This window comes from Eucalyptus grandis, chromosome 5, assembly GCF_016545825.1.
Source record: "Eucalyptus grandis isolate ANBG69807.140 chromosome 5, ASM1654582v1, whole genome shotgun sequence".
NCBI lineage: Eukaryota > Viridiplantae > Streptophyta > Magnoliopsida > Myrtales > Myrtaceae > Eucalyptus > Eucalyptus grandis.
Window position 1 is genome coordinate 35,427,971 of NC_052616.1, and position 255,167 is coordinate 35,683,137.

The 255,167-nt window shown below is 38.1% G+C and overlaps 10 protein-coding genes, 1 long non-coding RNA gene and 2 pseudogenes across 33 annotated transcripts; all 13 read left to right on the plus strand.

Moving 5' to 3' along the window:
• Window positions 1–4,949: 4,949 nt before the first annotated feature.
• Window positions 4,950–6,652, plus strand: LOC104446991 (ervatamin-B). Its single transcript, XM_039311827.1, has 2 exons — window positions 4,950–5,435; window positions 5,870–6,652. The coding sequence occupies exons 1-2, from the start codon at window positions 5,000–5,002 to the stop codon at window positions 6,451–6,453; spliced, it is 1,020 nt and encodes a 339-aa protein (XP_039167761.1). The 5' UTR covers window positions 4,950–4,999; the 3' UTR covers window positions 6,454–6,652.
• A 20,775-nt stretch (window positions 6,653–27,427) lies between these two features.
• On the plus strand, window positions 27,428–29,072 carry LOC104446992 (zingipain-2). Its single transcript, XM_039313642.1, has 3 exons — window positions 27,428–27,501; window positions 27,642–27,859; window positions 28,290–29,072. The coding sequence occupies exons 1-3, from the start codon at window positions 27,428–27,430 to the stop codon at window positions 28,871–28,873; spliced, it is 876 nt and encodes a 291-aa protein (XP_039169576.1). The 3' UTR covers window positions 28,874–29,072.
• An 8,986-nt stretch (window positions 29,073–38,058) lies between these two features.
• Window positions 38,059–39,765, plus strand: LOC104446993 (zingipain-2). The gene is made up of 2 exons (XM_010060782.3): window positions 38,059–38,552; window positions 38,983–39,765. The coding sequence occupies exons 1-2, from the start codon at window positions 38,111–38,113 to the stop codon at window positions 39,564–39,566; spliced, it is 1,026 nt and encodes a 341-aa protein (XP_010059084.2). The 5' UTR covers window positions 38,059–38,110; the 3' UTR covers window positions 39,567–39,765.
• A 40,774-nt stretch (window positions 39,766–80,539) lies between these two features.
• LOC104445102 (inosine-5'-monophosphate dehydrogenase) lies at window positions 80,540–85,359 on the plus strand. Its single transcript, XM_039313118.1, has 5 exons — window positions 80,540–80,782; window positions 81,363–82,353; window positions 82,525–82,707; window positions 83,722–83,976; window positions 84,867–85,359. The coding sequence occupies exons 2-5, from the start codon at window positions 81,367–81,369 to the stop codon at window positions 84,936–84,938; spliced, it is 1,497 nt and encodes a 498-aa protein (XP_039169052.1). The 5' UTR covers window positions 80,540–80,782; window positions 81,363–81,366; the 3' UTR covers window positions 84,939–85,359.
• Window positions 85,360–88,676: 3,317 nt separating this feature from the next.
• On the plus strand, window positions 88,677–90,655 carry LOC104445103. The gene is made up of 3 exons (XM_010058918.3): window positions 88,677–88,908; window positions 89,411–89,852; window positions 89,963–90,655. The coding sequence occupies exons 2-3, from the start codon at window positions 89,607–89,609 to the stop codon at window positions 90,053–90,055; spliced, it is 339 nt and encodes a 112-aa protein (XP_010057220.2). The 5' UTR covers window positions 88,677–88,908; window positions 89,411–89,606; the 3' UTR covers window positions 90,056–90,655.
• Window positions 90,656–93,581: 2,926 nt separating this feature from the next.
• LOC104431396 (tRNA-specific adenosine deaminase TAD2-like) lies at window positions 93,582–152,932 on the plus strand. Of its 4 annotated transcripts, XM_039313010.1 has the most exons (10): window positions 93,582–93,857; window positions 95,181–95,319; window positions 96,947–97,226; window positions 98,555–98,592; window positions 98,717–98,783; window positions 99,770–99,929; window positions 100,018–100,114; window positions 101,255–101,358; window positions 102,639–102,736; window positions 152,663–152,932. In XM_039313010.1, exons 3-9 carry the CDS (start codon window positions 97,149–97,151, stop codon window positions 102,674–102,676), a joined length of 582 nt encoding a protein of 193 aa, XP_039168944.1. In that variant the 5' UTR covers window positions 93,582–93,857; window positions 95,181–95,319; window positions 96,947–97,148; the 3' UTR covers window positions 102,677–102,736; window positions 152,663–152,932. The 4 variants fall into 4 exon arrangements, with proteins under 4 accessions (XP_039168944.1, XP_039168942.1, XP_039168945.1 ...); XM_039313008.1 differs by lacking the exon at window positions 95,181–95,319; XM_039313011.1 differs by lacking the exon at window positions 95,181–95,319 and having other exon boundaries at window positions 93,582–93,781.
• Window positions 97,208–188,289, plus strand: LOC108959688 (pentatricopeptide repeat-containing protein At5g46460, mitochondrial-like). 9 transcript variants are annotated; one of them, XR_005551382.1, is made up of 5 exons: window positions 97,208–97,226; window positions 98,555–98,592; window positions 183,345–186,114; window positions 186,229–186,334; window positions 187,706–188,289. XR_005551382.1 is itself a non-coding variant. In XM_039313005.1 (3 exons), exons 1-2 carry the CDS (start codon window positions 181,721–181,723, stop codon window positions 185,571–185,573), a joined length of 2,307 nt encoding a protein of 768 aa, XP_039168939.1. In that variant the 5' UTR covers window positions 179,027–181,720; the 3' UTR covers window positions 185,574–185,608; window positions 187,706–188,289. The 9 variants fall into 9 exon arrangements, 1 of the variants encoding a protein (XP_039168939.1); XR_005551383.1 differs by lacking the exons at window positions 97,208–97,226; window positions 98,555–98,592 and adding exons at window positions 151,977–151,987; window positions 183,183–183,246; XR_005551377.1 differs by lacking the exons at window positions 97,208–97,226; window positions 98,555–98,592 and adding exons at window positions 179,027–181,798; window positions 186,887–186,926.
• On the plus strand, window positions 104,874–106,103 carry LOC104446994 (annotated as a pseudogene).
• Window positions 140,024–155,663, plus strand: LOC104444919 (TMV resistance protein N). Of its 6 annotated transcripts, XM_039312994.1 has the most exons (10): window positions 140,024–140,647; window positions 142,159–143,263; window positions 143,356–143,634; window positions 146,744–147,619; window positions 147,938–148,655; window positions 148,793–148,987; window positions 149,521–149,747; window positions 151,758–152,040; window positions 154,963–155,279; window positions 155,587–155,663. In XM_039312994.1, exons 1-5 carry the CDS (start codon window positions 140,181–140,183, stop codon window positions 148,619–148,621), a joined length of 3,411 nt encoding a protein of 1,136 aa, XP_039168928.1. In that variant the 5' UTR covers window positions 140,024–140,180; the 3' UTR covers window positions 148,622–148,655; window positions 148,793–148,987; window positions 149,521–149,747; window positions 151,758–152,040; window positions 154,963–155,279; window positions 155,587–155,663. The 6 variants fall into 6 exon arrangements, with proteins under 6 accessions (XP_039168928.1, XP_039168927.1, XP_039168925.1 ...); XM_039312993.1 differs by lacking the exons at window positions 154,963–155,279; window positions 155,587–155,663 and having other exon boundaries at window positions 149,485–149,747; window positions 151,758–152,865; XM_039312991.1 differs by lacking the exons at window positions 154,963–155,279; window positions 155,587–155,663 and having other exon boundaries at window positions 151,758–152,865.
• Window positions 155,069–158,812, plus strand: LOC120293866 (annotated as a pseudogene).
• LOC104444918 (disease resistance protein RUN1) lies at window positions 169,832–178,995 on the plus strand. Of its 6 annotated transcripts, none has more exons than XM_039312999.1 (7): window positions 169,832–170,420; window positions 172,026–173,121; window positions 173,208–173,486; window positions 176,026–176,871; window positions 177,183–177,903; window positions 178,014–178,239; window positions 178,735–178,995. In XM_039312999.1, exons 1-5 carry the CDS (start codon window positions 169,948–169,950, stop codon window positions 177,867–177,869), a joined length of 3,381 nt encoding a protein of 1,126 aa, XP_039168933.1. In that variant the 5' UTR covers window positions 169,832–169,947; the 3' UTR covers window positions 177,870–177,903; window positions 178,014–178,239; window positions 178,735–178,995. The 6 variants fall into 6 exon arrangements, with proteins under 6 accessions (XP_039168933.1, XP_039168931.1, XP_039168934.1 ...); XM_039312997.1 differs by having other exon boundaries at window positions 178,783–178,995; XM_039313000.1 differs by having other exon boundaries at window positions 178,040–178,239; window positions 178,783–178,995.
• Window positions 188,290–217,509: 29,220 nt separating the features above from the next.
• LOC108959579 (TMV resistance protein N) lies at window positions 217,510–222,725 on the plus strand. Its single transcript, XM_039313643.1, has 4 exons — window positions 217,510–217,982; window positions 219,729–220,836; window positions 220,925–221,013; window positions 222,704–222,725. Exons 1-4 carry the CDS (start codon window positions 217,510–217,512, stop codon window positions 222,723–222,725), a joined length of 1,692 nt encoding a protein of 563 aa, XP_039169577.1.
• A 10,074-nt stretch (window positions 222,726–232,799) lies between these two features.
• LOC104444931 lies at window positions 232,800–239,583 on the plus strand. 2 transcript variants are annotated; one of them, XR_005551458.1, is made up of 5 exons: window positions 232,800–233,153; window positions 235,658–235,773; window positions 237,719–237,827; window positions 238,396–238,493; window positions 239,291–239,583. It is a non-coding gene; the product is annotated as an uncharacterized LOC104444931 (long non-coding RNA). The 2 variants fall into 2 exon arrangements; XR_005551457.1 differs by lacking the exons at window positions 232,800–233,153; window positions 235,658–235,773 and having other exon boundaries at window positions 237,515–237,827.
• Window positions 239,584–255,167: the final 15,584 nt, after the last annotated feature.

Sequence of the window (255,167 nt, forward strand, 5' to 3'; positions counted from 1 at the left end):
ATTGGTAAAAAGAAAATCAGCTACAAGATTTTCTTTAACTTTTTGGTAACTTACGGACACTTTTTTTCACCAACTACTTTTGACGGTATGCAAATTACTAATTTATTTATTTTTATCTTTTAATCAACTTTCATTTGTTTTTCTTACAAATGCTTTAGAATCATTGAATTTTACATGATTTTAACAATCTTTATTTGAGTGACTTGTCAATTATTTTTTGTCTAATTGAACTACTGACCAATTTTAGGTTGCTAACTCTCGTTTGAAGTACTTGTCAATGTTTACATGATTCTTTTAAATTTATCAACTTTAGTTATTGACCAATTGTTATTTGTCATTCTGATAACCACCTTAGCTATTTTATCTCTTATACAAATTTACCAATCTTTATTTGTGTCATTTACCAAGTTTTCTCCCACTAGGTTATCAACCTATTTTGATCTACCAAATCTCACTTCAATTGCTTACCAAATTTTAAACTTTTCAATTTTCAAACATCTTTATTGATTTACTTATTCTTATTTGTCGTATTGATCAATATGTAATATTTACCGACTCCTTTTAAAAATTATCAACTCAAGTTTTTTTGAGGGGGGTCAAAAATCAACCCAATTAAAGTAAGGGACAATTACCCTAGCCAATCGCCATCGAAAATCATTGACATGACATCTAGTCATTGCTGATATCTTAGGTGGACAACTTTTGAATTGCCACATCAACAATTTATAGTGGAAATTATCGGAAGGACTATATTAAAATTTCATATATAGGTTTAAGACTACATAAGTTAAATTTAAAAAGTTTGAAATTGAATTAATATCCGTTTAATAGGTTTAAGATTAAATTGATAATTTTCTTATTAAGGTAAGTATAAATAAGAGTGATCATTTTTTGAAAAATATTTTCTAAATTATTCATTTTTCATGAAACAACGGAATGTTAATTTCATGTGCAGGATCCTTGCTCTTTCATTTGAAATTCGTGATCGAAATTCTGGAGATCTGATTCACAGCCAAAAATATATTATTTTATTATTATCATTTTTGTTTGTTTGTGGGGCGTGGTCTGAGCAACTCAGGTCGAGTGGGGCCTGGCTGCCATGACTAGGTCCGAATCATTCCAAGCAAACCAGGCCCAAATGGGCCTGATGCAGCAAGTCAGGACCGATTCAAGCCTGGAGCAGCCGTCATGCCTGATTCTTCTTTAAAAATTGCCGAGATTTCCCCTTGAGCTTTACCAAGATTTGCCAGATTGGCTTTTCGTTCTCCATCTGCAAAACCACACCTTATTTCCTTAAATTCAACGAGATAAAATCAATTTGTTAATTGGTTAGAAAACCCAAGTGGTTAGAGTGATTTAGGGGTTAGTTCATAGAGTTTTTTTTTGGGGGGGGGGGGGAATTCAGATTCAGTTTTGAGAAGGAAATTTAAAGGGTCAAGGCCTGTAATTAGGGAGTCTTAGGGGACTCTAAGGGAACGCAAAACGAAGAAACGAAAGAGAACAAAAAGACGGAAAATAAATGTTGCTGAGAAAAAGAAAAATTGAGAGAATAGTATAGTGAATCAATGTTGTTTGCCATGGGGTTGGTGGTTCTTTACGTTGTCCCAAACTCTCATTCTTGTCCAACCAAGCCTCGAGTGGCTTTCTTCATTCTCGCACAACCTTCTATTTGAGGTAAGTTGTTCGAGTTTCAAAGTTTTCTGTTTGGTTTGCTATATCCGATTAGGCACTTTTCCACTCAATTTCCGACATACCATTTTCATTTAGGTTTCCATCTATTTTGCTTATTGGTATGTTTTAGTAATTTTACCATTAGAAAAGTAAAAATCACATTGCATCAAAATAGAATAGGATTTTGCATAATAAAAAGAAAATCATGTAGAAATTTAGGGGTTTTCATAAATAAATCCTCCGATGCTTATTGATGATCATTTACATTTTTTATTACTATTTTTACGTTTGCACGTCTTTCAGTTTCTTCTTTATCGTTTTTCTTTTGGCCACCTCTCTGTTTCTTCTTTATTGCTTTTTGAAACTTTGTCGATCTTTAACCAATTTAGAGTAACAATAAAAACATAGAAGAAAAAAGTAAAAAAAAAAATTCATCTCTCTCTTCATTAGTGATGAGCTTAAAATCATTTAGTTTATTTATTACTATTTTCACATTTAGGTTATTTATTTATTTATCTTATTACTATATTTCACAAGTCAAGTCTGTATTTGAACAGCATTAAAGAAAAAGGAAATAAAAATCATACGCATCATTTAGTTTATTTATTACTATTTTCACGTTTAGGTTATTTATTTATCTCATCACTATATTTCACATTAGTCAAGTCTATGTTTGAATTGCATTAGAGAAAAAAGAAATAAAAATCATATGCATGCACATGCTAATATAATATTTTTTTCAGCCACTTTAGAGTGACGACATATTGTAAGATACAAATTCTTAAAGAAGTAGACCCCACAATAATTTCTAATTGTTTGTTATTTGTTTTGTTTTTTCTTAGAATAGGCTATCAATCTCACAATGGATTAAGAACAATCACATAAGCACCGTTTTTTTATAAAGCATCTTCATAAAAAAAAATTAAAAATCTCTGGAAATGCAAATATTTCACACATCTTTTATCATTTAGAATGGATCGTCTTTTACATATGAAATATAAGAAGTGCATCTATTGCATTAGATTTAGGTTTGCCATACACAGAATATTTTTTGGTCACATTTCTTTTTTTTTTAAAAACCATTATTTGCCTTGCACATTGCATATGCATACTTATTATGATTACATCTCCCGTTACCATTAGTTTATTTTAAGAAAGGCTAATATTACAAAAAATCTCAAACTAGTTAATTTATGATAAATTTACTCAAAACTAATTTTTAGGTCATTAAAAACCTAAAATTGATACACCTGTAACAAATTTACCCCAAACTCATAGGGATATCAATGTGGACTTGGTATGTAAATTAAGCCGTTGCCTTGTATCATCAAGCTCAACAATTTCGTGTTAAAATTTGATGGAAGCTAACGGAGGGTATATAGATTACGCGTGTACTAGGTTTGGATTTTTGGTAATTCAAAATTAGTTTAAAATAAAGTTATCACATGTATATCAATTTAGGTTTTTTGTGGTATTAATCCTTTTAAGAAACTTATTTTGACACTATTCAATTTCACTTTGTTTGACGAATGGGGGTCTTGACCCGGTGCATTATAAGATGGCCTGGTATAATTTTAACCCGATATGGCTTGGGTTGTTTCTTTTACTTGTGTAAATAATTTATTCAATTATTTTTTATTGTTTTATTTTACCCGATACGGCTTTGGGTGTTATCAATGCCATGACCACTTTAAATTTTCATGTTTTGAGATTAAAAAAGTAGAAATATTTCATGAAAGAATTTGCATGTCTTATACTCCGCACCAGCATAGAACTAAGTTATTGGCAGCTCTAGTTTTATTTCAAGTAATGTTTGAGAAAACTAGGTTGTGATCAGCAGGTTTAAAAGAATCCGTGGGAGGCAAGTATCATTTCGCAATAGGTAAAGAAAAATCCGATGTGGCCATTATTACGTGATATGCCCTCATTCTCATATCTATGTTAAAAATCGCAGCATAAAAGTAACTCGATGGTGTGCTCAATGCTGACGACATGCTTGACATGGATTATTCAAAACTCTCTCTCTCTCTCTCTCTCTCTCTCTCTCTCTCTCTCTCTCTCTCTCTCTCTCGCTAAGTGGCGACAAAATGTGACAAAGCCTTGCATGTGGTGGCCTATGAACAAGATCCTCGTGCGCTCCACGGTTGTCCCTAAGTTTCGCCTGTCCCGACATGGACGGATTTGCCGCTCATATCTGCGTATAAAAAAACAATCATCATTTGCCTTGCACTTTGTATATGCACATTTATCATGACTAAGTCTCTCGTAGCATTAGTTCATTTGAAGATACCTATTTTAACACCGTTGAATTTCCTTGTGCTTTGCTCATGGGGGTCTTGTCCTGGCGCATTATAATATTACCTTGCATTAATTTTACCTGAGACGGCTCGGGTTGTTTCTTATACTTGTTCAAATAATTTATTTGATTATTATTCGTTGTTTTATTTTACCCGGTATGGCTCGGGCAGTCATCAATATAATTATGCATTGACCACTCTAGATTTGCATGTTTAGAGATAAAATTAAATAGAAATAAAAACATTGCATGGAAGAATTTCCCCACTAGAGAAGAAGCACCGTCAACAAGTATTAGCTAAAACTAGTGAAACATAGTCCCCAAAGTTGAAATCTCTACTTTGTAAAAGCAAGGTGGACTCTCGCACCTTACTTGACTCCCACTAGCATAGAAATACATTAGCCACGATTCTAGTTTTATTTCAATTAATGATATTTGAGAAATTAGATCGTAATCGGTAAGGTTTGGGAGAGTCCATTATTCCACTATGGAGGAAAGAAAAATCCGATGTAGGCATATATATAGAGAGAGAGAGAGAGAGGGGTTGTATATAGATACCATGTCAAATATAATGCTCTCTTTCGCATATCTATGTGAAAAATCAAACCTTTAAGGAATTCGGTGGCGTGCTCAAACCAGCAACGACACGCTTGGCATGGATTATTCAAAATCTCTCTCTCTCTCTCTCTCTCTCTCTCTCTCTCTCTCTCTCTGTAAATGACGACAAAATGCGACAACGCGTTGCCTGGGGTGGGTGGACTATGAAGAAGAATCACTCGTACCCTCCACGGTTGTCCCTACAGTTTCGCATGTCCGGACATGCACGGATTTATCGCTTATATCTCCGTATAGAACATGGAATTGGGAACCAAATTTTCCACCTTAAAATTCACGCAAGAGAATTTTCGTTTGGCTGATTATGAATCAGCCTATATATATTCATCTCTAGCGCCGCTATTTCATCACATCCACTTCAAAATATTACAGCGAGAAGAAGAAGAAAACACATTCACGCGAGAGAGTGCTCACGCTATGGCTTTTACGCTCAAGAGTGAACTCATCATCTCCCTTGTTCTAATTCTTGGCGCTTGGGCGTGGCATGCGATGTCGGTCCGCCCGTTGCACGATCCCACCGTTGCTGAGCAGCATGAGCAATGGATGGCCAATTACGGCCGGACCTACAATGATCTACAGGAGAAGGCGAAGCGCCAGGCGATTTTTGCAAAGAACTTGCAGTTCATTGAAGATTTCAACAAGTCCGGGAATCGGACCTTCCAGTTAGGTCTCAACCAATTCTCAGACTTGACCAACGAGGAGTTTGTCCGAAGCCATACTGGGTACTTGGCACCCAAGCAATCTAAGCCTGCCACGTCCTTTAGCCACCAAAATCTGACTGGAGATGTTCCTGATAACATCGATTGGGTAAAGAAAGGTGTCGTAAACGCGATTAAGGACCAAGGCAACTGTGGTAAGTACAAACGTTATGTATGCATCCACCATTTTTTTAGCCAATAAACAAGTAGGTATTTCACGGCCTATATATACTTCTCGAGAATTTAAGCATATGTGCACGTTAGAACCTATCTGAAATTTTCTCTAGGCATCTACAATTGTGAACAGAAGTGCTTCATCTTTTATAATGGGTTTGATAAACTCTTGATAACTGTAATAGTTTATAACAGCTTTTTGGATGTCGTTTCACCCAAATTTGAGGTGCTATAGTTAAAAATATGTGTAGCAACACATTATAGCACAACCACCGTGTAACACAACTAAAACACAGCCACAATTGTACCAAACAAATGCTTACCATATTGTAACGAAAGGTCAGGCACCGATTGTAACGAAATTATGGAAATAATGTAATTTCACATGCTTATAACGTGAACAAATATTATGTAGGATCCTGCTGGGCATTCTCAGTCGTTGCAGCAGTAGAAGGGATCGTGGGTATCACCAATGGTACACTGCCAGTACTCTCCGAGCAACAGCTAATAGACTGTGATACCACAAACTACGGCTGCAGTGGCGGTTACCCAGACAATTCTTTCAAGTACATTGTCGAAAACCAAGGAATTGCGTCCGAGGATAGCTATCCATATGAAGGAGTGGACGGGACCTGCGATGCAACAAAAGCAGCAGAACACGCGGCACAGATCAAGGGTTTCACGGATGTCCCATCTGGTGAGGACGAGCTCATGAAGGCAGTTGCGCAGCAGCCGGTCTCAGTCATAATCTCATCAGGCTGCCAAGAGTTCCAGAGCTATAGTGGAGGCGTGTTCAATAGCGAATGCGGCCAGCAGCTAGACCATGCAGTCGTCGTGGTTGGGTACGGGACAAGCGAGGAAGGAACCGACTTCTGGAAGATCAGGAACTCGTGGGGCGAGCAATGGGGTGAACGCGGTTACATGAGGATTCAAAGAGGCCGTGGTAGTTCTGAAGGAATATGCAGAGTCGCATCGAAAGCTTCTTATCCAACTGCTTGAGAGTACCAATTACAACATACATAAACCCATCACATGGGTCATGCGATTATGAGTTGCGGTTTGTGTTGTTACTTATATTTCATGTGCTTTTAGCAATCGTTGTGTGCTTGTACGAGGCTACTTTCTAGCCACTAAATTATATGGCGGACTACGAATTAATGTCCGTAAAATATTAATCAACTTCTTATTGAATGTTCGATTTTCTTTGTCTCAAGAATTCATACCCCGTATATAAAATATTTGCAATTTATTGGGCTTTGGACATGGGCCAACCATAATGGGCTTGACCCAAGCTTAACCCATTTCTATTTGAAAGTTGTCCTAGCTGAAACAAGTCAGGGAAATGAATCGAAAATCCTGAAACTTTTGAGACCATATCTTTTTCATACAATAACGTTCATGCAATGAATTCTATAACATTAGAAAATACATGACACAGCCATTCCAACGGCATATTATTTGTATTTTATAGAGATTTGTGCAATAATTCATGAATTTTGGAATTTTACATGACAAACTTTGTATAAGGATAATGATGTAACAGTGCCATCGTCACGTTAGCCGTCAAGTCAGTATAAATTAGATGCATGTCACCTATGAAAGTCCGACTTGGGTTGCCATGTGTTTGACATCGTACATGGGATAAGTTCGCCACATCATTGAAGTGTGGACCAATGAGACTTTGACACATGGTGGGAGATGCCGTGTCAGCAGTTAACTCGGATATGCAAGGTCCAAGTGCGGCTTGGGGTGGGCGTGGCTCACGTGATCTTTGTCTAACGTCCTATTGGATCTCGAAAATTTCTATAGACTCGTCTTGGTTTATAACAATTGTTGGACTAGTTATTGCTTAAAAAATTATTAAATTTTGTGTATCTGGTAAAATCAGAAAATCAGTAAAAAAAAAAAAACATGTAGATTGAATTGTAAATGCTTCTGATTATTTTCCAACACTCAAGGTGTGTTTGTTTCGTAGAAACTAAATTATTTGGAAAATATTTTCGTAAAATTATCTCTTGTATCACTTATAGAAATGAATGAATAAATTTTTTTTTCATCATCTAAAAAAGTATTTAGACATAAATTGTTGACAATGAAAACTTTTTCTATTGACTAATCATTTTAAGTGATTCAAGCAATTGTTTATAGAAAATTACTTTTCAAATAATTCATTATTCGTAAAATAAATTAAAATTGTAATTCTTTTTTTTTGCTTGTGGTCTGTATTTTAGATATTGCCTTATGAAAAATGCGTGAAATGCTCTTCGTGTATCGGAACATTGTAATTCTTGCTTTGGAGTTTTTCTAACTTTGTATTCCATCATGTTGTGTGGATAAACTACCATGATAAGATGGTAAGATGGTAAGATGGTACAAAGTAAGCTTAAGAAGTGTGCTAATATTTAAACATTAAACCTCACATTTATCTAAAAGCTTAAATTTTTAGAACAATTAGTAATGGTCGCAACAAATTTCACATGGTATTAGATCAAAATGGATGAAATTATCCAAAAAGTCTTAAACCAATTATATTTTTATCAATTCAGTTTTAAACATTTCAATTTTGCCAATTGAATGCTAAATATTTTCATTTTTCGCCAATTAAATCTATTCGACCAATTTTAGCTACAAATCTCTAATGTGGATGCTAGTCATACCATATAGGACGGTCGCCGCTGACGTGGACGATTATAATAATATTTTAATACATCTTTCGATTATTTATTTATTTATTTATTTTCTCTTTTGCTTCTTTATTTTGTTCCTTTTCTCTTTTTTTTCCTTTTCTTTTTCCCTTTAGTGATAATGAGTACAAAGTAATTTGTGGATTGCCTTGGATTAAATGCCGTGTGATGGAAGAACAATAAGTATATAGTGGTTTTGAACCACGTCGCTCGAGCTAAGGAGAGATCCAGATATAAATGTAAGAACCTCATTTTGATAACTATCTCCAAAATTTACAGCAAAAGAATGGAGCGCTTCAAACGGCACTTCATGCCATTTATGGATTCCAGAAAGGACCTCGCGGAGGTAATTAATGGAGGAGGATGACAATTTGTGAGTTGATTGAGGCAACATGACAACTAGTGCCCTCCACGGTTGTCCCTGGAGTTTCGCATGTCCGGACATGCACGGCTTTGTCACTCGTATCTCCGTATTGAACATGGAACTGGGAACCAAATTTTCCACCTTAAAAATTATGTAAGAAGAATACGAATGTGCATTGAATGATATTGCCTCATTAAAAACCTTAAGCCGGAAAAACCCAGTGGGATAAAAACCGGACAAAAGGGAAAAAGAGTGCAGAGCACAAATGTTATGATCTCTCCCTTTTATGGATGCATTAATTGCCTCGTTAAAAACTTTAAGCCGGAAAAACCCTATGGGAAAAAACCGGACATAAAGAAAAAAGAGTGCAATGCATATATAGCCACTCCTGGGGCTAATTATTATTGCATCTTGTGAACTAGCCACATATCAATGCTGCAATGTATAATTCATAATATCTCCCCCTCAATTGAGCCATATAGCCACTTCTGGGGCTAATCAATCTTACATCTTATGAACTCGCCTCATACCAATGCCATATACTAATTTCTCAAAACTTGATGTTGGCAATGATTTGGTAAAAAGATCTGCAAGATTATTTATGGATCGAATCTGTTTAACATCAATTTGTCGACTTTCTTGGAGTTCATGAGTATAGAAAAATTTCTGCGAGATATGCTTGGTCCTATCACCTTTAATATATCCTCCCCTGACTTGTGCAACACAAGCAGCATTATCTTCATAAATTATAGTGGGAGAATTTGTAACTGGTATTAAGTAACAAGAATTATGAATATGTGTTATAACGGATCTTAACCAAACACACTCTCTTCCAGCTTCATATAAAGCAATAATCTCAGAGTGGTTAGAAGATGTAGCTACTAGCGATTGCTTCGTAGAACGCCAAGAAATAGCGGTGCCGTTATAACAAAATAAATACCTGGTTCGAGAGCGAGCCTTATGTGGATCGGATCTATATCCAGCATCAGCATATCCAACTAAACCAGAGTTAGTGGAATCCTTGGAATAATATAATCCCAAATCTATGGTTCCTCGGAGATAACGAAAAATATGTTTAACTCCATTCCAATGTCTCCAAGTTGGCTCGTAACTAAAACGTGCCAATAAATTTACCGCAAAAGCGATATCTGGTCTTGTACATTGTGCCAAGTACATCAAAGCCCCAATTGCATTGAGATATGGTACTTCAGGACCAAGTATCTATTCATCAGATTCTTTAGGACGAAATGGGTCCTTTTGGGGATCTAGAGACCTTACAACCATAGGGGTGCTCAATGGGTGAGCTTTGTCCATGTTGAAACATTTAAGCAATCTTTCAACATATGCTGATTGATGGACGATTATTCCATTTGCTTTATGCTCAAGCTCTAGACCGAGACAAAGTTTGGTTTTACCCAAATCTTTAACTTCAAACTCCCTTTCAAATATTCAGCAGTTTCAGCTAACTCTTCTCGGAGTTCCAATTAAATTTATATCGTCGACATAAACTGCTATAATAGCAAACCCAGTTTCGATTTCTTAATAAACACGCATGGGCAGATAGGATCATTTTTGTACCTTTCCTTAATTAGGTACTCACTTAGGCGTTGATACCACATGCGACCGGATTGCTTTAACCCGTACAAGGATCTTTGCAATTTTATTGAGAATAAATTGCGGGGAGTGCATGCTTCAGGCATTTTGAATCCCTCATGAATTTTCATATAAATATCAGAGTCTAATGAGCCATATAGATATGCCGTCACAACGTCCATAAGACGCATTTCCAATCTTTCAAAGATTGCTAGGCTAATGAGAAAACGAAATGTAATCATATCCATCACAGGTGAATATGTCTCATTATAATCAATCCCAGGTCTCTGGGAGAATCATTAGGCAACGAGTCGGGCTTTATACCTAACAACCTCGTTTTTCTCATTTCTTTTTATGATAAATACCCATTTATATCCAACGGGCTTTACATTATCGGGGATACGAGTTACAGGTCCAAAAACCTCTCGTTTAGTTAGGGAAGCTAATTCAGCTTTAATTGCTTCCTCCCACTTATGCCAATCTTGCCTTTGACGACATTCAATAATAGATTGTGGTTCACAATCATCATCCATAATTTGATGAGCAACTGAGAATGCAAAAGCATCATCAATGATGATTTCATTTCGATCCCAAATTTCATTACAGTATGTAATGGAATTCTCGTATTCCGGGGCTAGTGCTCCTTTCATGGGTTTGTGCCTCTTCAGGGGCAATAAGCTCTTTGGGAGCGAGCACAACGCTAGGCTCTTCTGGAGCGGATTCCTGATTCTTTCCCCTTCGTTTTCGAGGAATAATATCTTTTAATCCTATTGGTATACCACACTTCAAGTGCACAAGTAAACGTGCAAATGTGACATTGCGCGTAGATAATAAGCAAACATTGGACCATCTACAGGATGCATCCACTAATACCATAAAATATCAAAATGGTCCACTTGGTGGTTGTATTGGTCCACAAATATCACCCTGAATTCTTTGCAAGAATAAAGGAGATTCAAAATTAACCTTTGTTATAGAAGGTTTAATAATGAGCTTTCCTTGTGAGCAAGCCTCACAATTATAATCTTTGGACAACAATACCTTTATATCCTTTAAAGGGTGCCCTTTTGTATTTTGAATTATCCTACGCATCATTGAAGCGCCAGGATGACCAAGACGATCATGCCACAGTCCAAACTGATCAGGGCTTACCAATCTCCAGGATGTGGTAGCGTAGGTTTCAATAGCTTTAATCATGACACAATACAAACCCATAGAAGAAGCTTCTAGCTTCTCATGGATGGTCTTCAGGCCCATCTTATAAGAGGAAATGCCAATGTATTCCTTATTTTGCTCATAAATAGTCTCAATATGGTACCCATTACAGCGTACATCTTTGAAACTGAGCAGATTCCTTTTTGATCGAATGCTTAGAAACGCATTCTCAATATGCAGGATTGTGCCATTTGGCAAAATAATTGCAGCATTCCCAAAACCATCAATAATCGGAACAGACCTGATATTGTATGGATTTGTGCCTTACGTAATGTCATACTCGAGAAAAAGTGTCTACTACAAAATATAGTATGTGTTGTTGCACTATCAAGCAAACAAACATCTTCCTTTTTCTCGGTATTTTCCATTTGCATTTATATTGACAACTTCAAAAAGTCAAGTATCATAAAAGTTGCATATTAGTTATATAGTCGAATAAAATTTCAAAGATAAATATTATATAAGGTTCATAAGTATTTCATAAAGAACAATAAAAAAAAAAAAAAAAAAGTAATACATTTAAAGCGAAACAACATAAATTTCAAAGTTCAAATTATTATCCACCAATCTGATTCATCAAAGTAATCGAGGTCCTCAAAAATCAGAGACATCCAATGATGCATTTGCTACTTCAGAGCAAGAGGAGTCCCACCAACGGAGATATTATTGGCCTCAACAGTGGTTATGGCAGTAGGATTGATTTCAATGGCATGAGATTCACCACGCTTGCCCGTATTCTTTAAAGATGCCTGGTATAGGTCAACAAAATGTTTTGGCGTACGACAGTACGTGACTGGGTCTTGGTCATGCCACAGCGATGACAAATACTTTCATTAATCACCTTCTTTTGCTTCTTTTCTTTGCCATGATTCAGGCCAAAGTTTGATTTCCTAGGGCGGTTAAATTTCTTGCCATCCCTTCTAGGATTATGTTCTTGCTCGCGCTTATAGCCCTTAAAATGGCTAGTATTTTCTCAAAGTTAGCATGTGCTTCAGCAATGCTTTTGAGCCAACGAGGTCTAAGATCATGATTTTTGAGCAGCAATTCATTAGTTTGCTCGGCAGTAAGAAGCACAGAAATTAATTCAGAATATGTGGCAAACTGACGTTGCCGGTATTGCTGTTGCAATACAATATTCGAAGCATGAAAGGTGGAGAAAGTTTTCTCAAGCAATTCTGCATCAGTGAGTTTGATACCGCATAACTCAAGTCGAGAAACGATATCAAATAAAGCAGAATTATAGTCAGACACTGATTTAAAATCTTGCAGTCTGAGATTTTGCCAATCATATTGTGCTTGAGGGAGGATAACAGTTTTGGTATGATCATACCTATCCTTCAACCTCCTCCACAAGATATGGATTTTTTCGTGGCTTGATTACAAAGTACTGCTATCGCAAGCAAGCCCATATAAAGCCAATAAATATATGTGTGTTTGTGTGGTCTAGTGTAGGTATTTCATCATTCACTTCTGAGTATCACACTGAGAAATACACCATCCAGCTTACACTAGTGCTGTGACAACCCCAACTCCATCTCCAAGGTCTTAAATGGCCAAGGTTATTTTCGCGTTGTCCTAGGCTCGTTTCTATGCCGATTCTTTTTATCTTATTATCATGCACATGCGAAAACGTGAACAAATAACTTCACGGACAAACAACAATTAGAAGACTAGGACATACATCACACAGAATACACTGACTTTTATTATAATAATACTTTTACAAGCCCTTTTCTCTATGGGCCCTCTTTTCTTTTTACATCACAGTACAAATTTTCCACATTGGCCAAAGAAAATCCTATCTCCTCTAGCGTGACTCCAGCTCCTAAAACTAACGTGAGACTTCCATCCTACAAGACTGAAAGATGATGGGGTGAGTTTTGGGAAAGTCAATAAGTAAAATTCATAATTCTCTACTAAGAAAGCATCTCATCATCGAAACCTAGTAAGTACAGCACTCGCAAACAATATCCATGGCAGATCAATAGCAAACTTGTTGTTACTTTCGACTACATGTGGATGTCCATTGCAACATGCTTCAATACATACTTACATTTGGCTTATCAATAAATATATCAACATATCATGCTTATGCATAACCGGCACCCATGCAAATTTATTTAGCGTCGTCTTGGTTCGACTAGGCCCTTCTGGCTCGACCAGGGCTTCCAACTTCGTGGAAAATAAATCCCATTTTAAATACAATTTATATGATGCATGGAAATGTTAATGCAAATGCATAATGCGAAAGAAAAGAATGTACCTACAGCTACTTACCAATCAATGCGCCAGAGTATCTTGAGGTACATAATAAATCCTCATTTGCTCCATAAGTACCCAACTTTCACTCAGGTTCCTTGAAGAGTCTAATAGGTAATAGATTAAAACATCTAGACTGAGAAGAACATTCACATCCCAAGTGAAATGTTCAACGAAAAGAATTAAGACATCCAGATTCAGACTAAGATGTCAAGATTTTTTTTACTTGAAATACCTAGATCTAAACTAAGGTATAACAAGAAAGATCGAAAAACATTCACATCCAAAGTGAAATGTTCAATGAAAAGAATTAAGACATCTAGATCCAGATTGAGATGTCAAAATTTCGGACTCGAAATACCTAGATCCAGACTAAGGTATAACAAAAAAGGTCGAAAAACATTCACATCCAGAGTGAAATGTTCAACGAAAAGAATTAAGACATCCAGATCTAAACTGAGATGTCAAGACTTTTGAAATCGATATACCTAGATCCAGACTAAGGTATAACGAGAAAGGTCGAAAAACATTCACATCTAGAGTGAAATGTTCAACGAAAAGAATTAAGACATCCAAATCCAAACTAAGATGTCAAGATTTTTGTACTCGAAATACCTAGATCCAGACTAAGGTATAACGAGATAGACCGAAAAACATTCATATTCAGAGTGAAATATTCAGAGTGAAATGTTTAACAAAAATAATTAAGACATCCAGATCCAGACTAAGATGTCAAAAACACCTACCTGAAATATCTTACCTTTAAGGAGAGTATAATGATTCAAGATAGTTGGTGTTACATGTCCACGACCCGTACCTTTCTACGATCGCCCAGTATGTCAATGTTTGGTCGTGTCTAGGACCCGTACATTTCTACGGTCGCCTAAACGGGGATTCACTTTCTAGAACTCGTACCTTTCTATGGTCGCTTGAATAAGAAATCACTTTCCAAGATCTGTACATTTCTACGGTCGCCTGAATGGGGAAATTGCTTTTCCAGAACTCGTACCATTCTACGGTCGCCTAAGTTGAGGTTTTGCTTGGCTAGGACCCGAACCTTCCTTTGGTCACCCAGCGTTGCAACATAGATGATCTGACCAGGACCCGAACCTTTCTCCAATCGCCTTAATCAAACTGAATATGGAGAAAAACCTTTGGGGGACAGCTCAATTGAGTGTTGGTATATTCAAAAGGAAATACTTGTGCAATGACAAGTATTTAAGGTATGGATAGAAATATACTTACCTGGTAACATCTCTGCTCTTGGGGGATATGTCACCTGTAAGGCCAAATTAATGAGGTAACTCTAGGTTACGAAAGCACACCATGACGATGAAGGGGAACTCACGCAATGTCAACGAAAGTGACTCTAGGCTATGCAAGCACGCCAGGTCGATAAAAGAAATATAGGCTATGGAAGCACGCTGGTTCGAAAAAAGGGACTATGGGCTTCAAAGCACGCCAGGTCAGGAACTCCTGTCACGCCCCGAACCCCGAGCGCGAGCACATCCCACTGCGGTCGATCAAATGCGACATTCCCAAGTAGTGTCGCCGACCCCATTGATTTATTATTGCGCAAGCAGAACGTATTATAAAACCCCTGACAATAAAATACGGGATAGAAAAGCATGAAACAATTTCACAACCAATCACTTAAACAAAACCAACAGAGTTACAGACAAAGGCCTACAGCCAAAAGTCTACAAAAGACCGACTCTAAAAAAAATGAACCGTCCTACGACCTACAAGTCGGACACGCTCTCAATCCTTATGACTTCACCTCGCAACTCCTCAAGGCCAACCAAAGCTATCTCGGCCGCTCCGTCCACCGGGGACCTGAAATTTTAATCCCACAACCGGAATGAGATGATGTCTCAGCAAGTTCAACCCCCTAAACCCCTATTAGAAAGAAAATACGCCCCGGGTGACCTAGCTACATCACACAGAAGACTTACCTCGCATTAGCCTTCATCTGTAGGTTAACACAATTTATATAATTCAACCACGTACAATTATGATAACCAAACAACCATGGCACAATAACATCATCAGAAAAATTCAACCACTTGGATCGTCTCAGCGATCAATCCACTTGGCCGATTACATGTCAATTCAGCAAATCAATCATTACTCTTAATCACGGCCCCACCCGGCAAAATTAGAATCAGTGGCATCACGGCCCCACTCGGCACGACCTTTAAAAAGGTGGTAGATTACGGCCCGGTTGGGCGCGACCTTTATCAGGTGGCAATTCACGGCCTCACTGGGCGCGACCTTTATCAGGTGGCATATCACGGCCCCACTGGGCGCAACCTCTAATAGGTAGCATATCACGGCCCCACTGGGCGCGACCTTTATCAGGTGGCATATCACGGCCCCACTGGGCACGACCTCTAATAGGTGGCATATCATGGCCCCACTGGGCGCGACCTTTATCAGGTGGCATATCACGGCCCCACTGGGCGCGACCTTTATCAGGTGGCATATCACGGCCCCATTGGGCGCGACCTCTAATAGGTGGCATATCACGGCCCCACTGGGTGCGACCTTTATCAGGTGGCATATCACGGCCCCATTGGGCGCAACCTCTAATAGGTGGCAATTCACGGCCCCACTAGGCACGACCTCTAATAGATGGTTAATCACGGCCAAATCTCCCATAAATTTCGACACTTGGGACTTTATAAAAAGAATCCCTATTTATCACAATCAAACTCAATTTGCCACAATCAATCATCAAATTCAAATTCTAAACACACAGCAGCGATCGGCACGAAATTTAGAGAGTTTAGGGTCCCGACGAAATTTTCGAATTTTAAATAAATACTTAAATTTATTCCGAAAATTAATTAAATAATAATATCCATATTTTCTGTCATCCACACTCAATTTATAATATCCAACCATCAATTTCAAAATCCGAACACATAGCAGCGATCGGCACGAAATTCTGAGCAATCGGGGTCAAAAATAATTTTTCCGTTTTTTTTTTTTTTAAGAATAATATTTTAATAATTTCGGAATATAATATAATATTATAAATTCCAGAATTTCGAAACAATTAAATAATTCAAAAATAAAACCCTATTATGTCCCATCAAGGCTTAACATTAAATAAACTCTCTTAGCCTTTAATTAAACATACTTTAGATTAAACAAACATCTTAATCTAAATCATAATTAAATAAACTAAATTAACCACCTAAGCTTAATTAACTTAAGCTAAGCACACCTAAAGCATAATTAACCCTCTAAGCGAGGTTTAGTGAGCTAAACTCACCGGATTAGCGAGCCGAGCGGACCAAAACGACGAGGACGACGCAAGGATCGACTCTCCTCAAGGCGGGCCAAGCATCCGGGCTCGGGAAGGCGGCCAAAACGGGCCAAAACCGAGCTTCCATACCCATTTTTGTTCACTGCTGTCCGCTGCGGTTCAAGGCCGAGAGAGGGTAGATCCGGCACCGGTTGGGGCGAGCAAGGGCGGCAAGGACGAGGCGGAGCTCCGGCGGGCTAAGGCGGGGGCGCACGGTGGCTCACGGCAGCGAAAACGACTTCGGCAGCTCCTGCACGAGCTGGACCGCTTGCTGAAACAATGAGCTGGGCGAGAGGGCGGCCAAGGAGCGCGGCCAGCAGCGGCGCACGAGGATAGCGGCACGGCGGCGAGGTGAGGACGGCGTGCGGCGCTGGCTGCTCAGGCGTCCACCCCAGATCTGCGAGGGCATCGAGCACAAGCCGGAGATGGCGGAGGCGGTGCGACGACGAGCGGGCACGGTGTGCGGGCGTGCGGACGAACGCCACCGCGACGGCGACGAATTGCGGACGACGAGCAGCGAAGGAGGCGGCGTCCGGTCGGCTGGCTGGTTCAAACGAGCAGCTCCCCCTCTTCTCTCTCTCTCTCTTCCCAAGTCCAAAGGAAGAAGATGATGTTGATAGGTGAGAGGGAAAAACCCCACTTTATGAGGGCCAATGGGCTCTTGCCACTTGTCAACACCCCATTTGCTCGGCTTCAATCAACATGACATCACCCGCGTGATGTCATCTTCCACTATCTCCTATCCCACAACATTCTTCAATGGGTCCAATTTCATTTTCCGCCGGGGCCTAAAACTTTGTGCAACAATTTCTTCAATTCCACTTCCAATTGAGTCTAAATTGAAGTCCATAAAATTAATCCAATGTCACCACACTTCAATTCACATCTTCACTTGTCCGTAGAACCAACTTAAGTCCTAAAAGCAAGACCAAAGGCGGGCCTACTAATTTCTCGAGCCAAAATAGCCATTATCTGATTTAATCGCTGAAAAATTCTGATTACAAGAAAAATCTTCTAAATATGAGTTAATATTCATAAAATGATTTGTGACACACCCAGACTTCCAATTTCTGAATTCGATCTCAATTCCACGATTAATTTCACTTTGGCACGATACTAGCGCGGCCCAACCTACCGAGTAGCCTTTAGGAATTTTCATGCATTTGACTTGTGGTTGATCATCTCAAGCCACAATGTACATCTTTGAAACATTGGCGATCTTCGGTTGTCGAGATAATCTCAAGGTTTCAAATACGAACACAGGGTACCCAATCGACAGAAAAGTCGGTCCAGTGCCGATCGACAAGAATTGTGCGATCTGGTGGAATCACCCACACCTGATCACATGCCTCTGCCGAGTCGACCTATCTCCGGTCTCTAATCGATTTTTAATTGTGCCGCAATGACCCTTGCAGATTAGCTCGGTCGAATGATCGCTTCCTGGTCAAATTCTCGAGTCTGATGCATTAGAATTTCTTAACGGTTTCACCTGATAGACTAGCTTTCACATGAGTGGCCGACTCAAGGAAAAGAACTATATGCGTGCCAACGAAATGCCCGTCTCAATTTATTGAAAATAGACTTGAAAAATTGGGATGTCACAACTCCGGGCTACGAAAGCACGACAATTCGATAAAATGGACTCTAGGCTACAAAAGCACGCCAAGTCAGGAACTTGAGACTATGGAAACACACCGGGTCTATTAAAAGGGACATCGGGCTACGGAAGCATGCAAAGTGAATGAAAAGGGCTCTAGATTACAGAAGCATGCCAAATTCGATAAAGAGGGACTCTAGGCTACAAAATTACACCAGGTCAATATAAATGGACACCGGGCTACGAAAGCACACCGGGTTGATAAAGAAGGACTTTGGGCTACGAAAGCACGCCAGGTTAATATGAAGGACACCGAGCTACAGAAGCACGCCGGGTCAATAAAAAGGGCTTTGAGGAGTAACTTGAACATCAAGTATTACTCGGTCTTCAAGGAAATATTACCTATCACACATGATTAGAGAAAAAACTAATATGCATTTATCAAAGAGGTAGACAATCTGAGCTACTTTAAAATGCACATTTCAAAATTCAGTGAGGTCTTCATGAATTCCATCAAGGTTTATACATAATGACTTTACCATGTGAAATTTGCATCACCCAAATTTTCACACGAGAGAATTGTTGGTCACGACAATGACATAAATTTCTTAACAATGCTAAATGAGAGACTTTTAGTTAGAAAGGGTTTTCTCACTCTCATTCAAAATGGTTATTTTGTGAGAATCGCTTAATCTCACCATCATCATATCGACAAGGGTTCAAGTATTCTTGCAAGTAGTACAACCTTACCAATTTAAGAGGTCATTCATGAGGACCGTAATGTGGGCTTGATCAATGGCTTAACAAAGGGGACTCTTTGAGTCAAGGCAATTGAAAGAACAAGTCAAGAACCCTATAAAATGAGAAAGAAATAATCTTGCTCGCACTTCTTCGAGCAATGCTTTAAACATGTAAACCCCTATGTTAATTCAAGTGCCCTAATCTGAAAAGACTTTGTAAGGGACGTAATATAGGCTGGGTTCATAGATTGAGAAACAAAATATTGTTAGGCTTAAAGATGTGTAAAGGGTGAGAGCTGATGATCATCTTGGCATTGCCACCAGTTTTCTTTTTCACCATCCGGGATTGCCTTCATGAAGTACCCCATTGATTGTAAAAACTTAGCATTTGAGTTCTTTGAGTATTGCTCAATTGGGATTCAATTCTTGCAATTGACAATCACCTATCTTGACTCTCTATTTTTATCCATGGGCATTGGCCTTACTTTTACTAAGCACACCGTTTTTTCATTTTTTCTTCACTTTTTTCATGGGCATTGGCCTTACTTTTACTAGGCACACTGCTTTTTCATGCCCCTTAATTCTATTTTGATTTCAATTCTTGTGCATATGCGTCAAGCAATTACACTTTGAATAACACTCCAACTTTCAAGGGTCTTAATCTGCATTTTGCCTTGCCCTAGTGTGGGGGATGATCACCATCTGGGTTTAAAGAAACGAAATTATAGGCTCAGGTGGGCTATGCAAAGGGTATGAGTGTATAGGATAGAGAAAGAAATGTTCTTTGTCATCCTAAGGCACATAAATTACCGCATGAATTCAATGTAATAGCATGACTTGAAGATTAATGCAAGTGAGAGCAAGAAATTTCTTTTCATTTTCCTCACCTCATGATGTTGTCTTACCTCCAACTTGCCCCAATGTGGGGTGGTTCTTAACAGGGGTAAAAAAAAATTTCTATAAGTGTATGAGGCTCAAAAGGGTTAAGCAATGGATCACTTGTTGTGTTTGGGATAGATAAATGAATAGCCCCTCATCATTTCAATCATCGTACATTTTGGGAGAAAACTCTTTACCTTGCAAATATGGAGCTTCCTACACTCATGTCACAAGTATATAAGTAGGGGACTGTGTATAGGATAAAGCTCGCATTTCATCATCCCGACATGTCTCATTTAACATGCTTGATCCATTCCACATCATTCATTGAATTAGTCCATCTTGATGTTCTTTAATGGAATTGGTGGACTAAACATGTAAGAGTCATCATGCAAAATCCTTAGTAGCTTTAAGCATGAAAAATTGCAAATTTCAGAACAAACAATTTACCACACTCAAAAAATGCTTTCATAAGTATGAAAAACATGATTTTGAGTGCTCATTCAAAGAATTGTCCCTAGGAGGGGATTATCTTAGGAATTGGTGTTCTTGGATTATCCCTGAAAATCCGCTTTTACCCCTGCACAAGAGAACATGCATGAATAGGATAACATGCAACATCAGAGTAAATTCAAATTGCATAACCATTTTGGCTCATATCGAGATTTTGTCTCAGTCATAACACTACTAGAATCTATAGTGCCCCAATTCGTCATCTATAAGAAAAAGAACAGAATGTCAATTCCAAAATTAATTATATTCATGAACACAATGTATCCATTTCATCCAAGACGAATGATCCTCTTTTGACCTATTCCATCATTTTCTCAAGGAAATGAGAAACTTCATTTGGCTTTCGAGAATGACATCTCACACAAATTGTAACGAGATATGTCACACATCACAGTTTGGAATCTAGATGATCTTCTTTCAACTTGCCCTCGGTTTCTTATTGATGTGCAAGTAAATCGTTCGGGACAAGTAAGATGATAAGTAGTACTTAATGTCTTATTCACTCTTAGGAGATGTCATCAAGATCAACTAGGAAATGATCCATTGCCCCCACGTCTATTTTTCCTTCGGATGTATGTTCCCAAATCAACGGGCCCACTATCACTGAAAATTGATGTGTTATTTTCAAACGTCTCTCTGTTATGCTCTGAGACATGAAGTAAATGAGTTAGAAAAACAAACAAGGACAACATAATGCATGCTTTTGGAAATGGCTTCAAAATGATTTTTTTTTTTAGGAAATATTTTGGATGAGGAAGCATGAAGAGGCCCAGTCCTCAGAATTTCTCCATGGATGATATTTTATTTTCATTGTTGGATATCATCACCGGGCTGGTTTGGTGTACCCCATCATATCCTCAAAACAAAACTTATAATTTTATTGATTATCATCAATCGAATTACATTTATTGGAATGTGATGTTTAAGCACAGAAGAAATTGAAATCAATCCCTAAAAAGCAATAAGAATTCCCATGCAGGGGAAGGTGCATGCCCCTAATTAAATGAGGAAATCGAACTACTTAGGACCATGAATCATGTGTACTTAAATTCTTCACCCTCCTTGATCTTGTGATGCGAACCTTTCAGGTCAGATATTCTTCCCCCTAGATATGTCACTAGTCTCTTCATGATGGCATCAAATTCAGCTACCTTAGGGAAAATGAGACGGTTCAAAAAGTCTTCTTGGCTCTCTCCTAGGAGTCGCAATTTCTCATCAAAAATAGATCACAACACTTTTGCTTGACGAGATTAGCTCTTTTTGATCCGTTATTTTAGCTCTTGATCGTGAACGGATGGGTGAACGGGATTGCTCCATAATCACCTAATTCAAATGAATGGGAACATGTAAGCATGAGGTGTAAATAGAAAGTTAATCCATGACAATGATCTAATCGACTTTCCCATTTTTTTTTCATTTTATTCATGAAAAGTTCATACAAGAAGGGCATTTCTTAAAAATGGACTAGGAAAATAAAGATAGACATCCTAGCAAGACCAAATTTCCTAGATATGAATTGAAAACAAATTCTCCAAAGTTTTTTGCAGATGATTCATTGCATGACAATTTCCTAATTCATTTCTAATTGAAAAATGAATTAGATCAAATGACTAACCTAGATTATCATGGATGGACCAAAAGTATGACAAAGTAAGTAAATTGCATAGTATAGGGATAGAAGATTTACTTCATCAAGGAAAAATTAATGGCAATCACATAGACATGCACATGAGATGTGAGACTCGATTTCTACTCTAGACAGCCTTAGCAAAGTAAAGCCACAAGGATGATTGGACTAGGGCGTGCGAACTAAGTCGAGTCCTCATGACTTCGGCTTGGTCAAAGAGCCAACTTGGGTCGTGGGCATGCAGACCGAGGTGGGTACTCTTGACACCAAAAAAGAAACTTTGGGATTAAGATGGGCGACTCGTACCGCGGACATACGGTCGAAGTGGTATCCGTCTCAATACCATCCTAGATGATCCTATGCGGGCCAAGTCCGGCGGCAAGTTGTGTGCAAAAGTGTAGTGTAAATGCATAAGCATGCACAACAGTTTATATCAAACAACACTTCATATGTGCAAATAAACCATACATTCCTACACATGCCTACAAAACAAAGATTAACAAACACTTCCCCTTATACGTCACATCATGCAAGAACATTTAACACCTTAAATGTTATGGACGAACCTAAGATCATCGCTGCCAAATAAAAATATTTTTCAAAAGAAAAGAAAAATTAGCCTAAGTCCACTAAGAGTTTTAACTCAAGTCCCCAGCAGAGTCGCCAAGGTGTCGCGATCAAATTTTCGGGTGTGAACCACCTAGGATTTGGTTAATGGATTGTTAAACTTAGACTTAACTTGGGCCCTCTCAAGCCCATACGAATTCGCGACTTAAGTTCAAATTTCTTAACATGCAAATGGATTTTATTTAGAAGTCACCACTAATCGGTTTACGGTAGGTCGATTAGACACTTAAGTAAAATAATATGAGGATTATTTTACTCCTACGAACTAGAAACTTTGGATACGGGGACTTGGTTACACTAGATTTCTCTAATGCCCTTTCGGTACCATTTCTTTTTATTTTCAAAAGAAAAAAACTGCAGGCAATTTCGATTGATTTTAAATCTATTTCCGTAACATGTGAAGTGATCATACGGGTGCACAAACCACCAATTTAACACCCAAATAAAAAGCAATGAATAAATTGCAAAACTAACCTCAGGACAACGAAAGTATCTGCGTTGTTAGATCAGAATTCAAATCAACAACTCTAGATATGATTTATAATTAACACGCAATTTCTTTTTTTTTCACTTATTTAATGAGAATCATGCAATGCATGCTACTAATCTAAGATGATATGGCATGGTAATATGACCTAAGCTATATGATATGAGTAAAGTAATTTCTAAATAAATGCAATAATTAAATGTGTAATCTAAATTAACGTAATGACTTAATTCTAATGACGAGCAATTTCTAATTAAATGAACCTAGCAACAATCACTAAATGATGTGCATTTCATGAATCTAATTATATATGACGTGCGCATGATTTTTCCTAACAAAAACATGGATCTATCGAGGATAAATTATCTAAACCTATATTATGCAATCCTAACATGCAATGACGTGCGAAGAATGTAGCGCGGCGGCACGGGCGCGATGGTCAACACCGGCGTTTGCAGTCGGAGACCGGTGGTGGATGAGAACGCCCTTGAAGAAGACGACTCGCCCCTCTCCTTTTACTTTTTCTCACCTGTCACTCTCTATGCAGTTCTCCCTGACACACTTTTAGCAGAGGCCAATAAGACTTTTTGACCTTTTCTCCATCGAAGGAGAAATTTCTTTTCATCAATTTCCTACCTTCACACTCGAGAAAAGACCCATTTTAAAGCACGAAAACCTTGTGATTTTTCTACGTTGAAAACCGAGAGAGCCCCCCTATATGTGGCTGTGCATTCAATACGTGTGGGCCCCCTAAAATCCTACAAGTTTTAACTTATTTATAGGCCACGGATTAAGGTTTTAATTTTTTCCAAATCAATATTTACGAAGATTTCCTTTCCAAATGCAATATTTATTTTTCAAAACGCAATATTTGCTTTTCCGAAATACTTACTTTGAATTAAAATCTCACAAAGATAAATCCGTAAAATCTCCCCGAGTATACGGGCTTGGGCTGATTCCCAACTCATCAAATTAAAGTTTTAAACCATCAATTCGAACCCATTTGTCACCAACCTACCGTAAATGTAAATTAAAAATAAATGTACATAAATCTATATGCTATGCAATTAATATTTTTTCATGGATAAAATTACCTCATAATTTTTAATGCGATAAATGGCTAAACGAATCACCAAAATTTAGGTGTCAACATTGTGTAAATAATTTATTCAATTATTATTATTGTTTTATTTTACCCGATACGACTTTGGGTGTTATCAATGCATTTATCCATGACCACTTTAAATTTTCATGTTTTGAGATTAAAAAAGTAAAAATATTTCATGAAAGAATTTTCATGTCTTATACTCTCGCACCTTACGTGGCTCCCACCAGCGTAGAACTAGGTTATTGGAAGCTCTAGTTTTATTTCAAGTAACGTTTGAGAAATTAGGTTGTGATCAGCAGGTTTAAAAGAGTCCGTGGAAGGTAAGCATCATCTCGCAATGGGGTAAAGGAAAGTCCGATGTAGCCATTATTACATATATTACGTGATATGCCCTCATTCTCATATCTATGTTAAAAATCGCAGCATAAAGTAACTCGATGGTGTGATTGACATGGATGTGACAAATGTTGTTCAATTTTTGTGCTTTTGCTCAATTATTTTACCTTGCATTAATTTTACCTGATACGGCTCGGGTTGTTTCTTATGGGCCCGGTTGGCTCGGGCAGTCATCAATATAATTATGCATTGATTAATTAATTGATTTTCTTATTTTAAAAACTAGTGAAACAAAGTCCCCAAAGTTGAAATATCTACTTTGTTAATGGATATTCCAATTAATGATATTTGAGAAATTATATCGTAGCCAGTAGCGTTTGGGGAGTCTGTTATTCTATTATGAACCATTAATATATATATATATACAGAGGTTGTAAGACATCCATGTCAAATATAATGATATCTATGTGAAAAAATCAAACTTTAAGGGAATTCGGTGGCGTGCTCAAACCAGCACGACACGCTCGGCATGGATTATTCAAAACTCTCTCTCTCTCTCTCTCTCTCTCTCTCTGTGTAAATGACGACAAAATGTGACAACGCGATGCCTGGGGTGGTGGACTATCACTGACCCTAACAGTTTCGCATGTCCGGACATGCACGAATTGGTTGCTCATATCTCTGTATAGAACATGGAATTGGGAACCAAATTTTCCACCTTAAAATTCACGAAGGAGAATTCTTCGTTTGGCTGATTATGAATCAGCCTATATATATTCATCTCTAGCGTATTCAAAACTCTGTCTCTCTAAGTGGTGACAAAATGTGACAAATGTTGGAAATTTCCTATAATATGGGCTTACATTAATTAATTGATTTTCTATTTTAAATAATCGGGTTAATGGATATTCCAATATTTGTTGAACCCTAAAGTGATCTGATTGAATTGGGTATTGGCATCTATTGATAACGGGCCTAGTTGAACAGCAAAGTGTAGGCAATTGTGTTTAACCTCAAAGATGGCTGATGATCATCTTGGCATTGCCACAGGGGATTGCCTTCAGTAATGGGAAAGGAGCCTAGTTGACATGCGTGTTGATTAGGGTTTGCTAGGTCCCCTCTCTAGTCTATAAAAGGATAGGTTATACCTATCAGTTACTTTAAATCCCATTGAAAAATGCTATATCGAAATAGGTCATAGAGAGGAAGATTTGGTATTCCGATAGATCCATGATTATCAGAGTGATCTATTTTTCTTAAAGTGAAGCAATGGCTCAAACAGGTACGCTTTAATTCCGCTGTATTTATTGATCTTGGTGTTTTACAATCATATATGGATCCGTTTTTCTTGATTGATTAGTTGTATATGTGAATAAATTTTCTATAACAAAGCCTTGCATGTGGTGGCCTACGAACAAGATCCTCGTGCGCTCCACGGTTGTCCCTAAGTTTCGCATGTCCCGACATGGACGGATTTGCCGCTCATATCTGCGTATAAAAGAAAATCATCATTTGCCTTGCACTTTGTAGATGCACATTTATCATGACTAAGTCTTCCGTAGCATTAGTTCATTTGAAGATACCTATTTTAACACCGTTCAATTTCCTTGTGCTTTGCTCATAGGGGTCTTGTCCGGGCGCATTATAATATTACCTTGCATTAATTTTACCTGATACGGCTCGGGTTGTTTCTTATACTTGTTCAAATAATTTATTTGATTATTATTCATTGTTTTATTTTACCCGGTATGGCTCGGGCAGTCATCAATATAATTATGCATTGACCACTCTAGATTTGCATGTTTAGAGATAAAAATAAATAGAAATAAAAACATTGCATGGAAGAATTTCCCCATTAGAGAAGAAGCACCGCCAACAAGTATTAGCTAAAACTAGTGAAACAAAGTCCCCAAAGTTGAAATATCTACTTTGTAAAAGCAAGGTGGACTCTCGCACCTTACGTGACTCCCACTAACATAGAAATAGGTGAGTGACGGTTCTAGTTTTATTTCAATTAATGATATTTGAGAAATTATATCGTAGCCAGTAGCGTTTGGGAGAGTCTGTTATTCTATTATGAAGTAAAGGAAAATCTGATGTAGTCATTAATATATATATATATACAGAGGTTGTATGTAGACATCCATGTCAAATATAATGCTCTCTTTCGCATATCTATGTGAAAAATCAAACCTTTAAGGAATTCGGTGGCGTGCTCAAACCAGCACGACACGCTCGGCATGGATTATTCAAAAACTCTCTCTCTCTCTCTCTCTCTCTCTCTCTCTCTCTCTCTCTCTCTCTTTCTCTGTGTAAATGACGACAAAATGTGACAACGCGATGCCTGGGGTGGGTGGACTATGAACAAGAATCACTCGTACCCTCCACGGTTGTCCCTACAGTTTCGCATGTCCGGACATGCACGAATTGGTTGCTCATATCTCTGTATAGAACATGGAATTGGGAACCAAATTTTCCACCTTAAAATTCACGAAGGAGAATTTTCGTTTGGCTGATTATGAATCAGCCTATATATATTCATCTATAGCGTCGCTATTTCATCACATCCACTTCAAAATATTACAGCGAGAAGAAGAAGAAAACACATTCACGCGAGAGAGTGCTCACGCTATGGCTTTTACGCTCAAGAGTGATCTCATCATCTCCCTTGTTCTAATTCTTGGCGCTTGGGCGTGGCATGCGATGTCGGTCCGCCCGTTGCACGATCCCACCATTGCTGAGCAGCATGAGCAATGGATGGCCAATTATGGCCGGACCTACAATGACCTACAGGAGAAGGCGAAGCGCCAGGCGAGTTTTGCAAAGAACTTGCAGTTCATTGAAGATTTCAACAAGTCCGGGAATCGGTAGGTCTCAACCAATTTTCAGACTTGACCAACGAGGAGTTTGTCCGAAGCCATACTGGGTACTTGGCACCCAAGCAATCTAAGCCCGCCAAAATAACGTCCTTTAGCCATCAAAATCTGACTGGAGATGTTCCTGATAACATCGATTGGGTAGAGAAAGGTGTCGTAAACGCGATTAAGTACCAAGGCAACTGTGGTAAGTACAAACGTTATGTATGCATCCACCATTGTTTTACCCAATAAACAAGTAGGTATTTCACGGCCTATATGTACTTCTCAAGAATTTAAGCATATGTGCACCAACCTATCTGAAATTTTCTCTAGGCATCTACAATTGTGAACAGAAGTGCTTCATCTTTTATAATGGGTTTGATAAACTCTTGATAACTGTAATAGTTTATAACAGCTTTTTGGATGTTGTTTCGCCCAAATTTGAGGTGCTATAGTTAAAAATATGTGTAGCAACACATTATAGCACAACCACCGTGTAACACAACTAAAACACAGCCACAATTGTACCAAACAAATGCTTACCATATCGTAACGAAAGGTCAGGCACCGATGGCAACAAAATTATGGAAATAATGTAATTTCACATGCTTATAACGTGAACAAATATTATGTAGGATCCTGCTGGGCATTCTCAGTCGTTGCAGCAGTAGAAGGGATCGTGGGTATCACCAAGGGTACACTGCCGGTACTCTCCGAGCAACAGCTAATAGATTGTGATACCACAAACTACGGCTGCAGAAGCGGTAACCCAGACAATTCTTTCGACTACATTGTCCAAAACCAAGGAATTGCGTCCGAGGATAGCTATCCATATGAAGGAGTGGCCGGGACCTGCGATGCAACAAAAGCAGCAGAACACGCGGCACAGATCGAGGGTTTCACGGATGTCCCGTCTGGTGAGGACGAGCTCATGAAGGCAGTTGCGCAGCAGCCGGTCTCAGTCATAATCTCAGCAGGCTGCCAAGAGTTCCAGAGCTATAGTGGAGGCGTGTTCAATAGTGAATGCGGCCAGCAGCTAGACCATGCAGTCGTCGTGGTTGGGTACGGGACAAGCGAGGAAGGAACCGACTTCTGGAAGATCAGGAACTCGTGGGGCGAGCAATGGGGTGAACGCGGTTACATGAGGATTCAAAGAGGCCGTGGTAGTTCTGAAGGAATATGCAGAGTCGCATCGAAAGCTTCTTATCCAACTGCATGAGAGTACTAATTACAACATACATAAACCCATCACATGGGTCATGCGATTATAAGTTGATGTCTGTTTTGTTACTTATATTTCATGTGTTTTTAGCAATCGTTGTGTACTTGTACGAGGCTACTTTCTAGCCACTAAATTATATGCTGGACTACGAATTAATGTCCGGAAAATATTAATCAACTTCTTATTGAATGTTCGATTTTCTTTGTCTCTAGAACTCATACCCCATATATAAAATATTTGCAATTTATTGGGCTTTGAACATGGCCCAACCATAATGGGCTTGACCCAAGCTTAACCCATTTCTATTTGAAAGTTATCCTATCTGAAACAAGTCAGAGAAGTGAATCGAAAATCCTGAAACTTTAGAGGCTTTCTTTTTCCCTTTAGTGATAATGAGTACAAAGTAATTTGTGGATTGCCTTGGATTAAATGTCGTGTGATGGAAGAACAATAAATATATAGTGGTTTTGAACCACGTCGCTCGAGCTAGGAGAGATCAAGATATAAATGTAAGAACCTCATTTTGATAACTATCTCCAAAATTTACAGCAAAAGAATGGAGCGCTTAAAACGGCACTTCATGCCATTTATGGATTCCAGAAAGGACCTCGCGGAGGTAATTAATGGAGGAGGATGACAATTTGTGAGTTGATTGAGGCAACATGACAACTAGTGCCCTGTACGGTTGTTCCTGGAGTTTCGCATGTCCGGACATGCACGGCTTTGTCACTCGTATCTCCGTATTGAACATGGAACTGGGAACAAAAATTTCCACCTTAAAAATTACGTAAGAAGATTTTTTCGTGGCATGATTACAAAGTACGACTATCACAAGCAAGTCCATATAAAGCTAATGATATATATGTGTGTGTGTGTGTGGTCTAGAGTAGGTATTTCATCATTCACTTCTGAGTATCACACTGAGAAATACTCCATCCGGCTTACACTAGTACTGTGACGACCCCAACTCCATCTCCAACTCCATCTCCAAGTTCTTGAGCGGCTAGGGTTATTTTCACGATGTTGTAGGCTCGTTGCCGTGCCGATTCTTTTTATCTTATTATCATACACATGCGGAAACGTGAACAAATAACTTCACGGAACAAACAATAATTGTAAGGCTAGGACATACATCACACTAACACATTGACTTTTATTATAAAAATACTTTTACAAGCCCTTTTCTCTACGGGCCCTCTTTTCTTTTTACATCACAATACAAGTTTTCCACATTGGCCAAGGAAAATCATATCTCCTCTAGCGTGACTGCAACTCCTAAAGCTAACGTGAGACTTACATGCCTACAAGACTGAAAGATGAGAGGGTGAGTTTTGGGAAAGTCAATAAGTAAAATTCCTAAATTATCTACTAAAAAAGCATCTCATCATCGAAACCTAGCAAGTACAACACTCGCAAACAATATCCATGGCAGATCAATAGCAAACTTTTTGTTACCTTCGACTACATGTAGATGTTCATCGCAACATGCTTCAATACATACTTACCTTTGGCTTATCAATAAATATATCAATATATCATACTTATGCATAACCGGCACCCATGCAAATTTATTTAGCGTCGTCTTAGCTCGACTAGGCCCTTCCGGCTGAACCAAGGCTTCCAACTTCTTGGAAAATGAATCCCATTTTAAAATGCAATTTATATGATGCATGGAAACGTTAATGCAAATGCATAATGCGAAAGAAAAGAACGTACCTACAGCTACTTACCAGTCAGTGCGGCAGAGTATCTTAAGGTACATAATAAATCTCCATTTACTCCACAAGTACCCAGCTTTCACTCATGTTCCTTGAAGAGTCTAACAGGTGATAGATTAAAACATCTAGACTGAGAAGAACAATCACATCCAAAGTGAAATGTTCAACGAAAATAATTAAGACATCCAGATTCAGACTAAGATGTCAAGATTTTTTTTACTTGAAATACTTAGATCTAGACTAAGGTATAACAAGAAAGATCAAAAAACATTCATATCCAAAGTGAAATGTTCAACGAAAAAAATTAAGACATCCAAATCCAAACTAAGATGTCAAGCTTTCGAACTCAAAATACCTAGATCCAGCCTAAGGTATAATGAGAAAGGTCGAAAAACATTCACATCCAGAGTGAAATGTTCAACGAAAAGAATTAAGACATCCAGATCTAAACTGAGATGTCAAGACTTTTTTGATATACCTAGATCCAAACTAAGGTATAATGAGAAAGGTTGAAAAACATTCGCATCTAGAGTGAAATATTTAACAACAAGAATTAAGACATCCATATCCAAACTAAGATGTCAAGATTTTCCAAACTAAGATGTCAAGATTTTTGTACTCGAAATACCTAGATCCAAACTAAGATATAACAAGATAGACCGAAAAACATTCACATCCAGAGTGAAATGTTTAACAAAAGTAATTAAGATATCCAGATGCAGACTGAGATGTCAAAGGAACCTACCTAAAATACCTTACCTTTAAGGAGGGTAGAGTGATTCAAGATAGTTAATGTTACATGTCCAGGACCTGTACCTTTATACGGTCGCCCAGAATGGCAACAAGACTTTGTAAGGAAACTGCTTTCCTAGCACTCGTACCTTTCTACAGTCGCACAGTATGGCAATGTTTGGTCCTGTCTAGGACCATACCTTTCTACGGTCGACTTGATAAATGAAATTGATTTTACAAGACCCCTACCTTTCTACGATCGCCTGTTAGAGAAATAACTATTGTTTGTGACTCGTACCTTTCTACGGTCGCTTAAACGAGGATTCACTTTCCATGACCCATACATTTCTACGATCGCCTAAATAAGAAATCACTTTCCAAGATCCATACCTTTCTACGGTCGCCTGAATGGGGAAATTGTTTTTCCAGAACCCGTACCATTCTACAGTCGCCGAAGCTGAGGTTTTGCTTGGCTAGGACCCGAACCTTTCTTCAGTCGCCCAGCATTGCAACATAGATCATTTAACCAAGACCCTAACCTTTCTTTAGTCACCTTAACCAAACTGAATATGGAGAAAACCCTTTGGGGGACAGCTCAATTGAGTGTCAATATATTCAAAAGGGAATACATGTGTAATGACAAGTATTTAAGGTATGGATAGAGATATACTTACCTGGTAACATCTCTGCTCCTAAGGGATATGTCTCCTGCAAGGTCAAATTAATGAGGTAACTCTAGGTTACAAAAGCACACCATGTCGATGAAAGGGAACTCATGCCATGTCAATGAAAATGACTTTAGGCTATGCAAGCACGCTAGGTCGATAAAAGAAATCTAAGCTATGGAAGCACGCCAGTTCGATAAAAGGGACTCTGGGCTTCAAAAGCACACTAGGTCAGGAACTCCGGGCTACGAAAGCACACCAGTTTGATGAAAGGGACTCTATGCTACAAAAGCACGCCAAGTCAGGAACTTCGGGCTATGGAAATACGTCGGGTCTATTAAAACGGACATCGGGCTATGAAAGCATGCAAAGCCAATGAAAGGGCTTTGGGTTACCAAAGCATGCCGGGTCAATATAAAGAAACTCTGAGTTACAGAAGCACACCGATGGGCTACAAAATTACGACCGGTCAATATAAATGGACACCGGGCTATGAAAGCATGCCGGGTCGATAAAGAAGGACTTTGGGCTACGAAAGCACGACAAGTCAATATGAATGACACCGGGCTACAGAAGCACGCCGGGTCAATAAAAAGGGCTTCGAGGAGCAACTTGAACATCAAGTATTACTCGGTTTTCAAGGAAATATTTCCTGTCAGACATGATTAGAGCAAAAACTAATATGCATTTATCAAAGAGGTAGACAATCTGAGCTACTTTAAAATGCACATTTCAAAATTCAGTGAGGCTTTCATCAATTCCATCAAGGTTTATACATAATGACTTTACCATATTTGCATCACCCAAATTTCCACATGAGAGAATTGTCGTTCAAGACAATGACATGGATTTCTTAAGAATACTAAATGAGAGACTTTCAGTTAGAAAGGGCTTTCATTCACTCTCATTCAAAATGGATATTTTGTGAGAATTGCTTAATCTCACCATCATCATATCGACAAGGGTCCGAGTATTCTCGCAAGTAGTACGACCTTACCAATTTAAGAGGTCTTTCATGAGGACCGTAATGTGGGCTTGGTCAATGGCTTAACAAAGGAGATTCTGTGAGTCAAGGCAATTGAAAGAACAATTCTTTAATCATCTCCGGGTTTACAAGTCAAGAACCCTACAAAATAAGAAAGAAATAATCTTGCCCGCACTTCTTCAAGCAATGCTTTAAACACGTAAACCCCTATGTTAATTCAAGTGCCATAATCTGAAAATACTTTGTAAGGGACATAACATAGGCTAGGTTTATGAATTGAGAAACAAAAGATTGTTAGGCTCAAAGATGTGTAAAGGGTGAGAGCTGATGATCATCTTGGCATTGCCACCAATTATCTTTTTCACCATCGGGGATTGCCTTCATGAAGTACCCCATTGATTGTAAAAACTCAGCATTTGAGTTCTTTGAGTATTGCTCCATTGGGATTCAATTCTTGCAATAGACAATCGCCTATCTTGACTCTCTTTTTTTATTCATGGGTATTGGCCTTGCTTTTACCAGACACACTACTTTTTCATGCCCCTTAATTCTATTTTGATTTCAATTCTTGCGCATATGCGTCAAGCAATTACACTTTGAATGACACTCCAACTTTCAAGGGTCTTAATCTGCATTTTGCCTTGCCCTAGTGTGGGGGATGATCACCATCTGGGTTTAAAGAAACGAAATTGCAGGCTCAAGTGGGCTATGCAAAGGATATGAGTGTATATGATAAAGAAAGAAATGCTCTTTGTCATCCTAAGGCACTTAAATTACTGCATAAATTCAATGTAATAGTATGACTTGAAGATTAATGCAAGTGAGAGCAAGAAATTTCTTTTCATTTTCCTCACCTCATGATGCCGTCTTACCTCCAACTTGCCCCAATGTGGGGTGGTTCTTGACAGGGGTAAAAAAAATTTCCATAAGTGTATGAGGCTCAAAAGGGTTAAGCAATGGATCGCTTGTTGTGTTTGGGATAGATAAATGAATTGCCCCTCATCATTTCAATCATCGTACATTTTGCGAGAGAGCTCTTTACCTTGCAAATATGGAGCTTCTTACACTCATCTCATAAGTGTATAAGTAGAGGACTGTGTATAGGATAAAGCTCGCATTTCATCATCCCGACACGTCTCATTTAACATGCTTGATCCATTCCACATCATTCATTGAATTAGTCCATCTTGATGTTTTTTAGTGGAATTGGTGGACTAAACATGTAAGAGTCATCATGCAAGATCCTTAGTAGCTTTAAGCATGAAAAATTGCAAATTTCAAAACAAACAATTTACCACACTCAAAAAATGCTTTCATAAGTATGAAAAACGTGATTTTGAGTGTTCATTCAAAGAATTGTTTCCAGGAGGGGATTGTCTCAGGAATGGGTGTTCTTGGATTGTCCCTGAAAATCCGCTTTTGCCCCTGCACAAGAGAACATGCATGAATAGGATACCATGCAACATCAGAGTAAATTCAAATTGCACAACCATTTTGGCTCGGATCGAGATTTTGTCTCAGTCATAACACTACGAGAATCTGTAGTGCCCCAATTAGTCATCTACAAGGAAAAGAACAGAGTGTCAATTCCAAAATTAATTATATTCGTGAACACAATGTATCCATTTCATCCAAGATGGATGATCCTCTTTTGACCTATTCCATCATTTTCTCAAGGAAATGAGAAACTTCATTTGGCTTTCGAGAATGACATCTCACACAAATTGTAATGAGATATGTCACACATCACAGTTTGGAATCTAGATGATCTTCTTTTGACTTGCCATCGGTTTCTTATTGATGTGCAAAGAAATCGCTCAAGACAAGTAAGATGATAAGTAGTGCTTAATGTCTTCTTCACTCTTAGGAGATGTCATCAAGATCGGCTAGGAAATGATCCCTTGCCCCCACATCTATTTTTCCTTCGGATGTATGTTCCCAAATCAACAGGCCCATTATCACTAAAAATTGATGCGTTATTTTCAAACGCCTCTCTGTTATGCTCTGAGACATGAAGTAAATGAGTTAGAAAAACAAACAAGGATAACATAATGCATGCTTTTGGAAATGACTTCAAAAATGATTTTTTTTTTTTAGGAATATTTTGGATGAGGAAGCATGAAGAAGCCCAGTCCTCAGAATTTCTCCATGGATGATATTTTCTTTTCATTGTTGGATATCGTCACCGGGCTGGTTTGGTGTACCCCATCATATCCTCAAAACAAAACTTATAATTTTATTGATTATCATCAATCGAATTACATTTATTGGAATGTGATGTTTAAGCACAGAAGAAATTGAAATCAATCCCTAAAAAGTGATAAGAATTCCCACGCAGGGGAAGGTGCATGCCCCTAATTAAATGAGGAAATCGAACTACTTAGGACCATGAATCATGTGTACTTGAATTCTTCACCCTCCTTGATCTTGTGATGTGAACCCTTCAGGTCAGATATTCTTCCCTCTAGATATGTCACTAGTCTCTTCATGATGGCATCAAATTCAGCTACCTCAGGGAAAATGAGACGGTTCAAAAAGTCTTCTTGGCTCTCTCCTTGGAGTCGCAATTTCTCATCAAAAATATATTGCAACACTTTTGCTTGATAAGATTAGCTCTTTTTGATCCATCATTTTAGCTCTCGATCATGAACGGATGGGTGAGCAGGATCGCTCCATAATCACCTAATTCAAATGAATGGGAACATATACGCATGAGGTGTAAATAGAAAGTTAATCCATGATAAATGATCTAATCAACTTTCCCATTTTTTTTCATTTTATTCATGAAAAGTTCGTACAAGAAGGGCATTTCTTAAAAATGGACTAGGAAAATAAAGATAGACATCCTAGCAAGACCAAATTTCCTAGACATGAATTGAAAACAAATTCTCCAATTTTTTTTGCAAATGATTCATTGCATGGCAATTTCTTCATTTCATTTCTAATAGACAAATGAATTAGATCAAACGACTAACCTAGATTATCATGGATGGACCAAAAGTATAACAAAGTAAGTAAATTGCATAGTATAGGGATAGACAACTTACTTCATTTAAGGAAAAATCAATGGCAATCACATAAACATGCACATGAGATGTGAGGCTAGATTTCTACTCTAGACAGACTTAGCAAAGTGAAGCCACAAGGATGATCGGACTAGCCGCGGGCGTGCGAACTAAGTCGAGTCCTCATGACTTAGCCTTGGTCAAAGAGCCAACTTGGGTCGCGGGCATGCGGACCAAGGTGGGTACTCGTGACACCAAAAAAGAAACTTCGGGATTGAGATGGGCAACTCATACCACGGGCATGCGGTCGAAGTGGTATACATCTTAATACCATCCTAGATGATCCTATGCGGCCCAAGTCTAGCGGCAGGTTGTGTGCAAAAGTGTAATGTAAATGCATAAGCATACACAACAGTTTATCTCAAACAACACTTCATATATGCAAATAAACCATACATTCTTACACCTGCCTGCAAAACAAAGGTTAGCAAATATTTATCCATGATCACTTTAAATTTTCATGTTTTGAGATTAAAAAAGTAAAAATATTTCATGAAAGAATTTTCATGTCTTATACTCTCGCACCTTACGTGGCTCCCACCAGCGTAGAACTAGGTTATTGGAAGCTCTAGTTTTATTTCAAGTAACGTTTGAGAAATTAGATTGTGATCAGCAGGTTTAAAAGAGTCCGTGGAAGGTAAGCATCATCTCGCAATGGGGTAAAGGAAAGTCCGATGTGGCCATTATTACATATATTACGTGATATGCCCTCATTCTCATATCTATGTTAAAAATCGCAGCATAAAGTAACTCGATGGTGTGATTGACATGGATTATTCAAAACTCTGTCTCTCTAAGTGGTGACAAAATGTGACAAAGCCTTGCATGTGGTGGCCTACGAACAAGATCCTCGTGCGCTCCACGGTTGTCCCTAAGTTTCGCATGTCCCGACATGGACGGATTTGCCGCTCATATCTGCGTATAAAAGAAAATCATCATTTGCCTTGCACTTTGTATATGCACATTTATCATGACTAAGTCTCCCGTAGCATTAGTTCATTTGAAGATACCTATTTTAACACCGTTCAATTTCCTTGTGCTTTTGCTCATGGGGGTCTTGTCCTGGCGCATTATAATATTACCTTGCATTAATTTTACCTGATACGGCTCGGGTTGTTTCTTATACTTGTTCAAATAATTTATTTGATTATTATTCATTGTTTTATTTTACGCGGTATGGCTCGGGCAGTCATCAATACAATTATGGATTGACCACTCTAGATTTGCATGTTTAGAGATAAAAATAAATAGAAATAAAAACATTGCATGGAAGAATTTCCCCATTAGAGAAGAAGCACCGCCAACAAGTATTAGCTAAAACTAGTGAAACAAAGTCCCCAAAGTTGAAATATCTACTTTGTAAAAGCAAGGTGGACTCTCGCACCTTACGTGACTCCCACTAACATAGAAATAGGTGAGTGACGGTTCTAGTTTTATTTCAATTAATGATATTTGAGAAATTATATCGTAGCCAGTAGCGTTTGGGAGAGTCTGTTATTCTATTATGAAGTAAAGGAAAATCTGATATAGTCATTAATATATATATATATACAGAGGTTGTATGTAGACATCCATGTCAAATATAATGCTCTCTTTCGCATATCTATGTGAAAAATCAAACCTTTAAGGAATTCGGTGGCGTGCTCAAACCAGCACGACACGCTCGGCATGGATTATTCAAAAACTCTCTCTCTCTCTCTCTCTCTCTCTCTCTCTCTCTCTCTCTCTCTCTCTCTCTCTCTCTCTCTGTGTAAATGACGACAAAATGTGACAACGCGTTGCCAGGGGTGGGTGGACTATGAACAAGAATCACTCGTACCCTCCACGGTTGTCCCTACAGTTTCGCATGTCCGGACATGCACGAATTGGTTGCTCATATCTCTGTATAGAACATGGAATTGGGAACCAAATTTTCCACCTTAAAATTCACGAAGGAGAATTTTCGTTTGGCTGATTATGAATCAGCCTATATATATTCATCTCTAGCGTCGCTATTTCATCACATCCACTTCAAAATATTACAGCGAGAAGAAGAAGAAAACACATTCACGCGAGAGAGTGCTCACGCTATGGCTTTTACGCTCAAGAGTGATCTCATCATCTCCCTTGTTCTAATTCTTGGCGCTTGGGCATGGCATGCGACGTCGGTCCGCCCGTTGCACGATCCCACCATTGCTGAGCAGCATGAGCAATGGATGGCCAATTACAGCCGGACCTACAATGATCTACAGGAGAAGGCGAAGCGCCAGGCGATTTTTGCAAAGAACTTGCAGTTCATTGAAGATTTCAACAAGTCCGGGAATCGGACCTTCCAGTTAGGTCTCAACCAATTCTCAGACTTAACCAACGAGGAGTTTGTCCGAAGCCATACTGGGTACTTGGCACCCAAGCAATCTAAGCCCGCCAACATAACGTCTTTTAGCCACCAAAAGCTGACTGGAGATGTTCCTGATAACATCGATTGGGTAGAGAAAGGTGTCGTAAATGCGATTAAGTACCAAGGCAAATGTGGTAAGTACAAACGTTATGTATGCATCCACCATTTTTTTACCCAATAAACAAGTAGGTATTTCACGTCCTATATGTACTTCTCGAGAATTTAAGCATATGTGCACCAACCTATATGAAATTTTCTCTAGGCATCTACAATTTTGAACAGAAGTGCTTCATCTTTTATAATGGGTTTGATAAACTCTTGATAACTGTAATAGTTTATAACAGCTTTTTGGATGTCGTTTCACCCAAATTTGAGGTGCTATAGTTAAAAATATGTGTAGCAACACATTATAGCACAACCACCGTGTAACACAACTAAAACACAGCCACAATTGTACCAAACAAATGCTTACCATATTGTAACGAAAGGTCAGGCACCGATGGCAACAAAATTATGGAAATAATGTAATTTCACATGCTTATAACGTGAACAAATATTATGTAGGATCCTGCTGGGCATTCTCAGTCGTTGCAGCAGTAGAAGGGATCGTGGGTATCACCAAGGGTACACTGCCGGTACTTTCCGAGCAACAGCTAATAGATTGTGATACCACAAACTACGGCTGCAGAGGCGGTTACCCAGACAATTCTTTCAAGTACATTGTCCAAAACCAAGGAATTGCGTCCGAGGATAGCTATCCATATGAAGGAGTGGCCGGGACCTGCGATGCAACAAAAGCAGCAGAACACGCGGCACAGATCGAGGGTTTCACGGATGTCCCGTCTGGTGAGGACGAGCTCATGAAGGCAGTTGCGCAGCAGCCGGTCTCAGTCATAATCTCAGCAGGCTGCCAAGAGTTCCAGAGCTATAGTGGAGGCGTGTTCAATAGTGAATGCGGCCAGCAGCTAGACCATGCAGTCGTCGTGGTTGGGTACGGGACAAGCGAGGAAGGAACCGACTTCTGGAAGATCAGGAACTCGTGGGGCGAGCAATGGGGTGAACGCGGTTACATGAGGATTCAAAGAGGCCGTGGTAGTTCTGAAGGAATATGCAGAGTCGCATCGAAAGCTTCTTATCCAACTGCATGAGAGTACTAATTACAACATACATAAACCCATCACATGGGTCATGCGATTATAAGTTGATGTCTGTTTTGTTACTTATATTTCATGTGTTTTTAGCAATCGTTGTGTACTTGTACGAGGCTACTTTCTAGCCACTAAATTATATGCTGGACTACGAATTAATGTCCGGAAAATATTAATCAACTTCTTATTGAATGTTCGATTTTCTTTGTCTCTAGAACTCATACCCCATATATAAAATATTTGCAATTTATTGGGCTTTGAACATGGCCCAACCATAATGGGCTTGACCCAAGCTTAACCCATTTCTATTTGAAAGTTATCCTATCTGAAACAAGTCAGAGAAGTGAATCGAAAATCCTGAAACTTTAGAGGCTTTCTTTTTCCCTTTAGTGATAATGAGTACAAAGTAATTTGTGGATTGCCTTGGATTAAATGTCGTGTGATGGAAGAACAATAAGTATATAGTGGTTTTGAACCACGTCGCTCGAGCTAGGAGAGATCGAGATATAAATGTAAGAACCTCATTTTGATAACTATCTCCAAAATTTACAGCAAAAGAATGGAGCGCTTAAAACGGCACTTCATGCCATTTATGGATTCCAGAAAGGACTTCGCGGAGGTAATTAATGGAGGAGGATGACAATTTGTGAGTTGATTGAGGCAACATGACAACTAGTGCCCTGCACGGTTGTTCCTGGAGTTTCGCATGTCCGGACATGCACGGCTTTGTCACTCGTATCTCCGTATTGAACATGGAACTAGGAACCAAATTTTCCACCTTAAAAATCACGTAAGAGGATTTTTTTCGTGGCTTGATTACAGAGTACAGCTATCACAAGCAAGCCCATATAAAGCCTATATATATATGGTCCAATGCAAGTATTTCATCATTCACTTATGAGTATCACACTGAGAAATACACCATCCGGCTTACACTAGTGTTGTAGCGACCCCAACTCCATCTTTAGGGTCTTGAGCGGTCAGGGTTATTTTCGCGATGTCCTAGGCTCGTCGCCGTCCCGATTCTTTTTTATCTTATTATCATGCACATGCGAAAATGTGAACAAATAACTTCCTGGACAAATAACAACTAGAAGACTGGCACATACATCACACTGAACACGCTAACTTATATTATAATAGTACTTTTACAAACCCCTTTCTTTACGGGCCCTCTTTTCTTTTTACATCACAGTACAAATTTTCCACATAAACCAAGGGAAATCCTATCTCCTCTAGCATGACTGCAACTCCTAAAACTGATGTGAAACTTCCATGTCTACAAGACTAAAATATGAGAGGGTGAGTTTTGGGGAAACTCAGTAAGTAATATTCCTACTTCTCTACTAGGAAAGCATCTCATCATCGAAACATAGCAAGTACAACACTCGCAAATAGTGTTAATGGCATATCAATAACAAACTTGTCGCTACCTTCGACTACATGTAAATGTCCATCGCAACATACTTCGATACATACTTACCTTTGGCTTATCAATAAATATATCAACATATCATGCTTATGCATAACCAGCACTCATGCAAATTCATTTAACATCATCCTGGCTCAACCAAGCCCTCCTGGCTCAACCAGAGCTTCCAGCTTTTTGTTGGGCTTCTTGGCTCAACCACAGCATCTCGGCTTGACCAAGGCTTTTTGAGGCCAGCTTCCCGAGGCTTCCGGATTCAAAACCCAAGCATCCCGGCTCAACCGAGGCATCCCGTTCAATGAACGAGGCATCAACACCAACGTTGTGTGGCAACAAGCACTTTTTCCTCTTTAAGTGCATGCACAAATGCATCACACAAATCGATTCTTATCTTTTCTCTTAGCCAACAAATATATGGCCCGAAGGCGTGCTCATTCAGTCGTGTGTGTCATGAATTCTTATACTTCACTAATACATATGTCGGGAACGATCTTTGGTCCGTAACTTGAATCAATCACTTAGTGCCAATCCCTGCACCGAACAAGGCTCGGAAATGGTACGCCTCAATACCAATCCAAGACCTCGAGGCTTGGGTACACCTCGCTTAAGTGATGATCCCAAGCTTGACGAACCTCAGCTCCGACCCAATGTGGATGCACATGTATCGAGGATGACCCTCGGCTCGCGGTTTCATTCAATGCCAAGCACAAAGTCTCCACGTCCATTTGGACTATAGAAATCGGCATGCTTAGTGCTTTACCAAGACCTCATGGATTTGGGCGATCCCCGTACCGATCAAGGCATAAGATCAACATGCCTCAATGTCGACTTAGGACCTTGTGACCTCGGGCGATTCCCGCACCAAGCGAGGCTTGGACCTGGCATCATATTTATGCCGAAACCAAGGCTTTATGGCTTGGGGTGACCTTACCTTGTGATAAACTCAACTCAAACAAACCTTGACCTCATTTCAGGCGTGAACAACTCAAGCACACATTTAAGCACAAACATGAGCAAAACCATACAAAAGATCCAACATCCTACCCACGGCTTGACGGTGAGCACCTAACTAGACTCAACAATGGAGATTACCGCCCTAGAGAAGACTTAGGAATCTTACTTACCTTGGCAACCTTGAAGTCCAACTTAGATTAGCTTGAGGGATTGAGGATGCAAGGCCAAGAGAAAGGAGAATGAGGAGGAGAAAATGGATGACAAAGTGAAGAAAATAAGGAAAGGCTCCTCATATTTATACTACTCGGTGTAATCATTACCGAGCCAAGTGGTCCATTCCAAATTCTCCAAGTGGCCTGCCTAGAATACTTAGGTGGCAAGCCTAAGTTGCAAGGTGTCATGTCTATTTTAAAATGTGGCACACCTAATAGCCTAATGTAATGATTGGAGGCTTATTTATTTCATTCTTATTTGATCATTTATACAATGCCATCATGACTTGGCCTACTTATTTTCTAAGGAAAATCTTATAGTAATGATGACCATATCTTTCATGGACACCTAAGCCAATGACTCACCAACTTTTCTTCCAAGGAAAATCTTGAGCCATCATTACCAAATCTTCGAGAGGCACCTAAGCAAGATGACTCATCTTTGCATTTAGTAAGACGTTCTAGAATCTTCTATATGTCTTCTCTTGATTGGTCCATTTGCCCAAGAGTCTCTTACTTAATTCCCAAGGCGAATCTTTGGTAATAATTATCAAATCTAGAAATATCTATCCAAAGTGGTGAGTCATCCTTCCCATTAAATGAGAATGTTTTAGAATTTTCTTCGCTTTGTCTTTTTCTTCTTCAAGAAGGTGATCTAGAAAATTCTATCGTCCAAGTTGATTTCGGGGTTGGGAAATGGATCATTAGGTACATCTTGAAAAATCGAATCACGTACACCCAAGATTCGGCCATCACATCTCATATTCGCCCAAACCATTCCTTTGGACGGTTGGTTGGCTAATAGGGTCGATTGTCCTTTGATCGGTTCAAGACAAATCCTAAGGCTACCCATGGCCTAGCACTAAGTCAAGATACTCATGGACCTTAGAATCAATGACGGAATAGCCAGGTCTATCCCTAGGCTCATTCCGGTTGACACCCGATCCACTGATAGGATTCATGGCCAGTGCATTACCGATCCATGATCGAACATCACCAATTCAAGATTCTATTCCGATCACTAAGAATTAAATAGGGAATGATGCATTTTTGGTCGGAAGATGGTTACATTTGATTAATTTGGATCATCTGTGTATTAGTGCATAGCCGGACGAAATCACCCTCGGTCGGAAAATGCTACCAGTCAGATCTACCCATGACCATCCACCAATCTAAAATCATCTCGTGACCAATTCTCATGATCAAAAAATCATCTTATGAGTTGGTGATCATATCCCATCAATATGGTCAGTGAAAAATTCGGCACCAACACCTCAACCGATTCATGACTAGTCGGTCGGTCGGTCAGACCATGACCGATCCATGATTCTTTGCTGATCGAACTGATCGATCCATGGCCAATGGCCCATGATCGATACTTTTAGGACCTTGTGGCCGATCCTTACGGGATTGGAATCAAGGATGTTACAGGGGCAAAGTGGCAGCAAGGGTCATGGAGGCCCTCGGTGATTTTTCTATTTTTTTTATTTTTGATATAATTTAGCCGTTTAATTTCATTTAATTAATATTTTATTAAAAATCAAATTCGGGAGTGAAACGACATTATTTTGGGATAAGGATTGCTAAGTGTACATTACAGCAAGCCACATATATGATTTTATTAATAAAATAACACCACGTTGGATCTCTGGCAAGTCTTTCCCCAATTTTCAAAAAAAGTGACATTTAAATGTACCTTTTAAAAGTTTTCGCACTTATGTGTTCACTTGTACCAAGTTTTGGTACTTGGGGTGTACTTCTTCCCTACATTATCTCTTGCGGCCCCAACACTTGATTTAAAATTATTTCTCACCTTTTTTTTTCTTCTTAGTTTTTTTTTTAAAATTTTACTAAAGGAAAAACTTAGCAACATCCCTTATGAAGAACTTTTTTCATCCTAATCGCTTTTTCCACGTCCATTTACATGTTAATGTATCATTCATGTTTGTTATGAACTTATTCTCCATTGAGCACTAATCATATATCGAAGTAAAGAAAGGTTAGTTTTATGTGGAAATTGTTTAATTTATTTCCATAGATTATCGTCATGATTGCGAATTTTTCGACTTTGATTCTTGGTACAAATTTACAAAAATTTACTTAAAAATTTAATATTGTGGTTAATGTATGCATTATACGTAATTTACTCAAAGATTATCCTCTTACCTGTTCTTAAGTTATTTTTATTGAATAATAGTTTCCTAGTACCAAAAAAAAAAAAATACAACTTATTAATATATAATTAGTTAGCTATCTACCTAGGGTGCTTTTAATCTCAACCGTAGTTGCTTGGTTCTTCAACTTTTTGGACACTGAGGACTCCAATACACTAGATTTGTCACTCCGAGTGTTAACCATCGCTATAGGAATGTTATTATTCAAAGCAACAGTGCGTCGATTGCGGCGAGGGGTGGCATCTGGGTTGATGCATTACAAAGGCTGAACCATGGAACACACTTAAAGGATAGCTTTCCTTCTCTCAGAAATTTTATCAAACACCTAATCTGCATTCTTGGCTTTGCATATTGTGGACATTGCATCAACAATGTTCTTAGCCCGAGGTGGATCCCAACACCAAATCGAGGATCGTTTACCAAGGAGGGGAGAAGAAGAAGAAGATGGAGGTTCTGTGACATCCCAAATTTTCAACCCTGTCTTCTACTGAATAAATCGGGCATTTCATTGACGCGTCTATAGGGTTATTCTCAGAGCCGATCACTCTCGAGATAACTAGACTATCTGGGGAAATTATTAAGGAATTTTAAGACAATAGACTTGAGAACTCGATCAGGAATCGGCTTCTTGACCGTGTCCATCTTTAGAGGTCAATACGGCACGATTAAAAATCGATTTGAAATCGTAGATAGACGGATCGATAGAGATATGTGACTAATCGTGGGTGACACCACCGAATTAGAAAATTCTCGTCGGCCAACACTAGACTGATTTTCTTATTGTTTTGGTACCTGTGTCCGTAATGAATCCTCGAGATTTTCACGACAATCAAGAGTCGCCATTGAGTCGAGTGGGTTTATAGTGGCTCAAGAAAATCGACCACGGGTCATTTGCCTTAAAAGTTCTGAAAACTACCCAATAGTCTAGGTCACGCTAAAAACGCGCCGAATGAAAATTAACCGCCAATTCGAGTCCGATTTCATAAATTGAAATTTTGGCCATGTCACAATGAATTTTAGGAGTATCGACTCGGTCTCGAAGATTTTCGGAGATTCGGGAAATTTTACGAAAAACCGTTTCGGACGTTGCGGAAATTTGGCGGAAATTCAGATTAAAATTGATGGAAAATTAGACTTTCGGGTTGAGCCCATGTGTGTGTCGGAGATTTATAGAAAATTTCTTGGGATTTTTCTACATCAAAGTTGGACCTCAATTTGGAGAGATTGGAATCGAAATTTAGTTCGAACTTAGTTAAAATCAAATCTTGAGATGGGGGTGTGCAACATTAGTATCAATTTGGGAATTTATTGGAGAAATTGAAGTTCAAATGGTGAAATTCGTATCATCCCCTCCCCTAAGACAAAATCGACCAATTGAGAAGTTGTGAGAGTTGTTGGTGTGGCTGTGGAAGCCAAGGTTTATCTTGGCCTAGATTGATTGTTGAAGATATTTCTTGTGGAAAATTGGCAAGGATGGCCCACCCTCTCTCTTATCTTCTTCCTCACGCACGGCTCCTCTTCGTTTTTAACTCTGCGGTCTCAGCTTCTGCTTCATTTTCTTTCGGTCGAAGTCCAGATAAGCAAAGCCTCCTCCGCGTGTCTTCCTCAACTCCACTTCTCTGCCATCCCACTGAAGACACAGCCCACGATATCTCTCTCTCCCTTCGCCCGTTTGCCCCCTCTCACGCGGCCAGCTCACCCCTGCTCCACCATCTCTTGCTCTCTTGGTCAACTTCAGTGAAATTCCTCAAGCGAAGTCCCCAGGTGTTGATCGAAACTGCTGCGGTTCATCCATCTCCACGCGGCTTCAAAACTCCAGCCTTCGTCAACGGCTTCAGCAACCGCCACAAGTGTTGCTTCTCTTCATCCATGTTCCACCGAAGCCTCTCAACCTCCACCGTTTCGGCCAGCCTCTCCACGCGTCCTCTTCGGTTAACAGCAGCAGATCTTCTCCCATTTTTGTTGACCATCGAGCGAAGCCACCGAAGAAGTTGCCCTCGTCCGCTTCTTCTCAACGCGTGGCCTTCACCAACAATTTGTGCGCCTCTCCGCCAACTGCCAGCGCATCTTCAACGATCAACGAACCAGCGCCCTCCACCAGCGTTGATTTCGTGTTCCGCCTAGCAACAGCAACGAGCTGCTTCTTCGAGTATTCCGCTAGACCGGTCAACTCCAGCAACCCCGAGAAGACCAAGCCCATAGATCCTCCTCCGTTTTCCTTCGTACAAGCTCAGGCCCAGTAGTCTTCAATCTAACAACCCATCCAAAGACCAAGCCCTGCAGCAAGCCCAGCCCGTGAGCTTCAGTCCTTTGGGCCACCGAATTCAGCACAAGACCAGCAAGCCCAGTTCAGCTAGCGCAGTTAGTTCAGTCCAGAAATTCAGCAAGTCCAGCCCATTCCAGTGCAAGAACAAATCTCAATTGGGCTGAGATTTGTTGGGCCTAAGCTTAAAGCCCGGTCCAAGTCCGCCGGTGTCGTCGAAAGTCCGATTTCGGCCGCCGTCGCGTCACCGTTGCGGTGATTCGATCTCCGCTTTTGTCAAGTGAGTTTTACTCACTAATGCTTTATTAGTTTGCTAATTATGCCTTAGGGTTGGTTAGATTTAATTACATGCACTTAGGTGGTTAGATTAGGTTAGAACAATTAATTTAGTGACTTAATGATGCATGTTAGGTGGTTAGACCTAGCTATTAGCAAGTAGAAATGTTTGGTTATTTATTGAATGCATCTCGGGATTTTTCCGACCCGTTTCGGGCTCCAATAAGGCAATATGGGCCTAAATTGGATTTTTAATGTTTATTTATTTATTTTCGAAATTTATTTATTTAATTAATTATTTTTCCGGAAATTCAACCGGGATGGCCGGTGACCGGAATTTCATGCTGATTGTCGTGGTGCAGTCCGTTTATTTATTTGAGCTCTACGTCGTGTGGAATTGAATTTATTGCGGAATTTTAGGAATTGTCCTAAATTGTTTATTATTGAATATTTGATTGGTAATGGCCAAGCATGGATATATAGCGCCAGTACGATGATGGGCTATATAGTAGAGAGAATGGTGAGAGCTAACTGAGAATGTTATTGGGTGAGACCAATCAGGTACGATATTATTGGACATACGTGGTTCGGTGATGGGAAGTATCACTGGCGAAAACGGCGCCTTAAATAATGCACGTAAATGACTTATAGACAAACGTGGTTCGGTGGTTATGGGAATATCACCGGTGAAAACGGCGCCTTAAAGAACTCACGATGTTGTCTATAGCCGATGTCACCTTGGCGAAAACGGCGCCCTTGAAAGGACACGTGGTTCGGTGATCGAGGATATCACTGGTGAAATCGGCACCTTAAAGAACGCACGGTGTCGGTGATCGGTATGTCATTGGCGAAAACGACGCCCGAGAAACACATGTGATTTGGTGAATGAGTACACCACTGGGAAATCGTGGTATGAGTGGGAATGACCTAGAAAGGGTCAGGCCGACATGTAATCGACTCGCCGATTGACCAAGTGCTTGATCGGATGTCGTGAATTGTTTGAATATCTATGTTTAACCTTGAATTGCAGGTTGGAACTGAGGCCAAGGTAAGCCCTCTGACTCGTGTTGTGCTTAGGCAACCGTATGGTGTATTAGTTTACTAATCGAGTCGTAGGGGTAGGACTCGGCGAGACGTGGTCTCATTGGTTATTGAATAACCATTTCAGGACCCCGAGGAGAAGCTAAGGAAGAGGAACTGAAGGGGAGAAAGACTTTTGAAGAAGAAGAAGATCCAGAGAGGGATCTTGAATATAACCCAGATGTGGATTGAGATCCCATCCCTTTTGTGAACCCTGCTTTAGTGTAGATAGGTGTGAGACTTTTATGCTGTAAATAGTATTGTAAATATACTATGAGTTATGCTGTTAATGAAAGTGTGGTTGTGAATTTCAATATGAAAAATATGGCCTGCTTTCCTATCCCATTGTTTTATTGTCTGGGGATTTATAACTGCTTCCGCATGTGCTTAATAAAAAGAAAGGGTCAGCAATACATAGTCCTGGGATATCGCATTCTAAAATCGACCAAGTAGAAGGATGTACGCGCGTCCGAGGATCGGGGTGTGACAGTTCACCCAAATCGATTCCCAACCTTCAAACATGCAATTCTCTACTTAACCGATCTCAACTTTCATGGAAAAACGTCAGACTTGATCACAGGTATTCTACACGAGCAGGTATTCCATCCATTTGGTGAGTGCAAGCTGAACAATTGTTAACATGACACTATCACTCATTATTCACCCTGAAACAGCGTTCCTTTTTGATAAAGACATAGAAAGCTCTGACCTCTTGAGTGATTAGTAATCAAGGGATCTCAATTCCAACATAATTCAAGAAAGTTGCAATAGATAAATTCATCTTATCAGCAGCATTCTTCAGAACAGAGACAATCGAAGAACTTGCATCTGCAAATTCATCTAAAGTTCGCACCTTTCTTCTTCCGTTGGAATTTTAATGCCCTATTTGAAGTATTCTAGTGAAACACAGCAGAATGGCACGGAAATTTCACTTTCTTGACCCAATGAAAAGAAGTTTTATTGAAATTGAAAGAAACCAAAAGGGAATTGAGCAAGGCAAAGAGATCATGACTGAAGACGATGAATTTTGGAAGATTTTCTATATTCTATCTACAATAATTTATAATGTACAATGTTCTATAGATATAGTCCAAGATGTACATAATAAATGGAAATAAAGAATTCTATGAATCAATCTAAATCTCAATCTAATCCTTAATTGATTTGTACACAATCGTGATCCAATCAAATCCCTTGTCAAATATCACAAGCTATCACGAGCATATCTTCCAACACTCCCCCTCGAGCCGGTGGCTTATAGATGTCCAAGACACCTAGCTTGCTCAATAGATATGCGTGCTGTCCTTGACACAAATGTTTGGTCAAGATGTTAGCAAGTTGTTCTATCGTCCAAATTCCTCTTGTCTCAATTACTCCTTATTGAATTTTTTCTCATGTTAAATGAAAATCCACTTCTATATGTTTGGTTCTCTCGTGCACTATAAGATTTCTTGGAAGTTTGAGAGCCGCATCATTGTCACAGAATAGCTTTGTTGCCCCTTGCACTTGTATTCCGAGATCTTTAAGTAGGCCTTCTATCCACACTATTTAACAAGCGGTTTTTTCCATAGCTCAATACTCTACTTCAGCCGAAGATAAAGACACAGTTGGTTGTTTCTTGGTCTTCCATGAAAGTAGTGACTCTCCCAATTTAATGCAATATCCAATGATCGATCTTCAACTGATGGGACAAGTTGCATAATCTGCATCATAATGTACGGTCATCTCCATGTTGCATTTCCTAGACAAGAGTATCCCGAGTCTTGGGCACTTCTTTAAATATTTGATGACTTTCAAGGCAGCATTCAAATGAGATTGCTTTGGATTGTGCATGAACTAGCTGAGTATTTGTACTGCATAAAAGATATCGGGCCTAGTCATAGTTAGATATATAAGCTTTCCAATGAGCTTTTGATAGCTTGATGGATCTCTGAGTGTAGGATCATCATTTTGAGACATCCCCTCATCATAATCTGCCATCATTAACTTAGTGTTCTGCTTGATGGGAATAACGGTTGGCTTGCATCCTGATAGACCTACTTATGATATAATTTCCAATATAAACTTCCGCTGACTTAGAGAAATCACTTGGTCAAATTGAGCAATTTCAATTCCAATGAAATATTTAGGTGCCCCTAGGTCCTTAATGTGGAAAGTGGCATGCAAATATTCCTTGAAGTTTTCTATGGCAGCTTTATCATTTCCATAATGAGAATATCATCAACATATATCATCAAAAAAATAGATGACGAACCTTTAGTCCATGTGAATAGAGCATAATCATGTTTGGACTGTTTGAAGCTTGTTATCGTGAGAGCATTCACAAATTTGACGTACCACTGCTTGGAGGCTTGTTTCAAACCATAAAGGGATTTACGAAGACGACCCACTCTATTCTCCCCCTATCTCTGTAAACCTTGGGGAACTATATAGATTTATTCATCTAAATCACGGTGAAGAAAGGCATTGTGCACATCCATTTGATGAGCGACCAGTCATGAATAGCTGCAACGATCAAGAAAGAACGGATTGTGACGTCTTTGGTTATAGGAGAGAACGTCTCGTGATAGTCGAAACCTTCTCGTTGGATGAAGCCCTTAGCCACCAATGGCACCTTGTATCATTCAATGGAGCCATCAACACGATATTTAATTTTGTAGACCCATTTGCAACTAATTGGTTTCTAATTAGAAGGCAACGAGATGAGATCCCAAGTTTGATTATCAATCAGTGCTTGTAATTTTGCTTCCATAGCCTTTTGCCATCGTGGATCAGTGGATGCTTCATCATAGCTAGATGGTTCCTTGTCTTCTGATATGCGACTAATGCAACATCTATGTTCCGATGAAAGTTTATGAAAGGAAACATAAGATGAGATTGGGTGTTGAATACCTGGTGAATTGAGAGTGGCACAAACATAATCCTATGTCCAAGTTAGGGGTCATGTAGTCCACCGGAACGTCGTGGAAGATCGGCCTTTGGAGGAGAAGGCATTATCTCACTAAAGGACGTTAGTGAGATATCCTGAACTTCTTCATCAGCATAAGGATGCTAAACAAGTTTCCCACGATATTCTCTAATCTTGAGTTCTCATCCGAAATAGGCATCGTTACTAGAATAGTCGTAGGGACAAAAGGAACATTTGCCGTTGGTGCTAGTGGTAAGTAATTAGGATCCTGAGATAATTCTTCTTCAGATAAGAAATTACGAGGGTTAATCAACATTCCCGAATCTTCATGTGGAGATGTCTTTTTTCACTAAATGGAAAGATGTTCTCATGAAAGACAACATCCCTACTTACCAAGAATTCTTTTGTAGACAGCTCAAGAACCCGATACCCTTCTTGTAGGTTGGGATATCCCATGAATATGTATCGTCGAGCATGGGGACTCATCTTGTCCCTAGGACCCACTGTTGTGACATAACATAAACACCCGAAAACCTTTAGACAATTTAGCTCTGGTTTCTTCCCAAATAGTAGTTCAAAAGGAGTTCACCCATTAAGTATCTGAGTGGGCATGCGGTTGATTAGACAAGCTGCCGTGATAACACATTCTCCCCAATAATTTTCTGGAATTGATGCTTGGAATTTCAGTGCACGTGCGACTTCCAAAAGGTGGCGATGTTTGCACTCAACTACCCCATTATGTTGTGGCATATAAACGCATGAGCTTTCATGCTGGATGCCATGAGATGAAAAGAGCGAGGAGCAATCATGGTTGAAGAACTGTCTCCCATTATCAGTACGAATCCGCTGAATGGATTTTCCGACTTGATTCTTGGATAGTGCAATGAATGTTTTTAAATGGGAGAAAACTTGACTTTTAGACTGCATCAAAAAAATCCATGTTGCACGAGAATAATTGTCTACAATTGTAAGGAAGTAACAAGACCTATCATGACTTATCGTATGGTAAGATCCCTAGACATCCACATGGATTAACGAAAGAATATCACTAGCACGAGTACTACCAAATGGAAAGGGGATACGTGACTATTTTGCAAGAGGACATATGGGACATTGAAGATAAGGAAAGGAGGCATTGTGACCCATTCTCAAATGCATAATAAAATTCTTATCATTGGTAGTCAAGTTACATAATGATGGCTTATTTAAGGAAATGCAGGGTAAGTCGAAATTACTTGGAAAATTTGTCCAAAAAAATAGTCCTTCAGAAAAACTACACAAGCCCATCAGTTTGCCAGTTGTAAGGGTCTGAAAGAAACAAGTATCAGCATCAACGAATACTTGACATGAATTTTCTTTGCAAACTCTCCACACTGAAATGAGATTAAATTGGAACTCTAGGACATAAAGGACATTTTGAAGAGTAATTTGTGAACTGAGATTGATTGTTCCTGTCACAGTGACATGAGTGATATTTCCATTGGGTAATTGCATGGAAACAGGAAAATTCAAGCCTTTATTTATACTTGAAAAAAATCCTTTGTCACGGATAATATGGTCGCTTGCTCCCGAGTCAATTATCCATGCCTTTCTTGAAATGGAATTAATCAAGCAATGTGTGGTACCTGAAAAGCTTCCTCCTTTGTTGGAAGTATCCAATTTTTGCAATGCTTGCATCAGCTGTTGGTATTGTCCATATGTAATGGGTTGGTCAACACTTTGGCCAGTGGGTCCAATGACTTAGTAAGTTGCCGAAAATTCTTTCCTTTTTCCCTTTTTTTTTCCGAGTTTTCCATGTAATTTCCAACAGTTGTCAATTGTATGGTTAGGTCATTTGCAATATTCATAAAATAATTTACCCTTTCCTTTTAAATTCTGCCCAAAATTGCTTGATGACGTGGCAAAAATCTGACCATCCATCCCCTTAATCGCAAATTCTTGTCCACCATCCAATCCATTCATAAAATCGGACCCCTGTGAGCCATTTGATCCACACGTGCGATCTGGGCCACTCATTCCTTCTCCTTTAAGGGCCCATGCATCTCCTCCACCGAACCCTAGCGTGCCTCTCCTTTCCCTTTCTCGATTTAAGGTTTTTTTGGCTCCCTCTCGCTGTTCGCCACAAGCTACAAGAGCGATGCTTTCGCCGCTCTTCATGTGTTCCGACGACGCAAACCATTGGCTTTCCTCCTGAACGGCCAACTGAAAGATTTGACCGATTGGTGGTATTAGGTCCATGGCCAGAATCTGTGAATGAAAGGTAAGGTAAGATTCGTTCAAAATCAAAAGGAAATGTGTGGCTTTCTCCCCTTCTTTGATAGATCTATATTGTTTAAGCATTGATTCTAGTCCATCAAGTTTTTCTTCAGCCGCTTCAAGGTCATTCCACAGTAATGATAGCTTGTTGAAGCAAGCTGTGACTATCATGTTCATTTGCTTGAGCTCGCTGAGTTCCTGCATGAGGGAAAAAAATAGTTGCTTGATCCAGTTTATCGTACATTTCTTGGATATTTTCCCACATGTTTTTTGCGTCCTTTGTCGGTGGAAGTCCGGTTGCAACTTTTGAAGATATGCAATTCTCGATTTAGGTACAGACAAGTTAATTACACTTCCTCCAGTGTCGAGCTAGGCGTTCATCGAGGGGAATCGAGACGATTCCATCGAGAAACCCGTCTTTATTCTTCGTCACAAGAGCTCGTCGGAACTCTTGCGACCACCTAGAGTAGTTCTCTAGCCTGGTCAATTGTTGGCTAATTAGCCGCAATTCTGGTCCATTGGTGGTAGACACGAACGAGGGTTGCTGGGTTCTGGTCAGCCAGTGACAAGCACAACTGGATACGGCAGAAACTCGAGTGAAAATCCTTGTTAGGGATTCGTTCCCATGTCTAGATTGTTCAACCCACATTAAAAAAAAAAAAAAAGCCGAGTATGGATTCGTTCCAATACCCGGTTCGTCCGATCTAGTTGCCTACCACACATTTATTGGATCCGACCCGATGGTTATGCTTGGCCCGTTTGCTGCCATCCGGTTGGATAGAAACTCGTTGGTGGCAATGATGCATTTGGGCTCAGCCTAAACAACCATGGATTGGGCTGCATCTGAAATGGCAACCACTGGCAAGGATGGCCTACCATGGGCTGGCCCGAGATGGGTTGCCCCAGATTTGTCTAAGCCAGAAGGGTTTGAATATCTTGGGCCTAAGTAATTTGTTCTTGGGGTCTGGTGACATCAACAGCAGAAGGCGAATCCTGGTTTGTTGCGTTCGCTTCTTGTGGATGCTCGCCAGAAACTAAAGGTAAATTCTAGGTCAGGTGGTGATGAAAAAAAAACTTCGAAACTTGATTCCTTTACTCAAGAGTTGACTCTACTTTGCAAGATTGAAGATCCTTAGTAGCCAAAAAAAAAGGAATGGAAGCGAAATCAGGAGCTTCAACGCTTTGATACCATGAAAGAAACCAAAAAGGAATTGAGCAAGGCAAAGAGATTGTGACTGAAGACGATGAATTTTGGAAGATTTTCTGTATTCTATCTTCAATAACTTATAATGTATAGTGTTTAGTAGATATAGTACAAGATGTACATAAAAAATGGAAATAAAGAATTCTATGAATCAATCTACATCTCAATCTAATCCTTAATTGATTTGTACATGTTGACACCTAAATTTTGGCGACCCATTTAGTCATTTATCACATTTAAAAATTAGGGATTAATTTTATTTTCTGAAAAAAATTAATTGCATGGCATATAGATTTAGGTGCATTTGTTTTTAATTTGCAATTTTTACATTTGTTTACTAGACCGGTGGCGGATGGGTCGAATTAGTGATTTTGAGTTTTAAATTAACAGGTCAAACTAAGCCCATGAAGAGTACAAATTAGCCCGAACCCATTTTCTGAAATTGAGATTTGAAATGAAGATTTTTAGAATTTAAGAAAATCGGGTTGTGATCTTATCTTTAAAAATCAGTGGAAAATATTTAGGAGATAAGGAAAACAAGATGATTTTTATGATTAGGAGGTTATAGGAAAATCTTCGTGTATATTGAAAAGTGGATGAAATATTTCACGAAGATCACATCTTATTTGCCTATAAAGTCAAAAGTGAAAGGGGAGAGTGAAGCCGTCCGTGGAGGTCTCGAGAGAAGGAGAGGAGCACAAAAAGGGAGGAAAGTGTGCGGCTGCAGAGGAGAGAGGAAAGGGAAAAGTTTTAAATAAAAGGAAAAAAATTTCCTGTTCATCTTCTTCAGCGATGCTTTCCTAGTGTCTAGTCCCTTCACCGGCGCGCCTCCTTGCTCATGTTCGGTCGATCATCCGCGTGCCCCGCACTTGAGCATTGCTTGTCGCTCAACTCGACGACCCGCGAAGCTCCGCCGCGCCTCCGCTTGTCCCCGAAGCCCTGCATCAACGATCACAATAGACCAACTCCATGCCGGACACTACACCGTGCCATCACCGCCCTCTGCTCAATCCCTACACCCGCTCGGAGCCCGATCTACCGCATCGGAGCACCGATCTCGCCCCCGACTTGCTGCTGACCCACGACGCAAAGCCCAGATCCGAGCCCCCACACATCCAAGTGACGTCTCTGCTGCCGGCCATCTCCACTACGAGCCTCCTCACGGTGCACCTGCAGTTCCTTCGCTAAACGTCTCCAATTGTTGACGCCCACACCTACAACCTTCTCCACCCGCGACGCTGGATCCGGACGCCACCAAAGCCCCAAATCAGTCGCACCACCGCACCTTTCTCTCGCCGCGCCTGCACTATCGCCGATTCGCATTAGTCGCAACCGCCTCGCTCGAAGCACCACCGACGCCACAGCGCCGCCCCTTTCGACACTGCACCAGGCCCTCTTCAGTGTAGGCGCTGAGCTGCCGCTCCATCCATTGCTGCCTTTCACCGGAGCTCCGACCGACGGCAACCCCCTGCCCGGCACCCGACGAATTTGTTGCCCCCCATTTTCCTTAGGTTGCTCATTTTTCTTTTATTTTTATTTTCTTATTTTATGTTATTTTACTTTATTTTTAGTTTCTTATTTTTAGTTAGTTTTGCTATTATTGTTTAAGTTTGAATATTGTGAGGTGACTTTTAGGTTATGAATATTGTAGGCATTATCGGCAGGAGTTATCCCTAAGATTATTGTAATTATTAATTTGACCCGTAAGATGTCGGGTCATTTTTTTAATTGTATTAATTTTTGGGGTTTGTTGATATTATCTTGATTGTTGAATCAATATAATTATTAATTTGATCCGTAAGACTTCGGATAAGATTTTTAATTATTTTGAACTTCTTATCGTGACGTTCAGGATTATAGTAATCGTTAATTTGACTTGTGAGATAACAGGTTATTTTTTCGGTTATTTTAATTCTATATTTGATTGGATGTCTTGATTAATTTAAATACAATGTTTATTTGATAATTGCTTGTTTTGGAGAACCACTAAAAAAATCCAAAAAATATTTGAATTAGGATTCAGTTTGTTTTGGAATATTTCTTGTTATCTTGCATATCTAGAATAGGGATTTTAGTTCGAATTTAGAAAAATATAAAAGACAAAAAAGTGCATTCATTTAGGTTGTTAGTTTTTTTTTTTTAATTGCATGTTTAATTATGTGTTAGTTTTAATTTCGAATTTCATAAATAAATAAAAAAACACACAAAAGAATCATCATGCATATATCATGTATTAGGGCATTATTTGTATGTCATGGCATCTTATGATAAAATTGCAAGTTTCATTTTAAATTCACTTCATTATTTAGAATAGATTGCATTTTTAGGATAAAAAATCATATGCACGTCATATAGAATTAAGTTCATGAAATGCACGTCATTTAGTGATTGTTGTTAAGTTCATTATATTAGGAATTGCTCGTCATTAGACTAGGTCATATAATAAGTGTCGCGGGACATATAGCTCGCATATTAAATTGCATGTTACATGTCATTTTAGTTGAAATAATTTTGTATGTCATTGTATTGCATTGTATGTCATTAGAATTAGGTCATTTAGATTGCATTAAATTATTGCATTTCTTCATGTCATATAGTTTAGGTCATGTAGTTAAAATGCATGTTTTTATGAAAGAATTCTAATTTCAAGAAAACCCAAAAAAATGATTGCTTGCTTTGTGTGATGCAATTTATTTATTTATCTTTTTATTCAATGTTTAATGATGATTGAGCATATGTGTGATCATCCCATTGCATGATAGTAATTTAGGTTAAAATAAATCCAAACTGCCTGCAAAAACACTTTTGAAAATTAAAAAAAAAAAAGAAATGATACTGAAAGGGCATTAGAGAAATCTAGTGTAACCAAGTCCCCATACCCATAGTCTCTACTTCGTAGGAGTAAAATAATCCTCCCATTATTTTAATTAGGTGTTTAATCGACCTACCATAAACCGATTAGTGACGACTCCTAGTTATTAATCATTCGCATGTTAGATAATTGAACTTTAAGTCGCGATTTGGTATGGGCGAGCTAAGCTTAAAGACTTAGTAGTCCATTAACCTAGTTTTAAGTGGTGCACCCAAAATTTAGGTCACGACAGTACACAATCGTGATCCGATCGAATCCCTGGTCAAATATCACGAGCTATCACGAGCATATCTTCCAACAGAAATCTCATAGGCTACATTAAATGGTGGCCATAAATTCTACACCAAATGCGTCTGAATTACTCGTCATCAACATGTGTCACGACGTTGAGACCCTTCATTTAGTCAAATCACTAAGGACACTACGTGGATGTTAATCTCTTTCAATCAATGAACCACCTCTTTTCTCGACACTTTCTTGAACGCTTCGTATTTGAAATGCAGCCGTTATTATATACCTGAAAGAAGTCTCAGTCCTTGCATGCATGGTGCAGCTTCTCGAGCTCTGGTTTCGCGCAGTCCTCCGAAACCAACCTCCCCAAGTCGATCACGGGGACTGGAGGCAAGCCGGAACAAGCGTCCGCGATCACCATGGGAGGCTCTTAATCGTCGCGGATGTATCTCTTCAGGACTGGTCGGATTCTCCTTCAGTACGTCCTGAACACATGGAACGAGGAGCGAACTCCCTGTTATGTTAACCTGTCTCTTCATTGATAACAATCTGGAGGATGAAAAATCACTGAGACTGACGATGTGTTTGCTCCAAATGATGAGCAAAGTTTGCTAACGAGGGAGGAGAGTAAGGTGACCCAGTTGTGTTTCTGCTAGAGAGATGTGCCATTCCTTTAGCTGGGAGGCCTATATATAGATGAATTTTTGGACTAGTCTGTTCATGCTAGAAATGTCCAACGAGTGCAATGTTCCTTTAGAAATGATCTTTCACCTAACGAATTATTGGTAAATAAATATGTAACTTCCCAGATTTGACACATACTTTTTATATATTGTATTTTACTATCGTTCATTTTTTTTCAAAATTGGTTGCGAAAGGTCTCACACTTTTTCAAAGCACATTTGACCACCACGATGTTGAACATTATGTGTAAGTTCAACATCTCCTACTTTCTTAGCAACCTAGAATGGGGCCCAAATTATTGGAGCATCAGGGATATCTAGCTCAAGAATTGAAAATCGTTCATGTGAATTTCTTTAATTATGTGCAAATTGCTTTAGATCAAGACAGATAATTACGGGTGTTCATCGTATCTTAAAAATTAGTGGAATAGTGACTTGGATTCATTTGATTTCTTCTGTAGGTGACAAGAGTTAATTGAGAACGATAGGCTTCGATAAAATAATAAAGGATAAGAGAATCAAAGACTTTTTTGTTTTTAATATAGGGGTGGATATCAAACTCAAAAGTTCACCTTACGGTCAGAATTAGATGGCGATTATTTGAAACACAGAAATTGTGGTGATCAATATAATTCATACGTTAAAGTGAACTTTGTCCTTCAAAAACATTGCTCTAGGTTATAGGTAGGGGTGAGCATTGTCCAAATTGGGCCGATCCAGCACCTAACCCAAAGACCAACTCACATAATGTTAATTCTCAATTTTTTAGACCAAAAACCGACTCTATTAAGCCTAGGACCTAGGACACCAACCCTATGGGTCTAGTCCAATTCCAGGGTCAACCAAGGACCAACCATTTATTTTTATTTTTTTGTTTCCTTTTTTATATTCCTTAAAAGGACAAACATACTATTTCAAATTATATATTCATCAATAATGTGACATTGAGCAACCAAATTATGAATCCCAATATATATTAAACATAAATATAAAATAAGGTGATAACAGAGATATACACTTGCTAAAAGCAACAAACCAAAAAAACGAACATTCGAGGCGAGAGAATAGAGGTGAGGAGCGAGGTGAGTGAACAAAGGCCAATGACAAGGCAAGTGAGGCAAGCGAAGAAAGGCGAGTCGTGAGCAAGGCAAGTGAGGCCAAGGTGGGCAAGCGAGGCCAAGGTGGGCAAGAGGCCGAGACGAGTGAAGAGGGTTTCTATTTTTTTTTTTTTTTTGGTCAAATTCGGTTTGGGTTTCTACTTTCTAATTTACATAACAAATTGAACTGTAAAGAGAATAGAAAAGAAGGTGCTAGAATTTAAAGTAAACAAAAGCATATATATATATATATATATATATATATATATATAATATTGTGTGCAAGGTTTATCCAGGTTGGACTAACTCTAAACTCTCAGGATTGAGAATCAACCCGCACAGTGCAGGATCCAAGGTTCCTAGGACTAAGGACCAACCTAGTTCCCTTGGAGACCGGATTAGGACCGACAAGGTTGGGGCGGTTTAGGGGCGGTCTAGGGTCAACCCTAGACCGATGCTCACCCCTAGTGACAAGTTGTCTGACTATCTTCGTTGGCATCCATTATAGACTATCTAGCAAACAAACAATTACTCGGCTGTTAAAAAGCATTCCTCTTTTTTTGGTTTTTATAAAGTTATGTTTAAAAGAAAGTCAACAAAAAATAAATTAACATTTAGGAAAGGTTACCCTCCCACTCTTTGTAATTATTCAAGAAAAAAATTTGGTCGGCTGGTCGGTTGGTTAAAAGTGACTTCTAAATAGAGCATACACTAGAGTTTTTTTTGTCAGAGCATACATTAAAGGTTAGATAACCATGTCCTTACTGAATGTGAAATGATGGCAATCTCTCTAAAGAGATTTTATGGCTGAACATAGACCGTTGACCCAATTTTCTTTGATGAGCTAACCTATTCATGTCTATACGTGGTTTTTAACACTTTCTAAATTCAATTGATTCTTCCCAAGAAAGTTTATTTCTATGAATTCACTTCTGGCCTTTGTTTCTATGGCCTAACTCTCTTAAAAAGTATCAACTTTAGCTCTCTTTTTTCTCATTTAAATGCACCAATTTAAACTCGAGCATATATAACCTAAACTTGTTTTTTTTTCGCTCATGAAGAGCACTAACTTTGGGTTGGTATTAAAATTTGGCTTCCATTCAGTTTGTCCAATGATCCCATGACACGTCAAGAGTTTAACAGTATCATTAGACAAAACTTGACGAATGATAAATCTAGGTGCTGACTGAAAGTTGATACTTTTTTATAATACAAAAAATGTTCAGGTCAGAATTTGGACTAAAACTAAAGTTTATTAAGAGAATTGGGCTTGTTTTTATACAAAAGTTATAGTAAAAAGATTTGATTATTAATTAGGTAAATAACAACTACCCTCCTCATTTTTCAATTCGTTACCAATTTTTTTTCTTTGGTCTGGAATTCATTACCACTTTCTCTCCTCCCTTATTCAGAATTCCATTCCCCATTCTAAGACAAGCACCGATGATTAAAAGTAACAAATTGCCCTCCTTTGGAATATATAAATATATATGTATGTATGTATGTACACACCAAGCAAATCCGTACTCTGAAATTGCAACAAACCCTAGCCCCCAAATGCAAAACCCCTAAAGCCCCTGGCATCAACAAACTTTAACCCATCCACCTACCATCACAAGCTGTTGTGGGAGGCTGCCACCTCGCCATTGCCGTCGCAAGCACCGATTGTTGTGACACGTGCACAACCTCGATCGGAAGTCACCGGGCTCGCGCAACCTTTTATCAAGGTTGTACAAGCCATGGACAGTCTGACGTAGATTGAAAACTGAGAGATACATGAAATAGACATACAATTAGATATGTAACATGAAAACTGAGAATGCAAATTTGTATATTAAAAAATAGAGGATTCCAAGTGATCTTTGTATAAATAGTGAGGAGCATAATTGGTATTTTCCTTATAAATATATTGACCTAATTCCCTTTAAAAGTACCGACTTTTGGTTGGATCCATAATTTTGGCTCGAACTTTTTTCTACATCTCACAAAGTACCAAAATTAGATTGAGTTTCAATTCTAGCCTGAAATTTTTTTTGTCTTGTAAAAAACACTCACTTTAGGCCAAATCCAAATGCTAACTCGAACTTTTTTGTCTCATTTAAAAAAAAAAGCTATATTCAATTGGCAGACAAACTTGTCTCGCGGTCAAATTTCCGACCAATGATGACCTTAAAGTCCAACATGTCATTCCACGTACGCATCGCTCTCTAACGGTATCATTGGACAGGAACTTAGTCTTCAGCTAATCGCGCATTCATTCATTAAATCCACCTTGTACAAAACCCTCACTAGTAATAGAGATCTTTGGGACGAGAAAGTTTCGCCAAAAGATTGACCGCCTTTCCAAAATTCCCTTGTTCGAAATTGATGGAATCGGGCCCGAGAACTTCCACTGTTATTTTCCCAAAGTCAAATGCATAGAAGAAATTGAATCTAAAAATGACTAGAAATCAATGAATTTTTTTTTTTGATCGAACATCCAAGTCTTCGGTTTGACAAAAAAGTCAACATTTGATCCTTTTTTATGAAAATTTGAAATCTAAAAAATTATTTCTACATGTAGATATCAAATTGACATTTATTTGCATTTTTACATATTTTGATAAAAAAATTATTTAGAGTTGAATTGACCCAAAAGTCAACATAAAAGTTAACTCTTGATTTATTGAGAAATCGACACCTAATCACAAACAATGCAAGCACCTCATTTCTATTTGAAATTGAGACCCTATGGAAAATTATTCGGCTGTTTTTGTTCGGGAAACAAGTTTTATCACCATCGGGATATCAAATCTCGAGTTTTCTTAAGTTTGACCTGTTGGAAAAATTCAAATGTCAATAAGGTCTTTTTTTTTTCTTGGTTAAGGGTAAGAATATATTGAGCTTTGACCAACGAATACACAAGATCCAACGCCACAAAACTTGCACTCAACAAGACAACAAGACAACAAGTCAAAGTGAGTGGAAGGGAGCCGAATGCAAAAAAGTCCGCAAAGAGCGGAGCAACAAGCAGAGAACAACCTAAAACAACAGGCAAAAGGAGATCTAACAAGAGCCGGCAGAAGGCCACGCAGGGCCTTTAAAGACCCCCAAAACCTCAGACTGTATCCACCAGCTACAAAAGTGAAGAATCTCCAAGGAGCAAGCCACGTGCAAGGATAGCAACAAGGCAGCACCCAAGTACAAGCTAGGGCCCTACAAGATTAGAAGAGCCCCCAGCAGAGAAGATAATCGGATAAATGCCCCCACTACGCTGCAGCCTCTTGTTTCTAAACGTATCATCCACACTCCTGAAAGTGATGGCCTTGTCTTTGACGACTTTGAAGAGCTGATTCTTCACCACTGGAATGGCCAAGATCTCTCATCTAAAGAGGATGTTGTTCCTATGCCTCCAAATAAAATAGCAAAGAGCATCAAAAGAGAACCGGGCAATGCACTTATAGAAGTCTTTGTCGGCAAGGAAGGAGACAGCCCAATTGAGATTCTCAGCCCACGATCTATTCCGCCACAGAGGTTGCATCTCGCGGCCCAAAAGAAGGCGACGCCAGTAGTGATGCGACATCCAAAAAATAAGGTCTTTTCTCAAATGCCTATTTCAATATTTTCATAGAACCAACATTAGAAAATGACTTCCATATTATTTGTAAAATATTAAAGGAAAATGAAATCCTTGAAAATAAGTGATGGCTTTTTAATTAGTGATGGGCCTAAGTTGGCCCGTCCGCCCATGCTTTGGGCCCAAAGGCCCAGCCCACGGAATAGGGCCCGTGGATGGAGGAAGGTATAAAAGGGAGGAGAGAGAGAGAGAGATGGCATCGGTTGGAATGTACGTACGTCTTCCCTTCTCCCGCTCTCTCTCTCTCCCAAAAAGAAGAAAACAGTGAAGCGCAAACGGCGACACCGTCTTCCCTTCAAGGCGAATTGACATCATCGGATCAGAATTTCTTCCTCTTCTTCAGCGTTGGTGTCTAATCTGTGGCTAACAAGGTACGCTCGAATCCGTGGTGTGCTTTAGGATCGGTGATACGTGGTTTTCCGGGGCTTCACTTCCGCATTGATTTAGGGGTTCGATTTAGTGATGAATCCGGTTTTCGGGGATCCGTTATTCCCAACAATAAGTTTCTGGAAAAATATTTTTAGCAAAATTCATTTCTATGAAAGAAACGGCGCTCAATGGAGAAATGATATGTATCATGCCCATGCTTATCATTTTCCTTATGGCAAATTTGGCACCAAGTACCCCTTGGGCCCGCTTCTGCCCAGAGAGCTGAGGACGTATTTGGATTTAACGTAACAGGTCACCCAAATATGATAAGTCGTTTACAAAGTACACTAAAAGTTATAAATCAAAATTGATAACTTTGAAATCATTAAGAAACAAAATTGATTGATTATAATCAAACACATCTCTTCACAGCCTAATTCCTATTTTTGAGACTATTGCATGTTATTTATGATGGTTCGACGGTTTTACAATGGTACCATTAAGCAGCTGATTGTCTAATTTGCAATCTAAGAATTTTGTATAAATATTGTGGAAGCGGAGGTGGTTAATTTTGTAATTAGTCTGAGATATCACATGTACTTGTAAGTACGAAGGTGAGTTTCAAGTAGATTATGGATGCCCGATTTGTGATTTATATTTTCGAAAAGATCATGAGAAAATGGTACAATCTGTTTAACTATTAGCGATCCTTAATGTACATATGACATTAGGAGGAGGAGATGTTACAATTTGATTCTCATGGACATAATCTCGCTCACCTCCGTTAAAACTCTCGAATAGAAAAAGGAGGTGTAGTGGTTGTGTCGATGCCACTGGTGATGGTGGTGGTCACCTTGACATTACCTCAAATTTGATTGTGCCGGTGGTCCAGTTAGGGGTGATCAGTTCCCGGTTCGGTCCCGTTCCAAGGTGGAACCGGGAACCGGACCGGGAGAATCGGTTCCCAATTTTGGGAACCGTGGATTGGACCGTTTGGTCCTAGGACCGGAACCGCCGGTTCCAAGATGAGAGATAAAAGGTCTTTCGCATCCTAAGTACAATGACAAACTATTTCGTTTGAAAAAAAAGAAAAAAGCAGGCAATCCTCAAACATCTTAGCTGTGCAATACTGTAGGTGAGCTAATTCCGTGGACTCTCAAAGTAATGTGAATCCATATGCACACGAGATCATCAATCAAAAAGGATATTTAAGGGGGCCATGTGCAACACATAAGTGTATAATTACAGGCTAGTTATGTTCCATCCATGACCATCACCTGACTTTATAAGAAGTTAATTGGTTTAGTTTATCACCATATGGAGGGAACACCGAAGAGTCCGCATAGATTATTGCACTTGTTATCAGGCCAATCTATGGTCACTAACATTTCCATTTAGATTATAACAGGAAAAAGGGTACCATAAATGTCATAACATGTATATAAAACTCACTTCAATTTCAAAATATTTTTAGCGATCATTTGAGTGCCACTTTTATTTTATAAAAAAAAAAAGATCACTTTGATGTCATTGATGATTGGTGTGGCTGAAAAATTTGACGTGGCAATGTTTTAATATAAATTATCTGGAGTAGCTCCCCGTCAAAGTGGATTAGCATTATTAAACCCGAACCCCATCGTTTGGACATCTTATTTGTCCCAAATTAACAAATTGGGGTAAAATCCAAAATGAACCCTAACCATCATTCCTCAAATTGGGGCAATTCACCTTATGAATTTTTACGGCGATCCACAGATCAAGATTGGAAAACAATCGTTTCGCTCTTGATTTCTTCTTTTCTTCTTCTATTTTTCGCTCATTTCTTTTAAGAGAACGAATTATAATGTTGTTCCAATTGGGCTCCTTCAGAGTGAATTTTGTTGTGAACCGTCTCCGACCCTCACGGAAGGAGGACCAACCACCTGTGAAATCACGATGACTACGGAGATAATCAACTAGACTTGCCGAAGCTCCATAGTTTAATATTGCAGATTCACGAAACACGTGTCGCAACTTCAGAAAGAAAGAATTTTTAATATAACTTTTCTGAGAGAATTTTTAATATAACTTTTTTGCCTTTTTTTCAATTTTGTTTTGGTCTCGTTGGTTGCCTTAGGACTAGACTGTAAGGATCATCGATCCCGGAAATCGGATTCGACACTAAATCGAACCCCTAAAACGAATGCGGAAGACAAGCCCGGGAAAATCACGTATCACCGATCCTAAAGCACACCACGGATTCGAGCGTACCTTGTTAGCCACAGATTAAACACCAATGCTGAAGATTGAGAAAGAGAAACCGATCATGTTCGATCCGATGACGTCGATTGGCCTTGAAGGGAAGACGGTGTCGCCGTTTGCGCTCGTTTTACTTTTTGGAGGGAGAGAGGGAGAGGAACGTACGTACGTTATGCCAATGGGTGTGTTCCTCCCTCTCTCTTTCTCCTTTTATATACGTTCCCTCAAAAATAGAAACGTACCCCTTCATTGATGGGCCCTAATGAAGTGGGCCGGGCTTTCAGGCCCAACATGGGCGGACGGGCCTTAAGCCCATCACATAAAACCATCATCTCCCACTCGCACATGGTGGGCCAAATAGGATTCTCTTTACCTCTCTTCAACATTCATACCGGTGAATAATCCGTGCGACCAGAATACTTTGAAAGCTCGTTACTATACATCTGTTAAGAATATATAGCAGCTCATAATGGGCATCGCATCTTGAGTAGATTTAGTATGCAGTTCCCTAGATCGATCGATCACATTTATATCTCTCTTGATCTCTTTTAAACAATAATATATATATATATATATATATATATATATATATTGTATTCACAATTATGATTATCCCAAAGACAGTCATAATTGGTTAACTAGTGAATACAAAACTATAATGTGATTCTCCAAATTCGATCTTCCTCTTTCCTTCAAACTCTCAATTTTAGTTCAGCTTGTTTTTCTAGAAATGTCCCATTAGATCAAATCAAACTCATGACCATTGGCAACATCCTAAGATAGCAAACACTAAATAGAAATATTGAGAATAAGTAAGAGTCATGAGGAGACTAAAAATTGAGGAACTCTTTTCCTCAAGAGGCTCATACGACATAAAAGTTGAGATCAAACTTTTGTCACTCTTATTGGTCGTCTCATGCATACGTAGTATGAAATACGTATTACGGTATTAACTCCTTTCCCATTGAGCGTATGTCTACACCTTTCAATACCATACAGATGATAGATCAAACATACCCAATGTCTAACTTGAGTTCACGTATCTACTCATTCACAAAATTCATCAGAACTCACATATGGCATCATAGATAGATAAAGTAAAATATGTGGGGTATTTTACTTTCGGACATAGTAAGTATTATGTCATCATCTTAACACTCAATTAAGGCGACATACGTGTTTTAAGCTTGAGCTCTCGATTATCACATAGATAATAAGCTTAAAAACAGTCTCATCTCTATTTATCACACAGTAAATAGATGCAATTACCCGTGTGAGTGGGTTAATCTTATATCTGTCCGACATACTTCCTCAACTTAAAGTAATGCACTGAGCATTAAGATGCATAAAGATCAAACAAAGATTCATAGGCATTAATGATGAAAACACAAATTCATCAAATGTGAACACTTAGGGAAATTACAATCCAGTACATCAGACTCTACGCAATCCTTGAGATTTCATATAGCCACAAAAACACATCTCTAGGTATTGGTTTTGTCATAGGATCTGCTACCATACTATGCATAGTATGTGCTCTAAGTTCACTTCTTTTCGTGCAACCATATCCTTGACAAAATTATACTTAGTATTTATAGGTTTGGTCTTGTCATGATATTTTGGATCTTTGGTGTACGCTTTTGCTACTTGGCTACCACAGTTAACCAACAATGAATTTGCAGCACTTCCAATAACGCCTAAATGATCCAAAAAATCTCTTAAGCCAAACATCTTCTTATACTGTTGCTGATAATGCCACGAACTCAATTTCCATCGTGGACAAGGCTATACACTTTTGTTTCTTACTGCTCCAACATATGGTGCCATTATTCGGTAAGAAAACAAACCCAGAGGTAGATTTTCTTTCATCTAAATCTCCTCTCCAATCAGCATCAGAATAGCCTTAGAGTCGCAGATCCTTTCCATAATAACTCAGCGTATAATCAGCAGTCCCCTTTAGATACCTTAGTATTCATTTAACGGCTTTCCAACGTGCTTGACCTGGATTGGATTGGTATCTGCTCACCATTCCAACTGCAAAACATATGTCAGGTCTTGTACACATCATAGCGTACATCAAGCTTTCAACAGCACTAGCATAAGGAACATGTTTCATTTGTTCCTTCTCTTGTGGAGTCCTTGGACACAGTCTATGACTTAATCCTTCACCTTTTGCAATAGGATTGTCTATGGGTTTACAATCCCATATCATTCATCTCAAAGTTGGAAGACAACCAACTTTTGACAGTATTGACAAGCTCAATATTACTTCCGGCAATTAGTATATCATCAACATATAATGATATGATCACAAATTGATCCTTTGATCTTTTGATATATATACAATGATCATCATCTATCATTGTAAAATCATATGCCATTATGGCATTATGAAATCGTATATACCATTGTCTTGACGACTGCTTAAGGCCATATATCGACCTCAAAAGTTGACATACCATTTCTTCTTGGCCTTTCACTATGAAACCAGCATGTTGTTCCATATATGTTCCTTCCTCTAATTCTCCATTGAGGAAAGCAGTCTTTACATCCATTTGATGTAACTTAAGATCCATACTAACCACTATTGCCAGAATTATGCGAATCGAGGTAAATCTCACTACAGGAGAAAATGTTTCTTCATAATCAATTCCTTCCTGTTGATTATACCCATTCGCCACAAGGCGAGCCTTATGCCTTTATATCGAGCCATCAACTTTACGCTTTATTTTGAGAACCCACTTGTTCCCAATAGTTTTGTGTCCTATTAGAAGATCAACTAGTTCCAAACTTGGTTTGACTTCATTGACTCCATCTCCTCTTTCATTGCATGAATCCATTTTTCCTTACTAGGGCAATTTAGAGCCTCATTAATATTTCTTAGCTCATCCTCATCTTGCGAAGCAATCATAAAAGTTTCCCCTTCAATGTCAAAACGTCGACGGGGAATACTTTGGCGACTTGTTCGCCGTATGGGAGATTGTACACTTTGCACATCATTCCCCATTATGCTCCCACTTGGATTAGATAATGATGATGTCTCATCATGTGGTTGTAATTGAGAATGAGTTGAATTCAATTCATCACTTCTCATATTACTCCCACTTGGACGAACTCCACTAATATCATTATCTTGATCCAAGGTTTCAAATAAGGAGTAATCCTCACCTATTTACCCCTTCTTAGAAAATTCATTCTCTAAGAATGTGACATCCCGTGATTCAAATTCAGTTATACTCCCACTTTCCTGCTCACCTATGAACACCTACCCTTTCGAGTGTTCGGAATATCTCATGAAAATACTCTTATTTCTTTTGGGACCCAATTTCTCAAACTTGTGAGATGACTCATGTGTATAGGCAGCACAACTCCATGGCTTAAGAAAATTTAAGTCCGATTTTCTACCTGTCCATAACTCATATGGAGTGGAAGTAACTGATTCAGAAGGCACCCGGTTAAGTATATAGGCAGTAGTTAACAACGCATCACTCCAAAAAAGTGATAGGTAAGTTAGCATGTGCCATCAAGGACCTAACCATTTCCAGTAGGGTTCTGTTTCTTCTCTCTGCAACACCATTTTGTTGAGGAGTATATGGAATAGACAACTGTCTTTCTATTCCTTTTTCATCACATAATTTTCTGAACTCATCAGATAAATATTCTCTACCTCGATCGGATCTCAATACTTTTATTTCTTTGTCTAATTGATTTTCTACCAAGTTCATAAACCTTTTGAAACAACTTAATGCTTCAGATTTATAAGAAATCAAATAGACATATCTGAATCGAGTATAATCATCTATAAAAGTGATGAAATAAACAGCCTCATGCCTTCTTCTCACATTTATTGGACCACAGACATCATAATGGATTAAATGCAAAAGAAATTCAGCTCTTTTACCTTTTCCAAATGATTTCATTGTCGTTTTCCCTACTAGGCAATGCTCACATATGGGCAAATCGACTTTTTTAATGTTGCCCAACAAGCCCTATTTGGCTAGTCTATTCATTCTCTGTTGGCCAATATGACCAAGTCTAGCATGCCTCATAATCACATCATTATCATATTAAGTAGAAAACGTGAAACAAGAGAATAACAAATATTGACATCACCACAGTCAACATCTGATACAATAAAACCATCCAGAAAGTGACCACAACCATAGTAGTTTGTATTCAAATACAAATCTACACCGCTATTACGGAAGTTCACACTAAAACCAAGCTTAACCAACATCAAAACAGACACTTAAATTTCGACGAATCTCCGGAGCATATAGAATATCATGTAGGAACAGGGTGCATCCACCACGCATGTTCAATTGGCAGGTGCCAATTCTTTTAACTCTCAGCTCTGGAGTTATTTCCTACATAGATCCACTTAGTTCCAGTTGGTATCGTCGGAATTCCATGAAAGATTCTCTATCCTTCGCTACATGGTCTGTCACTCTTGAATCTACAGTCCACAAAGGATTGGATTCAGCCAATAATACAGAACTTAACACATTAGCAAAGTTCTCAAATGTACAAGAGGTGTTTACCTTTTTCGGCTCACAACAATTGCGAGCATAGTGACCCTTCTTGTCACAATTGTAACACATCACCCTTGACATTTTCTTCACTTGAAGATGTTTTCCTCTCTTGTGTTTGTTAACTCTTGATTTCTTGCAACAAGGACTTGATCCTTTGCAATCCCACATATTGAACGAATCAATACGCTTGCGCTTAGAGCTCAAAGCCCTTTCTGAGCTAGAACTAGCATTGCAAATGTCTATTTTCGACTCAAATGCCGTTAGGCGGTCCTCTACTATCTCAAGGTGGCGCACGGCATCCTCAAGATCTTCCATAATATGGTCAAGAGCTTCTAGTACTTCTTGCTTTTCCAGCACATATTGAATCTTCATATTCAATATTTCACGATTGTTGCCGTTCATATCAGCAATTACGTTCTTAGTTGCTGAAACCATCGATCTGAACACATCAGACATATATGCACGAATAATTAATGCCTATCATTTATGCATCCACTTTGCACAGACCCATCATATCAATGAATAATTTCAAGTAAGGTTTCAGAATCAAAAGGTCACTACGTTTCCAATCATCCTCCAAAAATCCTAACTTAAAACTATTATTAATATAATTGTCTTATGCAAAATAAATTCTATGAAATTACAAAAACTTCTATGAACTACCCACAGCAGTCAACAATAACAGAAAGCAAATAATATCTAACATCCAATAGAATAATAATGCTTTCACATAATATAATAATCAATTACACTAAGTAATATATTTAAAGAAGAAATATCAACATAGAAAGAGATATTCACACTTAAAAAACATCTCAAACTAATCTAAGAAATAAATAGGGAATGTCCCTTCTAATCTATCAGTCAAAATATCTAAGAAATTTGTAGGCACATTTGCCAACCATGGAAAAACTTTTGGAGAGCTCTCATGTTGCCTCCAAGACGCATTCACTCTGCGCCATGTGGCGCTCAATCTAAGGGTTAAAGTTTTGGTTAACTCAACCCTATAGTACTCTCTAACAAAAGCTACCATTAGCCTCCTATAACCTGAGACCACGTTGATCTCCCATAGGCGATCTAACACCGCTTGCCATTCAGGTGGAAGAGTGTTCATCAAAGCCGGCACCTTCTCAAAATCCGGCATAAGATAACCATTCCAAATGATTTCATGTATCATCTTATTGACCTTGACCACATGTGATACTAAATCACCGTCATGCCACCGATAATCAGCTAACTCTGTCATCAGCCTTTTAAGTCTTGCACTTCCCTCGTCTGTTCTCGGGATTGCAAGTATCCGTGCATAATGCATTATAATTCCTGCAACAAATGCAGAACTAAAAATAAATTACTTATAATCCATAATGTAAATAAGGGAAAATACATAATTTTCCATGATTCATGCAACTAATGCAGAATAAACAATGGATTACATATAACCCACATAGGCATAATTGAAAAAAAAGAAACAAATTCCTTTTTCTTTTTCTTTTTCTTTTCTTTTTTTTTTTTTTTCGGGTCAACGATCAAAGTTAACAGTCGTCGGGTCAACGGGCAGCGGGTCGTCGGACCGGTCGGACCGGACGGACTGGTCAGGCAGGTCGGACCGGTCGGGCCGGTCGAGCCGGGTCGGACTAACTGACCGGCACATGCCGCGCGCGTGCGAGGTTGATGTCACGCAAACGTCAGCCGGCGCGTGCCGCGCACGCACCGGTCGGGTCAGCTCGGGTCGCCGGCCGGTTAACGGTCGTCGGCGATGACGTCATCCCGGCGGTTACCGTGACGTCATGGTGACGTCAGCACGTGCCGGTTTGCCAGCCGCCAGCGCGCACGTGTCGGTTCGCCAATCGGCACGTGCCGGTTCGCCAATCGCCGGCGCGCACGTTCCGGTTCAACGACTGGCGCGTGTGACGCACGCGCTGGCCGAGCCAGCGCTTCGGGCACGTCGCGCCCACGTGCAGCGGCTTCTGGCCGCGCGTGTGGGCGCATCCGGCGTCTCTCGGCAACGCACAACATGTCTACGGACTCGTCTCGACGAGCTCTTTCACCCTATGTTTTCGGAAATTGATTTCGACTTACGGAAACTCGAAAAATGGATGAACAGTGCTCGGGTGTCGGGATTTCTCGCCCGATCCTGTCGGCCGATTATTTTCGCGAAAAATCAATCAAAAAACATCAAAGGGTCGGGAAAACATGAACTAGGGCTCGATACCAATGTAGGGATTATCGGATCCCCGAAAATCGGATTCGACACTAAATCGAACCCCTAAAACGAATGCGGAAGACAAGCCCGGAAAAATCACGTATCACCGATCCTAAAGCACACCACGGATTCGAGCATACCTTGTTAGTCACAGATTAAACACCAATGCTGAAGATTGAGGAAGAGAAACCGATCATGTTCCATCCGATGACGTCGATTGGCCTTGAAGGGAAGACGGTGTCGCCGTTTGCGCTCGTTTTACTTTTTGGAGGGAGAGAGGGAGAGGAACGTACGTACGTTATGCCAACGGGTGTGTTCATCCCTCTCTCTTTCTCCTTTTATATACGTTCCCTCAAAAATAGAAACGTACCCCTTCATCGATGGGCCCTAATAAAGTGGGCCGGGCTTTCGGGCCCAACATGGGCGGACGGGCCTTAAGCCCATCACATAAAACCATCATAGACGATAGGGGTGAGCACGGTTCCCGGGTAGAACCGGGAACCGGAGAACCGAACCGGAGGTTCCGGCTCGGTTCCCGGTTCCCTTTTTTTGGGAACCGGCGTTCCCGGTTCCAATTCTGGTTCCCATGAGAATCGGAACCGAACCGAAACCGTCGAGTTTTAAAATAAATAAAAAAGCCCTCACTTCCCCCCACGTAATTTCCCCCTCCTTCCGCCGATTCTCCCCCTTTCCTTTCTTTTTCTCTCTCTCTCTTTCTTTTCTCCATTTTTTCCTCCTCACGTCACTTCCCCCTTTAACTTTTTCTTTTCTTCTCTCTCTCTTTCTCTTCTCTTTCCCCCTCTCTCGGCCGGCGAAACCCCTTCTTCTCTTCTTCTTCTTCTTCCTTCCTCTTGTTGGCTCTTTGCTTCACCCACCACCACATCGCCGCCCCAAGCCCTACTCACCACCACCTCTTGGCCACCGAACCACCACCACCCACCGCTCGTCCGACGAGCCGTCTCGCCGTTGAGCCCGACGAGCTGTCGCGCCGCCCCTCGCCGCCGTGAGCCACTGCCGCCGTCCCGAAGCCACCTTCACCACCTCTTGCCGCCGCTTGCTCGCTCAGCCGTTCAGGCCGTCGTTGCTTCAAATCGCCACCGCCTCCGCCAGAACCGAGCTCTTCCCCCTTGGCCGTGGGTTGAGCCACGACCGCCGCCGTATTCACCGCGCCATCCATGCCATAATTAGTCAGGTATCCACCATACATCTGTGGTTGATTCAGTCACGAGTCTGGAAAAGTGAGAGTGTCCTTCGTTAAAAGATGTCTCGTTGCTTCTATTGTGACATCTGCTCCATCTGGGCTCAACAAACTCTACCGACAACATCTTTTCACTTGTTTTTATTTTCATTTTCTGGACCACTCTATTAAGTGATTGCACATTAGATGCATTTGTTATGTTGCATCAGTAGTACGAGTCGTGCAAAGGGTCAAGCAACGTAGTCTGAGCTGATGGGGGGTGGAGGAGGAGGAAACATTGATGGACGCTGTCCAGCGCAAGTCCGCTTTAAGGATCCTTCGAGGAACCTTCGCCTCCGCCGTGGGCATGTCCAGAACATGAACCGAAACCAGGGTGAAGAGTCACTCCCTTGGGAGCCAAAAGGTGGAGCGACGACATTTCGATCAACTAATCACGACAAGAAGTAGATCAGCCAGCACATGTTGATGGGTGATCCTTGGCCCTTTTGTCAACTTCGTCTCATCGACAGTCAAGGAAAAGGACCTGATTTTTTCCCAAGGTAAACCCCCATTTCTTGTGTGCTGGCAATATGTTTTGTTTTCTAACTCGTAAGTAATTACATTTGCAAATAATGCCAAGGTCATTGTGAATCCAAAAGGAGAAATGAAAGGTATAGTTCTCTTCACAACGTGCAAAGGTTTTCATGAATTTACATGCTTTGATTCAATGAACTGAAGTGGAGAGTTATTGAGCAGTATTGACATATCCATAGAAAGGAAAGCAGTGATACTTTCACAGGACTAGGCTTCCTGACACAAATAGTGTGGTTTTAGAGGCAAGACGAATTTGACTGATGAAAGCTTTTGGCCCGACTTTTAAATTAGAGTCGCTATTGTGGACAATGTTTCTCCATGATCCTTGTATCTCATCCTCTTCTAATAATTTTCAGGTTACGCCATTCTTGGTCCGATCGAGAAAGAGTGTGCGGACACAGTGGCCGAGAATTGCCCGGTGCAGCCAATGCCATCGTCCTGAGTTGCACTTATCTTTTTGTTCATGTTATTTGTTTTCATACTTGTGGTTTGACATTGCCAGTGAAAGTAAACCTCGGATTGTCTCTTTTGAAGTGTTGTCATGGTTTTAGAAGATTTAAGTGTATCCATTTTAGATCTTGGGTTCTTTTCTCTAAGTCTTTCGACCTGCAGCCCTGTTTATTTCCCTCACGGCTAAAGATTGATTGGTTTCTGGTCAAGTACAAAAGGTTGATGAAGTATTCTGATGCAATTGATGCAGATGGTGATCGTGGTCTTGATCTCAATCTCGGGATATCAGCTTCTTCCAGGGGAATGGTGGAAACCTTAGAGCCCTCAGGCGACATGCGTCACGGAAGTAGTTTGAGGGTAATACTAGGGAACATTATCTTGATTTCATTTTTCTTTCGTTTATACTCTATAGCTCCATATATTTAATGAGGAGGCTTAGATTATTACTACTTTGTGACTTCCAATGGTATCCGTATCCACTAAAAATGCTTTTCGGGTAGGAAACTCTGCCGCATCTGGGGTGATCTATCTGTTCAAGGTTTATCAATGACATCCGGACAACCCCCTCCTTGGATTGGTGCTTGAACTGATGTTTCTAGGATTTTATGCATCAATCTAAAGTTCTGGTTATGATATGGAGATATTCATGTACAGATATGCCAAGATTTTGTGCATGTTATTCCCTTTTATGTGCTTTGCTTCATGAATGAAGCTTTAATTAATTCACAACCTTGTGGGTATCAACCTAGAGTTTTACGAACGGTGCTTGATGATGCATGTTGTCGTGCTATTTTAATCCTACGAGCCTAATCAACAATCGTTTGAAAAGAGCTTTTCAAATCTGAAAATGAACCAAAAAAAAAAAAAAACTTGTTGGAACCTGGAACCGACCCCGGAACCTGGAACAGGTAGGTTCCGTTCTTTCCGATGGGTAGGTTCCAAGTTCCAAAAAATGAGGAACATGTGCACCCGGTAGGTTCAGTTCCCAGACGGAACCGAACCGGAACCGGGAACCGCTCACCCCTAATAGACGAAGTTGAATACGAACATGAACAAAGAAATTGAAGATGAAGACAAAGAAGATGAAGACGAACATGAAAGAGGAGAAGGGATATGGCGGTTCTCAACGAGGATTTGACCAAGATTTGTCCACATTGGACTTCAAAGTTTTAGAAATGCCACGTCGGACATAAAAATTTAATAAAAACACCACATAAAACGAATCGCCAGAATTTGTTCTAGGGGCATTTAAGTGACAATGTGGCGCTCAAGTGACCACTCAAAAAGGTTTCGGCATCAAAATGAACATCGTTGAAAGTTATAACATTTTTAATATTTTCTTTTCTCTATATCTATATTCATGTCATTGCAATGTCAAAATAGGACTAGTAATTCAGTATTTATAGATATCAGTTTTTTCTTTTTTTGGATAGGATTTGACCGGTGCTAAAAAGGTTTCGCCAGAATTTTAGTTGTGACATCCAAATATAGCCAAAAATTTGGATAGGATTTGACCGGTGCTAGATTTATCACACGAGCGAAATGTTGTGCATTTATTTGATATGTTTGAAAGTTTATGTCCAAATCATCACAATTGCAAAAGGATATTTCATTAGAGACATCGTCCTTTAGAAAACATCAAGTAATTCTGCATTCAGCTTTTTCTCTGATGTGCGGTGTCGGACCTCGTAATCCACTACAAATTGTCGACTTGTATCGTGCCCGTCAACTTCACATAAATCCAACATTAGAAAACGAATTAGACTTCCAAAAGTTAAAAAATAAATAAATAAATAAAAAGAAGTAAAAAGCCACTTTACTAGTTTTTTTTTTTTTTTTTGGGGTCGGACACTTGACTAGTAATAGCAGGGCATTAAAGTGCTTCCGGCACGATGCCCAAAAAACACATGTGATTATTTTAATGAAATCTTTCTACAATCGAAAAGTTGTATCATAAATATTCTTTTTGGTAAAAAATATAGAGAGGAGAAAAAGAATACAAATAAAGATTTCACAGTCTTATCTGTTTTTTTCAAAACATTTCATACTTTACAATAACGCGTTACTTATTTGAAAATATGGTCCTTTTCTCTTTTATCTTTCCAGAGAAAATGTTATAATACGTTATACTTTTAATAAAGTTCACCACACTACCTTTTTTAAGTTGACAATTTACACATTAAAATAACCAGTAATCTACTTTTCATGAAAAAAGATCACTGCTGACTCGCTTGATAAGTACATGACAGTACATGTGTCATTCGAAAGACACCCGGTTAACATAAAACGAACATAATTTTGACAATCAACTTGAATCCAATTAGGCTCTGTTTTGTTCACAAAAAAAGAAATATTTTAATAAATATTTTCTTAAAATTAATTATTTATATCACTTAAAATAATTAGTCAATGACAAATGCTTTCATTATTTTCCTTTGTACTCACCATCCCACGGTAAAGGCATATTTAAGGCTCAATTTGTGGCGGAAAATAAATGAATTGAAAAACATTTTTCAAAAAATGGTCTCTAAGTTATCATTTATAAAAATAAATAAACAAAAAACATTTTTGTTGTTTATAGAAATGTTACCATCTAGCCATTTACTTCCTAATAAACCTTACTTCTCTCTCTTCAAGCTAGTTAATATTTTTTTTTCCACTTGACTGTATAAGTTCCCTAAAATCGCCAACTCCATGAAACTTTGAATTATGAACTATCTTTCTATTTAGTGCTTGAGGCTTAGTGAGCATCTTGATCCTCATTGAGCGCGTGTTTTGATTTATTGTTGGAGCTCGTGTTCATGCTTTTGGAGTTGTCGCATTAGACGACATAACTATAAATTTTGAGTACAAATTAGGTTCAGCCAATGTATGTGAGCTCAGCTCACGTGCACTAATGATCAAGTAAGTTTCATGTGAGGTTCATTTTATCCATCAGCTCACACGCACCTATGACGACTTACAAGTAAGGGGCACCATAGATGCACCAATTTTCTTCATGGTGATGTATCTTTCAGAGTCTTCGAATTGGGATAAGAAGAAGCTGGAAGATATGGGCGCATTTGTTTGTGTTTATGTTCAAAAGTGTTCTAGGGAACGAAATAGAAAAAACTATTTCTTTGTGGGAAACAATTTTTACCGAAAAGACGTATTTAGTAAACTTGTTCCGGGAATAAAAAAATGAATAGAAACACGTTTGGTAAATTTGTATTTTTTTTTGTTTCTTTTAATTTTTTAATAGTTTTATTTTTTTTTCTTTTTTTCTTTCTTTTTCTTTTTTCTTTTTTCTTTTTCTTTTTTTTTTTTTTCTTCTTTTGGCCGATGGCCTCGCCCAGCCTGGCGAGGCTCGCCGCCCCGGCGAGGCCAAGCCTCGCCTTGGTTGGGCGAGGCTCGGCCTCGCCTTGCTGGGCAAGCTCGGGCTCACCCAAATCCGGTGAGGCCGAGCTCGCCCAACTCATCGGTCACCGGCGGTGGCCTAGCGAGGCCGAGCCTCGCCGATGGTCCGGGCGAGCTCGACCTCGACGGCGTCACCGGCCCTCGGCGGCGGTTGCCGGCCATGGCCTGGGGCCGGTGACCGGCTAAAGAAAAAGAATAAGAAATGAAGAAGAATAAAAGAGAATAAAAGAAATGAGAGAGAAAATTTGTTCTTAAAATTGTTCCAAAAACAAGAAACAAGTTTTTTTTTTTTGTTTCTTGTTTCTGTTCCAATTTTGTTCCCGGGAGCAAAAAAACAGATTTGGAACAAAAATGCAAACAAACGCGTTTCTGTTATTTTTTTTGTTCCCAGGAACAAAAAAACAGAAAATCTGTTCATTAACAAAAAATAAAAGTGCAACCATGCACGCCCTATGAAACCTTTTGAACGCGCGTGCTTTACGCCTAGAATGTAGATGGAAAGCTTTACAACTATGAAAAGAAGGAAATGGTAGAATTGACCCAACAAAATACCTTATTATAAGTAAATATTTATATCCTTATACAAAGTTGAATTCCAATAAAGAGTGGAATGACGGTCGATAACACCCCCGAAGTCACCAACAAGCATGCGGCCTTGATGGTAAAGGAATTACGAGTGAGGCAGAAGATTATCAAGTCTAGAATTCGATTAAGCACTATGTACACATATGTAGGGAAAAATATCAAAATAGTCCTAAACATTTTATATCGGTATCGATTTAATCCTAAACTTTTTAATTGGATCAATTTAGTCCTTAATATTTTCACATTGGTATCAATTCAGTCCATCCGGCGCTGGCCTAGGGTTAAGGAGAAAAAAAAAAAGAGAAAGAAAGGAAAAAAAGAAAAAAAAAATAATTTAAAAATCTGAAAATATATATATATATATATATATATAATTATAAAATTTGTCCACATTGTGCCACATAAGATCGCTGGTGGCCACGTCAGTAATTTCCAAAACTTAAATTAGCTGGATGAACTGAATTGATATCAATGTGAAAATATTTAGGACTATATCGGTCCAATTAAAATGTTTAGGACTAAATCAGTACCGATACAAAAGATTTAGGAATATTTTGGTATTTTTCCCGCATATGGACGTAAAAGAGAGGAGTGAGACCAAAAAAAAAGTCTCACCGCTGATAAATGGGCAAGATTTTGCGGTCTGTAAATTTTTACTCCAATCAAGCAAATGCCAGAGATGAGATCCTCTATGCTCATCTGATCTTGGGTGACACCCTACGCATGTCAATCTTAATAATGATTTGTTTCGAATTTATGATTCAGATACGAATGAAAACTTCTATAAAGACACGTGATTACAATAAAAAGATCTTCTTGAGCTGCTTTCGAAATTTAAGTGCAAGGACAAAGCTTCGAGATCGTTTCAGTGCGACTGATAATGTGGAGAGGTTTGATTGACGAGGATCAATTTAACATAATTTTTTAATCTAGCTTTCTCAAACTCGAACTCAGCTTAATATGACACTTTCAAGTTTGAAATCGACTCTTTAAAAAAAAAAAAAAAAAAGAGCATTGCAAATTATATTTCCCAAATAAATAAATAAAATCATCTTTCTTATTTCATGATGTAAAATTATATTTTTGCATCAAGATTTATATAATATAATTACTCGGTAAGACTTACTAGCTATTTAATGTTAAAAAAAATTGATTTTATCTCTACATAGAATTAGTTTTTGATATAACTCATCGGCTACAGAATACAAACTCGTGTTGGCGATGCCATGATTCAGTACAAGGACCACCCACCTCGCAAAGAGTGAGGTCTCTCACTTTAAGCTACTTTACGCTCTGTTTTTTCTTAGGAAAATAAAGATTTAGAAAATATTATCGATAAAGTAATTGTTTATATTGCTTAAAATCATTAATCATTGAAAACGGTTTCGGTATCAATAATAATAATATATATCTGAACATATTTTTATAGACAATAAAAATAAATTTATTTAATTCATTTTTGTAAGGGATATAAATAATTACTTTTACGGAAATATTTTCTAAATTATTCACTTTTCGCGAAACAAACACAACTTTTATGAGTTGCCAGTGTTTTGCTATTTGGTTTCCGAAACCGGGAGCCACCGAGACCCAATAAGATCAGCCGGTTTGGTTCGGTTCCCAATTTCATAAAAATGGAACTGGTGATTTTCGATTCGGTTTGAACCGACTTTATTTTAAAAAAATGTATATATTTTTAATTACTTAAAAATAGCAATAAATCTTAAAATAATAATTACTATAGTATTTTTGAAATATTTTTTTGCTAAGTGGCCAGTTTATTGGACCAGACCGGACCGCTTGGTTCAATCCCTAATCCCAAAAAATGGGAAACAATCCTCCAGGTCCGGTTCCCGATTCCTAGGTAGAACCGGACCAAACCGGGAATGGAACCGGAGTGAACTAGGAACCGGTCACCCCTCCTTGGGGGCTCAAATTGGCATGTGACCGTCGTTGGTCGCACGTGATCGGGGCATCCGCGAAAAGGTAGAGGTGGGGTCGGGGCGGGAAAGCTGGTGACGGTATATTATTGTCTTCTTCCCGCCTCGGGGCAGGCCTTCCGTTTAAAAAATTCAACCCTCCGGTTTCTCTCTTTTTTCTATTTATTTACTTTTCTCGTGAAATATCGACGCAAAAATGAAATTAATGTAAACCCTATAAAGAAAAAAAAAAAAAAAAAAAAAACCCCACCGTTTCAAGAACTCCCGTCTCTTCCCGTCTCCCAAATCATCCCATCTCTTCCTTCTCTCCTCCGGTCGTTCCGCCGGCCGCGACGTTGGAGCCACCACAAGCCGAGCTCGCCGGCGGCGACCCACCTGCCTACGCCGTTAACCCCAAGGCTCGTCGCGGCCCTCCCTTGACGCCTCGGCCGCCGCCACCGCTCGTGCTTGTCGACTCATACTCCGGCGTTGCATCAAGTATCAATCGGTTTTTTCCCTTTCTTTTCCTTCAGTTCTTTTTGTGGGTCGAAATCTCTTCTTCTTCTTTTTTTCTCTTTTGCTGATTTCTAGCTTTTGTTTCATGGGTCACGTTTCTTGCTGTCGCTCCTATCTGATGTGCCAAGGTTTTCTTGGTTTGCGCGTACGTTGTTCTTTAGCATTTCGGCGGTTGCCCATAATTTCGTTGTCCCAGTAGTGGTCGAGAAGTTTGGATGATCGTAAAGAGCAGGCTTTAGATTGATGTAATCTGTTCAGATTATGAGGGGACAGAACTTGATGCTGTGAAAAACAGAGCGGATTGTGAAAGACAAGTAGAAATGTTAATGTTGTTTTTCACTCAAATGTTGTAACGATGACAAATATTTTTCCTTTATATTTGGTGCGAAAGAGAAAAAAGAGTATAATAGTGTTCAGAGTCCACCCATTATTCTCACCACTCAATGCGTTGTGCATTTATCGTAAAGTTTGTACTTTGATCTTGAATTTAAAGGAAGCCTGCCAAACGCGCAGGTCTAATTTGGAGTTCTATGATCATGTTTGGTTTTGACTACTACTGCAGGATAATGGAGTTCGAGGACGGGTATTCGGCGCAGAAGCTGTTCCATCAAGGTTACTCCTACACATATGATGACGTCATCTTCCTCCCGGGGTATATAGGATTCCCAGTGGAACAGGTTGACCTCTCCACCAAGCTCACCCGCAACATCTCCCTCAACATCCCATGCGTCTCCTCACCAATGGACACTGTCACAGAATCCTCCATGGCCCGAGCCATGGCGGCTCTTGGTGGCATTGGCATCATTCATGCCAATATTCCTCCCTCTGACCAAGCCTCCCTGGTCAAAGCGGCCAAATCCTCCCGCTTCCCAGTCCTTTCCAATCCTGTCTTTCGATCCCCCTCTGATTCCATCATCTCCCTTGAGAATTTTGCTGACGCTCCTTGCATCCTGGTCACAGACTCTGGTGATTGCCATGGAAAGTTGGTGGGCTATGTGACCAAGTCTGGTTGGATGAACCTCACAGACAAGGAAACACGGTTGGCTAATTACATGGTCAAGTCCTCTGATTTGGCCCCTTGGGATTGTGATTTGGCAAAGATGATTTGCTACTTTGAGGAGAAGGCAGGGAATGAATTTACGCCGATAGTGAAGGGAGGAGAGATAGTAGATGTCGCAGGGAGAGAGGATGTGGAGAGGTTGAGAGGGTACCCCAGATTGGTGGGAGGGGGTTCAGTGGATGCAAATGGAGAGTGGATGGTGGGAGCAGCAATTGGGACAAGAGAGGCCGATAAGGAGAGGCTGCAGCACCTCATCAAGGCTGGTGTCAATGTGGTGGTGCTCGACAGTTCTCAGGGAAATTCCCTTTATCAGATTGACATGATCAAGTACGTGAAGAAAACGTACCCTGAGTTGGATGTCATTGGTGGCAACGTTGTCACAATGTACCAGGCAGATAATTTGATCAAGGCTGGGGTTGATGGTTTGAGGGTTGGCATGGGGTCTGGTTCTATTTGTACCACCCAGGAGGTCTGCGCCGTTGGACGTGGACAGGTATAACTTCTTTATAGACTATTTCTTTGTTTTCCATTTACTGTTGTGCTGAGATGATGGCATGAGTACTGTCCTTGAAGTAATATCGTTAATGTTCATTTAGATTGTTTCCCTTAAGCACTCATTCTGATTAAGATTTCTTTAATTACCTCATTTGTGTAAACTTTTCAGGCTACTGCTGTCTACAAGGTTTCATCCCTTGCTTCTCAATATGGTGTGCCAGTCATTGCTGACGGTGGCATTTCGAACTCAGGGCACATCGTCAAAGCTTTGTCCCTCGGGGCATCCACTGTGATGATGGGAAGCTTCCTAGCTGGAAGTGCTGAGGCTCCTGGTGCTTACTACTGTTTAAGTGTAATTTTCTGCTCTCAAGAAGATGCCACATTTGTCTCATTGGTGAAAAATGATCTCTCTTTCCTTTATATCTCTTTTGGTATTGACATGTGGTGTGGTCAGATGAAGAACTTTGAATATCTTGCTGGAGCGTTTTGTGAGTCTTATGTCTTTGTATTCTGCACCATGTTACATCTTACTATTGAGAATGAAACCTTATGTCTTGTTTGCAAGTGGTTATGAATTACTTTTGGTCAATTGAACATTCCTTTTCACGTGATCTCTAATTAAAATTTTTTATAACTTTCCTATGCATAGATACTCTGTTGGTTAGAGTTTCAAAATGAAGCTTTCACTTGTTCTGTCTTTTGTATCCTCTAGCATTTGAAGAAATAAATGCAAGAATTGAGATCATAAACCTTTATTAAAACCAAACTTTTGGCTTAGGGAATTATACACGTTATTTCTTTAGCAGTAATTTGATTAAAATCTTTCAGAAGCACTTAAAAGGAAAGCTGAGAATTCTATTAGTTTCTGTCCAAGAACAGATCCAAACAAATATTTGATATGTCATTTGACGTTCCTGTAAGGGTTAACATGGCAGGGCATGCGTTATACTTCATAACTTCTGTTTACATGGACTTACAGGTACCTCTTGCCTTCCCAAGCCAGCAAAAAGAAACTACTTCTTATATATGGCTATCCTTTTTTTGGAACATGTCAGCTTGTCCTGTCACGTGACCCAATGGATGCAGGGTTAAAATTTTGCTTTTATCTAGCTTCGCAGCAGAATTAACTACCGTGTGCATCACGTAATTGATACAAATGCATAAAATTGATTTAGTCTAAGTGTTGATTTGGCTGTCACATGAAAAGTTGGTTGTAGACTTGGTCTTTTTTTAAAATTGTGTCAGCAGAAACCTTTTGGCAATTGAACAGATAAGTTTGCATTTATGATCTTTGTATGAACTCTTTTGGTTCCTATGGATGATTTCTTCTGTCCTATTTTAGTGAAGTGTCTTTTGGCTTATTCAGGATGGCCGTCGATTGAAAAAGTACCGAGGCATGGGTTCACTTGAGGCGATGACTAAAGGGAGTGATGCAAGATACTTGGGTGACACATCCAAACTAAAGATTGCCCAGGGGGTGGTTGGGGCAGTTGCAGATAAAGGATCTGTCTTGAAGTTTGTCCCTTATACCATGCAAGCTGTTAAGCAAGGTTTCCAAGATCTTGGAGCTCAGTCTTTAAAAGATGCTCATGACATGACAAAAACAACACTGAGGCTAGAGGTATGGTCATTCTATAGTGTTACAATTTCTAAAGAGGTTTGTTTTGGTTTTTACTTTTCTCAAAAGTTTTAATAAGTTGTCTGAATTTTGGTTGGTGCTTGAAGTTTAATTGTCTGAAAAGATCACAGGACATTTTCTCTTTATTTATCGGAATCTGTCGAATGGTGCCGTTAGGGTAATTGTTAAGTAATTAATTAAGGGAGCATTACAGTTTATGATGCTTTAAAATATTATATAGTAGGCTCAAGGAGTGCCCAACAGGATCCTTTATCCGAGAGCATTCCCTTTCTCTTTGAAACATTGTTTGTTGAAGGAGAACTGAGAGATTATTGTTTTCCTCATGAATAATGTTGTTTGAAATCTTTTGATGAAACTGAGGAAAATGGCACTATCATATGGGTATTTTACATTAACAATAACAGTACCCATTCATCATTTATTGTGTAAGTGAACGCTTGTTATAAAATTTCCCATTGCAAAGAGCCTTATGGGGTATAATCATCGTGAAGAATCCTTGACCGGTAATGATTGATAGAATAATTTTAACATGATTGTTGGAAATTTGTTGCAATAGAAGACACTTCCAAATATAACTGAACACTGAGAGAAATGTGGCCCTCTATGTCCTTTCTTTCATATAGACTACAAAAGGCCGATGGATCTGATTGATAATTTAGCTGAACTTCACTGTTTAGCATTCGTGTACCTCTTGCCTGATTTACCATTCGAAAGCCAAACCTCGTACCATATGGAAATTAGATCATAACAGCCCATTGTTTGTGGTGGAAGCTTTAGTGAAACGAGTAATTGTTTGGTCTGTTTGTAACCTCTCGCCTGTGCTTATGAGGCTTATAATTGTGCGGTTCTCTTATGCTCTTGTTTTGTTACAGGTAAGAACAGGAGCTGCACAAGTTGAAGGCGGAGTCCACGGGCTGGTCTCCTTTGAAAAGAAACCGTTCTGAGATTCGTCTTCCCGTTGGAAGTTGATCTTGCCAGGTAAAGCAATATCAAATTGAAGGAGCTGGCAATTGAATGAGCCATCCATTGTGTTATTGGCATTGAATGAGAAAGAACTGTTAGGGAGTAGCTCATGGTCGCCAGAGCTGTCTTTGCTTTCGTTGGAACTTATCTCAGAGCTTTTTTCTTTTTTTCTGGCCCTCACTTATCTTAAGGTAACATGGCAAATTATATCAAAGCTATTTGTCTGTGATTCTTACATGAGGATAGGCAGGGGTCGAAGCGGGGCAGAGCCGGGGTGGGTTTTTATTATTTAGTAGTTCCGCTATTAACTTGATCAAGATCTGTACCATTCACATTGTATTTTATCGCATTTTTCAGTTTTCATTTTCACAGACAATGGAAATGAAAATATTTTTGTCTTCATTTTCTGTTTTCTTGAAAATGCATTTGGCCTTATATTTTTATCACTGCAGAATCACATGTGATTACCCTGGAATGAATTGAAATATATATACTGAACAGAGAGTTTTGATGAAATGTATCTCACGTAACATAATCATAATTTCTCACATACCAAAGAGGGCCTTAAGGTCTGGTCCATCAATTTGTCTTTCAGCCTTGTTGGATTCCCTTTACTTGGTGGTCCATGCTCTTTGCACGCAGTTCTACTTCTTCCTTGGTCAACTTACCTAATCTTTTTCCCAGTTTCCGTTTCTTTTCTCTAGTTGCGTGCCTGTTGTTCAGTCAATTTGATTGTTTTTGTCTTCGTTTTGTCGATTAACAGTAATAAACAACAATCAAGCTTTTATCCCATTAAGTGGGATCGGCCATGTGAATCCTGTCACGTCATTGCGCTTGATTCTTTATTAGATGTTCCGATTCTTTCTTCTCATCTCCTACATTCTTCCAGCCCCATCCCTGCTCCTTTCAACGAATGGATCCAATCCTTGATCACGTCTACTCGCCAGGGCGTTGAAGGCCTTTTGTTCAAACTGGCCAAATCGTCCTCCTATATGCACAGAACGAATCTATATATCCGCACATGAAAGGCGCAACAACGTTGATCGCATCTAATAAAATGTAAATTGCAAGAGCTTCTGTTGATTCGCATGCGATGCTTTAACCAAATTTCATGCAGACAGTTTCGTTACAATGCAGACAGCTCATAGCGTCGGCTTGAACTTAAACAGATGAGGCTGTGTGAGGACACGTATGAAACAATCTGAAGAGAAGAAACTTAAAACAATGTTTTGCTGAAGTGGAAGGAAATTTGCAGCTTTGAACCATGTCTTCTTAAACCTCCTCTAGTCCCAAATCCTTCTTCAGAGCTTTGGACCTTGTCTTGTCTTCTCTTCTTGAGACCCTCCCACCCTATTCGAAGGGGGGTCATCATATGTTCCAACCGGTTCCTACGACAAAACCGGACTCCAATGATTGATTCACTTCCAAAGATTCTTTAACTTCTGAATAACAAGCTTTAGTTCGTAAAGCAAACGTCATAACCGCACTAATCAACAAAAATGTACATAAAAACCTGCTTCACTGTTGCGTCCAAATATCACAGCTCCATACCATACAAAACAATGACACTGCTTAGAGAGACCCAATTAATGAAACCTCACTAACCTTCATGTTCAAATTGTCCTTATATGTCGTATACCTAATCCACCAAATCACGCCAAATCTTACCCAATTGTCATACTTTTTATCACTTACTAACTAAAAACAAGAAGAAAATGATGACGCGAAAGTTTTTTAACGTGAATATGGGTGCGAATGAAAATGCGAAATCCTGAAATTCCCTGGCCCGAGTGGCCCTTATTTGGCTTCTGGGCTTTGCACTGCATTCTATATTTCGAGCCGGGCCTTTTAGTGTCAATGTACCGAGCCTGAAATGGCTCAGCCCGAAATATCTTAGGGCGCGTTTAACGATTCTGTTCCCAAGAAATTCGATTCGATCGTAACCGATTCTTTTTATTCTCGTTCGAACCGATTCTAAGCATTTTAAACCGTTTGGTAATTGTCCAAAATTTCGATTCTCGGAATAGAATTGCGTTTGGTATCGTGTTCATTAATTCTTTCCAAATCAATTTCTTTTAATTTTTAAATAATTTTTTTACTTTTTTCCTTTGTTTTCTTTTCTTTTTTTCATTTTTTCATTTTTTTCTTTTCATTTTCCTTTTTTTCTTTTCTTTTTCTTTTTTTTTCCTTTTTTCTTTTCTTTTTCTCATCTTCTTCTTCTTCTTCCGCCTTGGCGACCTCACCGGAGCGTCGCCGACCCTCGGCGAGGCGGGCCCTCGTCGGCCGAGCCTCGCCGCAGCCGGCGAGGCTCGCCTAGCCCCGCCGAGGCTCGGCCGAGCCGTGTCCGGCGAGGCCGAGCCCCACCGGTGGCCGAGCCGACCTCGTCGGGGTTGGGCGAGGCTCGCCAGCCACCGGCGGGCCGGGCGAGCCTCGCCTAGCCACCTAGTGGGGGTCCGGGCATCACGAGGCTCGCTTGACCCTACCTGGGCCTCCGGCGAGCTCGCCGGACCTCGCCCGGGTCGGCAAGCCTCCAGCCGAGCTCGCCGGGACCGGCGGACGGCGGCCCGGCGGTGGCGGACGGCGGACGGTAGCGGGCGATGGTGGATGGCGGTCGCGAGATGGCCGAAGGAAGAAGAAAATTTATTGATTTTGATTCTCAAATTCGTTCTCGAACAAGAATCAACTTTTTTTTTATTCTTGATTCTCGTTCCCAATCTATTCCCGGGAACAAAAATTTACCAAACGCGATTCTAGGCCGAAACCGATTCCGAGAACAAAGAATCGGGAATTTGGCACTTGTTTGGATGGTTACCAAACATGCCCTTACTTTTCCTATGTTTTTAATTATGAAAAAATTGAAAATTCAAGGTAGATGATTAAAAACTGTAACAAATTTAAAGTTTAAAGTTGTTGAACATCAGAGGTAAATGCGTGGCCCCTCCAAAGCAAACAGTATAAGTGAGAAGATTTTTCATGTGATGGTTCTACCAAGCGACAATGTCACGCGGGGTAAAAAGTTAATCAAGAGTTAATATTCTAAAATTTAAAGTCTATTTGGTAACAATTTTGTTTTCATAAATAATTTCAAAATTTCGAGAATAAAAATATGTTTGATACAATCATTTTTTTTCTAATTATGCTTTCTTTTTAATTTTACAAGTTTTTGAGCATTTGAGAGAGTTTGATAAATGCCAAGCTTAGGGACCATCGCCCTGCCAAGGGATGAGGTCAAGCCTCGTCTAGCCAAGGTGATCGACTAGATCGAGGAGGAGGAAGAAGAAAATAATGAAAAGAAAAGAAAATTGCTTGATTCTTAAATTATTTTCGGGAACAAATAAATAACTTTAATTTATTTCTTAATTTTACTTCAAACCTATTTTTAGGAATAAAAAAATTAATCGATGTTACTAAACAAACTTCTATTTTTGTTTTTTTATTCTAAAAAACAAAAGAATACAAAATCAGTCAAGAATTGACCGGTTACTAAACAGGATCTAAGCGTTAAGATCAGATGAAGATGACGCCGATTATGCAATTGGTCAATTTATCGCATGAGTCGCGTGTGATAAAACACCTAAAATACTTTCCAGGGAAACCAAGCCGACGCCATCGTTACGTGGGAAACATCGGATGCTTTCGGAGAGGAGCGGAGGGAAAGGGTTTTGAAAATTCACACGCGCACACGACAAGCTTCAGCAAGTGCCACTCCTACGGTCTCGTCTCCCACCTGCCTTTCCACCTACTCTCTCTTTATAAAACCTTCCTTCATTGTATTCACGAAAACTTCTCCGTTTTCTTCGCACACAGACGTACAGACATTCACAGAGAAAGAGAGAGAGTAGGCTGCGAGATTTGAGGGAGGGTCCATCATGGCTTCTGCTGCTAAGAGGAGGAAAGCCGCCAGGAAGAAGAAGAAGGAGCTGGAGAGCCACGTCGCCAGCAACTCTCACGGTGATCTCTCGCTCTATCATCAATTGCATCGTTCACCTCTCGCCTTCTCTTTTTCCTGTGAATTTCGTTTGGTGGGTACTCGCCAATGTCGTTTGGTTTTGCTAGATGTTTATGCATTTGTCTCTGCGTGTGGCTGATCTGATGGCTTATCTTTCGAAAATTTTCAAATCTTGATTTAGCTCGTGACCCTTTAAACCTGTGATGCTGAGTTTTTTTTTGGGTTTTTGTTTTGGTTGTGGGGTTGGATATTCGGTGATTTCTTTCATTAATTCGTTTCCTTATCTTGGGGTACTTTTTGGGATTAGAAAATGGTGATCTGATGAGTGATGGCTTATCTGATGGCTTATCTTTCAAAAATTTTCAAATCTTGATTTAGCTCGTGACCCTTTAAACCTGTGATGCTGAGTTTTTTTTTGGGTTTTTGTTTTGGTTGTGGGGTTGGATATTCGGTGATTTCTTTCATTAATTCGTTTCCTTATCTTGGGGTACTTTTTGGGATTAGAAAATGGTGATCTGATGAATGAGAACGAGAAGGATAGTGATGGCGGTGTCCAGAGTAATTCCCCACATCTGAGGACCACCCTCACTCGTTCGATGAGGGCAAGGAGGGTTTGAAGAATGGAGAATCGCCGACCCTTCCGCATGCATCTACGGACAAGCCTCTAGAGCCAAATGCGGCTGTTCAGATTGGTGACGAAATGGAAGCCGGAGATGATTTACGGATTGAGCGGAGGGATGTTGAGGAAGCTGTCGGCAAAGAAAACGATGGCCTAGGAAGTGAGTTAAAGTCTAACGGTATTCTTACAGTTGAGATTGTTGAGAAGGAGGAAACCGAGGAAGAGTCGGAGGGCACAAGCGTCTCCATCGAAAGGCTTAAGGCTGCAAAGGAATTCTGCAATGGAGAGAGCGAGACTTTGCCCATGGCGAATTCGGCAGAGAAGCCGGTACTTTGCTTGTTTTTGATCAAGTGTAGCCCCCAATTTCATGACCCATTTTGAATTTTATGCATTGGAAACGGAAGTCACTTGATAAATTGTTGCATTTTGCTCTGCAGCCTGAGGTACCGATGATTCCGACGGTGGTGCGGAAGACTTCATGGATGAATTGCTGTGGATTGCTTGATCTCATAAGTGAATCCAGGACATAATTTTCAGGTTTTCATTTTCCCGTATCCTGGAAAATTGGTATGATGGTTCCATGGCAAAGAAGAGTTATCCATTGCATTCTATAGCTGTAGAAGCAAGGCATTGTAGTATATAGCAGTATTCACGTGCTTATCGAGGAGTGTCTCAACTCTTTGAGGCCTCAATTGTATCCTTTGAGGCTAGGCTAGTGCTGAAGAACTTGACCATACTCATGTTGCATTCCCTCTTTCTATAAATTTAGCTGTTACTTCTGGATACTTACATCTTTCCTATCTAAATAACTGGGTACTTAGCTCGGTCATTGTGAAATTACTCAAGGTCTGTTGTATGCGGGACTGAGGAGTTCCTCTCAGTTCCCTTTTCTTGCTTTAAGACTGCGAGTCACAGCAAACGACGTTAAAGTACTTGAACCGAGAAGTTAGCAGCAGCAGTTTGCTACGGCTCAGGAGCAGTTCTATACTCAGTCACTCTTAGATTATTTGTTCATGCAGAATGAACTTTCACCTATTCATGTTTTGATTGGTTTGGATTACCTTGTTCGCCATTCCTTGTAACAACCGTGTATATGTTGGCCAAAGGGAATGACAGACTTCATTGAAACATACGTGGCTTTCCTTCTGTCGATTCTGATCAACAGATCTGTCGGAGCTTCCTCTGAACGTGAGCTCTCAAGTTTGATTCCTTACATTTGTCATTTAGGATGCAGGAGAGAACTGGAATCGGTTCCGTTGAAAGACAGTAACAAAGAACCGACGTTTTGTTAGTTTGATGATTTCGATCCCTTACACCCAACAAAGAACCAACAGTTTGTTAGTTTGATGGTTTCGATCCCTTACACTGGTAAGTGTCCGGGGAATAGGGATGCAGGTGGTCCAGAAAATTAGAGGATGGTGTGATCTTTTCACGTGATTTGGATGTTATGATGCTTAGTCCTCGTGCACGCGAAGCGCTTTTCGTACCATTTTGTTCTATATGGTGTTTCAAAGGTTGTGATGTTTTCCCCTGAAAAAGAACTCGGTGTATGTGAAGTACTGGTGTGCTGTATACTGGAAGTTCCAGTGCTTGAATTGCCACTGTGATTTTCTGCTGAACGATTTCACTTTTGACCATTTTACGAATTTTTTCTATCATCAACTTCGACAATTTCACCCAATTTTAACTATTTTTTTTTTGTAGCTTGATTGCCTGAGAAAACATAGAAGAATTCAGATATTTTATAGGGAAGAAGTAATTGATAGGGGAAGGGAAGGATAAAAATAACTACCTTGTTAGTGAAAGATTATTCAAGAATGTGTCTGTAGCCTCCATTTCATGCGGAACACCTCAATTTTCATAACCAATTTTAAGAAAAGTAATTAAATACATTCAGAAAAAGGAGAAAATACAATATAAAATTTTAAATTATACTTACAATGACATCAATATCTCAAAAACCCCCAAATTTATATTATGGAGTTTGCCAATTGTGATATCAATACTCCAATTTTTCTGTTGTCTCTTATCATTAAAACTCCAAACTTGTATCAGTCATTATAGAAATAGATTATGAATTTGCGGCGTTGGTTCTACAATAGGCATAGTTTGTGGTTTTGGATGATATTAATCCTAGTAACCAATGGTGGAGTGTATTTACCTCATAAATTCTACCACAACTTGGTTGAAATCCTTACATAATTAAACATCGAGCAAATGAAAAATATGCAAAGAATAAGATAGTTTCCTAAAAGATATTACTTAAATGATTTCTAAACTTTGGTCCGATGGACAATGTTGTTTTTGAACTTTTAGTAAATATTCAATCTAATTCTTAGGCTATGTGAAAATATTAAATATTATTCTTTCATTAATTTAAGTTAACGTAATTTGCTGATTTGGCTTTTAATTGGGTTGGTTGAATGGTAGATAAAAAAACAAAGGTTAATGTGGATTATCCGCATAAGATATTTAATATTATTATTCCATTAATTTAAGTTAACAGAATTTGTTTATTTGGCTTTTAATCGGGTCAATTGAATGGCATATAAAATAATAAGGTGATACATGGATTATCCACGTAAGATATTCAACTTAATTCAGGATATAATAATCCATGTTAGCAATTGACATTGATGATTATTTTTGCAAATTGAACAAATTAAAAGGACTATTATATTTTAATAAGAGTATAATATCTTATGTATATAATCCACATGTAACAATTTTTTTCTTTTGTTTCGACATATCAAATTCGAAGAAAAATCAGCAAATTCGATTTACCTGAATTAATGAAAGGACAACATTAATTTTTTTATATAGTTTAGGGAGTAAATTGAGCATGTACTAAAAGTTCATGGATTGTATTAAATAAATTAAAAATCTAAAGATGATATTGCATATTAGGTCAAACTTCTAATTTCAAAATTTTCAAATTGCGAATCAAGCCGGTTTGTCTACTTTTTCATTTAGTGTAAAAAATAAAAAATTTGATGATAAAAACATAGACGTCACATCATTTTATTATATAAAAATATTATTTTTCATTAAGATAATCACAATTCAACTCTCGTTGGGTACACCTAGAACCTACCTTGATAAACCTTCAACTTTAACATTTATCCCCATTTTACCTTTTATCTTATAAAATAACTTCAATTTTAGGTTTAATCCCAATTCTACCACAAATATTTTTTAGTCTTATGAAAAACCCCTAACTTTAGGTCTTGTCCCAAATGTTACCCTAAAATATTTATAGTCTTATAGAAATCACAAAACTTTTATTTGAGTCAAAATCTACCTATATTAATCATCCATCCAAAATTTCTCATTGACAATTGATAAATGAAAACTTCAAAGTACAAGCTTTGTCAATGTCCCAAGCGTGAGAGATGGAACATTTGATGACTACAAGATCACCAAGGGTGATTTGGATGGAGGGTTAAAGGAGAGTAGATTGGAGATTCAAGTAAAAGTTGGTGATATTTTATGAGAAAAAAATTAAAGTGAAATTGAAACTAGATCTAAATTTGATATTTTTTACAAGCTAAAAAAAAATTAGGATGGAATTAAATTGGACCTAAAGTTGATGGTTTTTTTATGATACAAAAAAAAGTTTAGAGTATGAATAGGATTGAACCTAAAGTTGAGAGTATTTTATGAGACAAAAATGGTTAGGATAGAAAGTTGGACATGATTGAAAATTAGAAGTTTTTTATGAGACAAAAGGTGGAATTGGGATAAGAACTAAAATTAAAGGTTCTTAGGTATTAAGCCTATCAACTTAAAGTAATCGGTTTCTTACCAAATTTTTTTTTTTAAAGTAATCGGTTTTGATTAGGGGTGTCCAGAAACCCAATTCAACCCGACCCGAACACAATCCAAACACCAACTGAACATAAAATAAGTTGAGTATGTATCTTGGGTCTTAATATTGTTTGGATAACGATTATAAAACAAGCAAATAAACATATTTTCGGTCGGGTTAAGATTGAAACATTGTTTGGCCGTGAATACGTTATTTACTTTGAACAATGAAACAAACATGTTCTCATCTCGACCAAACACAAAAAACTCCACACCCAAAGCCGAATACATCAGACCCCGACGACACTGCCTTCTCGCTGTCTCCTCTCGTTGACTCCACCGCCGTCGGCGATTGTGCCTTCTCCGCTCATCGACTCCGCCGCTGCCGCTGCCGTCGACTCCGCCGCCGCCCTCTTCTTGGCTCTCGCATTCTAGGGTTTCGCTTCGCAGTAAGATCTTCGCCCATCACTCCTCTTTCGAGCCATCTTCGTCCCCAATTTGCAGCCAGGGAATCAAGCTCTGGCGGTACATCGTCTCGCCTTACAATCGTTATTACAGGCACCGCCCTCTCTTCCCTTTTTTTTTTTTTTTCCCTTCTTCTGGGTTTTCGTTTTCTCGTCGCCCTTCGTCCTAATTTTCGGGCTTTCGTTGGAAAGCTCGGAGCTTGCTCTGTTTTTCTGTCCAATGTTTGTGACGAGAGAGCGACATGGAATCTCACGGTGCTTTGCTTGGAACTCCGTGTGTTCTTCTGATCATTCTGTGTTTGCTTTTTATGTGGTTTCTGGGAGAATCTTGACCATCTTCCTTTCCTCTCTCTTTCTCCGTTCTGTTCACTAATCTTGCTTTCCTCTGCGAAAAAACCAATCAGAACAGGGGTCTTGATTTGGTTAGAGAAGTCGTACATTCCACAATGGGGTCTTTTGGAAAGAGGAGAACTTATGATACTGTCTGAACTTTGTTGAAAGTGCATGCATTTGCTGTCAATGTTGTTGTACGCTTTTAAAAAAGTGTGATCCTGATGCTTCAAAAGGGTTATTCTATCCCAACTTTGAATAGGCAACATTTGCAGATAATGGAAATAGAATGATAAAATTGTGGGACTAGTGCCAAATGTCAATTGTGGAACGAAGGGCTCATGGCAAGAAAAGCTTTGGATCTTGTTTGCTGTATATGTACTTCTAATTTGAAAGAATGTTCGAAAACATCATGGAAGCAGAGCTGAATTTCAAGCTCAAAAGTTACCCAGTGATCACTTTCACAGTTGAATTTGAATCTCATCTTGTTTGACCTCTGGGTCTCATTTTACTATGGAAGTGTGTCAGTAAATAAGCTTAACCTTTTCCAGATGGAGCTGAATAAGGGATGATTTCAGTGTTAGAAAGGAAATTTGGAATGATTCTTCTATTTTTTGTTTTTTTAATAAATTGTTGACAGTATGTGCTTATAGATAATTAACAAATAAATCTAGTTCCTAGGCATGCTATGTAGTATTGTGATGCTTCAAAATTTGGTTGAGTTGATCTCTTAAAACTAGCAGAGGAACCCAATGGGAAATTTGTTCGACGATAAAGAAAAGGCGAGAAGGGGAAAAAGAAAATAGAAAAAAAGCGTAAACCTGAAACCCGAACCAACCTGACCCCAATTATTGCTTTGGATATTATGCTTTTCGGGTCGGGTCGATTCAGGTTGGAACACATTGCCTTATGATTCGGGTCGGGTTGGATAACGTCAAAACCCGACCTCACCTGACCCATTGACAGCCCTAGTCTGATCGCCGCATAAAAGTTGGCCATGCAGAATATCGAGAAAATTGCATTGCCTTTGAAGTAAAACTTTTCTTTTTGACAGTGCGACTCTCCTCTGTGCCGTGCCATTACTCTGCTTCACAGAATCGAGCGCTGCAAGTAGCATCTTCCTTCTCTCTTTTGTCGCTAGCGGTCCTTGATGAGTTGGATCTCCTTCGTCGTTCTTTGTCATTCTGATCTTGGTGAGCCCATAAATGTTAAGCTTCCTAGGCCCTTTTATATGATAGTCTTTACTGTGATTTAGCTGCCACTTTTTTTCTAAACAATGGATCAATAGAGAAATTTACCCTGATTCTGGGATTTTGATTTTCGGATGTTGGGGGCGTTTCGATTTGTTTTTGTGGGATTAGTTCTATGGGAGATGGCTAAAATTGGAAGGGTATGTGTAATTGTAGAGGTTGCTATGATTAGCACGCCAAGTGCTCGTTAAAATTTCCCAGAGAAAATTGTGTTGAACATCTCACTGGATAAGCATCTTTTGCGAATATATGCTAGTGATGACAGCAGTATATTAGATATGATGTAGAAAGGACCTTTTTTTTGGGTAAATTTGTCGTTCTTCTTGTTGTTTGTCATTTTTGATCTTGGGGATCCCATAAATGTCTAAGCTTCTCAGGCCCTTTTACATAGTGATCATTCCCTGCGCTTAGCTGCCGCTCTTTTTTTTTCCCAAACTACAGACTGACAGAGAAATTTACTCTGATTCTGGGATTTTGATTTTAGGATGTTAAGGGCATTTCGATTTGTTTTGTGGGATTGGTTCAATGGGAGATGGCTAGATCTTGGAGGGTATGTGTAATCACAGTGGTTGCTACAATCAGCCCGCCAGGTGCTCATTAAAATTGCCCAGAGAAAAGTGCATCGGATATCTCACTGGATAAGCATCTTTTGCGAATGTATACTACAGATGACAACAGTGAATTAGAGATGATGTAGAGAGGACCTTAAACAAGCACAGAATTATAGATTCTGTACCTGCAATTGTCCTGCTTTATTCCTGCTCTGGACTCAGTTAGTAAGAGGGCTTGTCAGGCTGTGGACCTCTGAGTCCATGATCGAATTTTGCATTGGCGTGCGTTGACGTACTGCTAGGTTGGTGCATCAACTGAGACTCTATATCAGGCTGCGAATCACATGGAAACACGATTTTCCCATTTGAGCAGTTTATGCTAGTTTTATCTGGAGAATTCTGTGGCCTCCTAGTGAATGAGCATGCTCACTCGAGTGCGTATAGTCCAAAAATCCATTTTTACCTGGTCATCTGTTAAAACACTTGGGTACGGATAGTGCTCCATGTTTTTTTGGAAAATGACTTCCACCTTTAAATTTAGGAAGTCGTTTTCCTTATTTTTAAACTTGGTATTTTCTGGTCAACTGAAGTCATTTTTCTTTGAGCAGCTTATTTTCCGACACCAAACACTAAAAAATGGAAAAAGAAGTTTTTTGGTAAAATATTTTCCTTCAAACAAATAGAGCCATAGTCAAAATTGAGTTTCGTCTTTCCAAAGTGCCCTTTCATCATAGTAGAAACATAATTGTTCATTAAGGACCACATATTTTATAAATAATTACTCATTTGCATGTATGCATAACCACCTAATTATGCGCGCGTGCATCCCCTTGAACCTTTTTTTCTTTTTTCACTAATTCCCCTTAACCATGGTTAACTATATATCCTAAAATAAATAGAACTAAAATAAATTTCTGAAATTCTTTCTTCTATATATTTATTTTCTTTTTTTTTTTAATTCTTTCTCTCCACCTTCTTTCTTTCATAAGTTCTAAGCTCCTTCCTTTCCTTCACCATAGGCAAACTTTGAACTCCATCGACGCCACTTTCAATATCACGATTGCTTGCCTTTCATCCAACTCTAGTGAGCTTTGATGAGTGGAAGATTGCCACCTGCCAAAGGAGTCGACGAATAGAAGAACTTCCTAGAACAGCCTAGCAAACTGAAGGTGACGGAGACCGGTGAGTGGAGGCAACGGACCACTGCCACCAACTGAAGCCATGGAAACTGATAACATAGCTTCAAGTGAACGATTCTCTCCTGAGATCCTGGGTTTTATGCAGCTTGCTATAGATCAGGTAACTGCCTGGCACAGCTGAATTGTATTGAGTTGATGTAATACTTGAGCTGAAGTTTGAGTCCGATTCGTTTGGTGCTATAATTCCATGGGAACTTGAAGAATGTATAGTTGAATTTGGACAAGAGATGTTGAAGAAGTGTTTCTGGATGCTTGGTAGGGCATCCATTGGTATCAACATTACATGCTGCAAAATCAGCGACAATCCCTAGAAGTATAGGTTTTCTTTCTTTCTTTTCATAGGTGGCAATTTATTGAAAGAAGTAGGTGAAAGTCTAGGTTTAAAGGAAAAACAAGCAAGGCAGATCCAGGTGCTGTAGGTTGGGAGGGAGGGATGGATGGGTTTAGGTGCTTTTGAGGCATCTTGTGAATGTGTAGTATGTACCTATCATAAAGATATGCAGTGGGTGATCGGTTTGCCAGGACAGTTGAATTGTTGGAGGCTTTGACCATTGGGATAGGACTCTGTGTTAGGTTTCATGAGGCACTTGAAGAGGCAAAACCAGAGAGGAATGAAGGAGCTGACCAGGAAGTGTTGCTTGACATTTAGTCCTTTTACCACCATTTGACTTTAGCACCTTGGGAGAATTTAAAACCAATTTTACTTGGAGCGAGAATAATGTGAACATCAGTTGTACCGATGGATAACTGGTTAGGAGGTTATTTTCTTTGGCCCAATGGTGTGGATATGGAAAATGAAAAAATCACGAGAAACACAGAGTTTACATAAGTTATTCAGTGGAATAGAGACAAAATCACAAGAAGCTGATTGTCAATTCTGATTTACGAGGGCTTCACAACAGTTTTAGGGATCTCTCTTTATCCATATATGCCATAACATTTGTAATGGAAAATGACCCAGAAGCTAAAACTCCAGGAAGCTTCTTGAATGTTTGAGTGAAACCTCATTAATGAAAGAAAAGCCTCCAAGGTACCCATGATAGGACACACTGGAATGAGCAACATGTAGTTTCTCAAATTGGTTCTTATTTTTGGTGTGCTGTTGTTAGAGCCATGTCTGTTTAACTGTTAGGTGGGATTTGCATCTGTATTACAGGATGACCATGTGGTGATGATCATCTCTTGGAAGTTGGTAACCATTATATTATATAGGACCTGCAACATCTGGATCATATAACTATTAGACATGCATTTGTTTCATTGGTAGCTGCATAATGATACTGAAATATTTTTACTTCTGGCAATGTGATGCGGATTTCCTCTTGAATTGGCCTTTTTGCACGCATGCGTGCATGAGAGAATTTTGACTCTTATTCTCATATTTTTTCTCTGAACAAGTAACAAGATCTATTTCTTTTCTTATATAAGGCAAAGCTTGCGTTGGACAGCCTTGAAGTTCCAGTTGGGTAAGATACTGGTTTTTAGTAACCAGGTGCAGTTCATATATGTTACTTTATTCTCTAATTAAAATGATTAGTTTTTCAGTCTTAATTAGTGAATGATTTCAGATTGGACTCTTTGACTAAACAGCTGTGTGATTGTTGAGGATGGGAACGTTATTGCGGCAGGAAGAAACCGGACTAATGAGACACGGAATGTATGTTTATCAATGCTTCTCCACCCCCTTATATAGATTTTGTCCAACGGCACTTTGTTATTGTTCCAAATTGATACACTTGAATTATCCACTTGTAGTTTATTGTCAATCATTTTATGTTTCTCCCTTAATAGGTATTTATTAGATAATAAAATAATATATCTCGTCAAATCTGTTAATAATTTGAATTTTCCATGCATAATTTGGCTGTAAGGGCTTTTGTTCCCATTACTCTTCATAAAATATGGCTGCGACTAACAATAACAATAATCTTGCTTTATTATGCACAATGTTTTATGTTTTTCGTTTGCCATTGTGCTGTGTCTGTAACCATATAACGGTCTTTATCTGCTTTTGTGAAGTTCCTAACATTGTTCTCTAAAGCCATATGTAGCTAGACTTTTGTTATACTTATGTGGTCTAAAAATGCATTGTGACCATTGTATTGCCTTTTAAGATATAAAATTCTGCTCCATGGGCAGAGTTCTTCATACAATGGCTGTTTACACAACTAGTTTAAGCCTGGTTTCTGGTAGAGATCATCTCTTATCTAATAGTATATTTCTTTAATCATTTATAGTCATGAGGTGACAATACATTACTTAGATGATTTTGTGGATAGTTGATGTGAAAAATTTATGGCCCTGTTAACATCTTGTGGAGCTTAATAAAAAAACAAAGGCATTTTGCTAGAGGGGTATATTTAAAAATACTGTTAGAAGTGGTGGAGGTGGCTGATCCAATAAAAACCCCCTTTTTCTTTGGGAGATTCTCAGTAACTTCAAGTGAGCAAAACTTGTTGACTTAATGTATGCCTTGATCAATCTTATATATATTCTTAATCAGTTAACTTGATGGAGAAAACATATTTCTCATGAAATGCATTTCCAAAATTTATGTTGAAACTACACTATGAGCAACTGTCTCTCTGACAAAGCTCCTAAGTTTGATATGCTTGCTTTGTTTTTCTCCTTTCGCTTTCATAGGCAACAAGACATGCAGAGATGGAAGCTCTTGATGTTCTTATTATACAGTGGCAGAGGACTGGATTTACAGCTGCAGAAGTTGCGGAGAAGTTTTCAGCATGCTCCCTTTATGTGACATGTGAACCATGCATAATGTGTGCAGCGGCATTATCAATCATTGGTATATCTGTTGATCATATTGAAATAAAATTGAACTCTGCTAAAATTTGTTTATTTATAAATGATTGGATGACTGTTACCCTTTTTAGGTATAAAGGAAGTATACTATGGCTGTGCAAATGATAAATTTGGAGGCTGTGGCTCAATACTGTCGTTGCATTCAAGTAGCTCTGAGGCAGGCATTAGGTCAGTTTCTGAACTTGTTTTTGTCGTTGGTGTTGTATCTACATAGCTTTACTTTGAAATTGTGACGTATGACAATTGACAATTAAAGCTTACTGGAGGTGTCTGATTCCTTATGTTGAAAACTGATGGGTGTGGGTTCATAGTGATTCCGTAAGCTGTTGCGCATCGAGTATTGTAACACATAACCATTAAAATAAATGGAGGTTTATGGAACTAATTTTCCATATTTTCTATTCTTTCCTTCATCTAAATGGAAGAAGGTGGTGTTTCTGGAAACATCAAGGAGTCAAGTTTATATATATTCTTTCCTTTTTCCGCTTTGTTCCTTTTTCTTAAATTCTTTGTGACTTCTTAGACATTTTCATATTCTTTATTTGCCCTTAAAATGTTTACAGTTCTGGGGAGTGCTACAAGTTAAGCTAACGTTAGTTTATTTTTTCCTTTTCCCTCTCCCCCCTTGTTTCTTCATTTCTTCTTCCTGATTTTTTTTCACTACAGTGAGATTCTTTGATGTATTTTAATGCTATCATGTTTAAATCGAGAAATACAGTATCTTGAAGGAAGTATGATACTCTAACTATGAGAAAATTTATTCTTTCTGATATGCCATGGGCAACGTACTTGATTAAGAAATCTCTTTTCTTGTCTAATAGTTGCAATTGTCTCTTCTTGCATACATGAGAGCATGTGCCTGCTAAATTGTGGGGTATGGTTTGTGTTTCCTGCATGATTTTTCGTCTGTCTGATGCTGTAATGAGCTAACATTTCATGTTTCCTAAGCTTGTTCTGAGCTCATCAACTTTTTACTCCGACTTTGTTGACATAAAAGTTAAAACGCAGTGAAAACAGGATCTTTTTCATTGTGATTTGAGCAGTACATGAAGTAGCTAATCTAGATATGGACATTTTTTTCTTTCAAAGTGTTAGTTTTGAAAGAGCAAGCTCAAGTACTAGGGGAAGAAGCAAGAGATGTACCAAGGATGCATCTAAACAAGAAGTTAAGGGAGGGAAAAAAAAACACAAAGTATCATAATTTTGGAGCTTGAAATTTATGATTATGTTTCGTTTGATAGAGTCAAAAGCATTCTGTGATGCATCTGCCTGATTTATAAAATGTTTTCCAACTTTTTTCTTTTGCAGCATTGGGACTTGTGGATCAAAGGGTTTCAAATGTTGTGGAGGAATAATGGCATCAGAAGCCGTTTCTCTTCTGCGAGATTTTTATGAACAAGGAAACCCTAATGGTAATTTGTGATCTGCCATTTTAACCAGTTGAAATTCTGTTTGAAAAAATGTTATTATACTGCAGTTTGCACCTATTTACATTAGATAACTTAAGGGAAATGTTAGTTCATTTTCAGTAGACCCATAGTTAAATATACATTTTAAGAGGCTTCTATGAGCATAATAGAGAAATTCTACTTTTAACCAAAGTTTTCTTTATCAATCAATGAAGTTAAGCATTGTGCTTGCTGGCAATATCTCCTTGAAGGACCCTTCCGGAATTTTTTTTCTTTTAGAGCCTAATATGGCGGTCTTCCTAGCACTGATCTCCTTCCATAATGGTTAGGAAGAATTCAGGAAGCCTCTTTTTATTTCTACCTTTCAATCAATTCTCTCAACCAGCTATAGAAAGTACCGTAGCTGGGGCTTTCGGTGATTGCAGATCTTGCTGAACAACTCTCTCTCTCTCTCTCAAGCTGGCCCAATGGAATGTTTTGTGATGACTAAGGGCTAGTGAAGTTGCAACCATAGAACTAGTGGGTCATTGGTTGGATGAGAACCCATTCAAAAGTTTTCTCCATCAAGGATAAGGTGCTTAAGAGTGCTCATTTTGACATGGTGCATACACTTATCCAGACTGACACTGAGTACAGTTGTCTGAGTGGGGTGGTGTTCAGCCCTATAATGATTGCTATGAAGGTGTAGAATTGGTCCAGTAAACAAAAGCTAGAGTTGCAGATACCCAGTTTTTCTTTTTTTGGGCTAATTTTCAGATTCCCTGCTATCACATGTAGCTTCCCTCTAGACTTGGTAGACCTAGCCAGATTGCCATTTGAAAAATGGGATGTCATGTCCTTGGTTAAGGAAAAAGACGAAGTGCAGTATCTCAATAGTTGATAATCCATCGGTTGGACTTGTTAGAGAGAAATATCTTCTTACTTGATCCCTATCTTGAATTACTATGCATATATGGTTCTTGTGGAGCATTTATCCAATTTCTGCTCTTCAGTTGCAAATATTTCAAGAGACTGATTGGACCATAACGTCTTCATGCCTCTGCAATAATTATCACGCTTTGGAAACTCATTACATACAGAAAATATGGTTAAATAATTTTTCTTTGCAATGATAAAATCTAGTTGGTTCATGTCTTTTCTTTGTTTTGTTGAACCTTGTTACATGAAGTATTATTTCTCCTCATTTGTTACCCTCCTTTCCCGTTCATTTTTAATTTATGACATTGTGGTATCTATGATTTGTTTATATATATGTATGCTGAATGTTAATATTTGATTTTCAGCTCCAAAGCCTCACAGGTCACGGGTTACTCAGGCTTAAAATTAGATCTCCGTGCATTGATTCTTCCCGTTGAATCTTCTCATGCCTTTGCACTACTAGGTAAGACCTTTGAACTTATGATTCCTTGCTTTTCTGAACATCAAGTACATCATGTAGAGATGGAATGATTATCGGTTACTTGTGCATATAACTAGTGAACTGCATGGTGTGGCCTTTCTGTATTATAGCCTGTTAGCAATGGAATGGCACGGATTAGGGCACTGTGGCAATGTTGCTTGCTGTGGCGGTATGATATGATGCTCATGCGACTTTTGAGTATTTCTTCAGCTGTAAATTCCCTTGTATGGTGTTTGTCAATGAAATGAGGCACTAGTAAGGTTTTAAAGATGAAGTTAGACAACATCCTTGCTCTTCTTCCTGATTCTTGGTTTGTTCTGGTTATTTTGTTCATTGTTCTTAAATCCTGTCAGTTCATCTTTGACTATAACCTAAAGTCAAACTTGCAGTTCAAGGTAGGTCCCATTCTTAAGGTGAACTCATCGGAAAATAACTATTAAACTATAGTTTGGTGACTCTTTATATTCTACATGTATAGTGCAAATCTGGATGTGAGATCATTGGTGCAGATTCTGGCATAATAAGATTCTCTGCTGTTTTGTGTGTGATCTCAGCAACAGTTAATGGTTATTATGTTGTCTCAAGATCTTAAAAAGTTGCATAATCATAGTGTGTTCGGACAGCTCTTTAAGTAGAGAGATCCCTGCGAGTAGTATTTACGAGGATTAGCATTCCATTTATGGTATGCGGATGTATTTAAACATCTAGAATCCCAGTGTCTTCAAATGATTTACTGCACTCTGACTGACAATGCATGTGCCGTTTACTGCTTTTCCAATTACAGGATTTCATTAAGGGACCTGATAAAGAAAGCTCGATGCATGTCCGGATCAGTCTTTGCCCTGATGTTCATGTGTTTACTGACGGTTGCAGCTGTGATCACAAGTCCATTTTATGCTTTAACCTGATTATCATATTGTAAGATAATTTGTAGCAAATCCCTGTGTAGGCATCACTTTTTTTATGTTAATTTTGTCATCAACCTATTCTGTAATTTTTTCAATAAGCTTTCGAGGTAATTCTAGGCATGCTATTGATGTGTCTAAGCTTCTTAGTTCTAGTCTGTATCATGCGTGATCTCTAACGGTCGGCGACCTAATGGGCTAGTGTCCAGCCACAGGCCTAAGCATGTGGGGCTGTGCCGTGCCTCACCAATACCATATCCTCTTGAGTGTACATGTTACGTTCCAAGAGACGAGACTCCAATCCTAGGCAATCGAAACTCTTTCCAAGCAACATCGGCCCCATAAGTATTCTCCGACCCTCTACACAAATGCTGAGCATTTCATGTCTGACATAGCAAAAATTTGACAATAAGAGTTTATCCAGCTATAAATAATAACAAACTCGATCAGTTGGAGTCGACCTCGAAACTTTATAGACGGTTTTCCACTTTTAAAACCACTAAATTGAAGCAACTCTCTGAATTGTATCCATCCTCATATGAAAAACCAAGAACAACTCTATTTTTTCAGGATTCAGTTTCGATCTAGAGATGCTGTAAAATGTATGGGATTATTGAAGATGTCCAACAAATGATTGCTTAACACCCCTAAGAATATCACAAAGTCATCCACCAATTGTTTAAGTATATTCGGGATGATAATTATTCTATTTCTGAACGGATCTATTTTCTGTTTTCGGAAACAAGTTTATAATAGAAATTCATTTAGTAATATAATTTCATTTTTCCATATCTAAAATAAATTTTTGTCTCATCCTATTATAAACCTATATTTACAAATGCGTTAGGGAAAGCTCTTTCCCCTTAAAAATATCCAAAGCACTTCAATCTCATGTTTTCCAAAATTAGAACCACCACTTTTCCTCCTATCCCGTTTTTATGTTCCAACCTTTACATTTTTGAGAAACAAAGAACTAAAAAATAAAACTCTCCTCAAAACGTCAGCAGAAAATCTCAATTCACCGAATCAAATGCCTTTGTTATATCAGCCTTTGATCATCCAATAGTTTTTACAATTTTTACAATAGGAGCAGAGGAGCTTGTCGTCATGACGAGATTTGGCGCCATCCTGCACACATTTATTCCCTTCTTCATGGCTTGGTTCATCCGAAACCTGCACCCAACTCTCCAAGCGCTTCTTTAGACGTGCGAGTCATGCGACCTGTGACGGTCCCGCAGTCTTCGGACACCTTAGGAACGAAAACCTACGTATTTCAATGCCCAGATGTTCGTTCGTTCACGAAGATGATTGAGGGTCGTGTGCGAACTAGCCGCCTTGATGACGCCCCGTAACTGTTCTATGAAATGCCCGTGAGAGATGCAATTTGCTGGAACATGATGATCAAAGGCTGCCTAGACTGCGGGGACTTGATGACGGCGGAAGAGCTTTTTGATGAAATGCCCGAACCACGTGTTGTTTTGTTGACGACGATGATAGATGGGTTCTTTCGATTTGGACAGGTTGAGCGGGCTGGGGTATTTTTCAGATAGATGCCCATAAGAGATCTTGCTGCGTCGAATGCGATGCTTCATGGGTATTGTGAGAATACGAGGGTGGACGATGCTGTGAAATTGTTTGAGCAAATGCCATCTTGGAATGTGATTTCATGGACTTCAATGATTGGTGGGCTTGACCAAAACCGTAAGAGTGAAGAAGCTTTAATTGTATTTGAGAGAATGTTCAAGTCTGGTGTTGTGCCCAATCCGAGTACTTTGACGTGTGCATTGAGTGCCTGTGCAAATGCATTGTCTTTGTCTCTTGGTGTGCAGATTCATGGTCACGTTTTCAATTCAGGATTCTGCCTTAGCATATTTGTATGTGCTTCTCTTGTCACGTTCTACGCAAACTGCAAGTGGATTGAGAAAGCAACCCAAGTCTTCAATGAAGCAGTGCATAGGAATGTGGTCATATGTACGGCTCTTCTAACTGGTTATGGCTTGAATAGTAGGCATGAAGATGGCCTGAAGGTGTTCAGTGACATGATGAGAACAAGTGTTCTTCCTAATCAATCTTCTTTTGTAAGCGCTTTAAATTCTTGCTGTAGTTTAGAGTCTCTAGATCGAGGTAAGGAGGTCCATGCATCAACTGTAAAGCTGCAATTGGGAAGCGATGTATTTGTTGGCAATTCTCTTGTAGTCATGTATAATAAGTGTGGAGCCGTTGATGATGCTGTTGAAGTGTTCAAAAGACTCAGGGAGAAGAACATTGTCACCTGGAATGCCACTATCTGTGGGTGTGCACAACATGGCCGAGGGATGTGGGCTATGGAGTTGTTTAGCCAAATGATACGTGGACTGGTACAACCTGATGAGATCACACTCACGGGATTGCTTTCTTCTTGTAGTCATTCTGGGATGTTACAAAAGGGGAGATGCTTGTATTGAACTGAAGCACGAGCATCATGCATGTATGGTGGATGTGCTAGGATGATATGGGAAGCTAGACGAAGCAGAGGATTTTGTAAGAAACATGCCCCTTAAAACTAACTCTATATTGTGGCTCACTTTGCTTAGTTCTTGCAGGATGCATTCTAACCTAGATTTGGCAGAATGAGCTGCAAACTATATTCTTGACCTAGAACCACATTGTAGTGCTGCTTATGTTTTACTATCCAACTTCTATGCTTTTGCTAATAGATGGGGTGATGTCTCACGATTAAGAGTGACTATGAGGGATAAAGGGATTGTGAAGCAACTAGGTAGAAGTTGGGTTATTATAAAGGGGCAAAATCATTTATTTATTTCCGGGGATAAATCCCACCCTTTGAGTGAGAACATAAATTGGAAGCTGGATTGGTTGAATATAATGTTGAAGGAATTGGGTTATGTTCCAAATAAGAGGTTCTCTCTCCATAACACGGAAGATGAATAGAAGGAAGAGTCATTATTTTACCATAGTGAAAGGCTTGCTGTTGCATTTGCATTGATTACTACTGTCGATGGTAGTACGATAATTGTAATGAAGAATCTTTGCATTTGTGGGGATTGTCATTCTGCAATTAAACTTATTGCAAAGATTGTTGATTATGAGATCATTGTGAGAGATTCTAGCTGCTTTCATCACTTCAGGAGTGGCATTTGCTCTTTGTGGGAATTATTGGTAGCAAGGGCATGAGGTTATTTCTCATGTCATGAACCTGTAATCATCCTGAGTTTGCTCATTACGTTAAGCATTGATGAGAGTGGAGCTGCTAACACGAGCACTATTCAATATGGGCTTACTTTTATTGTTGACGTAATAGACAATGAATTCATGTGGAGTCCATGGCTTTTTTTTATCAGCTCTGGTTTAGTCTAGGAGGCTAAGGGAGTTCAAGTATTTCTCAGCTGTATGAGTTGGGCATGTGGAAAGTTGGAGACTTGGGAGGAATTTTTGCTTTGGATGGCAGTGCCATCCATTGGCTCCATGCAGGGATTTCTGTTGAGAATTGATTATTATCACTTCGCTTATGGTTTTGATCCCACTGGAAAAAAAAAAAGAAACTATTCACATGTAAGATATCCCTTCCGCAGAATTAAATTAAGTGAGAAAATCCAGATCCTTGAAAATAGCTACTTTCTATCTCTCTCTAGCATAGAGAGATAGAAATTTGGGCATTTAGAGAGAAGGAAGTACTGCTTTTTAACAGAAAAGAAACCCGCCCTCGAGAAGTAAGTATTGCTTGGTAAAAGAAAAGAAGCCTGCCCAAACAAAAGAAAGGTGGCATCCCTGCCTCCTCTTTTCTAATTTTGGAATTGAAAGTTGGTCCTTTTATGAAAAATCCCATCAACTCTTCTCCTCTCTTACATTGTTAGAGCCTCTCTGTCTCTTCATCAAGTCTATTAGATTAAACAAAAGCTTCTTCATCTCTGGATGAAATTCGACTTCACCTAATGTTCTCTCACAATTTTGCTGGATCTCTTCAACAAATCAACAGTACTGAGTGAGGTTACTTTATTTGTGGTGCCAAAATTAGTACTCTCATGTTGTTTGTGTTGTCCAAGTTGAGCAGATGTTAGTGATAGAAATTGGTAGTCATAAGAACACAATAAAATCTCAGTGGTCTAGCACAATTGATTAGTTATCCATGTGCGCTTATGTATTGCACGAGAAGTGGAAACTATTTCTTTTAATAGTGATTAGTCAACTCTTCATTTTGCAGCTTTCGGTATCCTAAGAGGTCTGTCTACCTAAGAGTTCTTTTGCTTTTCTTGTGGATTATTTTGTGTTATGTGGGGTTGTAGTCCATAACTCTTGTCCCATCTATTTTCTCGTGTCTTGCCAATATTTGGCTCGGGCTCCCAATTGCCTGAGTCTTCCTGACCACAGTGGATTCATGTTGGAGGTGAATTTCACAATATCTGTGCTAGTAATATTGTAGCACTAACTTGTAGGATTCCTTTTTTCTAATGATAAAAATTGGATCAAAGAGTGCATTTTAATTCATAGTCCTGATGATGCATGCTTGAAGTTAGTTAATATGTTGTAGGTTTCAGGTTGTGCTTACCAAGTTTAACACTTTCCACAAATGGAAGTTATGCTTGGCATTTCATTTGAAGCCGCGTGTGCATTAAGAGAAAAGAGCATTGTTTTTTGTCGGACTATTGATGTTCTTTGGTCTCCTTAAACTTGCAGATTATGTCAAGACTGGAGAGTTGTCTCCTAAATTGTTTGCATAAACTGGTTATATTTTTACTTTTGTTTTACTCGGTCCACGAAATGCTAACACTCCTTGCCCTTGAGTTACTTCATCTTGCCATTATTTTTATATAGCATGACTTCATTTGGTCTTATATGAAGAACTAGTTTTATTTCGAGGTTAGAGGTATAAACTTTGAAGAATTGACTCTTTTGACATCTGATCAGGAATATTGTGATTCATTGATCATTAGAAAGTACTGTTGTCGTATGTAGGGTAAAACAGAGCTTTGTCATTTGTTTACATATGAATGTGATTGGTATCCAAGCGGTCTAGACTCGTCATTCTTGAGAGTCGTTTCACGTTGTGATCTGATTCACAACAAAGCTTTCTTCATATTCATTGCTCGTTAGCTTGTATTAGATGTTTATAACATAGCATACATATATGGCTGTGTGATGTCTTTCTTCACTCCCACATGACCCATAAACTACAATGGTCACTTTTTCAATGAAGTTTTCACAAGATAGTCATATAGGCATATCTTGTTTCTTTTGCAGTGGGGAAATTATAAAAGAGGTTTCACTGGAGAGTGATTTGGCTATTTTGACTCGTAGCCTTTACTTTGCAAGAAACAGGAAGAGAAGCATGTAAGCAGCTTTTTGAAGTACATGTAAAAGATTGTCGTTAGGAGATGCAACAACCTTGGCTGTGTTTGTGGTTGATGTTCTCTGATATATGTTTTATACCGTTAATTTTCTTTTATTATTGTTCCACTAGTTCATGAAGGTAAATCTCTCTTGACTTTACTTTTGTGTGTACATTTCATGTAATTACCTATAGGCCCAAATCATAGTGCAGTCACCCTTTAGTAACAAAGGCATGGGCAAGTGCTGCTTGAGAGTTTCGCTGAATATCTCCCATGATAGTTCTCTTACCCGAAACGAGCAACCACTTCCAGTTGGGAAAGCCGCAGGTGAAAGAATGACTCACTATGGACGTGAGAGGTTGATGTTTTTGTAGTTGCTTGCAGCTTTGGAAGGAATTGGCTTGGCAGAGAGAACACGGGATCTTCGTCACACCTTACACGAGGAGCACAAGAACAGTAGTCTTCAACTCTTCATTGTCTTCGACTTGCCTTTGGTTTGGTGAAATATGCATTACAATCGTGGATAAATTAATGGGAGCTAGTTAAAATCGGAAAGTACAATTTGGAAGAATATAAAAATTTCAATATTATCAGATTTATTTTTAGGGGTAATTACACCACAATAAATTTTTGTCCGTTTTATATGCAAGTGCCTCAAATTTTTTTTTTTTTTAATTTTCAGTTGGATTCCTAAAGTCTCAAAATGTAGCTCAATATGGTGACTTGCTTACTCGGCAGAGGATGATGCACATTGTTATATAGGAGTGCCAACTCAATTTAAAATGGATTAATCTTTTAATCTTAAAATGGTTTTTGTATAAATTCAATTGACCCTTCATGGAGAATTGGTGTGGGGATGATATTGAAGTGAGAAGTTACCGACGTTTAGCTTATCTTTAGTGTGAAATTATTGGTATTCCTTGATAGTTAGGAAGAAAAATATTACTTCCAATGAGAGGGGATGAGGCTTGTAGGCATCGTCAAGTAAAAATAAGAAACGTAGTCCCACTGAGCGCCCTACTGAGGGACTACTAGGGAAGGCCCTTATCAGTGAAAACATCCCTTGGCTACCATTTACGGACTACTGAATTGGCACGTAGTCGAGGCCCCCCGTTCAGTAGGCCGTTTCCTTTTCATCTTCTTTCATGCTCAGCCACGGTCCACACTGTGCAATGCCGTTGCTGCCGCTTCTTAATGCTATGACTTATGAGGCCATCACCGTGCTGTTGTTGTTGTCCACCCTACTGGATCTCTCTCACTATCCCCAACCTCCACGACCGCCGCTTGAGGTTGCTGCCTTGAGTCCAAGAACTCGGAACGCCAAATTTGAGGTTGCAACCTCTGATTTGAGGTTACGAGACCTCAATTCCGAGATTTATGCCTCAGCTAGCCACATAGAGACGATAACGATGAGTATGAAGTTGGTGGTCACGGTCACTTGGGTGGTCGGAGGTGGCAGTCCCGTTGGCTTATCGTTGTCAAAGGTTGGCCGTGGTGAAGGTGGTGGCAGCGTGATGGTTAGTTGAGGGGTGTGGTGTTGGTTGCGGTTGCAGTGGTGGTGAACAGTGGGTGGCAGGTGTGGTGGTTGTCCCTGCTATATCCACTAAATTCAACTTCTCAGATGATTTTTTGAGTCATTTACTTGGTTGGGCACAACCAGACTGTGGCTGGCCTTTTTGGCTGGGAGACAGGACGGGGCTGACATCCTACTCGTCTTCCTCCACCTTGACTTCTTCCCCCGAAAAGGATTAAACCCCACATTCTCCTCCTTGACATACTTGGTAAGGTGGCTTCTGTGGATCAATTGTCCAATGTCTCGTGGCAATCATCTGCATGGTGGCCATAGTTTCTGTGAGAATGGCAGTATGGAGACATTTCCCGCCGGCGGCGAGGAGTCTTCAGACAACCTGGTCAACGTAAGATTCCTTGAGGCGTGACGGCCAAACTCGCTTTCTCCTTCACTCTCTTTCCGGCCGGTTGGACCATTGTTGTTTGCATCGTCGTGACAGGAGCAGATGAGCGTTGTAAGAAACTCAAGTGGAATTGTAGGAATTGTATCTTTCTTCCTTGTATTGAATAGTGTTACAGAGATGTATATATCATACAATTGGATTGAATAAAAAAGTAAAGAAAATATCCTAAGAGAACAAATATTTCTAGTCCTAAATTAATTACAATCCAAATCAATCACAATATTCAGCCGATTCTATATCTTCAAGGCATATCTTCTTTCAACACTCCCCCTCAAGCTGGTGGCTTGTATATATCCAAGACTCCAAGCTTGTTTAGAAGATATGTATGTTGTCTTTGGCAAAGGGGTTTAGTAAAAATATCCGCGGGTTGCTCCGTGGTTCTAATCCCTCTTGTTTTGATGATGCCTTCTTTGATCTTCTCTCGTGTAAAATGACAATCAACTTCTATATGTTTCGTCCTCTCATGTAATATGGGATTTGCTGCAAGTTTGATTGCTGAATCATTGTCACAAAAAAGTAATGTCAGACCTCTAACTTGTATCCCAAGATCCTGAAGTAAACCTCGTAACCACACCACCTCACAAACGGTTTTCGCCATGGATCGATATTCAGATTCTGCTGATGATAAAGATACCGTGGATTGCTTCTTCGTCTTCCATGAAAGCAATGACTCCCCAAGCTTAATACAAAAACCAGTAATGGATCTTCTACTCATAGGACATGTAGCATAATCCGAATCACAAAAGGCCATCATCTCCATATTGCACTTTTGAGAAAGAAGTATCCCTAGCCCTGGACATTTCTTCAGATATTTTACCACCTTCAAGGCCGCATTCATGTGAGATTGCTTTGGACTATGCATGAACTGACTAAGAGTCTGTACGGCATAGCAGATATCTGGCCTAGTCATGGTAAGATAGATAAGTTTTCCAACAAGTCTCTGATAGCTTGTCGGATCCTTCAGTAATAGATCATCAGAAGAAGACATTCCAGCGTCATAATCAACACTGTTAACTTTGTATTCTGTTCAATGGGAATGGCGACGGTTTGCATCCACGATAATCCCGATTCGACACAATTTCCATCACAAATTTCCTTTGGCTGAGAGAAATCCCCTGATCAGAACGAGCTATCTCTATTCCAAGAAAGTATTTAGGTGGCCCCAAATCTTTGATGTGAAAGGAGGAATGAAGATATTCCTTAAGCTTCCTCACAGCGGAATCATCATTTCCCATAATAAGTATGTCGTCAACATAAATCATTAAGTAGATAGACCACGTACCTTTTGTCCAAGTGAAAAGAGCATAATCATGCTTGGACTGCTCGTATCCGGCGCTCATTAGTGCATTAGTAAACTTGGCATACCACTGCCGAGAGGCCTGTTTTAAACCATAAAGAGATTTACGGAGACGACATACCTTAGACTCCCCCTGTCTCCGTAATCCTTGGGGAAGATCCATATAGATCTCTTCTTCCAATTCGCCATGAAGAAAGGCATTGTGGACGTCCATCTGATGTAGTGACCAGTTGCGAAGAGCAGCAACAGATAAGAAGGAACGAACCGTGACAGCCTTGGCTACTGGAGAGAAGGTCTCATGGTAGTCGAATCCTTCTCGTTGTGTAAATCCTTTGGCCACCAACCGGGCCTTGTATCTTTCCACAGAACCATATGCTTTATATTTGATTTTATATACCCATTTACAGCTAATGGGTTTACGATGAGAAGGTAATGACACGACATCCCAGGTGTGATTGTTAATCAACGCCTTAAGTTCTTCTTCCATGGCTCTTTGCCATCGTGGATCATGTACAGCCTCATGATAATTAGATGGTTCTACTTCCTCAGAAATGCGACTAATGCAACAGAAATGGTCTGGTGACAGTTGATTAAAAGACACATAGGAGGATATAGGGTAACGAGTACCTGAGGACTTTGATGAAGAACAGACATAGTCTTTTGTCCAAGTTGGTGGGCGAGTGACCCGACCAGATCGTCGAGGTGGCTCATGCAGCACGTCTGTCGAAGTTTCCTCAATATGTGGGGGTTCTATGGAATTGATCACTTGAGGTTCATCTTCAATGAAATCCTCCTCAACTGGATGGCCAATGGAATGCTCTTCATTTGGCGAAGGTGATGCTGCATTTAATGTCTGCTGTGGCGAAGAGGAAGTAATAATATAGTTTCCTTCAGAAGACAAGTCTTCTTCTGACAGAAATTTACGAGTAGTGTCGATATCATCTCCAGACATGGAAGTAGAATTCCGGAAGGGAAAAATATCTTCATGAAAAACCACATCTCTACTGATAAAGAAATCCCCAGTAGATTTGTCATAAACTCGATAACCCTTTTTGAGATTGACATACCCCATGAATATGCACTTCCGAGCCCGAGGACTCATTTTATCTCGAGGCCCTACTGTAGCCACATAACAGTGACAACCAAACACTCGAAGATGACTCAAATCTGGTTTCTTCCCATATAAAAGTTCAAATGGAGATTTTCCCTTCAAGATTCTAGATGGCATTCGATTTATTAGATATGCTGCAGTGACTACACAATCTCCCCAGAAATCCTCTGGTATAGATGCCTGGAATTTAAGAGCCCGTGCCACTTCCAAAAGATGGCGGTGTTTTCTCTCAACGACTCCATTCTGCTGTGGTGTATAAGTACAAGTACTTTCATGCAAAATCCCATTTGAGCTAAAGAATGACGCACATTCAACACTAAAAAATTCTTTTCCATTATCAGTACGAATCCGACGAATTGATTTGCCAAACTGAGTTTTGGATAAAGAGATCAATATTCTAAGATGAGATAGAACTTGATTTTTTGATTGAAGGAGAAAAACCTAGGTGGCACGTGAGAAATCGTCCACAATTGTGAGAAAGAACCGTGAACCGTCATGATTTACGGTATGATATGGTCCCCATATATCAGCATGAATTAAAGAAAAAATGCTGTCAGCACGGGTGTTGCTATTTGGAAAAGGAGAACGTGTTTGTTTCGCTAGAGGACAAATAGGACATTGAGGACAAGGAAAAAATGCAGTGTGACCCAATCTTTTATGATGAAGGAAATTTTTATTGCTGTCAACATTACATATGGATTTATTTAAAGCAACAGAAGAGGAATTAAAATTGGTTGGAAGATCAGTCCAAAAGTATAATCTTTGATAGATTCTACCCAAGCCCATCAGATTGCCAGTCGAAAGGGCCTGAAATAGACATTTCTCAGAGTCAAACAAGGCACGACAGGAGTTGTCTTGACAGGCTTGTGAAATGGATATGAGATTAAATTGAAAACTAGGGACATAAAGGACATTTTTAAGGGTAATTTGTGGGCTAAGATTTACAGTTCCTGTCATATCAACCTTTGTGGTATTTCCATTCGGGAGTTGTACTGATATAGGAAAAGATAATTTCTCAACAGTGGAAATTTTTTTTTGATTGCAGACAATATGATCACTAGCTCCAGTATCAATAATCCATGCATCCATTGCAATTGAGTTCATCAGACAATAAGAAATACCTGTGAAACTCCCTGCTTTGTCAGAAGCGTCTAATTTCTTTAAAGCTTCCATCAGCTCCTGATATTCTCCATGGGAAATTGATTTGTCTGCTGATTTTCCCAATACTTGTGAAATAGTTGAAAATTTTCCTTTCTCCTTTTCCCCGGGTTTGCCATGGAGCTTCCAGCAATTTTCAATTGTGTGATGTGGGCGTTTGCAGCAATCACAGTACAACTTCCCCTTGCCCTTTTGGTAATTTTTTCCGAATGAATTGGGCCTATTCACGGCATGGGCCGTCGTTGCTCCATACGGCCCATCGGAGATTCCCGCGAAATTTCCTCGCGGCCCATCGAAATAAAAAGAATTTCACCCACGTGGGCCGTCTGGCCCGTATGGACTGGGGCCACGGTAGCCATTGGATTCTATCCTCATTCTGCCTCCAGAACCGTCCGATTTACCGCCTCCAAGGAATGTTTGCGGACCGTCGGATCGATCAAAAGAATCCTGGCCGCCCGTCACTGAACGACATCCCCTAGGGTTTTCTTCGTGAAACCCTAGAGTGGTTTCGTGCGCCTCTCTTCCTCCGTGGTTCTCTGCGGCGGGCGAGAAAATTTCTTCGCCGCCAGAGCCATGCTATCGCCGTTCTTCCCGTGATCGGCTGCTCTCTGTTGGCTTTCCTCTTGAACAGCAAGTTGGTAGATGCGGCCGAGGGTTGGCATCGGCTCCATGGTCAAGATCTGTGACCTAAACGAGAGGTAAGCTTCGTTTAAGATGAGTAGAAAGCGTATCGCTTTCTCTCTGTCCCGCATCCTTTTGTATTGCTGTAGGATGGGTTCTAGCCAGTCGAGCTTCTCCTCGGCTGCCTCCAACTCGTTCCACAGACCTGAAATTTTATTAAAAATCGCAGCAACAGACATATTTTCTTGTTTTAAATCAGAGATCTGCTGCGTCAAAGAGAAAATTTTAACTTGATCTAATTTTCCAAACATCTCTTTGATATTTTCCCAAATCTGCTTTGAGTCCTCCGTCGGGGGAAGAGCGGCCGCGATCTCGGGAGTGATGCAGTTTCCGACCCATGTTCGGACTAACTGATTGCATTTCTTCCAGAGCCGTGCCATTCGCTCGTCGGATGGGACTGAAACCGTTCCGTCGATAAACCCCTCTTTATCTTTCGTTACCAGTGCACGCCGGAACTCGCGTGACCAATTTGAGTAGTTGTCTGATCCAGTTAACTGTTGAGCAATGAGTTTCAGTTCTGGTCCGTCGGCATTGGTTGTGAAAAGAGGGTCCTCGGGTTTCGGCCGACCGCTGGCAGCGAAGATCTGGTATGGAGGAAACCCTGGAGGTGGGTTTGGGTAGGGATTTGCCGCAAAACCTGATCCGCCAGTTCCGGTTGCAGCATCCGCATTGGAAAAAGGGACCCGGGTGGGGATTCGTTCCCACACCCGGTTCGATCGACCCGCCCGTCTGCTGAGGATTGGTGGTTGCGCCTGCCCCGTCTCTGGTTGGTAGGCCTCCATCAATTCGTATTGCATCTCGATAACCCGACGATGATGTATTTGGACTAGTTCCATAGTACCAAGGATACGGTACCCATGGGTAAGGTGGCCTTGAATAGGGATGCCCCATATTAAACTGAGCCGGAGCAGTCCCCCACTGCGCATGCTGAAGATGAATTTGTGGTGGCTGAACTTGCTCCTGAGATACTGCGATTATTGCCGAGGGTTCGACAATCTGAGGAGGTGGTGGCAGTGTCGTCTCTTCTGCGGATCCTGAGGTAAGTGCTTGTGGATTTGTCATGATGACAATTTCCTAAAATCTGCAATAATTCTGTCTTGCAGGTTAATATGAAGTTGGATGAAGATGGAGGACAGCAAGCTGATTTGTTCTGCGAGAGTTGCAGCAACAGAGAGAAAAGAGTGTCGAATACTGTTTTGTTCTGTGAGAGTTACAGTAACAAGGAAACAGAGAAGACTAATCTGTTCTGCGAAGTGTTGCAGTAACAGAGGTGCGAAAGCTATGTCAAGATCGAGACATGCTCTGATACCATGTAAGAAACTCAAGTGGAATTGTAGGAATTGCATCTTTCTTCCTTGTATTGAATAGTGTTTACAGAGATGTATATATCATACAATTGGATTGAATAAAAAAGTAAAGAAAATATCCTAAGAGAACAAATATTTCTAGTCCTAAATTAATTACAATCCAAATCAATCACAATATTCAGTCCGATTCTATATCTTCAAGGCATATCTTCTTTCAACAAGCGTGGAGATGGTCTGATAGTCTTCTCTGCCTTGACATCCATAGTCGCGTGGGTTAATAGTTCTTAGAGAGTGGTGGACCGCTTTTTGCTGACAGAAAACAAGAATGGAGAAGTTTGAAGAGCTACCATGGCAACTGGTAAAGAATCAGTAGAAGGAAGATTTGGAATCTCAATGGCCACTTCCGCTAATCTGGGGAGAAATCTTTCAATTACTCTTTCAACTGCTGCTTAATATCTCGGACTGAATTTTCCGTTCTTTAGAAGTGTCGTTTGCTGGAAAAGTGAGTAATAAATGTATCTAGAGGTCGACGAATTCATATGCCAGATTGCGGTTTCAATCCACTAAATTATATCCGAGCTGCCTTCATTGGGTTGCTGCTGGGAAGACTCAACATGTGATTGCAGCTGGTGCCGCATGCGGCGTCATGGCAGCCCGAAACAGTTCAACGTGATCCGGAGGATCTCCCAAGCAATCGTGCCAGTGTAAATTGTGTAATTTGAATCCTTTTGAAAGAGGATCGACCAGTATATCTTTAGTGAGCTTAGGGAACATGATGGTAGGAGCTTGTTGCCGACAACTTAGGATGAACAATTCTCTAGACAGCATCTCCCTTTTTACACTCCATTTCCATAAACCGTCGATCCACCAGATTCGTGGGCTGAACTACCGGCACCCCTCCCCAGCAACACCATTAGCAACTTAATCCGGTGGACCCCACCTCTAGGAGCAAGTCGACCTTATTTTCTGAGGTGGGAAATTGGTCTCTGGTAATGAAACCAATATCTGATTTCAAAGTAGGCTCTTGGGACACGTGGGTTTGCATAAGTTGGCCAAAATGATCATACTTTGGAGAAGGAGCAGGGAACTATCAAGGTTAATACTTCGAAAAATCTCAAATTAGGACAGTTATGATAAATTTACTCATAATTAATTTTTTAATCATGAAAATCACAAATTGATACACTTATGATAAGTTTACCATAAACTGATTTTGACTACTAAAAACTCTAAATTGATATTCCCGTGACAAATTTACTCTAAATTAATTTTTTAACCACCCAAAAAATTTAAATTGGTATATCCATGATGAATTTACTCTATATTATTTTATGTTAAATTGCTAAATTGGATGATACATGACAATTGACGAATGTCTGGTTTGGGGTTTACCCTTTGTTTGTTACAAATGTACTAGTTTGTGATTTTTCCATAGTATTAATCCAATTTAACGGAAATTAGTATCATTTTGGGGTTTTTAGTGGTAAAAAAAAAATAGTTAATGGTAAATTTGTCACGATGTACAAGTTTACCATTTTTAGTGGTAAAAAATTAAGTAGAAATAAATTTGTCACAAAATATATCGGTTGAGGTTTTTCATAGTAAAAAAATTAATTGGAGGAAAATTTGTCATAAGTTTATTAATTTTAGGTTTTTCATGGTAAAAAAAAAAATTAGTTTAAGGTAAATTTGTCACGAGTATACCAGTTTGAGATTTTTGGTAGTCAAATAATTAATTTGAAGAAAATTTGGTACATATGTATCTGTCTTAGATTTTTGGTGGTATTAATCCTATTAACAAGGTAAGCTTTATGTAGGTGGTTCGGTGAAGGAGCTTGCATGTTACCTTCCTAATCGGAGTTTAGGGCGTGAACTCACTGAGACATCATCTCACCCCGTTGTAGGCTTAATCTTTTCAGGTCCCTAGATGGAGCAGAGTCAGGTACAGTACGAGGTCCCGTAGACGATGGATTTTGAGGTTCCCGGGACCACCCTGACTCGAGAGTTGGTTGAGTCTGTGGTTTGGGTCGATGAGCGCTTACCTGAGTTGGTACCTTACTGATTCAAGGCATGGTTCATTGGCTTCTGACAAGGGGGTTGGGAGGGTCCCTTATGAGGTTTCGATAGGCCTTCCGTTGGCACTGGGGAGTGGGAGGTAGCGCATCCTATGGATCTCGACACTCCTGATGGTGTTGTGATAGATCTGGAGCCCCTGGAGGCCATGGATGAGGAGCCTAGTGACTAGATGGTTTAATGGCTCTTCTTTTTGGAGTAGACTCTTGTATATGGACTAGTTGTGCATAAACCCGGTGTGTTTATAAAGGTGTGTTTGTGAAACTTGATTGTCCTATTTTTCTATCCCATGTTTGTGTTGTTTGGGGATTGTTTATTATACGCTTCCGTATGTGCATAATTGATTGGGTCTGCGACGCGTCTTGGGACGTCACAAATTTATCGATCATCGAGGGATGTGCGCGCGTTCGAGGTTCAGGGCGTGACAGCTCATGACCTGAATTTTCCGAAAATTATGTCCGATATTTGGAAAAGTGTCGGGATCATGGATTTCCGCAAACTTGGTTGAAAGAATGGTCATGGTGAAAAGTCACAATATCTTTCTCATTGAAATTCTGATTAACCTAATTCTCAAGGCTTTAGTTGTGACTAAGTATACCTTAGTTCATCACTTAATCTGGGAAATCACAATTTTCTCAACATTGTCAAGATCGGACAACTGTGGTTAAAAGTTGTGATATCTGTTTTCTAGCAATTCGATGCGTGCAAATTTGGGCATTTTTGTTCTTGCAGAGCACAACCCAATTACATCAATTGATCGTAATTTCAAAGAACTCTTTTTTCCAACACTCAAGGCTCCGACACATTTGAAATCAAGAAATTTTCTACCGGAGCAAGTGCTATCCGAGAATAGTTTGCGTGGTCAACCATTGGTAAAAAATGAGGTGCCTTCAATAATAATTGCAAAGAGAGAAGTACTTGTATCCGTTATGAAAATTTTAAACCCTCGTGCAAGGCAAGTACTAAAGAATACAAAAGTAATTGAAGGCCACCATGAGTCCATGACAATGAACTTTTTGTCATTCCACTAACTAGCAAAGCTGGAAACTTTTTCCCTCCACTTTGGAAAAATTTTAAACCCTCGTGCAAGGCAAATACTAATGAGGTGCCTTCACAATCTTCGTGACTATCTCAAAGTGTCACTCCACTAACTAGCAAAGCTGGAAACTTTTTCCCTCCACTTTGGAAAAATTTCATTGGATTGACTTAAAAGCCCTCACTCTTCTTCTTCTTCTTTTGGTGGTGCTTAGAGAAAAAGAAGATGCTGTTCCTCATGGTGAAGGAAACCTTGTTAAGTGGGCAGCGAGATTGACAGTATGCTCAAGACGTTCATACTTGACTTGTATTCAACATCAATATGCATTTTTAGAATTTTCTTTTGATAACTATAACATACATCGTTAGTGTCAAAAAACATTTATACAAGTGGTCTTAAGAAAAATGTATTACAAACTAACGTCAATTGTGGATAGGTTGATTTTGGAAAATATTTTATAAACTCGTGGTCTCTTTTTATTTGTTGTCATGTCTTCATGATAATTAAGATACAAGATAACTTGATTTATACAATGATTTCCAAATATGGTTTTGGGAGGGGAAGAGACTGTGATTGTAGAGGACTTGTCCTGAGGCTTGCATGCGATTCTTTTGCCAAGAGAATTTATATGATGGCTTCCATATATGGTTTTTGGGAGGGGAGAGAGACCGATGATTGTAGAGGTTCTCAAGCGAATCTTTTCACAAGAGAGGATAAGTGTTACTCACAGTAATACCCATCAACTAAAACCGGTGATTATAGAGGACCTTGTCCTGAGGTTCAAACGTAATTCTTTTGGTTGGAGAGGGTAAGTGTTGCATACGAGTAATACCATTATTCGGATGAATGAAGTAGAGAACGCGTGAGAGGAGATTTGGGCAATGTTAAGGGACTTGAATGTAAGGTGGTAGGTGAGAATTTGATACATTACTATCGGAGACGGCAAACCTATAGTTCTTCAATTATGAAATTAACTATCAAATAATTTGTATGGTATTTATAGTGAAGAATGAGAAATTTCCTATCAAACATGATGGTATATTAAATTTGGTGCATGGTGTATTGACACATATAAGGAAGAAACAAGTTAGAAGTAGCCCATGTCAAAAGGTTACATTCTAAGTAGCATGGACATGTGACACGACATGATACAATACGTCGACACGTCATTTCTTAAAAATAAAAAATTTCGACATGCTTTAGGATACGTTATATATTAAATAAATATTTTTATTTTAAATTAATTTAATTCAAATTTAATTAATTAAAAAAGAGCCTAAAACAAATTTATACTAATTATTCAACATTTAGTACTTTTATTTTTCGAAATTAATTTTTTATGTCATTTAATTATTTTTTGATCAAATAAAAGTCTCCTGGGGTCCCCATCCCATCCCACCCCAACTCCCTTTTGTTCCCTCGTCTCTTTCCCCCGCTCCCAAATTTTTTCACTTTTCTTTCCCGCCCCCACCACATGAGACTCCCCCTCCCTCCTGTCACTTCTCCCTTTTTTCCCTCGTCTCTTTCCCCCACCCCCAATTTTTTTTTTCACTTTTCTTTCCCTCCCCCACCACCTGACACTTCCCCCTCCCTCCAACACGCCAAATCCCTTTTTTATTCTTTTAGTTTCCTTCTCAAAACCCTAGTAGCGCCCTTCTTCTCCTCCTCCTCGCCACACGACCCCCTCCTCTCCTCTTCCTCTCGATCTCTGCTTGCTCTCGGTTCTCATCACAATCGTTCACCGCCTCGCCTCTAGCCCTTCCTCCCTTGCAGTTGCAGCCACGTTGTCGATCCATCGTAGCATCACAGAGTGACGGCCCTTGCCTCAGTCTCTGCTCTTTCTCTCGCCGTCCATCGCCATCGCTCGCAGCCTCGTCTCTGCTCCATCGCCTTCGCCTCCACCCTCCATTGTCTTTGAAACACGCGTGTCGACATGTCCGACATGTTCCGACACGTGTCGGACACGACACGAAAGCATGTCTAATGTGTTTGTGCTTCTTAGGTTACATCCCAGTTGTCTTGTGGGCATTCACATTCTTCATAACAATCTCAAAGTGTTGCCATTCCTCTAACTAGTAAAGTTGGAAACTTTTTCCCTCCGCTATGGAAAAATTTCATAGGCTTGACTTAAAAGTCATCACTCTCGTTTTTCTTTTGGTGCTAAGAGAAAAATAAGATGCCTTGTCTCATGGTGAAGAAAGCTTTGTTCAATGCACAATTTGACCAATAGTATACTCAAAACGTTCGAACTTGACTTGGATTTGAAGACAAAAAATTTCAAGTTGAGAATTTATAATCTTCCATGGATTAAGTTCAATTTTTGAGGTACTCACAAGCAAAATCCCCTTACACCTATAAATAGATCATGGGCATTAGAACTCATTCTTTGCCCACAAGATCATCTATTGTGATCAAGGGATTAGGAGCATGGCTAAAAATCTTATCCACTTGCAACATTATGACGATCCCTCTCATTTCACAAATTCATTTAATGATTTTGATTTACAAAGGATGATTGGATTGTACACATTAGATAAGGTGGGTCCTATGTGATGTCCACCCTTTCAACAGAGGAGATTTAGCATATTGAGATTAGACAAGTGGTATTATTTCCATTGAATTGTCAAAAGGATAGTTGAGAAGTAATGGCATGGTCATTTATCTAGAAATTTTTTTGAGTGAACTTAGTCTATAAATTAAATCAAATTTGAACCATTAAAAACAGTGGACTTCACAAGAATCTCTTCAACTTTTCGGATTTAGATTTAGTTTACCATATACATACTTTTCATTTAATAATTTCTCACTTATTAGACGCAAGTAACAGCCTCCAAGATTGGACTTTGGTCGTGAAAAGCACCTAAGACATGGAGCGAAGAAGATCGAAGATGGAACAATTGCAGTGGGGAAAAGCATGTGGAAAATGTGGAAATAGACCTAATAATTGCAGTGGGGAAAAGCGTGCGGAAACAAACCCAGTGGGGAAAAGCATGTGGAAACAGACCGAATAATTGCAGTGGGGAAAAGCACGCGGAAATAGACCAAATTATTAGAGTAGGTGCTTGATGACATGATGCTTTGAAAGCGTCTGACATTTTCTCACAAAAAAAAAAAAAAAAAAACAAAACAAAACAAACAATCGTGAATGAGCTATTGCTGGCTCATTAGTTTTATAAATCTTGCCCATTACATTTATATGATTGAGAATGGATAATTTAAATATAAACTGGAGTAAAAACTAAAGATTGTCAACAATGTTGATTCACATAATTCGGCATAAGACATTTTATGATTAACAATTTAGCTGTACCAATTTCCACATGAGTCCACAATAATTTTATTATTTGGAATTTCAATCTCCCAAAAATTTGAGTTATGTGATAAAGCAAATATAAACTATTTATATACCACATATGGAGACAACTTTAATGAGATTTTTAACCAATGCAGAAATTTTTATTATATCATATATTTTTAGTAAAGCAATTTTTTTTTTTTTAAAGTATATCATATATTTTTAAATATGCTTGAAGCCTAAAATTTTCATAAGGCTTGAACACCAACTTGATTGCTCGATCATGTGCAACATGGGAGACCTCAAATCCCTCACAGACACTAATATATGAAAGACAAATCCTGCAACAAAGAGTACGGATACTATAATACATAGGGAAGATGTTGAAATGATTTTTGAGAAAATTCAATATGATGGTAAATTTTCTATGCCATAATAAGAAGAACTTAGTGTGATTTAAAGATTTGATATGTTAGTTCTATGTTTTGATTTTTCAATACATATCTAGATAATTGTGAAATATCCAAGGAAATGTTTATTATTACAAGGTTTAGCACATAATTTTACCAAAGTTATCCTTCGTATACTTTGTTATCTAAAAACTTACTAAAATGATTTGCAAAATGTTAGTGCCGTTTTTATGGTGTTCATTATATTTTGAAAAATAAGCAAAATTAATTGTTTGATTGTTGGTGTCCCTCACCTAAGGCCGGCGACCTCTGCCAGCCATCGATGAGGCCCGATGATGGCTGGTGAAGGGAAAAAGAAAAAGTTCATAAAATTGAAAAAAGGAATTGCAAGTCAATGTCAATGGTGGCTGTAACACATGACTAAATTGACAAGTTGTCAAAAAGATTATTACTAAGTACAATTAAAAAGTTTATGACTGAATTGGCTATCGTATAATATGTTTAGGATTTTTGGGATAATTTTCTCATAAAAACGACAATGAGAATACTTTTGAGAACTGCAAATTATAAACTACACAAACACTGAATTTAATCTAAAAGTTAATCTAATGCAACAGAAGCGTGCTGGATGAAGCAAAATCATGCAAACAAACAATAAGGTCAGTCCGAGATACTTCAAGGGGCCGAACATGGACGAAACAGACGCTGTCTATTACAATCATGCATAAGGAACAGTTAGGCAGCATCATCTTTAGACAAGTTCATGTGCAAAGGATTAAGCATAGCGAATTTCATATCAAAATAGCGTGAGAAACGAAGTGTACACTCTTTGACTCTCAAGCTTTTTCCTTCCGCTCCCCGCTTTCTAATCTTGGCGGATTCTGATTTTCCATTACTTTCCAACTTCTTAGTAAAAAATATCCCTGTTTGGATTCCCTAGCCACCGAAAGCCATCCGCCCTCGAAGCTCACGATCGGTTTTGCTTTATTAAAGAGTCCCCATCTCTCGTATTTTTCTCTTTTAAAAAAAGAACCACCGAATCTTTTCCTCATTCTGTCTCCGAAGCTCTCGGTCAGATTTTCCTCAATCAATCACCGAATGACCCGCTTCATGTTTTCCTCTCTTATCTCATCCTTGGCCAGCTTATGTTCTATTTTTTTGTGTAATACAAATCTCTTGCCCGTATTTTGCTCCTTCAAAAATCCTCTGCAAAAACCGGTTGATATTTTGTAACAGTTCGCTCTCTTGGCTAGCCTCGACTCATCTAACCCTCATCTTGAAGTCCTTTGATCCAAACTTCCACAATTCTCTGAGTTTGATCCACCTTGTCCAAATCATATTCAACTCCACAGCAAGGAGTTAGGACCGATTTCACCATCTTGGAGTTGCGTCCAATCATGCTATCATGAAATTGAAGCTAACTCCTACAATTTTGGAGTTTTTAATTCTAGTTAATCTCGCATGTCGAGCCATCCATCCATCCATCGGGCCGATTAATATGTAGTTCATAATCGAGCCCTTATTTTATTCAATGCAAACAAGCTTTGTCTAATTCAAATGCATTATGCCACAACATTAATATGTCTATTTTCTAAATGCAGAAAAATGCAATAAAAGATGCTAGTGTGGGACTAAGCTGAGCAAATGTTGTTTGTTATTGAGGATCCAATAGCATCGCTATCGACGAACTCCATTTTAGTTTCTAGTGAAAGAATGAAAAGTCTCAAGCAAAAATTTGTGTCAACACAAGTTTAGAGGTATAAACTTTGAAAAACGGATTCTTTTGACATTTGGTGAGGAATGTTGTGATTATCTAAGTATTAGAAAGTATTATTGTCATGACGTGTGTCATATATCGTTTGAGTAGTCATGTATTAAATTATTACCTAGTAAAGAAGAAACCAATTAGAGGTCGGGGATGCCATTTCGAGGAAGCGAGCAAATTTTTCTTAATTAGTAAGCCTATGACCAGATTAGAAAAATCCAACACCCCCCAGTGGTTTCTGCACTCCCTTTGTTGGCCACAAAGAAGCTTGGATCAATAAGAGAATCGGAATAATGGGGTGGTGAAAATAAGTCCATGTGTTTATATCTATGAAATATCTTGGTCCATACTTAGGCACCATGTTTTCCCAATGTTCTACTATTATTAATAGATCCAATGTTATTTTTTGCTGTTACACTTGATTGTGCATGTAACTATATATCTCTTGAGTGGTCATGTGGTAAAATACAATATAGCAAGGAAAAAATAACTTCTCAAAAATTGGGGATGAAATTTCAAGGAAGACCACCAAAGTTATTTTTATGATCACGAGAATCCACCTGCTCTAGACTTTTTTGGCGGTTTGTGATCTATTACTAGTCCCTACTTTTGTCGGCCACAAAGAATCTTGTGTTGCGTGGTCTTCATTTTCCAAAGTTTTAATATTATTCTTTGTCTACCCTACCCAAAAAAAAAAAAAAGGTCATGCGTCTTCGTCCTCTAGTATAAGAATAAATCAACTAGAAGATCAATTAGTGAATGAACTATCTGAACAAACAGTTTCAAATTTTCAGCTTCTAGTCATTGCTGATTCTTGAACTCCATTGTCCAATGGCTTCTTCATCGAAACCTGAAAAGATTTACGACGTTTTCTTGAGTTTTAGAGGTGTCGACCTGCGTAACAACTTCAGTAGCCATCTCTACCAAGCTTTACACCGGATTGGAATATACAGTTTTCGAGATAGTGAGAACTAAAAAAGGGGGCCAAATATCACCGGTGCTTATGAAGGCCATTGAAGAATCATGCATCGCAATCATCGTTTTCTCTGAGAACTACACTTCCTCAAGGTGGTGCTTGGAAGAGCTAGCGAAGATTATAGAGTGCAAGGAGCAAAAGAACCTCATTGTTCTACCAGTGTTTTACAAAGTGGATCCAAAAGAAGTGAGAGGGGGCAGAAAGAGTTATCAGAGAGCTCTGACTAAGCATAAGTCCAAGTTTGGGAAGGATTCGGAGAAAGTGAAGAGATGGAAGGAAGCTCTTTTGATGTAGGGAATTTGTCTGGGTGGCATTTGAATGATGGGTAAGTAAAGTCGAGTCCATATTTTCTATAAGAAAAGTAATCTTTACAAGTAAGCATGAATATTTAAAAAATAAATAAATAAATAGATCAAATAAATACATTGATGCACACATGCTGTGAGAATATGTATAGATGCTTCATCTTATGATTCCTGAAAATTCTTAAGCCTATTAAATTTAAGTTAGTCTCATAAAAGAATTGGTGAATCGAAGTGTAGTTAAGAAAGATAAATGGAAATTTGGCAAAAGATAAGAAATTTGATAATTAAAAGAAAAATAAACTTGACAAGTACAACAAACGAGAATTGTTAATCTAATATTAGTTGGTAACTTAATTGAAGAAAATTGGTAAGTCACTTAAATTTAGGTTGACAATTTCAAAAATGAGTTAATAATAAACTCAAATAAGAGCTGGTAATCCAATAGAAAAATTGGCAACTTAAAAGAACAAGTAAATATTGATAAGTAGTTGAAGTGAGAATTGGTAAATCCAAAACTAGTGAGTAATTATTTAACATCATCAAAGATGGTGAGTCACTCTAATTTGTATTAGAAATTTTACATAAAAATTAGTAAATTTGAGGCCATAAGTTATGCAAATCAAATGTAGTCTGTTAGTACGAAATGGTAATGTGCAATTTATAAAAAGTTGTTGGTAATTTTATGAAAGCATTGGTAAGTCACTAACAAGTTATGTGAAAGAAAAAGTCACCGATTTTTTTTTTTTTTGACAATTACCAATATTTATTAAAATTCACCAGCATGAAAAGAAACCTTTTTTAGGCATCGAATAATAGAATTATGCCTTTAGCTTTTGCTAAGTCCAGTTTCATTCGGGTAAGGTCTGTAGCTCTTTCTTTTGGATACTTGTTGCCCTCCCCAGAGTGTAATAAAAGTTCAACACATTTTATCAGTGGGCTATTGAGGTCCTTTCGCTTCATTTTGGTAAAAATGAGTTCCATAGATCATCGATTTTGGTCGACCACGTCCTAAACTCGTTACAGCTGGCATTTTGAGTTCGAAAAATCACATGCGGGCTATCCATAGAACAGACACTTGGCTTTTTCCAATAATAGAAAATCGACACTAGGACTTTACCGGCTGAAACTCATTTGAACAGAATAAAAGATTAAAACTTGATCGACCAATGGACAATATGTTAAGTAGTGTTATTATACTTACCAAGGAATCAAAAAGTTTGCAACGCGTGATATAGGATAATTAGTGTTCATACGCCACGTGAAGCAATAATATCGTGCTTCAGGGAATTTAGAAGTTTCGGAATCGAAATCTTAATCACTGATTAAAGTCCAGTATAACGCTTCTTCTTGATTAAGAACATAAATAAATCACACATAATAGTCAGAACGAAAAATAAGTAAATCGTCATGTATAAATCAAAAGAACAAGTTCACTTGGAAACTAAAAGTCAAGACCTTGAACTTATTTTGATTGGTGTGGAGCTCTTAGAGGTCTAATTCAACTGGGTGGGAACACATGATTATCTGAAAATGTGACGCACTGCTCTGTTACTGTTAGCTAGGGATTGCTGGTTATTTGCTTCTTTTTCCATTTTCATCAGAGATGAGTCAGAGCTTATTCAAGGAATTGTGGTGAAGATTTTCACTTACCTAGCTCAAACACCTTTGCATGTTGCTAAGCATCCAGTTGGCATAGACTCCCGAGTTGTTAAGCTGAAATCTATGTTAAATCTTGAGTCTGATGATGGTGTTCTCATGGTGGGAAGGGGACAAGGAGGTATAGGGAAGACAAGTTTAGTGAAAGCTCTTTACAATGATATATTCAGAAAATTTGAGGGTTCATGTTTTCTGGAAAATGTTCGAGAAACTTCAAATGGTACGAAGAGTTTAGTTACTTTGCAAGAAATATTACTAAATGATATACTATTACCACAACAAAGATTAGAAGTATCCAATGTTGATGGAGGTATTCAGCTAATACAACGTAGACTAGGTCGCAAAAAAGTTCTCTTCATCCTTGATGATGTGGATGACTTGCGCCAGTCAAATACTTTAGCTGAAGGCAAGTGGTTTGGTAATGGAAGTAGGATCAGCGTTACTACAAGAGACAAACATTTGCTAACTTGTCACCGGATAGATCAAGATCACGTGTATAAAGTTGAAGCACTTGATGACAGTCAAGCTTGTGATCTACTTACTAAGCATGCTTTTCAAACACACTAAATCAGAACAGATCTAGTGGACAGTGCTCTAAATTGTGCTAAAGGCCTTCCTTTAGCACTTGAGGTGCTAGGTTCCTTATTATGTGGTACAACAGAAGATGTATGGGAAAGTACACTAATGAAACTTTCTAGGATTCCTGACAAGAAAATTAATAATGTGCTCAAAGTGAGTTATGATGGACTAAATGACAATGAGAAAGAGATCTTTCTCCACATTGCTTGCTTCTTTAATGGACAGACAAGAGAGTATACAAAGAAAGTTCTCGATAGTTGCGATCTTCTAATAGCTGTAGGATTTGATACTCTCATTAAGAGGTCCTTGATACGCTTTGAGTGCGGAATCCTAAAAGTGCATGACTTGATTCAAGCAATGAGTAAAGATATTGTGAACCAAGAATGTCGAGATGATCCTGGAAGATGTAAGAGACTATGGTTGTATGATTATGTTGCTGATGTTCTGTCATGTGACATGGTAAGACTTGTGAATAAGATCAAAATTTTGCTAGTTATTTTTTACTCTAATTACTAAAAATGTGTAACATAATTTTGTATATACAAGGAGATTGTGCTATAAAAGCCATAGTGTTGGAACTACCTGAGCCGACAGAGATGCGTATCGGTCCTGAAACTTTTACAAAAAATGAGAAGGTTGAGATTGCTCATCTTGCACAACGTGCATGATTCTTTTCAAGGTCCTAAATGTCTTCCTAATGAACTTAGATGGTTTGAATGGCCTGGATGTACTCATCAGATTCCAGAATTTTCTGCTGGTCCAAAGAAATTGGTAGGACTTGATATGAGTAAAGGCAATATCACGGGGGTTCTAAAACAATTTAAGGTGAGCGTTATCAACATATACCTTTTTATTATGTACATAATTTTTATATGTAGATGCATATTATATGTACTATTATGCAAAAGGTAGTGGCGTGCCTCTATTTCAGGCACCACTTCGCTATTTTCTTTCAATATGACCCTAATTACTTGCGTTAGAGATATTTTTACGTGAAGCAAAATTGACATTTGATAACGTAAGCAAAAAAATTCATTAGAAATACTCAATGGAAACATTTTTGTCAATAAAATACACAATACAGAGAAGTTTTATACATACATGTGGAAAGAGAAAGATATTGCAAGATTTGAATTTTTTTTTTTTTATGAAGGCCATTGCATCATTAGAAAATTCGACTTTTCATATTGAAATAGCGAGACTTAAAAAATAAAATAATCAATTTCATGTATATGTCCATTATATAATATATGTAGAATAAGTAACTGAGGATACTTGATGGAAGGAATATAAAAAAGAAAAATGATTGAAATCTTTTAAAGTAGGAGATCATCTTTACCTTATATATAGTATAGATAAAGTTTACATACTTTTTATACCTAATAGCTCTAACTACTAACATAAATATATTTCAAAATTAGATCAAATCTACCTAGTGAAAAATTCAAAATGCAATTTGCTGTCGGTTGTTTATGTATGAACTTTATTATTTAAAAAAATTGTATAGTGATCGAACAAAAGGGAAATAAAAATATGACAAACCTACCGGTTGACATGTATGTAGAAGTAAAAACACCCAAGAAATGGCTGGTTTAGTGGTAGGCCACGTACCCAATGCACGTTCCTAAATGGCGAGGATTTGCCTAGCATCAATAAAATTAGTTGAGTCGATGGTTTGAATGCAAGTAAGGCATTGTTAGTTGCTTAAATCATTTCTTATGGAGCAGCACTTCTAAGGGGACATAATAAAATTTTTATTAGGAACTTTGCCAGTAATGTGTGCACAACTAAATCAATGTGAGTGATCCAGTAAGGGCACTCCACTAGTTTCTTAGTAGAAAGTCAAAGCCAAATTTTTATTTTCTTTTGAATGTTTTTCAAAGTTCATTTATTGTCCTTGCATGACTTAAAAAAAATTAAAGTTAATTAATCTTTATGCAGGTACATTGTGAAAGTATTCGTATCCCTTATTCATCTACGATATATGGTTAGAGACAAACCTAGCAGAGTCTTTGTTCCTATGCTAGCCACATGGCACTTCACTTTGTTTTTGTGATTGCCACATGACATCACACGTGGAATAGTTTTGTCACGTGGCCCACCCCATGTCACGCTCCGAACCTCGAGTGTGCGCACATCCCTCGGTGGTTGATAGAATTGTGATGTCTCAGGGCGCATTGCCAACCCATTCATTTTATTGCACATGCGGAAGCGAATAAACAAATCCCCAGACAACACAAATATAAGATAGAAAAGCAAGACCACGATTTCACAAAACACTTTTATAAACAACCAATTGGTTTATATACAATACTAGTCTATAAATGAGAGTCAACTCCAAAAAGAAGGGCAACTAAGCTAACTAGGCTAACTACCTAACATGCATAATTAAGCAAATAATCACTGATCTAAACTAACTAACTACCTAATCCATACTTAGTCTAAATTAATTATCTACTAAACATCATTAACTCCCTAAGCAGAGTTTAGCAAATAAACTCACCGGTTTAGTAGGCCGATGAGTCCATGGCGACAGTGACACGGAGGTGAGCGATAAACAAGCCTGCGGCGACACCAAAGGAGGTTCGGATGGGCCTTAAAATAGGCCTAGAAGTCTCAGCTAGGGGCTGAGAATTCGATTCTGCTTTGGGTCAAGAAAAACTGGACTGGGGGTCGACTTGGGCTGAGACAGGCCAGGTGGGGCAACAACGACTGCAGGGGGCGACGACGGCGGCTGGACGGCGATGAACGGTGGCCAGGCGAGCTGTGACGGTGGACGCATGGGCGTAGGCGAGCGAGACGGGCGTGCGAGCGGGAGGCTAGCGATGGTTTGGCGGGCAGTGTGCGAGCGCTGGACAACAGCAGGGACGGTTGATGGCAAGGGGGGAGGCTGTTGGCTGGTTCTTTTGTTTTTCTTGAGCTTAAAACACACAAAAATGGAGAAAGCAAGGGGAAGAGGAAGAAGATGTCTGCTGCGAGAGGGGGGCACAAAATATCAAGAAGACTCAAGTTTCATGCCCCACCATCCTTGGCTGTCATCCTCAGCCCTTTGCTGCACCAACGCTTGTGACATCCTGAATTTTTCAATCTGTTTTCTACTGAATTAATCGGGTATTTCATTGACACGTCTATAGGGCTATTCTCAGAGCTGATAACTCTTGAGATAACTAGACTAGCTGGGGAAGCTATTAAGGACTTTAAAGCAAATAGACTTGAGAATTCAATTAGGAATCGGCTTCTCGACTGTGCTTATTTTTAGAGGCCATTACGGCACAGTTAAAAATCGGTTTGAGATCAGAAATAGGTTTGTTCAATTGAGATGTGTGGCCGATTGTGGGTGACTCCACTAAATTGGAAAATTCTCATCGACCGACACTAATTTGATTTTACTTGTTGTTTTGGTACCACGTGTCTGTAATTGAATTTTTGAGATTTTCACGACAATCGAAGTTGCCATTGAGTCGAGTAGATTCATAGTGGCTCGAAGAAAATCGACCACGGGTCATTTGCTTTAAAAAGTTCTGAAAACTACATGGTAGTCTAGGTCACGCTAAAAATGCGCCAAATGGGAATTAACCGTAAATTTGAGTCCAATTTCAGAAATTGAAGATTCTGTCATGTCACAATAAATTCTAGGACCCACGATTCAATCTCTGAAGATTTTTCTGACGCCCGACACTTTTGGTGATTGCTTTAAAAAGTCGTCGCGTGGTCATTTGCCTTAAAAAGTCATTTGAGATATCAATTGATTTTTATGGGAGCCGATTGAAGAGAATCAATAGAGAATTGAATCAAATTGAAGCCACCCCACTTCAATTTCGTAGCACCCCATTAGACCCAACCTTTGGACCCTTTAAACCTTTTAGATGGGGGCATTTTGGGTTAAAAAGAGTTGGTGGAAGACAGCCTAGCCTTGGATGAGGTTGAGGGGGAACAAGCTTGTGGAGGAAGCTTGCAAAAGGGGCCCATCTCTCTCTTCTTTTCCTTTCTCCCCCAACCGGTGACACTCTCTCTCCTCTCCTTCCTGTTCTTGCGACTCCACCTAGCAGCTCCAGAGGAAGAAGCTGCAGCCACGTGAAGACAGGAGCAGCTCACCGTCGCCATCCGCACACCACACGCTGCCTGCCATTCCGCCATTCATGCGTGCACCACCACCACCAAGCTGCCGTCCGCCCCCTCACGCCGTTCCAGTTGTCGTCCAAGCAGGTGTCACTGTCCAGCAACCAAGTCAGTGCCGTTTGGCCACTGTCGGCCTCCGTCTGGCCACCGTTCGGCCTCAATAGAGCCTCGCTCACCCTTCGTCGGCCTTGCTTCACCATCTCAGCCACCATATAAGCTTCGATCAGCCAAGAACAATAGCTGGAAAATGGGTTTCCACCAGTGATCGAAGCCCCTTTTTGAGGTGTTTTGAGCACCAAACCCGAAGTCCGCTTTGGAGTTTATTGTTCCCCGTGCTGTTCCCGTTAGATTGATCTGACTTGCGCGTAATTCCGATGAGTAATCTCACTAATCCTTGCTTAGTAGACTAATTATGCTTAAGGATTGATTAATGTTAATTAAATAGGATTAGGTGGTTAGATTAGAGTGGATTAGTGATTATTAGTTAATTGCATTGCATATTAGATAGGTGGTTAGTGTACTTAGCTAGAGAATTACTTATAGTATTTAATGAATGCATCTCGGGATTTTTCCCGACCCTTATCGGGCTCCAATTATGCATTACAGGCTTAAATTGGATTTTTTAATATTTATTTATTAATTTTGAAATTAATTAATTATTTATTTATTTTTCAAAAATTAGGCAGGTATAGTCGACGATCGAAATTTTATGCTGATCGTCGTAGTGCGATCTGTTTATTTATTTGAGCTCTAAGTTGTGCTAAATTGAATTAATTGTGCAATTTGAGGAATTATTCCTAAATTGATGGAATTGAGTGAAATTGACGGAAATTGATTGATTGGTAGATGGCTGAGTACGGTTCTTTAGCGTTAATAATGCATTGATGAGTTGTAAAATGGAGAGAATCGTGAGATTGAACTGGGTATACTCTTGGCTGAGACCGATTAGGTATGAGGTATAAACATACGTGATTCGGTGATAAGGAAATCACTAGTGAAAACGGTGCCTTAAAGAACACACGAATGCTGTCTATTACCTGCATTAATATAGACATATGTGGTTTGGTGATAATGAAATCACCGGTGAAAATGGCGCTTTAAAGAACGCACGAGTGTTGTCTACTACATGCATCTTTATGGACATATGTGGTTCGGTGATAAGGAAATCACTAGTGAAAATGACGCCTTAAAGAATGCACAAGTGCTGTCCATTACATACGTCACTTTGATGAAAACGACGCCCGAAAGCATTACTGTAGCTCTATGACTGAGTATACAATTGGAGGTTATATAATGAGGAGTGAAATAACTTGGAAATGGTCCGACTGACATGTAATCGACTAGGTCGATTGATCAATGATTTGATCCGTTTGTCGTGAATTGATTGATTGTTTGATGTGAAATATGAGGCATATGCGTATAACCTTGAATTGCAGGCTACGATTGATGACAAGGTAAGTCTTCAAACTTGTGCTGTGCTTAGGCAACCATGTGGTGTATTGGTTTCCTAATTGAGTCTTAATGGGGTAGAACTTGATGAGACGTAGTCTCAATGGTTATTATATAACCATTTTAGGCCCCTAGATGGCAGCATCGGTACCTCCCCCTCTTCTAGAGCAGTTTGGCATTCCAGTGGACATCATCGAGAAAGAAACTCACTTCCATGTTCATCCTCATCCAGAAGGATTAGAATACGTTTTGATTGAATCAACGGTGTGGGTTGAAGTCGGCCAAGATGACCTAAGGCCCCATGAGTATTGGTCTTGGTATCATTACTATTCTGATGGGCGAAGAGTAGGTCCCATCCTTGAAGAGAATATACCTTACCCCGTCCTAGAGAAAGCTTTTGGTAAGGGAACTGCAGACCCCGAGGGTGGAGGTGTAGATGATGGCAGAGACCCTGCGCTTGGGAGTGAGCCGTCATCCTTAATATTCACTAAAGAGGATGAAAAATTTGAGGAAGGTGAGATCATGGAATAAGAAGTGGAAGCTCTAGAGGAAGACGAGGATTGGGGAAATGCTAAAGAGGAGCCGGTAGAAGAAGAGCCTGAAGAAGATGAGGAGCCTGAGGAGGAGGAAAGCAAGTCAAAAGAGTAAAAAGAGGATCAGGATGATACTGAGTACGACTCAGATAATGACTGAGATTCCATTCTCTTTTGTGAACCCTGTTTATATGTGAAACTAGGAAGTTGTGAATAGTTTGTGAATATACTCTGAGTTATGCTCTGTATAAAAGTATGGTTGTAAATTTCAATATGAAAAATATGGTCTTACTTTTTCTATCTCACTATTTTATTGTTTTGGGATTTATAACTGCTTCCGCATGTGCTATTAAAAAAAATAAAATAATGAAAGGGTAGGCAATACATAGTCTTGGGATATCGTATTATAAAATTGACCAAGTAAAATGATGTGTGCGTGCCCGAGGATCGGGGCGTGACAACGCTTCCTCAAGAAATCTCTCAAATGGTCCAAAAGGTTGTAGCACCCCTTAGCTACGAATTTTGGACCTTTGGCCTCCAATTTCATTCAATTCCTCACAAAACTTCTTCAATTGAGCTCAATTTGGCCCCGATAAAATAAGCCAATGTTCCATTATCCATCTCATGATTTTTCCTCGTCAATTGAACCAACTTGACGGCCAAAATGCAACAAAAACGGCTCTCTAATTTTCTAGGTTCAAAAAACGCCTAAATTTGATTTTTTGCCGAAATCTCAGGTTTGCAAAAAAATATTTAGAAGATGAGTCGACGTTTCTAAAATGAATCGTGATATGACATAACTTTCAATTTCTGAATTCGGGTTCAAATTCGTGGTAAATTTCAACCAGGCGCGATTTTAGCGTGACCCAACCTACCGTGTAGCTTTTAGGAATTTTTAGTGCAATTGACCCATAGTCAATTATTTTCGAGTCACATTGTGCATCTTCGACTCATTGGCAATTCTTAGTTATCGTGAGAATTTGGCACATGGTACATAAATGACAGAAAAATCAGTTTAGTACCGTTCGACGAGAATTTTGTAATTATGTGGAATCATCCACACTTTAATCACATACCTCAGTCGAATCGACCTATTTTCAATCTTTGATCGATTTTTACAGTGCCGTATTAACTTTTGCAGATTAGCACGGTCGAGCGGTCGATTTCCGGTTGAATTTTCATGTCTATTACATTAAAATCTCTTAACGGCTTCACTAGATAGACTAGTTATCTCGTGAGTAATCAGCTCGGAGAAAAACACTATAAGCGCGTCGATGAAAGGCCCAACTCATTCAATTGAAAATAGAATCAGAAATTCTGGTTGTCACAACTCTTCCCCTCTTATAAAAATTTCGTTCTCGAAATTTAAACTATTACAAATATTTAAACAAAAAGTGAAGGTATTGTCGTCTCATCGAATCTTCACTTTCCCAGGTTGCTCCTTCAGTGCCGTAGTGTTGCTAGATCACTTTAACCAACATGATTGTCTTGGTGCGTAGAACCTGTTCCTTTCGATCTACAATCTGAACCGGTCTCTCCACGTATGACACCTTATCATCCACATCTAACTCTTCAAAATTCAGCATGTGGGTCGAGTTAGGTTCATACTTTCTCAACATTGACACGTGGAAGACATCATACACTTGTGCCAACCTCGGCGGTAATGCAAGATGATATGCTAGAGTCCCTATTCTTTCTAGAATCTCAAAGAGACCTACATACCTCGGACTTAGCTTCCCTCTTGTCGAAGCGTGAAGTACCCCTCATTGGTGGCACATTTAGAAAGACGTGCTCACCAGCTTGGAATTCCAAAGGTCTTCGATGCTTATTTGCGTAGCTTTTCTAGCGACTCTAAACGGTCTTTAATCTATCTCTGATAACTGCAATTGCATCCACTGATTACTGAACCAACTTTGGGCCTGTGATTTTTGGTTCTCCAACCTCATCCCAACACACTAGCGTTCTACACGCTCTGCCATACAACGCTTCAAAAAGTGTCATCTGAATACTCTGCTGGTAGCTATTGTTGTAGGCAAACTCAATGAGATGAAGCTGTTCCTTCCAGTTTCCTTTGAAGTCTAGCACACACACTCTCAACATGTCCTCGAGAGTCCGGATTGTCTTCTTAGACTGACCATCTGTCTGTGGATGGTAAGCCGTATTGAATTGCATTTTTGTTCCCAAGGCAATCTGTAAACTTTTCCGAAAGGTAGCTATAAATCTTGGGTCTATTAGATGTAATCGTCATCGGCACTCCATGTAGATGAACAATCTGACACATGTACAATTCTACATATCTGTCCAATGTAAGGTCTTTTCGTACGACAATAAAGTGAGTCGACTTCGTCAGTCTATCGACCACAACCCAAATGGAATCATTACCCCTATGACTCCTCGGTAAGCCCATCATAAAATCCATCGTGATGTGTTCTCATTTCCACTTAGGAATCTTGAGAGGTTGTAGAAGTCTTCCTGGTTTACAGTGCCGTGGCTTCACTTGTTGACACGTCAGACATTTGGCGACATGTTTGGCGATATCCGTCTTTATACCAGTCCACCAATAGTGTTGACACAGATTATGGTACATTTGCGTACTGCCTGGATGAATGCTATAATTGCTACGATGAGCTTATGACAAAGTCTCCTCCTTAAGCTCTGCATCGTTAGGTACACACAATCGTCCTCGGAACCTTAGTGTTTCGTCTTCAGAAATCTAAAAGTTAGCATTTCTCTTTTCGGTATCCTCTTGCAGGATCTTTTGAATTTCCGGGTCTATCAGCTGAAGCGTCTTGATTCTGATTTGGACTTTCGGCTCAATTCTGAGGGTGGCCATAAGATTTGAAAGGTGGCCTACCTCAAATTTGAAACCAAATCTCGAGCTCTCACGAGTAAAATCCATTCCTTAACCATCATTTGTGCAATTAATAGATCTTTGAGGATGGTGCTCCAGACTTTGTTTCACTACTTTTGTCGGCCACAGAGAAGCTTCTGTGACTCTTAACAGCCTGAATAACATGGTGGCAGGTGGACTTTAAGTGAAAATAAGTCCTTGTGTTCACGCCTTTACATGTCTTGGACCACCCTTATGCACCATCATATTTCAAAGTTCAGAAATAAGTCATGCATCTCTGTCCTCTAGTATAAGAATAAACCTAAAAGAATTTACTACGTCTTCTTGAGTTTCAAGAGCATGGTTCTGTGTGACAATTTTCTCGATCATCTCTACAAAGTTTTATTGATAGTGAGGAATTGAAAAAGGGAGACCAAATATAGTGAGAAAAAAACCATTTTTCGGTGATTGGGATGACATTTTGAGGAAGCCAGCAAAGTTGTTTTTATCAGCAAGCCCATGACCTAGATCACGGGAAACCACCGTCCTAAAGTTGTTTGTCGGTTTGTGCAATGATTGAGTCCACTAGGACCAGTACTAATCAACACCATTCACTACTTTTGTCGGCCACGGAGAAGCTTTTGTCAGTCTAACAGCCTGAATAATGCGGTGGTACGCGGACCTTAAGTGAAAATAAGTCCTTGTGTTCACACCTTTACATGTCTTGGACCACCCTTATGCACCATCATTTTTCAAAGTTCAGAAATAAGTCATTCATCTCATCCTCTAGAGTAAGAATAAACCCAAAAGAATTTACTACGTCTTTTTGAGTTTAGGGAGCATGGTTTTGTGTGACAACTTTCTCGATCATCTCTACAAAGTTTTAGACCAAAATGAAATATACACTTTTATTGATAGCGAGGAATTGAAAAGGGGGACCAACTATAGCTTGTGCTTATGAAGGCCATCAAGCAATTGTGCATTGTAATCATTATTTTCTCGAAGGGCTATGCTTTGTTTTGATTATGAATAATATTTCATTATTAGGATCAGGGCTAGTGCGGACCCTCACACGCACACACATATATATCAACAAAACTAATCAATTCATGATTGTTACCATAAGTCTTAAGAGAGCTTCGAATAAAAATCGTGGACTTTATTCGGCCGTGGAACCATTTGAACTCGTGGACAGGAAAGTAAAAAAAAAAAAACGTGAGGATCCTTCATACGATATTTATCTTTTGGTATTATCATCAAGCAGTTCAAACGCTTTATAACATGGTGCAAATATTATAATTTTAATTTCTCGCGAATATTTCTAGCATGATTTTCTAGATCCACCATTTCTCACAAATTTGCTGTTCCAATGGCGTGTTGTCGACCACGTTACTCTGACCTTCAAACCTATGATCTTGGTGCTCATGGTGCCACCACAGGTTTCATGGTCCCTTCCATTTTATAATGACAAGAAATTAATTAATTGATTAGCGTTCGGTCCACTAATATAAAGGTACATCAGTCATCACTCACAAATTTGCCATAACTCTGCATGCACAAAGCTAAGCAAGATAATATACCTTCACCTCTAATTGAAGGTATAACATATCACTTAGCTATGATATACTTAAATTTTGCATATACAATTGTATGTCTCAAGAGTACTCATGCATTAAATTATTATTTAGCAAAGAGGAAATAGCTACTCAGAGGTTGGGAACGCAGTTTCGAGGAAGCCAACAATAACCTAATCAAAGGCACTACTTCATTTACCACATACGGAAAGGAAAGACAAAGATTAAATAGATGAAAGTCATTCCCTTAAAGCCGGCACATTAATTAAAACGTTATCTCATGTTGAATGTCATACTCATCAACAACTTAAGAATATAGTCAACATCAAATAAAGACAGTTGTTTCAATATGAAGGTCCGAATAGTGCTGTGATATATGGTCTTAAGTGAAAATAAGTCCATTTGTTCATACCTATTAGGTATTTTGGTCCATACTTAAGAACCAAGTTTTTCCAAAGTTCTGCTATCATTAATAGATCTCATATTATTCTTTTCTGATACACTTAATTACATGTATAATTATGTCTTTTAAGTAGTCATGGGTTAAATTATTATTTAGCAAAGGAGAAACAAAAACTCAGAGCTTGGGGATGCCATGTCAAGGAAGCCAACAAAGTTATTTATTTATTAGTGGGCCTCTAAATTAGATCACGTGAATCAACCACTCTAAAGTCGTTTGTGTGTTCGTGCACTGTGTCCTATGATATTCACTACTTTGTTGGCCATTTGTCCTTTTCACGGGTCAAGTTCATCAACACTTTAACAATAAATTCAACATCAAACAAAGAAACTTGTGTCAATCAGCCAATCCGAATAATGCAGATGTGTCTTTAGTTAGTGAACTTGTGTTCACACCTATTTAATATCTTGGTCCATCCTCAAGCATCATCATTCTCCGAAGTACTAATATTATTCTTTGTTGACCCCACTCTAAAAAAGTCATGCATCTCTATCCTCTAGTATAAGAATAAATCAACAAGAAGATCAAATGGTGAACAAACTACCTAAAAGCACTGTATCATATGTTAAGCTGATAGTATTTGCTGATTATCAAACTCCACCATCCAATGGCTTCTTCATCAATACCCGAAAGGAATTATGACATCTTCTTGAGTTTCAGAGGCACGGACGTGCGTAACAACTTCCTTGGCCATCTCTATAGAGCTCTTGACCAAAGAGGAATCTACACTTACATTGATAGTGAGGAGCTCAGGAAAGGAGAGCAAATAGCGCCAGCGCTTATGAAGGCGATCGAGAAATCGCATATTGCGATCATCATTTTCTCTGAGGATTACGCTTCCTCATGGTGGTGTTTGGAAGAGGTTGCGAAAATCATGGACTGCAAGAAAGAAAGAGATTTTGTGGTCTTTCCATTGTTTTACAAAGTGGATCCTAGAGAAGTGAGAACGCCAAAAGAGAGGTATAGAAAAGCTATGGTTAAGCATCAATCCAGGTTTGGGAAGGATGCAGTGAAGAGATGGGCGAAAGCTCTTTCCGACGCCGGTAAATTGTCTGGGTGGCATCTGAAAGATGAGTAAGTATAGTGGAGTCCATATTTTGTGTAAGAAGCTAATTTTTACAAGTAATACAGAGATTGTTAAAAATCTACACATGTATGATTGTAAGTATAATTATAGATGCTTCATCTTATAATTCCTGAAAATTCTTAAGTGGGTTAAGTTAAAGTTAGTATTTTCATATAAGAGTTAGTAAATCGAAGACTTAGTTAAAAAAGAAAAATAAAATTTGGCAAAATTGAAGAAAAGTTGACAATTAAAAAAGAAAATTAAACTTGGGAAGTAACTCAAACGAAAATTGATAATCTAAAATTAGCTGGTACCTTAATCAAAAAAAAATTGTCACTCTAACTAAGATTGGCAACTTCTGAAATTATTTAGTAAGTAATTTAAATGAGAGTTGGTAATTCAATAAAAAAAGTTGGTAAATTAAAGAACAAAAGTCGCTCAAGTGAGAGTTGGTTGTCAAGCTAGTAGATAATTTTTTAATGTGACAAATGTCAGTAAGTCACTCTAATTTATGTTGGTGATTTCATGTAAAAGTTAGTAAATCTGATGCCGCAAGTTATGCAAATCTGATTTGGTAAGTTAGTAAAAAATTGGTAAATTGCAATTTATAATAAAAGGTTGGTGATTGCATAATACTGTTGTAAGTTGCTAACAAGTTATGTGAAAGGAAAAGTCACTGCTCATTTTTTCCCAACATATTTTTTTAAACTTACACACATTTATTTAAATTCACCGGCATGGAAAAGAACAATTCGGGCATTGAACAATAAAATTCTACCTTTGGCTTTTGGATCCTTGTTGACCTCCTCAAAGTGTAATAAAAGTTCTACGCATTTTATCTATGGGCTATTCAGGTCTTCACGTTTCATTTTGGTAAATTGAGTTCTACGCATTTTCAATTTTGGTCACTGAGTCATAAACTCGTTACTGGTGGCATTTTGAGTTTGAAAAATCACATGTAGGTAACCATAGAATAGACCTGTGGCTTTTTCTTGTAAAAATAATTGACAATAGGACTTCATCGCCTGAAAGTTTTACCGAGTTATTTGAACAACATAGAATGCTAACACTTGACCGATCAATGGACAAGATGCTAGGTATGTGTTACTGCACTTACCTCATTTTTTGTAAGGCAGTGAGATCGTGCTTCGGGGTATTTTAATATTTTTTGAATCAAAATCTTAATCATCGGTCAAGGTCCTAAGTAACTTTTTTTTTATTAGGCGTATAGATAAATCACATATAACAATTCAACAAGCAAAATAAGTAAATCGTCATGTATAAATCAAAAGAACATGAATTACTTGGATGACTAAAAGTTGAACCCTAACTTGTTTTGATTAGTTTGGAGCTCTTTTGAGTTATAACTCGACTCGGTGGGAATACATTTTGTTTTGGCTGTGGATACTTGAAAATGTGATGCATTGCTTTTGTCATTATTGGCTAGTAATTGCTTGTTATTTGCTTATTGAAATTGCTAAAATGAGGCTACTACTTCTATTTTTTGTTTTTTTTTCAGAGATGAGTCAGAGCTTATACAAAGAATTGTGATGGAAATCTCCACTCACCTAGACCGAACAATTTTGCATGTTGCTATGCATCCAGTTGGGATAGATTCCCAAGTGGTTAAGTTGAAATCGATGTTAAACCTTGAGTCTGATGATGATGTTCTCATGGTGGGATTGTGGGGACAAGGCGGCATAGGAAAGACGACTTTAGCCAAAGCCATTTATAATGATATTTTCAATCAATTCAGGAATTCATGTTTTTTGGCGAATGTTCGAGAAATTTCAAAAGATTGCAAGGATTTAGTTACTTTGCAAGAAAAATTATTATTTGAGATATTAGCGCTGAAAGAAAGATTAGTAGTTTCCAATGTTGATAGAGGCATTAATCTAATACAAGAAAGACTTTGTCACAAAAAAGTGCTCCTCATCCTTGATGATGTGAATGACTTGAGCCAGTTACATGCGTTAGTAGGAGAAGGTAAGTGGTTTCATAAGGGTAGTAGGATCATTATTACTACAAGAGATAGCCATTTGCTAACTTATCTCGGGATAGATCAAGATCATGTCTATGAAGTTAGAAAGCTGGATGACAGTGATGCTCGTGAGCTATTCAGTAAGCATGCTTTTCCGGCTCACCAAAAGTTTAAAATCAGGACAGATCTAGTGGATAGTGTTCTAAATCATGCTGAAGGCCTTCCTTTAGCACTTGAGGTGCTAGGTTCTTTCTTACGTGGTAGAAGAGAATATGAATGGGAAAGTGCACTAGATGAAATCTCTACAGCTCCTAAGAAAGGCATCAATGATGTGCTCAAAATAAGTTATGATGGACTAGAGCCAAAAGCGAAAGAGATCTTTCTCCACATTGCCTGCTTCTTTAAGGGGTGGGATAGTGAGTATGTAAAGAAAGTTGTTGATAGTTGCGATCTTAAGGCAGTAATAGGATTACAAATTCTCATAGAGAGGTCCTTGATAAAAATTGAGTCCGGGATCATACAAATGCATGACTTGATTCAATTGATGGGTATGGATATTGTGAACCAAGAAAGCGATGATCCTAGGAGACGCAGCAGACTATGGCTATATGATGATGTTGTCGATGCTCTATCAAGCGACATGGTAAGACTTGCAAATACCATCAAAATTCTACTCCTTATCTCTTTTATTCTAATTACTAAACATGCATAACCTAAATAGTCTTGTATATATAGGGAAATTGTGCTGTAAAAGCTATAGTGTTGCAGCCACTTGAGCTTACAAACATATGGATTAGTCCCGATGCTTTGACGAAAATGAGAAGGTTGAGATTGCTCATTTTGCACAACGTGTGCGATACTTTCCAAGGTCCTATTTGTCTTCCTAATGAGCTCAGATGGTTTCAATGGAATGGATGTGCTCCCTGGAGTCTAGAATTTGCCTCTGGTAAGAAGAAATTAGTGGGACTTGATATTAGCAATTGCAGTGTACCATCAGTGCCAAATCAATTTAAGGTGAGCATTTGCCTACATTGACCTTTTCATTATTGTTCCTCTGTTTTAGAAACCACGCTCTAATTTCTTTCAAGATGATGCTAACTACTTACGTTAGAAATATTTTTAAGTGCGGCAAAATTGGCATTTGAAAAATTAAGCGAACATCTTTAGAAAATACTCAATGAAAACATTTTTGTTAACGTAATACATGATAAAAGAATTTTCATAAATATATGTGGAAACGAAAGATATTTCAAAATCTGAATTTTTTTAATGAAGGTCATTGCATCATAAGAAAATTCAATTTTTCATAATGAAATATGTGAAAGATAAAAAAATAAAATAATCAGCTTCACGTATTTGTCCATGGTATAATATATGTAAAATAAGTAATTGAGGACAATTGATGGAAGGCATATAAGAAGAAAAGATTGAAATCATTTAAAGTAGGAGATCATTCTGACAAAAAAAGAAGATCATCTTTGCCTTATATAATAGTAAAGTTTACATACTTTCTAAACCTAATATCTCCAACTATCAATATAGATGTATTTCAAATTCCGATCAAATCTACCTAGTGAAAAAATTCAAAATGCAATTTGTTGTCGGTTGTTTACATACAAACTTTTTTATTTTACAAAAAACATTGTATGGTGATTGAACAAAAGGGAAACAAAAGTATGACGAGCCTACTCATTGACGTGTATATAGAAGTAAAAACACCCAATGAGTAGCTAGTTGAGTGGGTAGGTCACATAGTCATCAAGTAATAGAACCTTACCCAATGCACATACCTAAATGGTGGGGATTTGTCCAGCATCAATAAAATTAGCTCAGTCGAAAGTTTGAATGCACCATTATGTAAAAGAAGGCATTGTTAATTGCTTAAATAATTTCTTATGGAGCAGTACATGTAAGTGGACATAATAGAGTATTTATTAGGAATTTTTCCAGTGATGGTGTAATGTCAATGTGTGCGCAAATAAATCAATATAAGTGATCCAGTAAGGGCATATCACTAGTTTCTTCAAAGAAAGCTAGAGCCGGGTTTTGAATTGAGCATGTGAAATTTTTATCTTCCTGCGAATGTTTTTCAAAGTTGGCTTCATTGTCTTCGCATGTCTTTAGAGAATTTTAAGGTTTGTTTATTTTTTACGTAATTACATTGTGATAGTATTTATATCCTGCATTTATCTATTATATATAGGTAAAATTGGAACTAATAGTCTTCATTCATAAGCTCATCCCATGGCACTTCACTTTGTTTTAGTGCTTGCCACATGGCATGACACATAAAATAGTTTTGTCACATGACCCACATCTATACCATGCACGTGGTACTTCAACATGCTTCTATAATTGTCGCATGGCATGGCACAGAGCGTAGTTGTCATGTGGGTTACATTCGCATGTTCGCCACATGACACTTCACTTTGATTTTTTATTGCTATATACATGACACACAACATAATTTTATTCCAAACTAATTTTCGTCTACTAATCGAGAATAGATTTGGGTCAGGAGTATCGGTTTGAGATTTCTTGATAGAAGAAAATTATTTTAGAGTTACCGTGTCATAGTGGTTCAATTTAGGATTTTTGTGAAATGAAATTAAGTTGGGGTAAATCTGCATGCTGATTTGGGATTTTCAATGATATTAATTCTAATTCTATTAATAATTGTCTAACACAATTTTTAATTGTGAAATTTATATATCATGTACATATTCAATTCTTTCAAATAATATCTAAAATGTAAAATGATAAGGATTTGCTAAAGCGACAATGAATACTAAATTGCTGGGTAAAGCTTGGTCATGTATGTCCCACGTGATACCACTTCATGCAAGCTTTTTCCGCGAGAGAGAGAGGGAGAGATATTTGTAATTAAAGCTAAAGTTTGAGTCATTTCTCAATGCAACATAAAATTTACAATATGAAAAGTCAATTAATAGGTGAATAAATTTACTCAGAAGCCTGACTAGTAGGTTCCGAGATGCCTGATCTATGGAAGCTCCTTGCCTCCATCCCCATGAAGAGTGTTGTGGCCTGAGCGTATAATTATGACATACATACCAGGTCAATTTAGATTATATAACAAACAAGGAAATGTATTTATGACACATCCTTTCCCTGAGAAGCCCAATCTCCCCCACATGTTGCGTAGCCAATTTTATAACCCTCAATCAAGATAAGCCCCCAACAAATAATTTATGATATTATTAATGATCAATATTATAAAACCTTGGACAATGTGAATGACATCCGATATTAATTTACCATCATTTCACAAGTTTGGCTCCCCCCTGTATGTATAACAACTTACATAGGCCTATTTGTAGACTCCGCAGCAGATCACTTGTTCTTTAAATAAACAAATTGCTCCATACGATATTTAATTATATATACATATTTATAATTACTGGTAAAGTTTATAAGTGATTAGTAATTTCTCAATACGTTATTCAATTCACACAAAATCAGTTTACAGTAGCTTAGAATGAGGAGTTAATTAATAGGCTAAAAAATTTACTCAAAAACCTTAATAGTAAGTTCCGAGTTGCCTAATCTACCGAAGCTCCTTGCTTCCTTCTACATGAAGAGTGTTAGGGCCTAAGCATATGTAATTACAGCAAATTCACCCGGTCAATGTATAGATTATAACAGTCAAGGTTATGTAATTATCCCTGAGAAACCCAATCTCCCTCACGTGTTGTGTAGCCAATTTTATAAACCTCAATCAAGCTAAGCCCCTACAAATACATTATGATACTATTAATCATCAATATATAATACCATGGATGACATGAATGATATTTGACATTGTTTTACCGTCATTTCACGAATTTGACTCCCCCATCTATTTACAACAGCTAGCATAGGCCTATTTGTGGACTCCACAACACATTACCTTTACATTAAATAAACAAATTGCTCAATATTCACAATGAAAAATTTACAATGTAATAATTTCTTGAAAGATCAATACTGAATATGCTTTGATAGCAACCTATTCTCAAATGTGAATTCCATGGTTTAAATGTAAGGAAGCAAATCATCATACAAACACCCGTTTTTTTTTCCCTTTTCAAAATGTTTATCAAACCTGGTTTTGTTGTTTTTGCAGGGCTTCCAAAATTTGAAGTACATTAAATTTAGTCACTCTGAGTCGTTGGTTCACATGCCTGACCTCTCGTGTACTCCGAATCTTGAGGAATTGCATTTTAATAATTGCAAAAACTTGGTAGAAGCCCATGATTCTCTTGCACATCATGACAAGCTACGAGTGTTGGATATCCAGGAGTGCTCTAACCTTGGTGCTTTTCCAAATGAGCTCACGTCAAAAAATCTTCGAACTCTCACACTTAAAAATTGCACAAAGTTCGAAAGATTTCCTAATATTCCATATAAACTCGAAGCCTTGAAAAGGCTTCACTTACAAGGGACTGCTATAAAAGAACTTCCCGCATCAATAGAAAATCTTGTCTCTTTAAAGGAAATGCATTTGAATACATGTAAGAACCTGGTTAGTCTTCCATCTAGCATTTATAAGTTACAAAACCTTGAAATATTGCGCGTTAAGTGTTGTGCTAATTTAATCGGGTTTCCAAAGTACGGGGATTCAACTGATCCATGCATGAAGACTGGACTTTCAAATTTACATGAGTTAGACCTTGAAGGATGTGATCTGTCTGAAATAGAGTTTCTCGAGAATCTTTCTTGTTTTCCCCTCTTAGCTAAATTATTTCTGACGAAAAACAATATTACTACCCTTCCTCCATCCATCAGTAAGCGTGATCATTTGTTTATAATGAGAGTTGAAAACTGCCATCAATTACAAGAGATTCCAGAGCTTCCCACATCTTTGGGTTGGCTTTGGGCAGATAACTGCGACTCTCTGCAAAAAAGTGAAGATTTAACCTCCATTCATTATCTTGTCCGTAGAGGTTTGGCTAATACGGTTGACTCATTTGGCAAGGATACGGTCGACTCACATGGCAAGGTTAGATTCTCTCCTTCACCACCCGCCCCCCACCCATCCACAAACATGCCCATATTGATGTGGAGTACATGCTGGGTCCTTAGTGTGCTTGTATATTGCAATAGCAAAAAATGCAAGATTGAAAGCTTAAGAAAAGCAAACAAATATGAATGGATTCTGCACGTATATGCATATAACATCGGTGGCTTTCAGTACTATTGTGGGAATGATTTCTATTGCATGAGAGTTGTCTATTAATGCAAGCAAGGGTCAATGGATTTTTTCATTTCAGTACTAATACTGACTTGGATACTTTCTACTGGTCTATCTTTGTAACAGTATGGGCCAAATTTCAAAATAATTCTCCCTCAAGGAGAGATGCCACAGTGGGTCCTTCCCATTGAAGAGGATTCCATATCTTTCATGGTTTCAGAGGACTTATATGACAAGATTCTTGGATTGACAATTTGTGTCGTTCTTGATAATGTTGAACCCTCATTTGAGGTTTTAGCACATGCTGTTGATGGTGATGGGCAAAATGATATAGAGGAATTGTTCTTCTATCCATTGCATTCAGAACATATCTGGCTCAACTATATCACACCACTTCAGTTGTGGGGAGTAGTCGATTTTGGTCAAATTGATGGGAACAATGTAAAGTTTAGCTTTACAAAATCAATAAAAGTGAAAAGGTGGGGATTCCGAATAATATGCAAGCAACTAGGGAATGATTTGAAAGTCGATCTTCGAGATAATCAGCTGATAGATCCAGCTTTACTCTATGAGGTCGATCATGAATCAACAAATTCAATAGCTGGGAGTTCACTTATGCATGAAGATAATTCGAGTGAAGTAGATCTACAGGAGGACTTGCAAGATTGTCAAGTGAGTGGTGAGGAGCAAAGTCATATAGTACCAACTAGAAATCATGAGCTTGAGGCATGCGAACCAAGACCATGGGGACTTCTAATTCGATGGACAGAGATGTGCATGGCAATGTTTGGTCGCTGCTTTTGTTGTTAGGATGATGGGAACTTACCAAGTAAGCAATTCTTAGGTAAGTGAACTCAACTGATCTTCTACCAAAAAAAAAAAAAAAAAAAAAGAACTCAGCTAATGACATGATGTTAGTACACACTTTTACCCATAAATATATTTATCCATTGAGGTTTTTCATGTGTCCACTTCAACTAGCGTTGAATTTGCCAGCTATAGCGATAGAAATGATCAACCTTGGAGAGAACTAGATGATGGGGCTTTGGATGCGCAATTGATGCCGGTAGGAGTGGAGGGACAATTTGGAAGAGAAAGACACAAACTTCCATTGGAGCATATAGAGGACGAAGGCATCAGACAAGAGAGAGACGCACGCATCCAACAACTCTCTCTGTGAGTTCTCTATCTATCTTTGTTCTTATTTTCACTCTCTCTTTCTTTGCACTTTCATTTCCACGTATTTTCAATTGAATTCACTTCCTTTATTTATAATTTTGATTTCCAATGCATCCGCTTTTCTTCAAACTTCGTTATCCCATAGATTTATCACTCAATCCAAGTTCTTATTCGCCATTTTTATGCTTAGATATGAAATCATTGATCGATCCCATTCGCTTTCCCTTCAATTTACTATTTCTGTAAATAAAGTTAAACACATGTTTCATAATAACCTTGAGGGTACAGTTATTTTCGCTATGTCATTCTTTTTTCTTGAAAACTGACTTTTTGAAAAATATAAATGCTGAATTTTTTTGCAAAATAAAAAGAGCGTATTGAAATCGATTTTCATCTTTGTCGACAATTTAACCTCCCGTCTAATTATGCACTCTCATCGTCCCCTCTTAAACCTTTTTATATTTCTTCTTTTCCTTTGATTTTTCCCGTTGTAGTAAAGCTTCTTCCTTTTCTCTTCTCCTCCGCCATAGCCAAAACTTCCAACTCCACCGACGCCTCATCTTCCATCCCCACACCAGCCATCTCCGACGAACGGACGGAAGGAGTTCGTCTTCCCGAAACGGAGTCCCTAGCGAACCCGACGGCGACGGAGACCGGCCAGTGGAGGCGACGGGCTACCACCGCCGACCGAAGCCATGGAAACTGATGACGATTCTCTCCTGAGGTTCTGGGCTTCGTGCAGATTGCTCTAGATCAGGTAACCCTTGGCACGTCCGATTTTTTTTTTTTTTTTTTTTTTGGTTTAAGTTAATGTAATACTCGAGATGGATTTTGAATTCGATTCGGTTGGTGCTGCAATTGCACGGGAACTTGAAGGGTGTGTTGTTGAATTTGTTCGAGAGACACTGAATCGGTGTTTCTTCGTAAGTTTTGTCTGTGGATGCTTGATAGTGAATTCATAGGTTGTTGATGTTACACGCTGCAAAATCAGCCACAATCTCTGGAAAGGCATAGCTTTTCTTTCTTTGTTTTCATAGGTGGCAATTTACTGAAAGAAGTAGGTGAAGTCTAGGTTCAAAGGAAAGACGAGCGAGGAAGACTGAAATAATGGGAAGGAGGGTGTACATGGCTTGGTTCAGTCCCCTTCTCAGGTGAAAAATTGAGCAAATCCAGGTGCTGTAGGTTGGGAGGGAGGGATTTGGGTGCTTCTGAGGTGTCTAGGAAATGTGGATGTGTAGTATGTACTCATCATACATATGTGCAGCGGGCGATCGGTTTGTTAGGAGAATTGAATTCTGAGAAACTTCAATCACTGGGATAGAGGGTTCTGTCTCTATGTTTTATGAGGCGCTTGAAGAGGCAAAACCATGGAGGAGCGAAGAAGATGCAGTGAGATGGAAAGGAACTAGGAAAGGTTGCTCAATAGTGGACTCCTTTAACTACATCTTGACATTGGCAAATGGCAACTAGGGAGGATTGAAAACCAAATTTACTTGGAGTGTGAGAGTAATATCAACATTGGTTGTGTCCATGGATAACTGGTTAGCTGGTTATTTTCTTTCGCCCTGTGAACTGTGGATATGAAAAGCATAGCGTTGAAGTTCCGGTCATGTAAGAAACTGGTTTCGGTAACTAGGTGCATTTCAGATATGTTGTTTATTTTCTATTAAGATGATTAGTATTTCAGTCTTCATTAGTGAATGATCTCAAATTTATTTATGTTATAGTTTGATTGAACAGCTATGTGATTGTTGAGGATGCGAACATCATTCCGGCAGGAAGAAACTGGTGTAGTGAGACATGAAATGTTTGTTTATCATTGCCATGATTAGCCTGCCAAGGGTTTATTAAAATTGCCTAGGGAAAATTGTGTTGAACATCTCACCGGATAAGCATCTTTTGCGGATGTATACTATAGATGACAGTGGTATATTAGAGATGATGCAGAGAGGACCTTAAATGAGCACAGAAGTATAGATTCTGTGCCTGCACTTGTCCTGCTTTATTCCTGGTCTGAACTCAATTGGGGAGAGGGCTTGTCAGGCTGTGGACCTCTGAGTCCATGATGAAATTTTGTACTGGTGTGTGGTGAGGTACTGCTTGGGTGGTGCATCAATGAGACTCCATTGAAACACGATTTTCCCATATGGGCAGTTTATGCTAGTTTTGTCTGGAGAATTCTGTGGTCTACTAGTGAACATGCATGCTCCAAAAAAATCCTTTTTTTACCTGGTCATCTGTCAAAACACTTAGGTATGGATAGTGCTCCATACTTTTTTGGAAAATGACTTCCACCTTTAAAATTAGGAAGTCATTTTCCTTATTTTTAAACTTGGTATTTTCTGGTCGACTGAAGTCATTTTTCTTTGACCAGCTTATTTTCCCACACCAAACACTAAAAAATGGAAATAGAAATTTTCTGGCAAAATATTTTCCTTCAAACAATTAGAGCCTAAGTCAAAATTGAGTTTCATCTTTACAAACTACCTTTGATCATAGTAGAAATATAATTGGTCTTTAAGGACCACATACATTATATATAGATACTCATTTGCATCTATGTATAACCACCTAATTATGCATGCGTGCATCCCCTTTAACCTTTTTCTTTTCTTTTCATTAATTCCCCTTAACCAGGTTAACTATATATATCCTAAAATAAATTTCTGTAATTCTTTCTTCTATCATTCTTTTTCTTTGTTTTAATTCTTTCTCTCCACCTTCTTTCTTTGATAACTCCTAAACTCCTTCCTTATCTTCACCATAGGCAAACTTTGAACTCCATTGACGCCATTTTCAATATCTCGATTGCTCATCTTTCATCCGACACCAGCGAGCCTTGATGAGTGGAAGATTGCCACTTGCCAATGGAGCCGACAAACAGAGGAAGTTCTTCGTAAAACAGCCTAGCGAACTGAAGGTGACGGAGACTGCCAAGTGGAGGCAACAGACTACCACCACCGACTGCAGCCATGGAAACTGATAACATAGCTTCAGGTGAACGATTCTCTCCTGAGGTTCTGGGTTTTATGCAGCTTGCTATAGATCAGGTAACGCCTGGCACAGCCAATTGTATTAAGTTGATGAAATACTTGAGCTGAAGTTTGAGTCTGATTCCTTTGGTGCTACAATTGCGTGGGAACTTGAAGTTGAATTTGGACAAGAGATGTTGAATAAGTGTTTCTTTGTAAGTGTTGTCTGTGGATCCTTGGTAGTGCATCCATTGGTAATCGACATTATCAGTTCATCTCTTCATTTGACTAAAACCTGAAGTCAAACTCGCAGTTCAAGGTAGTTCATATTCTTAAGGTGAACTCATCACAAAATTACTTTCAAACTATAGTTTTGTGACTCTTTGTATTCTACATTAAAGTGCAAATCTGGATGTGAGATCATTGTTGCAGATTTTGGCATTCTCTGCTGTTTGTGTGTGATCTCAGAAACAGTTAATGGTTATTATTTTGTCTCAGGACCTTAAAAAGTTGCATAATCAGTGTGTTCAGACAGCTCTTTAAGTGAAGAGATCCCTGTGAATAGTATTTACGATAATTAGCATTCTATATATGGTATGAGGATGTAGTTAAACATCTAGAATTCTATAAAGTGTCTTCAAATGATTTAGTGCACTCTGACTGACAATGCATGCGCCATTTACTGCTTTTCCAATTACAGGATTTCATCAAGGACCTGATAAAGAAAGCGTGAACGTCCAGATCAGTTTTTGCCCCGATGTTCATGTGTTTATTGAGGGTTGCAGCTGTGATCTTCCATTTTATGCTTTAACTTGATCATCATATTGTAAGATAATTTATGGCAAAATCCTGTATAGGCAGAACTTTTTTTATGCTAATTTTTGTCATCAACCTATCATGTAATCAAGCTTGATTATTTTTTTATTTTTTTTATGAGCTTTCGACCTTTGAGGTAATTCTAGGCGTTTTATTTATGTGTCTAAACTTCTTAATTCTAGTCTATATCATGTGTGATCCCTAATGGTCAGTGACCTAATGGCCTGGTGCGTAGCCACAGGCCCAAGCATGTCGGTCTGTCTTGTGCCCCACCACAATAATATCCTCTTGCATGTACATGTTATATTCTAAGAGACAAGACTCCAATCCTACGCAAACGAACCTCTTCCAAGCAACCTTGGCCCTATGAGTATGCTTTGATCCTCTACACAAATGCTGAGCATTTAGAGCGTGAATAATAATCATTCTGGCTAGAAATAAATTTCCTGGATGAGAAATAGATTTTTCTATTTCTATTTCTAGATGAATTTCTAAGCAAAATTACCTGTTTAATAACAATATAAAATTTCTACTTCTTAAAATAGAAATTGCTTTGATAACAATATAAAATTTCTTCCTTTTGGACGGTGACGGCGGTGGTGGTCGGCGGAATCGACACTGCCACCGGCGGCGGCAGTGGTGATAGGCGACCTGGCGGCGACCTATTGCCAACGGGTGGCGGCGCGGTGATTGGCGGACGGTGGTCGATGGCGACAGATTGGCGGATGGTGGTTGACGGCGACGGATGAATGACCGATTCATAGCAAGAACAAACGATGGGAATAATTTTTATTTCTCATTTTTGTTTCGTAAATTAAAAAAAAATTACTTCTTATTTTTATTACAAACTTATTAGAACAAAAATCTATTTTAGAAATAGAAAAATGAAATAATTTTATCTAATGGATTTCTATTCTAAAACAAGTCTTCCTAATGAAAAATTATTTCTAAAATATAAATTTTGGTTTGTTATGCACTCCCTTAATATCAACTTCTTTGGCATGGTAAAAATTTGACAATAAGAGTTTATCAAGCTGTAAATAATAACAAACTTGATCAGTTGGAATTATTCTAGTTGTAATGTTCCCGATCAAGGGCCTACATTCTTTGTTGCTTAGTCGACCGGGGAATAGACAATTTCACCCTTTTAAAACCACATTGAAGCAACTCAGCATTGTCTCCATCCTCATATCCAATAAATAAATAAATAAAACTCTACCTTTCAAGATTCAGTTTCAATCTAGAGATGCTTTAAAAAAATATGGTTAATATTACAAAAACTTTAAATTTTGGTATATCTAATATAATTTTATCATAAATCAAGTTTTTAACCACCAAAAATTTCAAATTGATACGACTATGGTATATTTTAAATTAATTTTTTGATCATAAAAAACTCTAAATAGAGTCAATTGTATCAATATTTATTTTTCATTAATTTCTATTAAATTGGGTTAATATCAAGAAAAATCACAAACTGGTAAGTTTGTGATAAATTGAGGATAAAATCTAAACTGGTACATTCATCAATTGTTACATGTCATCCAATTTAGCAATTTAATGGTAAATTTAACGAAAATTAATCGAGGGTAAATTTATTATATGTGTATTAGTTTGTGATTTTTTATGGTAAAAAATTTAGTTTATGATAATTTATAACTAGACTAGTGTAACAGTTTAGGGTTTTTGTTTATTGACTTTGAAAAAAATCATAGAGTCATCTGCAAATTGCTCAGCCACGTTTATGCTCCTCAAAACAGCAAGCCAAAAATTCCAATTTTACCGAATTAAATGCCTCCGTCGTGTCAGTCTTGATCATCCAATAGTTTTACTATTTCACGAGATAAAGTCCCGCGTGTGTCGTCATGATGAGATTTCGCGCCATTTTCCCAAATCTCATATGGTCCTGCACACGTTCATTCCCTTCTTCATGGCTTGGTTCATCCGAAAGCTGCACTTATCTCTCCAAGCGCTTCTCCAAACGTGCGAGCCATGCGACCCGTGACGGTCCCGCGGTCTCTGGACACCTTAGGAACGAAAACCCAGATAAAACTCGGGAGTTTCTGGACAAATTTCAATGCCCAGATGTTCGTTTGTTCACGAAGATGATCGTGGGTCGCGTGTGAACTGGCCGCCTTGACGACGCCCTGAAACTGTTCTACAAAATGCCCTTGTGAGATGCAGTTTGCTGGAACACGATGATCAAAGGCTGCCTAGATTGCGGGGACTTGACGACTGCGGAAGAGCTTTTCGATGAGATGCCTGAACCAAGTGTTTTTTGTGGACGACGATGATAGATGGGTTCTTTCGATTTGGACAGGTTGAGCGGGCAGAGAAATTTTTCAAGCAGATGCCTATAAGAGATCTTGCTGCGTGGAATGCGATGCTTCATGGGTATTGTGAGAATGCTAGAGTGGATGATGCTGTGAAATTGTTTGAGCAAATGCCTTCCCGGAATGTGATCTCATGGACTTCGATGATTGGCGGGCTTGACCAAAACGGTAAGAGTGAAGAAGCTTTAAATGTATTTGAGAGAATGTTCAGGTCTGGTGTTGTACCCAATCAGACTACTTTGATGTGTGCATTGAGTGCCTGTGCAAATGCATCGTCTCTTCCTCTTGGTGTGCATATTCATGGTCATGTTTTCAAGTCAGGATTCTGCCTTAGCGTATTTGTATGTGCTTCTCTTATTACTTTCTACACTAACTGCAAGCGAATTGAGAAAGCAACCCAAGTCTTCAATGAAGCAGTGTATAGGAATGTGGTCATATGTATGGCTTTTCTAACTGGTTATGGCTTGAATGGTAGGCATGAAGATGGCCTGAAGGTGTTCAGTGACATGATGAGAGCAAGTGTTCTTCCTAATCAATCGTCTTTTGTAAGTGCTTTAAATTCTTGCTGTAGTTTAGAGTCTCTAGATCGAGGTAAGGAGGTCCATGCATCAACTGTAAAGCTGCAATTGGGAAGTGATGTGTTTGTTGGCAATTCTCTTGTAGTCATGTATAATAATTGTGGAGCCGTTGATGATGCTGTTGAAGTGTTCAAAAGACTCGGGGAGAAGAACATTGTCACCTGGAATGCCACTATTTGTGGGTGTGCACAACATGGCCGAGGGGTGTGGGCTATGGAGTTGTTTAGCCAAATGATACGTGGACTGGTACAACCAGATGAGATCACACTCACGTGACTGCTTTCTTCTTGTAGTTATTCTGGGATGTTACAAAAGGGGAGATGCTTGTTCAGATATTTTGGTGAGAACACTTCCATTGAATTGAAGCACGAGCATTTTGCATGTATGGTGGATGTGCTAGGACAATATGGGAAACTAGAGGAAGCAGATGATTTTGTAAGAAACATGCCCCTTAAAACTAACTTCATAGTGTGGCTTGCCTTGCTTAGTTCTTGTAGGATGCATTCTAACCTAGATTTGGCAAAAAGAGCTGCAAACTATATTCTTGACCTAGAACTACATTGTAGTGCTGCTTATGTTTTACTGTCCAACTTCTATGCTTCTGCTAATAGATGGGTTGATGTCTCACGATTAAGAGTGACTATGAGGGATAAAGGGATTGTGAAGCAACCAGGTAGAAGTTGGGTTACCATAAAGGGGCAAAAGCATTTATTTCTTTCCGGTGATAAATCCCACCCTCTAAGTGAGAACATTTATTGGAAGCTGGATTGTTTGATTAAGAAGTTGAAGGAATTGGGTTATGTTCCAGATAAAAGGTTCTCTCTCCATGACGTGGAAGATGAACAGAAGGAAGAGTCATTATTTTACCATAGTGAAAGGCTTGCTGTTGCATTTGCGTTGATTACTACTGTTGAGGGTATTATAATAACTGCAATGAAGAATCTTCGCATTTGTGGGGATTGTCATTCTGCAATTAAACTAATTGCAAAGATTGTTGATCGTGAGATCATTGTGAGAGATTCCAGTCGCTTTCATCACTTCAGGAGGGGCATTTGCTCTTGTGGGGATTATTGGTAGCAAGGGCATGAAGTTATTTCTCATGTCATGAACCAGTAAGCATCCTGAGTTTGCTCATTACGTTAAGCATTGATGAGAGTGGAGCCGCTAACACAAGCACTATTATAGACAATGAATTCATGTGGAGTCCATGGCTTTTTTTTATCAGCTCTGGTTTAGTCTAGGAGGCTGAGGGAGTTCTAGTATTTCTCAGCTAAATGAGTTGGGCATGTGGAAAGTTGGAGATTTGGGAGGAATTCTTGCTTTAAATGGCAGTGCCATTCATTGGTTCCATGTAGGGATTTCTGTTGAGAATTGATTATCATCACTTCGCTTATGGCTTTGATCCCACCAGAAAAAAAAGAATATTCACATGTAAGATATCCCTTCCGCAGAATTAAATTGAGTGAGAAAACCCAGATCCTTGAAAATAGCTACTTTCCATCTCTCTCTAGCATAGAGAGATAGAAATTTGGGCATTTAGAGAGAAGGAAGTACTGCTTGGTAAAAGAAAAGAAACCCGCCCTCGAGAAGTAAGTATTGCTTGGTAAAAGAAAAGAAGCCCACCCAAACAAAAGAAAGGTGCCATTCCTGCCTCCCCTTTTCTGATTTTGGAAATGAAAGTTGGTCCTTTTCTGAAAAATCCCATCAACTCTTCTCCTCTCTTACATTGTTAGAGCCTCTCTGTCTCTTCATCGGGTCCATTAGATAAAACAAAAGCTTCTTTATCTCTGGATGAAATTCGACTTCACCTAATGTTCTCTCACAATTTTGCTGGATCTCTTCAATAAAATGACAGTACTGAGTGAGGTTACTTTATTTGTGGTGCCAAAATTAGTACTCTCATGTTGTTTGTGTTGTCCAAGTTGAGCAGATGTTACTGATAGAAATTGGTAGTCATAAGAACACAATAAAATCTCAGTGGTCTAGCATAATTGATCACTTACGATGCGCACTTATATATTGCACGAGAAGTGGAAACTATTTCTTTTAATAGTGATTAGTCAACTCTTCATTTTGCAGTTTTCGGTATCCTAAGAGGTCTGTCTACCTAAGAGTTCTTTTGCTTTTCCCATGGATTATTTTGTGTTGTGTGGGGTTGTAGTCCATATAACTCTTGTGCCATCTATTTTCTCGCGTCTTGCCAATATTTGGCTCGGGCTCCCAATTGCCTGAGTCTTCTTGACCACCGTGGATTCATGTTAGAGATGAATTTCACGATATCTGTGCCAGTAATATTGTAGCACTAACTTGTAGGATTCCTTTTTTCTAATGATGAAAACTGGATCTTAGGGTGCATTTTAATTCATAGTCCTGATGATGCATGCTTGAAGTTAGTTCATATGTTGTCGGTTTCAGGTTGTGCTTACCACGTTTAACACTTTCCACAAATGGAAGTTACGCTTGGCATTTCATTTGAAGCCGTTGTGCATTAAGAGAAAAGAGTAATGTTTTTTGTCGGACTATTCATGTTCTTTGGTCTCCTTAAACTTGCAGATTATGTCAAGATTGGAGAGTTGTCTCCTAAAGTGTCTGCATAAACTGGTTAGATTTTTCCTTTTGTTTTGCTCAGTCCACGAAATGCTAACACTCCTTGCCCTTGAGTTACTTTTCATCTTGCCGTTATTTTTATATAGCATGACTTCATTCTGTTCTTATATGAAGAACTAGTTTTATTTCGAGGTTAGAGGTATAAACTTTGAAGAATTGACTCTTTTGACATCTGATCAGGAATGTTGTGATTCATTGACCATTAGAAAGTACTGTTGTCGTATGTAGGGTAAACCAGAGCTCTGTCATTTGTTTACATATGAATGTGATTGATATCCAAGCGGTCTAGACTCATCATTCTTGAGAGTCGTTTCACGTTGTGATCTAATTCACGACAAAGCTTTCTTCATATTCATTACTCGCTAGCTTGTATTAGATGTTTATAACATAGCATATGTATATGGCTGTGTGATGTCTTTCTTCACTCCCACGTGACCCATAAATTACAATGGTCACTTTTTCAATGAAGTTTTCACAAGATAGTCATATAGGCATATCTTGTTTCTTTTGCAGTGTGGAAATTATAAAAGAGGTTTCACTGGAGAGTGATTTGGCTATTTTGACTCGTGGCCTTTACTTTGCAAGAAACAGGAAGAGAAGCATGTAAGCAGCTTTTTGAAGTACATGTAGAAGATTGTCGTTAGGAGATGCAACAACCTTGGCTGTGTTTGTGGTTGATGTTCTTTGATATATGTTTTATACTGTTAATTTTCTTTTATTATTGTTCCACTAGTTCATGAAGGTAAATCTCTCTTGACTTTACTTTTGTGTGTACATTTCATGTAATTACCTATAGGCCCAAATCATAGTGCAGTCACCCTTTAGTAACAAAGGCATAGGCAAGTGCTGCTCGAGAGTTTCGCTGAATATCTCCCATGATAGTTCTCTTACCCGAAGCGAACAACCACTTCCAGTTGGGAAAGCTGCAGCTGAAAGAATGACTCACTATGGGCGTGAGAGGTTGATGTTTTTGTAGTTGCTTGCAGCACTGGAAGGAACTGGCTTGGCAGAGAGAACACGGGATCTTCGTTACACCTTACACGTGGAGTACAAGAGCAGTAGTCTTCAGCTCTTCATTGTCTTCAACTTGCCTTTGGTTTGGTGGAATATGCATTACAATCGTGGATAAATTAATGGGAGCTAGTTAAAATCGGAAATACAATTTGGAAGAATATAAAAATTTCAATATTATCAGATTTATTTTTAGGGGTAATTACACCAGTGCCTCAATTTTTTTATTTTTCAGTTGGATACCTAAAGTTTCAAAATGTAGCTCAATATGGTGACTTGCTTACTCAGCAAGGGATGATACACATTGCTATATAGGAGTGCCAACCCAATTTAAGATGGATTAATTTTTAATCTTAAAATGGTTTTTGTACACATTCAATTGACCCTCTAGGGAGAACTTGGTGTGGGGATAAATGATATTGAAGTGAGAAGTTACCAACATTCAGCTTATCTTTAGTGTGAAATCATTGGTATTCCTTGATAGTGGGGAAGAAAAATATACACTTCCAACGACAGGGGATGAGGCTTGCGGGCACCAACAAGTAAAAATAAGGAACATAATCCTACTGGGCACCCTGCCAGGGGACTACTAGGGAAGACCCTCATCGGTGGAAACATCCCTTGGCTACTATTTACGGCCTACTGAACTAGCCAGTAGTCGAGGCCCCCTGTTCAGTAGGCCGTTTCCTTTTCATCTTCTTTCATGCTCAGCCATGGTCCACACTGTACCATGCCGTTGCTGCCGCTTCTTAATGCTTCTGGATCTCTCTCGCTATCCCCAACCTCCAAGACCTCCGCTTGAGGTTGCTGCCTTGAGTCCAAGGACTCGCAACCTCAAATTTGATGTTGCAACTTCTGATTTGAGGTTATGAGACCTCCATTCCGAGATTTACGCCTCAGCTAGCCACAAAGAGAGACGACAACGATGAGTTTGAAGTTGGTGGTGGTGGTCGCTTGGGTGGTCGGACGTGGCTGTTAAAGGTTGGCCGTGATGAAGGTGGTGGCAGCGTGATGGTTGGCTGTGGGGTGTGGTATTGGTTGCGGTTGCAGTGGTGGTGAACAGTGGGTGGCAGTTGTGGTGGTTGTCCCTGCTATATCCACTATATTCAACTTTTCAGATGACATTTGAGGAGTCATTTACTTGGGCACAACTAGACAGTGTGGCTGGCCTTTTTTGCTGGGAGACAGGACGGGGCTGGCATCCTACTTTTCTTCCTCCACCTCGACTTCTTCCCCCAAAAAGGATTAAACCCCACATTCTCCTCCTTGCATACTTGGTAAGGTGGCTTCTGTGGATCAATTGTTCAATGTCTTGTGGCAATCATCTGCATGGTGGCCATAGTTTCTATGAGAATGGCAGTATGGAGACATTTCCCGCGGGCGGCGAGGAGTCTTCAGACAACCTGGTCAACGTAAGATTCCTTGAGGCGTGACGGCCAAACTCGCTTTCTCCTTCACTCTCTTTCTGGCCGGTTGGACCATTGTTGTTTGCATCGTCGTGACAGGAGTAGATGAGCGTGGAGATGGTCCGACAGTCTTTTCTGCCTTGACATCCATAGTCGCGTGGGTTAATAGTTCTTATAGAGTGGTGGGCCGCTTTTTGCTGACAGAAAAGAAGAATGGAGAAGTTTGAAGAGCTACTATGGCAACTGGTAAAGAATCAGTAGAAGGAAGATTCGGAATCTCAATGGCCACTTCAACTAATCTGCGGAGAAATCTTTCAATTACTCTTTCAACTGCTGCTTAATATCTCGAAGTGAATTTTCCGTTCTTTAGAAGTGTCGTTTGCCGGAAAAGTGAGTAATAAAAGTATCTAGAAGTCGACGAATTCATATGCCAGATTGCGGTTTCAATCCACTGAATTATATCCGAGCTGCCTTCATTGGGTTGCTGCTGGGAAGGCTCAACATGTGATTGCAGCTGGTGCTGCATGCAGCGTCATGGCAGCCCGAAACAGTTCGACGTGATCCGGAGGATCTCCCAAGCAATCGTACCAGTGTAAATTGTGCAATTTGAACCCTTTTGAAAGAGGATCGACCAGTATATCTTTAGTGAACTTAGTTAGGAACATGATGGTAGGAGCTTGTTGCCGACAACTTAGGATGAACAATTCTCTAGACAACATCTCCCTTTTTACACGTCATTTTTATAAACCGTCGATCCACCAGATTCGTGCGCTGAACCGCTGACACCCCTCCCCAGCAACACTATTAGCAACTTAATCCTGTAGCCCCCATCTCTAAGAGCATGTCGACCTTATTTTCTGAGGTGGGAAATCGGTCTCTGGTAATGAAACCAACATCTGATTTCAAAGTAGGCTCTTGGGACACGTGGGTTCGCATAAGTTGGCCAAACTGACCATACTTTGGAGAAGGAGCAGGGAACTCTCGAAGGTTAATACTTTGAAAAATCTCAAATTAGAATAGTTGTGATAAATTTACTCAAAATTAATTTTTTAATCATGAAAACAACAAATTGATACACTTATGATAAGTTTAACATAAACTGATTTTGACTACTAAAAACTCTAAATTGATATTCCCATGATAAATTTACTCTAAATTAATTTTTTAACCACCGAAAAATTTAAACTGGTATATCAATGATAAATTTACTCTATATTATTTTCTATTAAATTTTATCATTAAATTATTAAATTATATGACACGTGATAGTTGATTTAATATATCGGTTGGGGTTTTACCCTTTGTTTGTTACAAGTGTACTAGTTTGTGATTTTTCCATAGTATTAATCCAATTTAACGGAAACTAGTATCATTTTGGGGTTTTTAGTGGTAAAAAAATTAGTTAATGGTAAATTTGTCACAAATGTATCGAAACCATTTTTAGTGGTAAAAAATTAAGTAGAGATAAATTTGTCACAAAATATACCAAATACTTTGAGGTTTTTCATGGTAAAAAAATTAATTGGAGGAAAGTTTGTCACAAGTATATTAGTTTTAGGTTTTTCATGGTCAAAAAAATCAGTTTGAGATAAATTTATCATGAATATACCAGTTTGGGATTTTTGGTAGTCAAATAATTAATTTGAAGTAAATTTATCATAGATGTATCTGTCTTAGATTTTTGGTGGTATTAATCCTATTAACAAGGTAAGTTTTATGTAGGCGGTTCGGTGAAGGAGCTTGCATGTTACCTTCCTAATCGAGGTTTAGGGCGTGAACTCGCTGAGACATCATCTCACCTTGTCGTAGGCTTAATCTTTTCAGGTCCCTAGATGGAGTAGCATCAGGTAGGGTACAGGGTCTCGTAGACGATGGATTTTGAGTTTCCTGGGACCACCCTGACTCGGGAGTTGGTTGAGTCTATGGTTTGGGTCGATTAGGGCCTACTTGAGTTGGTATCTCACCGATTCAAGGCATGGTTCATCGGCTTCTGACAAGGGGGTTGGAAGGGTCCCTTATGAGGTTTCGATGGGCCTTCCGTCAGTACTGGGGAGTGGGAGGTAGTGCATCCTATGGATCTTGACATTCCTGATGGTGTTGTGATAGATCCGGAGCCCCCTGAGGCCATGAATGAGGAGCCTAGTGAGTAGATGGTTTAGTGGCTCTTCTTTTTGGAGCAAACTCTTGTGTATAGACTAGTTGTGTATAAACCTAGTGTGTTTATAAAGGTGTGTTTGTGAAATTTGATTGTCCTGTTTTTCTATCTTATGTTTGTGTTATTTGGGGATTGTTTATTGTACGCTTCCGCATGTGCATAATCGATTGGGTCTACGACGCGTCTTGGGATGTTGCAAATTTATCGATTATTGAGGGATGTGCACACGCTCGAGGTTCGGGACGTGACGGCTCATGACCTGAATTTTCTGAAAATTATGTCCGATATTTGGAAAAGTGTCGGGGTCATGGATTTATGCAAACTTGGTTGAAAGAATGGTCACGGTGAAAAGTCACAATATCTTTCTCATTGAAATTCTGATTGACCTAATTCTCAAGGCTTTAGTTGTGACTAGATATACCTCAGATTATCACTTGATCTGGGAAATCACAATTTTCTTGACACTGTCAAGATCGGATGGTTGTGGTTAAAAGTTGTGATATCTGTTATCTGGCAATTCGATGCTCGAAAATTGAGCATTTTTGTTCTTGCAGAGCACAATCCAATTACACCAATTGATCGTAATTTCAAAGAACTCTTTTTTCCAACACTCAAGGCTCCGACACATTTGAAATCAAGAAATTTTCTACCGGAGCAAGTGCTATCCGAGAATAGTTTGCGTGGTCAAACATTGGTAAAAAATGAGGTGCCTTCAATAATAATTGCAAAGAGAGAAGTACTTGTATCCGTTGAGAAAATTTTAAACCCTCGTGCAAGGAAAATACTAAAGAATGCAAAAGTAATTGAAGACCACCATGAGTCCATGACAATGAACTATTGAATGTACAACTTTATAGATCTGGCTTGGTGTTAATGCTTTTTCTTACCATTGTTAGCCTAACCTTTTCATTGTAACAAAGCTGGAAGCCTCGTCTCCCAATTATCTCCTAACTGTTCACAATCTTCATGACTATCTCAAAGCATCATTGCACTAGTAAAGCTGGAAACTTTTTCCCTCCACTTTGGAAAAATTTCATTGGATTAACTTAAAAGTCTGTCAATCTTTTTTTTTTTTTTTTTGTGGTGCTAAGAGAAAAGAAAAGCTGGAAACTTTTTCCTCCACTTAGGAAAATTTCATTGGATTGACTTAAAAGTTGTCACTATTTTTTTTTTTTTTTGGTAGTGCTAAGAGAAAAGGAAGATGTTCTTCATGGTGAAGAAACCTTGTTAAGTGGGTAGCAGGACTGACAGTATGCTCAAGACGTTCATATTTGACTTGGATTCAATAGCAATATGCATTTTTAGAATTTTCTTTTGATAACTATAGCATACATCGTTAGTGTCAAAAAACATTTATACAAGTAGTCTTGAGAAAAAGGTATTATAAACTAACATCAATTGTGGATAGGTTGATTTTGGAAAATATTTTATAAACTCGTGGTCTCTTTTTCTTTGTTGTCACGTCTTCATGATAATTAAGATTCAAGATAACTTGATTTATACAAAAATTCCAAATATGATTTTGGGAGGGGAAGAGACCTGAGGCTTGCACGCAATTCTTTTGCCAAGAGAATTTATATGATGGCTTCCATATATGGTTTTTGGGAGGGGGGAGAGACCGATGATTGTAGAGGTTCTCAAGCGAATCTTTTCACAAGAGAGGATAAGTGTAACTCACGGTAATACCCATAAACTAAAACCGGTGATTATAGAGGACCTTGTCTTGAGGTTCAAACGTAATTCTTTTGGTTGGAGAGGGTAAGTGTTGTATACGAGTAATACCATTATTTGGATGAATGAAGTAGAGAGAACGTGTGAGAGGAGATTTGGGCCATGTTAAGTGACTTGAATGTAAGGTGGTAGGTGAGAATTTGATACATTGCTATCGGAGATGGCAAAGCTATAGTTCTTCAATTGTGAAATTAACTATCCAATAATTTATATGGTATTTATAGTGAAGAACGATAAAGTTCATATCAAACATGATGGTATACTAAATTTGGTGCATGGTGTATCGACATGTATAAAGAAGAAATAAGTTAGAAGTAACCTATGTCAAAAGGTTACATCCTAAAGTAGCATTGACACGCGACACGATATAACACGATACATCGATACGTCATTTCTTAAAAATAAAAAATTCTAACACCGTGAGATACATTAAATAAATATTTTTATTTTTAATTAATTTAATTCAAATTTACACTAATCATTCAACATTCAATACTTTTATTTTTCGAAATTAATTTTTTATTTCATTTAATTATTTTTTTCGATCAAATAAAAAGTCTCCCACCCCATCCCATCCCACCCCAAGTCGCTTTTTTCCCACGTCTCTTTCCCCCGCCCCTAAGTTTTTTTCACTCTTCTTTCCTGCCCCCACCACCGGAGACTTCCCCCTCCCTCCTGTCACTTCCCCCTTTTTCCCTCGTCTCTTTCCCCCACCCACAATTTTTTTTTCACTTTTCTTTCCCTCCCCACCACCTGACACTTCCCCCTCCCTGCAACACGCCAAATTCCTTTTTTATTCTTTTAGTTTCCTTCTCAAAACCCTAGCAACACCCTTCTTCTTCTCCTGCTCGCCACACGACCCCCTCCTCTCCTCTTCTTCTCAATGTCTGCTTGCTCTCGGTCCTCATCACAATCATTCACCGCCTCGCCTCTAGCCCTTACTCCCTCGTAGCTGTAGCTTCGTCATCAATCCATTGCAGCATCACAGAGTGGCGGCCCTCGCCTCAATCTCTGCTCCCTCGCTCTCACCTCCACCCTCCATTATCTTTGAAACACGCGTGTCGAAATGTGTCGACAAAAGTAGATCACGTGTCGGACATGACACGGAAGCACGTATAACGTCTGTGCTTCATAGGTTACATCCTAGTTGTCTTATGGGCATTCACATTCTCCATGACAATCTCAAAGTGTTGCCATTCCTCTAACTAGTAAAGTTGGAAACTTTTTCCCTCCACTATGGAAAAATTTCATAGGCTTGACTTAAAAGTCATCACTCTTGTTTTCTTTTGGTGCTAAGAGAAAAAGAACATTTCAAGTCTCATGGTGAAGAAAGCTTTGTTCAATGCACAATTGGACCAATAGTACACTCAAAACGTTCGAACTTGACTTGGATTTGAAGACAAAAATTTCAAGTTGAGAATTTATAATCTTCCACAGGTTAAGTTCAATTTTTGAGGTACTCGCTACGCAAAATCCTCTTACACCCATAAATAGATCATGAGCATTAGAACTCATTATTTGCCCACAAGATCATCAACTGCGATCAAGGGATTAGGAGCATGGCTAAAAATCTTATCCGCTTGCAACATTATGATGATCCCTCTCATTTCACAAATTCATTTAATGATTTTGATTTAGAAAGGATGATTGGATCGTACATGTTAGATAAGGTGGGTCCTTTGTGATGTCCATCCTTTCAACAAAGGAGATTTAGCATATCAAGATTCGACAAGTGGTATTATTTCCATCGAATTGTCAAAAGGATAGTTGAGAAGTAATAGCATGGTTATTTATCTAGAAATTTTTTTGTGTGAACTTAGTCTCTTAACCAAATTGAATTTGAACCATTAAAAATGGTGGACTTCACAAGAATCTCCTTAACTTTTCGGATTTAGATTTAGTGTACCATATATATACTTTTCATTTAATAATTTCTTACTTATTAGACGCAAGTAATAGCCTCCAAGATTGGACTTTGGTCGTGAAAAGCACCTAGGACATGAAGCGAAGAAGATCAAAGACGAAATAATTGCAGCGGGGAAAAGCATGTGGAAATAGACCGAATAATTGCACCGGGAAAAGCATGTGGAGACAGACCGAGTGGGGAAAAGCACACGGAAACAGACTGAATTATTGGAGTTGGTGGTTGATGACATGATGCTTTGAAAGCGTCTAACATTTTCTCACCAAAAAAAAAAAAAAAAACAAACAATTGTGAATGAGCTATTGCTGGCTCATTAATTTTATAAATCTTGCCTGTTACATTTATATGATTGAGAATGGAGAATTTAAATATAATCAGGAGTAAAAACTACAGATTGTCAACAATGTTGATCCACATAATTCAGCATAAGACATTATGTATGATTAACAATTTAGTTGTACCAATTTCCACATGAGTCCACAATAGTTTTATTATTTGGAATTTCAATCTCCAAAAGATTTGAGTTATGTGATAAAGCAAATACAAACTATTTATACACCACATATAGAGACAACTTTAATGAGATTTTGTTAACCAATGCAGATATTTTTATTATATCATATATATATATATATTTTTGGTAAAGTTATATCATATATTTTTAATATGCCTTAAGTCTAAAATTTTCACAAGGCTTGAACACCAACTTGATCACTTGATCACGTGCAACATGGGAGACTACAAATCTCCACAGACACTAATACATGAAAGACAAATCCTGCAACAAAGAGTATGGACACTATAGATATGATGGTAAATTTTCTATGGCATAATAAGAACTTAGTGTGATTTAAAGATTTGATATGTCATTTCTATATTTTGATTTTTCAATATATATCTAGATAATTGTGAAAGATCCAAGGAAATGTTTATTATTACAAGGTTTAGCACATAATTTTACTAAAGTTATCCTTCATATACTTTGTCATCTAAAAACTAACTAAAATGATTTGCAAAAGGTTAGTGTCATTTTTATGGTGTTCATTATATTTTGAAAAATAAGCAAAATTAATTGTTTGATTGTCGGTGTCCCTCGCCTGAGGCTGATGATGGCAACCCTTGCCTAGGGTCGGCAACCTCCGCCAGCCATTGACGAGGCCCGGTAAGGCTAGTGAACGTCAAAAAAGAAAAAGTTCATAAAATCGAAAAAAAGAATTGCAAGTCAATGTCAATGTTGATCGCAACACATAGGACGAAATTGGTAAGTTATTAAAAAGGTTAAGACTAAGTACAATAGAAAAGTTTATGACTGAATTGACCGTTGTATAATATGTTTAGGCTTATTTGGACAATTTTCTCATAAAAACGGCAATTAGAATACTTTTGAGAACTGCAAATTATCAACTACACAAACACTGAATTTAATCTAAAAGCAAATCTAAAGCAACATAAGCGTGCTGGATGAAGCAAAATCATGCAAACAAACAACAAGGTCAGTCGAAGATACTTTAAGGGGCCGAACATGTACAAAACATACGCTGTCTATTACAATCATGCATAAGTAACAGTTAGGCAACATAATCTTTAGACAAGTTCATATGCAAAGGATTAAGCATAGCGAATTCATATCAAAATAGCGTGAGAAACGAATCGTTTACTTTTTGACTCTCAAGCTTTTTCCTTCCGCTCCCCGCTATCTAATCTTGGCGGATTCTGCTTTTCCATTGCTTTCCAACTTCTCAGTAAAAAATCTCCCTCTTTGGATTCCCCAGCCACGAAAGCCACCCGCCCTCGAAGCTCACGATCGGTTTTGCTTTATTAAAGAGTCCCCATCTCTTGTATTTTCTCTTTTTAAAAAGGAACCACCGAATCTTTTCCTCATTCTGTCTCCGAAGCTCTCGGTCAGAATTTCCTCAATCAATCACCGAATGACCCGCTTTTTCCTCTCTTATCTCATCCTTGGCCAGCTTATATATATATATATATATATATTTTTTGGTGTAATCCAAATCTCTCGCCCGTATTTTGCTCCTTAAAAATCCTCTGCAAAAACCGGTTGATTTTTTGTTGCTGTCCGCTCTCTCGGCCAGCCTCGACTCATCTAACCCTCATCTTGAAGTCCCTTGATCCAAACTTCCACAATTCTCTGAGTTTGATCCACATTGTCCAAATCATATCTAACTCCACAGCAAGAAGTTAGGACCGATTTCACTATCTTGGAGTTGCGTCCAATCACGCTATCATGAAATTGAAGCTAACTCCTACGATTTTGGAGTTTTTAACTCTAGTTAATTTCACATGTCGAGCCATCCGTCGGGCCAATTAAAATGAAGTTCATAGTCGAGCCCCTGTTTTATTTGACGGAAACAAGCTTTGTTTAATTTAAATGCATTGTGCCAAAACATAAATGTGTCTATTGTCTAAATGCAGAAAAATGCAATAAAAGATGCTAGTGTGGGACTAAGCTGAGCAAAAGTTTTTTGTATTAAGGATCCAATTGCACCACTATCAAAAAAATCCATTTTAGTTTTCTCATGAAAGAATGAAAGTCTCAAGCAAAAAATTATGTGTCACACAAGTTTAGATGTGTAAACTTTGAAAAACAGATTCTTTTGACATTTGGTGAGGAATGTTGTGATTATCTAAGCTTAGAAAGTATTGTTGTCATTACATGAGTTATATATCATTTGAGTAATCATGTATTAAATTATTACCTAGTAAAGAAGAAACCAATCAGAGGTTGGGGATGCCATTTTGAGGAAGAGAGCAATTTTTTTTTCTTTTTTTTTAGTAAACCTATGACCAGATCAAAAGAATCCAACACCCCCCCAGTGGTTTCTCCACTTCTTTTGTCGGCCACAAAGAAGCTTGGATCAATAAGAGAATCGGAAAATAAGTCCATGTGTTTATATCTATTAAATATCTCGGTCCATACTTAAGCACCATGTTTTTCCAATGTTCTACTATTGTTAATAGATCTAATATTATTTTTGGCTGTTACACTCGCTTGTGCATTTAACTATATATCTCTTGAGGGGTCATGTGGTAAATTATAATATAGCAAGGAAAAAATAACTTCTCAAAAGTTGGGGATGAAATTTCCAGGAAAACCACCAAAGTTATTTTTATGAGTGGGTCATAGACTTTGATCACAAGAATCCACCGCTCTAGAATTGTTTGTCGGTTTGTGATCTATTACTAGTCCCTACTTTTGTCGGCCACAAAGAATCTTGTGTCACGCGGTCTTCATTTTCCTAAGTTTTAATATTATTCTTTGTCTACTCTACCCAAAAAAAAGGTCATGCATCTTCGTCCTCTAGTATAAGAATAAAACAAGAAGATCAATTGGTGAATGAACTACCTGAACACACAGTTTCAAATTTTCAGCTTCTAGTCATTGCCGATTCTTAAACTCCATCGTCCAATGGCTTCTTCATCGAAACCAGAAAAGATTTACGACGTTTTCTTGAGTTTTAGAGGCGTTGACCTGCGTAATAACTTCATCGGCCATCTCTACCAAGCTTTACACCGGATTGGAATATACACTTTTCGAGATAATGAGGAACTGAAAAAGGGGGACCAAATATCGCCGGTGCTTATGAAGGCCATCGAAGAATCGTACATCGCAATCATCGTTTTCTCTGTGAACTACGCTTCATCAAGGTGGTGCTTGGAGGAGGTGGCGAAGATTATAGAGTGCAAGGAGGAAAAGAACCTCATTGTTCTACCAGTGTTTTACAAAGTGGATCCGAGAGAAGTAAGGGGGTGTAGAAAGAGTTATCAAAGAGCTCTGGCTAAGCATGAGTCCAAGTTCGGGAAGGATTCAGAGAAAGTGAAGAGATGGAAGGAAGCTCTTTCTGATGCTGGGAAGTTGTCTGGATGGCATCTGAATGATGGGTAAGTAAAGTGGAGTCCATATTTTTTGTAAGAAAAGTAATCTTTACAAGTAAGCATGAATATTGTCTTAAAAAAAATAGATCAAATAACTAAATCGACCCACATATGCCTTGAAGTATACGCATAGATGCTTCATCTTATGATTCCTGAAACTTTTTAAGCCTGTTAGGTTTAAGTTAGTCTCATAAAAGAATTGGTGAATGTAAGTGTAGTTAAGAAAGATAAATAAAATTTGGCAAAAGATGAGAAATTTGATAATTAAAAGAAAAATAAACTTGACAGTAACTCAAATGAGAATTGTTAACCTAAAATTAGTTGGTAACTTAATTGAAGAAAAATTGGTAAGTCAATAATAAATTCAAATGAGAGCTAGCAACCCAATAGAAAAGTTGGCAAATTAAAAGAACAAGTAAATATTGATAAGTAGCTGAAGTAAGAGTTGGTAATCCAAAACTGGTGAGTAATTATTTAACATTATCAAAGATGGTGAGTCACTCTAATTTGTGTTAGTAATTTCAGATAAAAATTAGTAAATTTGAGGTCATAAGTTATGCAAATCAAATTTGGTATGTTAGTACGAAATGGTAATGTGCTATTTATAAAAAGTTGTTAGTGATTTTATGAAACCATTGGAAGTCACTAACAAGTTATGTGAAAGAAAAAGTCACCGATTTCTTTTTTTTTTTTTTACTGACAGATTTTTTTGACAATTACCAATATTTATTAAAATTCACCAGCATGAAAAGAAACCTACTCTTAGGCATCGAATAATAGAATTATGCCTTTAGCTTTTGCTAAGCCCAGTTTCATTCGGGTAAGGTCTGTAGCTCTTTCTTTTGGGTACTTGTTGCCCTCCTCAGGGTGTAATAAAAGTTCTAGACATTTTATCAGTGGGCTATTGAGGTCCTCTCGTTTCATTTTGGTAAAATTGAGTTCCATAGATCTTCGATTTTGGTCGACCACGTCCTAAACTTGTTACAGCTGGCATTTTGAGTTCGAAAAATCACATGCGGGCTATCCATAGAACAGACACTTGACTTTTTCCAATAATAGAAAATCGACACTGGGACTTTACCGGCTGAAAAATTTACTGACTCATTTGAACAGAATAAAAGATTAAAACTTGATCGACGAATGGACAAGATGTTAAGTAGTGTTATTGTACTTACCCAAGGAATCAAAAAAAAGTTCGCAACGACGCGTGATACAGGATAATTAGTGTTCATACGCCACGTGAAGCAATAATATCGTGCTTCAGGGAATTTAGAAGTTTCGGAATCGAAATCTTAATCACCGTTTAAAGTCCAGTATAACGCTTCTTCTTGATTAATAACATAAATAAATCACATATAATAGTCAGAACGAAAAATAAGTAAATCGTCATGTATAAATCAATAGAAGAAGTTCACTTGGAAACTAAAAGTCAAAACCTTGAACTTATTTTGATTGGTGTGGAGCTCTTAGAGGTCTAATTCAACTGGGTGGGAATACATGATTATCTGGAAATGTGACGCACTGCTCTGTTACTGTTAGCTAGGGTTGCTGGTTATTTGCTTATTCAAATCCCTAAAATGATGCTACAACTTCTTTTTCCATTTTCATCAGAGATGAGTCAGAGCTTATTCAAGAAATTGTGGAGAAGATCTCCACTTACCTAGCTCAAACACCTTTGCATGTTGCTAAGCATCCAGTTGGGATAGACTCCCGAGTTGCTAAGCTGAAATCTATGTTAAATCTTGAGTCTGATGATGGTGTTCTCATGGTGGGAATATGGGGACAAGGAGGTATAGGGAAGACAAGTTTAGCGAAAGCTCTTTACAATGTTATATTCAGAAAATTTGAGGGTTCATGTTTTCTTGAAAATGTTCGAGAAACTTCAGAAGGTACCAAGAGTTTAGTTACTTTGCAAGAAATATTACTAAATGATATACTATTACCAAAACAAAGATTAGAAGTATCCAATGTTGACAGAGGTATTCAGCTAATACAACGCAGACTAGGTCGCAAAAAAGTTCTCCTCATCCTTGATGATGCGGATGACTTGCGCCAATTGAATACTTTAGCAGAAGGCAAGTGGTTTGGTAATGGAAGTAGGATCATCATTACCACAAGAAATAAACATTTGCTTGATTGTCACCAGATAGATCAAGATCATGTGTATAAAGTTGAAGCACTTGATGATAGTCAAGCTCATGATCTGCTTACCAAGCATGCTCTTCAAACGCACCAAATTAGAATAGATCTAGTGGATAGTGCTCTAAATTATGCCAAAGGCCTTCCTTTAGCACTTGAGGTGCTGGGTTCCTTATTATGTGGTACAACAGAAGATGTATGGGAAAGTACACTAATGAAACTTTCTAGGATTCCTGACAAGAAAATTAATAATGTGCTCAAAGTGAGTTATGATGGACTAGATGAAAATGAGAAAGAGATCTTTCTCCACATTGCTTGCTTCTTTAATGGGCGGACAAGAGAGTATACAAAGAAAGTTCTCGATAGTTGCGATCTTCTGACAGTTGTAGGATTTGATACTCTCATTAAGAGGTCCTTGATACGCTTTGAGCTCGGAATCCTAAAAGTGCACAACTTGATTCAAGCGATGGGTAAAGATATTGTGAACCAAGAATGCCGAGATGATCCCGGAAGACGTAGTAGACTATGGTTGTATGATGACGTTGCCAATGTTTTATCACATGACATGGTAAGACTTGTGAATAAGATCAAAATTTTGCTAGTTATTTTTTACTCTAATTACTAAAAATGCATAACCTAATTTTGTATATACAGGGAGATTGTGCTATAAAAGCAATAGTGTTGGAACTACCTGAGCCGATAGAGATGCATATCAGTCCTGAAGCTTTTACAAAAATGAGAAGGTTGAGATTGCTCATCTTGCACAATGTGCAGGATTCTTTTCAAGGCCCTATATGTCTTCCTAATGAGCTTAGATGGTTTGAATGGTCTGGATGTACTCATCAGATTCCAGAATTTTCTGCTGGTCCAAAGAAATTGGTGGGACTTGATATGAGTAAAGGCAATATCACAGGAGTTCTAAAACAATTTAAGGTGAGCATCATCAACAAATACCTTTTTATATCTACATAATATTTATATGTAGATGCATATTATATGTACTAGTACACAAAAGGTAGTGGTGTTCCTCTATTTCAGGTACCACTTCACTATTTTCTTTCAACATGACCCTAATTACTTGCATTAGAGATATTTTTACGTGAAGCAAAATTGACATTTGATAACGTAAGCAAAAAAATTCATTAGAAATACTCAATGGAAACATTTTTGTCAATAAAATACATAATACAGAGAAGTTTTATACATATACGTGAAAAGAGAAAGATATTGCAAGATTTGAATTTTTCTTTTTATGAAGGCCATTGCATCGTTAGAAAATTCAACTTTTCATATTGAAATAGTGAGAGATAAAAAATAAAATAATCAATTTCATGTATATGTCCATTATATAATATCTGTAGAATAAGTAACTAAGGATACTTGATGGAAGGAATATAAAAAAGAAAAAGATTGAAATCTTTTAAAGTAGGAGATCATCTTTACCTTATATATAGATAGTATAGATAAAGTTTACATACTTTTTAAACCTAATAGCTCTAACTATTAACATAGATGTATTTCAAAATCAGATCAAATCTACCTAATGAAGAAATTCAAAATGCAATTTGCTGTCAGTTGTTTACGTATGAACTTTATTATTTAAAAAAAAAATTGTATGGTGATCGAACAAAAGGGAAATAAAAATATGATGAACCTACCCATTGACATGTATTTAGAAATAAATACACCCAAGAAGTGGCTGGTTTAGTGGTAGGCCATGTACCCTATGCACGTTCCTAAACGGCGAGGATTTGCCTAGCATCAACAAAATTAGTTGAGTCGAAGCTTTGAATGCAAATAAGGCATTGTTAGTTGCTTAAATCATTTCTTATGGAGCAGCTCTTCTAAGGGGATGTAATAGAATTTTAATTACGAACTTTGCCGGTAATATGTGCACAACTAGATCAATATGAGTGATCCAGTAGGTTCCACCAGTTTCTTAATAGAAAGTCAAAGCGAAATTTTGAAATGAGTATATGAATTTTTATTTTCCTCCTAATGTTTTTCAAAGTTCATTCATTGTCCTTGCCTGACTTCAAAAAAAAAAAAAATTAAAGTTTATTAATCTTTATGCAAGTACATTGTGAAAGTATTCATATCCCCTATTCATCTATGATATAGAGTTAAAGCCAAACCTGGCAAAGTCTTCATTCCTATGCTAGACACATGGTACTTAACTTTGTTTTAGTGATTGCCATATGACATCACATGTGGAATAGTTTTGTCACATGGTCCACCTCCGCTATGTGGCACTTCATTATGCTTCTATGGCTGTCATGTGGCATGATGTGTGGCATAGTTTTGTCATTTGGCCTACATATGCATGCTTGCCACATGACACTTCACTTGAATTTTGTAATTCCCACATGCATGACATGCGACACAATCTCATCCCAAATTAATTTTCGTCCGCTAATGGTTGGTTGAGTTGGGTGGGGAGTACCAAATTGAGATTCTGTTGCTAGAACAAAATTATTCTAGGTGACAGCGTTATAGTGGTACCAATTTAGGATTTTTATGAAATGAAAACTAGTTTAGAATCAATTTACGTACTAATTTGGGATTTTTAATGGTATTAGTTCTATTTTTTTTTTCATAATTGTCTAATAGAATTTTATTTTTTAATTATTTCATACTGTGTACCTATATATTATTCAGTTCGTTCAAATAATATCTAAAATGTAAAAACATAGGAGTTTTTATTGATAAAGCCTAGTTGTGCGCGTGCCGCGTGACACCACTTCATGCAAGCTTTGCCCCCAATATATTCTATTAATTGCCCGTAAAGTTTGAAAGTGTTTAGTAATAAATAAATACAACGTATAATTTATAAGAAATCAGTTTATAGTATCTTTAAATGAAAAGTCAATTAATAGGTTAGACAATTTACGCAGAAATTGTATGGTAGGTTTCGAGTTGCCTAGTCTACCAAAGCTCCTTGCTTCCTTCCACATGAAGAGTGTTGTGGCCTCAGCATATGTCATGGCATATTCACCCGATCAATATTGGTCATATAACAGTGAAGGATATGTAATTGTGACATATCCTTTCCATAAGAAACCCACTCTCCCCCACATGCTGCATAGCCAAATTTGAAAACCTCGATCAAGCTAAGCCCATAAAAATAAATTGTGATATTATTAACGATCAATATATAAAATTATGGACAACGTGAATAACTTTCGATATTGTTTTACCATCATCTCACGAGTTTGACTCCCTGTCTATGTACAACAACCAGCATATGCCTATTTGTGGACTCTGTAGCAAATCTCTACATTAAATAAACAAATTGCCCAATGTTTATGATTAATACTTTATTGAAAGATCAATACTAAATATGCTTCACTAACAACCTATTCTCAAATGGGAATCCCACAGTTTAAAGGTAAGGAAGCAACATCATCATTCAAACACCCCTTTTTGTCTCTTTTAGAATGTTTATCACAAGTTGTTTTCGCTGTATTTGCAGGATTTCCAAAATTTGAAGTACGCTACTTTCAGTTACTGTGAGGGGCTAGTTCGTATTCCTGACCTTTCATATACTCCAAATCTCAAGAAATTGGATTTCCGTGATTGCAAAAACTTGGTAGAAGTCCACAAATCCCTCGCATATCATGACAAATTACAAGTGTTAATTTTCTCGGGGTGCTATGAACTTAGTGCTTTTCCAAATGAGCTCAAGTCAAAAAATATTCAAATTCTCAATTTTACAAATTGCACAAAGTTTGAAAGGTTTCCTGATATTCCACATAAACTCGAAGCCCTAAATATCCTTTCATTAGATCGGACCGCTATTAAAGAACTCCCTACATCAATAGAAAATCTTACCTCTCTAAAGCTAATGTATTTGAATAGATGCAAGAACCTGGTTAGTCTTCCATCTAGCATTTATAAGTTACAAAACCTTGGAGAGTTGGAGGTTTCGGGTTGTACTAATTTAGTTGGGTTTCCAAAGTACGAGGATTTAGCTGATCCGTGCATGAAGACTGGGCTTTCAAAATTATACCGATTAGACCTTTCAAACTGTAATTTGTCCGAAGTAGAGTTTTTTGAGAACCTTTCCTGTTTCCCCCTCTTGGAATCATTTATTCTGGAGGGGAACAATATTATTGCCCTTCCTTCGTCCATCAATAAGCGTGATCATTTGTCTTTTTTGTATGTTGGAAGCTGCCATCATTTACAAAAGATTCCTGAGCTTCCTGCGTTTTTGAATTTTTTTGCGGATCATTGTGAATCTCTACAAAAGAATGAAGACTTATCCTCAATTCATCAACTTGTCGGTAAAAGTTTGGCTGATGGACTTGACACACACCAGGTTAGATACTCTCTCTCTCTCTCACATACACACAAACACACCATATTGATATGGAGTATATTATACTGGGTCCATTGTGTGCTTGCATATTGCCATAGCAGAAAATGTAACATCGAAGGCTTAAGAAAAAAAAGTGAACAAGTTTGAAGTGGTTCTGCATGTATATGCATGTAACATAAGCGGTTCCCGTACTTTTATGGGGATGATTTCTATCGCATGAGACTTGCGTATTAATGCAAGCATCAATGGATCTTCTCACTTGGGTACTAATATTAACTTAAATACTTTCCATCGGTCTATCTTTGTAACAGAATCAAAGTTTTGACAGATTTCTCTTTGAAAGAGAGATGCCGCAGTGGGTCTTTCCTATTGAAGGGGATTCCATATCTTTCATGGTTTCAAAGGACTTGTATGACAAGATTCTTGGATTGGCAAGTTGTGTCATTCTCGATAATGTTGAATACGACATTGAGATTTTATCACATGTTGATGGTAAAAGTGAGAGAAAAATAGAGCTACCGTTCATCTATCCGCTGCATCCAGAACATTTATGGCTTAACTATACGACACGACATTCTTTGTGGGCAGGAGTCGATTTTGATCAAATTGATGGCAATTATGTAGAGTTTAGCCTTACACATTCGATAAAAGTGAAAAAGTGGGGAATCCGAATAATATGCAAGCAACTAGGGAATGATTTAAAGGTTGAGCTTCAAGATAATCGGCTGATAGATCTAGCCTTACTCTACGAAGTTGGTCATGAACCAACAAATTCAACAGCCGGGAGTTCACTCATGCATGAAGATAATTCGAGCGAAATAGATCTACATGAGGACTTGCAAGATTGTCAAGTGAGTGGTGAGGAACAAAGTCAAATGGTACCAAAGAAAAATCATGAGCTTTTCTCCCTCGAGGCATGCGAACCAAGATCATGTGGACTCCTAGTTCGATTGGTAGAGATGAGTATCGCGGTGTTTGCTCGCTGCTTTTGTTGTTAGGATGATGGGAACTTATAAAGGAAGCAATTCTTAGGTGAGTGAACTCAGCCGATCTCCATTATAATGCTTTTTTTTTTTCTTCCCGTTTTCTTTTCTCAATAGCTTGATGTTAGTACTCACTTTTACCCATATATATCCCTTGAGGTATTTCATGTGTCCACTTCAACCAGCGTTGACTTTGCCAACTAGAACGATGGAAATGATCAGTCTTGGAGAGAACTAGATAAGGGGGCTTGGGATGTGCATTTTGATGCTGGTGGAGCGGAGGGACAACTTGGAAGAGGAAGATACAAACTTCCATTGGAGTATACAGAGGGCGAAGGCTTCAGATACGAGAGAGATGCCCGCACCCAACCCAACAACGCTCTCCGTGAGTTCTCTATCTATCTTTGTTCTCATTTTCGCTTTTTCTTTCTTTGCACTTTCATTTCCATTTATTCAATTGAATTGATTTCCTACCTTTTCTTCCCACTTATCCGGTAGATTCATCACTCACTCCAAATCCCCATTGGCCATTTTTATGCTTGGGTACAGAACCCTTGAGCGATCTCGATCACTCTCCCTTCGTTTTATTATTACTATAAATAAATTCGATCATAAATTTTATAACAACTTTGAGGGCATAGTTATTTCCGCTATGCCATTTTTTTTTTTGAAAACTGACTTTTTGAGAATTATAATTGTTGAATTTTTTGTGAAATAAAAAGGGCTCGTTGAAATTAATTTTCATCTTTCTCGACAATTTAACCTTCCCTCTAATTATGCATTCCCATCGTCCCCTCTTAAACCTTTTTATGTTTCTTCTTTTTCTTTGATTTTTCCCGTTGTTGTAAAACTTCTTCCTTTCCTCTCCTCCCCGCCATAGCCCAAACTTCCAGCTCCACTGACGCCTCATCTTCCATCCCCACACTAGTCATCTCCGATGAAATGGAAGATCGCCACCTGCCAACGGAGGCTACGAACGGACGGAAGGAGTTCGTCTTCCCGAAACGGAGTCCCTAGCGAACCCGACGGCGACGGATACCAGCCAGTGGAGGCGACGGGCTACCACCGCCGACCGAAGCCATGGAAACTAATGACGATTCTCTCCTGAGGTTCGTTCTGGGCTTCGTGCATATTGCTATAGATCGGTAACGCCTGGCACGTCCGATTTTTTTTTTTTTTTTACTTGAGGTGGATTTTGAATTCGATTCGGTTGGTGCTGCAATTGCGCGGGAACTTGAAGGATCGGTCGTTGAATTTGTTCGAGAGACGCTGAATCGGTGTTTTCTTCGTAAGTTTTGTCTGTGGATGCTGGATAGTGAATTCATAGGTTGTTGACGTTACACGCTGCAAAATCAGCGACAATCACTGGAAAGGTATAGTTTTTCTTTCTTTGTTTTCGTAGGTGAAGTCTAGGTTCGAATGAAAGACGAGTGAGGAAGACTGAAATAATGGGAAGAAGGGTGTACATGGATTGGATCAGTCCCCTTCTCAGGTGAAAAATTGAGCAAATCCAGGTGCTGTAGGTTGGGAGGGAGGGAGGGAGGGATTTGAGTGCTTCTAAGGTGTGGGTGTGTAGAATGTACTCATCATACAGATGTGTACTCATCATACAGATGTGCGGCAGTTGATCGGTTTGTCAGGAGAATTTGAATTCTGAGAAACTTTGATCATTGGGATAGAGGGTTCTGTCTCTATGTTTTATGAGGTGCTGGAAGAGGCAAAACCATGGAGGAATGAAGAAGATGCAGTGAGATGGCAAGGAACTAGGAAAGGTTGCTCAATTGTGGAGTCCTTTAACTACATCTTGACATTGGCAACTAGGGAGAATTGAAAACCAAATTTACTTGGAGGGTGAGAGTAATATCAACATCGGTCGTGTCCATGGATAACTGGTTAGGTGGTTATTTTCTTTTGCCCTGTGAACTGTGGATATGAAAAAGAAATAATCACAAGAAACACAGAGTTTACATATCAGTAGAACAGAGACAAAAGCACAAGAAGCTGATTGTTGATTCTGAATTCTGAGGCTTTTGCAGTAGTTTAGGATTCTTTTTTTATCCTTATGTGCTGTGGTTTTTAAGAAGGAAAATGACTGAGAAACTAAAACTCCTAGATGCTTCTTGAATTTTTGGGTGAATCCTGATTAATGAAAGGTTAACTTCTGAGGTACAAATAATAAGACACTGGAATGATTAACATGTAGTTTCTCATATTAGTTGCTGTTTTTGCTTTGGTGTTATTAGAGCCATATAGTGTTAGTGGGATTTGCATCTGAATTGCAGGATGAGTATGTACTAATAATCATTAGTTGGAAGTTTGTGACCAGTATGTTATACTGGACCTGCAAGATCTTGATCTTATAGCTGCAAGATATGGATTCATTCCATTAGTAGCTGCATATTGATACTGAAATATTTCTACTGTTGGCAACTTGATGCTGGTTTCTTCCTGAGTTACCTATTGTCCTTATAATTTTTTCTCCTAACAAGTAACAAGATCTATTTGCCTCTTTTGTACAAAGCACATCATTGAAGTTCTAATCATGTAAGATACTGGTTTTGGTAACTAGGTGCATTTCAGATATGTTGTTTACTTTCTATTAAGATGATTAGTATTTCAGTCTTCATTAGTGAATGATCTCAAATATATTTATGTTATAGTTTGATTGAACAGCTGTGTGATTGTTGAGGATGTGAACATCATTCCGGGAGGAAGAAACTGGTGTAGTGAGACATGAAATGTTTGTTTATCATTGCCATGATTAGCCTGCCAGGTGTTCGTTAAAATTGCCTAGGGAAAATTGTGTTGAGCATCTCACCGGATCCAGATAAGCATCTTTTGCGGATGTATACTAGAGATGACAAATGTATATTTGAGATGATGTAGAGAGGACCTTAAACAAGCACAGAAGTACAGATTCTGTACCTGCACTTGTCCTGCTTTATTCCTGGTCTGAACTCAATTGGGGAGAGGGCTTGTCAGGCTGTGGACCTCTGAGTCAATGATGGAATTTTGTATTGGTGTGTGGTGAGGTACTGCTTGGGTGGTGCATCAATTAGACTCCACTGAAACACGATTTTCCCATATGGGCAGTTTATGCTAGTTTTGTCTGGAGAATTCTGTGGTCTCCTAGTGAACATGCATGCTCCAAAAAAATCCTTTTTTAACCTGGTCATCTGTCAAAACACTTGGGTATGGATAGTGCTCCATACTTTTTTGGAAAATGACTTCCACCTTTAAAATTAGGAAGTCATTTTCCTTATTTTTAAATTGGTATTTTCTGGTCGACTGAAGTCATTTCTCTTTGACCAGCTTATTTTTCCACACCAAACACTAAAAAATGGAAATAGAAATTTTCTGGCAAAATATTTTCCTTCAAACAAATAGAGCCTAAGTCAAAATTGAGTTTCATCTTTCCAAACTACCTTTGATCATAGTAGAAATATAATTGGTCTTTAAGGACCACATACTTTATAAATAAATGCTCGCTTGCATTATGCATAACCACCTAATTATGCACGCGTGCATCCCCTTTAAACTTTTTTTTTCTTATCATTAGTTCCCCTTAAACCAGGTTAACTATATATATCCTAAAATCAATTTCTGTAGTTCTTTCTTCTATCATTTGTTTTTTTTATTTTAATTCTTTCTCTCCACCTTCTTTCTTTGATAACTCCATTGATGCCATTTTCAATATCTCGATTGCTCATTTTTCATCCGACACCAACGAGCCTTGACGAGTGGAAGATTGCCACTTGCAAATGGAGCCGGCAAACAGAGGAAGTTCTTCATAAAACAGCCTAGCGAACTGAAGGTGACGGAGACTGGCGAGTGGAGGCAATGGACTACCACCACCGACCAAAGCCATGGAAACTGATAACATAGCTTGGGGTGAACGATTCTCTCATGAGGTTCTGGGTTTTATGCAGCTTGCTATAGATCAGGTAACGCCTGGCATGGCAATCAGTATTAAGTTGATGAAATACTTGAGCTGAAGTTTGAGTCTGATTCCTTTGGTGCTATAATTGGGAACTTGAAGTTGAATTTGGACAAGGGATGTTGAATAAGTGTTTCTTTGTAAGTGTTGTCTGTGGATGCTTGGTAGTGCGTCTGTGGATGCTTGGTAGTTCATCTGCTGGTAATCGACATTACATGCAGCAAAATCAGCAACAATCCCTAGAAGGTATAGGTTTTCTTTCTCTCTTTTCATAGGTGGTAATTTATTGAAATAAGTAGGTGAAGTCTAGGTTTAAAGGAAAAACAAGTAAGGCCGAGTGCAACAAAGGGAAGTTGGGTGTACATGGGGTGGTTTAGTTCCCTTTTCAGGCAAAAATCGGAGTCAATCCGGGTGCTGTAGGTTGAGAGGGAGGGAGGGAGGGAGGGATTTGGGTGCTTTTGAGTTGTCTAGGAATTGTGGATGTGTAGTATGTGCCTATTATAAAGATGTGGAGTGGGTGATAGGTTTGCCAGGACAATATAATTGTCAGAAGCTTCGATCACTAGGATAGGACTCTGTGTTAAGTTTCATAAGGCTTTTGAAGAGGCAAAACCAGAAAGGAATGAAGAAGATGCAATGAGATGGCAAGCCACCAGGAAAGGTGTTTGCTTGATGGTGGAATCCTTTTATCACCTTTTGACTTTAGCACCTAGGGAAAATTTAAAACCAAATTTACTTGGACCGCGTGAATAGTGTGAACATCGGTTGTACCCATGGATAATTGGTTGGGTGGTTATTTTCTTTGGCATTGTGGTGTGGATATGGAAAAAGAAAAAAAGTCACAAGAAACACACAGTTTACATAAGTTATTCAGTGGAATAGAGACAAAATCCCAAGATGCTGATTGTCAATTCTGATTTGCGAGGGCTTCACAGCAGTTCTAGGGATCTCTCTTTATCCTTATATGCCATAGCATTTGTAAAGGAAAATGATGCAGAAGCTAAAACCCCAGGAAGCTTCTTGAATGTTTGAGTGAAACCTCATTAACGAAAGAAAAGCCTCTGAGGTACCCATGATAAGATACACTGAACTGAGCAACATGTAGTTTCTCAAATTAGTTCTCGTTTTTGTTGTGCTATTGTTAGAGCCGTATCAGTTTAACTGTTTGGTGGAATCTGCATCCGTATTGCAGGATGAGTTATGTGGTTAGACATGCATTTGTTCCATTGGTAGCTGCATAATGATACTGAAACATTTTTACTGCCAGCAACGTGATGCTGATTTCCTGTTGAATTTTCCTTTATGCATGCATGCATGAGAGAATTTTGACTCTTATTCTCATATATCTTTCTCCTAACAAGTAACAAGATCTATTTCTTTTCTTATATAAGGCAAAGCTTGCGTTGGACAGCCTTGAAGTTCCGGTTGGGTAAGACACTGGTTTTCAGTAACCAGGTGCATTGCATATATGTAACTTTATTTTCTAATTAAGATGATTAGTATTTCAGTCTTAATTAGTGAATGATTTAAGATTGGACTCTTTGATTGAACAGCTGTGTGATTGTCGAGGATGGGAACGTTATTGTGGCAGGAAGAAACCGGATAACATCCTGTGTGTCCTGCCCACGGGGACAACAGGAGCAGAGGATCCTGTCGTCATGATGAGATTTCGCACCGTTTTCCCAAATCTCAGATGCTCCTGCACACGTTCATTTCCTTCTTCATGGCTCAGTTCATCCGAAACCTGCACCCATCTCTCCAAGCGCTTCTTCAGATGTGCGAGTCATGCGACCCGTGACGGTTCCACAGTCTCTGGACACCTTAGGAATGAAAACCTAGATGAAACTTGGGAAGTTCTGGACAAATTTCAATGCCCAGATGTTCGTTCATTTACGAAGATGATCGTGGGTTGTGTGCGAACTGGCCGCCTTGATGACGCCCTGAAACTGTTCTACGAAATGCCCGTGAGAGATGCAATTTGCTGGAACACGATGATCAAAGGCTGCTTGGATTGTGTGGACTTGACGACGGTGGAAGAGCTTTTCCATGAAATGCCTGAACCAAGTGTTGTGTCGTGGACGACGATGATAGATGGGTTCTTTCAATTTGGACAGGTTGAGCAGGCAGAGGTATTTTTCAAGCAGATGCCCATAAGAGATCTTGCTGCATGGAATGCGATGATTCATGGGTATTGTGAGAATGCCAGAATGGACGATGCTGTGAAATTGTTTGAGCAAATGCCTTCCCGAAATGTGATCTCATGGACTTCGATGATTGGCGGGCTTGACCAAAATGGTAAGAGTGAAGAAGCTTTAAATGTATTTGAGAGAATGTTCAAGTCTGGTGTTGTGCCCAATCCGAGTACTTTGACGTGTGCATTGAGTGCCTGTGCAAATGCATTGTCTTTTCCCCTTGGCGTGCAGATTCATGGTCACATTCTCAAGTCAGGATTCAGCCTTAGCGTATTTGTATGTGCTTCTCTCATCACGTTCTATGCTAACTGCAAGCGAATTGAGAAAGCAACCCAAGTTTTCTATGATGCAGTGCATAGGAATGTGGTCATATGTACGGCTCTTCTAACTGGTTATGGCTTGAATGGTAGGCATGAAGATGGCTTGAAGGTGTTCAGTGACATGATGAGAAAGAGTGTTCTTCCTAATCAATCTTCATTTGTAAGCGCTTTAAATTCTTGCTGTAGTTTAGAGTCTCTAGATCGAGGTAAGGAGGTCCATGCGTCAGCTATAAAGCTGCAATTGGGAAGTGATGTATTTGTTGGCAATTCTCTTGTAGTCATGTATAGTAAGTGTGGAGTTGTTGATGATGCTGTTGTAGTGTTCAAAAGACTCAGGGAGAAGAATATCGTCACCTGGAATGCCATTATTTGCGGGTGTGCACAACATGGCCGAGGGATGTGGGCTATGGAGTTGTTTAGCCAAATGATACGCAGACTGGTACAACCAGATGAGATCACACTCACGGGACTGCTTTCTTCATGTAGTCATTCTATGATGTTACAAAAGGGGAGATGCTTGTTCAGATATTTTAATGAGAACACTTCTATTGAATTGAAACACGAGCATTATGCTTGTATGGTGGATGTGCTAGGACGATGTGGGAAGCTAGAGGAAGCAGAGGATTTTGTCAGAAACATGCCCCTTAAAACTAACTCCATAGTGTGGCTTGCTTTGCTTAGTTCTTGCAGGATGCATTCTAACCTAGATTTGGCAGAAAGAGCTGCAAACTATATTCTTGACCTAGAACCACATTGTAGTGCTGCTTATGTTTTATTGTCCAACTTCTATGCTTCTGCTAATAGATGGGGTGATGTCTCGCGATTAAGAGTGACTATGAGGGATAAAGGGATTGTGAAGCAACCGGGTAGAAGTTGGGTTACTATAAAGGGGGAAAAGCATTTATTTCTTTCCGGGGATAAATTCCACCCTTTGAGTGAGAACATATATTGGAAGTTGGATTGGTTGAATATGAAGTTGAAGGAATTGGGTTATGTTCCAGATAAGAGGTTCTCTCTCCATGACGTGGAAGATGAACAGAAGGAACAGTCATTATTTTACCATAGTGAAAGGCTTGCTGTTGCATTTGCATTGATTACTACTATCGAGGGTAGTACGATAACTATGATGAAGAATCTTCGCATTTGTGGGGATTGTCATTCTGCAATTAAACTTATTGCAAAGATAGTTGATCGTGAGATTGTTGTGAGAGATTCCAGCTGCTTTCATCACTTCAGGAGTGGCATTTGCTCTTGTGGGGATTATTGGTAGCAAGGGCATAAGGTTATTTCTCCTATCATGAACCTGTAAGCATCCTGAATTTGCTCAGTATGTTAAGCATTGATGAGAGTGGATCAGCTAACACAAGCACTATCTAATATGGGCTTGCTTTTATGATGTAATAGACAATGAATTCATGTGGAATCCATGGCTTTTTTTTATCAGCTTTGGTTTAGTCTAGGAGTCCAAGGGAGTTCAAGTATTTCTCAGTTGTATGAGTTGGGCATGTGGAAAGTTGGAGACTTGGGAGGAAATCTTGCATTGGATGGCATTGCCATCCACCGGCTCCCATTGCCATCCACCGGCTCCATGCAGGGATTTCTATTGAGAATTGAGTATTATCACTTTGCTTATGGCTTTGATCCCACCATAAAAAAAAGAAACTATTCACAAGTAAGATATCCCTTCCGCAGAATTAAATTAAGTGAGAACCCAGAGCCTTGGAAATAGCTACTTTCCATCTCTCTTGCAGAGAGGTAGAAATTGCGGCATTTAGAGAGAAGGAGGTACTGCTTGGTGTAATAAAAGAGAGGTACCTTCCCTACCCCTTTTTTGTGATTTAGAATTGAAAGTTGGCCCCTTTCTGAAAAATCCCATATACTCTTGTCCTCTATTACATTCTTAGAGCCTCTCGTCTCTTCATCAGGTCCATCAGATGCAACAAAAGCTTCTTCATCTTTGGATGAAATTCGACTTCACCTAATGTTCTCTCACAATTTTGCTGGATCTCTTCAACAAATCGACAGTACCGAGTGAGATTACTTTATTTGTGGTGCCAAAATTAGTTTTCTCATGTTGTTTGTGTTGTTCAAGTTGAACAGATGCTAGTAATAGAAATTGGTAGTCATAAGAACACAATAATATCTCAGTGTTCTAGCACAATTGATCAGTTATCGATTTATGCTTTTGTATTGCACGAGAAGTGGAAACTATTTCTTTTAATAGTGATTAGTCAACTCTTCATTTTGCAGTTTTTACTGTCCTAAGAGGTCTGTCTCCCTAAGAGTTCTTTTGCTTTCCGGTGGATTTTTGTTTTTTTTGTGTTGTGTGGGGTTGAAGTCCATGACTCTTGTGCCATCTATTTTCTCACATCTTCCTAATATTTGGCTCGGGCTCCCAATTGCCTGAGTCTTACTGACCACAATGGATTTATGTTGAAGATGAATTTCACAGTATCTCTGACAGTAACATTGTGGCACTCTCTTTTAGGATTCCTTTTTTCTAATGATGAAAGCTGGATCTTAGAGTGCATTTTAATTTATATTCATGACAATGCTTACTTGAAGTTAGTTTGCTTGTTGTAGGTTTCGGTTGTGCTTACCAAGTTTAACACTTTTCACAAATGTAAGTTACACTTGGCATTTCATTTGAAGCTGTGTGTGCTTTGAGAGAAAAGATTATGGCTTTTTTGTTGGACCATTCATGTTCTTTGGTCTCCTTAAACTTGCACATTATGTCAAGACTGGAGAGTTGTCTTCCAAAATGTCTACATAAGTTGTGTTTAGATTTTTTCTCTTCCTGTTTTGCTTGGTCAACGAAATGCTGACTCTCCTCGCCCTTGAGTTACTTTTTATCTTGCCGTTATGTTTAGAAAGCATGACTTCATTCTGCCTTATTTGAAGAACCAGTTCTCTTTTGAGGTTAGAGGTATAAACGTTGAAGAACTGACTCTTTTCACATCTAGTCAGGAATGTTGCGATTTTTTGACTACTAGAAAGTATGTTGTCATATGTTGGGTAAAACAGAGCTCTATCATTTGTTTACATGTGAATATGGTTGATATCCAAGAGGTCTAAACTCGTCATTCTTTAGAGTCATGTCACGTTGTGATCTGATTCGCATTGAAGCTTTCTTCATATTCATCACTTGCTAGCTTGCATTAGATGTTTATAACATAGCATACATAGATGGCTGTGTGATGTCTTTATTCCCTCTCACATGGTTCATAGATTACAATGGTTACTCGTCATTCTTTAAAGTCGTGTCACGATGTGATCTGATTCGCAATAAAGCTTTCTTCATATTCATCACTTGCTAGCTTGCATTAGATATTTATAACATAGCATACATATATGGCTGTGTGATGTCTTTATTCCCACATCTCCTAACAGAAAATATCGCAGGGAATTAGGAACCAACAACTCACAACTTTATACAGAAAAGGATCATACAGACATGACCCATACCAAAATGATGGTCACTGACGAGAGGAATCGGGCATTCAAACTGATGGTATGCTTCTTTGCTGCGTTTGATGACAGTGGCCACTGAAGAGAGGAATCGGGCATTCAAACTGATGGTCCAAGGATCGGTCTCTAAGCTCAGAGGCGCTGGTTTGATTGCGGCACTTGTTTATCCAAGTATGTTTCTGTTCCTATGCTTGAGTGATTATGGCTTGCATGAGTGATGGTGATCCAGTAGGGAATGGAGAGGCCGATAATGAAATTGAATTGGTTCCGTGGTGAACCGAGACTGTGATGGAGATCCGGAGATGGTTGCTGGCAGCAGACGTTGAGGGGAAGGAAGTTTCCCAGAAGGAAGTTGACATCTATGGATCTCAAGGTTTCACTGGCAATATAGTTTTATTGTATTTATTGATGACACGCTTCATTAAGCTTTTTGAATAAGGTGTAGAAATCATCTACTCAGTAAAATCTGACAGCATATGAGTGGTTTCAAATATTGGAAAAGTTCCATTCGATGCTCCCTTCATCCAAGTTATTTACAACTTGTCAAGTACCAAATTATATTTAATACATTTCTCTAAATAGCATGGTTTATTTATAAAGGATGATATTTTGAAATGAAACTCAGGTTGTTTTAAAGAAAATTTGTTGGCTGGCTACCTTTTCTAAAAGGTTTGATGTTTTGTGAAAAATATGTTAAGTTTAAAAGTCAACAGTACTTCTCAAAATTTAATTTGAATTTGGGTGAAAACCAGAACTAATGATTATTTGGATTTAATGTGAATCACTAAACTGAACTTCTTGACGAACCTACATTTGGTATATTTTTAGTAGGCTCAGCTTGCTAACTTGCGTGTTTTGCGGTATGTTAAATATTTGACATAGCAAGAGTCAATATTTGAAGATTCTCAAAAGAAATTCGTGCATATCTTTGGTAACAGTGGTTACCAATGTAAAAAAATAAAGTATCTTGAAATGTAAGTGGTGACATGCTTTTAAATCGAAAGCTTCAACACCATTAATGTTTTCGGCCACTTCTTTTAACATTCTTTACAAGTATAGAAAGTAGTTGAATGGAATTGCGTTTACTGGTGGAAGTTACTTATATTATCATGCCGGTTACTATGTTTTGACGTTTCATAGTTGGTTCCATCTAGAAGGCACTTGAAAAGCAATTGAAATCATTTTATGGCATATTTTCTTGTAGAAACAATGAGAAATCTTTGCAGGTGCATTACAATGTCGAAAGATTAATGATTGGATAGCAGGAACCTGAGAATTTATATTTTGGTCGAAGCTTTGGAAATGTTAATTGATTTTGATCAAAGGATCGGAGTACATCATTGATCTTGTGAGATTTTGTAGGACAATAGCACCATTGCTAAGGTCTGGAAGATTTAAACTTATGATTCTTGCTTTGATATAATATGAGATTTTGTGGGATTATTGTAACTGTTTTAAAAGGTTAAGTTATTAGATAAATGCGTGATTTAATATTTATTCATTTTAATATTTTTTTAATGTGTATAAAGTATTACTAATTCTAGTAAGAAGTCTCGAGATTGGATGGCTATCTTGGTATGATGGTTTTACTAAAAGGATATCTTTCAAGGACAATAACATAAAATATTACCGCAAGGTTAATATCATAAGAGACATATGGTTTATAAGTGTCAATTGAGTTTCTCTGACTTTTTTTGAAGTATATAGTTTTACATAGAAATCAAAGGAGGACCGGACTCTAAAATGGCACTAATGGATCGCATGAAGAAATGTCATTTTCGGCTATGTTACCACATTGACCCATCCCATAGAGTAGCATATAGCATTTGTCGTCATGGTTGTCTGACATCGATTGATAGAGGGGTTATGATGGCTATGGTTCGATTTTGGTGTTTTTGTTGGTGCTGGTTGCTTAATGTATTAATAGCCTTTGAGTTATTTTATAATATTTAGTTTTTTTTTATAAATGTCTTGCTATAAACAGTGTCCAAATGAAAGAATGTTGGAAATACTTATGAATGTGGGCTAATATTAATTGCACAATATTTTAGTCTCTGAAACAAATTGTTATAGAGTTAATAAAATATACAAGACAATGCTAAATCACCAAGTACGTTAATGTAATTATATTACCTTGGGCATAGCACATCTTGGTTATGGTGATCATCGTGGTTGAATGGTCAATATAGGTAAGTATTTTAACAATGACTTGTAATGGATGAGTCTCTTAGAATATGCTATGTAAATATGTTATAGTCCTCTCTCCTCTTCTAATTTCATACGCTTACTGTTTATCCAATGAGACTGTCCAAAGGAGAAGAAGGACAAGGAGATCTACTCTCGAATTCGTACGATTTCGTTTGTTTTGATCAATTCAAGAACATTGATTGGCTAAACCAGCTATGTGTTTTTAATTTAAGAATAGGTATTTCTAAATTATGTATACCAATTTTAGACTGTTGAATTTCTTACATTATCAAAACCAAAACATGTAGTGAGACGGCAAACTGCTTTATCAAGCCTAGCCCTCGAAAATATTTTGAGAATAGCTTTCATTGATTTTCCTACCTTGACAAATGAATATTTTAAAGATTTTAAGGAAAAAATGGGGTCAGATTCTGATATGAAAAAGAAAAAAACAACATATCACATATAGGCATAGTAACGTAAAACACCACAAATTCTCAGTAATTATTTCCACTCATATTTCCTTTTTTTATTGTTAATTACACATAAATAAATGTTGCGCATCTAGGGAAGGTCCCTGGAAAGTCCAAACACGAGTAGCTTCGGCCTGAGCCCGTCTAGGTTATTGAATATTGAATTGTTTGCCACTCCTTCCGTATATTTGGAAACCCATTGTGATTTTTCACAATCTAACTGATGTGGTGAATGATGTTTCTTGACTTTTTTTGTGCATGTAAGAGCCGTGTTTGATGAGTTGCCAGCTGAAAATCAAACAAAGAAAAACAAAATTTTCGGGACATCTGGAGAAATGCTAATTGTTGCAAACAGATGGAACAATGGTTCCTACTTTTTCTCCACTTTAAAAAGTTTGAGAGAGAGAGAGAGAGCTTTTTTTTTTTATTCGTATATTTATAGATGAGGAAAAAAGAAAACCACTCCCCCATACACCATTATTATTGTCTCATAGTCACATGATTGATTAATACGCCATACTTTGGTGCTAAAGTTGGTTCTAGAACAATGGTCTCATACTGTGACATTATATACACCTATAGCCAAGTAGGATCTTGAAGAATGCATTGAATTATGATTGCTCCAATTATTTATTTCCGAATTTTTAAATTTTTTTAGCCCACTTTAAAACCCCAGAAAATGTGCCTTCATTTTTCCATCGTCCATCTTCTTAGACCCTCCCTGGTGGCCGATACTTTGATGATGGCCATCTTGCCTTTAATCAGACGTAGTCGGTGATGCCCATAATAAGGCCAATTGGGGCGGGATCTTTGCCAGAGGATCCCCATGAACTCGGCCTTTACATCACTATCGTAGGACTGGAGGTAGTCTAGTCCCCTTGGAATTGGTACCGTTGTTGGTCGTGATGGTGGGGGTACATCCATTCGCAAGGAAGCCCTCGATTACCACAAGCTCCACCGGGTAGCCTCGTCCCCCACCTTCAATTTGAACATCTCCAAGACGAACTCAAAAGCGGCTAATAAAGCTTCCACATCATATCCATATCCTATCTTGTCCCTGAATCTTGTGTCCAGAGTGTCGGAGGTATAGTCGAAGACTTCACAACTGAAGTCTCGAGCTGCTTGTGCTGGTTTCAAAGCAACGTGGACAAAGGTGGAGAAGAAAGAGCTTCAAGGGTCTCATCTTGAAAAGATGTAAAAGTACCAATAATGATTATGATATGGCTAGTATAAGTATCTAGAGGGGGGGGTGAATAGGTATAAAGAGTAATTTCTCACGACAATCGCACAATACTAGACAGTCAATAGAAATGAGACAATTTTCCTCGTCAACAAAACAAACAACGATCAAAATAAGACTGAGAGTAGGGAAGAGAAAATTGAACGCAAGGATTATAGTGGTTCGGCTTATTTCAAGCCTACGTCCACTCTTCTGCATTGACAGCCCACTGGCTGGATTTCACTATGAACAAAGAAATGTTACAGCATTGTTCTCCCTTGATTTCACGGTGTAGAAGATCTACCACACTCCTTCAAGGTATCACTAAGTATAGACTCTCTTTTGTGTGTACAGTTTTGCTCAATATGAATCGACTAATAATTAAGGAGCTTCAGACTCTGAAATTTCTCTATTGTGCACGCACTAGAACAACTAGAACGTCTTCCTTTTATACTCCTTTATGCCATCATACCCGTTGGCACTTACCAAATGAATTCTTCCAATCTTCCCGTTGGACATAATCAATAAAGAAAATCATTCGAGCTATTAAAGGAACATGTCGATAGCCCATCAATCCTGTTCGCCCATACAATCAGGATCTTGGTTTCCAAGAATAGAACCTTCCAAGAATATCTCATCAATCATCGGATCTTCAAACGATCTTGATTCCAAATAAAAGAATCCGTTATATCATATCCAGCCAAGAGATCTTCTCCAGTCGATAAGACCAAATCCTCAACCAAACACTTTAGCTCTAGATCGCCTTCGTCGCTGGATTAGAAACTGTCAATGAGAATAGTCTTGAGTCTTGAGTACTGAGTCTGGTGATCTGAAGGTCTTCAGACTATAAGTAGAGGGGTCTGCAAAGCTTCAGACTAGACTGATAGAAACGTTTTGTCAGCTTCAAAACATTCTAGACATTCTAGAAAGATTTCTCCAACAATCTCCCCCTTTTTGATGGCGACAAAACTTTCCTGTAGATTTGAACAACTTTGACCTACAAAACATTACTCAAGCAATATGGATATCTCATAAAGATTAACAACTCAATTAGACTCTGCATCCACAGAAAATAGGTTAGTCTTTCATGAGTAAGGCCATACAATAACACTTGATATACATGCAACAGTCAATTTCAAATCCACACCCAAGTCATACTCAAGTCAAATATCAAGACAAATATCCAAACAAACTAAAGTAAAAAATTTTAAAGTCAAAGTTCAGTTCAGTTCAGTTCAGTTCAAAGCTGGCAATTCTCCCCCTTTTTGTCATTTTAAAAAAGGTGAGAAAAAGTCAAGTCTGCTTGGGAATGCGCACAAGCTGGAAATCTCCCATCGACTGAACGATGCCTTCCAGCCTCTTCAAGTCTTCTCGAAGGTGTGCCACCTCTTCCCTTTTAGCATTTGCTTGAATTTGAAGAGCGAGGTCTTGCATTTGATCCGACAGGGTAACAGAAGATGCTTGTCCAGCATTCTTCAAGACTTGAAGTTCATATTCCAAAGCATACATTTGACCTTGCATTTCCAGGAGAAGATCAAGGATTCGACGAAAATATGCTGAATTTTCCGTCTGCGTGCTGACATTTGCTCTATCGGATGGCGTAAAGGCAGACGATGGAATCTCAGTGTAATCGCGTAGATTTGGCATTGAGGTATCATGACCTTCCTCAGGCATTTGAGAAGCCTGAATATCTTCTAGATTTGCTTGCAAGCGACTCACACCTTCACTGTTGAGAGGATATGGTGTAGTCCTTCCTTGCTCGCCATCTCCCCCTGTTTCTAAGGCCTCAGTTGGGGAAGAGTGTTGGTCATGCTCTTCAACTTCTTGATTGTCTTTCTCTCCTGCTTCATCTGCAGACCTTTCTTTGACTGCTTCTTCTTCTTCTTCTTCTTCTTCTTCAGCTTCCTTCTCCTCTTCTTCTTTTTCTTTCTCTTCTTTCTCCTCTGCTTCTCTTCCTTGCTCCTATCGTTCCGTTGATAAGGGTACAGAACGACTGAGTCTTTTCAATGCCAACATAGAGATAGTGAGTTCATCCTCTTCATCTTCATCTTGTAAGATAAGAGCTCTTTTCTTTTTGGATGGAGCACCCATGGGCTCCTTCCATTTCCTTTTCGATGTAGAAGAGATTGGATGAGATTTGACTGGAGTTTTCACTTTAAACTTCTCTATTGCCTTATCAAGCTCTTTCAGACGCATTTTTGTCACCATTTTCAATCCTACCACTATTTTATCACACGGTCGAACACAAAGAGTTTGTGGAGGTTCAATGTTCAAGTGTCTGAAGATCTTGGTCACAAGACCTGAGTAAGGCAATTGGCCTTGTCCTTCACCATTGCTCTGTACATGTGGAAGAGAATGGTGTGAGGGAGAGAGAACTTTTTCCTTGAATTGATCGCGTACATCAATTTTGCCTCATAGTTAGACACGTTAGTCTTGGATGTTGATTTTGGCCTGAGACAGTTGATCACAATTTTGTGAAGCAAGATGTTGATGGCACGCATCCTTGTGTAGGAAATTCTCCCTTTTGTACTTCTGTCTTTGACGAGCTCCAATGTGGTACGAGCAATTGAAACCTTGACCGGTTGATATCTTCCTCTTTCAACCCCAATTATATCTGCCAACATGTCCACATCTACCACATAGTCTTGGTCTTGAATACTGAAGGATATTCTATTCGCATCTAAAAAACTGAGATTTGAATAGAAATATGCGATCAGTTGAGCATAGCTGTCTGTGGTGTCAGAGCAAAATTGCTCAAGTTGAAGCAGACTGAACTTCTCCCTTAAGTTCACATTAATGGCATCCAGAAAGTCGAAATCAACACTCCTAGGGTTTATCACCCCACGTTTCATCAGTTTGAAGAACATATCCTCCTGTTCCTTCGATTTGAACAACTCCGTTCTTTTTCCCTTAACCTTTGTCGCAACATCCATCCTAAGTTGGAATTCACTAAACAGTTTATCATCATCGTTCCCGTCGGTCGGATTCAATCCCCCAACACGAGGGTCACTTGGAATGTTCGCAAGTGCTTCCTTTGCCTTTCCTTTGGGAGCAATTCCCAAATCCTCCATTCGTCGCAAAAAGACATACTCATTTCCATAATCCTTGTCTTTAAGGAAATCATCTATGTAGTTCAACGGAGTACTAGTGCTCTTCAAAGCACGATAAAGCTTATAAATAAAATAGGGTTTTTGGACTCTTACAGGGTCTATTTCCTCGATTATTTCTTCCTCCGGTTGTTGACCCACACCCTGTGGGGTAGATGGTGGAGAGTGATGTGGTTGAGAGAGATGCGGGCTCTGTCATTGACTCGATAACTCTTCTTCCTCGGTGAGATCGAAATGGGTAGGCCCCTCACTCATTCTCCTTGGTCCCCTGCTTGCGATTCTTGAGGACTTTCTTGAAGAAGACATCGTTCCTTATCGTTGAAAGATTCCTTGACTTGCTTTCCCAAGAAAAGATGACAACTTTCTCGAAGATGAACACGAAGTCGAGACAGGATTGGGAGGAGAATGCTTTTTAGGGTTTTGGAGTTAAGCGAATAAAGCAACTGACTGTATATATATATATATATATATATATATAACCCAGTTTAAAAAGGAAAAAAACCAATCGACATAAAGGAAAGTGAACAGTCGTCCCTTTTTTAAAAACAATAACCGCCTTTTTAAAAAAAAGAAAACTGCCATTTTAAATATAAGTTATCTCTTTTGAAAAGGCAAGATTCCGTTTTTCACGGAAATTAAAGATAATATAAATCAATTATAACTGAACGAATGATCGTACCTTTTTGAGATTGAATATTAAAATAACTTGCCATGAATGTCTGAGTCTGAGAGTCTGAGGGTCTCTAGACTTTAATTTCCTCAAGCTTCAAAATGTTGAGTCTAGAACGGATGATATCAAATTGATTCTTCTCTAAAGGCTTTGTGAATATATCCGCCAGTTGGCTCTTTGAATCAACAAATTGAATCGAGATTTCTCTATTTTGAACATGATCTCTAATGAAGTGATGTGGAATCTCTATATGCTTTGCTCTTGAGTGAAGGATTGGATTTTTAGTGAGATTGATTGCACTGGTGTTGTCACATTTAATCTCAGTGCATGAGTCTTCAATTCCAAAGTCTCTTAGCTATTGTTTTATCCACATAATTTGCGAACAACAACTTCCAAGAGCTACATACTCTGCCTCTGTTGTAGAGAGAGCCATAATATTTTGTTTCCTTGAAAATCAGGACACTGTCCTACTTCCAAGCAATTGGCAAGTTCCTGAGGTGCTCTTTCTATCAACTCTGCAACCGGCTAGATTTGCGTCTGAATATTCAAGAAGATTAAAGTCTCCCTTCTTAGGATACCAAAGACCGATGCTTGAAGATGAAGCAATGTATTTAATAATATGTTTCACAACACTTAGATGAGATTCTCTAGGGTCTGCTTGAAACCTAGCACAGATGCAAACACTCAACAAAATGTCAGGTCTAGAGGTAGTAAGATAAAGAAGTGAACCGATGATACTCCTGTATAGCTTTTGATCAACTTTCTTCCCTTCTTCATCTTTGTCTATCTTCAAAGAACTTGACATAGGTATGTCGGTCTTTTTGCACATTTCCAGTCCAAACCTTTTGACAAGATCATTAGCATATTTTTCTTAATGAATAAAAGTTCATTCCTTCAATTGTTTTACTTGGAGTCCAAGAAAGAAGGTTAAATCTCCCATCATACTCATTTCAAACTCATCTTGCATAGACTTAGAGAATTTCTTGCACAGACTTTCATTAGAGGATCCAAAAATAATATCATCCACATATATTTGAACAAGTAAAAAGCTTTTGTCTTCCTTTTTGATAAATAGAGTAGTATCTACTTTACCTTTGACAAAACCATTATGTATTAAGAACTTAATTAGTCTGTCGTACCAAGCTCGAGGTGCTTGCTTTAAACCATATAAGGCCTTTTCGCCCAAGACTAAGTCTGGCTTTTTTGGGTCTTCGAACCCAGGTGGTTGTTCCACATAAACTTCCTCATGGATAAATCCATTTAGGAAGGCACTTTTGACGTCCGTTTGGAATAACCTGAAATTCTTATAACAAGCAAAATCAAGTAATAATCGAATTACTTCTAACCTTGCTACTGGTGCGTAAGTCTCATCATAATCTATCCATTCTTCTTGCGTATATCCCTTGGCCACGAGTCTTACTTTGTTTCTTACGACTTTTCCTTTTTCATTCATCTTGTTCTTGAACATCCATTTAGCTCCAATAACAGTTTTACCTTTTGGTTTAGATGTCAATTCCCAGACATCATTAATGTTGAATTGTCTGAGCTCTTCTTGCATAGCTTCAATCCAGCTTTCATCAGATAAAGCTTCTTCTATACTTTTTGGTTCTATTTCAGAAATGAGAGCCACAGCACTAGACTCTTCGCGCCTTTTGGATCTGGTGCGAATTCCTTCATTAATTTCGCCGATAATGAGATCTTTGGGATGGCTGGACTTATGCTTCTAGTTAATGGTTGATTTGTTTGGTTGATGACATCTTCCTTTATCTTCACTAACAACTTGATGCTGGTCTTCCAGAGTCCGAGATGCTTCTTGAGTTGTAAGTTTTGGAGAGTCTGAAACAGGTTCAGACTCTTCATGATGAGTTTGACTGGATTTATTTTGCATAAAATCTTGAAATTTGACATTCATTGATTCCTCCACAGATTGACTCTTCTTGTTATAGACTCTGTAGGCTTTGCTTGATGTAGAATATCTAAGGAAGATGCCTTCGTCTGATCTTTCTTCAAACTTACCAACTAGATCTTTTGCATTTTTCAGTATAAAGCATTTGCAACCGAACACATGAAAGTATGAAACAATAGGCTTCTTACCTTTGAATAACTCATAAGGGGTTTTCTATAGAATAGGTCTTAGAAAGACTCTATTTATGATATAGCATGTTGTTGAAACAGCTTCAGCCCAAAATCGTGAAGAGATCTTACTTTCAATTAAAAGAGTTCTAGCCATTTCTTGAAGATATCTATTCTTTCTTTCCACAACTCCATTTTGCTGAGGAGTATATGGAGATGAGAACACATGCTGAAAGCCAGATTCATCACAAAATTTTGTAAAATCTTGATTTTCAAATTCACCTCCATGGTTTGTTTTTATACTTGAGATAACACATCCTTTTTCATTTTGAACCTTTTTGGCAAATTTTTCAAAATACGAGAAAGTTTCAAACTTACTTGCAAGGAAATATACCCAAGTAAATCGGGAGTAATCATCCACAATTACTAGGCAATATTTCTTACCTCCAATGCTCTGGGTTCTGGTTGGTCTGAAGAGATCCATATGCAGCAGCTGCAGTACATGATTAGTAGAGACATGATTTATTGGCTTAAATGAATTTCTTACCTACTTTCCCAATATGCATGGTGTGCATGGATCAGACTTTTGGTATGATAAATTGGGTAGACCACAAACAAGATGCTTTGTTAAGATTTTGGCTAATTGCTTCATATTGATGTGACCAAGCTTTCTGTGCCATAAGCTTGCTTCGTCTTGAATTGAGATTAAGCATTGCGATTCATCCGGTTTCACATCCAAGAGGTAGATATTTCCATGTCTTCGACCCATGAAAGACTGAGTAGAGTCTTTACTGGTTCCAGAACATATTCCTTCTTAAAAGAAGATCTTAAAACCAGTATCACACAGTTGGCTGATGTTGAGAAGATTGTAATTGAGTCCTTCCACTAGGGAAACATTACTTATTGTGAGATTTCCAATTTTCACAGTTCAAAATCACACAATTCTTCCTTTGCTGTTTCCTTCAAATGAGACTTTTCCACCATTTACTTGAATGAGCTTTATAAAGCAATTTGAATTTCCTGTCATATGTCTTGAGCATCCACTGTCCAGATACCACTTTACATTTTTCTTGATGGAGACCTGCGTTTAAAAAAAAAAGTCTCAAGTTTTCTTTGGTACCCATATTTTCTTGGGTCCATTGGTGTTAGTAAGATAAACAGTATTAGCCCATACTTTCTTAACAGGTTTCCAAACCATAGGACACTCTTTTTCAAAGTGATCCGAGCTATTGCACTTTGAACACCTAAGAGCATTTCGACCTACAGACTTTACAAAAACCTTCTTGAAATGATTTTTGTAAGCCTCTCTCGAGGGTCTTTGCTTAATTCTTTATTTTACTTTAGGAAAATCAATTAAGGGAATAGTTTCTACTGTCATACCTAGACCAGACTTATTGAAGTAAGGTCTTTGAACTGAAAGAATTTTTTCAAGTTTCTCAGACCCTATTGAAAATTTCTTTGAAATATTTGATGAGTCAATTTTTAAAAGAGCATTTTCTTTCAAAAGACTATCTTCACTTTCTTTAAGAGTGGAAACATTAATGTCTAAACATTTAACTCTTTCTTTCAAAACGTTTTCCTGTTGTTTTAGAGCAGAGTTTTCCTTTTTAAGTTTGGAAATCCTTTTAAGAGAAGTCTTAAGACTAAAACACAGCTCATCAATATACTTAGAAACCTTGACAGGAATTTTAAAATTACTTACCTCAAATTCACTGTCCGAGTCTGATCCAGAGTTTGAGTCTGAGTCTGATTGCGCCATCAGACATAAATTGGCATATTCATCATCACTTTCTTCACACTCTGTATCACTCTAGGTTTCGGCTTTGAGAGCCTTTCGAGATTTTTCAGCTTTTCCTTTCTTCTTCTTTAGAAGAGGACAGTTGGATCTGATATGTCTCTTTTTCTTACATTCAAAGCAAACTACATCTTTGTTTGATTCATCATCATCAACAGACCTGGTCTGTTGTCTTTGAAAGCTTTGTTTCTTTGAGTTGAACCTTCTTCCTTTTCTATTCAGCTTTCTGAATCTTCTTATCATGAGAGCAAGCTCCTCATCGTCCATATCATCTTTATAATCTGTAACATCAGAATCATCATTTGATTTTAATGCAATGGATTTCTTACCTTTTGGATCTTCGTCTTCATTTATTCGTTCCACTTCATAAGACTGAAGAGTTCCAACCAGCTCGTCGACAGATAGTGGCATGATTCTTTGCGTCTCTCTTATTGAAGTCTTTATGTGATTCCAATCCTTGGAGAGTCCACGCAGTAGCTTGTTTACCTTCATGGGATCAGAAATTGGTTGACCTTGATTTTCAAGACCATTTACATTTTTTTGTAAAACGGCTAAACATGTCAGTTATAGATTCTTCAAGTTTCATATTGAAGGCTTCATATTGATCGAGAAGGATGTTGATTCTGGTCTCTTTCACTCGATCAGTTCCTTCATAGGTGATATGTAACCTATCTCAGACTTCTTTTGCTGTAACACAAGAAGATATTCTGTTATATTCAGTAGGTGACAAGGCACAATATAAAGAATAAATAACTTTTGCATCAAGAGTTTGTCTCTTGATTATCTCTTCCTGAGTCATTCCGCCGGTCTCAACAGTTTCTTTCCCTCTTTTTGAGGCAGATGCAACTTTAGGATTGATTCCTTTTTCTACAACATCCCATTCCAGAGGATCATTTGATCGAAGAAATGCTTTCATTTTGTTTTTCCAAATGTTGTAGTCCTTTCCATCAAAGTAAGGAGGTCTGGTATTGCTTTGCCCTTCCACCAGCCTTGGATCTTTTACTCTGAAGTAAAACACTTCAAATAAAGTGAGTACACGAGCTCTGATACCAATTGATATGGCTAGTATAAGTACCTAGAGGGGGGGTGAATATGTATAAAGAGTAATTTCTCACGACAATCGCCCAATACTAGACAGTCAATAGAAATGAGACAATTTTCCTCGTCAACAAAACAAACAACGATCAAAATAAGACTGAGAGTAGGGAAGAGAAAATTGAACGCAATGATTATAGTGGTTCGGCTTATTTCAAGCCTACGTCTACTCTTCTGCACTGACAGCCCACCGGCTGGATTCCACTATGAACAAAGAAATGTTACAACACTATTCTCCCTTGATTTCACAGTGTAGAAGATCTACCACACTCCCTCAAGGTATCACTAAGTATAGACTCTCTTTTGTGTATACAGTTTTTCTCAATATGAATCGACTAATAATCAAGGAGCTTTAGACTCTGAAATTTCTCTATCGTGCACGCACTAGAACAACTGGAACGTCTTCCTTTTATACTCCTTTATGCCATCATACCCGTTGGCACTTACCAAAGGAATTCTTCCAATCTTCCCGTTGGACATAATCAATAAAGAAAATCATTTGAGCTATTAAAGGAACATGTCGATAGCCAATCAATCTTGTTCGCCCATACAATCAGGATCTTGGTTTCCAAGAATAGAACCTTCCAAGAATATCTCATCAATCATCGGATCTTCAAACGATCTTGATTCCGAATAAAAGAATCCGTTATATCATATCTAGCCAAGAGATCTTCTCCAGTCGATAAGACCGAATCCTCAACCAAACACTTTAGCTCTGGATCGCCTTCGTCGCTGGATTAGAAACTGTCAATGAGAATAGTCTTGAGTCTTGAGTACTGAGTCTGGTGATCTAAAGGTCTTCAGACTCTAAGTAGAAGGGTTTGCAAAGCTCCAGACTACACTGATAGAAACGTTTTGTCAGCTTCAAAACATTCTAGACATTCTAGAAAGATTTCTCCAACAGATTCGTGTAATCTCGAGTCTTTTCATGGAGCACATACGTAAGGTGTCACAAGAATAAAATGAAACACATGGGATATATTCAATTAATGTAATTGATTATTGTATCCATATATGTTTTAGTAATTATTCATCACTGTTGTAGTCTGTTTCTATCCTAGGCAAAATCCTAAGAAAATTGACACCTTAGAGAAATTATAATTTTGGAAGGGCATCGCTCTTTATATTTTTCTCTTCCCTCTAGAATAATATATACGATTCCTTTAATTTTTGTTTTTGTTTTAGAATCTAGCCTTCTAGTTGAGGTAACCTAGCTATCACGAGAAAGTATAAAAAAAGAAGCAACACTTGAAATGCATGAGCAATCACATTGAAAACAAGTAGTCCCTTCATCCCACCACTGCCATGTGTTGGATATATTGTTAATATAGTCCAAAATAATATATTCATATACAAACCCAATAGGTAAAAGTACGGTTATTTGGGTTCATATGGGCCGTAGCCTAATAACTTGTATATAAACTCTAGAGTTCTCATATGTTTGAGGTAACATTGTTAAGTGTTCCAAACTTGACGTCTCTTGATGTAATACTTCAAGCAACCGTTTCTTCTATCTCAAACCTATAACCTTCAACAATCTTCAAGTATTATGTTTATGTGTCGGATTTGAGCGAGTAAGGTGTCTTTTTGAAGATTACGTCAAGACGAACTCATCGGTGTAATTTACTTTCAATTTCGATAGTGGTACTGGCCGGGATATGAGTTCGAAGATTCGGGCGATCGAAATCTTTAATTCAAAAACCCAAAAATTATAGCCAATTTGAGTGGGCGAAACCACTTGGGCTTTGTTCTACTTGTTGATACGAACGTTTTGAGTGGTCGCTCACATTGATCGGAAGTCGGACGAAGAAGTTATGGCACTCGGAAGTTTCCATTTGAATTTCCTTTGAATTTTGGCAACAAAATTTCCAGTGAATTTCGGCGACGGAAATTTCCAGTGAGTTTTGACGACAAGGGCAGTTCATGATAATGTTTTTGGGCATTCCATATCTATTTTTGGGGTTTATTTTGGCAAATTCCATATCTACAGAATGGTTTGAATAATGTTAGGGGAGTTATTCGACTTTGTAACTCTGAGGACTCCAAGGTGCACTCTTTCTAACACTTTGCTTTGATTAAAATGGCAAAACATAGTTCCTATGATATTATAAAGTTGCAATCATTTGATGTTACTGAATTTCATGGCTAGAATTACATGTTCAATTTGGCATGAAAGAACACATATGATGATTTTTGTAGAGATTACTTGTTGACCTCTCTAAATCCTAATATAGCTATGACTTATAGTGAGTATAAAACGACGAAAGAGATATGAGATCACTTAAACGCTCAGTTCCAAAAATAGGAGGGGCTCTCTAAAACTCTCCTAACGGATAAATTTTTTGACTTTAAATTTACTATGAATTCAAACATTACCTCTCAGTTAGTTGAATTTGAGAACATGAGGAACAAACTGAGATATGATAACTCTGATATGTCCGATAATCTCTTTGTCGGTCTTGTGTTGAACAAGCTACCAACTGAATGGAGTTCTTTCAAGACTGAAATGCACAGACTGAAGGTACATATGGGACTAGATGAATTAAAGAGGTATATTCACATTGAGGATCAAAACATTACTAGAAAGAGTTTGGAACAAGTAGGACAACAAAAGTTAGTTGCCAACTTAGTTTCACACTCCAATAAATCTCAGAAAAAGTCCAAGTCACCAAAAGGTGAATCCTCTTTACAGTTAGAGGCAAAAAAATATTATCTCCAAAAAGAAAAATAAGGACAAGTGCTATAACTGTGGAAAGTAGGGTCACAGGGTAGTAGAGTGTAAGTTACCAAAAAAATCAAAGAATGACACATTACAAATGAGGCCAATATGCTAATAGTCTCGAGCCTTTGTTGGAATAATGAAGAATGGAAACTTATCATACTACAAATGACAAGAACTTACTAACTGAGATCACAGAAGTGAAAGACACTGTGGAAAATTGCAATGATGGTGAGGCAGATGTGACTCATGCTAGAATTGCAAATTTGGTGCTTTCTTCGGGTAAATTACTAACTCTGAAATATATTAGAGTAGTATATTTACTTAAAAAGAATTTGATATCTATGAGTTTACTTGATAAAACTTATATGTCTTTTTCAACTATGAATGGTAGAATAACTTTATCTATTAACTCATGTTATTTCATTTTTGCATTCATGGTTAATAGTATGTATAGGTTGAATTTAAATACTGATAGTGTAAACCATGTGAATTCTACTTTGATTGATCCAAAGATGCAATACAATTGACTTGGATATATGAATTATAGGAAAATGCAACATCTAGCTAAAATTCACAACATTCCATTAAATACTTCTATTTGATTTGACAATGTGAAGTGTGTGTATAGGCTAAAATCACTAGAAAACCCTTTAAGTTGGTTTTTAAAAGCACGCAACTTCTTGAACTAATACATTCTGACATTTGTGACTTTAGAAATTACATTACTAGAGGTGGTCGGAAGTATCTAATAAAAAATTCAAAGATGATATTTCTAGATATTGTCATGTTTATTTGTTGAAATCGAAAGATGAGACTTTTGAAAAATTTAAGACTTTCAAGTTTATAGTAGAAAATCAACTCAACTTGAAAATTAAGAGGTTTATGAGTGATAGAGTAGGAGAATATACAATGACAAGATTCAAGGAATTTTGTGTTTCAGAAAGTCTAATACTTGAAACCACTGCCCCTTATTCACCCCAATCAAATAGTGTTGCCGAGCATAAGAATATGACGTTAATTGAAATGTTAAACTCTATGTTTCCTATTAGGGGGAAGTAGTTCTAATTGCTAATCACATCTTGAATAGGTTGTTTCACTCTAAGTTGTCTATGACACCTTATAAGATATGACATAAATGCTCTTGTAGATATAATTTTTTTAAGACTTGAGGTTGTATTATTTATGTAAATATACTAGATCCTAAGAGATCTAAGGTAGGACTTAGAACCATTACTTGTGTATATCTAGGTAGTGCATAAGATAGTGCTGTAAATAGGTTTTAGATCTATCTACTAACACAAAGATAGAATCTATAGATGCAGTATTCTTCGAAAATAAGTTTCTTGGAGATCAAGGCTTGAATGTTTCTGGATCTATAGATATGATTTCGGAATCTCCTGTAGAATCTGAAGCAGGCCCTTCTGACACTAATTCCACACAGCTGACTGTTGAACCATTTCTAGTTAGAGTATCTACAAGAGAGGGAGTTCCCAAAAGTTTTGGTGAGGACTTCGTTACTTACTATCTTGAGGATGATCCATTCTCCTATCAGGAAACAATGAGATTTAAAGAATCCCTACTATGGGTAGAAGCCATAGATGATGAAATAAGCTCTCTGCTGCAGAACCACACTTGGCAGCTAGTAAATTTGTCAAAAGGGCTAAGGCTATAGGCTGTAAATGGGTATTGAAGAAGAAACTGAATAGTGATGGAGCTAGATACAAAGCACGTTTAGTAGCTAAAGGCTATAAATAGTAGAGTGGAATATACTATTTTGATCTATTAACTTGTGTGTCATCTATCAACTATAAGATTTCTTATTGTTTTAGCATTTATTGAACACTTTGTAGTGCATCAAATATATGTAAAAATAGCTTTCTTAAATGGAGAGTTAAATGAGAAAAATTACATAGAACAACCGGAAGGATATGTTATAAAAGGTCTTGAGGACAAAGTTTGTAAATTGAGCAAATCATTGTATGGTCTTAAACAAGCACCTAAGATGTGGCATCTTAAATTTGACAAAATGGTAAAGAGTTATGACTTTCAGTCTAGTTATTCAGGTAAATGCCTTTACTACCATTCTATGTCAAATAAGATAGTCATCATTTACTTGTATGTTGATGACATATTAATTCTTGGTTCCGATTATTCTGTAATAAGTGATGTGAAAGCTTTTTTAGCTAAAAAATTTGACATGAAAGATCTTGGTATTGCTAATACCATTATTGGTATGAAAGTAAACTTTAAACGGCAAGTCATCTTCCTTAGTTAGACTCATTATATTGAGCAGTTACTTTCTACTTGGGGATACGATAAATGTAAACCGAGTAAGACACCATGTGATTATAATAACAAACTGAGTCTTAATGAAGGGACCATCATGGATCAGTTAAAGTACTTGAAAGTATTTGGTAGTCTCATGTATGCTATGAGTTGCACTAAACCCGACATAGCCTTTACGGTTGGCATGCTGAATCGTTTTACTAGTAATCCTAGTAAAGAGCATTGGGATGCCTTCACTAGGCTAATAAGATATCTTAAATGTATTAAAGATTATGCTCTTTATTATTCTGGTTATCCTCCAACTGTGGATGGATATTCTGATGTCTCATGGTGCTAAGATATTTGAAATAGTAAGTCCACTAGTGGATATGTATTCACTTTGGGCGGAGCTGCTATTACTTGGAAATCCAAACTATAGATTTGTATTGCATTGTCGTCTATGGAATCAGAACTTTTTGCTTTAGCCTCAATAGGCGAAGAGGTCGAGTGGATAAAAAATCTGATTGTGCATATTCCTTTGACTTGGTTAAAGATTAATTCTTTAAGCCTATTATGTGATAATCAAGCAGCTGTCCAAGTCATCAAGAATGCTCTCTTTAATTCAAAGCGAAGACATGTGAGACTGAGACATACGCTATTAAATTATTTGAGAGAACAAGGGGTTATCACCTTGATTGATGTGAGATCGAAGGATAACATAGCTGATACTCTCACCAAAGGTATGCCTAAAGATTGATTATTCAAAACAGTGGAGTAAATGTGGTTAAAGACTATATATGCAAGTCTTAACTACCATTTACTTACCTTCTAATTGTTTGTTTTGAATTATCGAATCTTCCTTTATTGGCTACAATGATAAGCACATTTTATATGTTTCATCGATGTTCATAGTTGCTGACTAATTTGAAAATCGTGAGTTGTCTCATTCCAAACTTGATGAATATGACTTTAACCTAATTCAAATGTTCTATCAAGGAAGCTTGTGTCATTCCAAACTTGATGATACAATTCAACTAGGTTGGACTATCCTTTTGGTTAAATTATCTCATTCCAAACTTGATACTAGATTATTTGACTTTAAGGAATTAGTAACTGTGACATTCCAAATTGAAACATAGAAACACTTGTTTACATAAGAAGCCTGCTGATCTTATTCTTAATTGAAACTTGATATTACATTACTAGGTTATTGTTAGTGACTTGACTAGGTCTTGTTCTTTGAAACTAGACAATATTTATTCTCCTACAAATAAACTTAAGTTGATGGCTCTTTGTAAATCACATTTTTTAGGTCTTGTCCATAATTTATGAAACTAGCTTGATGCTTATGAACATGATATTATGATGCATTATGACATCAATATATGTTCTTCTTTGCCGATGGAATGGTGTTAAGTTTTTATTTAAATGATTGCATTCATGATAATATGAAATTCATATTTGACATTTTATAGGGGATGGCAAAGATGGAGGAGAGCTTAATGAGTGGGATCCTGACCAAGATGATCCACTTAATGAATGAATATATATTATTTAGAGTGTGTGGGGACTTGACAGTTTATTTGCTATTGCCTATTTTGAAGGAGTCCATTTACTTGAGACTTGCATTTTGCCATCTCTATTTTGTGAACATTATTATGCTTGTTTCTTATATTTGTAAGGCCTTAAACTATTTTGATTGGCCTACTTAGACTTGACTATTATGCATATATTGCTTGTAAACTAAGTCTGAGATTTATTTTGGGATTTGGAGATGAGTTTAGACTGAATCTAAAACTCCTAATACTTATTTTGATTTGTTGATCTCAGAACATATTAATGGTAAGAATGATTCACTTATTTGGATTGCAAATGATGATTGAGTTTAATACTTTACCGGTGAAAAACTCTTTGACCGATCCGAGTTGATTGTCTTGGACTGAATGTGGATGATTCCTGTTTATCTGAACATTACACAAACCACCTTATTGGATTGTGATGTATGGTGAACATAGGAGGAGATTATTTGATTTGTTGTTAATATAGTTCAAAATAATATGTTCACATACAATCCTAATAGGTGAAAGCACGGTTATTTGGGTCCATATGGGTCTGAGCCCAATAACTTGCATATAAACTCTAGGGTTCTTTTACGCTGGAGGTAATACTGTTTAGCGTTCCAAACTTGATGTCTTTGGTGTAATACTTCAAGCAACCATTTCTTCTCTCTCAAAACTATAACCTCCAACATCATGTAGGGTGACCAAAGAGAAGTGTTTTCACTTGATTCTTCAAGTATATGATCGGGAGGTATATTTTGTGTTTGAGGTTTGAATCATCTCGACCAACATGATAGTTTATTACACATAAATAAAGATATTTGTCAATATAAAGGGTATGGAGCTATTCTAATTTTCTTTTAATCCATGAACTGGTATACTGGAGCAATTTTCAATGAAAAGAGAGTGAATCAATTTCCCTAATCCTTCTAAAAAATTGCCATGTTGAAGTCGCATTAATCTTACATAAGAAATTACTTCGACAAGATATTACACCGACTAGGAATTTGAATTTGCGACCTTGCATTGAGCCTAGATTTATTTGGGTCGATGATAATCTCTTGGAAAATGGACCCATTTCGGCAGCAAAAGTTTTATCTGCTTGTAGGAACAAACATCACATATAAATAGGTTGCATCAATATTAAGTGAGTTCTATAAATTAAAGACTCAAAATAAAAGATGCATGCAATTTTGGTGATAAAGGCTATGGTGTTCTTGAAACAGAAGCGCATTCCGTTTGTAGCATTCAAAATTCTTTTCCCCACTAGATTAGGTTGGATTGCATAAAATTAAAAAACAGTATCTCGTCCCACCAAAAATAAACAATAGTATTAAAATGGTAGCGCAGGATATCAAGGGGTTGCTTTAATATCGTGTTGCCAACTGAATACTCGGTACATTAGTAGAATTGGAGCTGTCTTCCTAAGCTAATAAAGAATGATATTATTGATAATATCGGTCACTAGGAAAAGCATCCGCCTATCATCTGGAGGCAAAAACAAACTAGAATAGCAGGTAATAATTGTGGACCACAATCAAAAGACAAAAACGTTGACGGACCGGTCCAATCGACAATAAACAGATGGGCAAAAGATCTGGCAGTACGAATTTTAGCCATGGATTTTTATTTTTTATTATATAATACTATTATGAGAGAACATTTTATTTAAGTACAAAATCTAAAGCATGACAAATTACATATCAATCGTCAAATAAGAATTTTTTGTGAAAAATCAAAATAGTTACCTTTTACACGAAGAAATGTTTAGTACGATAAGAAGTTATAAACCTTTAGTATTTGATACAATCCAATGCCAAAAAAATTACACAAGAAGATTGAATCTACCATTGAATTAAGAGTGGATAGTTATACTTCTCAAGTCAATGAAGATAAAACCCTTGATATTGGCGATTTATGCTTTATTTTTTTCTCTTTTTAAAATGTGATGCACTTTAATGGGTATTATTATTGTATACTGCTCAAATGATGGTGTCAGAGACTTGAATGTACAAGACAATGGAGAAGTGATGATCAGATTGACTAGACAATCTTATAGAGAAACAAAAAAGTAGGATTTTGGCGCATCATTTGAAAAATTTATAACTCATTGGGAACAAAAAAAAAGGCTTATCACGGTCCATACATAAAAATTAAAACTTTTAATATGTTTCTTATCTTTTCCTTTTATGAAAAATTAAAATGTAAATTTTACTTTTTTGCATTTATTAGATGTTATTTGGTCCTTTCATATTCTAACAGGTCAAGTTTATAATTACAAAATTTCGTGGGGGTGGAAGTCTACAAAGAGATCAAAATAGGTCAAATATTTTATGGTGGTGTGACCATTATTTGTGGTTCCAGTGCTATGAAGAGCGTCAAGGTACTGTTGTGGAAGCATATAATTTTGAATAATTGTTATAGCAATGTTTTGAGTACGCAACTATCGGGAAAATTAAGACCTTAAATTAAAAAAATTAGCACCTACAGTTAAAGTGTATGTGCTTTATTGTTTGCCTCTCCCATTTAAATAATTTCAGAGGATGCATATTGTTTATGTTTCTTTTTTGGTTATTTTATAGATGTTGTTTGTCTCTTTTTGGCTGCTAGCGGAGCAGACCCAAGGAGAAAAGGAGAAATTTCTTGCAAAGGTTGGATAAAAAAAGTGGGAAGCAATTGTTATACATGGGAACACTATAAAGCTGAAGAACATGAGAAGAAAGACACGGGGAATTTGATTCCCATATTTAGGCTTAGGCTAAGAAGATGTTGCTCAAGGAATGTATATGGCATGTAATTCGAATTTCCTTTAAGAATAGCCCTAATCTTATTGGTAGGAATGTTGAGGAATTGACTTAGAAGAATCTTGTCCAATAGGAGTGGTAACAAACCCTTAGGAAGCTTTGCCTAACCCAACAGCTTTTCAAACTTCTCAATTGTGGGGGTTAACTCACATCAATTAAACACGAAGGTGGAGGTCATGGGATTCCAAAAATGGGCCAATCCCTTCACCATTGCCATACAAGGTTCGACCTTTAGCAAGGTCGGGAGGAAACCTATACGCTTCTCCACATAATTTTGATGTCTCGGATCGAGATTCTCCCATATGGTCTTGAGATTCCCTGGGACCAAGACAACATCCAGTTCGGGCTTACTCATCTAAACCAAAACCTAAAGGGCACCCATGATTAAAACGTATTGTCGTTGAAAATAAAGTGAGTACTTAAAGTACGGAAAGAGGGAATACTAATGATAAAAAAGGGGATGAGTACACTAATGGTGCCATAAGTTGTGTACGGTGCTCACTTTGGTGCCAAAAGTTTCCATCGGATCACTTAAGTGCCAAATTAGAGGAAAAATGCTCACTTTGGTGCCACCGGCGAAAGATTCCGGCCAAAATGATTTTTTTTTTTTAAATCGATAGGCCTTTAAATGACGTCGTTTTCGGTCCTCCTTAAGAAAATGACGTCATTTTCTCATCCTACGTGGATGGCTTCATGGAAACGACGCCGTTTAGCTCACATGGGGATTGAAATTAGGGTTTCCACTGCTCGGCCACCGTCGCTCAGCCACCATTGTAGTTGCTCGACTAGGTGAGCGAGGAGAGACTGAGATTATTGTAGGATAAACGAAGGTGAGGGCGGAGGAGAAGGGGGAAGAAGATGGGTCGAAGGGGCTGCTGGTGCGTTGCTGCTGCTGGTGGGTTGCTGGTGTCGTTGCTGGTGTGCTATCGGTGCTGTTGCTGGTGCCGTGCTGGTGCCATTGCTGGTGTGGGTCTTCGAGGAAGAAGAAGACACGAAGACGAGCTTTCCCTCTCTCTCAATTTGGGGATTAGGGTTTCAAAGTTGGGGGAAAGATGCCAAACGGCATCGTTTTGGTGTTTGGATGCTGACTCAACACTCCGACGAGCCACGTCGGCTTCAAAAATTAATTAAAAAAAAAAGCCACGTCGGATTTCCGGCCAATTTCGTCGGCGTTGGCACTAAAGTGAGCATTTTTCAAATTTTTTGGCACTTAAGTGATCCGACAGAAACTTTTGGCACCAAAGTGAGCGCCGTACACAACTTATGGCACCATTAGTGTACTTATCCTGATAAAAAAGGAACGATGTTTTACCCACCAAACACAAGCAAGCGCAAATCACACATCGCATGAACTGTGAGGTTTTGACGCCTAAGGCAAGAGTGCTAAAGGCTCAAGGTCCTCATCCCAAAGGACAAAAATAATTTACCTACTGCTACTATCGTCGGCCAGTACTATTTTACCGATTGGGATGACCGGGTTTATGTAAGTAATGAATTATCTCGAGTGTGCACTCGCGAATTCCACCTATAAATCCTCTTAAGGCTCTAAATGGGGAGATCGGGGTTTTAGACCACGATTGTGTGTGCGGTGTCATGCTAAAACTTGTAAACATGCGTTTAAGTTTAAACAACTAGCACTTCAATATAACCCAACAGACATACATACATCCTTTCACCACTTGCTAGACAAAGGGTTTACAAGCACGCTTCCCCTTATAAATCTCACTTATAAGACCATTTAACACGAGGTTAGTGACTTACCTCATTTTCCACACGACTTTGACATACGGGCGATCCTACATAATACATGGTTAGCTAACACGACAAACATTTTTAACGGCTTCAAATCCTCTTAATCTAGTAACCATTCTCCAGTGGAGTAGCCAAGCCTATCACGACCTGATCTCACTACCAATCCCCCATCACAAGGAGAGGAAGGGGTAAGGTTGGGTTTAGGGGTACCTGACCATGAGAATTCCCTTACGGCTCGTGTTCCAAAAGACGTCATCACCTTGCCTTTCGAATCAAGCCTCTTGTGAGTTCCCTCCATAATATCGCGAGCTCTCCCTAACTTGTACCCTGCAACGGGGAAGTGCCGCGATCCATAACCATACGGGAGACACACCTCGAGAGAGGAGGTCGAGTGTGGATATTGGATTTAATGGTACCTTTACCATGATAGCCCTCTCTCAGGTACTCTATTCCCTAAGGATGGCATCACTTCATCTATTAGGAGCTTTCTGCAATGGGTATGCTAAACCATGGTGAGTTTCATCAAAACTCATACCCCTCGCAACGGGTTCATTTATATGGTCTAGTTATTTTAAAACAACCTAGAAATAAAATGGGAGTCGCCACTAGCCTCATTTTGGGGGACAGCTAGAAAACCCAATTGAGGGTTGGGAGCATTTCCTTAATTCCTACACAACCAAATATCTAGGTTTAGGGACTTAGGTTATGCCGATATCTTTATTAGCACCCTTTCGGTACCTAATAGTATATCATGTTTAGCTAAGGTGTCCATGCATATCTTCTTACATTTTTGGGCTAATTAGTCGTAAACTAAGCAATCATGCATGGTTGGTCATTTTTGTGTTATTCCATGTTATTCCATTTCTAAGGAAAATGAAAAGCAAGCATCAAATTGAATTGAAAGAGTGAGACAGTACGTAAACAATCGGGGAAAGCATAAATCTACCATGCAACAACTGAAAAGAATAAAAGAAAGAAAGAACCCACAACTCATCGGGTTTTATACAACAAAAGGGACCTGAGACATATGTTGGGAAATGAATATTACATAATAATGGTTGGAATGGACATTGACCTCCACACTCTTCATGTCCTCCCCATCTTCAGAATGCTAATTTAGATCTATCTTAGGAAATCTTTAATTAGATACATACAATAGAAAGAGACAAACGTAGACATCAAAACAATAAAAAAAACTTGACATCATGTTGAGATCAAATGCTCAAAGAAAGAATGCAAAAACTCAGATTTTGGCCTTGAGGTCGGCCTTTGTCTTTCATGTATAGGTCCCTCTAAGACATCTACCCAATCCATTTTTGTGACTTATAGCCATTATCGACTAATTATATTCTCCCTTGCCCAATAACGTTTATAAGTTCCTAATGAAGCGGTCTATATGATCCCACGATTTCCCCTCGATATCATGCATCGATCCTATCATTCATCTAAAAATCACATGCATTGCGAGAATTAAACATGCACGCAGGCCTTTCGGACTTTATTTCTAAAAAACTCAAATAGTAAAGTGATATTGATATTGAATTAATTTGGCCCTAATGGAGTTTATAATGTACTCCTTGACTTTATTGTGAAAAGACAACTATAGCCCTAAACTCATGTTTGAATGTTGACCATATCATCGAAATTGGGCTTGAAATCTTGAATTATCATAATCCCTAAATCAAATTTCTAAAAAATTAAATTGATGAATTTTGAAACCTTCAATCGAGGGTCAAAGTCTTTGGTTTGACTAAAGAGTCAACCCAAAAGTCAACATTTGATTCATTGAAAAAATGGTACCTAAATACAAATAGAGTGGAATGCTCTTAATTTCTTACTCTAATAAATGATTATTTTTTGTCGAGAAACGAACCTGCTGCCATTAAGAATCTCAAGTCTTGAGTGTTAATTCTATTGGACCCGCTGGCGAAAGTTCATCTGTCAACACCAAATATCCAAAATGGAAGAGGAGTTGCCGATCTCATATTTGGCGGGTGAACTGTTTGATTGATTTCTCAAGGTGATTCGAGGAATGATATTTTTCATGAATCATATGATGTTGCAGATCCACTGGTGGTGTCAAGGAGGTGATGTTGAGGTGGTTGGATGATAGTGTAAAGCAATGGGTGATGCTATAGATTGAGATGAAAATAAATTTGGAGGAATTGAATGCTAGCCTAAACCGAGGGAGATCGTGTTCATATGCATTTTTAGGACTTTTCCCCCATAGTTATAGCATATATTGTCTACGTAAAATGGATTTACACAAATGGCCTTATAGTTACACCACTGATTTAAGAAAGAGGTATTTTGATCCTAACATCAATTGTGGTAGGTTGATTATGTAAATTTTCTACAAATTCTTGGTCTCTTTTTCTTCTTTTTTTCTCATTTCTTTTCATGATAATCAAGATTCAAGATGACTTGATTTATACAATGCCTTCCATATATGGTTTCTGGAGGGGGAGAGAAATGTGATTGCAGGGGACCTTGTTCTAAGATTCACACACGATTCTTTCAGCAAGAAAATTGAAGAGAATCTATATGATTGCTTCCACATATGGTTTGAGGGGGGAGGGACCAATGATCGTTGAGGAACTTGTCCTAGAGGTTCTCACATAACTCTTTTAGTAAGAGAGGATAATAAGGATCGCACATGGTAATACCAATTTTGGGATCGTTTATACAGAGGACACCTTGTCTAGTGGTACCCATGTAATTCTTTAAGCTAGAAAGGGTAAGCGTTGCCCAAAAGTACTATCTGGATGAATGAAGTAAAGAAGCCACGAGAGCAGTTTCGAGCCACGTTAAGGGGGACTTGAGTGCAAGGTGGTAGGAGAGAGTTTGATACATGGCTATCAAAGAGATTAAATATATAGTTCTTCTTCGACCAAATAAAAAAATAAAATATATAGTTCTTCGGTTGTGAAATTAACTATCAAATAGATGGTCTAGGGTATTTATAGGGAATTTGTTTTTTTGTTTTTAAGTCATAAACCTATTGCCTTTGTATTAATTTAGTCATAAACTTTTCAATTTGGCCAATGTAATCCTAAACATTTTGACAATTTTTTAATGTAGTCCACCCAGTTAACTTTGGTCAGAACTCACCAACGTAGAGCTAGCCATCTTACATGGTATCACTAATGCTAACATAGATAATTTTTGTAACTTTTAAGTATTTTTTTAATTTAAAATTATTTAATTATTTTCTTTTTTCTTTTATTTTCTTTGTTATAGCTGGCCACTGAGCGAGGACCTACGAGCCCTCACTAGTCTTTGGCAAGGATCACCTCACCCAAACCCTTGTTGGCTACCGGCGAGGCGACCCTCTCCCAAATTTGGTGAGGGCCAGCCTCGACTATGGTCAGTGAGGGTAGCCCTCTCTTTTGGCTGTTGAGGGCGGGCTCACTCGAGTAAGGCTATCCCTTGCCTATGGCCGACGAGGGTGGCCCTTGCTAGATTAGTTGAGGGCAAGTCCTCTCTAGGCATTGCTAGTGACTGGCCATCGCTTGAGACTAACTACTAGGAAAAAGGAAAGAAAAAATACAAAAAAAAAAAAAAAAAGAATGAAAATAGGAAAAAGGACAAGGAAAAAATTCAGAAATTTTTTAAAAATTGTTCACACAACACCAATGCACCTCATAGGATAGTTGTTGTTAATTGAACTGCTATGTCAACGTTTTCCGATCAAAATGTCTAATTTGGCAAATTCTCAAAAGGTTTATAACTAAATTCGCATAATTGAAATGTTTATAATTGAATTGGCACCGATACAATAGGTATACGATTTTTTTTATTTATAATTTTCTCGCATTTTTAGTGATATATATGAAAATTTTCGTATTCAACAAAATGGTTTATTAAAATCCATAGATGTTGTATTGCCTCGTGTTAGGAGAAAACAAGTTAGAGGTAAGTGGCCCATATCATAAGGGCATAAGTTGAGGTCGAAGCACAACAATAAGAAAATGTTAGGAGTTGACTAGGTCAAGCTGTCCTTAATGTGTCCCGCTAAGTGTGCACTTAGTCAAAATTCTTTACATTATCTAAAAGAAAGTATGTCACCTCCGCCCCAAATTTAGGGTTGAGACTCTGCCTTCTGCCTGAAGTTTAAACCGTCACTTTATTTATTTAATTTTTTTGTTACCACTTTGCTCTTCTTCAAAATTACCTTTGAAATTAGGACCCAGTTCTTTCTTTAAGATATTTTTATCTGCTTTCAAATGGGTTTATGCTTGGTCATTACACTAAAAATAAATGTCGTATTAGTAACTATTGTTGCCGTGACAATAGCGTGGGCCTAAATAAAAATTGAATTGCACAATTAGTACGTAATATAATTTTTTAAAATCTGAATGCATTTGTAATCTAAATTATTACTCAAAAGGATCACGACAATCCAGTGAAGGCAAATTAGGAAAAAAAAATATTCTCACATAAAACCTTTTACAAAGGCTACCTAACAAACCTGGAAACATCATCTTAAGGTTGTTCACATTCTTCGTGACCATCTCGAAACATCCTTCCACCGACAAGAAAAAGACGGAAGCTTTTCTCCATCTACTTTGAGAAAATTGCATAGGCTCGACTTAAAGTCATCGCCGTTGAAAAAGCTGGAAGCTTTTTTCCCTCCACTTTGGGAAAATTTCATAGGCTTGACTAAAAGTTGTTGCCGTTTTTTTATTGCTAAAGAGAAGAAGAAGCGTCTCTCATGGTGAAGAAAAAGCATTATTCAATGTGCAGCGGGACCAATTGTACATACATTTTTCTAACATTAGTGTTCTCTATCACCAATGCACTCTCTTTAAAAGAAAAATACAAACACTCAAAACGTTTGAACTTGACTTAGATTTATTGACAAGAAATTCCAGATTGAGAATTTCTAATGAGAATTTATGATCTTCCACGGATTAACTTCAATTTTTGTGGTACCCAGCTGAACAAATTCCTTTTCCACCTATGAAATGAGATCAAGGGAATCACAATTCATTCTTAGCCCATAAGATCATCTATTATGGCCGAGGGATTAGGAACATGGCTAAATATCCGATCCGCTCGCACCCTAATTTAAAAAAAAATTGTTAATGAATCTGGTTTACCAATATAGAAGGTGGGACTCATGCCAGATCCATCCTCTGAACAACATGAGATTAGCATATTGAGATTAGACAGTTTTATTATTACCATCGAATTCTTGAAATGATTTATCTTAGGCATTAAGAAGTAGTGATATGTTTATTATGAAGTGAACATAGTGCAAAAACTAAATTGAATTTGAACATTGAAATTAGTAGACTCCATATGAATCTCTTCAACTTTTACTATTCAGATTTAGTTTAATGTATATATTGTTCATGTACTAATTTCTTACCTTTTAGGCCCAAATAACTGGCTCAATATTGAACTTTTGGTTGTGGCATATATCTCCAAATTATAAATCAATGGCACTCTTAATGAGAGTATAAAATTAACCAAATTCCTAAGCCATATTGAAGCGATAGAATTATTGCAGTGGGGAAATGCATGCGCAAGCAGAGATCGTCAGGTGCCGCACGTAAAACGTCTTGTCCAACCCATTTTTCACAAGTATTCTCACTTTCTAAAGTGGTAAATGTCATTCAGAAGTACTCTCCACGTGCCCCCAATTACTCCTCTGTTCTTGTGACATAGAATGGCAATATAATGGGAGAAAAATATCATGGCTCAGCAAGTGACGATCATCATTATTTCTATGACATCAAGTAAAGAATAATGCAATCTTATAAATATATATCGAAAATATGCACTGTGCAAATCATACCAGTGTATATTATCAAATAACATGAATATTCCATGTACTCTAAAAATCAATGCATCATAACATAAACCATATTATAGCAAATGTCAACGTCAACAACTCATTTCAAGGAACCTCTTGGTCATGTTTCGCCTATGCTTCATTTTCTATATAAGAGAAAGAATTGTAAAGACTAAACAGATGAAAGCCATTTCCGATTGCTAATCTCGATCATCCAATGGCTTCTTCATCAAAACCCAAAAGTAATTATGAGGTCTTCTTGAGTTTCAGAGGCACAGACTTACGTAACACCTTCCTTGGTCATCTCTACAAAGCTTTACATCATAATGGAATATACACTTTCATTGATAGCGAGGAACTAAGGAAGGGATACCAAATATTGCCAACGCTCATGAAGGCCATTGAAGAGTCGCTCATTGCAATCATTGTTTTCTCTAAGGACTATGCTTCCTCACGGTGGTGCCTGGAAGAGTTGATGAAGATTATGGAGTGTAAAGAGCAAAAGGACCTCACCGTTCTACCAGTATTTTATAAGGTGGACCCAAGAGAAGTGAGACGGGGCAGCAAGAGTTATGGGAAAGCTCTAGCTAAGCATGAGACCAAGTTTGGGAAGGATTCGGAAAAAGTGAAGCTATGGAAGAAAGCTCTTTTCGATGCCGGTAGCTTGTCCGGATGGCATTTTAATGATGGGTAAGTAGAGTGGAGTCCATCTCTTGTGCAAGAAGCTAATATTTACAAGTATAAAGACCATTTAAAAAAAGAAAAAAAATCTACACACACGATTGTTAGTACACTGTAGATTGCTTCCATTTATGATTCTTGAAAATTCTTAAGTTCTTGCTCAATTACCAAGGGATATCATTTCCACGGAATCAGTCGCCTTGAATCATTTCATTTCCTTGGCTAGGACGATTCTATATCCGTTCCCAAAAAATGAATATTTGTTTTGTATTGATAGATGTTTTGAAGAGTTGATATACGTCAAATATCTAATAGTTAAAAAATTATCGGTCATATAAATTTTGAATAAACTCTTGATAATTTAACAACACTTTCGTGAAATTACTAGCTTTTTGATAGTTAGTAAATTACCACTTTTTTTTCTCTTTTACTGAAGTTTTTTTGTCTTAAGTTTATTTTTTTACTAACAGCTTAAATTTACCAACTCTTATGATAGTTTTGGAAAAAGTACCAAAATAGTCCTAAACCTATTACATTAGTATCAATTTAGTTATAAATCTTTTAATTGGATTAATTTAGGCATAATCCTTTTTCACATTGATACCAATTCAGTTCATCTAACTAATTTAAAGTCGAAAATTGCTAACGTGGAGAGTGGAGGAGAAGCAGTTGTCTCGTTTTCGCGGTCTCTGGTGTAGTGGGATCCGTCACAAGGATCCATGGCTCATATGGGAGTGAAGAAGGGAAGTGAGGAGGGAGCGAACTAGGTCAAGAGAGAGAGAGAAAAAGAAGGAAGAGTGGGATTTGGAATTCAATGATTTGGGCTTTCTCTAATTGTTGCTATCAATGTTAAAAAGTTGCTTGAGAGAGAAAGAGAGCAGTAAAGGGTGATTGATCATGGAGGAGAGAGAATGAGTGAAGTGATGCAATTTCTCTCCCTCTCTAAGGCCATGGGAATGCCGGTATGAAGCACAAAGCAAAAAAAAAAAAAAAAAAAAAACAAAAAACTGAAAATCCGAACTGATCCGAACTGTATTTTTGAATCAGTTTGGATCACATTTGGTTCATTCAGCCATTTACCCTAACGGTTCGGTTCGGTTTGGTTTTCCACAAAAAGGGAATCAAACTAGACCATTGACACCTCTATAGTAATCATAAAATTGACAACTTGCTTCTTCCAATCATCAAAAATTGATACTAGGAGGTCATCAGCTGAAACGCTCACTGACTCATTTGAATAAAATCAAATGTTAAAACTAGATCAACCAATGGACAAAATGTTAAGTAGTTTTGATGCACTTATCCCATTTCTTTGCAAGGAAAAAGAAAGTTCGCAACACCTGAGGCAGGATTATTAGTGTGTACAAGCCATGGTGGGCAATGACATCGTGCTTCAAGGAATTTAAGAGTTTTTGAATAGAAATCTCAACCACCGTTAAAAAGTTATAAATTGCTCTTTTTGAGTAAGCGTACATATAAATCACATATATACATCAAAAAGAAAAATAAGTACACCGTCATGTATAAATCGGAAGAACATGAATTATTTGGATGACTAAATTTTGAAGCCTTAACTTGTTTCCATTGGTGTGGAGCTCTTGGAGTTCTAATTCAACTTGGTGGGAATACATGTTGTTTTGGTTGTGATCATAAGAAAATGTGATGCATTGCTTTATCATTGTTGGCTTGTAATTGCTCGTTATTTGCTTATTCGAATTGAATGATCCTACAACTTTTTTTTTCTATCTTTATCAGAGATGAGTCAGAGCTTATAGAAAGAATTGTGAAGGAGATCTCCACTCTTCTAGACCGAACACCTTTGCATGTTGCTAAGCATCCCGTTGGAATTAATTCCCGAGTGGTTAAGCTGAAATCCATGTTAAACCTTGAGTCTAATGATGGTGCTCTTATAATGGGATTATGGGGAAAGGGAGGCATAGGAAAGACAAGTTTGGCTAAAGCTATTTATAATGATACTTTCAGACAATTTGAAGGTTCAGCTTTTTTGGCAAATGTTAGAGAAACTTCAAAAGGTTGCAAGGATTTAGTTGCTTTGCAAGAAAAATTACTATTGGAGATATTATTATTGAAAAAAGGATTAGGAGTGTCCAATGTCGATGCAGGTACTAATCTAGTACGGGATAGACTTTGTTGCAAAAGAGTTCTCCTTATCCTTGATGATGTGGACGACTTGCGTCAATTAAATGCTTTAGCAGGAGAAGGCAAGTGGTTTGGTAATGGAAGTAGGATCGTCATTACTACAAGAGATAAACATTTGCTAACTTGTCACGGGATAGATCAAGATCATATGTATGAAGTTAAAGCATTGGAGGACAGTGAAGCTCATGAGCTGCTTAGTAAGCATGCTTTTCAGACTCATCAGAAACTAAAAATCAGGACAGATCTAGTAGATAGTGTTTTGAATTATGCCGAAGGCCTTCCTTTAGCAATTGAGGTACTAGGTTCCTTCTTATGTGGTAGAAGAGAACATGAATGGAAAAGTACACTAAAGAAGTTTTCTAGGACTCCTCACAAATCCATTAATAATGTGCTCAAAATAAGTTATGATGGACTAGAGGATAATGAGAAAGAGATTTTTCTTCACATTGCTTGCTTCTTTAAGGGGCGGGATAGTGAGTACATAAAGAAAGTTATTGATAGTTGCAATTTCGAGATAACTATAGGATTAGAAATTCTCATTGAGAGGTCCTTGATAAGTATTGAGCACGGAATCATAGAAATGCATGACTTGATTCAATTGATGGGTATGGATATTGTGAACCAAGAATGTCGCGATGATCCCCGCAGACGCAGCAGGCTTTGGCTGTATGATGATGTTCTCGATGTTCTGGCCCACGACATGGTAATATTTGCAAATATAGTTAAAATTTTGCTCCTTATCTTTGACTTATTAATAAATATGCATTACTTAAATAGTCTTGCATATACAGGGAGATTGTGTTGTAAAAGCCATAGTGTTGGAGCCACCGGAGCAAAAAGAGATATATATCGGGCCTAATGCTTTTACAAAAGCAAGCAGGTTGAGATTGCTCATCATGCACAATCTGCATAATTCTTTCCAAGGTCCTATATGTCTTCCTAATGAGCTAAGATGGTTCGAATGGGCTGGTTGTGCTTCCTGGTTTCCTCAATTTTCCTCTGGTCCAAAGAAATTAGTGGGAATTTATACGAGTAAATGCAAGATTACAAGAGTGCCAAAACAATTTAAGGTGAGCAATTATCTACATAGACCTTTTTATTATATACTTCATTAGTATATGTACATGTTTATTATATGTCCTAGTACACAAAAGAAAGTGGTGTTCCTGCATTATGGAAAGCACTTCTCTCTTTTCTTTCAAAATGACCCTAACTACTTACTTAAGAAATATTCTTTCATGCAACAAATTTGGCATTTGAAAAATTAAGCATAAACAAAATAAATACACAAAACTAGGAAATATTATAAATGTTTGTGGGAAAGAAAGATATTTCAATATTTGATTTTTTTAATGAAGGTCATTAAGTCCTAAGAGAATGATACGTGGAAAGGAAAAGATATTTAGAGATTTAATTTTTTTTTTTAGGCCGTTGCATCATAAGAAAATTGAAATTTTAGTATTTAAATACGTTGTAAAATAATGTAGAAGCTATCTGACCTTGAAACTAAATCAACATGAAATCATCAATGAAATCAATGAGGAACAATAAAGATCATAAGAGATTTTACTTGGTTTGGTCTAGTATCAATACCCACTCCACCAGGATATCTAACAGTAAATAATCTAATAATCAATTGGAGAATTACAGAGTTACAATCGTTAATACATCAACCCACTCCTGTGCATGGCTAAACAAGAGTTTCCTGCTTGTGTCTTTTTTATTTTTGTGGTTGCGGATGAAGGGAGACAAAAAATAAACAAAAGTTTCACCTTGACAACATTCAAAGGAGTTCAACCATTGGCCTCGATCAAACCTTGGATAAATATGAAGAAATCATTAGGATTAACAAAACAATTTAGAGAGGGCTAACTAGATTAATTGAAAACTTAAAACAAATTATCTTGCGGAAGATAACGTCATGTACTTTAATAGGAGCAAAAACAGGTTTGGAAGTATCAACCAAGCTGGTGTTGCTGTTAAGCAATTACAGGCAATAATGAACACATAGAAATAGCACACAACAATAAATAGTGATTTAACTTTATCCCATAGCCTATATTCACTTTTTCAAGTAACAACCTCAACATTGGCTGCAATTCACTAGTAATTTTAAGAGAAATTACAATCAAAACGAATTGCTCTATTATCAAATGTATCACATTATTAGAATGAAAATAATGCCATCATTCTTGTATATGTCCTCTTGTCATTGAATACAAAGTAGCAAGCAGAGAGTATTATAGATGGATAGCAACATAGTCTGACCAGAACAAAGAGATGATATAATAGAACAAGCTTTCTCAATTTTACATCCAAACCTTTTTAGCTACTTTGATCCTATTTATTAGACATCTTCAATCCATCCCTTGGAGATGCTTTTGAAGACATAAGAGCCGTTGGGACTTGGTTGGAGTTGTCACAGAGGTGTGGATTGCCCATACAATCATTTCCTCTAAATGATACCAAAGCTTCCCAAAATGGAGTCTGTAGGTGCTATTACATTATTGAACCTCTAACTATTTGACCAAAATAGTCAGTGGTGCTCTGACTCATTTCCTATTCTCCAGATGGGAGTTCTCAGACTATTGACGGCTATATTCTACTCATAAAACAACCATAAAAAAATGCATTTGTCGAGCAGCACCTTTCAAGACTTGACAACACAATACATTGTTTTATATCACCTTATCATAGCACAAGCACTTATCACCACTTTACTGATGTTGCCCATGATCAAACTGTGTGGAATGACTTGGAATCAATTATCCAATGATCCTCCTCAGTATGTCATCTTCCAAAGACTTTACATTGATGACACATCGATTATCGTATCTTAAAGTCCTCATGAACACATTGTCATATTTGACTTGTTTTCCTATCATGATCCTCATCCTTGCAATCAATCTTCATTGAACTCACAAAGACCAACACTATTGTCACAATTTTTTTTTAAATCATCACTGCATCATTAAGACAAATATTTGCACTTATCATAAGGATAGTAGACCAAGGATAGTTTTGGAATCTTCAAAATACCATAAGGATGTTTTCACAACATAAACCACTATCAATTGACTGAATCTTGGATTCATATATCCAAAAAAATTATAATCCAAGATTATCATCCGAAGAAGGAAACACCAAATCAAAGGCCAACTAGGACTTTCTTTTTACACCTCATCCAATCTGAGTCAATCTATATCCTTTAATAGGGTTGGTTTTAGTATATAAGCTCAAACATGAGAGATAATTTAATAACTCTCTACCTTGGCTCAATGTTTGTAGCCATTATCCACCACAGTAGCTCTCCCAATGCTCTAATGAGCTCTTATTCACTACAAAGGCTAATTGAGCTCAGGCTTTGCAATCGTGTCAAAAGGGTTCTTCGTTGTTGCGATCTTCTTCACAACAACCTTGCCCTTGAACGCAACAACTCGAATTAAATGGCACTTGATTTCCATATGCTTTGTTCCTCATGATAAATTGGATCATAGGCCAAATATTTTGCACTTTGGTTGTCACGATGTATTGCAATGTTTTGCTACTTCAATCCTAAGTTCAAGAGCATACCCTTTAGTCATGTAGTCTCATTCACTATAAAATTCAATGTCATGTACTTTACCCCAATCAAAGACAAGCAGTGTGGTTTTGCAAGAATGCCTTCCAACTTATTGCACTACCCGCTAGTCTAAGCAAGACCTACACTCATTTAAGTCACTAGCATGGTTTGAATTTACATAACTTGTGGTCTCTCTACCATTGCCATCCTTCAATACAATATACCAATTTTTGTTGTCCCCATCAAGTCTATGAGGATTTATTTCATAGCTTCTTATTGTTTCTTACGAGAATGCTTTATGTAATGACTAACAATGCTTACAACTTATGAAATGTCAAGCCTCACGCATACATAATACTACCCCACTACACTAGAATAAAAAACATGAAACATATGTTCCTCCTCCTTAGTCTGCAATGAGTTTAAAGTGCTTGGCTATAGGTATACTCATAGATATCATTGATTGCATGCCATAATCTTCTCACTATATTTCTTTTGATATAGGCACAAAATTACTACAGCTCTATCATGTAATATCTTCATACCTAGTATCTTCTTTGCATTACCTAAAGTTTTTCATCTCAAACTCAATACTCAACTAGCACTTCACCACATGAATCTCAAACATATTATTAGCTATGATCAACATGTTATCAATATATGATAACAAATCAATCAAATACACATCATTTCTTAGAGTTGGCACAACTAACCAATTGAATTTTTTAGTAGTCCAACTAGTCATGGAAGCATCGAAATGTTTATAAAATTACCTCGGAGACTGTCTCAACCCATGCAAAAATTTCTTTAATAAGCAAACAAGATCTTCCTCATTGAAATAGAATATCCCTCCGGTTGCCTTATGTAAATCGATTCCTCCCCTACACCATGAAGAAACACTACTATCATGTTTGGCTGCACTAGCTCAAGATCTTGTGTAGCAACTAAGGCAAGTAATACTTAAAAGAAGTATGTCTTACCAAATGAGAATGCCTTACTATGATAAATGTCATTCCATTGAGTATATTACTTCACAACAAGTCTCACCTTATACCTATGTCATTCCAGCTATGGATTTTCCTTCTTGATTCTTGAAATCTTGTCTTATACCTAACTACCTAACAATGGGAATGCCCTCCTTTTGTTTTTTTGCATCTAAACCCATTTGCATCTAACTATCTTCCTTTTAGATACCTTTGAATGTGCATGATCCAAATCCTATGTCTATTTCTAATGGAGTGACTCCATCTCTTTATTCATACCCGCTAGCCACTATGTTGACTCAGCACTAGCCATCACCTCAAAATAAAAATGAATGTGCAACTATCTCCATCTCATTACCAATAGTCAATGCATGAGCAATATTTACATGACCACAAATACCAGTAGTTTAATTTGTCTTCTCCATTTGCTCATGGCTATATTTTGTTGCAAATTTACTAGTTTTCTAGTATCATCAACTTTAGGAATTATAATCTCAACCTTTATTACTTGTTATTTGTTCAGAGTCTCCACTTAAAGATTCATTTCACAATTGACACCATGATTTGTTTTTCGACCAGTTGTGTCTTAGGACTTCATTGTTGAAGTATAGCAATCATATCTAATGTCATGTCTTTGCTAACTAGAAAACTTGGTGAGTAGGCACCATTGCACCATAGCTGGTAACCTTTCAGCCCATGTGCATAATCTAGAATTATGCACTTCTTCGACCTCAGTTCAAGCTTACCATCATTTGCTTGAGTTGTAAGACATCTGTATATCTATAGTCCAGAGTAGTCAATAGGATTCCCATGACCATACTTCTTCATGAGCCTTCCACTTAATAACAGATGATGGAGATTGATCAATCAAGTAATAGCATATGTTCACAACTTTAGCCTAAAATTCCTTGCTTAGTCTTGCATGCAAAAGAATGCACTAAGCTCACTCAATCAAAGTCTTATTCTTTCATTCTGCGACACCATTCTACTATGATGTCGAGGGCACTATGTTGTGTCCCACAACCCCTTCTCCCTTGTAAAAATTGGTAAATTCTTTACTACAAAACTCCATGTCATTATTGATATTAAGGCACTTAATTTGGTCACTAAATGCTTCTCAAAGTGCCTTACACTTCTTAACATAATTAAACACCTCAGATTTGTGCTTTAGGAAGCATATCCATACATTTTTCAAAAAATTTGTCAATGAATATCAATATATATCAAACACCTCATTTCAAAGAAACCGGTGCACTATGTTGGGTCCCACAACCCTTCTCCTTTGTAGAAGTTGGTAAAATTTTTACTATAGAACTCCATGTTGTTATTGATCATAAGACACCTAATTTGGTCACTAAATGCTTCTCAATAAGTGCCTTAAACTTTTGACTTGATTGAACACCTCAGATTTGTGCTGTAAGAAGCATATCCATACCTTTTTCAAAAATTCATTGATGAATATCAATATATATCAAGCACCTCTTTTCAAAGAAACTAGAGATATGCTATAGACTTTTCTAAATAAATGTAACCAATCGGTTGCTTGGTCAAATGCATAGCTGTAGTGAATTTAAATTGGCTTTGTTTCCTAAAGATGCATTGCTCACACAAATCTAGCTTCCCTATTTTTTTTTATCCTTGAGCAACCCACTCTCATTCAGTATTTTCATACTTGTCTCATTCTTATGTCCCAATGGCACATGCCTTAACTTAGTCAAGTTTGAGTTTGACTCGCCTAGTGAAATTATAGGAGTTTTAGTCATGGTCTCTCCTAGTAAATGATGCAAAGAATTCATTTTTCTTCCCTTTCATTATGTCACAGCAAGTCAAGAGATTTTTGGCATTCCTCCTTCAACGATGTACTTACACCTAATGTTATCGAGTGTTTCAAGAGAAATACAGTTATTCTTGAGCTCCGTTATATGACTCATGTCTTTTAGTATAAGCAATACTCCATCATGCATCCATATCTGAATTCTCCCTATTTAGACAATCTTTTGAGGCTGCATTCCCACTGAACTCTATCATCATGTAAGTAGTAAACCAGTTCCTATGAAAAATCATATGATAAGAATGCGCCAAATTCTAGCACTATGCATCTCTTGACGAGTCACAATCAAGACAGCCTTTGCATCATTGGTGCTTTCTTTGGCAATGTTCGCCACATTACATTATTTGTGGTATTTTGCCTACTAATTATGTTTCTCGGCCTCGGTTAATCTCTCCTCATGTGCCTCTCCTCGAGATATTCAAAGCATATCACGCAACCCTTAGACTTTCCATGGTGAGGCTTCCATCTATTTTTACCTCTTCTCCTAAACTCCAATGTTAATCTCTACCTCAAATCACAAGTCCTCATACCCCTTCTTGTGCTAGATCCTCATTTTGCAACTTTCTCTACCACTCCTTGGAGAACAAGGCAAATTGTACCTCTTCTGAGGTAATTGCAATGTGTCCTATAATAGTGAATTAGTAAAGTATATCCATGACTCTAATAAAGAAGCCAATTATTTCCTACCTTATTTTTCATCATCTAGGGTCTCTTCGACATTTTTCAAGCCCATCATGAATTTTTCAAACACATCTAAATGAGATTTGACGGATGTATCTTTAGTATAACAAACTTCAAACATCATCTTCAACATGCATAAGTGATATTCAAACCCTTCTTTACACATCATGATTGAAGTTTTGCCCACAACGTTGGAGCATCCTTCTCTTTGGCCACCATTCTTAATACCTCATTTGATAAATTCAATAGGATTATACTCATCCCTCTCTCAATTAACTCATCTTTATTGGCATATTTCATCGTTTCTGCCAACTTAACCTTGCCATTCAACACCCTAGCCAAATCTTGAGTTGTTAATAGTGCATGCATCATAAAGCTCCACAACCCAAAATTGTTCCTCCCATTAAACTTCTCAAAATTTCTACTTTCACTTTACACATAATTGCAACAACATAATTTCTAGACAACAATCAAACAAGCAAAAATCTCAAATTAAATCCAAAAGAGAACTTTGAGAGAGAGAGAGAGAGAGAGAGAGAGAGAGATTTATGTGGTTTGGTCTCAATAACGGTACCTAATCCATGGAGAGAGTCAACACAAAAACATCCGCTAATTGGAGAATTTCAAAGTTACAATTGCTTACACGCTCGAGTGCTTTCCAATCCTAGATACACCAAAACCTACAATGCACACAAAGAAACAAATCAGTTTGGATGTAAAACTATGCTACATATATATCACCATGTGTTCCTCGCTCTTGAGCTTGGCTAAAGAAGAGCTTCCCCCTTGTTCCTCTTTTGTGTGATTGCAACTGAAGGAAGACAGAAAATAAAACCCACACTTTATGTTCTACCTAGGACTTTCTTCAAAGTATTCCTCTTTGTTTCCTCATGTGCGGCCTTTTCAAGGAAAGTCAACCAGGCGACAATCAGAGGAGTTCAACTCTTGGTCTTATTCCTTGGATAGATATGAAAAAACCCTTGTTGGTTGTTCGAGTGTTGGATTCATAAATTTCAACACAGAAAAAGAAATTATATTCCAAGATTGTCATTTGAAGAGTGCAAGACCATGTCAAAAACCAACTTGGACTTTTCATTTACACCTCATCTAATATGAAGGTCCACATCTAATCCTCAAGATATAATTATAACATTTGTTCAATATACTAACTCAAACTCAAGATATAATTATAAAGTATGGGAGATAAAATAAAATAACCAATTTGACATATCCGTCCATGAGTATAATATTTGTTAAATAAGTAATTGAGTATAACTGAAGGGAAGAATAAAAAAATTAATTGAAATCCCTTAAAAGCAGCTTTATGTACTATATAATAATATAGATGAAGTTCAAACACTTTTTTAATCCAATGTCTCTAACAATCGACATAGTTATATTTCAAAATCAAATCAAATCTACCTAGTGAAGAATGCAAATGTGCTAGTGTAAGCTACGTAACCCCATTCTAATTGTGTCAATTGTTTACACATAACCTTTTTTGTTTTACTAGAAAATTTGTATAATGAGCAAATATAAAGGAAACAAAAATATAGAAAACGAATCCATTGATATTGTACATAAAAATGAAAACACCCAAGTAGTAGGGAGCTGAGTGGCCAAGCTGCTTGATTTGGATGTGGTAACTTAGATATCCTAGTGACAACATCTCCTACTGAAAGTAAACTTAAGGGGCTAGTTAGTTGCAAGTGATGGAGCTTTACCCAATGTAACATACCTGAACAACAAGATTTGTCCTACATCGATAGAATTAGCTTTGTCAAAGGTTTGAATGCATTGTGCTGTAAAACTAGGCATTATTAATTACTTAAGTTAGTTCTTAAGGAGCAGCATTTCTAAGCAAACATAATAAAATATTTATTAGAAGCTTTGCCAATAATGTTGTAATGCGTTTACAAATAATGGGATCTAGTGGTGGCATACCACTAGTTTCTTGATCAAAAGTCAAAGCTAGATATTGAATTGTATATGTAAATTCTTTTTCTTCATAATTTTTTTCTAAGTTGGTTTCATTTTCTTTGCATAACTTCAAAGAAATTTAAATTTTATTTATTTTTTGAAAACTTTCATTGTGATAGAATATAGTATTGACATTAATCTATTATATATAGTCTAAATCAAAATTAAAAAAAAAAAAAATGTTCACTCTAGTGCTTGCCACATGACATTAACTTTGCTTCTCTAATTGGAACATGGCATGACATGCATGGCTTAATTTTGTCACATGACCCACATTTGCATGGTTGCCACATGGCACTTCACTTTACTTTTTTGATTGCCACATGGCATGACATATGGCATAGTTTTGCCACATGGCCTGCATCTGACCAATATCCATTAGCTTTTTGATTTATCATCTCTAAATTTCAATCTCTTACAATATATACATACAGATTTGTAATTACTAGTAAAGTTTCTAATTGTTTACTAATTCCTCAATACAATATGTAATTCTCAAAAAATCAAATTATAGTACCTTTTAATGAAATGTTGGTTTCATTGTTTTTGCAGGACTTCCAACAATTGAAGTACATTAATTTCAGTAACTGTGAATCATTGGTTCATATGCCTGACCTTTCTTGTACACCAAATCTTGAGGAATTGGTTCTCTGTGATTGCAAAAACTTGGTAGAAGCCCATGAGTCTATTGCATATCACGACAAGTTGCAGTCATTGAATTTAAGGGGGTGCAGAAAAATTGACAATTTCCCTGATATTCCACGTAAACTTGAAGGCTTGAAAAAGCTTTGTTTACAAGGGACCACTATTAAAGAACTTCCTGTATCAATAGAAAATCTTGTCTCTTTGAAAATAATGGATTTAAGTAATTGCAAGAACTTGGCAAGTCTTCCGTCTAGCATTTACAAGTTACAAAACATTGAACTCTTGGAACTTGCGTATTGTACAAATTTAATAGGATTTCCAAAATATGAGGATTCAGCTGATCTGCACATGAATAGCAGACTTTCAAATTTACTCTATTTATCTCTTGGGGGATGTAATTTATGTGGAATAGAATTTCTTGAGAATCCTTCATGTTTTCCCTTCTTGCAAAAATTAGTTCTGGCGGAGAGCAATGTTGCTAGCCTTCCCACATCTATTTGTGAACGCGATCATTTGACCATATATGCAATTTCATATTGCCAAGAATTACAAGAAATACCCGAGCTTCCACCATTTTTGAAGATTCTTTCAGCTAATAATTGCGAATCTCTACAAAAAACTGGAGATGTATTTTCATCTGCTTTTGTCCGTAGAGTGTTGACCACAACTGACCTTCCCTCTCTCGACCAGGTTAGACTCTCTCTCTCTCTCTCTCTCTCTCTCTCTCTCTCTCTCTCTCTCTCTCTCTCTCTATGCTAGATGTGTTATGTTCTTGTATATTGCAATAGTAGTAAATGCAATGGCTCAAGAATGCTGGATGTGTTATCTTCTTGTATATTGCAATAGTAGTAAATGCAAAGGCTCAAGAAAAGCAAACAAATATAAAGTGTTTGCATGTAATAAAGCTGGCCACATACTTTTACAGGAATGATTTCTATCACATGAGAGTTGTATGTTAATGCAAGAAAGGGTCAATGAGACTCTACTCATTTAGAGAGATATAGAAGTGGAATTCACTAGGATTAATCACTAAACTCAAAATGAATTCTTTTATTTGAGTACTACTTGATAACAAACTTTGGTACTTTCTAATGGTCTATCCTTATAGCAGATGCCTTCTATTACATAATTTGGTTCCTTGGAGAAGAGATGCCGGAGTGGGTCCTCCCTATTGAAGAGAGATCCATATCATTCATGGCTTTAGAGGACTTGTATGATAAGTTTCTTATAGTCACTTTCTGTGCCATTTTCAGTAATGATGATCAGGCAAAGTATCCGATATTTGAGATTTTACCACATGTGAATGGTGAAATGAGAGATTGCAAAGGAGGAAGAAACTTCTTGACAATGGATTCAGATCAAATCTTGCTTTGGTTTTTCACACCATATGATCTGTGGGGAGAAGTCAATTTTGGTCAAATTGATAGGAGTTATGTACACTTTAGCCTTACAATATCAACTGCAAAGGTGAAAAAGTGGGGATTCCGAATAATATGCAAGCCACTTGAGGACGATTTAAAGATTGGGATTCAAGACAATCGATTGATTGATCTAGCTTTACTCCATGAGGTTGTTCTTGAACTAACGGATTTAGAAGTTGAGAGTCCACTTATGCACAAAGATAATTTGATCAAAACAGATCTACCGAAATACTTGCAAGATTGTCAAAGGAGGAGTGAGGAACATAGTCAAATAGTATCAAAAGGAAATCCTAAGTTTATTCTCCCTCATGGCATGAAAACCAAGAATATGATGACTTCCAATTCGACCAATAGAGATGAGCATGCTAGTGTTGGCTTGCAACTTTTATTGTTAGAATGATTGAAACTTGCTAAGGAAGCAATTCATAGGTAAATGAACTCCTGACCTTGATTACAATGCATTCTTTTCTTTTTCTTTTTCTTTTTTGTTCTTCTCGTTTTCTTTTCTCAAAAAAAAAAAAAAACTTATAACCCATGTTAGTACCCGCTTTTACCCATATATTAACATTGAGGTACTTGATGAGTCCATTTTAATTGGCGTTAACTTTGTCAGCTGCAACGATGGAAATAATCAGCCCCATGGAAAGGAGGTCGCCCTACTTCTCGACTTAATATCGAGAAAATGAGTTCGACCAAGAAAGCATGCAAGATTGTGGCTGGAGATTTACATGAGGAGGAGGCTCGGGCGAATAATTTCATACGTGTAGAGCACATTTCTTGCAAAGAAAAGTCGAACAAGAACAAGATCACAAGCTCTTACCTTTGGCAAAGCATGCAAACGTGGAAACTGGTCGGGATGGAGGATGATCTGGTCAGAACGTGCAGGGATTCTAGCACATGTAAAAGAAGTGGGAAGCGATCGTGCGGTCTATCAATGTGGGATGTGCATTTGATGCTGACGGAGGTAAATTGGTAAGAGAAGGCACGGACAACTTCCATTCCATGGAGTATAAAGGACCAAGGCATTAAAGGAGAGAGACGAGCGCGCAAACAAGAATACCCTCTTCGTGAGTTTTATCTATCTTTGTTTTCCTTTTTTTTTTTTTTTTTACTAACACCTTCGGTTCTTGCCACTTTCACTTCCTCGTATTTTTGTTCAAAATTTATTTCTTTTCTATGTGATCTCAATTACTGTGCATCTGTTTTTATTTGCACTTAATTTCGCATAGATTCTCCTCTCTATCCAAACTTAACTCATGCATTTTATACAAAGTAATCTCAATCGTTCTCCCTTCACTCAATTATCACTGGAATGGATTCGAGCACATGACTCATAAAAATTGTCCCGTTATGTCGTTCTTCTAAAAAAACGACTTTTTCAAAATCATCAATGTCAATTTCCGTGAAATAAAATAAATTTATCAAAACTGATTTTCGTCTTTGTATCCTTCCATCATTATAGAAATATATTATGTCTTTGATGATCGCTTGCTTAAAATGAACAATTACCTTTTTCGTTTTGCTCAAATCCCCTTTAATTAACCCTAGTTAGTTAACTTTAATTCCCAAATAGAATTCTGTATTTCTTTCTTCTCTTCGTTAATTTTCTTTGATTTTCCCGTTGTTGGAAGCTCTCCCTCCTTTTCTCCGCCATAGCCAAACTTCCAACTCCATCGTACGACACCAGTGAGCTCTAACGCATTGAAGATCGCCGCCTCCCAACGGAGGCGACGAATAGAAGAAGAAGTTCGTCTTCCGGAAACAGAGTCCCTAGCGAACCAACGGCTGACGGAGACCGGCCAGCGGAGGCGACGGACTGCCACCGCCGACGGAAGCCATGGAGACTGGCTACGTAGCTTCGGGTGAATGATTCTCTCCTGAGGTTCTGAGCTTCATGCAGCTGACTATATAGATCAGGTAACGCATGGCACATCCAACTTTTATTAAGTTGATTTAATACTTGAGATGGATTTTGAATTTGATTCGGTTGGTGCTGCAATTGCGCGGGAACTTAAAGGATGTGTCGTTGAATTTGTTCGAGAGACGCCGAATCGGTGTTTCTCCATAAGTTTTGTCTGTGGATGCTTGATAGTGAATTCATAGGTTATCGACGTTAGACGCTGCAAAATCGGGGACAATCTCTGGAAGGTATAGCTTTTCTTTCTCTGTTTTCATGGGTGGCAATTTATTGAAAGAAGTAGGTGAAGTCTAGGTTCAAAGGAAAAACAAGCGGGGAGTGGGGAGGGGCGTCCATGGGTTGGTTCCCCCTTTCCGGGATTTGGGTGTTTTTGAGGTGTCGAGGAAATGTGGATGTGTAGTATGTACTTATCATACAGATGTGCAGCGGTGATAGGTTTGTCGGGAGGATTTAATTCTGAGAAACTTTGGGATAGGGCTTTGTCTCTATGTTTTTTGAGGCGCTTGAAGGGGCAAAACAATAGAGGAATGAAGAAGATGCAGTCAGATGGCAAGCCACCAGGAAAGGTCACTTGACTCTGGCAACTAGAGAGAATTGAAAAACAAATTTACTTGGGAGTGTGACAGTAATATGAACATTGGTTGTGCCCATGTATAACTGGTTAGGTGGTTATTTTCTTTTGCCCTGTGGACTGTGGATATGAAAAAGAAATAATCACCAGAAACATGGAGTTTACATAAGTTATTCAGTAGAATAGAGACAAAAGCACAAGAAGCTGATTGTCAATTCTGAATTCTGCTGCCTTTGCAACAGTTTAAAATTCTCTTTTTATCCTTATGTGCTACAGCTTTTGTGAAGGAAAATGACTGAGAAGCTAAAACTACTAGATGCTTCTTGAATGTTTGAGTGAAACCTGATTAATGAAGGATAAACTTCTGACATACCGATACAAGACACACTGTAATGAGCAACATGTAGTTTCTCAAATTAGTTGCAGTTTTTGCTTTAGTGTTGTTAGGGCCATAGCAGTTAAAGTGTCAGGAGGGATTTGCATCTAAATTATAGGATGAGTATGTATTAATTATCATTACTTGGAAGTTTGTGACCAGTATATTATACAGGACCTGCAAGATCTTGATCTTATAGCTAGGAGATATGATCCGAATGTTTATCATTGCTTCTCCACCCCTTTTATAAATTTTGGACAGCACTTTGCTGTTGTTCTGAATTGATACCCTCACATTATCCACTCACAGTTATTGTTAATCTTTCTTGTGTTTCTGCTTTAAACATTTCTTTAATAAATGCTAATATAGTATATCTGAACAAATCTGTTAAAGAGTGAATTTTCTATTCATTATTGGGCTGTAAATGGTTTTGTTCCCATTATTCTTTCATAAAATATGACCATAGCTAACAATAGCAAGAATCTTGCTTTACTATGTACAATGTTTCACGATTCTCCTGTGCCATTGTGCTCTGTTTGAATTTCAGACCGAGAATAGTCAAAGAAAAAGCTTTAATGAGGAGAGAGAGAATAGACAAATTATATATATATATATATTGGATTGAAATAAAGCTGTACGTTGAACGCTCATAGATTGTGTTGTATTGCATGCTTGAAAATGTTAACTTGTTCTTGATGGCCTCAACGGATTATAAATTTATAGATTATTCTGGGTACATGTTTCTTGCTTTGTATTACATGAGAGCGAATTGTTATGGTGGCTTCACCTTTCCTGATTAATAAGGTGTTGTGAGAGATGCAAAATTCTAAAGTTGAGGGAAGCAAGTCAAGAGACTTTGCAAAATCTCAAGTATAGGGAGTTTAACTGCAATTTCACGTAAAATTTCAAAGAATATAACACTTGAGTACTAGAAATTAGATCGAATACCTAATAGGGAGGAGCAAAGAGAGTTGTCCATGCTTCACGCATAAGATCCTCTCTTAGATTCTCAGTGTTGTGGGTATATGAAGAAAGATAAGAAATTTCCAGATAAGGTGTATCGATGATTCTATCTTACAGAAAGTGATTTTTCCAATAGGATTCATGATCTAACACAGTTGGCTTTGACGAAAATCCTGTCCCTAGGATACATTGTATGCACTCTAATCTCCCTCACTTAGTCTGCATACCGAGCAAAGGATGAGCACCATCAAGCCTTAAAAGTATAGTCAACATGGAGCAGATACAAAAGAGGCAATTTGAAGAGGAAGAAGACAAGTTATATTGTGTTGTCATTATTTGCTTTTGTTAACTATTTTTTATTTGCTCTACAAATGCCCTCAACTCTAAGAGGAAGAAGAAAATGGCATTGAGAGATGCACCTACTCAAACGTTAAGCAAGAGTAAAAATAAATAAATAAATGTGAAGGAGAAAATGTGTTTCATGAAATGCATTTCCTAAATTTATGTTGAAACTACACTAAAAGCAACTTTCTCTCTGACAAATTTCCAAAGTTTGATATGCTTTCTTTATTTTTCTCCTTGCTTTTTCCTAGGCAACAAGACATGCAAAGATGGAAGTTCTTGATATTCTTCTTAAGCAGTGGCGGTGCACTGGATTTTCATCTGCAGAAGTTGCAGAGAATTTTTCAGCATGCTCCCTTTATGTGAGGTGAACCATGCATAATGTGTGCCGCAGCAGCATTATCAATTGTTGGTACATCTGTTGGTCATACTGAAATAATACTAAACTTTCATCAAATTTGTTAATTCAAATATGATTAGGTGACTCTTAGCCATTTTTAGGTATAGAGGAAGCATATTATGGCTGTGCAAATGATAAATTTGGAGGATGTGGCTCAATATTGCATTGTACATTTAGGTCAGTTTCGGAACTTGCTTTTGTTGCTGATTTCATATCTACTTAGCCCCACTTTGAAATTGTGACATCTATTGACAAGTATAGCTTACTAGGTTTGAATGAGATGGATTGGTTTCAGTAATTCTGTTTGTAACTTGCTTTTGGAGGTTTATGGAACTAATTTTCCACCTTTTCTGTTCTTTTCCAAGTCTGATTTCATATCTACTTAGCCCCCTTTGATTTTTTTTTTTTTTAATTGTGACTTGTCTTTCTATTTTTTTTTTTTGCCTAAAAAATTTACTTTTTTGAAGTATTACAAGTTAAGGCAACCTAGTTTTTTCTTGCTTTTCCCATTCCCTCTGTTAAATTGTTCTTCCTTGTGTTTTTTATGGCATGTGTTTCCATGTATTTAAAATGGTAGCTTAGCTTCTTCAAAGAAATGTGATATTTTAACTGAGGAATTTCTGATATGCCATGGGCAATGTACTCGATAAAGAAATCTCTTTTCCTATTTATTAGTTGCAATTGTCTCTTCTTGCATACATGAGGGCATGTGCTTCCTAAATTGTGAAATGTGTATTTTAACTGGCTTTGTTTCTCTTTTCTTGTTTATTAGTATGATTTTCCTAAATTTGTGGTGTATCTGTGTTTCCATATGATTTTCCATCTGTCTAATGCTGCCATGATCTGACATTTCATGTTTCCTAAGCTTGTTCAGAAGTCATTAATTTTTTACTCAGACTTTGTTGACATAAAAGTTAAAAACTTAGTGAAATAGGATTTGTTTCATTGTGATTGGAGCACTGCATAAAGTAGCTAATCTATATCACAAACAATGTCTTTCTGTTGAATTATTAGTTTTAAAAGAAGAAGCTCAAGTATGCTGCTCTTAATAATCTGTTTACAAGTGAAAAGTATTGTGGGAAACATGAAGTAGCTCATTGCCTTTTTGAATACAACATCAAGCAAGAGGATGCTCCTTGCAGATAAAGGACCACCTTGTGAATCTCAAAAACTAGCCCTAATTATTGCATATTTTCATGATAGAGAGAATGAGACTGTTGCTAGCAGGGAGCATGGTTCATATGCGACGTTTGGAAGATGGAGCTAATTGAAACCCATCTTAGCCAGTATTAGTATACAAGTAATCCATAAATCTTCTCTCAATCAGATCACCAATGCAAATAACTCCATGAGAGAACTTGTCCATCTGTCTTAAAAGCCTCAAAGTATGCCCTGTTTACAGCATGTTGTTTGATCTTGAAGGACATTAGGTTTAAGCCCTAACCCTAACACACATCTTTTAATCTGATGCAAGAAGTTTGCCAAGGTGTATAGCCTAGTTATTGTCAAATGATTTAAATAGTACACTTTAGAGTTAATATGCTTGCCTGAATATCTATTTTCTGCAGTATAGACATGTCTTAAAGTTGATATCCTTAGGACCTAAATGTAAACTTCATAAGTTAAGCATCCTTTATCCGCAAACTTGTTTTTGCTTGGATGATTTCAAATTCTTTTTGGGTTTCAAGCTGATGAGGCTCTATCAATTATTCTACTAAATTATCTCTTGCATGGTATTTGGACATGTTTTTCAAATAGAATCTGTTTTGGGTTTCAAGCTGAGGAGCTAGGTGAAAATGCAGAATTATCAGAAATAGTTGGTTGCTTCCACAGAAATTTAATCTTTTTTCCCCTTTTCAAGTCTCTGTGTGATTTGTGAATGTTTCCAACTTTTTTCTTGTTTCTCTTGCAGTAATGGAAATCTGATCAAATGCACCCTAAGTATAGTTGATTTAGTGGAATGGTGTTCAGCCATATAATGGTTGCAAAGAATGGTTGTAGAATTTGCTCAAAAACAAAAGGTAAGATTAATAGATGCACGGTCTTTTCTTTTGGCCAATTTTCAGATGCCTTGTTATCAAATGTAGCTTTTTCCTCTAGACTGCGTATTCATGGCCAGATTGTCATTTGAGAAATGGGATGTCGTGTCCTTGGTTAAGGAAAAGATGAAGCGCAGTATCTTAATAGCTAATCTATTCGTTAGACTCATTGAGAGAAGTATCTTCTTGATCCTTATTGTGAATTACTAACATATATGGTTCTTGGTCAAGCAATTCTCCAATATGAGCTCTTCAGTTGCATATATTTCAAGAGACTGATCTGACCTTAACCTTTTCATGCTTCTAAGATAATTAGTACGCTTTGGCAACTCATTACATACATATAATATGGCCTTGAAATAATCTGTCTAGGCAATTATATAATTAATTTGATTTCCTTCTCTGTTTTATAGAACTCTGTAACTTGAATGTCATTTCTCGTCGCCATCTTCCCATCCTTTTTCATTCATTTGATGTATATGACATTGTGCAGTATATGATTAGTTTAACTATTATAGATAAATACTGAATGCTAATCTTTGGATTTCAGCTCCAAAGCCTCACAGGTCACGGGTTACTCAAGGCTTCTTATTAGATCTGTGTGCATTGGCTCTTCCTGTTGAACCTTTCGTGGCTTTGCATGACTAGGTAAGACCTTTGGATTATGATTGTCACTTTTCTGAACATCATGAACATGTATGGTATTATGATACAACTCCGTTGCATGTTGAATGATTGTCAGTTACTTGTGCATATAATAAGTGGGCTGCATGGTGTAACCTTCTATAGTCCTGTTAAAAGGGAATGGCATGAATTATGGCGCTGTGGCGATGTTTCTTGCTATGGCTATAGGATATGATGCTCATGCTAAGATGGAGTATACCTATAGCTATAGATTTCCTTGTATGATAGTAGTCAGTCACAACAAGGACACTATAAAGGTCTTCAATATGAAGTTAGACAACATCCTTGCTCTTCATTCCTGATTCTTGGTTTATTCTGATTATATTGTTCATTTTTGTTATTCCTGTTAGTTAATCTCTTCATTTGACTATAACCTAAGTCAAACTTGCAATTCAAGGTAGTTCCCATTTTTGAGGTGATCTCACCGTCAAATTACTTTTGAACTATAGTTTTGTGACTCTTTGTATTCTACTTGTAAAGCACAAATCTAAATGTGGTATCATTGGTGCCGATTCTAGCACAATAAGATATTCTCCTGTTTGTGTGTGATATCAGAAACAGTTAATTATTTTATCACAAATGTATGTTCAAACGGCCTTTTGAGTATAGAGACTTGTTTGAATATTACTAGCGATGATTAGAATTCTATTTTGTGATAAGATGATGTAGTTAAACATCTAACATTGCATAAAGTAGCTTTAAATGATTCTATGCACTCTGCCTGACAATGCATGTGCCATTTACTACTTTTCCAATCACAGAATTTCCTCAAGAAGCCCAGAGAGAAGAAGCTTGATTCTTGTCCAGATCAGTTTTTGCCTGGTGGTCATGTGTTCACTAAGAATTGAAGCTACAGTCACATGTTAATTTCATACTTTAACTTAATTATTAGACTGTTAAGATAATTTATGGCATGACCCTATGTAGGCACCACTTTTCTGATGCTAATTTTTGTCATCAACATATTCTGTAATCTACTTGATTTTTATTTTTTTTTTTGAGTTTTTAGAACTTTGAGTTAATTCTAGGTGTGCTATTGATGTGTTTGAGCACCAGAGTTCGGATATTATCTTGTGTGATCCCTAATGATGATAAAAGTGATATATAATTTGCATGTCATTTGCATGGATTTCATGGCAAAGAATGCATTGATGGATTTAAGCTTTATGATTGTAGCAATTATGTCATAAACACTTGAATATATAATATTGTTGAGTCAGTTAATGTGGTGATCATTGTTGACTTTGCCTAGCATTATACAAAATTGTGAAAAATCTCAATGATTTGATATGGTCACGTTATGACCATGATTGGTTTAGATAGTCAAGTGGTGGCTCCAAGATTAAATGAAAGTCTCAATGTTTTGCTTGGTCAAGAGGCAATTTCTTCCCCGAGTGTGCTTTCAATATTGTTCAATCCTCCATGAGAGACCTTTTTTCTTCCAGTTATAAAATGTTGAATTTTGAGTTCTTTTTAGCTAGTAATATCCCAATCTATTAAAACATTTGAAAATACCAAAACATTTGCTTGAAAGACCAATAGCCTAACACTAATAGGAAGATTGTTCGACCATAATGTGTTCAAAATTTTTATAAAATGTGGGGGAACATTAATTGCATGATATTTTGATCCTTGAAAAATGCTCTGTTATAATATTTATAAAATATATTGAGAATATTATATTGCTCAATCATGGTTATGTGTTATTATTATATAAGGTTAGCATGTCTTAGTTGCAATAATAAAGTGATTGGCCAACAGTGAAGATCAATATTTTAATAATGATCTGTGATGGATAAGTCTATTAAAATATGCTACACAGATTGGTCATGGTCTTCATTCACCTCCTAACTGCATGCATCTACGGTTTATTCCTCAAGACCATCTAAGGTAGGAGAAAGGGAAAAAGCCTAGTCCTGAATTTGTATGGCTTTATCCATATTACATTGGTAATATGAGAGAATTCCTAGTTATCTATTGTTGCATTCTCTATCTAAAGATAGGTTTCTAAGAAAAGTACATCAAAACTTTCAAAGTTTGTTTGACCATCTCTTTTGAAATGCTAAATTAAATATGAAGGTCCTAGTTATTTCGGATCATAGGAGACAAAGTTCTATGAAGAGATTGCTTCTTAATTTTGTAGCATTTATATTGCCTTACGCATATGTTGAGTTTGTCATATAGAGTACTTTACAACATCTTGTTACAAAGCGCACCAACGTAGTAATACATACGTAATATTTTTTTGTGAGATGCTTAGTGCTTGACGAATCACAAATGCATTTTAATAGAAAAATAAATAAGTACAAAAACGAAAAATTAAAAAAAAAAAAAAAATAAAGAAAAGTGAAGAGAGAAAGGACAATAATGAAGCTCCAGCCCATCCCTTAAGTTCGGCCCTTTGCAGCCCGTTCCAACCACGATTGCAGCCCAGCCCATTGCTTCAGCCCATAACTCGAGCCGATAGGACCCTTAGCTCAACTCACCGTGGCTGCGCCCCCGCCTCCGCCTCCACCTCCGGCGCAGCTTCTCTCCCACCGCCGGCATGTCTCTGCTACCGCCGATGGCTCCTCCGTTTGGGTTTTTCCCTCTCCGGCAGCCATCACTATCACTGCCTCGCCTGCGACGGTCTCGATCTCAATCCGACTCCCCTCGCTCCGCGATCCTTCAAGCGCCATGCTCCAGCCTCCACTTCTTCCGTCATCTGCCCCTCTCCAGCATTGCTTCGGGCTTCGGCCTCAGGATTGCGCGTACCCGGCGTTGAGATTCTGAGGGCGATGGCTTGAAGCCGTTTGTGGCCTTCGCTGACTCATTGATGACGCCCACAGCTGAATCAGGTCATTTTGCATCTGACTGAATTCTAGATATGATGTCAGTTCATTCCTGCTTTGCCCTCGCTGTTGTCCGAGTTCTATTGCGGTTGATTACACTGTGGAGGAGGAACCGAGTTTGCAAGGAAGGTGTTCGCTGAAATGACTAAGCTGGACTCTGTTTCGAGGAGTACCTGTCCACGATAGAGATAATCGACCACTCCGGCCTCAAGCTTTGGACTGGTGATCGAGCGAGAACTAGTCTCTCCAAGATCGAAGTCCAAAGAAGCACGCAAAATGCGCTCGACGAAGCCCCGTTCGTGTCCATGGACTCTCTCTATCTCTCTCAAGTCTCAACTCAACCAGACCAAAAGAAAGAATTAACTCGAAAGAGTTTGTACGAAAGGATCGGAACTGGAGATGGCGAAGCAGACATGGTGGGCTCAGGGAAGGTACTTGGGATCGACCGGCGGGTGAGCTCACGCCGTACCGGCCGTATCACCTTGAACTCGAACTTGGGGCTCTCCACCTCCTCCAACGCCAGAATCCGCAATCAGCGCAAGAGCAGTTCAGGACCCAAAAGAAAGTGACAAACCCGATCGGTGCGGGGAAAGAGAAGAGGGGGACCCCTCTTTGTAAAACTCGGCCAAGCGCCGGAAGCCGGAGGATTCTCGCGAGACGTCGCAGAGACACGCCGCCTTTCTTGCCATTTTTCGATTCTGGTTTGGCGAGGAGTGAAGGACTGGCTGAATTAGAGAGAAGCTTTGAGGTCGAGAGGGAAACTCTGGCTTCTTTCTTCTTTTGATTCTAGCTGTTGATTTTTAATGTCAAAAAATTGACGAAAATTTGAAACGCGGTTTGGTGTTTATGGTTCTTTTAAACGACAACATGTCCCGATGGCCTCCTCAGTTCATTCTTTCTTTCGACTTCTCAGCCTCAGGGTTGGGCTTTGATTCATTGTCCATATGCTACCCCATCTTAAAATGAGTGATGCAATATCATGCTTTAGATTAAAATTTCATTTTTCATCGCATGGATGACAAACACGTCATGATCTCATTGAAGAATACTTCTCATCGACGATGAAAAGCAGCGAATGACTAGTGACCGTGACTATGACCGGCAACTATAGATGGTGGTAGTAGCATTGGCGGTAGCGGCCCATACCAGCAACTAATAGCCAAGAAAGGGAGGCAGCGGATCAAGTTGTGCTTTTGATAGTTTTGTAGTTATAAGCTATAGTTAAGACACAAATGGAATGTATCAATTAAATCAAGTTTTAAGCATGCTCACTCAGAACATGCTTGTATATTTTCAATATGGGAATATGCTTGTTGTTGTGAATAAATTTGTGACCGATGAGAACGTCCGTTGGTCTCTGGACGGTCATGCAAGCGTTTTTGTTAAAGAAGATGAGCGAACATCAAGGAGAGACGAAGCTGCCATCTCTATCCCAGATATTGATGGAGGGGCCGACCATAAGGCCTTTTGTTTTCTAACATCCTTCCCCCTTTTTTTTTTATAATTTTCCTTTGTTTTGTTTTGGTCACTCCTGAATTTTCTTCGCTTTTCAATGGAATTATTGTCTCGTCTTCATTTATAGGACCACCATTTCGAAGCTTGAGTTGTGCTCTTGCTCCTGTTGCGGATAGTAATTAATTCTTATGATTTTCTTATCTTTTTTAAAAAAAATATTATAAAAAATCATAAACTGATATATATATATGTGCATATTTATCAAATTTACAAATTTTTTTTTTACAAAAAAAATCGTAAAATTATATGCTTGTGACAAATTTACCCTTCGTAAGTTTCCGTTGAATTTTACCGTCAAATTACTAAGTTCGATAACACATAACAATTGATAGGTATATCAATTTGAGATTTTACTTTCCATTTGTCATAGGTGTACTAGTTGGTGATTTTTCATGGTATTAAATAAAAGGTAAATTTATCAAATATATCATTTTGGAATTTTTGGTAGTTAAAAAATTAGTTTATGGTAAATTTGTCATAAATGTAAAAATTTAGTATTATTGATTATCAAAAAATTAGTTTGGGGTAAAAATTTATCAATTTACCAATTTGAGGTTTTTTGTGGTACTAACTATTCTTTTTTAAATGTTCGAGCCATGGACTAGCGATTAGCGTAAGAGAAAGTCGGGCTTTTGTGGTACAAAAAATATATATATTTTCCTTTTAAAATAATTTTTTGGTCTTAAAACTGCAAATTTGGTTGTTAAATTAGCTCTTACTACTGGAGATTGGACTATTCTTTTTTTCTTTTATGTGGTTGAACTACTCATGGTGGTGCTTTTGGCACCAACAGGGAGCCCTGGTAACGGATAATTGCTTTGTACCTTTTGTAACAAATCTTTCTCACTGTTTTTTTTTTTTTACGGCAAAGCTTATAAGTTAGAACTTGAGCCCGTAATGCCGAGGATTTGAGACACCTTTTTAAATATTTGTTTGTAAAGCCAAAGGATTAAAACGGATATTGGTGATACTTTAATCACAAAAGAATGAATTTCGGTTATTTTTTTTATAGTCTTTGAAGTGTTTGTATGGTATGAAATTTTGCGTAGAAAATACTATAAAATGCACAAAAGCATGACCTTTTTTTTTCTTTTTTTGTGGCTGGTGGAAGAATCCCTAAAGAGATCATAGAAAATCTCACTGTCACTTCTCAGTCTATGCCGTGAGAATTTCAAATATTGAAAGACATGTGAACTGGAAATGATAATTTGCAATTTGACCTTTTTGGTTGTTATTTTGACAATTAAATTATGGGTTTTGTTGACCATGCAACAATTCTTATATACTATAAATTATGTGCCTAATTTAATTTGTGCATCAAGAAATTCCAACTTGAAGATTTTGATATGAATAAGAAAACCAAAAATCATTTGATGCAATTCACTAATTTTACTTATAAAGCTCAAAATCAGTTCTCGAGTTTTGTTCTACAACATATATCAATTCTACTATGTGAATTTCATGTCATGATATTTAACTGGGTCGCAAAAATTTCGATCTAGAAGTTTCATAAATTTTCTGAATAATTACCTTATAACTAGCTAAACGAGCTTCAAATTAGATGTTGATTTCTTATGATAAGTCCAAATAGGCTTCAACATCATGCTACCCACAGCAATTTCGGTCATTTTGCATCTTTAACTTTAAATGAAATCCACACAAGGCACCCGAATCCTAATAATTGGATCATTGCTAGTTTTTTAGATGCATGATTAAGCTTCGTGACACTGTTTCTTGAACTTAAAGGTTATTTAATTGATTTTAATTTCAAAATTATTATGCATTTACTTAAGAATGCATTTGATTGGCTGTGGATTTATTCACTAGCTTTTCGGCTGTTGGTCTATCTCTTGATAAATCAAAGAATTTATTGAATTAAAGCTTTCATTTAAGATTTTAGGTTTTTAATGTATAATAAAATCGAGATAGAGCTTCAATATGCTTAAAGGATCAAATTTGTTGCGTTCTAATGCCAAACCTAGAACGAATCAAGAGCAGGCTGTGAGTTGGTCAAGCTACCCAGCCAAAGTTGAAGAACACTGTACGTGTATGTGTATCAATCAATTCTTATCAAAATCGCCCACAGTTGGTGTATTGGATTTTTTTGTAATACAAGATGTGCCAATGCATTGGTAACAGAGAGAATTCCTAACTGTCTGTTGTTGCATTCTCTACTTAAAGATGAGTATGTAAAAAAAAATAAGTATAACAAAACTCTCAAAGTTTTGTTCAATCGTCTCTTTTGAAATGCTAAATTGAATATAAAAGTCTTGGTTAGTTTTGATCATAGGAGACGGATGTTTTATAAAGAGATTGCTTCTTGATTTTATGGCATTTAGATTGCCTTACATGTATGTTGAGTTTATCAAATAAAGTAACATCTTGTTACAAAGTGCATCAACTTAGTGATACGTATATTATATCTCCTTCATGAGATGCATGGTGCCGGACAAATCAAGAATGCGTCATTATAGAAAACTAAATAAACACAAAAATGAAAAGTTAAAAAGTGAAAAGGAAAAGAAGAGAGATTGATAAGAAAAAAATAAAGCTCCAGCCCATCCCTTAAGTTCGGCCATATGCAGCCCGGTCCAACCACAAGCACAGCCCAGCCCATTCCATCAGCCCATGAATCGAGCCGGTAGGACACTTGCCGTCGCTGCGCCTCCACCTCCATCTCCGGCTTAGCTCCTCTCCCTCCGCTGACATGTCTCTGCTACCGTTGATGGCTCCTCCGTTTGGGTTTTCCCCTCTCCAGCGACCATCGCTATCACAGCCTCGCCTGTGATGGTCTCGATCTTGATCTGACTACGTTCGCTTCGCGATCCTTCAAGCACCATGCTCCAGCCTCCTCTTCTTCCGTCATCTGTCCCTCTCCAGCATTGCTTTGGGCGTTGGTCTCGGGATTGCGTGTACCGGCGTCGAGTTTCTGAGGGCGACGGCTTGAAGCCGTTCGTGGCCTTTGCTGATTCATTGATGACGCCCACAGCTGAATCAGTTCGTTTTGTATCCGATAACATTGTAGATATGATTTCAGTTCATTCCTGCTTTGCCCTCGCTGTTTTCCGCGTTCCATTGCCGTTGATTACGCTGAGAAGGAGGAACCGAGTTTGCAAGGAAGCTGTTCGTTGAAATGACTAAGCTGGACTCCGTTTCAGGAGTACCCATTCACGATAGAGATAATCGACGACTCCGGCGGTGGTGACCTCAAGCTTTGGGCTGGTGACCGAGCGAGAGCAAGTCTCTCGAAGATTGAAGTCCACAGAAGCTCGCGAAATGCGCCCGACAAAGCCACGATCGTGTCCATGGACTCTTTGTCTCTCTCTCAAGTCTCAACTCAACCAGACAAAAGAAAGGATTAACCTTGAGAGTTTGCACGAAAGGATCCGAATTGGAGATGGTGAAGCAGACATGGTGGCCTCAGGGAAGGTACTGGGGATCGACCGTCGGATGAGCTCGCGCCGTACCGGCCATATCACCTTGAACTCGGACTTGGGCTCTCCATGTCCTCCAAACCCAGAATCTGCAATCAGCAAAATAGCAATTCAGGACCCGAAAGAAAGTGACAAACCCGACCGGCGGGGGGAAAGAGAAAGAGAGACCTATTTGTAGAACTCGGTGAAGCGCCAGAAGTCGGAGGATTCTCGCGAGACGTGGCAGAGACATGCCGCCTTTCTTGCCATTTTTCGATTCTGGTTTGGTGAGGAGTGTGAAGAAGGACTGCCTGAATTAGAGAGAAGCTTTCAGGTAGAGAGGGAAACTCTTGGCTTTTTTTTCTTCATGTTCTTCTAGCTGTTGATTTTTAATGCCAAAAAATTGACGGAAAGTGGAATGCCGTTGGGCGTTTATTATTCTTTTAAGCGACGACGTTTCCCGATAGCCTCCTCCCTGCATTCCTTCCTTCGACTTCCCAGCCCTAGGGTTGGGCTTGATCCATCCATTGTCCATATCTTGCCCCATCTTAAAATGAGTGATCCAATATCATGGTTTAGATTTAAAATTTCATTTTTCATTGCATGGATGACAAACACGTGAACTCATTGGAGAATACTTCTCATCGACAATGAAAAGAACTAAACGACTAGTGATCGCAATCGTGACCGGTAGTGATCGACGGCAGTGGCATTAGCAACTAGGGCGCCCACAACTAAGAAAGGTGGCCAATAGAGTTGTATTTTTGATAGTTTTGTAATTATAAATTACGGTTTACACTTGAACAAAATGTATCAATTGAATCAAATTTTAAGCACGCCTACTTAGATTATGTTTGTATCTTTTTAATGTGAGAATATGCTTGTTATTGTGGATAAATTTGTGACCGATGAGCTAGTCATTTGGCTGCGGAGAATGGACTTTTGCGGTTCACGAGCGTCCGTTGGTCTCCGGACGGTCCTGCAAGCATTTTCGTTGAGAGAAGATGGGCGAACATCAACGAGAGATGAAGCTGCCATTTCTATCACAGATATTGATGGAGGGGGCCGACCATAAGACATGTTTCCGAACTTCGTTTCCATCTTTTCTTATTTTCCTTTCTTTTTTTTTTTTTCTTTTTTTTTGCCTCTCCTCCTAAATTTTCTTTGCTTTTCAATGGGATTATTGTCTCCTCTTCGTTTACGGGACCACCAAGCTCGATTTGTGCTGCTGCTCCTGTTGTGAATAGTAATTAATTCTCATGGTTTTTATTTTCTTTTTTGATTTAATATTACAAAAATCTCAAACTAATATACCTGTGAAAATTTACTTAAAACTAATTTTTTGACCACAAAAAATCTTAAAATTATACACTTGTCACAAATTTATCACTATTAGTTTTCGTTGAATTTTAAAATTACTAAGTTGACACGTAACAGTTGATAACCTCTTGTTTGTCACATGTGTATCAATTTATAATTTTTCGTAGTATTAATATAATTTAACAGAAACTAGAGGGTAAACTTATCACAAATGTACTAATTTAATGTTTTTACTAATAAAAAATTAGTTTGGAGTAAATTTATCATAAAAGTATCAGTTTATGATTTTTAGTGATAAAAAAATTAGTTTGAAGTAAATTTTACATATGTTTATCAATTTGGGGTTTTTTGTGATACTAATTTTTTTTTTTAAATAATTTTTTGGGTCCTAAAACTGCAAATTTGGTTGTCAAACTAGCTCTGACTACTGGAGGTTGGACTATTCTTTTTTTCTTTTATGTGGTGAAACTACTCGCCGTGGTGCTTTTGGCCCCGACGAGGAGCCCTCGGTAACGAATATTTGCTTTGTATTTTCTGCAACAAAATTTGTCTGCCCTTTTTTGGTTAAGTCAAAACTTAGAAGTAAGAACTCGAGCCCGTACTGCTGACGATTTAAGACACCTTTAAATATTTGTTTATAAAGTCAAAGGATTAAAATGTATATTGGTGATACTTTAATCACAAAAAGAATGATTTAAAGTCTTTGAAGTGTTCATATGGTATGAAATTTTGCGTAAAAAATACTATAAAATACACCAAAGTACAACATTTTTTTATGCCAGTGGAACGGTCCCCAAAGCAATCACATAAAATCTCTGTAGTCACTGATCAATCGACGACTACTCATCTTCCGAAGTGTGATCGACCTGTAGCGGTGTTAGAATTTGGAGGATTTGTTGACTCTTTCTTCTTGCCTTCTCTCCTTTCTATGTAGAGGCTTGTATGTCTAAGACGTAGATAGAATTGATTCCTAGTTTTAAGGCACTTACGATCTTTTAAGGAGTTCATGGGCTTCTCTTCTGATCAACTTCAAAACTCTCCGTATTCCTCAAATCGTATTCATTTTCTTTTATATAATTTTGCAATTGTCAAGCCTATTCATATTCAAGAGAGTACATGAGTTCACCTCATACTCGTGACCTGAACTTGAAGTATCCAAATATTACTAGTCCGACTAGCTTCTTAAGCTCATGCGATGCATCGAATAACTTACAAACTTGCTTAAGGCATTTTCACAAGTAAAAGAAATATTTTCTTAATTAAAAACTTCAAAGTCTCCAAGATATTTGGACTTGGTGTGGGCCCTTGCCGCCCAATGGAACCCTGTCTCAAACGAACAATCCTTCCCCATGAGAAACTCTAGGAGGGGAAAATTGTGAGGAATGAGGCCGAGCAGGGTTGGGGAAATATGTCTTACTTGATCCGGAGAGGAGTATCGATCATACTTAGACGTCTATCTGGTTGATATTTGATTTTTGAGTTTTGGTTTTGCTTTTAGGTTAGATTACCAAAAGTTTGTGCGATGTGAGTTCACTTTGGTGTCAAATTTGCTTGAAAGCTAATGAACATGAAGTGAAATCTAAGAACCTATGGTGATTAGGTGGATGAGGATTGCACGGCTCAACTCTTCTGTGGACTGGATGCTTTTTAAGCTGTGCTTGTCAAGAGCAAAATGAAATTGATAGGGAAAATAGCACGTCAATTCAAACGAAAACCAACTTGAATCAAATCTTTTTGTTTTTTTACTTTTGTGCCTTGCCTCTCTATACGACTATGTGAGATTTTGATTGGACCACTACCAATATTCTAAAAGCTTAAGTTTTTGAATTGAATTTTCTAACATGGTTTCAAAGTTGAGAGGTCATGAGTTCAAATTTTCTAGGCCTCTATTTGCCTCGGTTAAGACCAATGGTCAGCTTACACATGAGGAGGAGTATTACAATATTTAAATAATAAACTATGTCTTCATCTAATAGGTTAAGTTTTGGGTTAGATTTTTTAATGACCTGAATCGCCATTGGTCGGCCTTTGTTAATGCCCTTTTTTTTTCCTTCTTGTCGTATACCTGTGATCAAATTTGGAGAGTACTAGCTTTGCAACGTTGCAGCTGGTAAAAATAGCATTACACTTGATGAATTTATCTTATCCTTATGATCAATGGGCTTGGGTCTGCACGTGTTGATCCACTTCCCCGTGTCTCCCTCTAACTTGCCCAAAGTTCACTTCTTAGAACTCCATTGACCGTCACCGTGGTTCTCACCTGTTCATTGGACGAAGGAGACTGATTTTCCTTTGTCAATCTTTCTGGCTTTCTTTATTCTATTTTAGTTCTTTTGAGGAGAGCTGTGTTTACAAGTTTTCACTAGTAGTCTAATGTTTCCCACAAAAGTTTAATATTTAATTTTCAATATGGATTGGGGGCTTTGTGGCAGTTTGATAGGAACTAATTTGCATAATTAAGGATTACAGATGATAACAAAGGCAAATTTAAAGAATTTAAAGAATAAAGAACAGCAAATCGATAAAACTGGAAATTGGAATTGGATAAAAATTGTACAAGTGCTTGTACAAAATTTAACTATCATTATAAAGTTATCTTTGAATGAACAAATTACAACTAACCCGACGTCATCTCAATCATCCTTAATTACTCATTCTTATCACAAGTAGTTATAATCTCTAGCATATCATCCAATTTGACTTTTCTACGGTCTTTGCTTACTACTAACCATTTGTTATTACACGACCATCACAGCCTACTCTTCATTTGATGATCATGGGTCTCATGACATTAATTTGGCATTGGCTATTCACCGATTCGTGATAGCATTGTGTGGTTGCTCCATTGACGACTAACGTCGACACTTTGTCAACCCACCATGACTCAGTATATTTTTGGGAGTCAACACCTTAGAAGCTGTTGACATTGGAGTCAGTAGTTCTGTATCAAAGAAAAAAAAAAAAAAAAAAATTAAAAAAAAAACAAAGGTCAAAAGTGTGGGCCAGTTTCGTAATTTCAGCCCATTGAAGTAACTTCCAACAGCACGAAGTGATCTGCCCGTGTATCTCTCCAGCGATTGCCTTCCAGCCGTCGCTTCCATCTTGGGCCGAACAGGCACTCACTGGGCTTCTCTCCTTACGTTCTCGACTGCAGGTACTTGCTGGCCCAAATGGAAAATGTCTTCATGCTTGAACCGCGACAAACGAACCGGGCTGCTGATTGGATCGCGAAAAACCATAAGAATGGGTCTCTTCCTCGTAATTGGGTCTCAGCACCCCGCACGAACTTTATCTTATATTATGTTTAGACCTTCGTACTACTTGTAATCCACAATCTTAGTATTAATCAATGAAGTATTTTCGATAATAAAAAAAGTAGCCTTTGAACATCTAACAATTTGATCTGTAATGCGATCCGATAGTTTCGCCAATTTGAACATCGCACTGTAATGCAATCCGATAGTTTCGCCAATTTGATCCACATCTTTCGTTTTCCTTTCGTTATTCAATGAGGCTGGCCACCCACCAGATGTTCCTTTTTTTTCTTTCCTTTTCTAAGTCTGTCAGGGTCCATATAGATTTTCTTTCGGGTTGGTCGGGCCATTATCAAGCTTTGGCATGGAGAATTTATTCAGGAGAGAGAGAGATTTGCACTTGTTCTATGGTTCGTGGAGTTGTGTAGTAATGAAGCCCAGGGGTTGCTGAAACGGACCATGTGAGCTTCCTTTATCTCTCGCAAACTCCAAGAAATCTTGGCAAAAATGTTAACACTTAAATTTTGACAATCTATTTAGTTATTTGTTGCATAAAAAATTAGAGACCATCATCAACCCTTAAATAAAAACATTAGTTAAATTTACCTATATTTATTAGGAAGCATTTTCATTTAGTAGTAATAAGCCTGCATATATTTGCATTTAAATAGGACCGGTGGTGGATCAATTTAAATGAATGATTTTGAACTTGATTAGATTAATTGGACCGAGTCCCTAAGAGCATGAAATTTTGGCCAATACCATGGATGCTAGAGAGTCAAAAATTGCATAATTAAAATGTCAAATTGGAAAATTAATTTATGAAAAGCAAACTTGGGGAACAATTAATCTCGATATTATCAAAATTCAAATCTTAGAGGATAATTGAGCAAATTGATGTGATATTATCACAATAAGAGAAGAGAAGAGTTTCCTATTTTTAAGATAGAGTATATCCTATAAACTTCGAATTATTAGGAAACAAAAATATCTCTTACTCTTGAAAGAAATCCTAATTGTCAGCCTTTATAAAATCTATTATGTTCCTTGTCGGATTATTTTAGGATTCGAATTGGAGTGTGAAGACTGACTTGCAGAAGAGCGTGAATCCAAGCAGTGAAAATTCGTTCCTTATTGGATTATTCAAGCTTGAAAGTAGGCTCGAAGGGCCCGATCTCACCGTCAAAATTCAGGCGCGCCTTCACTTCTTCAACGGAGTATCATTGAAGCCAAGGCCGCCGAGGCTATCTCCGCATGACCTCCTCCATCCCGACGACGCTGTGGTGGCTCCAGTCGCCGCTGCACTGCGTCTCGCCTCCGTTTCCATGCTGCACCACTTGCACCGTCTGAACCGCACCGACGCAATACCCAGATGGTCTTTGCACTGACGCCGGTTCCTGCAATCTTTGCACGCTCAAATCAACCCGAGGAGCGTGAGCCACCACGAATCAGCCCCACCACTATTCTGCCGCACGTAACCACAACGCTGATGAACCTTCCAACTAGTTCTCTCGAGTTTCTCGGTGCTTTCTTGCGGGTTTACGGGTGGCTTTGTCCAGGACCAGCAACAGAAATCACCAGCGTAGCTACAGTCCAGCATCTTGTTACCGCAGCCGATCAAGCCTCTGGTGAGACCGACATCTCCGTCGCTCCTGATAAGCCCTTGCGATGCTCTCTCCCGTCCGTGATTTTCAACACTAGAGCTTCCTTCACTGGCGTCTCACATATTGAAGAAATAAAGTTGAAAAACGACCAAGGCTGAGGAAACCCGAATGTGATCTTCAAAATACAGAACGAATCTTTGCCAACATAATTTACCTTATTGAAGGCTATTGGGCTGCTACTCGGCGTCATAGGGATATTGTATAGGGCCCTCGGCCTGCTGCTGCCTGTTGCTTAGCAGACTTGGGCCTCTAGGTAGTAATGAACTAGCGCATAAAATTTCCCTTTCTTTTGTTGAAAAATCACTTATCTTATTTATATATTTGTCTGAACTTTGACCCCTCATTTCTCTTTAGTTTAATTCACACGATATTTGCATTTATTGAAAGTTCATGACCTGAATTTTTGGAAAGTTCTGTCCGATTTTTGAAAAAGTGTCAAGATTGTGGATTTCTGCAAAATTTAATTATCTTTTCAAATGAAAAAAAATGTAGAATTGAATCCCCAATTAATTACGTAATCTGATTCCACAGCCAACAAATAAGACCTAAGTAGAATTTATCTATTATACATTTATTTTTTTATGCTTGTCCTTACTATTGTTGGCCTAACTCTTTAATCGAAGCTAGCCTGCTATTAAAAAAAATAAAAGAACTTTTGCACTGGGCCTCACCCTTGCATTAGTGGGTCGGGCTTTTGTAAGTGAGACAAATCCTCCAACCTAGCCCATTTGTTCTTCGAGCCTCGCAGGACCGATAGAGTTAGCAAACCGAGTTGGTTCCTATGACTCAACTTAAGATTGTATTATTAAAATGGGTTAACTAGAATGCGACCCCAAAAATAGTTGTTTTAAAAAATTGAACTTTAATATATCATTATTAAATGGGCAGACTGAACATATCTCATGTAAAGCGACATAGTGAACAAGTCAAATTTTGTCAATTCCTGAAAGACAACAAGCAACAATAACAGTTTTTTTTTTAGATGCAATTTAACTTCTGTGGGTTTATTCATGAAATGATGTTCTTATTAAGTTAGCGTTATTATTTCAATGCAATACAAAAATATAGAAAAAAAAAAGCAATAAAATTACAAGCTTAATTTTTTCTTGGCTTAATTTATGGAAAAATTCGATGTTCATATTAGATTGCATAGAAATAGTTTGAGTATAAAATTTTACCTAAATATAACAATGGCTGGTGTCAATATTCGTTCATGATATTAGTTATTAGTCGAGGAAGAACTCTATTAATAAAGTGCTCATTTTTACGGGAAATACACACATGTAAATGTTTTTAAGAAATTTCAGTCTCCCACACATTTTTTGAACTTACAGAGAGATGCTCATAATTTTTTGGTCCCTATTATATTCGGGTAAAAGTAATAAAATGAATTATTTAATATCTTTTCTTTAGTCAATTGATGATGTAATATGTCAAAATCATTAATGCTCAAATTATCATTATTTTATTTCATATTCATAGAGATAAATATGATTCTCTTGTGATTTCTCATTGAATAACATAGATTAGAAACAAAATTCAGTTATTAGATACAATTTTTCTATAAAGTATTGTAACTCAAATAGTCCTTCATTATATTTAACTCTTCTTGTTTATATTGATGTATAACCATGATAACATCGTCTCGCAATTCTATTGTCATAACCCCAATCTTTTATATGTGGTTTTAAGGAACATGATGATATATGCACGTTCGTATCCGAGCTGCACAATTTTTGTCTTGTATATTACTAACAAATGATAAGAATAGGTGAGGGAAAATAAATTATAAGTATTTGAAGTTTTGTTTGTTTTATAATTAGGCATCTAAACTTCTTTTTTATTCAATCAAGCACTTTAAATTTTCAAATTTGGCTCAAACTCAAACCTCCATTAGATAAATTATCATGTTATGTAATTATGATAACATAATTCGCTTACTTCAGCTGAGTTGATGATGCAACTATTTTGCTAGGCAAAAATTATACTTTCTTGATTTAGATGTTCAATCATGAGGAGAGAGAGAGAGAGAAGAGACAAAGTGTGTGTGTGTGTGTGTTTCGGTTTAGATGATCTCGGTCATTCATTATGGGAAGAAGTATATCAAAAGTGTCTTAACTTGTGTATGGCGCTCACTTTAGTACTACAACTTTCTATCGGCTCACTTAAGTGTCGAAATCGGAGAAAAAAATTACTTAAGTGCCTCCGACGAAAAATTCCAACTAAAGAAATTATGTGGCTTTTATAATTAAAATTTTTATCCGATGTGGCATTTTTTTATGCTGAAGTGATTACTTATTCATTAAGATTGACATTGAAGTGATCACTTTTTTACAACGATTGGCACTAAAGTGATTATATTTTTATAATGACTGGCATTAAAGTAATCACTTCTTAACTTGCTATACGACATAATTTATGGTTTGTTTTAGCACTGAATTAAACACTTTTTGATTAAGATTAGCACTGAAATGATCACTTTTAACAATAATTGGTATTGAAGTAATCATTTTTTTACAACATTGGCACTAAAGTGATCACTTTTTTAACTTACTATACATCGTCGTTTAGAGATTATATGCTGATTGGACACGCTAGCAAACCACTTAGGATTGAGAATTTAATAAAATATTGTCACGTC

What these genes read in the sequence shown, in the direction of transcription:
- LOC104446991 (XM_039311827.1), top strand. Translation starts at nt 5,000, where the DNA reads ATGGCTTTTACGCTCAAGAGTGAACTCATCATCTCCCTTGTTCTAATT. An exon ending in TAAGGACCAAGGCAACTGTG is followed by an intron (nt 5,436 to 5,869) that starts GTAAGTACAAAC and finishes AATATTATGTAG; the next exon opens with GATCCTGCTGGGCATTCTCA.
- LOC104446992 (XM_039313642.1), top strand. Translation starts at nt 27,428, where the DNA reads ATGGCTTTTACGCTCAAGAGTGATCTCATCATCTCCCTTGTTCTAATT. An exon ending in GCTTGGGCGTGGCATGCGAT is followed by an intron (nt 27,502 to 27,641) that starts GTCGGTCCGCCC and finishes AGTTCATTGAAG; the next exon opens with ATTTCAACAAGTCCGGGAAT. An exon ending in TAAGTACCAAGGCAACTGTG is followed by an intron (nt 27,860 to 28,289) that starts GTAAGTACAAAC and finishes AATATTATGTAG; the next exon opens with GATCCTGCTGGGCATTCTCA.
- LOC104446993 (XM_010060782.3), top strand. Translation starts at nt 38,111, where the DNA reads ATGGCTTTTACGCTCAAGAGTGATCTCATCATCTCCCTTGTTCTAATT. An exon ending in TAAGTACCAAGGCAAATGTG is followed by an intron (nt 38,553 to 38,982) that starts GTAAGTACAAAC and finishes AATATTATGTAG; the next exon opens with GATCCTGCTGGGCATTCTCA.
- LOC104445102 (XM_039313118.1), top strand. Translation starts at nt 81,367, where the DNA reads ATGGAGTTCGAGGACGGGTATTCGGCGCAGAAGCTGTTCCATCAAGGT. An exon ending in GTGCTTACTACTGTTTAAGT is followed by an intron (nt 82,708 to 83,721) that starts GTAATTTTCTGC and finishes TGGCTTATTCAG; the next exon opens with GATGGCCGTCGATTGAAAAA. An exon ending in AAACAACACTGAGGCTAGAG is followed by an intron (nt 83,977 to 84,866) that starts GTATGGTCATTC and finishes GTTTTGTTACAG; the next exon opens with GTAAGAACAGGAGCTGCACA.
- LOC104445103 (XM_010058918.3), top strand. Translation starts at nt 89,607, where the DNA reads ATGGAAGCCGGAGATGATTTACGGATTGAGCGGAGGGATGTTGAGGAA. An exon ending in CGAATTCGGCAGAGAAGCCG is followed by an intron (nt 89,853 to 89,962) that starts GTACTTTGCTTG and finishes TTTGCTCTGCAG; the next exon opens with CCTGAGGTACCGATGATTCC.
- LOC104431396 (XM_039313010.1), top strand. Translation starts at nt 97,149, where the DNA reads ATGGAAACTGATAACATAGCTTCAAGTGAACGATTCTCTCCTGAGATC. An exon ending in AGCTCTGAGGCAGGCATTAG is followed by an intron (nt 100,115 to 101,254) that starts GTCAGTTTCTGA and finishes TTTCTTTTGCAG; the next exon opens with CATTGGGACTTGTGGATCAA. An exon ending in TGAACAAGGAAACCCTAATG is followed by an intron (nt 101,359 to 102,638) that starts GTAATTTGTGAT and finishes TTTGATTTTCAG; the next exon opens with CTCCAAAGCCTCACAGGTCA.
- LOC104444919 (XM_039312994.1), top strand. Translation starts at nt 140,181, where the DNA reads ATGGCTTCTTCATCAATACCCGAAAGGAATTATGACATCTTCTTGAGT. An exon ending in GGGTGGCATCTGAAAGATGA is followed by an intron (nt 140,648 to 142,158) that starts GTAAGTATAGTG and finishes TTTTTTTTTCAG; the next exon opens with AGATGAGTCAGAGCTTATAC. An exon ending in CAGTGCCAAATCAATTTAAG is followed by an intron (nt 143,635 to 146,743) that starts GTGAGCATTTGC and finishes TTGTTTTTGCAG; the next exon opens with GGCTTCCAAAATTTGAAGTA.
- LOC104444918 (XM_039312999.1), top strand. Translation starts at nt 169,948, where the DNA reads ATGGCTTCTTCATCGAAACCAGAAAAGATTTACGACGTTTTCTTGAGT. An exon ending in GGATGGCATCTGAATGATGG is followed by an intron (nt 170,421 to 172,025) that starts GTAAGTAAAGTG and finishes CATTTTCATCAG; the next exon opens with AGATGAGTCAGAGCTTATTC. An exon ending in ATGGACTTGACACACACCAG is followed by an intron (nt 176,872 to 177,182) that starts GTTAGATACTCT and finishes TCTTTGTAACAG; the next exon opens with AATCAAAGTTTTGACAGATT.
- LOC108959688 (XM_039313005.1), top strand. Translation starts at nt 181,721, where the DNA reads ATGGAAACTGATAACATAGCTTGGGGTGAACGATTCTCTCATGAGGTT. An exon ending in TGCAGCTTGCTATAGATCAG is followed by an intron (nt 181,799 to 183,344) that starts GTAACGCCTGGC and finishes TTGATTGAACAG; the next exon opens with CTGTGTGATTGTCGAGGATG.
- LOC108959579 (XM_039313643.1), top strand. Translation starts at nt 217,510, where the DNA reads ATGGCTTCTTCATCAAAACCCAAAAGTAATTATGAGGTCTTCTTGAGT. An exon ending in GGATGGCATTTTAATGATGG is followed by an intron (nt 217,983 to 219,728) that starts GTAAGTAGAGTG and finishes TATCTTTATCAG; the next exon opens with AGATGAGTCAGAGCTTATAG. An exon ending in ATGTTCTGGCCCACGACATG is followed by an intron (nt 220,837 to 220,924) that starts GTAATATTTGCA and finishes TTGCATATACAG; the next exon opens with GGAGATTGTGTTGTAAAAGC.